Source organism: Astyanax mexicanus, chromosome 1, assembly GCF_023375975.1.
Source record: "Astyanax mexicanus isolate ESR-SI-001 chromosome 1, AstMex3_surface, whole genome shotgun sequence".
NCBI lineage: Eukaryota > Metazoa > Chordata > Actinopteri > Characiformes > Acestrorhamphidae > Astyanax > Astyanax mexicanus.
This window is the reverse complement of record NC_064408.1, coordinates 126731337-126965802: the sequence shown is the minus strand read 5'-3', so window position 1 is coordinate 126965802 and position 234466 is coordinate 126731337. Positions and strand designations below refer to the sequence as shown.

Below are 234466 nucleotides of genomic sequence, written 5' to 3'. Positions count from 1 at the left end.
ATTGAATTTATTTATTTGTTTTTTGTTATTTTCATGTTAGTTGAAAATCTGCTTAATTATGTCAAAATATTATGCCAAAAACATACATATTTTTAAAGCTGATTTTTATTCCTTCATATGCTGGAAATACAGAACTAATTAATTAATTAATTTTCTTTACATAGTAAATTAATAGTGACGTGATCTATAAGACTATGAAGGAACACATAATGAATCATGTAGTAACTTAAAAACAGTGTTAAACAAACCAGAGTACTCTGTGAAGAAGCATTTAGATGCTCTTATAACTCTGGTAACTCTGAACTCTTGCACTTCCTTTCTGGGGGGTGGTCCTGATCAGTGCCAGTTCTATCATTATTACAACCTTGTTGATGGTCTTTGCAGTTACTGCAATTGAGGATACTTTTAAAGTTCTTGAAATTCTTCTTTTCAGACTGGCTGGCCTTAATTTACTTAGTTAAGCAGTTGTTGCTTCTCATAACCTGGATTCGAACATCACTGAAATATTCACTATTCACTGTATACCTGTAACTCTACCTCTTCACTACTTTACTTTAACTGATGCTCTCAAACACTTTATTAAGAGACAAGAAATTCAAGTAATTAACTCTTGATGAGTTCAGCACAGCTGTTAACTGAAAGCCTGAATTCCAGGTGACTCTACCTCATAAAACTGACTGAGAAAATCCAGCAGAGATGTTCAAAACTGATCATCTAAACAAGAGGAGCTGCTTAAAAACACATTCCAAATAATTCTTTCTTAATAGTCTGGATGAGTTTAGTATTAAAATACAATACAGAACATTTTAATGAAAAAACACTAAAATGAAACAATACAACAAATGAGAGACCATCAGAAGAGACATCACAGAGCATATTGTGACATCATAGAACATACTGTGACGTCACACATTCCGTGACATTACAACATTCTGTGACATAACATTCTGTGAAATCACAGAACATTCCGTTATCCTGATGAGAGCCAGTTTCATCATCATAATGTTTGACTGAGTATTTCTCACTTCTCATAACCTGGATTCGAACATTACTCAAATATTCACTATTCACTGTATACCTGTAACTCTACCTCTTCACTACTTTACTTTAACTGATGCTCTCAAACACTTTATTAAGAGACAAGAAATTCAAGTAATTAACTCTTGATGAGTTCAGCACAGCTGTTAACTGAAAGCCTGAATTCCAGGTGACTCTACCTCATAAAACTGACTGAGAAAATCCAGCAGAGATGCAGCAAAACTGTCTAAAAAAACACTGAATTCGATACTGTGCTATTGTATATAAAAGGGTGCAGTTCTGCCTGTGACCACAAGAGGGTTTACACTGCAGTAATACCAACTATACTCTGACAGGAATAAAGAGTATCATTTAATTTTAAAGCCTTACCACAATAAAAAGCTTGGGAATGTGCACACGTGTATGAGTTATGAGGTGCTATCTTGTGAGTGAGGTTGGATAAACTCTGGTAAGTGTGCCCACGGTGAGACCAGGTGAATTATGGGAGTTGTAGTGAGGTCTGATAGTGGGTGCAGAAACACCTGTTTTTACACAAGCTAATATAAAGGGATCTCACAGCTCTATTCTTACCAGTTTCAGTCCCTTTCAGAACGAGTCATTTAAGGGCTCTGCCACTTTTATGCAAATTAGCTGTTGCTGACAAACGCCCCATGTTTAAGCTGAGCAATTACCACACATTAGCATTAGTTTGTGCTAAACGGCAAAACACGAACAAGCCAGTTCCTGTTTAACTGTGATAAAAGCATAAAAAACGAATTATAGATACAGATCCCTCCCTCAGACGAAGTCTGCTGTGTACTGTCTGAGGTTCTTAAACAATAGACCGAAATAGCCAATGTTTCTTAAACTGATCTAGTGGGTGGGGCTCTGGCGAGGGGTGATTCTATGCAGGATTTATTTTATTGTGATGTCACAATAAGGGAGGAGCATCCAAACGGCTAATAGAAGCAAATGATTCCTGATGCCAAACGGATGGATGGATTTTTTGGTGTTTGGAGTTTTTATAGCGTTTATAGAGGCAGCCGAGACACAAGTGGAAATGCAAAAAAAAAAGAAAAAGAAAGTGAGTTTTCATAATATGTTCTGTAATGTTATTTCTGTTGCAGTAGTATGTTCTTAAAACTATAAAAAAAAAGATATATAAAATATATTTTTTCTAATATTTTGTCATATCGACAAAAATATGGTTATCTCCAAAATACCCTGAAATATTGTGATATTAATTAAGTGACAGGTTGACCACCCTTAATAGATGCCCCCCAAAAAAGCTCTGTCACAGACTGCAGTACCGCCTTTACCCACAGGGGGGAGATGACGCTGTTCTGGTTCTTGTGCTGGTTCAAGTTCAGGTTCTGGTTCTGGTTCTTGTGCTGGTTCAGGTTCTGGTTCTGGTTCTTGTGCTGATGCTCGTTCTCTTTCTGTTTCTGGGCCTAGTTCAGGTTCTCATGATGGTGCTGGTTCTAACAGGCTGGTTCTGGTTCTGGTGCTGATTCTGTTTTTGGTGTTGATCCTAGTTCTGGTTCAGGTTCTGGTATTTGTACTGGTGCTTTTTATGGTTCTTTTTCTGGGCCTGGTTTAGGTTCAAGGTTAGGTGCTGGTTCTCGTGATGTGCTGGTTCTTGTGCTGGTTCTGATTTTGGTTCTGTTTTTGGGACCGGCTCAGGTTCAAGTTCAGGTGCTGGTTGAGGTTCAGGTTGACTTGTGCTGGTGCTGGTTCTTGTGCTGGTGCTCTTTCTGGTTCTGGGCCTGGTTTAGGTTCATGTTTAGGTTCTTGTTCTGGTGTTGGTGCTGGTACTGCTTCTGGTTCTGTTTCTTTTTCTGGGCCTGGTTCAGGTTCAAGTTCAAGTTCTGGTTCTCATGATGGTGCTGGTCCTTGTGTTGGTTCTGGTGCTGCTGGTTCTTGTGTTTGTCAGGTTCTGTTTCTTGTTCTGTTTCTGGTGCTGGTTCTTGTGCTGGTTCTGGTTCTTGTGCTGGTTCTGGTCCAGATTCAAGTTCTGGTTCTTGTGCTGGTTCTGGTTCAGGTTCAGATTTAAATTCAGGCTCTGGTTTTGGTTCTGTTTCTGGTGTTGGTTCAGATTCATGTTCTGTTTCTGGTTCTGGTTTACTTTCAGGTTTAGGTTCGGGGACTGTGCTGGTTAAGGTTTACATTCTGGTTCTCTTTCGTGTTCTGTTTCTGGTGCTGGTTCTGGTTCTGGTCTGGGTTTGGACCTGGTTTGCTGTGTAAACCCTGTTTTTGTTGAGTTGTCAGGGTCTCTGTTCAGACTGGTGATTCCTCTTTCTGTAGGAACTGGATGAGTGAAATGTGAAGCGTGGTTTTGAGTTTAGGAATAAAGGTAAGCTTATGCTTTAGTGGTTCTACTGGTTCTACCACTTTCTATACAATCCATACGCTCTATACAGTCACGCCGAAAGAATCAGGCCCCCCTAAATAAACCTCTGAGCTAACTTAACTAAACACACTTAAATAATGAAATGTAAATAAGAGGAAATGTTAGGAGGCACTTGTGGAATCCATTGTATTTTCCATCCTATATAAACTAAACGAAATAAACTAAAGAGATTGTTTGTAAAATGTAATTAATAGAAAATATATACATCATATACCTAAAAAAGCTGGAATTTCCCCACGTTTGACATTTCCTAAAAGCATCTACTCGTCTCCCACTCCTCCATGCAGAATTCTTTCAGCTGAGTGAAGTTTGAGAATACACCACAGGATTAAGAACCAGGCTTTTTGTTTCTTCGTTTTAGATGATTTCTTGGTGAATTTACTAGAATGTTTTTTTATTTTTTCTAAAACACCATCAAATTTTAAAAGTCCTAAAAGTAGATAAAGAGAACCCAATCCAACAAATAACACAGACATATTATTAATCATTTATTTTATTAAAGAAAATGATCCAATGTTACATATTTCTGAACAGTAAAAATACGTAAATCTTCGCTTTTAGTATCAGATGCACCTAAACGTTGGATTGGAGAAATTTTAACCCATTCCTCTGTACAGAGCAGCTTCAGCTCTGGGACGTTGGTGGTTAATGTGGTTTCCTCGCATTAACTTCTCATTTCAGGTCCTCCCACAACATTTGCATTGGATTATGAACAGGAATTTGACTTGGCCCCATTCCAAACCATGGACTTAAATGATTCTTCTTCAACCATTTTTTGATGGAACAACTTAGAGTGCTTAGGGTCGTTGTCTTGGTCTTGTCTTGGACCCACCTTATCTTGAGATTGAGTTAATTAACATTTATCTTTAGAATTCTCTGATTTAATTGACAATTCATGGTTCCATCAATGAAGGCAAGGCTTCATGGGCCAGATGCAGCAAAACAACATCATCATAATCAAAGCATGATACTACCACCACCACCACGTTTTACAGATGGAATAAGGTTCTTAAGAACCTTAACATTAATAGCCAATGTGATAGAGGCCTTCAGTTGCTTAAAAGTTACCTTGAGGTCCTTTGAGACCTCGCCGGCTATTAAACACCTTGCTTTTGGGTTTACCTTTGTTGGTCAACCACTGGTTACCCTACTGAGTTGGGTAAAATTGGTCTTGGGGTAACAATTTCTTCTGTTTGTACACTGTAATCTGTCTGATGTTGGATTGGTGGAGTTTAAAATCTTTAGAGATGGTTTTGTTTTAATTTTCCTGCTTGATGAGCATCAACAACTCTTTCTGAGGGTCCTCAGAAATCTCCATTTGTGCCGGGATTAGTTTCTCAGGGGGACGTCTGTGTAAAATATTCACACTTCTACTCAGTCATAAAACTCCTGCATCCAGACTGCAGTTGAAAAAACAGGAGGACCAGTGAGTTTTTAGGCTTTCTTGGTCACATGACACCATGTTCAGTAGCTCCTCCATTTCCACTCGCTGTTGTGTTTTTAACATGGGTCTCCGTGGAAACCGTGGCGCACCAAAAGTGTAATTACGGTGCACGGCAGTGGACAAATATCTATTTTATTAAAGGCGAGGAGATGAAACTCAGAGATGTGGACCCGGACGGGACTAAAATTACCGGAGGAGCACGGAGTTCAGAGAAAAACAGTAGATAATTCAGCCTGAGGACGTCTGGGAAAAACACCTACATGATCGTTCTGGAGCTTTTGAGCTTTTGATAGATCCCTATTATTTAAATAAAACAGGCTCCGCCCACTCACACCTGATTATCATCCCATTGACTAATTTCAACTTTAAACTAACTTCTAATCTTAGAGTTTCACATACTTTTACCTCTTACAAATATGTAGTAGTGGATCATTTTAATCAATAAATAAATGTTTTAGGATTATATTTATGCAGAAATCTAGAAACTTCTAAACTTCTAAAGAGTTCACGAACTTTGAATCACAATTGCAAACATTCTGTTAAAAGTGCTGTTAATCATTAATGTACTTATTATTGTAAAGTGATAAAAGTGATAAATGTACATGATTGGCTGTTAAAGGGCGGTATTTGTTTAAGCCCCGCCCCTCCTGATGAGTTATTAAAGGTAAATATATATTATGTGTGTAATTTAGGATTTGATTGATCTTTGTTTGAACTGCAGGATTAGATTGATGACAGCATTAATCTCAGTCCTTTGATCCCAAGCCAAGTCTGATTTTGTTTACATTTGATTTGAATCTGAATCACTTCCTGTAGCTCAGCGAGTCACTCGGCTCTGACTCGGTTCATCTGAATCAGCGCGTGCGGCGGTTAAACAAGCAGAGAGTGGGAGGGGGTGGGGAGGGTGGGTGTATATATATATATATATATGAATGAATATATATTCAGTGTATTAGTGTATGTTATATAATCATATGCTGGAATTGAAATATTTAATTATTTAAATTGATGTAAAACTTTAGCTTAACTTTCATTGTTCTAACCACAGCTATATAATAATAATAATAATAATAATAATAATAATAATAATAATAATAATAATAATAATAATAATAATAAAGAAAGAGAGGAAAAAAGAAAAGAGAAGATGATAAAATAAACAGAAAAAACAACGAATGAGAGGAAGATTAAAAGAAAGTTAAAAACAAAAACAAGCTAAAAAAGAGATAACAAAGGAAAGAAAGATGGAATAAAAAATAGGTAGGAAAGAAAAATCAAAAATGAAGGGGGGGGGGGTGTAAAGTGATATATAATAAAATATTATAATAAAAAAGAGAAGCAGAAAAAAACTGAAGAAAGTAGGAAAGATAAATAGAAAGTAAAATCAAACTAAGAAAAGACTGAAAAAAGAAAGATGAGCAAATTAGTTGAAGATTAATTGAAGAAAGTAAAAAAAAATACAGAAAAGTAGGAGGTGTATCAAAAGATAATGAAATAAAGTAAAAAAGAGAAAAAGATGTAAAGAAAGAACATTACAGAAAAAAGAAAGTAAAAAACTAAAGAAAGAGATTTAAAAAAAGAAGAAAAAAGAAAGTAAAGAAAAATAGAAAAAGACTAAAATAAAGGAAGGAAAAAATAAGTAAAGAATGAAGCATGGTGAAAGAAGAGATGAAGAGGAAGAAATGAAATAAAAAAAGATTCAAATAATGAAGGATCAGAAAAAAACAGAAGTAAAAAAGATACATAGAAAGTAAAAACAAACCAAGAAAAGACAGAGAAAATGTAGAAAGAAAGTAAAAAAAACTTGGTTCAAAGATGAAAGGAAAGAGAATTAAATAATGTAAAAAAGAAAACAATATGTAGAGAAAGAAAAAGTGTGAAGGAGAGAGAAAAAAAGAAAAAGAAAGATGAAGAAAAAATATAGAGAGGAAGGATAAAAGAAGGTTAGAAAGTATGAAGCTAAAAAAGAGATACAAAAAAGAAGGAAGAAAAGAAGGAGTAAAGAATGAGGGATGGTGAAAGAAGGGATGAAGAGGAAGGAAAGATTAAATATAAAAAGCCTAAAGTAAAAAAGAGAATCAGAAAAAAACAGAAGAAAAAAGTGATAAAAAGTAAAAACAAATCTAAGAAAAGCAGAGAAAAAGTAGAAAGAAGGTACAAAAATAAGATGGATCAAAAAGATGAAAGGAAAGAGAATGAAATAAAGTACAAAAGTAAGAAATAATTAAAGAAAGAAAAAAGAAAGAAAGAAAAAAGAAAGGCTAGAAAGTGAAAAAAAATAAAGAAAGAGATACAAAAAAAGAAGAAAAAAGGGAAGGAAAAAAATAGAAAACGAGAATCAGAAAAAAATCAATCACGAGGGGAAGCGAGAGAGAGAGAGAATGAGAGGGGGAGAGGAGTTGATTCAGATGAATCGGTTCGTTGATTCGGTTGGTGTGTGTTTAAGCGGAGGGGGAGGAGCGAGTCGGCTGGGTGAGTCGGTTCTGTGCGGAGACTCGGTAATAAGGAGCGGAGCGGCGGAGGGAGCGCAGCGCGGGGACTCCGGCGGGCAGCGGCGCGCTGAGCAGCGGAGCGGATCAGCGGAGTCAGCGGGGCGGATCAGCGGAGTCAGCGGGGAGCGGAGCGGTAAGCGGGGCCGGGGCTCGGCGGGTGTTTATGGGGGTTATAGAGGTGGTCATGGGGGTATCTGTAGCTGAGGAGCTAACCCGCTAGCCTAGCCGGGCTGGGAGCTGCCGCAGCCCGCGCCGCTGTACCGCGCAGTTTCGGGGTAAAACCCGCGGAAATCCGGGATAAATTGTACTTATCTGTGTTTTAAACCGGAGCAGAGGGGTTTATACTGAATCTGATCCGGATTAACCGCTGTTTAGAGCTGTTTATACACTCCTGAGTCCTGAACTCGCTGTAGTTTAGGGTAAACTGATTCAATGAGTCGGAATCAGTGAATCAGTGATTCAGTTCTGCGATCCCCCTCTGTTTACATCTGATTATTTACCTCTTTGATTGTGAGGATGTGTGATTGTGAGGATGCGAGGCTGTGTGATTGTGAGGATGTGAGGCTGTGTGATTGTGAGCATGTGAGGCTGTGTGATTGTGAGGATGTGAGGCTGTGTGATTGTGAGCATGTGAGGCTGTGTGATTGTGAGGCTGTGTGATTGTGAGCATGTGAGGCTGTGTGATTGTGAGGATGTGAGGCTGTGTGATTGTGAGCATGTGAGGCTGTGTGATTGTGAGGCTGTGTGATTGTGAGGATGTGAGGCTGTGTGATTGTGAGCATGTGAGGCTGTGTGATTGTGAGCATGTGAGGCTGTGTGATTGTGAGGATGTGAGGATGTGAGGCTGTGTGATTGTGAGCATGTGAGGCTGTGTGATTGTGAGGCTGTGTGATTGTGAGGATGTGAGGCTGTGTGATTGTGAGGCTGTGTGATTGTGAGGATGTGAGGCTGTGTGATTGTGAGCATGTGAGGCTGTGTGATTGTGAGCATGTGAGGCTGTGTGATTGTGAGGATGTGAGGATGTGAGGCTGTGTGATTGTGAGCATGTGAGGCTGTGTGATTGTGAGCATGTGAGGCTGTGTGATTGTGAGCATGTGAGGCTGTGTGATTGTGAGCATGTGAGGCTGTGTGATTGTGAGCATGTGAGGCTGTGTGATTGTGAGGATGTGAGGCTGTGTGATTGTGAGGATGTGAGGCTGTGAGGCTGTGTGATTGTGAGCATGTGAGGCTGTGTGATTGTGAGGCTGTGTGATTGTGAGGATGTGAGGCTGTGTGATTGTGAGGCTGTGTGATTGTGAGGATGTGAGGCTGTGTGATTGTGAGGATGTGAGGCTGTGTGATTGTGAGCATGTGAGGCTGTGTGATTGTGAGGATGTGAGGCTGTGTGATTGTGAGCATGTGAGGCTGTGTGATTGTGAGCATGTGAGGCTGTGTGATTGTGAGGATGTGAGGATGTGAGGCTGTGTGATTGTGAGCATGTGAGGCTGTGTGATTGTGAGGCTGTGTGATTGTGAGGATGTGAGGCTGTGTGATTGTGAGGCTGTGTGATTGTGAGGATGTGAGGCTGTGTGATTGTGAGCATGTGAGGCTGTGTGATTGTGAGGATGTGAGGCTGTGTGATTGTGAGGATGTGAGGCTGTGTGATTGTGAGCATGTGAGGCTGTGTGATTGTGAGCATGTGAGGCTGTGTGATTGTGAGGATGTGAGGATGTGAGGCTGTGTGATTGTGAGCATGTGAGGCTGTGTGATTGTGAGGCTGTGTGATTGTGAGGATGTGAGGCTGTGTGATTGTGAGGATGTGAGGCTGTGTGATTGTGAGCATGTGAGGCTGTGTGATTGTGAGCATGTGAGGCTGTGTGATTGTGAGCATGTGAGGCTGTGTGATTGTGAGCATGTGAGGCTGTGTGATTGTGAGCATGTGAGGCTGTGTGATTGTGAGCATGTGAGGCTGTGTGATTGTGAGGATGTGAGGCTGTGTGATTGTGAGGATGTGAGGCTGTGTGATTGTGAGCATGTGAGGCTGTGTGATTGTGAGCATGTGAGGCTGTGTGATTGTGAGGATGTGAGGCTGTGTGATTGTGAGGATGTGAGCATGTGAGGCTGTGTGATTGTGAGGATGTGAGCATGTGAGGCTGTGTGATTGTGAGCATGTGAGGCTGTGTGATTGTGAGGATGTGAGCATGTGAGGCTGTGTGATTGTGAGCATGTGAGGCTGTGTGATTGTGAGCATGTGAGGCTGTGTGATTGTGAGCATGTGAGGCTGTGTGATTGTGAGCATGTGAGGCTGTGTGATTGTGAGGATGTGAGGCTGTGTGATTGTGAGCATGTGAGGCTGTGTGATTGTGAGCATGTGAGGCTGTGTGATTGTGAGGATGTGAGGCTGTGTGATTGTGAGCATGTGAGGCTGTGTGATTGTGAGGATGTGAGGCTGTGTGATTGTGAGGATGTGAGCATGTGAGGCTGTGTGATTGTGAGCATGTGAGGCTGTGTGATTGTGAGCATGTGAGGCTGTGTGATTGTGAGGATGTGAGGCTGTGTGATTGTGAGCATGTGAGGCTGTGTGATTGTGAGGATGTGAGGCTGTGTGATTGTGAGCATGTGAGGCTGTGTGATTGTGAGCATGTGAGGCTGTGTGATTGTGAGGCTGTCTGATTGTGAGGCTGTCTGATTGTGAGGCTGTCTGATTGTGAGGCTGTCTGATTGTGAGGATGTGGGGCTGTGTGATTGTGAGCATGTGAGGCTGTGTGATTGTGAGCATGTGAGGCTGTCTGATTGTGAGGATGTGGGGCTGTCTGATTGTTTGATTGTGAGGCTGTGTGATTGTTTGATTGTGAGGCTGTGTGATTGTTTGATTGTGAGCCTGTGTGATTGTTTGATTGTGAGGCTGTGTGATTGTGAGGCTGTGTGATTGTTTGATTGTGAGGCTGTGTGATTGTTTGATTGTGAGGCTGTGTGATTGTGAGCCTGTGTGATTGTTTGATTGTGAGGCTGTGTGATTGTGAGGCTGTGTGATTGTTTGATTGTGAGGCTGTGTGATTGTTTGATTGTGAGGCTGTGTGATTGTTTGATTGTGAGGTTAAGTGTGGTTTTGAGATTCTGAGAAAATGTGGGGTTGTGTAATTGTGAGATTTTGAGGTTGTGAGATTCTGATGCTGTGGGATTCTGATGTGAGGTTGTGAGAGGTTGTATAATCGTGAGAGATAGTGAGGTTTCACGATTGTGAGGTTGCGAGAGTTTGGCGTGAGATTCTGAAGATCCGAGATTTTAGGATTAGAAATTTTGACGTAGTGAGAGTGTGTGGTTTTGAGAATCTGAAGTAACAAATTATCATAAAAGTAAAATAAGTAAAACGAAAGAAATAAACAAAAATAAAGGATGGAAAAAAGGAAAAAACAAAAGGAAGAACAAAAAGAGAAGAGTTAAAGAAACAAATAAACAGTAGATACTGTGTTTAATCAGTTTTAGACTGTTCCTGAAAGTGATTGGACTGTAAGAACTTGGTTTTTATCAGGTTTAGACTCTTCCTGAAAGTGAATAATAATGAACTTCACCTCACCTCAGCAAGTAAACTCATTGGTCGATATTTAGGTCCGTAGAAGTGATTAAGGTCATGTGTTTATATTGTCTGATAACTCGATCAGATAAATGTTGTAACAGTTCTTCTGTTTACTCACAGATTCTACAGTTGAGTTAGTAAAATGTTTTCTAACTGATTGATCTGAAGGTAGGAATGATCTAATCACCTGTGCAGAATAGAGCTGGGTGATGAGTAATCAATAAAATCAGTTTCGAATTTAAATTTAGGAAAATGTGTTTTTATGACAATTGATTTTATTTCAGTTTAAACGAATGCTTATCAGCTTTAAGCTTTTCAGATCTAAGTGATTGGACTGTAAAAATTTGTTTTATCAGATTTAGACTGTTCCTGAAAGTGATTGGACTGTAAGATTTATATATAAAGATGAAAAGATGTGCAGACAGGCTAAATGTAGAGCAATAAAACAAAAAGATAAATAACTGGAATAATAAAATATAAACACAGTTAAAGGATTAGAGGACTAAAATAACACCACAATTGTAAAAAAAAAAAAAAAAAAGTAAATGATGGAACTAAAATAAATATTAAAAAAGTTAAAAAAGTATTTAATAAAAGGGAGGGATGAAATAAATAAAATTAAAAAGGTCAAAAGTGAAACCAGTAAAACATAATATTAGATAAATAAAAAGACAAAAATATAAAATATAAAAAAATGTAAAGCAATAAAACAGAGATAAATAATTAGAGTAATAAAATATAAACACAATTAAAGAAACAGAGAACTAAAATAACACCACAATTATAAAAAAAAAAAAATAATAAAACTAAAATAAATAATTATAAAAAATAATTATTTAGAAAATTATTTTAAAAATGAAATTAAAAAGGTCAAAAGTGAAACCAGTAATATATAAATAAAAGGATGAAATGTATAAAATAAATAAAATACATTGGATAAAGGGTAAAACATAAAATTAGTTAAAACAAAAATAAATAAAAAGGTAAAAGAAAAAAATGAAACTAAAACTGTTACAGGCTGCCTGTAATATAATATTTTTAAATTATTAGAGTTTCACATTTTGAAGTAACTTTTTAATGATATTCTATTTTTTTTTTAGATGCATTAGTGTACGTTTAGAAGTGTGTGTGTGTGTGTATAGAGTGTGTGTGTGTATAGAGTGTGTGTGTGTATAGAGTGTGTGTGTGTGTGTATAGAGTGTGTGTGTGTGTGTCTGTAGGCTATTACAGTACATTGTTAGTAATTACTAATTGTCCGGCTGTAGTTTCGTCCCCCTGAGCGTGGGCTATTGTGTGAGGAGGTATCTGTGTCATTGTCACTAAACCTCCTCCTTTCATCAGTGTGAAACTCCTCCCCCTCCCAGCTTATTCACTCTTTATAACCCCGCCCCCCCCCCCCCCCCCCTCGCACTCCCAGCACTCCCAGCATACAGACCCAGTCAGCACAGACTGACCAACCGGTTCAACCACTGATTACCATTCAAACCAGGAGACACATCTATTAAAACCATTACCAATCCTATCTGTACTTTACTGGAGTAATTATTTTACATTTTCACACAATTATCTTTACTTTCTATTTTTTACATTAAAAAAAATTGCCTTGTTACTCCTATTACATTTTAGCTGGTTTTCATTCCGGCTTCTCATCATTTAATAAAACCTCTATCCAGATAAATCTCTACATCCAGATAGAGTGAATCTAGGTCTGTCACGATTACAATTATTTTTTTTACGAATGATATTTTGTCCCAGAAATTATTGCGATAAATGATGTTGTTGGCATTTTAAGACAATTAAATGGCACTAATATAATGATAACATAATATCATAACAAAGGAATTGCACCTTTTTAAAGACCATAAACTTTCCATTTCTGTTCACACACCTAATTTTGGAACCGCACCTAATTTTGTGAAGCCCCGGTCTGTCCCAGCTGGTCCACATTGGACCAGCTTAAAGACCCTGCCTCAACCTTCACTCGAGAAATACGCTGATGATGAATGTGACATTTAAAAAGCATGTTCAAAAAAGCAAGTCCACTAATTCCTTTATGCATGTTCAAATAATAGATATTTATGACATAAAAAAAAATCACTCCTGTTACTGGAACTCACTCCTGTTACTGGAACTCACTCCTGTTACTGGAACTCACTCCTGTTACTGGAACTCACTCCTGTTACCGGCACTCACTCCTGTTACCGGAACTCACTCCTGTTACTGGAACTCACTCCTGTTACTGGCACTCACTCCTGTTACCGGCACTCACTCCTGTTACCGGCACTCACTCCTGTTACCGGCACTCACTCCTGTTACTGGCACTCACTCCTGTTACTGGCACTCACTCCTGTTACTGGCACTCACTCCTTTTATTGGAACTCCTGTTACTTTTTATGTTTTGAGTAACAGGAATAAAAGTAACAGGAATGAGTTTTTAGCATAGAATTAGCAAAAAACATTAAAAATAGCTAAATGGCAGCTATGCTAATAGCATAAGGACTCCGAGCACATTCTAGTGATTTCCCCAAAATTTGTATTTTAAAACTAAACCAATAAGATGTAAGAGTTAATTTAGGTAACAGGACTGAGTGTTGAGATTGAGCTCCTCAGTCATCGTTACAAAAAGATCAAATATACAGAAAAAAACTAATGAGGAACTTTTAATTCAGATCCTCCCATGATCTTCAGAAGAACCAGCTGATGATGTCATTTCCTGTTGTAGAATGTTCCGGATGTTTCAGATGATCAGGGTAATGTGTTACGGTAACAGGACTGAGTGAAACCACAACACAGGGACACAACTAAATATTGCATTTTAGCTTAAATATCATGGATTTATTATGAAAAACATATATATTTTTGGAGTCGCACAACAATGCAATAAAATACATCTCTGAAGGATTTTAATAATTATATTTCATGGTAAAGTTTATAGTTAGAGAGTGGGAACAGGTAACAAATGCTATTTTTTAGTGTTCTAAGTATTTTTTATTTATGTTTTTAATTATATATCTTACATTATCAATTAGATCAATGTACAAAACACTGAGTATAATAATAAAATGTATTTTAAAGTTATTTTGTGTGCAGATTTGTACATGTAAGTGTGAGTTGTGTGTGTAAGTGTGGGGAAGCCGGTGTTTTGGAGGAGAGTGTGGGCAGGAGGACAGAAGGACAGGGGTGAGGGGTGGGAAAGTCCTTGAGGTTGTTTGGAGTAAAAGACAAAAACACACACTGTGGGAACCTGTATTTACCAGGAACTGAACCAGCTGTCTCTAAACACAGGTATTGTGTGTTTTGAAGTGTGCTTTTTAATTATTTTAAATGTTCTGTATTGTAAATTAATACTAAACTCATTTAAACTATGAAGAACAACATCTGAAATTATTTACTAAACAAAAAAAGTGTTGTTTTATATTTTACATTCTTCAAAGTAGCAGCTCTTAAAGAGTCACCTGGAATTCAGGCTTTCAGTTAACAGCTGTGCTGAACTCGTCAAGAGTTAATTACTTGAATTTCTTGTCTCTTAATGTAAAGTTTGAGAGCATCAGTTAAAGTAAAGTAGTGAAGAGGTAGAGTTACAGGTATACAGTGAATAGTGAATATTTGAGTAATGTTTGAATCCAGGTTATGAGAAGCAATTATGAGAACTACGCAACTAAATAAAGATTTAAAAAATATTTTAAGCAAGGCAAGTTTAATTGCATAGGACATTTTTTAATACACAATGTCAATTTAAAGAGCTTTACCTGAGCAATAAAAGCATCAAAAAATAAAAACAAAAGTGCATTGGAAAAAAAAAAAGAATGGAAACTGGAGGGGTATAGTGGGTGTAGTAAATATGTAGTGAGTATAGTGTGTTTAGTGAGTGTAACTTGAAATAATATATCTTTTTTTTTTAATTCAGTGTTTTGTCATTTCGCCAAGAGTAACGTTATCACGAAAAAAAACTTAAAATATCGTGATGATATGAAGTTTCCTCAAGTGGAATCACCGCGAAGACCATCCAAACTGTTAAATGATGATGGAACTAGCACTCATCAGGGCCGGCCCAGGAAAGTATAGAAGAGTGAGGGTTTCCAGTTTGTTTTTAACACTTTTAAGTTACTACATGATTCCTTATGTTTTCCTTCAAAGTCTAATAGATCACTTTACTAGAAAATTGTAGAACATTACTGTACTGTATAATAATAACACTGTAAATGTAGGTATTGTGATGTTATACACTGAATAGATGAAGATAGAGCTACAGAGTATATAGAGCAGGTCCAGCTTGTGTGTTTTGTACTGGTTGTTATGCAAAACCCAGTCAAATACTGGTGTCAGCTGTTGGTAGGGTGTACTGGCAGCTTGTGGATACTGGTTCTGACTGAAGCCTGAGGAGCTTTGGTTCTTTAGTTCTGTTAAAAACTGATCCTGTTCTTCACTGGGCAGTAGAGACAGTTACTCCAACAAAAGCAGGATGATCTCAAATACTTTTGGCTTTATAATGTAGTTCTTGTCGCTGAATGCAATCAAATCCTGACAGAAGTGTTCTAAAATTTAGTTCAGACATTATTTTCTCAGAAGGACATCTGAGAACAATATTCCACATTTCTACTCAGTGATTAAACTCTTGTATCTGGACTGCGATTGTAAAAACTGGAGGACCATTGAATTTTAGGCTTCTTTTTTCGGTCACATGACATCAGGAGCGTTCAGTAGCTCCTCCATTTCCACTCATTGTTGTGTTTTTAACATGGATCTCCGTGGAAATGCGTGCCCAAAGTGTACAGTAATTACGGTGCACGGCAGTGGACAAATACCTATTTTATTAAAGGTGAGGAGACGAAACTCAGAGATGTGTGTCCGGACGGGACTAAAATTACCGGAGGAACACGGAGTTAAAAAAAAAACAGTTGCTAGTAAAACGCCTTTCCTGTAAACTTTCTACTCTCTACTGTTGACTTAATTAAGGAGAAGCAATAAATGATTTGATTCAGAGTTTTTTTTTTTTTTTTTTTTTTTTTTTTTTTCACCAGCCTTATTTTATTTGAATAAAATGTACTCTGGTTTGTTTCAGCTGGTGTGAAAACAGTATTCATGCTTTACTCTCTGATTCACGCTTTTAAATCCCAGAAAAAAACGCTCTAATTTACCTACATTACTAATTTAAAAAGTCATTTAAATTCCTGATTAAAGGGCTGATTACTGGTGTTTTGCTGTTTTCTCCGGTTTTGAGTTGAGCTCGGCGCTGACTCAGCTCTTGATTGGTCCGAATGTGAGACAGCATGCGGATGGGGGCGGGGCTGGTGATGTCATGGGCCCTGCATCAACCTTTATTTTGACTCGGAAGTACATTCAATGTAGCCGAGCTCATTTACAAAAACAGGGATTGACATGACGAAGATCAAAAAATAATATCTAAATAAATAAAATAATAAATAAAATAATATCTAAATGTAATTGTTTTAAAATAACAGTAAATAAAATAAAAAATTGATAAATAGAATTAGAATACAAAAATATATAATAAAGTATGGTTAAATGGATAAAACATGAAGATCAAAAGAAGATAGGATTAATACAACACAATTAGTTAAAATTAGCTAAAACTAATAAATAAAGGAACAATAAAAATAAAAGCAATAATAATATTAAAAATAATAGTAATAATAATAAAACAAAACAATAAAAAATAAATTAAATTAAAAAGCTATAATACAAGACTATTAAAAAATATAAGAATTAAATAAGGAAAGAAATAAAAAGGAAATAAAGAATTAAAGAAGAACTAAAATAAAAAAATAAAGATCAATAGTGTGATTGGTTGGTTGTGTGATCTGGTTGGTTGATTTGGGTTAATTTTAAGGGAATTCTGTAGCTGTGATATTTGATTGGTTCTGTGATTGTGTGTGTGATTATACCTGTAAACTCGTTTAGAGGCAGGTAAGATCCGGGTGTCCTGGAGACGAGTGAGTCTCGCTCAGGGTTCTCCTGTGGGTTCTGCGTCAGGTAAAGCCGGGCTGTTTGTTTGATCCCCGTGGAGATGATCACCTGGATACTGAGCACCTGCACACGTTACTATAATATTCAGCGACTCACACTGAACATCTCTATTATCTGTTCATCCCTGTATATGTATCTCTGATTTACATTTACCTCACCTTTCCCAGGTGAAGCTGGTTTACTTGATATTTACCTCACCTTTCCAAGGTCAGATGAAGCTGGTTTACCTGCTGTTTACCTCACCTTTCCAAGGTCAGATGAAGCTGGTTTACCTGCTGTTTACCTCACCTTTCCCAGGTCAGGTGAAGCTGGTTTACCTGTTTTTTACCTCACCTTTCCAAGGTCAAGTAACGCTGGTTAACCTGCTATTTACCTCACCTTTTCCAGATCAGGTGACGCTGGTTTACCTGCTATTTACCTCACCTTTCCAAGGTCAGGTGAAGCTAGTTTACTTGATATTTACCTCACCTTTCCAAGGTCAGATGAAGCTGGTTTACCTGCTGTTTACCTCACCTTTCCCAGGTCAGGTGAAGCTGGTTTACCTGTTTTTTACCTCACCTTTCCAAGGTCAAGTAACGCTGGTTAACCTGCTATTTACCTCACCTTTCCAAGGTCAGGTGAAGCTAGTTTACTTGATATTTACCTCACCTTTCCAAGGTCAGATGAAGCTGGTTTGCCTGCTGTTTACCTCACCTTTCCCAGGTCAGGTGACGCTGGTTTTTCCTGCTGTTTACCTCACCTTTTCCAGGTTAGGTGAAGCTGGTTTACCTGCTGTTTACCTCACCTTTCCAAGGTCAGGTGACGCTGGTTTACCTGCAGTTTAGCTCACCTTTCCTAGGTCAGGTGACACTGGTTTACCTGCTTATTGCCTCACCTTTCCCAGGTGAATCAGGTAGACCTTACTTTAATCTCAGCTTATCCAGACTTCTGCAACGTTGCATGTTGAAGCAGGGTTGTCTCACCTGATTCAGGTGAATCTCTTTCTAAGGTGAAGCAGCTCTATCTCACCTTTCTTTCTCAGGTGGGTCTGTCTTGTTGTTTCCAGGTAAAGGGAAGTTATCCCACCTCACCTCCTCAGGTAAAACTGATAAGGTGATTTGACTAAAGGTGATGATGTCTCACCTTTCCTAGGTGAGTTTCAGTTTTACCACCCGCAGGTAAAGCAGGAAAAAAAAGTATTTATATAACACCACATTATTTAAAGTTAAATCAGTACTTTTCAAAATAGTTAAATAATAGAGCCAGAGTTTCTGTTTAACTCATCTTTAGTTTTTGGTTAACTCCATAAATAGTTATGCTAACCCTAAAAAAGAGTTAAAACATAACTTTAGAAGAAGATTAGTCGATTGGTGAGACTATTTATTATTAAATTATTATTCAGGGGGAGGTTAACTTGTGTTTTTGATTCCAAATTCAGGATAAAACATCCCTGCTTATGTCCTGACAGTGTATTTTTATTTTATTTGCATTGCGTGGGAACTTTATTATTTTTTTTAAGTTGCAGTTCTCAGTGCATTGTTTCATTTTTATTACTTATTTATATTTAGAAGATTTATTCATTTCATTATAAACAAAATAAACTTTATATGCAGAAGAAAAAAGTACAAATGAAAGGGAGCAGAAAGAAGAAAAAAATTGTATAATATCTGCCCCTTTTATCCCAAAAATAATTTTGAGCAATAGTAATTTTTCCAAAAAAAACAAAACAAAACGTAAACAAAAACATAGTTTATATAGTTACACATTATACTGTTTCATATTTTTTATACCAACACTTTGTCACAATTTACATACAGATTATGGTAACTTGCTCTTATAACCTATAACATGTTAGTGAGGCAAAGGACCATTATATAAAATATCAAATATAATGTAATACCCAATGGTATGGTAGCCCTGGTGGGCAAGACAACACACTGATGGTAAGATAAGATTGGGGACACGCCCATTATGCAAATTATCAAAAATTTTCAGTTAATTGGGCAGATTTTAATACAGATTTTAATATCTCCTCACCATTTTCCGATAAAGGAGAAGTGAAAGCTAAAGCAGGTGAAATGAGTTTAGCATACTGTTCTCTCTGTTCTTTGAGAGGTGAATCTTCAGGTGTTTTCATGTTTTTTTGGTTCACATCCAACAAGGAAAAAGTGAAATATGCTGCTACTTTAGCTCACTAAACTAATGCAGATATTTTAGGTATGAAAGCGCCTCAGTCTTGCTTTTCTCAGGTGAAGGAACTTTATTAATTAACTTTCTGTGTTTGATCCTTATTTAAATTGCGTAAAATGATTACAAATTATTATCCTGGTGAATTAATCTGTTTACCCTCCCCCGCGGCTTTAGTTCACCTTTCTCAGGTGTTGAGCACACACCCGGTGCTCCCGCTCTGACGCATAATAAATTAAAGTGTGAGCTACTCTTTTGGCTCCTTCCCGGCCTGTATTTACCCTGCAGTGCAGAAAGCTGACGGGTTCAGGTAAACCCGGATGCCGAGGCTCAGGTTCCGCATGTTCATTCAGTTCTACCGAAACCTAATAAAGCAGAGATCCCTGAAAACCAGATCCTGGAACTAAATCAGATTTCATCTCCGATTTCCTCAATCTGCAGCGTCATTCACTCTTAAAATAAATAAAGGAGCTTCAGCTGGTTTCTTCAGGAGTGTGTAGAGGAACTGGGAGTGAATAACCGCGCTGATCACACCTGCTGTAGTTACAACTGTGTTTTAGACCGTAGTAAACTTCCAGAATTAAAGTTTTAATATTTTAATAAAATAATTTGTACGGTTTAGAATTTTGAGAGTTAAAAAAAGAGTTGCATACTACCAGAAAAGTCTTGTTATTATGGTCAACAAAGTCATTGTGGTTGCTCTGGTGGCCTTTGTGAAGGTCATGGTTAATTGTGGTTGCTGTGGTGGCTGTTGCCATGGTTATGTATGTTGTGGTCACTGTGACGGTCATGGTTGATTGTGGTCGCTGTGGTGGCCTTTTTAAAGATTACTGTTATTGTGGTTGCTGTGGTGGGTATTTCCATGGTTATGCTGTAGTGGTTGTTGTGATCATTGTGATTGTCATAGTTTTGTGGTTGCAAGGGGTAATAATATCACAATATTCAACAATGTAGGCGATATTATTGTGTATGATATGATATGGCACACCCCTAGTGGTTGCTGTGGTGTCTATTGCCATAGTTGTGCTGTGGTTTGTTGTGGTCATTGTATTGTAATGTTTGTGTCTGTGGTGGTTGTTGTGGTAGCCATTGTGATTTTGATAACCATCATGGTAGATGTGGTTATTGTAGTTGAAGTGGTGGAGGTGATGGCCTTTGTAGTGGTTGATGTGGTGGCCATTGTTAGGGTCATGGCTTTGTTGTTACTGTGGTGACCTTTTGTAAATGTCACAGTTATTGTGGTTGCTGTGGTGGATATTGCCATGGTTATGCTGTAGTGGTTGTTGTGATCATTGTAATTGTTTTGTGGCTGCAAGGGGTGGGCGATATGGCCCTAAAATAATATCACGATATTTCAGGGTATAATATTGTTCCCCATATTCAAAAGTGTTGGCGATATTGTTGTGTACGATACGATATGCCACAACCCTAGTGGTTGCTGTGGTGTCTATTGCCATGGTTGTGCGGTTGTTGTGGTCATTGTGATGGTCAAGGTTTTGTAGATTTTGTGGTTGCTGTGGTGGCTTTTGTGAAGGTCATTATTATTGTAGTTGCTTTAGTTGTTCTTTAGACCATTGTTATGGTTATTGTTATTGTGATGTTTTTGATTGTTGTGATGGTGCTTGTTGGTGTCATGGTTATTCTATTGAGGTGGTGACCATTGTGTTGAAGCTTGGTGGTGGCCATTGTAATGGTTATGGTTATTGTGGTGTTTGTGATTGTTGTGACTGTGTTGATTGCTGTGGTAGCCATTGTGATTGTGATAGGCTTAGTGGTGGATGTGGTTATTGTAGTTGTAGTGGTGGACTTTGTGGTGGTTGATGTGGTGGCCATTGTTATGGTCATGGTTATTGTGATTTTTTTTTTTTGATTGTTGTGTTGGTAGTTGTGTTGGTGTTTGTGAGTGTCGTGGTTATTATATTGATGTGGTGATCATTGTGTTGAAGCTTGTTGGGATTGTTGTGGTGGTGATTCATGTGGTTTACTGAGTTGATGGTTGCTTGGTCATTTTGTGATTGCTGTGATTTGTGATTGTGATCTCATTGTTGTGGTGGTTGCTGTGGTGTTTGTGGTTGTGCTGATTGAAGTTGTGCTGATTGGTTTTGGTATTGGTTCCAGTGTAAAACTATAGAATCACTGGTCTATACTCCACCTCTGGGCTTTTATTTAATGTTAGTGATAAATTACTGAACCGTGTGATTGCGCACTATAGGCGTGAGTAAACGGTGGGTTTGGTGGTGTTTGCACGTCAGGGTTGTGGTTTCTCGTGCTGGTGTGTCTCAGGAAGTGTGTAGAGCTCTTGCGTAAAGCTTCTTCTGAAGTGTTTACTCTCCCGCTCTGAGTCCTGCTGCAGATCCGTCAGCGGGAAGGCTGAGGGAGGGGGCGGGGCTGCAGGTGGAGAATGATTAACCTGTGGAGCTGGATCTGCTGACGGAGTTTCTGGAGGTGTGGAGGCTCTGGGTCTGCTGTGGCTTTTGGGTATTTGCTTCACAAATATCTCCTGCCACGGTGCACCAATCCATCCTACCAATCACAGCCCTCCCTTCCTCCCTTCCTGCATCACGCTCTGTCGCTTTCTCACTCCTTCTTTTACCTGTTTTAGAAGCATTGATGAATGAATGGTTTTAATGCATTGCCATTTTTAAATATTTATTTAACCCTTAACCTTTTTAACATCCCAGAAAATCAACAAAGCAGAATGTGTATTTGCCGTCATCTTAAAGCAAAATATACTTTGGATTAACCAACCATTGCTTAGTAGGTAGTTTTTGAAAAGATGGTGATTTTTTTACTTTTTTAAGTCTATGCATATAGAGTATAAAAATGAACTTAAACCTGCAGTTTGTCGACTGTTTGATACCCAGTGCTGCCAGGGGAGTTAAAAAAAAACAAATCCTAATATTAAAGGAAAGACTGCAGTATGACTTTAAATAAATAATTCATTGTTCTAAGTAATTTATTAAGCGCTTTTTTTAAAAAATGGATAAAAACTGTATAAAATGAAGAGATCACCTCAGTTTCTGAATCAGTTTCTCTGATTTTGCTATTTATAGGTTTATGTTTGAGTAAAATGAACATTGTTGTTTTATTCTATAAACTACAGACAACATTTCTCCCAAATAACAAATAAAAATATTCTCATTTAGAGCATTTATTTACAGAAAATGAGAAATGGCTGAAATAACAAAAAAGATGCAGAGCTTTCAGACCTCAAATAATGCAAAGAAAACAAGTTCATATTCATAAAGTTTTAAGAGTTCAGAAATAATCAAAATTTGGTGGAATATCCCTGTTTTTTTAATCACAGTTTTCATGCATCTTGGCATCATGTTCTCCTCCACCAGTCTTACACACTGCTTTTGGATAACTTTATGCTGCTTTACTCCTGGTGCAAAAATTCAAGCAGTTCAGTTTGGTGGTTTGATGGCTTGTGATCATCCATCTTCCTCTTGATTATATTCCAGAGGTTTTTAATTTGGTAAAATCAAATAAACTCATCATTTTTAAGTTGTCTCTTGTTTTTTTCCAAAGTTGTAGAGTGTTTATTGTGTGTTTATTTGAGTGTTAATGAGCTGATGTGAGTCAGAGTGCTGGTATTTCTCTGTTATCAGGCAGCTGTTACAGACCTTCAGCGTTATCTTTCACTGTCTAGCCTTCAGGATATTTTTATATACTGTAGAGCTCATCTGTTAATCATTGGCCTTTATACTATGCCCTCAAATTTCTTACGAATGATTAGACTTATCATTTGTTTGTTTATTGAATTATTACGGCCTGTTTGGTTTTCTGTGGCATTGGCGGTCTGTTATTGTTGTAGTCAGTGTTTTTGTGGTCAATGTAAAGGTCATTGTGTTCGTTGTGGTGGATAAAGTGCTGTGATCGTTACTGAGGTTGGTGTGATGGTCCTTGTGGTGGTGGTTGTTGGGGTAGTCTTCGTTGGAGTGGTGGTCTCTGTTGTTGTGGTGGTCCTTTTTTATTTTGTGTGATGATCATTGTGATGGTGGTATTTGGGGTGGCCATTGTTTTGCTTGTTGATGTGATCGTCAGTGTGGTCATCAATGTAGGGTTGTCATACAGTGGTTGTGAAAGTTTTTACGGTGGTTACAATGATGGCTGATAAGGGGATGGTCCTTGTGGTGGTGGTGGTGGGGTTTGTGGTAATGGTGGTTGTTGGGGTAGTCATTGGTTGCGCTGGTGGTGATGGTATTTGGGATGGTCATTGTTAACCTTGTGGTGGTGGTCCTTATGATTGTCTCTTTTGAATTGTGTGGAGAATGAAATGGTGATGGGGTGGTGGTCCTTGTGGTGGTGATACCTGATTGTTGTTATGGCGGTCCTTATGGTATTTTGTTCCGTAGTTAATATATTGGTGGTGTTTGGGGTGGTCACAAGGTTGTCACACGGTGGTTGTGGACATTGGCGCAGCAGATGGGGTGGTCATTGTTTGATTGTGTGGCATTCCTAATGGCCTTGTGGTGGTGGTTATGGGGTAGTTCTTGTTGGAGTGGTGGTATCTAATCATTGTTGTGGTGGTCTGGGTCAGCTGTGGATATGGGGTATTTCCTTCACAAATTCCTCCTGCCACAGTTTCTTACCATGTTCGATGTGTTGGTGGTATTTGGGGTGGTCATTATGATCCTTAATGTGGTGGTCTTCAGTGTGGGGGTCATCAGTTTGGTGGTCATTGTAGGGTTGTCATACGGTGGTTGGTCCTTGTTGGAGTGGTGGTCTTTGATCGTTGGAGTGGTTGTCTGGATCAGCTGTGGTTTTTGGGTATTTGCTTTAGAAATGTTTTATGTCTTTGTGGTATTTGAGGTGGTTGCTGGGTGGTTATTGTAGGGTTGCACTGTTTTGTATTAAGTGCCATATTCAATGTGATGGTGGTGTTTGGGATGGTCATTGTTACCCTTGTGGTGGTGGTCCTTATGGTTGTCTTTCTTTTGGACTGAGTGGTGATCCTAATGGTGGTTGCTGTGATGGCAGATGGGGTGGTGGTCCTTGTGGTGGTGATACCTGATTGTTGTTGTGGTGGTCCTTATGGTATTTTGTGCTATAGACGGTGTGATGGTTGTATTTGGGGTGGTCATTATGATCCTTGACGTGGTGGTCGTCAGTGTGGTGATCATCAGTGTAGGGTTGTCATTCAGTGGTTGTGGAGATTCTCGCGGCAGATGGTGTGTGGGGTAGTTAAAATTGGGTTGGTGGTCTCTGATCATTTCTGTGGTGGTCCTTATGGTAGTCAATGTAGTGGTTGACGTGATTGTGGTATTTGGGGTGGTGGTTGTGCTGGTCGTTGGTGCTTGTGGTGGTTGTCTTTGTAGTTTGAATGGTTAGTATTGGGTTAGTGAATGTAGATATGTACTACATCATTCTGCCAGAAGAAGAGTGTGCAGATTTTTGCATCCAGTTAATATCTATATAAAAAAACAAGTTTAACCCCTTAAAATACCTTAAAGTCCTGAATCTTTAAGGGCTTTAAAATTTCCTACAAAACACTTTGAGAAGCTTCCTGTTCACTTTCTACTTCACTTAATAATTCCAGATCAGTAACAATCAATCAGGAATCAACCCAAATTCTGCAGGTTTGAAAACAGACACAGCCGCCTATATCAGTGTTATAACTGATAATTAGTGATTTTTAATGCATTTACAACCTAATTAGTAACCATAAATCAATAAATAAATTTATTGTAAACCATTTATAACCCTTTATAAAGATAGTCTTATTTTAAAGTGGTACCCATTTTTCATGTATTTTCTATTACAATTCCAATTATTATAAAAATCCTCAAGATTAAGTGGTGTAATGTCAGGCAGAAAATTGACCAAAATTCTGGCCTGATAACTAGGGGTGGGCGATATGGCTCTAAAATAATATCACAATATTTCAGGGTATTTTTGCGATAACGATATACTTTCATTCATTTCAGGAATATAGTATAATAGTATAACAGAATAATCATAATGTGGCAAAATAAATAATATAGCATAAAATAATATAATGCAGCAAATAATATTGCAGAATATTTAGTGCATGCATATAAACTGCAAACTAAAACAATTACACAATAAATACACCTAAAGCTTCACAGTAAATAATAGACTACTTTTAAGACAGAACAGCCCTGTTATCACAATATGGATTTTTAATATCATGATATTTCTGTGTCACGATATATTGTATACCATATAATATTGCCCATCCTTACTGTTAACTAATTTACATGTAAACTTCACATCACTGTACACACCTGTATCAGAACCATCAGTCTGTAAAAGATAAGACTGCATGGTGATCTCTGTTTCAGGCTGAGGGTGGATATATGTGGTGAAAACTGTGATTATCAGGATGATAATAATAAGAACAGAAGAAAGGAGGGAGCAGATGTTGAAGATGAGACTGATGACCCATAACAGTGACAGTGACTCTGCTATAGGGGACGTGATTGACAGCTTATAGTGATAGGTTCGCTCGGCTGCTCCTCAGCACATGTGCTCCAGATGTTGAGCTGGATCCAGAGTTAAGCTCCTCGGCGTCGCTCAGCTTCACTCAGGAATCTCCAGCCTGAATTCTTCTTCCTCTCGCTCACTTACTTACTCTCGCGCTACTGCTCACACTCTCTAATACTGCGTTAAATAATAACAATTACAGAGCAAGACTAAAAATCCATTTCCTGGAATTTCCTGTTTAAAAGGTCCAAATTTGACTCAATTTGATAAAATTCTATATCAATATTGATTAATTTAGGAATATTTAAAATTAGAGGTTTTGTTCAGAAATTAAAGAGATTTGTTAAAGAACTAATGTTGTAATTGTATAATCAACACTCCTAACTTACCACTGTTATTACTATTAGTGTTAAGATTAAGAATTAACTGTTAAGATTACTGTTACATTAATGATTTATTATTATTATTATTATTATTAAAGGGTTCGTAACACAATACCAGTGTACATATAATTTAAGCATACGTACACTTGACTGTGATTCTCATTAATTTTCACATAATGTCAGAATCATAAAAGAGCTTGAAAAGGCTTTGAATCTATTAAAATCATGATATTTCAGGGAATTATTGCCATAACTATGTTCTTGCCAATATCATATTTAATAAAAAAAAATGTTAAGAATATATTACTCTGACAAAATGAATATTTAATAATATGTTTTATTTTGTATTAACCTAACCGTTTTATACATTCAGTGGAAACAAACAGGAAAAAAATATAAATGTTTGTCTGTTTACTAAACAGTAACTTACCAAAATAATGAACTGATAATGTAGAAAATAACGAACGTGTTTGTAATAAAGAAATTTCTGAATTTCTCTGTGATATTTCCATTTTTTAATAATAACAATTTAAGCATATTTATTTTAAAATGTAAAAATGGATAGGGTAAAACCTGTGGTGAAGAATATTGGTTGTTAAATTCTGTAAATCTGACACCAATAAATCAACAATAATTTCAGATTTTTGCTTATGTAGGTGTATTTTATCCTCTTGAGTAACACAGATGCTTTGAAGTATCGTAGTGAATTGTCTTATATTTATTAATGTATGACTTCCTCACAATGTCAAAGATTTTGAATTTATTATTATTATTAAAAAAAGTTTTTTTTTTATTGACACTAAAATCACAATATTTCAAGATCATAACTATGTACTTGCCAATATGACATATAATAATAATAATAATAATAATAATAATAATAATAATAATAATAATAATAATAAAATCAAGAAGTACTGCAACAAAATAAATAACATTTTTAATTTGTATAAATATAAGCGTTTCATTTATTCAATAGAAACAAACAAATATATATATATATGTATATGTTTGTCTGTTTACTATACAGTAACTTACTGAAATATGGATCTGATATTGCGTAAAATTTTGAAATCTAGAAATCTAAACACTGACTAGTTGGAAATAATGAATCTGTGTGTTTGTAATAAAGTAATTTATCATTTTTTTAGGATATTTCAATCTTTTAAATACATTTAAGCACATATTCATTTTTAAATGTGTTTAAATGTATAGGGTAAAGCTGTGGTAAATAATATTAGTTGTTAAATTCTGTAAAATCTGGCGCCAATAAATCACAAATTTCTGTTTTTTTGTTTATTTAGGAGCATTTTTTCCTCTTCAGTAACACAAATGTATCATAGAAAATTGTCTTCTATGTTTTGTGATATATGACTTTATATGATTTTACACAGCAGTGCTCAAAGGGAATTACATTTCGGTGCAACGGCCCAGTAGTTGGGAGAAAAAAACAGCAACAGTAATATTTTTTAAAGTGCAAGTAGAGCAATATATATGTATATTAGTATATACAACTATGCATATCCATCATATACACACTGTACATATACGTAAACAAACTATATATGCACCCATATATATAATACCCATATATTGCACATCTAGAAGCAAAATATTAATATTGCACGAGTGTTATTATTTTTTTCTGGTGGTTAACAGTCTAATGGCATATAAGAAAACCATTTCCCTGTTCTTTTCCCTGTCTTTTTCTAAAAATAGTGAGTTTGTGCTGAAAACAGTGTGTTTATAAACTGGGGACATATTTCACGTCCTCGAATCTGTTCATTAGTTTCTTACACCGGTCCTCACAGTGCTAGGATTACAAGAATGCACACACACACACAGTTAAGCAGGCTTGTGTACTCATGCATGCATTTATATATGTTGTATACATATTCTTGTTCACTGGAGTGTGTATATATTGTATAAAATACATATGAAGGTAGAATTAAAGCCCTGAGGGCAGCGATTGTGCTGCTTTATATCGTGACCCCAGACTGTAGTGAGGAGGAGGAGGAGGAGGAGGAGGAGGAGGTTATAAAAGTATAACGTCTGGATTTGATGAAGAGCGAGTCGGACATGCTACTGATCTCGCTCCAGGATTTCTGAGGGAGGAAAGAAAGAAAAGACCCGAATTCTTCAGCTCATCTTTTTATATTTATCTTCTTTCTGAATCTGTTTCTCTATTCACTCTTTATCATAACAAAAACCCACCTTTATTACAGTGCTAACTTCTGCTAGCGCTGCTATGGGATGCTGGTAGTGTGTTAGCACAAAGCTAATAGTAGCATATTGAGTAATATATAGTAGTTATAGCTTTTCTGTATTTTTAGAAACAGAGCCTATAACAGAGTTTTGCATTATCTGAGAATCTTCCCAGAAATTATTGCGATACACAATATTTTTTATCATTTTAAGACTATTAAATGCCACTGACATAATGATAACAGAATAGCCAAAAAAAAAACAACTATACACTTTTTATACGCAACACAATTTGAATTAATAATTTATTATAAGTAGTTTGGGAATTATATACTTATTTCTTCAATTATTTTTTAGTCCACACTGTGTGTATGTGTGTGTTATCATCGAGTCACAGTTATTGAAGCATGATTGGCTAAAATACTGTTAATTGGGTGGGGGCAGGTGACGTCATGGTTCCTGCATTGTTTAATATTGCGATATAGATTGTTAAAAAAAATAATAATAAAGTGCAAAGTAAATTTTTTGCAATATCGGGCAGCTTTACCCTCCACACAGCTTTCAAGCCAAAAGGAACAACAGATTTCCAACAAACTAATGGAGAGAAAAATAAGATGTTTGAATTACAGCAAAAATGTCACAAAAAAGGAAATACTCTAGTAAAGGTACACAAAAAACAGAAATGTAAGTAGAGTAATGTATTATATACAGTAGTTTTTTTTAAGTTTAGAACAGTACACTGAGCATGTATACAAGGTGTGTTTTCCATTGTTTGTGCATTTAAGATATAAAAACAAGGAAAGGCCCCTTTATTTAAAATTTGTTCCAAATATTGAGAAAAAAATTTAATGGTGAATGGTGGAGTTGAATTGTGAGCATGGTGCATCGTAGTGCATTAGGTTCTGCATTGTGAATACTCCGTCTCGTTAGGTTCCTCCACAGCTCGCAGTCTGGTAGCTGTAGACTGGATTAGGATTAGCGCTGAGAGAGGGGATGATTTAACGAGTGTTAAATTATCCTTAATTGCAGTAAAACAGATTAAACCAGCGCTTTAAGCTGATAGGCTGCAGTCTCTGGATCGTCAGTAGACTTCAGATTGTCAGTAAATCTTGTTTAATTGGTTCATTTTATCCAAATGCCTGATTGGTTTTGATGATTGGACGGCTTGGCTAACAGCAGAGATATAAAGTAACATATTTTTTGCACTATAAGACACTTAAAATCTTTTAATTTTCCCCAAAATCACCAGTTCTGCTTATAATCTGGTGCTCCTTATGTATGAATTCTATCAGTCAGGTATTAAATCCAGTGGCAGTAAATCCACCCCACTGAAGTACAGAGTTATACAGGAGTTTCAATTTAGTTCTCCAGCACAGAGACTGGAGCAGCATTAGCATTAGCTGCTAACCTTGCTAAGAGCTAGCTCTTTCACCATTTAGAGATGAGTATACTGGACTGTAGTCTGTAGCACATTTACCCGCTAGCTAAAATCACCCTTGCTTACCAAAACACTCAGGGTTCCTTAGTCTAGCGGTTAGCTGCTAATGCTAATGCTGCTGCACCCAGCCTTAGTGAATCAGTACTACTACTATCAGTACAAACTTCTCACAGTACTTAAGTACCAAAATAGTTGTTCTTCAAGCTCCTCATTTAAGTGAAAGTACTAAAGTATTCTTCAATTCCTACTCAAGTTACTTTTTAAAGCGCTTTTACTTTTAAGTCTGAGTTTCTAGTATTGTTATAAAGGCCTAGTATGTTTTTTATATGGGCCTAGTATTTTATATAGGCCTGGTATTGTTGTATAGGCCTATTATTTTTTTATATAGGCCTAGTATTTTTTTTATATAGGCCTAGTATTGTTATATTGGCCTAGTATTGTTATATAGGCCTATTATTTTTTTATATAGGCCTAGTATTTTTTTTATATAGGCCTAGTATTGTTATACAGGCCTAGTATTGTTATATAGGCCTATTATTTTTCTTATATAGGCCTGGTATTTTTCTTATATAGGCCTAGTATTTTTCTTTATATAGGCCTAGTATTTTTCTTTATATAGGCCTAGTATTGTTATATAGGCCTAGTATTTTTCTTATATAGGCCTAGTATTTTTTTTATATAGGCCTAGTATTGTTATATAGGCCTAGTATTTTTCTTATATAGGCCTGGTATTTTTCTTATATAGGCCTAGTATTTTTCTTTATATAGGCCTAGTATTTTTCTTTATATAGGCCTAGTATTGTTATATAGGCCTAGTATTTTTCTTATATAGGCCTAGTATTTTTTTTATATAGGCCTAGTATTGTTATATATGCCTAGTATTTTTCTTATATAGGCCTAGTATTTTTCTTTATATAGGCCTAGTATTTTTTTTATATAGGCCTAGTATTGTTATATAGGCCTAGTATTTTTCTTTATATAGGCCTAGTATTTTTTTTATATAGGCCTAGTATTGTTATATAGGCCTAGTATTGTTATATAGGCCTAGTATTTTTCTTTATATAGGCCTAGTATTTTTCTTTATATAGGCCTAGTATTGTTATATAGGCCTAGTATTTTTCTTTATATAGGCCTAGTATTTTTTTTATATAGGCCTAGTATTGTTATATAGGCCTAGTATTGTTATATAGGCCTAGTATTTTTCTTTATATAGGCCTAGTATTTTTCTTTATATAGGCCTAGTATTTTTTTTTTATATAGGCCTAGTATTGTTATACAGGCCTAGTATTGTTATATAGGCCTAGTATTTTTCTTATATAGGCCTGGTATTGTTATATAGGCCTAGTATTTTTTTTTATATAGGCCTGGTATTGTTTTTGTATAGGCCTAGTATTTTTTTATATAGGCCTAGTATTTTATATTGGCCTAGTTTTTTTCTTTTATAGGCCTAGTATTTTATATTGGCCTAGTTTTTTTCTTTTATAGGCCTAGTATTTTATATTGGCCTAGTATTGTTATATAGGCCTGGTATTGTTATATAGGCCTAGTATTTTTTATATAGGCCTAGTATTGTTATATAGGCCTGGTATTGTTATATAGGCCTAGTATTTTAAATAGGCATAGTAGTGTTATATAGTTTTGGCTAACAGTAAGTTTAGTCTCGTTTCTTTAAGGTTCTTCTGTGTTTCAGTGTTAAAGAACGGTTCTATATGACCAGGCTTAAGTGTGTTAAGAACAAATGAGTACAGTTGTGTTAAAGAGGAAATGGCTGTTTTGAGTTCAGTTCTCGCTCAGTGCTGAACGTTTCCGAGGGGCTTTTTTCTGCTGGTTTTTGAAGCCGCCCTGATGAACAATACCTGCTTCTCCTGGAAACTGTGGTCAGGAGTTTCCTTCATGCAAAAGTTTCGTAAAATCTGTTTTCCAAATTAAAGTCTGCCCCAGTGTCAGATTTGTCATGACTTTTACGAATAATATAAATTTTCTCAATAATATCTGTTTATCTAACCACCTACTTTTAATTTAAATGGATTTAAAGTTAGAAAAGAATTGAACTGTAACAGAGTAACAACTAGGAACACATACATCATTCTGACCACTGTTCATTTATTTAATGAAAACCATTTAAAAATATTGCTGACCAATACAAGACGAGAACTAAGATTGAAAAAAAAAAAAAAAATACTTGCTTTCTTGAATTACTTGCTTTCAGTAGCCTAAACTTTAATGGGTTGATGTATGTACTCTTAAGAGGTGTATCCAGTTACTGACTACTGGACTGAATGATTCACTCTCGAGAGGAGGATCTGGTTAGTGTTCTGATGATACTGACTGTACTGGGTTGAGTGGTGTACTCTAGAGAGAGGTATCTAGTTAGTGTTTTGGTACTTGCTGTACTGTAACAACTAGGAACACGCACATCGTTTTGACCATCGTTCATTTATTTAACGAAAACAATGAACAAAAAAAAAAAAAATTGTTGCCAACCAAAACAAAACTAGAACTAAGAATGAATAAAAAATTAATACTTGCTTTCTTGAATTATTAAGCACTTTAATTACTTAACAACTGTAATTTTGAAACTCATTTTGTAACATCACTGCTTAGCTGTAAATCGTACTTTACAAGTGTATAATTTCAGAAACTTGACTTATTAATCTCACTCTCATCTTTATAACTCTGTTGCTTTAAAACATTTTAATGTTGGCTTAAATTTAAATATAACACAACTTTTATAACAAGGCTATTTGCTTTAATGAACTTCTCAAAATAATAGCACAAATCTAAAATAGTAAACCCATAAAAATACATAATACATACTATTTGTTTGACCGAGAATGTATTACGCTAAAACTAGAGTAACGTGTTTGTTTTTATCAACTAGAATTAGATCAAAACTAATGATAACTAAATGAGTCTGAACACCAGAAACCCCTCTTGTGAGTGAATCATTCATCCCAGTACAGCATATACCAAAAAACTAACTGGTTACACCTCTCAAGAGTTATTTACTCAGTTCAGTACAATCAGTATCATCATAACACAAGCCAGATCACATCCTCAAGATTACATCATTAAATTGAGTATCAAAACTTTTTATAATAGAGCGATGCACTCTTAAGAGGTATATCCAGTTAGTGTTTTGGTACTCTCTGTACTGGGCTGAGTGATGTACTCTCGAGAGGTGTATCTGGTTAGTGTTTTGGTACTTGCTGTACTGGGCTGAGAGATGTACTCTTAAGAGGGGAATCAGGATAGTGTTCTGATACTCTCTGTATAGGGTTGAGTGATGTACGTACAAGAGGGGTATCTTGGTATTCTGATACTCGCTGTACTGGGCTGAGGGATTTACTCTTGAGAGGTTAGTGGTTAGTGTTTTGGTACTTGTACAGGGTTAAGTGATGTTCTCTCTAGAGGGGTATCTGGTTAGTTTTCTGGTACTTGCTGTACAGCGTTAAATGATGTTCCCTTCAGAGGGGAATCTGGTTAATGTTTTGGTACTCACTGTACTGGACTGAGTGATGTACTTTCGAGAGGTGTATCTGGTTAAGGTTCTTGTATAAATCACTGTACTCTGAATGGAAGAGTATTTGTATTGACATTTTTAAGAATCTGCAAATGTTCTCATGATGCACATGCTCAGTGACCCAATGTAACTCACCACAGGAAGTTTAGGGATGCTCTATAATGCTCTAGAATGTTCATATAATCCACACTTTGGTTGTAATGCCTCTGAAAATATCATATTCTGTAATTACTTTGAAAGCAATACAAACACTTGAGTTATACTCAACTTTTTGGTCAGTATTTGAGGGGTTAAAAGACCTGAGCTGGTGGATTCGGCCTACAAACCGAGAACATTTCAGCCCCCAGAACTCCCTCAAACTCAGAGCTCAGCCTGTGTCTGGGAAGACGGCCATGTTGGACGGCCTGCTGTCTTTCCACTCGTAAAACAAAAGCTAAAACACTCCAGCTCTGGCATTCAGGAGCCGTACACAATCTGTTTACTGTTTCTGTTGAGTGGCTGAAAGAAAGTGTGTAGAAATCTCTCCTCTACTGAAGTATAGCTGAAAAGATTGGTCAGCAGTGATGTGTAACATTATAGCGCTCTATAATGTTCATATGATCCACGAAACGCTCATTCTGACAGACTGTAATACACTACAGGAAGTGTAGGGGGCACTCTATAATGTTTATATGATCCATGCTTTCATTTTGACAGACTGTAATACACTACAGAGCATTATAGAGCGCCCCCTACGCTTCCTGTTGTATATTACAGTCTTTTAGAATTAGCGTGTGGATCATATGAACATTATAGAGCATTATAGAGCGCCCCTACGCTTCCTGTAGTGTATTACAGTCTGTCAGAATGAGCGTGTTGTGGATCATATGAACATTATAAAGCATTATAGAGCGCCCTCTACGCTTCCTGCAGTGTATGACAGTCTGTCAGAATGAGCGTATTGTGGATCATATGAACATTATAGAGCATTATAGAGCGCCCATTTATACTCTTTGTACTGTATTAATGTTTGTATGATGAAATCTACATTTTATCCTTTTTTTTTTCTTTTTCAGATGGTGAACCGTGATTGGACGAGATTTCGTCAGACGAGGATTCTTTCGATTGTGCCGCAGTCAGCAGATGGTAGCTGTTGGTGCCTCACTTCTTGCCTTGGACTCTAAGATTCCTGATGGACTGGATGAGGTCTTGTGGACCAGTTGCTGGATTTCGAGGATCTTCTTGAGGTTGTTGAACGAAACAAACCTTTGGAAATTGTTTTCTCCACAAAACAAGACGTGACATGACCTTCCAGACCCTACTAAAGTGTGCCGGTTTATCAGAAATGGAATCGGCCATTGTGGTAAAAATGTGAGAACCTGGCAACCTGTCAAAAACTGAGAATCAATTACGAACCGCCGCTTACATCGATGACATTGTGGTTTTGAGGAGTTTCACCACTTCAGCCTCTTTTAACCTCAAGTGCCTTCCTTTCTGTTCTCCTTATCTTTCAGTTTTCACCAACACTATATCCACATATTCTCTCCGACTGTGTTGGACCTGTGCCAGAACCCCTAAGTTTATCGACCTTAACTCTTAACTCCTGCCTGGGTTTAAGTTTACGTTCTTTTACATTAATTTTTGTCTTTCTTTGTGGGTTTTGTTTGACGTTTCTCCTTTTGCTGTAACTGCACAATGTTCTAGACACTCTAAACACATTTTGTTTTATTTATTTTTTGTTTCTTTTTGTTGTTGGACCATTCGCATGCCTTCCTTTACTTTTACAAGAATCTCAGCCTGCCCTCGTCTTTAGGTATGAGACCCCCGTAGACAGATTTTTTTCCTTTCATTTTTATTATAAGTTTCCACTCCACTGACTGTACTTCACTTGGACTGTCGCCATGTTCTCCTTTCACTCCAAATGGCGCTATCTGGTCATGTTCCTGGGCGTCCAGCTGGTGGTCATGGCCCTCCTCTCCAGGGAAGGTTACCAGAAGAGGGTGACGTATTTTTTCCGGATATTTCGGAAGCTGGACGTGCTGAGCGGCTCGGCGCCCGGACACCGGCTGAACCACACGGGGGCGGACGTCTACGCCAACCTGTCGTACCTCGTCAACGTCCAGAGCAAAGACGACGTACCCTACTGTCCGAAGAAATCCCCGCTAACAGGTGAGTTTAAGACATGGTGACGAGTGCAAACTTTTGTAGAATAGCTCCCCTCAATTCCCAAATACAGCGCTTTTAGCCGATGCTCCCGACTAACAGGCTTACAACTCTAATGATGGGGGCATAAAGTTAGTAAAATAACAAAAAAAAAAAAAAAAAACACTATTTTTACACTATTAAAAAGTAACTAAACCTGCTAATTTTGGCAGACTTCACCCTCAGCTCAAATTTAAAAAATGCCAGGAAAAAAAAATGGGAGGGGTAATTTTTGAGGGGCACTGGGTGATGTATAGGTTTAGGTGCGGGGCAGGCAAGAGAACAGATTGGGCTGAGCAGAGGTTGGACGTCAGCAGGGGGGTGGTGTTATTGATTGACTGATTTGCATATTGTGATGTGTCTACGCACCAAAGTGCACAAAAAAAATCACTCCTGTTACTGGAACTTACTGAATGAAAGTAGCAGGAATGATTTTTTACCATATAATTAGCAAAAACATGAAAATAGCTAAAAGGCGGCTATGCTAATAGCATGAGGACACTGAGCACAATCTAGTGATTTTCCCAAAAAATTGTATTTAAAAAAAAAAAAATAAACCAATAAGATGTAAGAATTAATTTAGGTAACAGGACTGAGTGTTGAGATTGAGCTCCTCAGTCATCGTTACAATAAGATCCAATATACAGAAAAACTAATGAGGAAACTTAATTCTGGTCTTCCCATGATCTTCAGAAGAACCAGCTAATGATGTCACTTCCTGTTGTAGATGTGACTTCCTGTGTAGAATGTTCCAGATGTTTCAGATGGAGTAATGTGTTACAGTAACAGGACTGAGCGAAACCCAGGGACATGACTAAAAATGTGTATTTTAACTTAAATATCATGAATTTATTATGAAAAAATATATATATTTTAAAGCATATGTAGGATTTGGAGTCACAGAACGATGCAAAAAAATAAAACATTTCTGATGGAATTTAATAAATATATTTGTTTGATGGTAAAGTTTATAGATGGAGAGTGAGGGGACAGGTAAGAAATGCTATTCTAAGTAGTTTTTATTAATGTTTTTAAATACTTATCTTACTTTTGCAATTAGATCGATGTAGAAAACAGTATACTTAATAATAAAATGTATTTTAAAGTTATTTTGTGTGCACATTTATACATGTAATTTCCTGGGGACTGAAATAAGGCCTGTAAGTATCAGGTTCTGTAGAGGTTTAGGGAGTGCTGAGCTGTAAAATCAGACTGTATAAGTGAGTAATAAAGAGATAAACAGACTGAAGTCAGGAGTCTCTCTGATAACTGCAGTGGGCGGAGCTTTATGACGTTGTTAATAATCAGTGATAATGTTTATAACTGGTATTTATAAGCTGGTCTGTCTGGCCGAACAGGCGGTCCGATCCACGTCAGCTTCCCGTCTGGTCTGACTATGGCTCAGATCGAGAGGAAAAACCCGCTGGTGGTCCGCGGGGGGCGCTACAGACCACCTGACTGCGAGGCTCGACATCGCACCGCCATCATCATCCCCCACAGGAACCGCGAGAACCACCTTAAGTTCCTGCTCTACTACCTGCACCCGTTCCTGCAGCGGCAGCAGCTCAACTACGCCATCTACGTCATCCACCAGGTGAGTTTATACACTACTACAGCTTTACCCATAACTCCTACACCAGGGGTCGGCTATTAAGCTTGATATTTTCCAAGGCATTATGTGGTGGCCACAAAAAATGTGTGTTTTCTAAAATAAAGTGTAATGGGATAGGGTGCTACTGACTAGTGGCTCTCCAGCCCAGTGGGTTGTTGAACCCAATTGCAGAACAGTTGATCTCAAAGCAGGTATACCCAAAAAGAAAGGAAAAATACATTAATTAATTAATTAACATACCGCTCCTCACGCGGGATCAAACCCGTGTCATCAGGGTCACGCTACAATACACTACCGCTGCCCTGGTTAGTGAATTAGGACAAAGCCATGGAAAGAAAACGCCCTCATAAGAAGAAAGGGAGCACAAGAAGGGGCGGGAAAAACGAGAACGAGAGGAAACTCAAGTCACCCCGAGCGCAACAGAGAGAGAGACAGGGGGAGGAATATAAACAAAAGCTCACCAGAGAAGCATTTTATTATTCATTTTTGCGTTATCGTTTATTAGAGTTCAAACAACCTCACGGGCCAGATGTTTCATGCTTGCGGGCCACATCTGACCCGTGGGTCGCCTATTGGTTACTCGTCCTACACTATATATCTTCTACTATACATACACTATGCTGGTGCTTCTCAACAAAAATAAATATCATTAAAAAGTTTATTTCGGTAATTCAGTTAAAATTTTGTAACTCATATTATATAGATGTAATAAACACTTAATTTATTGTTAAAGATTATGGCTAACAGCCAATAAAAACCCTTTCGGAAAATAAGAATATTATATAAAACCCATTGGTACTTTTGCTACAGCAGTGTGGGCAGTGTGCCAAATCCTGCTGGAAAATGAAATCCACATCTCCATAAAAGTTATCAGTAGAAGAGGGAAGAACAGTAGAACATTTATTAAAATGTTTGGAGATGCACTAGCATATTATTTAAAATATATGTACAAAAACAATGTAAGAAATAATTCTTCCTAAAATATATATATTTATATATATGCTATAAAAAGTGCCAGGTGTCACAATTTTTGGCTTTTGAACCTCTTATGGTGAATTTTATTTTCATTTTTCAGTTGAATATAAGCCATTACTTGTTTATTTCATTGGTTATGTGTGGGTGGGGTTTGACTCTTTCCAGTTCAGTAGAATTGGGCGTCTCGTCAGTAGGGAGGAGAACTCGATGATATAATCCTTGGCTTTAGTAAGAAATAAATAAACTGTCAGGTTTTACCAAATAAAAAGGCAAGAAGAGGATGTGGATCAGTCTGAACTCCAGAAAGGTCACTATAAGACCTAATGATTAGACCGACTATAAGACCGATACAATAACAGCATCGGGGCTGATATTGACGTAATTTAACGTATCGGATACCGGGTTTCCGCGGCCGATCCACTTACCGATCCATATTCCAGTCCGCAGCTTGAGCTGGACAATAAATCTGCTGTAACGTTAACAGGAAACACATCACTGATCCGGATTCCAGTTCCACAGTTTACCCTGAATCTCCAGCAGCTTCAGTCTGCGGTTGACTGCGTTAATTTAGCTGTTTAACTACAAAAAAATTCAATTATCTGCAAATTTTTCACTTTGGAAACGCTAAAGAGCAGTCAGCGTCCGAGAGCTGAACAGATTAACACCAGCAGTCTGTTAGCCTAGCTAGCACAAACACCCATCTGTTATTAAAAACAGTGGTTAATTTACTTCAGAAATACAGTTAGCATCGTCAGCTAGCCTAGCTATCTCCATTAACATCAGCAGTCTTTTAGCCTAGCTAGCATTAGCACCAACACCTGCATTCTGGTGTTATAAAGGTATTAAAAATTCAGACTGGAGTAAGCTATAGTCATAATCTACATATTCTATAAAACCACAGGATAAACAAACACTAACCAGCACAAACTCACCCATCTGTTATTAAAAACAGAGATTCATTTAGTTCAGAAATACAGTTAGCATGACCAGTTAGCCTCTAGCATCTCCATTAAGATCTGCAGTCTGTTAGCCTAGCTAGCATTAGCACCCACAGCTGCATTCTGGTGTTATAAAGGTATTAAACTACAGACTGGAGTAAACTATAGTCATAATCCACATATCCTATAAAACCACAGCATCTACAAACACTAACCAGCACAAACACACCCATCTGTTATTAAAAACAGAGATTCATTTAGTTCAGAAATACAGTTAGCATCATCAGTTAGCCGTTAGCATCTTCATTAACCTCTGCAGTCTGTTAGCATCGGCCCAACAAATGCATTCCAGCATTGTGAATGTAATTAATAACTCTTATCTCAGGTGAACTTTAGTCATAATCCACATCTAATATCAACCCACAGATCCTCCCCACTCTAACCAGCACTAAGAAATCAATCTGATATTAAAAAACACAAAACAGTGATTAATTTAGCTTGGAAATACAGTTAGCGTCGCCGGATAGCCGTTATTTATTACAGCTAATCCACTATGCTACCTGTCAAAATAAAAGTCTCATGTCTTTTGTCTAAATGCCCTGAATTTAATATTTAACTTTAAAAAAAAAACATTTAATTTGAAAGAAAAAAATTGTGTATTTGTATATAAAGTGTGTCAAATAAATGACTTTTGAAATGCATTTACATTTATAAATGCACTTGTGTTTATACTCTTCAAAGAGCTGTGTGGTCTGTTTCAGCCTCATTATATAACCTTAATCATAGCACTAATAATAAACTAAAAGTATCGGTATTTGTATCGGTATCGGCAATCTTATATCAGGTATCGGATTTTAACTTTAAAATATTTACAGGGCCGGGTGATACAGGGAAATATAGTCCTTTCACAATATTGTTTTTTTATGTCATTTAGTATCCATATATATTGCGATGTAGTGTGATCAGATCAAGGTTGTTTTTATTCGTAACTTCAAGATATTCTATACTGTTACGGTATTCAAATAGTATTTTTTTTTTTGGATACTTTTTTAAAATTGCGAACAAAAAAAATACCAAAAGCGATAATTATTGTTCATTTAAAACAATAGCGCTGTGGCCTTTTTATTAGGGGTCATTTCTTTCAAAACATGGGAAATAAATAAAATGCCCTTTATTCACCCAGACAAACTAAATATGTGTAAAGTAACATCCAGGGAACCCCCCACCTTATTTTTTAATAAGAATTACAGTTTCAGTTTACATTGTAAGAGAAGAGGTGTGTCCAAACACTGAACTGGTACCCTATTGTTCCACTGCTATCTCCAGATTATTGTTATTAGTATCTGTTCAAATGGAAAACTCCAATAATTTCCCTGTAGCTCAGTTCAGTTTACTGTTGACAGTTACGGCATTAGATTTCCTGAAAAGATGATGTTTTCTGTTTATCTCACACCAATCACTAAACACACATACAGTACCAGTCAAAAGTTCAGACACGCCTTCTTATTCAACGTTTTTCTTTATTTCCTACATTATAAATGAATAGTAGATCTATCAGACTATGAAGGAACACATAGGGAATCATGTATTAACTTAAAAACAGTGTTAAACAAACCAAAATACTGCTAATGCTGTTAACTTCTAAGCGGTTTCTGAGGCTGAAAACTCTGATTAACTTATCCTGTACTACAGAGGAAACTCTCGCTCTTTTATCCTTTTCTGGAACAGCCCTGATGAGTGCCAATTCCGTCATTATTTAACAGTTTTTAATGTTCTTTTTTGCAGTGAATGCACTTTAGTGTACTTTCAAAGTTCTTAAAATTCTTCTTTTCAGATTGACTGACCGTTTTTGATGTTCTTTACTTAGTTAAGCAGTTGTTGCTTCTCATAACCTGGATTCGAACATTACTGAAATATTCACTATTCACTGTATACCTGTAACTCTACCTCTTCACTACTTTACTTTAACTGATGCTCTCAAACACTTTATTAAGAGGCAAGAAATTCAAGTAATTAACTCTTGATGAGTTCAGCACAGCTGTTAACTGAAAGTCTGAATTCCAGGAGACTCTACCTCATAAAACTGACTGAGAAAATCCAGCAGAGATGTTCAAAAACTGACCATCTAAACAAGAAGAGCTAAATATAAAACATATTCTAAATAATTCCATATGTCTTTCTTAATAGTCTGGATGAGTTTAGTATTAAAATACAATACAGAACATTTTAATATAATGAAAAAACACTAAAATGAAACAATACAACAAATGAGAGACCATCAGAAGAGACATCACACAACATTCCATGACATCACAGAACATTCTGTGACATCATATAACATGTCATACACAACATTCCGTTACCCTGATGAGAGCTAGTTTCATCATCATATTGTTTTTGATGGTCTTTGCTGTGACTGAGTAGAGTTCAGCACAGCTGTTAACTGAAAGCCTGAATTCCAGGTGACTCTACCTCATAAAACTGACTGAGAAAATCCAGCAGAGATGTTCAAAAACTGATCATCTAAACAAGAGGAGCTACTTTGAAGAATGTAATATATATAAAACATATTCTGATTTGTTGAACACTTTTTGTTTACCAAATAAATTCCACATGTTTTGACGTCATAGTTTTGCAGAACATTTTAAAATAACGCAAAAACACTGAATTTAAGGTCTAAACTTTATTTTGTTATATATATTTTAGGTTAGTTCATTTTACAGATCAATTATAATAAACTTGGCTCCACCTCAGCATTTTCATTGTTAATTTCACAATATGCATTTTTATCACTTGTAATTAATGAATAAACAATATAATTATAATTAAACATTTTTAGTGTTTAATTAGCAAATATATTCGGACATTGGAATTGAAATATAAAAATGTAATATCCAACATAAAGGAACCACCTTTATAAAAAGTATAAAGGAACCGCCACAGTTGTATTCCTGCATAAACTTTAACTTTGCCCCTGCTGATCTCACTCATACACTGCAAGTTTAGACTGATGTCTTTATCCACTTATTCCTGTCCGCACACACACACACACACACACACACACACACACACACACACACACACACACACACACACACACACACACTCATACTGTGCATGTATTGTCCAAATTTCCAAATTTTACTGTGGTATTTTTTTTTTTACTATTATTATTATTATTAGTATTAGTAGTAGTATTAATATTAATATTAATATTATTTAACCAGATTGTTACTCTAAAATGTAACTGTAACAATTTCTGTCTCATTTATCCTGAGGCTCCGCCCTCTGACTGTCCTACTACTGTGTGACTGTTCACTAGAGATGAAGGCTATGCAGCTGAGTGGGTGGAACAATTGGAGAAAATGAAAAAATGAGAAATGTGAAATAAAATGATAATGTTAAAATGTTAATCATACAGTTAACAATGTTAAATGAATTAAATTGATTATACATTAACAAAATAATACAATTTCCATTTTTAGAATGATTTAAATGTTAGAGTTAAACAGATGAGTTAAATATGAGGAAGCCACTCACTTTTGTTAAATTATGTACATAAAGCTCTGTAAAAAATGAAGGTCGCACTTCAGTTTCTGAATCAGTTTCTCTGATTTTGCTATTTATAGGTTTATGTTTGAGTAAAATGAACATTGTTGTTTTATTCTATAAACTACAGACAACATTTCTCCCAAATTAAAAATAAAAAAAGAGCATTTATTTATTGGAGAAAATGAGAAATGTCTGAAATAACAAAAAAGATGCAGAGCTTTCAGACCTCAAATAATGCAAAGAAAACAAGTTCATATTCATAAAGTTTTAAGAGTTCAGAAATAATCTATATTTGGTCGAATAACCCTGGTGGTTTTTAATCACAGTTTTTTTCATGCATCTTGGCATCATGTTCTCCTCCACCAGTCTTACACACTGCTTTTGGATAACTTTATGCTGCTTTACTCCTGGTGCAAAAATTCAAGCAGTTCAGTTTGGTGGTTTGATGGCTTGTGATCATCCATCTTCCTGTTGATTATATTCCAGAGGTTTTAAATTTAGTAAAATAAAAGAAACTGTATATATATATATATATATATATGTATGTGTGTATATATATGTGTGTATATATGTTTGAGCGTATTGAGATTCTGAGCAAGTCGAGCTCCAGGATTAGTGTCTTCGGGGGAATATTAATCTGTAACTCGATATATTTCTATCTGATATTAAACAGGGATTAGACTGTAATCCCGGGGCTTTGATCCGCGGTCTGAGGGAACGCACTGAACGTCCTGAAACATCCTGCAGCTTTAGAGAACTATCTGTCCAAACCTTTACTGAGAAATTAAATTACCGTAATTCTGTTGCATCATCTGTGTATTAGAGCTCACCTGAGCTGAGCTCAGCAAAAGATTCACAGCGTAAAGAGTCGACTCCCAAAGAGTCGATTCACTGATTCACAGGCCTGAAAGTACCAGTATTCAAATTATTAAAAGCATGCAAAGAGGTTTAAAATAACCACTACAGCCATCTATCAGAGCAATCTACAAAGTGGTTCTCAATGTATTTTAGTGCAGATTATGTATTTTTTATGTTTATATGTATATGTTATATTTTGGTCATTTTGGATTTACAATGATAAAAATATAGACCAATTACAGTAAATTAAATATTAACTTACTGTACATATGAAAATTACAATTTTGTTTGCTGACATCAATATTTCAATTATATTTTCTGATATATAAATGATGTTTTGCTTTTTAAAAGGGGTGAAATAGCATCATTGTACTACTAAAATATTAATGTTTTAGCCGCATTAAATGGCCTTAAAATGGTCTTAAATAAACTAGAATTTAACCAGAACAGTCATAGTATTAGAAAAATGCATTATTCTATTATATTTCAATATATCAGTTAAAATTAATAACATTTAAAATGATTAGTATGTTTTATTTTAAATTATTTGAATGTTGGTTCTAATCATGTTTGGTTCTTATATTAAAACTCCTCCCCCTAAATGCGATTGGTTCTGATCACTGTCTCAATTATTAAAACTCCTATCCTTATTTGTGTTCTAAATCACCTGCAGATACATAATAATAAATCGCCTACTTTATTCAGAGTATATCTTTTTTTTATATTGTCTGTAAAATATGCCAATTCGAAAACACCAAAACTGTTACATCACAGTCTTGAGTCAGTATATTTGCAGTGCAGTGCATTGAAAAGAAGGCGTAGTATAAAAACACAGGTAACACTTTTTTAACTAATGTCTCAATTCAGTTATAGTTTTAATTACATCATTTTTGAGCGTTAGATTTTAAATATGTTTAATCAGGCCTCAACTACTGTAAATGAGTAAGTAGTTATTATTTAACTAGTGCGCATTATTTAACCATTTACTAGTTTATTGATGTCATAAATTCTGTTAATTGGGACCCTTAGAATACAGACAGACAGACACTTTATTGATCTCGAAGGAAATTTAGGCATAAAGCAGCAACAACACAATACAATAAGAAACATATTAAACAGAATAGAAAATATATAAGGCTATAATAAACTTACTATACAAGGTAAGGATCTATCTGTAAACAGAGCAGTGCAGTAGATGTTGCTAATGGTCATTAAATAATCAAATAATTAACAGAGCAAAGCGTAATGTGCAATGACATTGATTATGAAAGTGGCTGATGTGACGTAGAAATATAATATAAATATGCAACTGTAACAAATATAGTTCTAAAAAGAGAATGCAAAAAGATGAATTAACCTTATTGCAAAGTGTTATCAAAACCCATGATATCAAACACAATATATCAGTGTCATAAAAGGATTTTATAATGCAATATATAATATAATTGTTTGTTTGTTTGTTTGTAGGCGGGTAACTACACGTTTAACCGCGCTAAGCTGATGAACGTGGGTTTCCGGGAGGCGATGCGTGAGGAGGACTGGAACTGTCTCTTCTTCCACGACGTGGATCTGATACCGGAGGACGACCGGAACACCTACTCCTGCGACCAGAACCCCAAACACGCCGCCATCGCCATGGACAAGTTCGGCTACAAGTCAGTGTCCACTCACCTGTCCACTCGTCTCGATGCGCATCACGATACTGGGGTTATAATGTGCTATATATTATATAGTGATGGGGGCTCAGAGTGGTCTAAAGCGCTGCCACTATGATCAGGAGATCGCCAGTTCGAATCCTGGTCATGCAGCTTGCCATCAGCTGCTGGAGCCCTGAGAGAGCACAATTTGTTATTCCTTGCTCTCTCTGTGTGGATACAGTACAGTAGATGGCGCTCTCTCTTTCCCCTCATCACTCCTAGGGTGATGTGGATCAGCACAAGGCTGCGTCTGTGAGCTGATGTATCAGAACCGAGTCAAAACCAAAAAACATTATATAGCGATACTGTGTGAGCATTTAAAGATTTAAGCTAATTTTTTAATTACCAAGATAGCAAAACTCCAGAAATGTACCTGAACACACCTCATTTCCAGAACACCACGCCCATCAGTGTAGATATATTCAGAAGCTCTGCTGCTGTTTAAACCAGACAGGAGGAAGGAGTGAATATAGACTGTTGGAGGGGTTTAAGATAGCGATGAGCATCTTGTAGTGTCTTTTATTAATGCTATGATTAATATGGATGCTCTGTCTGTCCCTCAGGCTGCCCTATAAGATGTATTTTGGGGGCGTGTCCGCGCTCTCGCCCCTGCATTACCTGAAGATGAACGGATTCCCCAACAACTACTGGGGCTGGGGGGGCGAGGACGACGACATCGGCATCAGGTAGGAGTGTGTGTGTGTGTGTGTGTGTGTGTGTGTGTGTGTGTGTGTGTGTAGTGTGTAGTGTGTAGTGTGTAGTGTGTAGTGTGTGTGTGTGTGTGTGTGTGTGTGTGTGTTATTCTTTTCCCTGTTTCTCTTTTTTGTCCATTTTTCTTTCTTCTTTTCTATGTTTTACTCCTCTTGATATCTTTTCATTTTCCTCTTTCCTTCTTTCATTTTTCTTCCTCTCATTTTTTATTAATCTTTCTATTCTTTGTTCTTTTTTTGCTTGTATTTTCCCCTTCATTATTTCTATTTTTTCTTTGTTTTTTCTCTCTTCCCTTCTCTCTCTCTCTTTCTCCTTTTCACTTTTCTTTTCTTCTTTTTCTTTGTCCTTTTATTCTTTTCCCTGTTCCTTTTTTGTTAGGTTTTTTTCTTTTTTTTCTTTTCTATATCTTTGACTCCTCTTGAAACCTTTTCCTTTTCGTCTTTCCTTCTCTTGTTTTTCTTCCCCTTTGTCTCTTTCTTTGTCCATTCTTTTTCCTCTCTCTTCATTTTTTTTATTACTTTTTCATTTCTTTTTTTGATTGTTTTTTCCCCTGAATTGTTTCACTTTTTTCTTTGTTTTTTTTTTCTCTCTCCCCTTCTCTCTCTCTCTTTCTCCTTTTCACTTTCCCTTTCTTCTTTTTCTGTCCTTTTATACTTTTATACTTTTTTGTTACTTTTTTCTTTCATTTCATTCTTTCTTTCAGTCTTTATTTTCTATATCTTTGACTCCCCTTGATATCTTTTCCTTTTCTTCTTTCCTTCTCTTATTTTTCTTCACCTTTGTCTCTTTCTTTTTCCTTTCTTCATTTTTTATTAATCTTTCTTTTCTTTGGTTTCCTTTTTTGGCTTGTATTTTTTCCTTCATTATTTCTCATGCTTCTTTTTTTCTCTCTTTCTTTCTCTTTCTCTCTCTTTCTCTTTTCTACTTTCCCTTTCTTCTTTCTTTTTAATGTCTTTTTATTCTTTTCCCTGTTTCTCTTTTTTGTCCATTTTCTTTCTCTTTGTTTTCTATATCTTTTACTTCTCATGATATTTTTTCATTTTCCTCTTTTTTTTTCTCCCCCTTTCTTTTTCTTTTCTGTCTTTTCTTTTTTCTCTCATTTTCTATTTTTTTTTTCTTTTTATGCTTGTATTTCTCCTTCATTAATTCTCGTATTTTTCGTTGTTTTTTTCAGGGTGTCTCTGGCTGGGATGGTGATCACTCGTCCGTCGGTGAAAGTCGGACGCTATAAAATGATCAAACACAAACTGGATCAGGGAAACGAGGTCAATCCGAAAAGGTCAGCGACGCTTTTAGAACTTCATTCCCCTCCTTTAACTTCTCACACCTGGACCCCTGAAATGACCTGTTCAGACAGGTGTGGGCGGGGCTAATGGTCCAGGTGGCTGGTGGTTAGTGTGGTGTAAACAGACAAACCCTGGATTGATAGAGATTGTAAATAACAATCAGTAACAATAATATATCATGATAAGTGAAGTTATTTACACAATATTTCCTGAGATATTTTGATACCCTGACACAGCAGTGCATCAGCAGTGGCAGATACACAATAACTGTTGACTTATTCAGTTATTAAAATAATGAATGATGGAGATGAAAACCGAATCAGTACCGCAAACTTAGCAATATTTCTAATTATAACAATATCACTATTTGGGTCCAACCAAGTTTTAAAGTACAGCATGGCACCAATAAAGCACTGATATTGTTTCTCCATATTTATTGCGTTTCTCTCCTTTTTAATGTGAGTCTGACATATGTCAAATTAAGAAAATTATTATTATTATTATTTTACAATATACAGTATGATCCCGATGCATGGTTTTCTCACTTTTTTTTCATAATCTTGACCTGCCAGTTCTTTAATGATTAAGTAATCCAATAGAAATGCTCCAAAATTATTTTGTATAACATATTTTTACACTGACTTTCATTTATATACATATACAAAATAAATATAAAAATATACACTACCGTTCAAAAGTTTGGGGTCACTCAAACAATTTTGTGTTTTCCATGAAAAGTCACACTTATTCACCACCATACGTTGTGAAATGAATAGAAAATAGAGTCAAGACATTGACAAGGTTAGAAATAATGATTTGTATTTGAAATAACATTGTTTTTACATCAAACTTTGCTTTCATCAAAGAATCCTCCATTTGCAGCAATTACAGCATTGCACACCTTTGGCATTCTAGCTGTTAATTTGTTGAGGTAAGCTGGAGAAATTGCACCCCACGCTTCTAGAAGCAGCTCCCACAAGTTGGATTGGTTGGATGGGCACTTCTGGCGTACCATACGGTCAAGCTGCTCCCACAACAGCTCAATGGGGTTCAGATCTGGTGACTGCGCTGGCCACTCCATTACCAATAGAATACCAGCTGCCTGCTTCTGCTGTAAATAGTTCTTGCACAATTTGGAGGTGTGTTTAGGGTCATTGTCCTGTTGTAGGACGAAATTGGCTCCGATCAGGCGCTGTCCACTGGGTATGGCATGGCGTTGCAAAATGGAGTGATAGCCTTCCTTATTCAGAATCCCTTTTACCCTGTACAAATCTCCCACCTTACCAGCACCAAAGCAACCCCAGACCATCACATTACCTCCACCATGCTTAACAGATGGCGTCAGGCATTCTTCCAGCATCTTAGATTAGATTAGATTAGAAATACTTTATTGATCCCAGGGGGAAATTACAGTTATTACAGTAACAACCCTTTATGTTGAATAATAATCACTCAATCACTCGAAAATTACAATATGTACACATATAAAAATTAGCTGTAATAATAAGTACAAGAACACATACTGTGATTTAGCAGAAAAAAAAAATACTAATAATGAAATAATAATAAAATAAAATAAACAATAATAATAATAATAATAATAATAATAATAATAATTAAAATGATTGCACAACCTATTTATTCCAGACATTAATATTGTATTAAGTCTTGTTAATTACTATCGCTTAGTGATAACCGTGAGAGAGGAGTTATAGAGTTTGATGGCCACTGGTAGGAATGACCTCCTGTGGCGTTCTGTCGTGCATTTAGGATGAATAAGTCTTGCACTGAATGTGCTTCTGTGTCTCATCACAGTGGCATTAAGTGGATGGGAGCCATTATCCATGATGGCCTGCAGCTTAGATAGTATCCTTCTCTCAGACACTGCCATCAGAGAGTCCAGGTCTGCACCCACAACATCACTGGCTTTACGGATCAGTTTATTGATTCTGTTGGCGTCTGCCACCCTCAGCCTGCTGCCCCAGCATACAGCAGCATAAAGGATAGCACTTGCCACCACCGACTCATAGAAAATCTTCAGCATAGTCCTGCAGATGTTGAAGGACCTTAGACGCCTCAGAAAATAGAGACGACTTTGGCCTTTTTTGTAGAGGGCGTCAGTATTCTTAGCCCAGTCCAATTTTTTATCAATGTGCACACCCAGGTATTTATAGTCCTCTACAGTGTCCACGTTGACCCCCCTGATGGAAACCGGGACCAACTGGGCTTTGTCTCTCCTCAGGTCCACCACCAGTTCCTTTGTCTTCATAACATTGAGCTGCAGATGGTTTAGCTCACACCACTTAACAAAGTCATCCACTGTTGCCCTATACTCCTCCTCATCACCCCTGCTGATACATCCAACTATAGCGGAGTCGTCAGAAAACTTCTGAAGGTGACAAGTATCAGTGCAATAGTTGAAGTCCGTGGTGTAGAGGGTGAAGAGGAAGGGAGAGAGGACGGTTCCCTGCGGAGCTCCAGTATTGCTGACCACTCTGTCTGACACACAGTGATGCAGGCGTACATACTGAGGTCTGCCAGTCAGGTAGTCAACAATCCAGGACACGAGGGGGGCATCTACCTGCATCATTTTCAACTTGTCACCCAGAAGAGCAGGCTGGATGGTATTAAATGCACTTGAGAAGTCAAAAAACATGACCCTCACAGTGCTAGCTGGCTTATCCAGGTGAGCATAGACTCGGTTAAGAAGGTAGAAGATGGCATCCTCCGCTCCTAGACGAGGTTGATAGGCGAACTGGAGTGGGTCAAGAAGTGGCAGGACCATGGGCCGAAGCTGATCCAGGACAAGTCTCTCCATAGTCTTCATGATGTGGGATGTCAGTGCTACAGGCCTGTAGTCCTTGATGTCACTGGGCCGCGGCACCTTCGGCACAGGAACAATGCAGGACGTTTTCCACATGACTGGGACCCTTTGAAGACTCAGGCTCATGTTAAAGACATATTCCAGGACTCCACAAAGTTGAGAGGCACAGGCTTTAAGCACCTTGGGAAGAACCCCGTCCGGGCCTGCAGCCTTGTTTGTGTGGAGTCTCATCAGTTGTCTTCTCACCTGGTCAGCAGTGAGACTCACTGTAGAGGTAAAGGTAAATGGTGGGGGGGGGGGGGGATATGTGAAGTTGATTATCACAGAATGAGGAAAGGCTATCAGGAAGGGGAGGGAGGGGGGGTGGAGTAGGCTGTTGAGGCCCAGCAGCAGAGGAGCCAGACAGGGGGAGGTCAGGCTGTGGAGTAGGCTGCTGAGGCCCAGCAGCAGAGGAGCCAGACAGGGGGAGGTCAGAGTTCGCAGTGTCAAATCTGTTAAAAAACATATTTAACTCGTTGGCCTTTTCCACACTTCCATATACTCCCCTGTTGTTGCTGGACCTATAGCCAGTGATGGTCCTCATACCACTCCAGACCTCCCTCATGTTGCTCTGTTGGAATCTCCTCTCTAGTTTCCTCCTATATTTGTTTTTTGCCTCCCTGATGGTTCTCTTTAGTTCCCTCTGGATCACCCTCACCTCCTCCCGGTCTCCCGCTCTGAAAGCCTTCTTCTTATTATTAAGGAGGGTTTTAATATCCGTTGTTACCCATGGCTTGTTATTAGGGTGACATCTAACCGTCCTGGTTGGGACAGTGGAGTCCACACAAAAATTAATGTAATCAGTAATACACTCTGTGAGCCCATCAATGTCCTCTCCATGAGGCTCACAGAGTGCCTGCCAGTCCGTAGTCTCAAAGCAGTCCTGCAACACATCAGAAGTCTCCTCTGACCATTTCCTTACTAACCTTGTGGTCACAGGCTGACTCTTCACTTGAGGCACATATTTGGAGCTGATGTTGACCAAGTTATGATCAGATCCACCAAGAGGGGGGAGGGGGGAGCAGCTGTATGCATCCTTAACATTGGCATACAGCAGGTCCAATGTTTTCTCCTCCCTAGTGGGACAGTCCACATACTGTGTAAAATTTGGTAATGTCCTGGCCAAAGTGACATGATTAAAGTCACCTGATATGGCAATGAAAGCAGTCGGATGCTGGGTTTGGAGACGTGCTATGACGGAGTGAATGACGTCAGATACCGACGTCGGGTTCGCAGAGGGGGGAATGTAAACAGCCACAATAATAACATGGGAGAACTCCCGCGGCAAGTAATCTTTTCATTTGTTCTGCGTCTCACAAACGTTCTTCTTTGTGATCCAAACACCTCAAACTTGAATTCATCCGTCCACAACACTTTTTTTCCAGTCTTCCTCTGTCCAATGTCTGTGTTCTTTTGCCCATCTTAATCTTTTTCTTTTATTAGCCAGTCTCAGATATGGCTTTTTCTTTGCCACTCTGCCCTGAAGCCCAAAATCCCGCAGCCGCCTCTTCACTGTAGATGTTGACACTGGTGTTTTGCGGGTACTATTTCATGAAGATGCCAGTTGGGGACCTGTGAGGCGTCTGTTTCTCAAACTAGAGACTCTAATGTACTTATCTTCTTGCTTAGTTGTGCAACGTGGCCTCCCACTTCTTTTTCTACTCTGGTTAGAGCCTGTTTGTGCTGTCCTCTGAAGGGAGTAATACACACCGTTGTAGGAAATCTTCAATTTCTTAGCAATTTCTCGCATGGAATAGCCTTCATTTCTAAGAACAAGAATAGACTGTCGAGTTTCAGATGAAAGTTCTCTTTTTCTGGCCATTTTGAGCGTTTAATTGACCCCACAAATGTGATGCTCCAGAAACTCAATCTGCTCAAAGGAAGGTCAGTTTTGTAGCTTCTGTAATGAGCTAGACTGTTTTCAGGTGTGTGAACATGATTGCACAAGGGTTTTCTAATCATCAATTAGCCTTCTGAGCCAATGAGCAAACACATTGTACCATTAGAACACTGGAGTGATAGTTGCTGGAAATGGGCCTCTATACACCTATGTAGATATTTCACCAAAACCAGACATTTGCAGCTAGAACAGTCATTTACCACATTAGCAATGTACAGAGTGTATTTGTTTAAAGTTAGGACTAGTTTAAAGTTATCTTCATTGAAAAGTACAGTGCTTTTCCTTCAAAAATAAGGACATTTCAATGTGACCCCAAACTTTTGAACGGTAGTGTATATATATAAAATATATACACTATAACTGATAGTGAGAAACAATCTGACATTGCTAGTTTTTTTAGTGCTATACATTGAACATTGTCTCTATGATCTGATATGTTCAGAAAAGAATAAAACAATATTTTTATTTCCACATTTGTAGTTTTTCCCCTTTTTTATAATATGAAAATGGAATGTATTCTTTATATTGTTTTGAAATAAATGGACTAATAGAAATGCTCTGAAATGAATTGGAATAAAATCTTTTTAAATTTCATCCAATGGAAAGGTTTCGCTGATTTGGAGTGGTTTTATTTATTTATTTTTTTCAATACAATTATATATATATATATATATATATATATATATATATATATAAGTATCAGTGCTTTGTTAAAATATATTTATATTTTATATCATAAAACATTTATATATTTGACTTTTAGTGTTCAGTATAATCGTTCAGTAATGTATATGATTTTTAAACACATTTTTTATATTTCAGTATTTCAATATGTCATCTGTGACTAAATGACATTTGTTACTGGTCTCATTATATGAACTAGCATATTTATTTTTCAGCATTTATTTATGTTTTAAGCATTTTGGACAGTTTTTTTTTTCTTTAGCTTTTATATTGTTTATATTGTTATCAGAATTAAATTCTATGAAACGCAATTAAGATATTGCAATATAATTGTATGTAATTGTAGAAATAGTATATATTTTTCACGATTTGCAATATTTTGGAATTCTAAAAAAGATTAAAGCATGAGTAGCAGCAGAATCATATCATTTTAACTGGCGATTATTAAATTATTATTATGATACATTATTATATGTTAAAATATTGTAATTTTGTTCACCCCTGTGGTCATGTGTTCTCGTTCTGATCCGCAGGTTTAACATGCTGGCTAAGACGAGACAGACGTGGAAGCTGGATGGGATGAACTCGGCGGAGTACGAGGTGATCTCGCGGGAACACCTCCCCCTCTATACCAACATCACCGTCAACATCGGCACAGAGGCGGGACTGCACCCCCCCACGAAGCCCCCGCCCAAACCACGCAAACAGAAGAAGCAAGAACCGCCTGGGGACCCTAAGGGCCCCAAGGACCAGGAGGACCCTGAGGACTCTGAGGACCCTGATGATGAGCTGACAGACTTTCAATCTCAGCACTGACACACACTGCCTGCGTCATGTGTCCCCAAAAACACCCCCAGTCCCCAAAAACACCCCAAAAACAGCCACACACACATACTCTTATCTTTACAAACAGAGGACATATATAGAGTGTGCGCTGTGGGTGTGGGGACATCATGCCTTCACTGCACTCCTTAAACCAATACTGGTCATATGCCATATCTCTCTCTCTATCTCTCTCTCTTTTTCTCTCTCTCTCTTTCTTTCTCTTGCTCGCCCTCTCTCGCCCACTTCACCTCCCAGTACAGACTGCTGTGGGCTGGACTCTGCTGCCCCCTGGTGGGCACTGACGGACCCTCAGAGGGCGATCCACACGCTGCCCCCACAATGTTTGGACCGGACGTGTGCTGGATAAACCGCCGTGGCCTTAGACTAAAGCTGCACTCTCTCTATATCCTGAGAAACTTTTCTAGGTTTTGATTGGTTGGTTGTTTTAATTCTGATTAAACTTCATAGTTTGTGCAACCTAATCTTTATTTTCTGCATCTGTAGCGTACGATCAATTACCGCGAATGAAGATGATTATGATTCAACTCCCTGAAATTTATAAAGTTATAAAGGAAGTCAATAGGTCAATTTCTAAATTCTAAGATTATACTGTATATTGAATTATGACAAATATATAATCATTCAATAATGCAAATAGTTTTTAAACACATTTCCAATATTTCAATATATTTCATCTCATTACATGAACTGGCACATTTTTATTTTCAAAATATTTGTTGTTACAGATATCTGACAGTCTTTCTTTGTTTTTTTATATTGTTCATATCATTATTGTAATTAAATTGTATCAATCGAAATTAAGACATTTCAATATAAATTGTGGCCATGTGCTGTGTGATATGGTAAAAAATTTAAAAAAATCTAAATATTTTTCAGGATTTGCGATTTTTTGGAATGCTGAAAAAAGCTTGAGTAGCAGCAGATTAATTATCCACTGAATTTTCATTAAATTATTAAAACAAACTATCTATTAAAATACATATTAAGTGATTTTTATACATTTTTCTGCACTTTATCCAATTAAACATCAGCTTAGTACTTTTGTTCTGTCTGTCAGCAACAACAGTAGTGAGATAATTCTGCACATCTGTACATCGACCAAAAAACGTAACAGTTTCATTAACATCATTGTTCTTTAATCATTGACGATACGATAGCCGCAATATGTTTTTAAGTATATTGTGCATCACAATACTAAAATATAATGCAATTATCATTTTGCCCACTCCACATTAAATGTGTAAACATGAATTTAGAATATTTTAAACTAAGTACATTCCAAAAACCCTTATAAAACAAAACAATCTTATTTTTTCTTTATTAATCTGACCCTCTGTTGACTTCTATTGGACGTTCAGGGGAGTTTTTGACTCTGCAGTGTATTAGTTCTGTCCTAACTTTAAGGAAATGTGTTGAAATTGTTATCTGTGGTCATTAAGCGTACGTTACAGCTGCAGCAGATGCAGATTAGCTTGGGAAACATGGGCGTGTCCTTCTGCAGAACAGAAGGGTGTGCGTCCTGCAGGCCTGAGTCATGCCACTCTAAAATACCATTATTAGGACTGGTTGGTCTGAATGACTATGAATTTCTTTCTTTCTTTCTTTTTCATTTCTTTTGACTGCTTTATTATGATTATATTTAATATTCTTATTATTATTATGCCTATTCTACTCTTTTTCTGCATTTTACGTACTGTAAAAGATAAATGGACTGAAAAACGCTACTTTTTAAAAATCTGCGTAATCGGATCGTATTTCGTAGCGGTAACCACTGCTGTGTACATATCTAGAAAATGTTACTTTTTTTCCAATTTCTTTGCTCTTTTTCGCCATTATGGCCTTTGGACATGACTCCGCCCCTCATGCGGACTGCCTCCTCCCATCACAATGATGTTCTCTCATTTTGTTTTTTTGGGTATCACTTTAAAATAAGACTACCTTTTATAAAGTGTTTATAAATGGTTTACAATTTGTTTATTAATGGTACTAACTAGGTTATAAATGCCTTAAAATGTATTAATAATCAGTTATAACACATGCTTAGAAAGGGCAACAATGACCTGTGGTTTGCCAAATAGTGAACTACATTACACAGCCATCTATATTGTTGCCCTTTCTACGTATGTGTTATAACTGATTATTAATGATTTTTAAGGCATTTACAACCTAATTAGTAAACATTAATAAACTAATTGTAAACCATTTATAAACACTTTATAAATGTAGTCTTATTTTAAAGTGGTACCGTTTTTGGTTTCTTTTTGTTCTTTTTTCTTTTTCGACTTTAATTAATTTGTGCTGATTCGCAGGATTGCATCAGGGCGATCAATCGATCTGATTGGCACTTTTTAGACTGATGGATATTCAGGGTCACTGTGTTACAGTGACTGAGTGTGTGTGAGTGTGTGTGAGTGTGTGTGAGTGTGTGTACGAGTGTGTGTACGAGTGTGTGTACGAGTGTGTGTGAGTGTGTGTACGAGTGTGTGTTGGTGAAAGAGTGAATGTGTTATGAGACATTTCCTTCTCTTTATCTACTTTAGCACCACTGTGTATCTAGTTAAAAGCTAGAAATTAGGTTTTAGGACTTAGGATTAAGGGTTTAAAAGTTAAGGAGGATATCTAGAGCCATTTCGTACAGTTTGAATGAACAGAGCGTGCCAACAAACTCCGCCCATTCTGTGCTTTTTATCTCTTTCAGTCCAAACAATGATGAACTGATCACGCCTCCCTGCAGGCCGTAGTCCCCCAGGGCTCTGTTTTAAGACCTATTCACATCTGTAGCTGGTTTTAGTTGAATTCTCTGGTCTGTATCAGATAATGAGTTTTCTGTTTGCAGAGGCATTTTCCCCCTCAGTTTTGTTTGGTTTGTTTTCACACAGGCACAAACCTAAACACACCAAAATGTGACTGATTGGTTAGAGCTGACTGGAGCAAGACTTATAAAGTAAATACAGGAAGAAGGTCCTGTGTTTTAGAACGGCACCTGCAGTTGTTCAGTGTGAAGCTGATTTGCTTAAACACTGAAAATTGAAATGTTGCAGTGAACCAATGGCCACGAGCAGTAAACGCTGCACATACCTTTTGCCGTGTTCAGTGACAAAACAGCTTATCATGTAGCAGCAGCAGCGGAGATTAGCATTAGTTAACTGCTATAGTGGTAATAATATGGTTAATAATAATATCAGGTTAAACTGCACCTGAACAGCTGTTTAGCTCAAATATGAGGGAAGTTTAATTTTAATATTGGGGTCGGATCGAGGTTGGATCACATTCCCACTCTGGAGTAGTTTTGGTCGCCACTCAAGTGTTATTACTGTTTTTACACCTGCCTAAAAGAAACAATCAAAGAGTTTAAACCAAGTCCGTTGTAATCGAACTAAAAAGTGCTGTTGTTTAAACACCTTTTAGAGTTTTTGAAATTGTCTATGAAACCGCTGTAAGAGAGCTGAACTGTGGAAAAACGTGAAAACTTGCAGTTCAGAACACTCCAAAACGACCAGCTGACCGCTAGCGACCATAACGACCGATTTCTCGTACATTTCTGCGCCAATAAAGTGCTACAGTTTATTATATTTCAGGGCAGAATGCTGCGTTCCATGTTAACTTGGATGTCAGAATTTCTCCAAATGGTTCCAAGTAGGAGATTTCAACTGGAATGTTGGATTTCCTATTTGGAAAGCCGGGACAGCCTCAACCAATCACGAGTTCAGAATCCAAGATGGCGACCTTGAGCATCAACAGTAGTGAAAGCAGTAGTATTATTATACAGTTTATTATCACTTCTATCTACAATATAATCAGTCCTACACACAGTACTGCACAACTTCTATTTTGCGCTAAATTCTGTATAATGCTAATGCTAATTCTCTGCAATGCTAACCTAGAACATAGTAAATGGGGCATAATTTTGATTTTGGTTTTCCCATATAACACTGGAAAATTACTGTTTAACTCTTTAGATTACTCTAAAATGTTTTGGATATGTTTTGAAAGAGTGTAAAATTATCAGAATGTTAAACTTTGGTTGGATATAATTCCAAGTTCTGAGATCTGACTTCTGAGGTAAATGGAACGTAGCATTGTCCTTTAATTTTTATTGTTTTTAAAACTATTTGACTTGATGTAAATCTGTCAGGTGTTCTTTATATTGAATCAGAATTCATGATGATGACAAATAGATCAATAGACCAATTTCCTGTTGTTGTTTTTTTTTTTTTCTGACCATGACAATATAATGGATAATAACATTCTATTTATATTTTTATTTATGTAGGGCTGCACGATATTGGGGGATAAAAAAAAATTAAACATGCAAAATATTTTTCTACTATTATATATTGCAATATTTATCTAGCATGTCAGGAAATGATTAGTGTGCTTTGCCAATGAAATATTGAAGTAAAGTACATCTTATTAAGCATACAATTAGAAAATATATATAGCATACAGAACTTTCAAACTATCATTGTATAACGACTTTAATAAAAGTAATTTTGGAGCATTTCTATTGGTCCCTTAATCATGAAATTCTGAAACATTATATAGAACAACAGCCAGATTAACATACAATACAAACAAATCCAATGGTTGTGCATCACTATCATGAGATCATATATAAGGGTTTGTATTTTTTTTTCAAAAACCCGGTAAATATGAGTTCTTCATAATTACAATATTCATATAAATACTTTATAATATGACTATTAATATAGTCAAATATGAGGATATATAGTCTTATGCAAAACTGCAATCTTAAAATGGTACGTATTTTGTAAATTTACAGAAACATTTTTTTTTTTCTTCTAAATTTATCAGATTGGAAACTATAAACATCACTTCTGTGCACGATAGATTTAATTTAAATAAAACATTAATTTAGTTAGTAATTTAGTGGTTTTTGGTACAGGATGAGACTCACTGATGCTCGTTAATTTACGACGCATGTAATTTGACCAGGGGGCCAATTGTTTTTGCATAAGACTGTGTGTGTATGTGTATCTATATAAAATATAGACCCTGTATATATTACATTACACAATTACATGACTGCAAAGTGTGTGTGTGTGTGTGTGTGTGTGTGTAAAATGTTCTCAATGCTCTTGCTGCTTCAGGTTTAGGGGTTTATGGGTAATGTAGGCTGGTAAATACCACTTTCCGTTTATGCTAGCTAGGAGTTAGCGGATTAGTTTGGTCATATAAATGAAGAAAATCCATCTTTTTACCTCAAATTTACTCACCTTTCATCTTCCAGACCATGCTTTAATCCACACTGGAGCTACCAGACTAATGTACACTATATGGTCAAAAGTCATGGGACACCTACCCATTCATCGTTTTTAAGTTTTAATCTGTTTTTTTAAGACCAGTTTACACTGGTAACTGGTTTTGGGAGGTTTAAGCTCCCAAAATATACAGCAAAGCATACAGCAAAGCATTTTGCTGTATATAAATATACAGCAAAAAATATACAGGCAAAATATACTCCATATATAAATATACTACATACTCCATACTGGTAAGACTGGTTAGGTTAAGGACCAACTGGTCTATCAGTATCTCCAACTTGATCAAGCTGCTCTTACTGGTTTATTAGTTTGGGTAAGCTGGTAAAACTGGTCAAGTTGATCATGCTGGTCTACAAGTCAAACTGGTCCTAAAACTTGGTCACGATTATGATGGAACAGCCCAGTCAGACTCGTACACAAGACTGCTCATACTGGTTGAGTAGCTTGGTGATGCTGGTTGAGTAGCTTAGTCATACTGGTTATAAAACTTAGTAATACTAGCTTGGTCATACTGGTTGCATAGCTTGGGCCTGCTGGTTATGAAGCTTAGTAATACTGGTTGAGTAGCTTGGACATGCTGGTTATGAAGCTTGATTATACTGGTTGTGTAGCTTGGTCATACTGGTTGTGTAGCTTAGTCATACTGGTTGAGTAGCTTGGTCACACAGGTTGTGTAGCTTGTTCATACTGGTTATGTAGCTTGGGCATGCTGGTTATGAAGCTTGGTCATACTGCTTGTGTAGCTTGGTCATACAGGTTATGTAGCTTGGGCATGCTGGTTATGAAGCTTGGTCATACTGGTTATGAAGCTTGGTCATACTGGTTATGAAGCTTGGTCATACTGGTCTACTAGCCTGTTGATGTCAGTTGGTGGAGGAGCATGGCCAAGCTGGTCATAGTGGTTGCCTAGCTTGATCAGATTGGTGAAGCTTGTTTGACCACGTTAACCATCAAAACTAAAACTTATACTTGACCCATACTGGTCAAGGTCTAAGCTGGTCCACCAGTGACTGGTTAGTTACATTAGCCTTTTAGCTCCAGGTGTTGTAATTGTCTACATCATAGCCTGTGTGGGCGCCCTACGCAGCTGCCCACGTTTTATTCTTCTGCATTTGTAACTTGTAACTTCCTAGTTTAAACTGCAAGGGTGGGAAAGTGAGGACGTGAACACGAGGCTACATGTTGCGTAGTTACATTTCTTGGAACGTGTGCAAACAAAGAAGTATAAATTGGCTTTAAGAAGCTAAAGAAGGTCATTTTTACACCGTATCTGGGTTAACGTAGGGGGGAAAGTGTATTTTGTGTTTTTTGATCAAATGTCGCTTTTAATCGAAGAGTTCTTTTGAAGAGTTCTAACCGCTAAAGCTAACGGACTTTATCTGACTATTGAAGATATCCTGCGTAGTGCTCTTCCTTATAGACTCGATCATCTTAATTTTAACGCTCCTTAATCGGACCTCGCGCCTCATATCAAAGCCATAAAGGGAAGACGTACAGACATATAGTAGCGATGATAGCCAATCACAGTTAGCGGTTCAGTTTAGCAATAGTTTTACGTTACGAAAGCTCGGTTTCTTAGTTAAATTTCAGTTGAAATGTAAATATCAGTTGATGAAAGGCCAAAACATGATTGTTAGTAAGAGTTTGGGAGGGTAAACTGAAGAGACCTGGTGAAACGTGCCTTGTGGGGCAGCGAAACCTGTTGAATCCGATCTTCGTGAAGGGCAACGATCAGACGATGATCAGACAGGATACTGTGGTGTTTTTTTTTTATTATTATTATGATTGATTATTTTCTTGAGTGAACGAGTGAGTGAAGTCTGCACACAGTACATAGTGGCCTTATAATGAAGATTAAAAAAATAAACATGTTCATAATGTATTCCGTTTTTGTGAGTTTCTCTTTTTGTCCTGTTTTCACAGAAACATTACAGAGAAACCTGCTACGTGCAGTGTGTGTCCTGGAAACAAAAATGCTAGTTTAAAGTTCTGCCATCAGAGGCAGCAACATGTGTCTGCAGGATTTTCTACTCATATTACTGAGCTTTTAGTGTTGCTCGTATCACTACTAGGGGTGACCGACTGTCGTATGCAATGCTCCTCAGATCATCAATGTGACATTTCACAATTAAGGCAGAATTGAAGTGCCACTATTTTGGCTATTTAAGGCCTCCAAAACCGTTAAACAGTGTGGATTCTTTGCTAAAGACGATATAATTCTCGTTTTGGTTTGCAACGCCAATCATCTGACCATCCTGAGTAAAATTCAAGGCTTCAGTTGTATCATAGAGGCATGTCTAGCAGTCCAGATCCCTCACCAAGTGTGGTGTGTAATCTTCAACATAACAATTTAACCCACTGATTTAGCCAATCAGCATCAATTAGCATAACTAGCACTAGAATTAACATTAGCGCTAGCATGCTGTGTGTATTGTGGTGTATAATGATTGAATAAGTAAGCAAAATTAGCTTTAACAATAGCATTCTGTAAATATTGTTGTGTACAATATGTAACATAAATATTTCACCCCCTGATTTAGCCAGATAGTATCAGTTAGCCAAACTAGCATTAGCATGCTGTGTGTATTGTTACTAACCCACTGATTTAGCTTGTTAGCAAATTAGCATTAGTAATAGCATGCTGTGTGTACTGTGGTGTGTAGTATTTAATGTAACTAACCAACTGATTTAGCCAGTTAGCAAAATTAGCATTAGCGTGCTGTGTGTATTGTGGGGCACAATATTCAACATAACTGTTTTACCTATAGATTTAGCCAATTAGCATCCGTTAGCACTAGCATTATCATGCTGTGTGTATTGTGGTGTATAATAATTTAATGTAAATATTTGACCCACTTATTTAGCCAGTTAGCATCAGTTAGCAAAATTAGCCTTATCTTTAGCATTAGCATGCTGTGTTTATTGTGCTGTACCTGGGGGGGTGAGCAGCAGGCGGCGCTGTTCCGCAGGCTGGGGGTACAGCGGCTCCGCGCACCGCAGCACACCGAGCTGAGTCGCGGCTCCTCGGCCTCTTCGTGACTGATTTCAGGGTACAAATGTCTCGGTTCTCGCTGTTTTCCGCCATGTTTTAACCCCGCGGTCCGTTCTCTCACCGCCCGGGCGGAGATGGCGCAGAGCTGGGCGGACAGAGCCGAGCAGATGGTGTCTTCTCTGGGGGAAATGCTGGGGCTGGAGGCCGCGGCGCCTCTGGCCCTGTGGCCGGCCGGAGTGCTGCTTCTGTCGGTCGGCCTGGGGCTGGTCCTCACGCTGCTGCTGCTGGGGCTCCACAGGCCCGGAGCGGCGAGGGAGCAGCGGGGGAGGGCCGAGGACAGCCCGCCGGAGCCGGGCCGAACCGGGAAGCCCGAGGAGCCGCGGAAGAGGATAAGGAAGAAGGCGGGAGAGAAGGTGAGATGAGGCTCTCTGACCGGGATCAGCCTGGAGCCCAGCGGGGGCTCAGTTCATCCCGAGCCGGAGGACCGGCCAGCCAGCCAGCCGCTCAGCAAATACTGAAAATAAACCCTGTTTAATTCAGTAAATACTGAAAATAACCATGTTTAATTCAGTAAATACTGAAAATAAACCCTGTTTAATCTGTAAATACTGAAAATAACCATGTTTAATTCAGTAAATACTGAAAATAAACCCTGTTTAATCTGTAAATACTGAAAATAACCATGTTTAATTCAGTAAATACTGAAAATAACCATGTTTAATTCAATAACTGTATAAAACGCTGTTTCATTCACTATATACTGAAATAACGCTGTTTTTTGTCCAATAAATACTAAAATAATGCTGTTTTACGAAATAAACACTGAAAACGCCCCCTTTTTATTCACTAAACACTGAAAACAACGTTGTTTTTATTCATTAAATACTGAAATTAACCCCGTTTTATTTACTAAATACTGAGAATAACCTTGTGTTATTCAATAAATACTGAAAATAATGCTGTTTCTATTCCCTAAATACTGAAATAACCCTTATTTATGTACTAAATACTCAAAAGTCCTGTTTCATTCACAAAATACTGAAATAACCTTGTTTTTAATCTCTAAATACTCAAATAACGCTGTTATATTCACTAAAAACTAATGATGTTTTATTCAATTAATACTGAAAGCAAAGCTGTTTTTATTTACTAAATACTAACATAACTGTTTTGTTCAATAAATACTGAAATAACCCTGATTTTATTCACTACATACTAAAATTAACCCTGAATTATTCACTAAATACTGAAATGATGCTGTTTTTATTCAGTAAATGCTAAAATAATGCTGTTTTATTCACTAAATGTAAAAAAAAATGCAGTTTTTATTTAACAAACACTAAAAACGTTGTTTTTATTCACTAAATACGGAAAATCACCTTGGTTAATTAAAAAAAATGCTGAAATATTGCTGTTTTTATTTACTAAATACTACAATACTGCTGCTCTTATTCACTTAACACTACACACTACAAAAACACTGTTTTTATTCATTTGAAACCGTTATATGGTATATTTACCTTCACTAAACACCAAAAATGACAGTTTTACTCTATAAATACAAAATTAGGGCTGTTTTTATTCTACAAATACTGAAATAATGCTGTTTTATTCACTTAATACTAAAAAAATAACACTGGTTTAATCACTGTGTAATGTAATATATAAGCACAGCTCTTACCATTCACTTTTTAATAATAAAGTAAATAAATAAATAACTATGAATATTTTTGTTCTCTATATAGGAGCAGTGCTGTAGGGTGTGTTATGAGTTTGTGATTGTAATAAAGCTGATGATGAGCGTATAACTGTAATTAATGCTGTTATTAAGGGGTCTGTGTGTGTTTTTATGGTATAGAAGCTGCAGAGGAACGGTCTGGCCGTGGAGCCGCAGGAGGAAGTGAAGCCGGCGGAGATGCAGAGTTCGGACCCGGCTGAACCTAAAGCTGATAAGGTACGGGTCCGTATCTCAGTGCTGGGGGGCGGATATGAGGGTATATATGGTGGTCAGGGTGGTATAGACGTTGATCTGAAAGCACCAGCTGCCGGTGTCGGGTTCCTGCTCAGTCTGCAGAAACAGCAGACCGGTTTTAGAGACGCTTCTACAGTAACAGAGCTCAGAGAAACCACTGTACTCCAGGAAAATAGGGATATAAATAACATTAGTGTCATAAATCAGTTATAAAAAAAGATATAATTGGAAATATCACAACAGAATTAGCAGTGACTTTATTACTGCACAGGTAAAGTGTAGTAATAAAGTTTTAATATTTTTTCTCTTCTCTGCTGAAACTGAGACTCAGTCCTTAATCATGTTAATCTGAGCTAAAGGCTTAAGCTGCTGTTTCCATGTGGGTCAGCCAGACGTCTTCCTGTAGCAGTTTTTATCTCCAGTTTCCAATTTGAAGGTGTTGGAAACAGTACTCACCGCTCTCTGGCTTCATCTGTAATTTCTTTAGAGAAAAGAAAAGAACTTCTACTTTTAATAGTTACAGTTACAGAGTTCTGGAACCACGCTCCCTGCTAAGCCTAATAATAATAATATAATATATTCATTCTAAAACTGGGGCGTTGGGTTGCTTTTTCCGCAGGAGTTCTTCTTATGGCTACGTCACTCAATCTTACGTACTTGCGTCACACATACAGCCTGTAAAAGAGGATCCGGCTCAGTTTTACTGAACGCGAGCGGCTGGTGGAGCAATGGAGACTTCAGAAGAGGAAACTCAGAGATCAGTACACTGTAAAAAATAAAACTTAAAAATGTTCTGCTTATTGTGATTTTTAAGTCAGCTGAATGAGAAATACTGAATTGCACCCTAAAATATTGCAAACTTATCACCCCAACGTACTTTATTAAGTTTCTTGTTAAAAGTTGGTCTAACTAAATAATCTGTGTTGTCAAAATTGACTAATTGTAGTTGAACCCTAGTCAAGGCCAAACCAACCACTCTGCACTACTGCACATGCTCAGTTTGACACTTTTTTTTGATTGGGGTCTACGGAGCAATTCTGCAGGGGTTTTCACTTGATGTTAATCATGCTATTTGCATATTGGGCGTGTCCTTCCACTTCTCACTCACCATCAGTGTGTAAGCATTTTCCACATGCTGCCTTCACTTGGAATTTGCATATGTGTTATATAATAGTAACTGCCTGGTCTCTGTGTTGAAGGCTGTAAGAGCAAGTTACTATATTTTGTGTTGCTGAGGCCATGCCTGACACAAGGTGGTTATGTAATAATCATAAAATCCACATAAATTCCAAATACCCAGTTGCTATGTTAAATTAACAAAAATATAGTGTTGCACCCGCTTTTGATTTATGTAAAACATTTAACTGGTGCAACTTATTTTTTTAGTTGGTCCTAAAGGATAGTCAGCAAAACTTGCAAAACACATTTTGTAGAACTTAAATCAGGCCAACTAAAGACACAAATTACATTTTGAATTTGGTGAGATTTTATATTTGTAGTTTCAATGCGTGTGAAAAATGAATGATCTGAGCTAAAGATTTCTGGTTGGCACAACTGCATGTGGTTTTCTTTAAAACTTAAAAGACTGAGTTGGTCTCAAAACTCAAAAATCTAGTGCAGTAAGTTGCCTTAATATTTTGAGTTTTCTCAACTTTTTTATTTTTACACTAGCTCATTCACTCATTCTCTCTCTCTCTCTCTCTCTCTCTCTCTCTCTCTCTCTCTCTCTCTCTCTCTCTCTCTCTCTCTCTCTCTCTCTCTCTCTCTCTCTCTCTCTCTCTCTGACTGAACATAATCTGGAATTGGATTCATCCGCTCTGAAAGGAGACCGCATCACACCCTCCCAGTTTAAAATGATTCTTCCGCATGCACGGTGTAATTACCCATTCTCACCAGAGAGGCGCTAAATCTCCCAAATCCCAAAACTTACAGACATCAGCTTTAACCAGTAACTTGCCTTTTTAAAAACCTTCTGTTTTTAAAATGTAAAATGATTACTATTTTTAAATAATTTTCCTAAAAGCCCTGGAGTTTACTGCAAACTATTGTACTATTTAAGTTCACTATATTTCGTACAATGTTGGGTTTTTTACTTAATTAGCCAAAATTTTACTCATTTAACACCCGTTCTTCTATGTGTCAAACCTCATACTATAACAGACACTTTCAACACATCACATTTTAGTCTTAATTTTATTTCTTTTTCCACATGAATAAGTGTTAACTCAAAGCAAACCAGCACTAAAATCAATATATCAGTTTCTTGCTCTGTCTGGACCAAGAAAACCCATCTACAAGTCTTTGTTGCTTGATTTTCACTGTATAGCTCAAATACTGTATTTTTCACACTATAAGGTGCACTTAAAATCCTTTAATTTTCACAAAAATCGTCAGTGCTCCTTATGAATGAATTCTATCAGTCAGGTATTAGGGAGCAGTAAAGTCACTCTGAACACTGAAGTACAGAGTTATACAGGAGTTTCAGTTCAGTTCTCCAGCAGTATTAGCATTAGCATTAGCTGCTAACAGCTCTAAGCTCTAGCTCTTTGACCACCCAATGGTGAGTATTATCGGCCTGTAGCCTGCGCTGCTAACCCCGGCTAGCACTGCTGGAGCATAATCAGCATTAGCCGCTAACCAGGTGGGACGATCCGCTAGCTAACATCACTCTGGCTCTTTAGTGTAGCGCTGTTGGGTAATGTAGCTCTGTAAAATGCACCTTATGTATGAAAATCCACCAGAAAATAGACGTTTATTGATATATCAATTTATATAAATATGTATATTTATAGTCCAGCATGCCTTATACTGCGAAAAATATGATGACCCCTTTTTTACCTGCTTATAGGCCAAGAAGAATAAGAAAAAGCCCAAAACTCCAGCAAAAGAAGCAAAATCTGCCCCTTCAGAGCGTAAAGAACAGGATGAAGGTAAGTTCTGATCCGTGCCGTGACTGATGGTTATTAGAACAGTGAACTCTGCTCTGATTTATGTTGTTTCTGAAACTGTAGGAGTAGGAGTCACTGTTTTCTGTAAACATGGGCTGGTTTTTATGTGTGGGCAATCTAGTTCAGGTGTGCAGTTAGCACCTGTCAGCTAACCTTTAGTGTTTATAGACAAATGTATACCTAGATGCAGGACTGGCCATTATTGCAGCATGTCTGTGTGTCCGCCATATTGTTCCAGGCAAGACTGGCCTGTAAACAGATACAAGTAAATGGACAGGCTGCAGTTTTCTGAATTAAAAAAACTGTGACGTTGAAATTTCTATATCAATTTTAATGCATCTTGGATCTGCTGTGGCAAGAAATAGCATGTGAACTCTTTGGAATTGCATAGTTTTCTGCATAAATTTGTCATAAAATGGGATTATAATATATAATAAACAATAAAATATGCCTAAAATAATCACAAAAAAGTGATGATCTTGCAGGTCTTCCTGCAGAACATTTTTTATCCTTTATTCATCAGACATCTTAAATGTAGATCTTCTTTAAATATTTCAAGTATTTTACAGTACTGCTCTTAATGTTTGAGGCATTAAATGAATCTTATATACAGATTGTCTTTCTCTTTATCTTCCCAGTCGTTCTTTTAGATCTAGCACTTCCATTCTGCATTGAGTACCTGAAGTTAATAAGAAGAGAAGAAGTGGGGAATAAGCTTTTTGTTTTTATGCTCCGAAGAAATGGAACAGCTGTTTCAGAAAAGCAGCTGAAGGCATATTTTTATAAACTTCGTTTTAATGACTGAGCCATTTGTATTTACTGATTTACACTTGATTTTTGTTATTTTAGTTTTAATTGATTTATTTTAATATATCACAGTCACTACATGTTTTAATTCGTCTTGACATCATTCTTACCCATCCTTACGCAGAGTGTTTTTGGAGAAAATATTGAAGTATTGTGATATTATGTTTTGCAGTACTAAAATGATCCCCAAAAACATAGTATTGATTTTTATTTAGTATATATATAATACAAAATATTTTTAGGTGAACTTCGCTCATTCAGAACCAAATGTACCTCTAGATGGCAGTGTTGTACTTTGCTATTAGATCCAATTAGTTTTAATTGGATATAAAGTAATATTTTTCTTTAATCAAGTTTAATATCTTTGATGGTTTGTTGTTAATGGCATTTTTGTAAACGACAGTAAATATATATATACAACTCTGGAAAAAATGAAGAGAGCAGTTCAGTTTCTCTGATTTTGCTATTTATAGGTTTATGTTTGAGTAAAATGAACATTGTTGTTTTATTCTATAAACTACAGACAACATTTCTCCCAAATTCCAAATAAAAATATTCTCATTTAGAGCATTAATTTACAGAAAATGAGAAATGACTGAAATAATAAAAAAGATGCAGAGCTTTCAGACCTCAAATAATGCAAAGAAAACAAGTTCATATTCATAAAGTTTTAAGAGTTCAGAAATAATCAATATTTGGTGGAATAATCCTCATTTTTAATTACAGTTAAAATCATGCATCTTGGCATGTTCTCCTCCACCAGTCTTACACACTGCTTTTGGATAACTTTATGCTGCTTTACTCCTGGTGCAAAACTTCAAGCAGTTCAGTTTGGTGGTTTGATGGCTTGTGATCATCCATCTTCCTCTTGATTATATTCCAGAGGTTTTTAATTTGGTAAAATTAAAGAAACTCATTATTTTAAGTGCTCTCTTATGTTTTTCCAGAGCTATGCATATATAAACTGCTTGCATTATCTTATAATATATCGCAATATATAGATTCTTCTACTCTAATGTGAGTGTGTTTTATGTATTATTATTGGATGAATTGTGATTTTTTTTTTTCTTTCAGCTGGTGCCTGGGAGACTAAAGTGAGTAATCGTGAGAAGCGTCAGCAGAGGAGGAAGGATAAAGGAACTGGAGATGAATCAGGAAGTCCTGGAGGAGTGGAGCCCACAGCTAGTGTTCCCAACCCTGTACAGCCCATAATAACCCCAGAAGAACCCAAAGCCCCCACCCCACCGACCCCAACCAACAAAAAACACACCTCCAACACGCCCTCCACCACCAACAACGCCGCCAGAACAACCACCTCCACCACCACCACTCCTAAAACCTCCCCCAGGACCACCAGCAACACCACGCCGGCCCCCGCAGCCCAGAGAAAAGGTACAGTACTCCCCCAGACCACTGCAAACCCTCATCACTCATCATATATCTATTATTATTGATTAATTTTACACATAACAGCTCTGGAAACAAATAAGAGAGCGCTTAAAAATTATGATTTTCTTTGATTTTACCAAATTGCTTGAATTTTTGCACCAGGAGTAAAGCAGCATAAAGTTATCCAAAAGCAGTGTGTAAGACTGGTGGAGGAGAACATGATGCCAAGATGCATGAAAACTGTGATTAAAACCAGGGTTATTCCACCAAATATTGATTATTTCTGAACTCTTAAAACTTTATGAATATGAACTTGTTTTCTTTGCATTATTTAAGGTCTGAAAGCTCTGCATCTTTTTTGTTATTTCAGACATTTCTCATTTTCTGTAAATAAATGCTCTAAATGAGAATATTTTTATTTGTAATTTGGGAGAGATGTTGTCTGTAGTTTATAGAATAAAACAACAATGTTCATTTTACTCAAACATAAACCTATAAATAGCAAAATCAGAGAAACTGATTCAGAAACCGAACTGGTCTCTTATTTTTTTTTCCAGAGCTGTATTTTATTTGTTACCAGGTGTTAAGATTGCTTTCCTAAAACGTTCTGCCTAAAATTAATTTTAAAAATATTATTCCGCATCAACTTTGCTTTTGAAATGTATTATGTTATGAGTTTATTAGTCATATTACCTATTAACGGTTCACTTATTGTTGTTTACAGAAGAGCCTCCTGCAGTTGAAGTCCCTCATGCTGTCCTTCCACAAGGTAAACATACCGTTACTAATTACTATCTCAGTATTAATACACATTTTCCCATCAGATTTCATCAGCTGCTGTTGAAGTTGATAGGCTGATATTTGTTTAGCCAATGTCTCATTCAGTGTTTCCTTCTGAAATTAAGGGTATTAGAAAGAGTTTATCCTGATTTTGTTGGAATAAATGTCTGTACTGTCAAGTGAAGTTCTAGATATTTTTAGAGCATTTGCTTGCATTCAGTAGCAAGATTCTAGAAGAACTTCCCAACTTATTTTATCCAAAAGACATTCATTCATTTCAGGGAGGAAAAAAGTATGAAAAAAAGTAAAAGGAAAAAAGTAAAAAAAAAAAAAAAAGTGCTGCTAAATTGTTTTTGGGGCCTAAATGTTTTGCTCCTCGCCAGTAGAAACTGCAAATGAAGGGCATGACAGTAAAATAATCGCGACTAATCGACTAATCTAACAAATAATCGGCAGATTCGATGACTACTAAAATAGTCATTAGTTGCAGCCCTACTTTATACCCCTATACTCCTCTTCTATTGGAAGTACTTTTTTCTACCGGAACTATAAAAGCTGTGTCTGTGTGTGCATTTGCACATCTTTGTCAGCAATGCAATGCGTGCATCGTAACATGCTGTTCTTGAACACCTTCATATTTGGATATATAGCGTGTATAGAAAAATAATAAGCATTTCCGTTTCAAAGCATTTGGGGGCCCCGAACAAATGGACCCCATTTACAAAATATTCATTCATTTTGCCGACTGCAGGAATGACGAACCTGGCTGACTGGCTACTGTCAGTGACTAGTGTTGCTGTAGTTTCCTGCATTGACTGTCACAGATGGGCCTGATAATATGTGAGAGTTGTGTAATATATGACTGTGTAAATATATGTGTGTGTTTCTGTGCAGTGTCTCCGGGCTGGGAGGAGGTTGTGAATGTTAACGGATCCGGCTGGAGAGAGTTCGGAGCTCCGGTTCAGCTGGACGGCTCTGAACGGCAGGACCGACACTCCGCCTGGACTCACGACATGGAAGGTAATGCACCAGCCACGGCAAAATATCACCTGATCAGTGGACTTCAGGGGGCTCTGAGGAGGATATAGGCTGTATCAACCTTATACTGCATGACAACGTGGAAACTAGGGCTACAGCTATCGATTATTTTAGTAATCGAGTAGTCAACTGAGAAATTAATTTGATTAATCGTGTAATTGGATAAAACGTTTTTGCTTAATAACGAATTGGTTGCGTTGGTTTCCTTTTTTAGATAAGTTATATTTTTAAATTCACAACGTACATGTCCAAATTGCAGACACAAAATATAAATAAGTACCACAAGTAATAATTTAATAATTAATAATTTAAGTTAATTATTTTCAAATTGGAATTTCTTGTAAGTATCAAACATATAGGGCATTAATCAATAAAAGTGTGGAATAAGATCTGCAGTCTTTTCCCACCAAGTCAGTGGATTCTTCTTCTTGGACAGGGGATGTTCTCCAAAATACATCAGGACCTGTGGAATAATTGTGACAAGTGTTAAAAATGTTGCTTTTTTGTTTATTTATGTTTTGTTTTGCACTACTCAGGTCTAATCAACTATCATAATTAAGACTAAATGGCATGATACATTAATTTCATGGCCATGCATTTATGAACCCTAAGATAGTAGTAAACTAACATTTTATCCATCAACCAAGAGACAAACACTTCCCTCTTCCACCAAATACAGTGTCTGAAATTATGTTTTTGTCTCACTGGCTAAATGTATATGATGAAAAAAATAAGCATATTGTTTCTGGCCAAAGTAACTTTAGCTTAGCTAACTTTAACTTGTATTTATTTTTTAGATTTTTAACTCACAGTTCCATATAAGCCTGTACAAAGAGTCAATAAGCGGCGAGAGTGTACAGTTGTAGTGCAGAAAACGAGTCGGAGTCTAAAAGCGGCTAGAGTGTACAGTTGTAGTGCAGAAAACGAGTCGGAGTCTAAAAGCGGCTAGAGTGTACAGTTGTAGTGCAGAAAACGAGTCGGAATCTAAAAGCAGCAAGAGTGTCCAGTTGTAGTGCAGAAAACGAGTCGGAGTCTAAAAGCGGCGAGAGTGTACAGTTGTAGTGCAGAAAACGAGTCGGAGTCTAAAAGCGGCTAGAGTGTACAGTTGTAGTGCAGAAAACGAGTCGGAGTCTAAAAGCGGCTAGAGTGTACAGTTGTAGTGCAGAAAACGAGTCGGAGTCTAAAAGTGGCTAGAGTGTACAGTTGTAGTGCAGAAAACGAGTCGGAGTCTAAAAGCAGCGAGAGTGTACAGTTGTAGTGCAGAAAACGAGTCGGAGTCTAAAAGCGGCTAGAGTGTACAGTTGTAGTGCAGAAAACGAGTCGGAGTCTAAAAGCGGCTAGAGTGTACAGTTGTAGTGCAGAAAACGAGTCGGAGTCTAAAAGCGGCTAGTGTACAGTTGTAGTGCAGAAAACGAGTCGGAGTCTAAAAGCAGCAAGAGTGTTCAGTTGTAGTGCAGAAAACGAGTCGGAGTCTAAAAGCGGCAAGAGTGTTCAGTTGTAGTGCAGAAAACGAGTCGGAGTCTAAAAGCGGCTAGAGTGTACAGTTGTAGTGCAGAAAACGAGTCGGAGTCTAAAAGTGGCTAGAGTGTACAGTTGTAGTGCAGAAAACGAGTCGGAGTCTAAAAGCAGCAAGAGTGTTCAGTTGTAGTGCAGAAAACGAGTCGGAGTCTAAAAGCGGCGAGAGTGTACAGTTGTAGTGCAGAAAACGAGTCGGAGTCTAAAAGCGGCTAGAGTGTACAGTTGTAGTGCAGAAAACGAGTCGGAGTCTAAAAGCGGCTAGAGTGTACAGTTGTAGTGCAGAAAACGAGTCGGAGTCTAAAAGCAGCAAGAGTGTTCAGTTGTAGTGCAGAAAACGAGTCGGAGTCTAAAAGTGGCGAGCCTGTACAGTTGTAGTGCAGAAAACGAGTCGGAGTCTAAAAGCGGCTAGAGTGTACAGTTGTAGTGCAGAAAACGCGTCGGAGTCTAAAAGCGGCTAGAGTGTACAGTTGTAGTGCAGAAAACGAGTCGGAGTCTAAAAGCAGCAAGAGTGTTCAGTTGTAGTGCAGAAAACGAGTCGGAGTCTAAAAGTGGCGAGAGTGTACAGTTGTAGTGCAGAAAACGAGTCGGAGTCTAAAAGCGGCTAGAGTGTACAGTTGTAGTGCAGAAAACGAGTCGGAGTCTAAAAGCGGTTAGAGTGTACAGTTGTAGTGCAGAAAACGAGTCGGAGTCTAAAAGCGGTTAGAGTGTACAGTTGTAGTGCAGAAAACGAGTCGGAGTCTAAAAGCGGCTAGAGTGTACAGTTGTAGTGCAGAAAACGAGCCACAGAGTCTAAAAGCGGCAAGGGAGATAACTTTAAAATGTATTGTTTATATATTTTAACTCCACTGCGCTGTGTTTACCGATTACACAAAGCCTATATTAATTTGAGAACTTGTCTCTGTTGTAATAAACTAACTACACATTTAATTTAATGTGCCACATTAAAAGTAGTCCGTGGAAAATACCATGCTCTGAGCTTTAAAATGAAATAAACGATTCCTCAAGGCACAGAAAATTACTTGATACATTGTTTCATAGAGTAACTCAAATTACTCGAGTAATCGTTCCACCCTTAGTGGAGACGGCCACATTTGTCTACTTTGTGTTGGACCATCTGGGGCCTCATGTACTAAAATTTAATGTACGTGAGAAAACGTTGCGTGACAGTCTTGTTGAAATTAATATCGTGTTTGTTGTTTTTAGGCTCTTGGACAATCGTGGACAGCACTAATATTCCAGTCTCCTTCCCTGGACTGCCTACAGGTACGATAATCAAACCAGTTCCTGCAGAACTCCACACCTTCGCACCATATCCCTGCCTCGTCCTCATGAACCAATCTGGAGATACGAAGGCACTGATTCAGCACCATCATATGGCATATCAACCACTTAGCAACACCATGGCAACCCCCTAGCAACCAGTTGGCAACACAATGGCAACATTGTATCGACCAGTTAGGAACTCTTTACCAACCCCTAGCACCCTCATAGCTACCACCTGGCAACACCGTGGCAATCTCCTAGACCCCTCCAACAACCACCATGGCAACCACTTAGCAATACCATGGCAGCCTCCTTGCACTCCTCCTTGCAAAAACATTTGGCAACACCATTGAAACCTCCTAACAACCACTTTGCAACACTATGGCAAGGCTATGGCATCACCATGGCAACCTCCTAGCAACTACTTAACAACACCATGGAAACCTCCTCTTTCTCTCTTTGTATCTCTCTCTCTGTTTGTCTGTCTCTCTCTCTTTCTTTCTCTCTCTCTCTCTGTGAGTAGGTGTTGAGTCTCAGGCGGTTGCTGATCTCTCCTGGACGTGTCAGCCTGTGGTGGATGATGAATGGTCTGGTGTGGGTGAGTTATGGTTCTATCAGGGCTCAACACGCTAATATTAAACTGCAGCTCTTTAGAAAATGAACCAAAGAGTTGAAAGAGGCGAGAGTGTGCAGTTGTAGTGCAGAAAATTAGCCACAGAATCTAAAAGCGGCAAGAATGTACAGTTCTAGTGCAGAAAACGAGCCAAAGAGTCTAAAAGCAGCGAGTGTGCAGTTGAATTAAAGAAAATTAGCCAAAGAGTCAATAAGCGACGAGAGTGTACAGTTGTAGTGCAGAAAACGAGCCAAAGAGTTTAAAAGCGGCAAGAGTGTACAGTTGTAGTGCAGAAAACGTGCCAGATAGTTGATCATTTATTGTGTGTGTGTGTGTGTGTGTGTGTTTTAGCCAGTGGCTGTACGGACCCTGACTGGGATGCACCGACTGAAGTGTGGGGTCATTATGAGGATCAGCCACTAGAGGGCGCTGTGGGCACCCAGCCACCGTCGGCCGAGCTGCAGGTCAATATTCAGTTTATCCAGCTTTTTCTTTTGGAGCATTTCTGTGAGGATTTGATTGCATTCAGCCACAAACTCGCACATGAGATCAGGATGTCGAAGGATAACCACACTACCTTATCTCCAACTGATTTATGTAATTTCTTAATTTTATATCATTTATTTTCCTATTTATATCATTAATGGAGGTAGTGGAGATATTTATCAACATTTAATCAACAACTCACAACGAGAGCTAGCCAGGATAAAGTACAGCTTCTAAACAGGGTGGCGGTAGTTTCATCATCTACAACTCAGGCTAAAGTACAGCTTCCTGTCTCTGCAGGAATCTGATCCTGAAAAGGACAAAGACGACCCGGCTGCTCCTGGAAGTGGAAAAGCCAAGAAGAAGAAAAAGAAGAAGAAGAAATTAGAGGAGGGCGGAGCTACTGCTCAGGTGAGCGTTAACAAAACACTCTTCTAACTGTCTCATCCATTATCAGACTAATCTGATAATGTTTTAAAGTGTGTTTTAAAATGAAGCCAGCTCTTACTTGCCTTTTTTCTGATTGACAGGTGGAGGTAGAAGTGGGTGTGGCTAAAGACCAGAACACTGCAGGGAACATTTTGCCTAAAACAGTCAAAGTAAGTTTATTTTTATTTTATTTTTTTGTGCTGAAAAGCACGAACAGGTTTCTGAAGCTCTCACGATAATTTAGTAATGTTTTATTTCCAATATGAGCCAGTATGTAAACCTAATTTATTATTATTTGAAAACAGTAGTTTTTTGTTTTTTTGTTTAACTTATTTAGGATATTTAACGTTTTTCCCCCAAATTCCATTGAAAATCTCTGGAATATAATCAAGAGGAAGATGGATGATCACAAACCATCAAACCACCAAACTGAACTGCTTGAATTTTGGCACCAGGAGTAAAGCAGCATAAAGTTATCCAAAAGCAGTGTGTAAGACTGGTGGAGGAGAACATGATGCCAAGATGCATAAAAACTGTGATTAAAAAAACAGGGTTATTCCACCAAATATTGATTTATGAACTCTTAAAACTTTATAAATATGAATTTGTTTCTGAAAGCTCTGCATCTTTTTCATTATTTTGTCCATTTTCTCTCATTTTCTGTAAATAAATGCTCTAAATGAGAATATTTTTATTTGTAATTTGGGAGGAATGTTGTCTGTAGTTTATAGAATAAAACAACAATGTTAATTTTATTCAAACATAATCCTATAAATAGCAAAATTAGAGAAACTCTTAATTCTTTCCAGAGCTGTATGTAAAAATTCTTTAAAATAATGTAATTGCAATTATATGCTATTATATTATCCTTATATTTGAGGCTAAAATAGTCTTATAATGACAGTAATGTAGTTTATCACTGTTATTTTGTAATTGATTGTAATTTGAAGTGCAGTTCAGAATATATCCACTAGGGACAGTGACGTATGAACAGTAGTACCTCAGCGAAGGTGTGAATGAACTGAAATCAGGCGTGAAATAGTTAAATTGTGTTTGTTTGTAGGAACAGGAGAGCGTGGCTCCAGCTGGTCCTCCACGGTCTGTTGCGAAAGTGTCCGAACCTTCTGAAGCTTCTGTGAGGACCTCAGCAGCTCCATCAGCACAGAGTAAATCCCCCACCTCATACACATACACACACACATACCAAAAGTCACGGGACTGGAGATAGTCTTGTGTCCCAGTTAGTCTTGATATTGCATGTTCCGTAAAACATCCTAAAGAACGCTGAACTAATCTGTGTTCTTCTGTACTGAATATAAATCTCTGGACAGTTTTAGCCAGAAACCACCGGTCACCTTCATTACCACGGTATCCACTGCAATGATCTACTGTACACTGTGGGTTGTAATATTAACCTTCTATATTCTTATTTGTATGGGAATTAGTGCTGTGAGATATGAGGATAAATATCGTGGGGATGATAGAAAAGTGTCTATCGTGCTGCTTACCTTCTATTGTCCCTATCAATTCTACAGAATTGACAAATACATAAAGTAGGCTATGATGAAATGTATTGGCGTGGTCACTTTGCATAAACTCGGTTTATATAAGTGATAATAAAGTAATCTTTACAAAATGCGACATGACGCTGCTTTACGTTATTTGACGGACACACCAGTTTAAGAAGTGCTTTATGTTATTAAACTCATGAGAGCTGAACAATGGAGACGCATTGTTCTTTTAAAAAAATGAGCTACTGCATCTACCTCATCTGTTTTTATTTGATACATATATATTGCTGCACTAAAAGGTAGTAATTCTCATTTGTGAAAGTTTGGTTTAATGTCACTTTGAAATAAAGTTGGAAAAAAGTAAGAAATTATATTATTTTGTCATATTTCTCAAAGAATAACTGAAAACATACTTAAAAGTGATATATCATGATATATATCGTTATCGTGATATAAAAAATTCCATATCGTGATATATGATTTTTCCCATATCGCCCAACACTAATGGGAATAGTTGTACATGAGGAGGTGGATAATGTCATTTTTCTGATTGTAAAGTTAAGTCTGTAAAATGTATGACTGATTTATAGAGATGGGAGCGGCTACTCAATTTATGCACTGCCATCACCTTCAAAAACATTTGATCATAACCAGTCTTATTATATGGTTTTAATAATTAAAATTAATGATCCAACATGTCACAATAATATTAATGCACTTCATATATCCAGTACTGAAGTAAAATAAATTATATATAGTAGTATCTAGTAGGTATTATTTAATGGGAAATGAGAGTGAATTTTCCTTTTAATTCAAACTGCTAAAAAAATAACACATCTTACAGGGAATTTTGGCGATCACAATATTAAAATATAGCCGCAAGCGGCAATCATCGGGTTCAAGCACCAACTTGCACAATGGTGCCTACTGGAGCATTGAATGGTGATGTGTAAGAAGGTCTAATATGATTGGAGATGCCCTGTCACATTTAGAAATTATCAAGTTTTTCACCTGTTATTAATGTTGAGCAGAGGCCTTTCAACCTGATCAGTGCTTAAATTCACATGTAAATCTAGTGAACTTTGTAGGATATTCATTAAGTGAGTTAGAACTAGTCAAAAGGTGTCTACATGTTATTGGTATTGATCAGGTGGCTTCAACCAGAATGTTCACAAAGTGGCATTCAGATTGACCTTTGAACCTTTGCAGAACAAGCTGAAATGTTTGACCAAACAAGTTTAAATTAACACAAAGGAGTGAATGTTCTGATATGACATGTAATTACGAAGTTATTATAAATCTAGTTCTGAATTAAATGGCGCTTCATCAAGCACCAACTAGCACAATGGTGCCTACTAGAGCATAGGATGGTGATGTGTAAGAAGGTCTAACACAATTGGAGACATTCTGTCACATTTAAAATGATCAAAAGTCTTTCACCTGTTATTAATGTTGAGAAGAGGCACAAAGGAGTGAATGTTCTGATATGACATGTAATGTCAAGTTATTCTTAATCTAGTTAAATGGCGCTTCATCAGAGTGATATTGTACAGAGGTCTTTAACATTGTGAGATTACAGCAAATACTGCAGAGTTACAGCAATTTAGGTTAGAAATTCCAAGGACGCACAGATTGCTTGATGCCTGGAGAGTATTGTATGTGAAATTTTCACAAATGTTTTTAATGAACATTTACCTAGAGACTCTACAGTGTGCAGCAAGACTGAAATGGAGGTGATAGGCCAAATATCCAGAGAGTAGTTTCAATATAGCTATTTGCAAACAATTAGCAATTATGAATGAACAAAGCACTTTTTAAACATAGTTGTATTGAGAAATTTGTCAGAGCCACTGTACTAAATATGGCAAAAAACAATTAGATGTCAAAATAGTACAGCATGATTGACATATACTCGTTTTTTTGGAACAGCGCCCCCCAGTGGGCGGATTGTTTCAGCACTTTGCAGGTCACTACAGTGTCTCCACCTGAACATAACTGCCAAATATCATCCAGATTGGGCAACGTTCAGCCTGCCAAAATGTCTGCTGAATGCTGATTGGCTGATGGTGTTCAGCCATGTTGATTGATTAAGTTGCCCTTTGAACATCCTTTAGAGGCTGTATGATAGATTCTGCATGCAAAGTTTCAACTTGCTAGGTTGCACGGTTGCTGAGAAACAGTGCTCCAAATTTACCTCTTGAAGTGAATGGGGCATATATCCGGAAGGACTAAGTTGCATATGGCGGCCATATTGTTTACATATTTCAACTTTTTCTTAATGAATATTGAAGCGCATGCTCTCACGAGTGTTTTGATACCAAACATGCCAGGATTGGTCAAAATTCCTAGGACTAGGTTGCAAAAGTAGGTTTTGCATATTATGCAAATTAGCACAAAATCTATATAGACGGAAGTGCATGGTCCAAATTGGAAAGTTGTTGGTATTGACCCAAGGAATCCATCAAAAAAAGAATTTTGAATGTAGGTCTTATGGTTTTTGAGTTATTGAGAAAATTGTGAAAAATGAATTTCCTTGTTTATAGCGCCACCACTTGACCAATCGGTGCCATTTTTGTTGTCCACCGAGATGCACTGATCCTACATCTACCTACCAAGTTTCATTTCTCTATGACTTACGGTTTAGGCTGCACAACTGTTTTTACAGGAGAAAAAGAATAATAATAATAATAATAATAATAATAATAAGAAGAAGAAGAAGAAGAAGAAAAATCTTAGCAAAAACAATAGGGTTCTACGCACCTTCGGTGCTTGAACCCTAAAAATGTAGATCTGGATGGATCTACTAATGCATCTACTAACTAATCAGACCTCACTACAACTCCCATAATTCACCTGGCCTTACCATGAGCATGCTAACCAGAGTACCAGTGTTCAATCTGCCTCACTCACAAGATATAACCTCACAATTTATACAGGTGTGTGTGTGGGTGTTTCCAAACAGTTTCCTGAGGTAAAACTTCGGGATCAGTTTGCGTACTGCTGTCCCATGACTTTTGGCATTGGGTTTTTTGTGTTTCTCCTGTAGAAAAGGCGGAGGAGAGCTGGGAGTCTCCGAAGCAGGTGAAGAAGAAGAAGGCCCGGAGAGAAACGTGAACGTGGGTCCTGCGGGAGGAGACGTCGATATGCAAATTTTATTTTGGTTGTACGAAATTTCTGAAATATTTGTCTTTTTTTTTTTTTTTATGTACTAAAACCTTTGCCAGTATTGATTAGGGTCAGAACGTGACCGGGCGCATTCGTTCGGACGATGCGCTTAAACGTAACATATCAAACTTGTGACTGGACGCTTAAAAAAAAAAAGAATAAAAAAATGTGATGTCTCTTTTTTTTCCGTGCGAATTATTGTCTGTTGTTAATTTATAATTATGTAGTGACTGACTAGGCTTTTATAGTGACGTTTATCTGAGTGACTAATAAAAATAATTAAAAATACCTGATTAAAACATATAAAAGTTGACAAAGTGTTCAGTACTGAGGTGATGCTTGGTTTAGTTGTAATATAATATAAAAGTCGCATCACGTTTTATTGTTATTGATAAAAAGGTCAATAAAAAAGCCATATGTGGAATTTAAAATTCGCTGTTTTATAGATACGAGTTAATAGATATTAACTGCTTGAATAACAGTGACTTTCTTTTGTTTTGTTTTTTTTCTCGATTTTTATTTATTTTTTTATTATTCCCCGTCAGAAATGTTGAACCCGGTGTCATTCGTATTTGCGCATCTTCTTTTTGCATGTGTAATTTTATTGGTTTTATAATTGTGAGTGGTTAATATTCATTCACAGGTTTTTCGGCATTTAGCTGCACAGCTCAGGAGCTGCAGACGCAAAATTCTATAAAATCAAATAGAATTCTATTAAATTAAACACCCATTCACACTGGTTAAAGGACTACTCTGGTGATTTTCAGCATAATCTTTACCTGCTGTATCTCTGGGCACTGACCTCCATTATAAAGACTAATATTAATATTTAGAATTAAATTAAATTAAATTAAAATAAACCGAAACTACATACTAAAGAACAGTCCTTTTATTAGTATGTACATTCTGTTCTTTTAAATATTTCTCAAGAATAGGGAATCTATTTCCAGCCAACTTTTATTTTAACTCATTTATAATTTATTTGTAAATTGTAATTTATTTATTAAAATAAATATAGATAATAAACAGACAGACAATTAATAGGAGATTTATATGATATAAACAAAATACAAAGCAAAACCAAAAGTATACATCTAAGTAAGAGAAGCTATACAAATGTTTTTAAAAAAATGATTTAAATCACTTAATGCTGTTTATATTATATAATAAGTCATTCTAGACTGATCTGGGTTTCTGTAGCATGTGTGTATTAGCGTTAGCATTAGCCTCCACTCTAAACGTGCTGTTCAGTGCTGGTTTAAAATAAAAAAAGCGTGATATTTTAATATAGTCTTGGTGTACATTGTTTCAAATCTTGCGGAACAGACTATTTACTATCTCTAAAATAATATTTAGAAGTAATCACCCGTTAAAATACATTCTCTGCCCATTGACTTCCATTATAAATCAGATTTAAGTTTTTTTCCCTTTTTTAGGAAAACCTGTCCAATTCCTGTCTGTTCTAATCGATATATGCTTTTAGCTAAAGTTAAAGGTTAGGTTGAAACTCACCTGTAGTCTCTTTTAACAAGTTTAAAGAGCTTTATACATGAGGAGTGAATCAGATCATCATTATTATGTTGAGTAAAGTATCTCTTGAACTGGTTCGTCGTGGTGTTTGAAACGTTTGTGGCGACAGGAACGAACTTGGATGCCTTAAACCCCTCGCGTGCAGAACGACAGCTGGAAACATCTGTCTGACGCATGCGTTTCTCTCCTGTTGTGTTTTTTTGTCTGATTAAAGTCTGATTATAAAGGTGGTTTCTTTACAAATCTGCTGTTTCCTGTAGTTTCTTCCTTGTTTGATTTTCTCCACAAATTCTACAAAAACAGAACCAATTATCTCACCCACTCACTAATGCTGTGTTCAGACTGCAGGTTGATTGAGCTTGTTTTTTTTTTTTAGATTGAATTTGCTTGGGAACAACTTCATGGATTTCTTCTGGATTTCTTGGATTTGATGAGGTGGTTGTTGCTTGTTGTATGGAGATAGATGCAGAAATACATCTACAATATAATATGAGTGTCCAGACTGAGGCACAGGTTATAAATGCATTTCAAACCACTTCCAAATGTGGTTTGGATTCAATAAAAAAAAAATCTGGATATGCTCCAGATTAAATTTCCCGTTGTTTCTGCCTGTCCAAACTATCAAAAAATTGTGTGGATTTATTAGGATACATTGTAGATGTAAAAAAGTTATATGGGCTGAAAGTCTAAACACAGCCTAGGGCTATCAATTAGAGTTTAGATTGTGCCCAAAAAATCCGCCTCGTACACTGTCCTTTTGAGCCCCAGCCTGATTTAAACACCATATTTTTTTAATAGGTAGAGCGTTAAAACTGAGCTTTTTAAAATAATTTTGGGCTGTTTAAATGAGTGAAATCTGTTCAGAATTATGTTAATTAACATTGCAACACTGAAGCATAGACCTACTATTTAAGAACAATATTAATGAAGAACCGATCTCCCCGTCAACTTGAACATAATTTACAAAGTTTGGTTTGGTTTGGTTGCAGTTATTACACAACCAGTTATTAGGTTTAGGGGGTAAATACTTTTTTTACGTAAGGTCTGGTTGGTTTGTTTAGATTTTTTTCCATCAGTTTAGGAAATTATTATTTAAAAATCTCCCCCATGACTAATATTAAATGCAATATGGACTTCCTTGAAGGAAAAGATCAAACAATCATGACTAGGTGCCGAATTTGACATACTGCTCTTACCCACCGCCACCTCCTGGTTGGCTAACAGCCTCCAGCCTTCCAATTCTGTGATAATCCCTAAAACTATTAAACACCATCAGAATTTGCATCAGAAATAACTTTTATAGGGTTACAAATATGAAAGAACTGTTTAAAAAAATCCACCAATACTTTATATGAAGAAACTGATTTAAGTATGTGATGCTCAAGTCACGAACATTGTCAATGCCATAAAATAGCGAATATGTTGCTGATATGGTACAAAACACAAACAAACAAACGAATTGTTTAAAAAATGCTTTTTCTTTTTACTCAGGTTATGCTTGTCTTATATTATTAGGTTTGTTTGTTAATATGAAAAATCCAAGAATGACAAAAAAGCAAAAACAAAAGAAATCTGTAATTGGGCAAATATTTTTTCTTTTTTACAGAATTGTATTTTTTTAATTGTGGTTTCGTTTGGATTACAGGTCATTCAATATTTTAAATTTACATTTTAATAATACATCTAAGCATCTGGTTACTATTGAAACCTTTTCTAACTCTTTTTCTCTGTAATTTGAAACAGGAAACAATAGAATTAAAATCTGCCCAAACTTTTACCCGCCTCTGTTCTCAGTGAGGAGCCGCTGGCGGACTTCTCCTCTATTGGCTCTGGGTGCTTAGCAACAGCAGCGCACTACATTTCTCGGCGGAAGGATCAGCGATTATTATTAATAATAATAATACCTATTATAAGATTACTATATTAATAATAAACTATTATATCCTGGATGTTTCTAGAAACAGTAAGACAGGTGAGTTCAGGTGAGTTTCAGTGGTTTTAAAGCAGTAGTTTATATTAGCGCTGCCCTCACGCGCTCTTTATGCGCGCTGTGATTCGGCGCGAGACGCTCTCCTGTCAGATTCCTGTCACATTAGCCTGTTAGCAGCTAACAGAGTTAGCAGTGAATTAGCCCCGTTTCTCTTAAACTGTTTAATAAACTGAGAAAAACACTAATAATTTATGGGTAAGTTATCAATGATGATATTAAACAACTTTAGTTTAAACTAGTGTTACTTAAACGCTGATTTAAAGTTAAAAGTAAGGAACCGGCTATATTATCTGGTTTCCCAGCGTTAGCTTTGTTAGCTGCTGAATGTAACGTTACCCAAAGTTTGTGAGGAGGAAGAGCATTTATTAACTATTTAATGTGACTAAGAAATGTTTTAAACGGTTTAATGAAACTAATTGCCTCTATTCTTTTGGTTCTTTTAACTAATATCTGTTTTAAATCTAATTTACCTCGGTATAAGAGTAAATTATCTTAAAATTAAAGATTCTAGATTTATTGCTTTTTAGCTAATTAGCTAGCTAATAGATTTGAGGTTTATTTACAGAGTTCTAACTTCATTTTTAGTTTTTTTCCAAACATTACTTAAACATTTACTTCTTATTTTAGTTCATATATTCATTTCTGCCCAGTCTCTCTCACTCAAAGTCAGCTATATATATGGTTCAAAGATAAAAGATATCTATAATTCTGAATACCATTTTGTGGTCTATAAGGGATGCTAGTCTTTGAATTATTAAGTTGACTAAATATTCCTCTCCCTTGTTCTGGATTAACGATTCCTTTCCCTTATCCTGTACTAATTATTGTATTATTGAAAAAATTGGAGGTGTGTGAACAACACATTTTGCTGTTTATTTGTTTAAAGTTATACAAACATTTTTTTTGCATTTGATAGGTGTATTTAAAAAAAAAAGGTAATATATAAAAGTAAATATATTTTCATTTTTTGTATGAGTTTTAATTCAGAAAACATACAATTTTAAATAATAATGTAAGAATTTAACATTTAAATTAATAAAAATTTTAATAAATTCTCAAAATGTAGGTCTGTAAAATGCTAAATGACGTTCATTAAATTTAGTTTTTCATCAGTGGAATATTAAAGTTATTAGTTATCAATTTTATTATGGTTTTTTATTGTTGTATTTTATTTTATTTGTGTATTTAAGTATATATCAGGTTACTTTAGATACTGTAGTGTTAGTTATTGTCATACTGGGAATGCTGCTTAAGAAATGCAAACCATTATTATTTTACACATTTTCAGAATGTTCCTGGAACATTACGTTTGTAATGCTACAAGCCAACCTTTTTAAAAACATTGCTGAATGTTCCTATAGAGATCTCTGCTAACTGGCCACTGGGTACAGACTATGCTATTTATTTTGTTTTTATGTGAAGATATGCCTGAGACGCACCTGAAAACATTCTTACAGTTTTGACAACACAATCTAAAACCAGACTAACCAGTTTATGCTCACTGAACAACTCTTTCTGTGTTTTGATCAGACACACAGCTCAGAAATACTTTCAGTTTATGAAGAGACACTGCGTTCTTACACAGAGGACTTTTCACTGCAGAACTCAGAAATATAAAGGTAATAATAATATTTGATTAACTTTAAATCTTCTCATTTTTATATAAAAAAATACATTCACTCTAATACTGTGAGTTTGATCTTGTTGGAAGAGTTTATATTGAATTTTAATGGACAGAAATACAGCAGATTTTATGGAAGTGTTCACATGTTGAAAAATATTTCCTGTGGAAAAAACGAGGCAGCTGTTTTAGATGGAGCTAAGTTCAATTCAATACAATTTTTTTTTTATTGTGCTTTTTTTGTTACAATGAATGTTGTCAAAAAGCAGCTTTACAGAAATGTGGTCCAAGTCTTTTATGAGTAACACCACAGAAAAAACACAGCATAAGTTCTAAAATAAACAAACCAAAACATTTGGCACAATCTTCTTCCTGAAAATGGATTTATAAGTGACCTGTAGATGAAAGAGTTCAGAAATCAGAATTTTCAGTTAAAGGGAGGATGGATTTACTGAAGGTTATACTGCCTAATCTGGCAACCCTTCGGCTTTCTAATCAGCTTGATCAGTATATTTACTGTGGATAAAGATCTGAGCACACCGAGGAAGGGAGACAAGGACAAGTTTACGGTCTTAGTGACTACAGTTGTCATATGGTGTGACATGAATGTTTTTGTGTATTGAAATAAAAATAGGTATAATGTCGTAATGTAAGTCAATTTATCCTGAATATTTAGCTGTGTTACCTTTGTGTTATTGTTATTGTGTTATCGTTACCTTTTGCATAATTTTTCCTTATCTACGCAAATAGGAAGATGTTTAATCAAAGTATTTCAATATACTTCAAATTATTTTGGGAATACCTTTTTATACTAAAATTACTAAATTCTTGTAACCTTTGCTGGCACCATTCCTCATATGTCACATTGAAGTTTATGATGAGTTTATGATAAATAACCAAAATCCTTATTTTTGCACTTTTTATTTTAATCTGTCTAATGTTCGCTACAGGAATTGTAATAACCTTTAGTAAATCATTGAACTTTTTTATATTTACTGCATCATTTCTTAACAATGAAGGATCAGAAAGCTTTTGATGTATTGTTAAAAACAATGTACCACTAAATATTGTGGCACATTTGCTTCTACTTAAAGAAACAAACAGAAGAACCATGTGTTTATAATATATGTCTTACCTGTTTTTTACAGTGGACTGACACCGGGTCAGACTGAACTTTTCATTTTGCATTCAGAAGTCGGAGTAAGTGAGTGAATCTGCATGAATGAATGAGTGGTGCTGAATAAATGTTATATTTGTGAATAATATATTTTCTATAACATATGTATCTAATAGCATTATGTGTGTATTTAAATGCAGTTCATATCATTTATTGTGACAAAATAGTCATACGGTGTGACAAGAAAACTCTGTCACACCATATGACGTTTCATGTACCTAGCATGACTTTAAGCAATGTGGCTTTATGCTAACATCATAAAACCATGCTAACAAAAATATGACAATATAGTTTTAAAGGTAATATTGACTGAAAAGTAAATTCATTTGGGCATTTTTGTGTAAAATGGGTCACACCATATGACAGTGCAAAATGGAACTGAAGCAGAAAACATAAAAAGAGGTAAAACACCCTGTAACTGTCAGTGTCCTACTGAGGTGTTGTTCCTCCTGAAAGAAGAAGAACCCCTGCTCCCCTAAAGGTCTCCAAACAATAGCCTGTTTAAAAAAAGTACATACGACATATTCCTTTTTGGGACTAAATGTTTTAGTTAATGGTGGCTTCAAAATATTGTGCTCGAACTTTAAGCCAAGCAGACTCACCAGTAGAAATCTGGGTCATTAATATATGATTGATTAAACAGAAAATAAATTAATTTGCTTGTTTTTATTTAAAATCGTATATATTTAAAAAAATATTTAAAATTGTATTCTAAATCCAACTAACACTTAATGTGATTGGGACCGTCACACAATATGAGCTCTTTTCTGATTTGACTGATAATTTTGAAAAAAAAAAAAGTTAATCCCATAAATGCTCTGTAAGTTCATATAAAACAGCACTTTTTAAACAATATCATCACAGTTTTGACATATTCTTCTATGATTTACATATATTTGACACACACACAGGACCAAGTGAACCACCCATATATATATATAAAATTTCCCTAATTTCCCCAAACTCACAGCTCACACAGCCCCTCCTCCACACTGCTGCTGTGTTTACGGTTCAGTTTAAACTTCAACAGCACTTCTGATGTAACGAGAGTAAAATGTGCTCCAGCAGGTTTTTCTCTTTACAGGAAAAGGTGCAACATTAAAGTTGGTGCTTGGGAAAAAAAGGTATGTGTGTTTATCAGAGTTCTACGTATGGTGTAACACAGCATTATATAAGACACTAGACTATGAAAATGAGGCATAAAGTAATATGTAATATTCTGATAATTATGATAATAATAATCATAATTCCTTAAATTAATTTTGAAAAGATAAAGGGATAAAAATTTCTTTTTTTTTCTACGTCCAATTTGAATTCCAATTTAAAGGAAATTTTTCATTTATGGATTTAAAATGTATTTCTTTATATTTAGGGAGAACAGGAGATTTTAAGTACTTTAAGTCGGGTAGCTCACATCTCAGTTAAAGTAATCAAATATAAATATATTACTGCTTTCATTCTGTGTGATGTAGAATTTACCATATTTGTTTATCTATCCAATCTTTCATTAATAAAGATTTTCTTCTGCTTCATATGAATCTATTATTCCACATCGAAAGCTTGTGGAGGCTGAAGTAGTTTGTAGATCATTTTCCAGAATATCAGGACTTCCTGGTGGAGGGCAGAGAGTTTAACCGGTAATTTGTATTAACCGGTATATGTATGTATTAGTAGGTATTAATTTATTTTAAATTCACATTTTAATAAATCTATGGTAGCTGGTTGCGTCTGAAAACCTTTGCTTACTCTTATTTAAATCATACATACAACAGTAAATTTAAGTAAAATATATCTAAATACAGGGTTAAATACACATATCTTGGTGGCTACACACAGCCAAAAGGGAATAAGTAATTTTGCCACAGAAACCTCTGTACAGGCATAAATCCACTTTGAACAGTCTTTACTCCTTTTAAACTTCTCCTGAAGCACACGTCTCCACAGTGGAAAATAACAGCACTAATAAATAGGTCCACACAGAACAAAGATTGAACTCAGTCCCTATTAATATACATTAGAATTAGTACATAAATAAATAAATAACTATTTTAACAAAACATAGGTTTTATTGTTCTAGATACCTACCTTAATTAAGTGATTAAGTAATTTAAGTAATTTTATATTTATTATTATTTAAAAAGCTAGTGTCGGTTAATTGTGGAAACAGAGCAATGAATATTTGAATGTAATAATTTGTATTATTATTAGAAGAGCACATACACGAGTTTATTTATAAAAAATGCAGTACATGCCAATGACACTAGGTGGAGGCAGTGCTTCTTTCTCTCAACAAGAAGAGCTATTGCAAAAAAATTGAATATCAAAAAAGTTATATTTATTTTATAGATGTATTACATCTATGTAAACAGAGTGACCTGTTTTAAGCATTTATTTATTTTATTGTTGATGATTATAGCCACTTACAGCCAATGAAAAATCAGTGTCTCAGAAAATTTGAATATTATATAAGACCAATTGGTACTTTTGTCAGTGTGGGCAGTGTGCCAAGTCCTGCTGGAAAATGAAATCTGCATCTCCATAAAAGTTGTCAGTAGCAGAGGTTCAGCATGAAGTGCTGTGAAATTTTGTGGGAAAACAAAACTGCACTGACTTTAGACTTGATAATAAAACACAGTGGATCAACACCAGCAGATGACAGACATGACTCTCCAAACCATCACTGATCATCAGTAAATTTTACATTTCATTTAAAGGAAATCAAGGGAGCAGAGTCTGGAGGAAGAGTGGAGAGACACACAGTCCAAACTGCTCGAGGTCTAGTGTGAAGTTTCCACCAATCAGTGATAGTTTGGAGATGCAGATTCTTAAGGTTAATATTCAGTGAGAAAGTTGAAGTTAAAGCGCCGGGACAACTTCAACAAGACAACGACCCTAAACACTAAACACTGCTCCAAATCTACTAAAGCATTTATGCAGCGGTACCGTGTTCTGGAATGATCATCTCAGTCCCCAGACCTGAATATTATTATAAATATGTGGTGTGATTTAAAGCAGCTGTTCATGATCAGAATCCTGAATCAAACCTGACTGAACTGGAGATGATTTTACTGTGGTTGTCTGCTATATGATATATTTAACTGAAATTACTCATCCGAAAAATCAATGATTTAATCATAAAAATTATCAGGGGTGCCCAAACTTTTTCATACCACTGTATTTAAACTGTTTAAACTTAAAGCAGCACAGGGAGCAGCAGAACTCAAAGCAATGTGATGTGATTTAGAGTTTTTAATCCGGCTCTTTCATATCAAACTAAAATAATGTTTCTATTCTGATTCAGCAACATAATAATAGTTAGTATTATTGATTATAGAGTTGTGTATATTTATGGTGTTGTGTAATGTAGTAATATTACTAGTAATTATTTCATTATAATAATTATAACAACAGTAAATTTCTCTGTAATCTGTAGGCCAATTTGTAATGAGGGTGAATCACATTTTTATGTATTGTTCCCTGTTTTGTTTGTTTATCAGGTATTATTTAATGCAGTCATTGTTGGCAGTGTTCAGCTGTGTGTGAATAAAGAAGAGTAAATGATGGATCTTCAGAATCCCAGCAGCGAAGAAGGACCTCCTGTCCTAAAGTGAGTAAATTAAATGTGTCCACTAATTAGCATCACTGGTGTCTACTATCTTGTAATTAGTCAGTGGGTCTGTATATAGGGCTACAGGTAGTCACTGTGCTGTTTAATGACATGGTAATTTTACCACCCTAAACATGGACCAGAGGAAGCGAAGGAAACAGTTGTCTCAGGAGATTAGAAAGAAAATTATAGAAAAGCATGATAAAGTTGTCCCTGCTGTGAAACATGGTGGAGGTTCTGTTATGTTCTGGGGCTGCTTTGCTGCATCTGGCACAGGGTGTTTTAAATCTGTGCAGGGTATATCGAAACCTCAAGTCTATTAAGGGATTATAGAGAGGATCCCTTGATGGAAAACGTTCATTAAAACATTGTGAAAAAAATTAGTTTGGAACCTGTTTTAGGAAAGGAAGTAATTACTCCACACTTTACTCTCATCATGGATCATCATGAAGATCTGTTTTCAGGGAGAAGAGAGCAGCATCTCCAGCCCCCAGTGGAGTGTCTATGAAGAGTGAAGGGTCCATGGTGGATCCTCCAGGGTTCAGCAGTGGAGGAGGAAGCTCTGGGTCTCGGTACATCACTGCACTAAACTACTGTTCTGTTCTGAGAGTGAAGCTCTTCAGTTCCTGATCTTTATTAAAGATGTGCTGTGTGTTGGAGTTTCACTGTGTAAATGCTGGAGTTTCTCTGTGTTTAATGTTAACAGAACTGAAACCCAGAGAGCAGCTTCTCCAGAGCCCAGCTGTGTTTCTATGAAGAGTGACCAGTCCTTGATGGAACCTCTAGCGTTCAGCAGTGAAACGGTGACCTCTGACCCACAGTGAGTGAAACATTAAACCTTTTTACTGATTTTTACTGTAATTTACCTTTTGAATGCATAAAACACACACACATACACACATGGACAAAATTGTTGGTACCTCTCAGTTATTGAAAGAAAAAACCCACAATGGTTACAGAAATAACTTAAATCTAAAAAAATATATTATAGAAAAATGATGCAAATGAACAAATGAGAATCTGTCAATGATTTTGAACCGTGGTTCAACAGAATTATTTTAAAAAGTAAACTCATTGAACAGGCCTGGACAAAAATTATGGTACCCCTGAAAATAATGTGACCAAAGGGACTTGGTAAATAAAGGTATGTCCACTGATTAGCATCACAGGTGCCTACCGTCTTGTAATCAGTCAGTGGGCCTATGTATTGGGCTACAGGTAGACACTGTGCTGTTTGGTGACATGGTGTGTATCACACTCAACATAGACTAGAGGAAGTGAAGTAAAGAGTTGTCTCAGGAGTTTAGAAAGAAAATTATAGACAAGCATGTTAAAGGTAAAGATTATGAGACCATCTCCAAGCAGCTTGATGTTCCTGTGATTACAGTTACACATATTATTCAGAAATTTAATATCTATGGGACTATAGCTAACCCCCCTGGACATGGCCACAGGAGGAACATTTCTGACAAATCAAAGAGATGGATAATACTAATGATAACAAGGAACATCAGTGTCAGATCGCACCATCTGTAATTGTTTCAGCCAAAGTGGATTCAATGGGAGACGACCAAGGAGGACATCATTGCTGAAAACAAAACATAAAAAAATCAGACTGGAATTTGCTAAACTACATGTTGACAAGTCAAAATGCTTCTGGGAGAATGTCCTGTGGACAAACTAGACAAAAATTGAACTTTTTGCCAAGACACATCAGCTCTATGTTTACAGAGTTAAAAATGAAGCATGAAGAAAAGAACACAGTCCCTACTGTAAACCATGAAGGAGGCTCTGTTATGTTCTGGGGCTTCTTTGCTGCATCTGACACAGGGAGTCCTGAATCTGTGTAGGGTACAATTAAATCTCAAGTCTATCAAGAGATTCTAGAGCTGGATGTTCCCTTAGGCAGGGCCAATAATCATTGTGAAGAGTGTTGTGTCTGGCAGTTTTGATTGTTGTCTTTCTCCAGTCATCTCATGTATCATTAACACAGCAATTAAGATATTATCGTAGACGTTATGTATCACACATCCCTAATCTATATATAGACCCTACTGGAAAAACCAGCTCATACCAGCTAAAGCTGTGTTTTGGAAACTGGTAAATGGTTTCTAGCTGGTAACTGGTGTATAGCTGGTCAGAACATCTAAAGCCAGCTTGTAGTTGGTCTGTACCTGGTAACTGGTAGCTGGTTTTAGATGTTCTGACCAGCTATGAACCAGTTAAGTTATTTAAGTTATCAACTTATTGTACAATAAATGAACAACATTGATCATTTCTTCCACCCTTGATATTTCCTCTGATTCCTCTGAGTGCTGAAATTGCCCTGCTAGACTTTCTTAAATATTATTGATGGCAAACTAAATCTAATATAAGCACTGATTTGTTTCTCCTTCTTTCGCTTTGATACAGAGCACATTAGCACTAACTGGTGCTATATGTGTCTGGTAGACAAGAACAATTTTGATTGTTTAGCCTCAAAAACTGTTTTACAGTTTATTAAAAACATGACTTTTATTGCTTGTTTAATGACAGGGAATATAAAAAAAACTTTTGTTGTGCATATATTTAACATATATCAGGTGCTGGGGTGAGTAAATACATCAAGGATTGGGCAGAATGTGTTCTAGTACAATACATCGAACAGATCCTCCATCTTTCTCTTGATTATATTCCAGAAGATCTCTCGTTTTATTCCAGAGCTTTATGTAATTATTGTATGTAATATTCGTAGAACAAATTAAGCATTGACACAGTGGTTGAAAGCAACAGGTTTTTTTACACCTGCAACAAAACTTCAGATAGAGGGTTGTATAAATTACAAAAATATTTATTTACGTTATAAGAAATCTTAAGAGACATTTAGAAAAGTATTATTTTAATAGATATTTTAATTAAAGGTCTGTATTTTAGTTTTATCTAATTTTCTGATATTCTTTACTTAATAATTAATAATCATAACATATTTTATTTTTCATCCACAGTAAGGAGAAAATAAACAATTACAGGGAAAAACTGGACCACATATTCAAGGTGAGTATTTGTGATGGGGATTTTTTTACATTTCAGTTTTTTTCAATGTAAAATGTTGATACTAATCCTAATTTATTAACCTACAGTTTCTGGAGTATTATAACTGTAATAATGTTAATATGATGCTATATGATGCTGTTATATATGATGCAGTAACGTGATGTTTATATCCTTTTACACACTAGAGCATCCAAAACTCTTTCTTATTCAGATCAGTGTCATCATCTCACTCTCTCTGTACTGTAACAGCTGTAGTGATTCTCTGTTTGTTGTTAATCAGGAGCTGCAGCAGAAGTTTATCTCTCTAGTGAAGAACGAGCTGAACACATTCAAGAAGATCCTGAGTTCAGATTACCCAGCATGCTCTGAGAGAGAGGAGGAGGATGATCAGAGAGAGGGGGTGCTGATGATCACACTGCACATCCTGAAGAACATGAAGCAGACAGACCTCGCTAACACACTAGAGAGCAGTAAGAGTTCTGGGTCATGACCCTGGGTACCAACTTAAAATGTATTTCCTCTATATTTTCGTCGGTAACTGGATTTTGTAGGATAATGTACTGTAGCAACAGTCACCGTGGCTACTGCAGTCCTTAAACCTAACACCTACTGATTTTTGCGCATCTAAAAAACTATATTTATAAAACATACTAACAGTAATAATATTTAATAAAATAAATCTCTGTTTTTAAACAAAGCTGATATTCTGGCCAAGTTCAGCAAATATTTCTCCATATATTGTACAATTTTTCATTCATGTTATTATCATGAAAGGCAGGCCTGAATCTGATATAAATAAAATCAAATAGAATAAATATAGCATTTGTGAAACAAATGTTTCATATAATATTGTATGATAAGTCGATAGTCTAATTATTGTGACAGGCTTATTTAAAACAATACATATTGTTGAAATTAACTGAATAGTATTTGGAATTTGTTTTGTCTTTAAGTTGTTGATGACATAAAACACTGACAGAACTACTAGGCTTCTTCAGTATACAGGATATAATACTGAATCACAACACGAGTTAAAATGTAAAAACGACTGTCCGGACCTTGGCCTGAGAAAAATGTCTTTATCTGGACCTTACTGAATTGTAATTAAATACCCCTGGTCCAATGCATGATAACACCTGAGACATGTTTCTTTTTGTCTTATTGTTATCAGAAGTAGCCCCAGCATGTCAACAAAAGCTCAAATCCAAACTGAGAGATAAATATCAGAGTTTTAATGAAGGAATTTCAGGCTATGGAAACTCAGCACTCTTAAATGAGATTTACACCGAAGTCTACATCACAGAGGGAACATCAAGGAACATCAATCAAGAACATGAGGTGAAGCAGATTGAAGCTGCATCCAGGAAAAAAACAACACAGGAAAGACCAATCAAATGCAACGACATCTTTAAACCCTTACCAGAGCAGAACCGGCTCATCAGAACTGTACTGACTAAAGGAGTTGCTGGAATTGGAAAAACCGTCTCTGTGCAGAAGTTCATTCTGGACTGGGCTGAAGGAGAAGTTAATCAGGATGTTCTCTTCATATTTCCACTTCCTTTTAGAGAGCTGAATCTGATGAAGGAAAAGAAGCTCAGTGTAGTACATCTTCTTCAGAGCTTCTTCCCAGAAACACAAGATTTAAAACCAAACCATTATAAGAGCTACAAGATCATGTTCATCTTTGATGGTCTGGACGAGTGTCGACTGCCTCTGGATTTCCAGAACAATGAGAACTTGGAGGATATAGAAGAACAAACCTCAGTGGATGTTCTGCTGACGAACCTCATCAAGGGGAATCTGCTTCCCTCTGCTCTCCTCTGGATCACCTCTCGACCAGCGGCGGTCAGTCAGATCCCTCCTGAATGTTTTGATCAGGTAACAGAAGTGCGGGGTTTCAGTGACCCTCAGAAACAGGAATACTTCAGGAAGAGGATCAGTGATCCGGACCTGGCCAACAAAGTCTTCACACACATCAGGTCATCAAGAAGCCTCTACATCATGTGCCACATACCAGTCTTCTGCTGGATTACAGCCACTGTTCTAGAGAGAATGCTGAGTGAAGCTGAGAGTGGAGAAATCCCCAAAACACTGACGCAGATGTTCACACACTTCCTGATCTTTCAGATCAAACACAAGAGCCAGAAGTACAGTGGAAGTAGTGACACTGATCCTCAGCAGACTAGAGAAAGTATTCTGGCTCTGGGGAAACTGGCGTTCCAGCAGCTGGAGAAAGGAAACCTGATCTTCTATGAGGAAGATCTAAAAGAGAGTGGCATCGATATTAGAGAAGTATCAGTGTACTCAGGAGTGTGTACCCAGATCTTCAGGGAGGAACATGAGCTGCACCTGGAAAAGGTCTTCAGCTTTGTACATCTAAGCATTCAGGAGTTCCTCGCTGCTTTATATGCATTTCTCAAGAGAAAACTTCCAAAAGAACAATCCACTGAACAACAAACCAGTAAAGCTTTCAAGCTTTTCAGCAGGTCAACGATGACTGGCTTCCTCAACAGAGCTGTGGACAGAGCCTTACAGAGTGAGAGTGGACACCTGGACCTGTTCCTTCGTTTCCTTCTGGGTCTCTCGCTGAAGTCTAATCAGAATCTATTACAATGCATACTGACACAGACAGAGAAGATCTCTCACAACAACGAGACAGTCAGATACATCAAGAAGAAGATTGAGGAGAACTCCTCTCCAGAGAAATCCATAAATCTGTTCCACTGTCTGAATGAACTGAATGATCACTCTCTAGTGCAGGAAGTGCAGAAATACCTGAGTGGAGGTGGTGACTGTCGTCTTCATCAGGCCAGGCTCTCTCCTGCTCAGTGGTCAGCTCTGGCATTTGTGATAGTGAACTCAGAAGAAGAGCTGGATGAGTTTGACCTCAGAAAATACGATCCATCAGAGGAGTGTTTTCTGAGGCTGCTGCCAGTAGTGGAAATATCCAGAAGAGCTGTGTGAGTATTTTTATTCAAAACATCACACCATTTTTTTAAGAACTGCTGATATTTCGAATTAGTTTCCAGTGGTTGATTCACATTATTCACATTGTTGTGTTAGTAAATTTCCTGTGTATTTGTGTATATTAGTGTTATTTATACAAATCTCTTTTTTGATCAATGTTGTTAATGTCTGAACAGTTAAGATCATTTATAGACTAATGAGCTACAGTCCTATACAAGGGGTTGGGTAAGTTGTGTGTTTTATGTTTTTTAGTGAAAATAAATGCACATGCTTTGCAGAAACACTCAAAACTATCACTGGGTGATATGACCAATATGGTGCAGAAATGGGACTATGGTGAAAACTTTATGTATATCTTTAGGTCAGATTCCCAGACTGGTCTATATTGAACCTTGTCTATGATTTTTTTAGCATTTTGAATGGAGATTTCCAATTGAAAGAACAGCGTGGTCTAAAAAATGGCCAATAATGTACAATCCTATGAAGTTTGGGCACCCCTGATAATTTTCAACATTATTCTACACAGATCATATGTTGTACAGATCAGCTGTTTAATGAAATATATTAACACACACATTGATTCTTGAGAAGTGAAATGGAGTTTACATCATTTACAGAAAGTGTGCCATAATTCTTTAAACAAAATTATGCAGGTGCATACATTTAGGCACCCCAACATAAAAATTACATCAGTATTAAGTAGATCCCTCTTTTGCAGAAATAACAGCCTCTTAACGATTCCTATAGCTTCCAGTCAGAGTCTGGCTTCTGGATGAATGTATTTTGGACTATTTTTCTTTACAAAACAGCTCTAATTTAGTCCGATTTCTGAGCATTGTTGTATTTTCAATAATATTCAGGTCTGGTGACTGAGATGGCCATTACAGGACTTTGTACTTGTTCCTCAGCATGAAGACATTAGTAGATTTTAAGCAGTTTTTAGGGCTGTTGTCTTGTTAATGCTGGCTTGTCCATATGTGCTTTAGCACATTTCTCCTTGTGCAAAGTGCGCAAAATAGTTGAATGATGCACACTGACACCATCTCATGCAAGATGTAGGTCTTTGGAACTGGACTGAAATGTTTATGGATTATAATGATATGGCCACTGTAACAAGATTCAAGATTTTTATTGTCACAGAGTACAGGTGTACATGTGAGTGAAAAACGTGGGTGCAGATTCCCACCAATGTGCAGAAAACAATACTTACAAGAAGAATAATAAAATAAAATATAATATAAAATAAGACATAAAGATATATTTACAGTATAAACACTATACACAATACACTCAATAACAATACACATAATAATTTACACTAGACAAATATTGCAGAGAAATATGTTAAGTAAGACTGAATAAGTAATAAATGATGCTATGTAGATATGCAGATATCTAGGGTGTGTCTGTGGAAGTAAGGAAATAGTCCAGTATGTGACAGAAGTAAGTAAGTAAGTAAGTAAAATTTATTTATATAGCACTTATCCCAGACAGTTGTCACAAAGTGCTGTCACCCGCAAACAAATTATATGGAATATTAAAACTATCAATAATCAGACCCAGAGGTAACATATAAAGCGAAAATAATAGTGGTCCCAACACTGAGCCCTGTGGAACACCACATGACAGTGGAGTAGAGTAAGAGACATAGTTTCCCATTGGTTTGTTTTTTCATTAATGGCTGAACAGAAGCGTGCTTAAAATAAGAAGGAACACAACCAGACGACAATGACGAATTTATAAGAGTTAATACTGTTAGACCTACATCCGGCAAAACTTAAAAATAAAAATACTGACGATGGTATAACATCTAAAGGACTTGTAGAAGGGTTCAGTTTCTTAACCACATACATAAAATCATAGTTTCAATTGAATCCAAAATTGCAGAGACTTTTCGGGGACCAAAATTAAATGAATGGTTCACAGGTTGAATACTCGATCTAATTCCCCATCACCTTTTTATTAAAAAAGGATAGAAATTTATTGAAATCCTCAACCGAGAAGCAGGGCATAGCTGTAACTGAAGGAGCAACTATATTGTTTATGGTATCAAATAAAATCTTGGGATTTCTTTTAGACAATAAGATTAATTTAGAAAAATAAGAGGACCTGGCTTCCTTCACTAAAACATTAAAAGAAGAACGAAGATCTTTGAAGTAGAGGCGGTGCACTTCCAACCCAGTAGCTTTCCATAATCTCTCAGATCTGCGACACTTCAGCCTGAAAGAACGAATCTCCTGTGTTATCCAAGGAGCAGTGTTATGGATAGCTTTAGACCTAGTCTTTAAAGGGGCCACTTTCTCCATTATCACAGAGCAATGTTCATTGAATGACTGCATTAAAAATTCAGTATCATCAGAATCTATATTAAAATCAGTGTTGAAAATTGGTGAACTGATTTCTGAGCTATCAAACGAGAACAAAATGTTCTTTTAGGACAGAGAGGGTCTGCATTGTCAGAGAGATTGAAAAAGATAGCTCTATGATCACTGATTTGAAGATCTTCACAACACACCTGGTTGATGTATAGTCCTAAAGAAAACACAAGATCCAGTGTATGACCAGCTTTATGAGTGGGACCAGAACCAAACTGCCTCAAATTAAAGGAATCAGTTATACATAGAAATTCAGTGGCTACACAGTATGTTTTATCATCAATATGCAAATTAAAATCTCCAACCAATAAAACTCTATCCAACTTAATAAAAAAGTCAGGAAATCCGTAAACACAATTAAAAACTGACCAGCTGGACCTGGAGGTCGATACATTAAAACACAATAAAAAGGCTTTATCCTACCAACTTTAGTGAGTTGCATGTGGAATAAGTGTTAGTGTTTACTAGCTAGCAAACATACTGCTTGTTCCAAACAACAGCAAGGCCTCCTCCACGAGCAGACGAGCAAGGAGTCCCAATGACAGAGCAGTCCGGAGGGTTCATTTAAATGAGTATAGTCCATATCTCGTTGCCATGTTTCAGTTAAAAACAAAAAAAACTGTTTCGTAAAAACAAGTAATTTAAAACATGAGCCTTATTTGTCACAGAACGTGCGTTAATTAAACATATCTTACATGTGAACTCAGAAGTGACCATACTAGAAGAGGGGAGATTTGAGGCGCATACAATGAGAAGAATCAAACTCTGACCACCATATTCACGGTCTTTCCGAAAACGCTGGTAAGGTCTCCGAAGAACAACTGGAACACAACGCCGCCTGATCTTCCAATGAGAAAACCAGCATCTCCCTGGGAATCCCTGGAGCACAAAGCTGGAAATCAGCGGCATGAATCTTCCTCCAAAGACAACAGGTTTTCACCTGGAGACCGGCTCTTTTTCCTCTCTTTCTCCTGCTGCTCTTCGTCCGCAACGACTCCGCCTTACTCTCCCAGCCACACAGCACTGGTAGCTCACTAACAGGTGAGCAAAACGCCGGTCTGGGGAAAGTAAAGTTCTTAGCAGCAGTGAAATTTTCCATAGAATGTCTAATCTGCAGTAACATCTGCCGATCGTAAACCAAGGCAGCCAATGAATCATGAGCACATATAAGCAGCACCAGAGCAAATAAAACAGATAAGACGGAGACAACCAGGCAGGGGCAGCGTCAAAGCCAAACACAGGCGCCATCTTGCCCATCCCATCCCAGCCAGTATATATTCTCACTCCGAATAATTATGAGTAAGTGCAGGTAAGGAATGAGTTGGGTAGGGATTGGGGAGTACAGGGGGCAGAATGCTGTATAATATGGAAAAGTCTGATAGACACAGTGTAAAGTAAAGTGCAGGGTGCAGAGTTTGTATGGGTGTCAGTGGGGTGGGTTGGGCAGAACACTGTTTTACTGTCTGTTCCACAGCCTGATCGCCTGGTGGAAGAAGCTGGCTAGTTCAGATCTTCAAGCTTCTGAGCCTCCTTCCCTTCGACAGCTGTGAGAACAGGGAGTGGCTTAGTGAGACGGGTCCTTCATAATCCTTTTGGATTTCCTCAGGCAGCGGTTGGTGTACAAATGCAAAAGGTTTGGGATCTGAACCCCTGTGATGTACTGCGCTGTACACACTACCCTCTGCTGAGATTTCCTCTCCAGAGCAGTACAGTTCCCGTACCAGGTGGTGATGCTGCCAGTCAGAATGCTTTCCACAGTGCAGGTGTAGAAAGTCCTGAGGATGCTGGCTCGCTTGTACTCCTCCGTATCCCCAGACCTCAAAGCAGCGCTGCGTATGCTGAGAGCGGAGCGGACGTCACGGTTTAACCAGGGCTTCTGATTGGGGAAGACGCGCACTGATCTGGAGGGCACTACGTCATCCACGCACTTGCGTATGAAGGCGGTGACTGTAACAGCGTTCTCGTGGATGCTGCTTGACGAATCACGGAACATCTCCCAGTCCACGTGATCAAAACAGTTCTGAAGAGTATCTTCTGATTGGTCAGACCAACGGCACACCTCCTTGGTGGTGGGCAGCTCTCGTTTCAGCCTCTGTCTGTAGGTGGGCAGAAGCAGAATGGAGGAGTGATCTGATACACTGCTGCAGGGAAAAAAAGCTTAAAGTTGAAGATTAACAAATGGAAACAAACTAATAAAGAGTTTACAACTAAATTACATTTCCTTTTTACAACATGCTAGGGTGAATTCGGGCCCAAAAAATCTGACCCGACCCAGCCCGAGCCCGTTCTGCCCGAGCCCGACCCAACCCAAACCATGAACTGCCATTATGAGCCCGACCTGATCCGCCCCATGAACTGGCTGTTTTAGGGCTGTTTAAATGAGCGAAATATGATCAGAATTATGTTTATTAACACTGAAACATAGAAGAATAGAACTATTATTTAATTAAAATTATTTTTAAAAACATCTATACACAGTGCTGCAAGTCAAATGCAGACAAGCGGAGGAGTTCACGTGCGCCCAGAACTACGTGATTATAAAATTTTTCATTTTTTGTTATAGTTTAATTTAATTTTGTTTTTCTTTTTTCTCCTACAGTTCCGTAAGCTTTAATTCGTTTTTAGAGTGGGCTTGCTAGTTTTTATTAGTTTTCACACATCTTAGAGAGAGAGAGAGAGAGAGAAATTTGCGTGTTCTGGTGTATGAGCTACTCACTGGTAAAGGTTCTCACACACTGTATCTCCTGTTTCTCTGTTATTTCCCTCGCGCTCATATTGTAATCCCATACATAATTCTGCAGTTTCTCAGTGTTTTCTGTCGTATTTTGCGGCTAGCGCGAGCACATTAACCAAGAACTAATGCCACAGATCATAAGGTTCTGCGCGCTGCCTTTTTGCAGAATCCAACTCCCTGCTGAGTCCGACTCTGCTTCACGAACAGAATCGGCACGACACCGCCCACTGTACAACTCCGGAAGGGAAAACAGCGCTTATGAATAAATTAAACACGAAAGTGAGAGTATTCTATCAGTAATTTCAGTTTGTTTTAGAGTCGGTCCTCGGGTCAGGCTGGGTTCGGGCAGAGAATCTAAGCTCTAATTCTTGGTAATAAGCTCAGCTGTGAGCAGGAACTTTCAGGTGAATTTCAGGTGAACCAAGAGGAAAATTGTATTGCTTGTTACTGCATGATTACAATCTCAGTAAAAAGAAACATGGGTACTTTAGATAGTCATTATATTTTACAGTTTATTTCTGTTTTATAACCTTGTCCTTTCAAATATTCCTTTAGGTCAGGACACTATAAAGAATAGGTTTTCTTATTTTTACTGTATCAAAATAGTTTCCCTGTATAATTCATAAGTAAAAGTTTGTGTTTATTTTTGTTTTTCAGACTAGCTTCATGTAATCTTGGAGGAAAGATGTGTGAATCTCTAGGATCAGTTTTAAACCTGGAAAACTCCTCCCTGAAAGAGCTAGACCTCAGTAACAATGACCTGCAGGATTCAGGAGTGGAGCTGCTCTCTACTGGACTAAAGAGTTCACACTGTAAACTGCAGATTCTGAGGTCAGTGTTGCTGTTACTTTATTCTAAACAGACTAAGGGCTAATAAGAGGTGGGGCTTAACTAAAAGGAATGCATAGGGTGGGTGTAAGTGATAAATCCAGGTGTCTGTATTCATGGGTTAATGTCAGTATTTTTCCACCGTAGTATTTTTCCACAGTGATTGTACTGTTATATTCATATTTCCTCTCTTTTTTTTTGTTCAGCTTGTGTCCGTTTTTTCATGTCTCTATCTAATCTTAACAAAACTACAGGTGACACTTGTAGTTTTACGTTCACACAGTAGGTAATTTTGTTTTGATTCGAACCGCTTCAGTATGTAGTATTGAAATCTGATACATTGATAGCATTGCAACATTGTCTAAACAGCCAGATTAGAATGCTCTGTTCCATTAATCTTAGATATTGGCAGTTAATCGATTTTATTAATTAATTCGATTTTACAGTTAATGACAGTGTTTAAATAAAAGGATTAAAAATGAATTCTTTCACATTAACTTTTTTGTGTGACTTGTCTACTGCTTTATTTCTCAGTTTTCAGTCACAAACACATGTTCTGACTTATAATCCTGTGTCTGTCAGTGTCTGAGTTTCTCTGCAGCTGTGCACAAGGTCAGAGTGTGATATGAGTTTGTAAACAGTGCTTTAAAAATTGAGCAGAAAGCCTTCTTCTGCACTACTCTTCCATATAGCCTCTCCTTATGCAAAGTGCGCTGAATAGTTGACTGATGCACACTGACACCATCTCATGCAAGATGTAGGTCTTTGGATCTGGTCTGTGGGTTGACTATGCACCTTATTCACTCCGTGCCCATGTTGAAACCAAAGCGAGGCTGGGGGGTATGCTCCAAAACCTAAAATTCCAAGACAGCGAGGTAGCCAGTGTTCTGTTGAACTGTGCTACCCTGTCAAACCATGCTACCCTAGTGTATATTTAAAGTAAAAATGCCAGAAAAGTAGCATATATAAGATTTCTTTCGGTAGAATATTTGGAAAGCCTGAATCAATATATTAGGAGATAGTTTAGAGTTAACAGGGATGATTATAACCCGTGTTTCTTCATTGCTAATTTCTTATTAGTTTTATTGTTATTATCAACAGTCATTAACACATTTGTTACACTCAGATAAATAATGGCAAGGGGCTCCGCTTGTTTAAAGTACCCTCGTAGAACAGAATTGTCCTAAACTGAGAACCACATTTTGATAGATAGCACAACTTGACAGAACACAGGCAGAATATCCACCAGTTTAAATGACAGCACTTGTCTGGACAGATAACATAATAAAAATAAATAAAAAAAAGAGGTTCCTAGGGTTCTAAACATGGTCAAGCTCTATGTATCTCTTGATCCTAGATTGTGCAAGATTGTGACACTCTGACCAAACTCAGGAGTTACTAATAAAATTCAGAACCTAATTTAGTGGGAGGAAAACTTGAACAAGCAAATACTAGAATACATCAAAGCTTGCAAAAGTAGAAATTTTACTAGTTTCCTAACAACATCAGCCACAACAAAGCAAAACCAAAAAATAAACATTAGATAAACCAAGCAAAAATAATGTCCAAAAATTAAATGATAATCCAAGCAAAAATAATGTCCAAAAATTAAATGATAATCCAAGCAAACATAATGTCCCAAAAAAAGGTTCAATGATAATCCAAGCAAAAAATGTCCAAAAATTAAATAATAATCCAAGCAAAAATATAATGTTCAAAAAAAGGTTCAATGATAATCCAAGCAAAAATAATGTCCAAAAATTAAATGATAATCCAAGCAAAAATATAATGTTCAAAAATTAAACAAACACAAGAATCCAACAAAACACCCAAAATTGTATCCAGGGCCCAACACATATCAAACAAAACCAAACAAGCGAGGCAAAAAAAAAAAAAAGGAATAATCTCCCCCAGCTCCTTGATGTATCTCCACCGGTTAGAGAACGATTACATTGCCAAGGACAAAGAGGTAAAATATAAAACAAAAAGGAGCCAAAAATTGCTAGGTCTTAAAGCAGCATTGCATTCTCTGGCCTGCCTTCTCCCTGACCTTGACTCTCAAAAAACAAAATGGCTCCCCTACTTCCTGTTTCCTGTAGGCTTATATTCAAAATAAGAGTCACCTTTTTTATACTTTCTGTGGAGTAACCTAAATAACACTATTTGAAATATATGATAGTATTAATCTAAAGTAGGTCTTACCACAGGTCCCCTTATGTAGTGGCATCGCAAGATTTCTGGGCTGTTTTACTAAAAGAATACAGTAACTGGATTGAGGGTTTTGTGCACAACGTGGAAAGAAGCTAGGTAATTGCCTCTGTTTGCTTTACTGAAAATTTGCATGTTAGCTAGCTTGCTAGCTAGTTAGTTACTAGCTAACTTAGTGACTGCAGAAAAATACCCTGTAGTTCATCTAACTACAGTCCTCCTTACAGGCTTTACTGAACTATCCATGTTAACTTGTAATATCAAACCAGATATGAATGTTAACACAACCATTAAATGCCATATACAGTCTAGATGACCATGCAAGTGTACAACCTTGTAAGACCAGTCTACCCACGGTAAGATATTTTTGGCCTTTATAAGATTTCTTTCGTTCTTTCTTTTTTTTTCAAATTTATCCTAGTTTCTCCTTCATTTTGCACATTACCCAACCCACTTATTAGGACTCCCCCTATCATGTGGGGAGGCAGCGCCCAGGGCAGGAGTGGGCACAAGCCTTTTTATTGCATATAAGTACAAGTATATGTTGGTAAGAACACCCTTCACTTAAACATGTTTCATTCAAAGATTTAAAAGGTAAAAAAAATTGTAATTTTATGAATTAATATTACTTAGAAGTAGTGCTGGGCAATATGGGAAAAATATATATTTTTTTATATGACGATAACGATTTATATGATGATATACCACATTTATATAAATCAATTATAAATAAATTAACAAATACGAAAATGAAGGTATTTAATCTTTAATTTTTTATTTACCGTTTTAATTAGTTTCAGTTAAGGAGAATTTTCGTTAACAATAAGGCTTGGTTATTTAGCTATATGGTGATTATCATGCCATAGCTTTATATAAAATTAAAATAGTATTAAAAAACAGATGACATCACAGAATATTTTCTGGATCCCGACCGGCCAAGGCAAGTGATGCACTTATTTGCGTGTTTAAAGCTCCGCAGGTGGATTAATGAGTGCGCGGCTTGTGGGGATCTGGCGCTAATTCTACTGCTTTGGGGCTGCATGACGTTCAGTCTCTCAGCCTGCCAGTCAGACTACAGTGTCAGCAGATAAATCAGGTGCGTTTTTGTACAGGACAAACCATTCAAACATGCGGATGAGCTCTCAGCACCCGATAATTAAAAAAAATCACACAGTCTCTGTCTGGCTTAGTAGAATAGAAGCTAATAAGCTTATAACAACATTTAATAAAAACAGAAAAATATATAAAAAATAGGAAAATAACCAACTAAACTAAGCTTAAAATGCTAAAAGAATTATAATCTAACGAATTCTGAAAGATTAAAACGAAATAGTGAATCCTCAAAGCAGTAGCTTCAAGACAGAATATAAAGCTTTACCAGATTCAAAATTATGAATCTTGGAGAAGTCACATGATCGGCTGAACATGATGGCGGCTTAGATTTTTGCTCTCAGCTTGATGACCCCAATTTGTTATTTTTTTTCCCGGTTAGACGATCTTTGGCTGCATTAAAAGGTGTTTCGAGGCTTTATAAGTCGACATGGCATCAAAATCCAAGAGCTCCCGTTCGGACGTTGAGTCTTTAACAGAAGTTATGATGGAGAAGTTACTCGACAAACAGCGGGACTACCTGGAGCCTCGTCTCGCACTCCCGCAGTGGTTTCCGTCCTTGTCCTCCACCTCAATAGAGATTATGCGAGCGCATCGAATCTACAATGAATCAGCAACTAGACGAGGAGAGACCCGTACGCTGATTTTCAATGTGCTTCGTTACACGACTCGCCAGGCTATACTGCGCTCGGCCAAAAAGGAGCCTCTCAGTGTTGATGGCCGTATTATCCGTTTTGCACCAGACTTTAGTAATCACACAGTGAGGAGACGACGTGCATTTGCGCTGGCCATGTCTGCTGTCCGAGACAGAGAGATGGAATTTTTCCTACTTTAGTAGTGCTGAAGATCAAGGGTGGTGCCCAGTTTCGCTCTTTTACATCTTCCAAGGAAGCTAAGAACTTTCTGAACGTTGTTTCTGGGCCCCCCGCACGCGTAAATGATGGGTGAGATTGATTCTTTCTGAAACTCCCTGGTTATTTTCGGTGAACATTGCTTTTTGGAGTTGTAGCAAGGCATATTCACCTTAAGACTTGACGGGAATCACTGTCTGTAAAATGGGTCTTTAGGATTTGAGCTGGAGCTGTTCGCTGCCCCATATTCTTTTTTTGGTCACGGACCGACAACGGTTTATTGTTAATTCTATGTTTGGTTATATTTGCATGGTTCAGGTTATTCTTAAGGTTTTGTGTGTTGTCCATTGTTATCTCTTTTTGTCTCTTTATTGTTTGTCATTGGAGAGGGTTTTTTGTGGTAAAGTGAATGTTGTCATGTGCTTTAACTATTATAACCGATTGCTTTGCTATGTTGGTGTTGGGTTGTGGAGTTTTAAATTACTGCCCATTTTCTGTCACCGGCTAAGACGAGTGCGGATGTGTTCTATTGTTCTGTTTAAGATTTTTAAACAGTGGTTGGAATGAAGCTGGACTCTCTGGTTACAATAGCTGAGAGGAGGACTTTGAATAAACTGCTTTCTATCATGAACAATGATAGTCACCCACTTCACACCACCATTGTAAAGCAGAGGAGTGTGTTCAGTGGCAGACTGCTGTCACAGAGCTGCACAACAGACAGACTTAGAAAATCCTTCATTCCAAGAGCCATCAGACTCTTTAACTCCTCCCATCAGGGGCGGGATGCTGCTGCTGACTGAGTTTAATCCAGTCACACCACATGGACTTTATTCAACAACTTAATTATTTACACTAACACTTCCCCAACCTCACTTACATTCAAGTACACTTTACTCATGATTGGGTATTCACATATTCACATTCTCTTTTTAGAACTATATTTGTTTCAGATGCATATTTATATTATATTTCTATGTCACATCAGCCACTTTCATAATCAGTCATTGCACATTGCTCTGTTAATTATTTAATTATTTAATGAACATTAACAACATCTACTGCACTGCTCTGTTTACAGATATATCTTACCTTGTATAATATGTTTTTTATAGCCTTATATTTTTTTCTATTCTTCTGTTTTAATTTATGTTTGAATCTGTTTCTTATTGTAATGTGTTGTTTCAGCTGGATGCCTAAATTTCCTTCAGGATAAATAAAATATCTATCTATCTATTTATCTGATTATTGGCCGAAACTGCAGTAGGCTACATCTAAATTTATCTGGAGAGATAAACGGCCGCGCCTCAAAAACTTTACTCTTCAGAGATGAAGGGAGGAAGGTGGTTTAGCGGTCCCTAACTTTAAGTTATATCATTGCTCATTTGTTCTGAGACCATTGATCACTTGGATAGACTCAGGGACTAGTGTGTTAAGGGCGACCAATTGAACAAAGTCTTACAAGACCGTGGAAACTGGAGGCTGTCCTATTTGCGAATCTCAGCAATAAACAGTGTAAATTACGCCTGGGACCAATCATCTCCTATCTCATTGTGATATGGTGTGAGATGGAAAAATTTTGCAATATTGCTTGCAAGTGGCACAAGTTCTCCCCAATCTTTAATAATAATGGATTATTGATTGGATGTAGGCCCATCACCTCGTCTCCATGGGCTAGTAAGGGAATCGCTCATTAAGGGAAAAATTTTGGCGATAGCGATTTTCTACCATTCGAAAATATACAGTCCGCATTTGATCTTCCCAAGTCCTCATTCCGTTTTTATTTACAACTTAGGTCTGCACTTAAAGCGTGTGGCATATCATTGCAGCAACCCCTACCTTCCCATCCTCTTTACAATATTTTTTTCAATTCAGATACGACCAAGGGTCTAGTGTCCAAAATTTATCGTTTTTTGCTTGAGGCTTCTTACTTGCCGCTGACTACATATACACTCTGGAAACGGGACTGCCCAGAATTGGATAGCGAGTTTGGTTGGTCAGAAGTTTGGTCTTTTATACAAGAGGCCTCCCGGAATCCAGACCATCAGTTAATTCACCTGAAATATGTGCATAGGGTCTATCTCACCCCTCACAAACTTACTTTCATGAATATTTTAAATAACCCCACCTGTACAATGTGCACCTCTAAATCCTGTGGAACCTTTCTTCATATGTACTGGTAGTGCCCCCCTGAGGCAAGATTTTGGAATAAAATGTCATCAAGGTTATCGGATCTTGTTTCGGTGGAAGTTCTTCCTACCATACCCAACTTGCTGCTGAATGACTTATCAGAGCTATCCACATCCAAATCTAAGAAACGGGTTATCCTTGCAGGGCTCACAGCGGCAAAGAGAATGATTGCAATCCGCTGGAAAACCCCACATTCTCTGTCAACCAGAGTTTGGTCTCTTTCATTTACTGATATAATGTATATGGAACTCTCCACTGCTCGAATTAATGGTGCAAATGCAGTGAATATTAATATCTGGTACGAAGCCATTGACTCCCTGAAAGAAATGTTGTAAACCCCTCCTTCCCTCTACAACCCCCCTGCTTTTCCCCTTTTTTTTGTCTTGTCTTGTCCTATATTGTTAGTATTTTCTGTGAATGTATATATAGTCCGATTGTGACTTTATTGGTAAGATTGGAATTGTGTTATATGTTTGCAGTACTGGTTGCTGCTTTTGTTTAAATATTCATAATATTAATAATAAAAAAATGATCACAAAAAAAAAATTATGATTCTTAATTCTAATAAACAAGGCATATTTCGCCCTAAATGTTTATTTCCTGAAAGGACATACAGCTAAATAGGCTAGATACTGAAAAGCAGAGATTCTAGGCTTTAAAATGGCATATTGGGTGTCCATAATTATTCATAAACACAGCAAGATATTAACTATGACATATTTCGGGCCAGGGCATGTTAAGAGGTAAATGATCTGTATTGGACTCTACAAAATAAACTACGCTAAATCGACATTGCAAACGTTGCCCAATAGATGACAATTCAAGATTATTTCCATATCTCTGTTTACCGGCTGCAGCTGGAGTCTGTCCTCTGGAAAACAAGTTTGTTAATTTTAAACATTTGGCAGCTTCTTCTTCCATCTTCTTTCTTTTTTTTAATCTGGCCTTGTCGGCTCCACCTTGCCTCTTTTTACCCTCCATCAGAGCCGACTGACGCTTTGTGCTAATCTGTTACTATATTTAATTTAATTGCTTCAGAAAAGACCACACTTGGGCGCAACCAAGACAAACATTTGGGAGAGGAGAATTCCCACAGATGGTTAAACCCATCTAATCTACTGCGAAGTAGGGGCTGAATGCATACGTAGTTGAATGGAATTGAATGCAAGAATAAGATTAGATAAGTGACGGGTAAATTATTATTTTCCAACCAATCGATTTCTGAGAATTTTTGTATTTTCAATAATATTCAGGTCTGGGGACTAAAATGGCCATTCCAGAACGTTGTCCTTGTTCCTCTGCATGAAGACATTATTAGATTTTGAGCAGTGTTTAGGGCCGTTGTCTTGTTGAAGTATCCAGCCCTGGCTCAACTTAAAAAAGCTTAAAGTTGAAGATTAACAAATGGAAACAAACAAATAGAGAGTTTACAACTAAATGACTGGGTGGATTCTTGTTAATAAGCTCAGCTGTGAGCCAGTAATTCAGGCAAAGATCAAAATGAAATTTCAGGTGAACCCAAAGGAAAATTGTATTGCTTGTTACTGCATGATTACAATCTCAGTAAAAAGAAACATGGGTACTTTAGATAGACATTATATTTTACAGTTTATTTCTGTTTTATAACCTTGTCCTTTCAAATAATTCTTTAGATCAGGACACTATAAAGAATATGTTTTCTTATTTTTACTGTATCAAAATAGTTTCCCTGTATAATTCTTAAGTAAAAGTTTGTGTTTATTTTTGTTTTTCAGACTAGCTTCATGTCATTTTGGAGGAAAGATGTGTGTATCTCTGGGATCAGTTTTAAAGCTGGAAAACTCCTCCCTGAAAGAGCTAGACCTCAGTAACAATGACCTGCAGGATTCAGGAGTGGAGCTGCTCTGTAATGGACTGAAGAGTTCACACTGTAAACTGCAGATTCTGAGGTCAGTGTTGCTGTTACTTCATTCTAAACAGACTAAGGGCTAATAAGAGGTGGGGCCTAACTAAAAGAAATGCATAGGGTGGGTGTAAGTGATAAATCCAGTCTGTATTCATGGGTTAATGTCAGTATTTTTCCACCGTAGTATTTTTCCCATAGTGATTGTACTGTTATATTCATATTTCCTGTCTTCTTTTTGCTCTGCTTGTGTCCGTTTTTCTGTGTCTCTATCTAATCTTAACAAAACTACAGGTGACACTTTAGTAGTTTTACGTTCACACAACAGGTAATTCAGTTTTGATTTGAACCATTTCAGTATGTAGTATTGAAATCTGATACATTGATGGCATTGCAACATTGTCTAAACAGCCAGATTAGAATTCTCTGTTCCATTAATCTTCGATCTTGGCAGTAAATCGATTTATCAATTTATTAATTTGATTTTACAGTTAAGAACAGTGTTTTAATAAAAATCTGTTCGTTTTACATCTGCTACCTATGCTCCCATCTGGGCTTCCATAGTTTAGAGTTACCCTCCTTCCACAGCCACACATACACAAACAACATCACAGTGAATGGGGAAAAGCAGGAGCTTGTGTGAATTAGTTTTTATGGTTTTATGGCGACGGATGCAGAACAAACAAGTCCTTGCTGTAAAATGTATGGTTGCTTCTAAAGGAAGCAGCAAAATGTATTTATTAGAATACTTATCTAAAAAGTCCTTGCTACAATTGTATAACAACACACACAAAATAATCAATAGAGAGCTGAAGGAGGACTCAGAACCAGTTTTCACGTTAAAAATTAAAATCGCACATTGTCGTTTTCACAGCTTAAAATCCCTAGAATGGCTCAACACATCATCATAAATCAAATATTGGCTAGAAAGAAATCCTAGAGTTTTCTAAAAACTGCAGGGTTTTCGCTCTCAAGTGAGGATGTGATTGTTTGTGGAAAAACAATATTAAGTGCTTCTTTAAATTTTCTTTCACATTAACTTTCTGTGAGTCATCTACTGCTTTATTTCTAAGTTTTCAGTCACAAACACATGTTCTGATTTATAATCCTGTGTCTGTCAGTGTCTGAGTTTCTCTGCAGCTGTGCACGAGGTCAGAGTGTGATGTAAACGCATGAGTTTGTAAACAGTGCTTTAAAAATTGAGCAGAAAGCCTTCTTCTGCACTTCCATATAGCCTCTCCTTATGCAAAGTGTGCTGGTTGACTAAGCACCTTATTCACTCCGTGCCCATGAAACCAAAACGAGGCTGGGGGGTATGCTCCAAAGTCCAAGGCAGCCGGTGAATTTAAGAATGCCTTCGGTAGGATATTTGGAAAGCCTGATATAGCCTAATATATTAGGAGATAGTTTAGAGTTAATAAGGGTGATTATAACTAGTGTTTCTTCATTGCTAATTTCTTATTAGTTTTATTATCAACAGTGATTTACACATTTGTTACACTCAGATATATAATGGCAAGGGGCTCCGTTCCTAAAAAAAAAAAGAAAAAAGAAAAAATGTGGTTCTGTGCATGCGCACTGGTATTGAGAAACACATTTTGATAGATAGCACAACTTGACAGAACACCGGCAGAATATCCACTAGTTTAAATGACAGCACTTGTCTGGACAAATAACCTTGCACACCTCCCTGAATTATGGGCAAAAGCAGTCGAAAAATGGGCAGAAAATGTGCAAGATTTCTGGGCTGTTTTACTAAAAGAATACAGTAAATGGATTGAGGGTTTTGTGCACAACTTGGAAGGAAGCTAAGGAATTGCCTCTGTTTGATTTATTGAAAATTTGCATGTTAGCTAGCTTGCTAGCTAGTTAGTGACTAACTAACTTAGTGACTGCAGAAAAATACCCTGTAGTTCATCTAACTACATTTTTCCTTACAGGCTTTACTGAACTGTCCAGGTTAACCTGTAATATCAAACGATATATGAATGTAAACACAACCATTAAATGCCATATACAGTCTAGATGAGCATGCAAGTTTGTTTTACGTCTGCTACCTACGCTCCCATCTGGGCTTCCATAGTTTAGAGTAACCCTCCTTTCACGGCGACACATGCACAAACAACATCACAGTGAATGGCGGAAAAGCAAGAGCTTGTGTGAATTAGTTTGGTTTTATGGCAACTGATGCAGAACAAACAAGTCCTTGCTGTAAAATGTGTTTAAATGGTTGCTTCTAAGGGAAGCAGCACGATGGATTTATTAGAATACTTTTCTAAAATACTTTGCTACAACTGAATAACAACACACATCAAAGAATCAATCGGGAGCTGGAGGAGGACTCAGAACCAGGTTGCATGTGCAAAACAGCTTAATAACCCTAGAATGCCTCAACACATCAGCATGAAGCAAATATTTGGCTAGAAAGAAATCCTATTTTCTAAAAACATCAGTGTTTTCACTCTCCGGTGAGGATCCGTGATTACTTGTGAAAAATAATAATAAGCGCTTCTTTAAAGTTTCTTTCACAGTAACTTTCTGTGACTCATTGACTGCTTTTTTTTCAGTTTTCAGTCACAAACATGGGTTCTTTCATATAATCCAGTCTCTGTCAGTGTCCGAGTTTCTCCACAGCTGTGCACAAAGTCAGAATGTGATAATTTGTGAATAGATTAGGGCAGGCATGTCAAACATACGGCTCGCGGGCCGGACCAGGCCCGTTGGATGATTTAATCCGGCCCGGCATAAATTTCTGAGTATGTCAAAAAAAGAAGCGAGTTTCTAGCTCATTTCTATCAAAAGTTGTGATTTTTTTTAAATGAATACAAATTAAATGCTCTCTCCGGTCGCTAGAGGGCAGTAAATGTCCCGCATGCAGCACAGACACGGCAATCTTGCTTCACCACAGCAGCAAGTAGACTGCAGGAATGCAGTGAGAGAGAGAGAGAGAGAGAGAGAGAGAGAGAGAGAGAGAGAGAAAAAGTGTGATGACACGAAATTTGTTTGCACTCATGAATACAGATCATTAAAAATAAGATTCATCTGGTTTCATATTAAAGACAGTTAATATTGTGCAGTATGTTCTCAGCTTCAGTAGGCCCAGCCTAGTAGTTTGATCTGATGTAGTCTAATCTTATTGCCCATGCACTGCTATAACTTTTATTTTGTATTTCTTTTTTTTATTTATTTCAAAGCAGTATGACAATTAAGGTGAAAATATTTTTTTCATAGCTCCCACTTGAGTTTGTTGATGTGGTGAGTTGGTTCAGGTGTAAAACTGCATTCACTCAACTGTTAAAATAAACCAGTTGTTAACACATTCACCGCCAAACATGAAAATCATTTTTGTCCATTGTTTTATGAATAAATGTGTTGTGCTTAGAAAAGATCCCTTTTCATCCATGATTATAATATGTAGGGTAGGCTAAAAATGTAGGCTGAATAATAAAGCATAGTACTGAAAAACAAAGCTAAATATTTGGAGTTGACATTCTTTTACTGATCCGGCCCACCTGAGAACAGAAAGTCTGGATCCGGCCCCAGAGCCAAACTGAGTTTGACATGCCTGGATTAGGGTGACCAAGCGTCCGTATTTCCCGGGACATGTCCGTATTTCACGTCCTGTCACGTCTTGTTTTTTCAAAAAGTGAGGAAATGTTCGCTGCCTCCCACCCCCCATCAACACTCACTCACATTGCAGTCTCACAGTCAGAGCACACACACCCCGCTCCAACACCCCCCCTGATCTCTGCCGAATGCCAATCGCCCTGTATGGTGTTGGGCTGTAAACACAAGCCCTATTTGTGGACGTCAGGCCCTAATACTACCCTCAAGAAGTCTGTTTCTGACAGTTTGAGTAGAAACATGGATATTAGTGGCCAGCAAGAGGACATCTGCAGAGCTCTGGCACTGCTCGTTCTGTCCCTCTTTGCACAAAGGTGGAAGTAGCAGCCCTGCTGCTGGGTTGTTGCCCTCCTACGCCCCCCCCCCCCCCCCCCCCCTTGTCTCCTGGTGTACTGGTCTGTCTCGTGGTATCTGCTCCATGCTCTGGACACTGTGCTGCTGACAGGCACTGCAAACCTTCTTGCCACAGCTCTCTTTGATGTGCCATCCTGGATGAGCTGCATTACCTGAGCAACTTCTGTGGGTTTTAGACACAGCGTCATGCTACTTATATGGTTAAAAAAAAAGTGAAAAAATGCAAAAGTGACCAAAACATCAGCCAGAAAGAATGAAAACCGAGAAAAGGTCTGTGGTCACCACCTTCAGAACCACTCCTTTATAGGGGTTGTCTTGCTCATTGCCTCTCATTTCTACCTGTTGTCTGTTCCATTTGCACAACAGCAGGTGAAATTGATTCACAATCAGTGTTGCTTCCTAACTGGACAGTTTGATTTCATAGAAGTGTGGTTGACTTTGAGTTACATTGTGTTGTGTAGGTGTTCCCTTTAGTCAAAGTCAAAGTCAAAGTGGTTTTTATTGTCATTTCAGCTATATACAGAGTACACAGTGAAACGAAACAACGTTCCTCCAGGGACCATGGTGCACATAAACACAGTGTTGACAGAACAATAAGTGCAACAGTACAAAAGTGCAGACAGACAATACAACACAATACAGACAAAGAATAATAAATAACAAGACAGTGTGCAAATTATGCAGTGTGCAAAAAAGACCAGTGAGGTAGTAATTACCTCTATTTCACAGTGTGCAATAGAGTCCAGTGAGGTAGTAGGGTTTTTAGTGCTTTCCATTTTCTGGGGTAAGTGGGGTAAGAGTGTGTGTGCATGTACAGAAAAACCATCAGTTCAGTCTCTGCAGTTGAGGAGTCTGATGGCTTGGGGGTAGAAGCTGTTGCAGAATCTGGTCGTGCTGGACCGGATGCTGCGGTACCTTCTTCCCGAAGGCAGGAGGGAGAACAGTTCGTGTGAGGGATGAGTGGGGTCATTCACAATGCTGGTTGCTTTGCGGATGCTGCGGATGGTGTAAATGTCCGTGATGGAGGGGAGAGAGACGCCGATGATCCTCTCAGCTGTCCTCACAATATGCTGGAGGGTCTTGCGGTCAGAGACGGTGCAGGTCCCAAACCAGGCAGTGATGCAGCTGCTCAGGATGCTCTCAATGGTCCCTCTATAGAAGAGTGTGAGGATGGGTGGAGGGAGACGGGCCTTTCTCAGCTTCCGGAGGAAGTAGAGGCGCTGCTGGGCTTTCTTGGCTGTAGAGCTGGTGTTCAGGGTCCAGGTGAGGTTATCTGCTAAGTGGACACCAAGGAACTTGGTGCTCTTAACAATCTCCACAGAGGACCCGTCGATGTTGAGTGGAGAGTGGGTGTGTTGTGCTCTCCTGAAGTCAACAACCATTTCCTTTGTCTTGTCCACATTCAGGTGAAGGTTGTTGACTGTACACCAGTCTGTCAGCCGCTGCACCTCCTCTCTGTATGCTGACTCGTCGCCTTTGGTGATGAGACCCAGCACGGTTGTATCATCGGCGAACTCGATAAAGCTGTTAGAACTGTGTTTTGCAGCACAGTCATGAGTCAGCAGGGTGAACAGCAGAGGACTCAGGACACTGCCCTGGGGGGCCCCAGTGTTCAGTGTGATGGAGCTGGAGGTGCTGCCCCCGAACCGGACTGACTGGGGTCTCCCCGTCAGAAAGTCCAGGATCCAGTTGCAGAGGGGGATGTTGAGGCCGAGCGAGCTTAGCTTCCTGATGAGGTTCTGTGGGATGATGGTGTTGAATGCTGAACTGAAGTCTATAAACAGCATTCTGACGTAAGTATCCTTCTTCTCCAGGTGGGTGAGGGAGAGATGAAGGGTGGTGGTGATGGCATCGTCCGTGGAGCGATTGGGACGATACACAAACTGCAGGGGGTCCAGTGAAGAGGGCAGTTGTGTCTTGATGTTCCTCATGACTAGCCTTTCGAAGCACTTCATGATGATGGGTGTAAGTGCAACGGGACGGTAGTCATTGAGGCAGGACACTGTGTACTTCTTCGACACGGGGACGATGGTGGTGGACTTGAGGCACGTTGGGACAGTGGCGCTGCACAGGGAGATGTTGAAGATGTCCATGAGAACATCTGTGAGCTGGTCTGCGCACTCCCTGAGCACTCTGCCGGGGATGTTGTCTGGTCCTGCAGCTTTCCGTGGGTTGACTCTGCGCAGAGTGTTCCTCACGTCCACTGCAGTCAGGCACAACACCTGCTCGTCCGGCTTGGGCATGGTCTTTCTCACCATCGTGTTGTTTTGTGCCTCAAACCGTGCATAAAAGTTGTTCAGGGCATCAGGGAGGGAGGCATCACGTTCACAGGACGGTGGCATTGTCCTGTAGTTGGTGATTGCCTGGATGCCCTGCCACATGCGCCGCGCGTCACCCGTGTCCTTGAAGTGGCTGTGGATTCTCTGGGCGTGTGCGCGCTTTGCCTCTCTGATGGGTCGTGACAGGTCGGCTCTCGCTTTCCTCAGGGCCACCTTGTCACCCACTCTGAAGGCAGAGTCGCGGGTCCTCAGCAGCGCATGTACCTCAGCAGTCATCCAAGGCTTCTGGTTTGGGCGTGTGGTGATGGTCTTGGAGACAGTGACATCATCAATACACTTGCTGATGTAGCCAGTGACTGATGCTGCATACTCCTCCAAATCAACAGAATCGCCTTCAGTAGCAGCCTCATGTCCCATGCAGTGCACTCAAAACATTCCTGAAGGGCAGAGATGGAGCCTGCCGGCCAGGTTTTCACCTGCTTCTGAACTGGTCTGGAGCGTCTGATGAGTGGTGTGTATATTGGAGTCAGCCACACACACATGTGGTCCGAGAAAGCGAGGTGGGGGCGGGGCTCCGCCCGGTATGCGCTGGGGATGTTTGTGTAAACAAGATCCAGCGCGCTCGCTCCTCTCGTTGCAAAGTCCACATGTTGATGGAATTTAGGGAGCACTGACTTGAGATTTGCGTGGTTAAAATCTCCGGCGATAATAAACAGTCCGTCTGGGTGTTAGTTCTGCAGATCGCTGATAGTCCGATAGAGTTCACACAGAGCCTCTTTAGCATTAGCACCAATGCTAGCGCTGGGTGGGATGTAGACAGCAGCTATTAGCACGGCGGAGAACTCCCGTACTAAATAAAAAGGTCTGCACTTGACTATCAGGAACTCCACCAGCGGAGAGCAGTGTTTGGCGACAGTCACAGCATTGTTACACCATTCCGTGTTGATGTAAACACACACGCCTGCACCGCGGGTCTTCCCGGATAGAGCCGCGCTCCTATCCGCTCTGAACGCGGTTAGCCCGGCTAGCTGAATGGCGCTGTCCGGAATGTTGTCGTTCAGCCACGATTCCACAAAAACCAAAACACAGCAGTCTCTGAACTCACGCTGGGTAGTTCGCTGGAGTCGGATGTAGTCCAGTTTATTGTCAAGGGAACAGACGTTTGCCAGAAAGAGCGATGGTATAGCCGGCCGGCTAGGACTAGCCTTTAGCCTCGCGCGGATCCCGGCTCTCTTTCCACGCTTACGCTCGCACCGCTTGCAATGGCACTTCCGCTGGGTTCCGGCGTCAGGAAACACCGCGGGCTGGCGGCCTGGGTCTCTTAGCAGGCTAAGCTCAAGTAGCGTCTGCAGAACCTCGTCCGGTAGCGTGTTTTCTGGCTGATTTCTCCACTGTAGCAGGGTCAGGCGGTGGTAGAACATGTGCACGGGTGTTCCGATACACATATTTGCAGGAAATAAACAGAAAAAACGACAAATAGTAACACAAAAGCACCATTTAACGGACCCGGAGCGGCCGCTGTGTGTTAACGCGTCGCCATCTTGGGTGCGTGTATAGCAGTGTATAGTGTAGTGGATTAACTGGATGTTTCTTCACCACTTGGACACACGCACACACACGACCCCCCACTTTATGGTCTAAGAGGAACTTCAATCCCATCCAGAACACTCTAAAAGCCTTGGAGTAATCTTTTTCAAACTTTAAATTTCAAATTGACAGGTCCTGACTATTTCTTCACTCCAGCCTGGCTAAAGGCCCTGAATTCAAGTTTAGAGTAAACACTTTAAATCTTTTGACATTACTCCAGACTTTAGGGGTTTGTGCTTAGTTATTTCTGCAAGCACTAAGAAATTAGATTCATGAAGTTTAAAGAAATATTCTAGGCTTGGAATTCCATTTTCAACATTGCAGGCTCAAATTCTGTGGTGTAAGAAGAGTCTCTCCCCCTTCCACCATTGTAAATTCCGGGCCATCTAAACAATTACTGCAGAGGGAAGAGAATTTCTCACTGTCTTGAATGTTACAAAACTGTTTGTGGGCAAAACATAATTTACATTTATTGAGATTCAATTGTAAGATTGTTGTTTCCTGAATTTATCCTCACAAACTGGTATGCTGAAGACTGTATTTTATTCCACTGTTTAATTGAGTTTTCTTTTGCTTTGGTCTATTAGTAAAATAAGAAATCTCTCACTAGCCAAAAGCATGTTGAACATGTGGGGTGTTTTATGGCTCTTTGTGAACAGACCCTTTTGTCCCACCAAGGTTTAAAATTGCTGCTAAAACCAATGAAAGCATAGACACGTACATGGGAGCCATACCTGTCAAGTTTTAGATTTAAAAATAAGGGATATTTTCCTCTGTCCGCTTAAAGCCGTCCCACCAGCCCAACGAAGGTTCAGTATCCCTTACATTTTAAGACACATGTAAACCACCTGCACACTTCAATTAGATTATCAGAATCTTAAATGTTGTGGACATTCCTACATATGTCATTCTTTTAATACAGCCAAATTAAAAACCCTTTTCTAGATATTAAAAAAAAAGTTAAGATTTCATGTCTTTTTTGGCATAAATGCACTCTTTTATATGATATATTTTTTATTTATTTAATGGATTTAAAATTGAACAAAGGGTGCGCAAATTCTGCAAAATGACTGTTGGTGACCTAAAAATAGTATCATGAGCTTTTACTAAAAGGACATGGACCAGATATATTCCATCAGTAAAAATTAGTCCTAAGGGGCCTACACAATTAATAACTTTTAATTAATACTTCTTTCTTTTGATCACTCCACCCCTGATCAGTTCAGATAATTTCTGTCCTCTCACAAGCTGTATTTTTTTTTTTTTTTTAAGGTTTAATCTGTGTGTTTTATTTCGGAGACGAGTATTTTTAAGCAGCTATCAGAAAAATCTCATCACAGTTTCCATGATTAGCCTACCGTTACCTTTCTTTAAGAAAAATCGCTGAATATCCAGATATGTTTTAACATCAGCTGCTCCGACTAGCTGCTTGAACTCACAGCGACGGGGGGCTTCCCCACACTGACCCTCCTTTGCAAGCTGATTGGCTGTTTCTCCTGAAAGGCGGGACTTTCTCCTTGAACCGGCTCCACGATTGGTTAAGAGACACAGAGTGGTCAGTGCCCTGTCTCCTCAATAATATATATTTTATTATTTTAATAAAATACGGGAAATTTACGGGAAAATGCTAATACAGGAGGACGGCGGGAAAGAGGAGTAAAATACGGTAGTTTCCCGGCCAAAACGGGAGACTTGACAGGTATGATGGGAGCCAATGGGAGCCTCAAGAGCCAAAGCAGGTCCAAAGAGACACTCACAGTCCAGAGAGGAGTGAGTTCAGTTTTGAGTTAGAAGTTTGGTGGAGGAGAGTCCAGTTAGGAGCTCGGGTAAGACAGTTCAGTTTAGGGAGCCCAGAGATGGAGGAAGGACAGACAGAGAGCAGTTTGGAGTCTAGCTTCTTTAGGCTAGTGTAGTTTAGTCAGCTTAGTTTAGCATTGTTAGTAGAACTCATTCAACCTTCTTCAAGCATATTGGTATAAGTTATTCTAGATTAAAATAACTAAGCTATTTTTTGATCTACGGAGTTCTTCTGCTCGCCAAGATAGTTAATTTAGTAAACCAACTAGAGTACCAACCAACCAAAGGGTACTCCAGTCCATCCAGCTCCAGGGAGGCTCTTCCTGTGCAGAGACTTGAAGCGGGTGTCGACCAGGTGCGCCGTTGGCTCACAGAGCACCATCTATATGGGTTCACATTGGACTTACTAGGGGTGCAAGATGCAAGCCGATCAAGAGGTTTGAACAGCGGACAGAACCGATGGGGAGCCCCTTTGTGGACGTCTCAGAGTAAGGCATCTGGGTATTCCTTTTATCAATTGGTGTTTTGGTTGGTCAAGGTTAGTTTGGTTATTGTGTTAGAGCCATTATGGAAATAAGTAAATTGTAACTTAAATTTTGTAATATTTATTGTTTGTTGGAATATTTGATAAGACTGACTGTTGCCTATTCAGTAATGTTTTTATTGGTAAGTTTTTACTTAATTATATTAATTTACTTGTGACATCATGCGGCTGAGGCTTGAAGTTGCGTCAGCCACTAAAGGGTCATAGCGCAACAGTCTTTGCCTGTGACTACAGGAACTAAGCCATTCTCCTAAAAATATGAAAAGAACTTTTATTTTTCTTTGTAATCTGAAACTTTTAAAGAAGTCTCGCGTCATTGACTTAAGCTCAAGGAACTGGTCATTAATTGAATTTTGGAGAAACTGCAGCTACATTAGTCAAAGACTGTGCTCACGGATGCCTCATGGTGGAACACACATTGCTTTTGGAGGAAAAACTAAGTCTTTCAATCCTGAAACATCTTGAAAGGAAGGTAAATTAAACTTCATTGAAGTGAAGTGAGATGTTTAAGACAAGGATTAACGTTGAATATGTCTGAATGCTAAGATGAACATGTTAATTCCTGCTGCTATGGAGAACTAGCGGAAATTAGCTTGAGTAAGAAACAAGCTTTATTTGAATGCTTGCTGCACTCTGCATATGTCTTTTTTTACAAGAGGATTTGTAAACATTTAGAAGACAGGAGAAGCTGTTGAAGTTCCTGTGAACTGTGATAGTTAATGTGCACTAGCACAAAAGCAGAAAAATGGCAGTAGTATTTACCATACACTACCTGTCAAAATTAGATTTATGACCCCTGATTGATGGCTTGGTTTATGACCTTTTGATTTATGGCTTGCTGATTGACAAGGATCAGGACATGTCTGATTGACAGGCAGACATATTTTATTACCCCCAGCACCCCCCTCACCAGACATCCCCCTCCACATCCACCCCTCCTAAGAACACCTGGCTTGTTACAGCGTGTTGGTGTGACAGTGTGTAGGGTTCGTGTTGGGGTGGTAACATATGTATATATAGTATTTATTCCCTCCAGCTTTTAGAGAACATAACTCTGATACCTTTTTGTTTTTTGCACCAAGAAAGAGAATCTACAACCAAGCATTTACTAGCGACTCTCAAAAACAGTATAAGAGCGTTAAAATTAACCTCTACAATTCTATGACGTTTGTGGGGAGGGGCATGCAGAACAACCGCCTTCTTCTAAAAAACCTCTTAAAAGGAAATCATTTGACACTTCGGGTATTTGACGACAAGACAACCCTTAACACTCAAGGTGAAATGTATTAGAAGTTTTCTCCAGCAGACACTGCCAAAACCGACTGTGGCATCGCGGTCTACAACCACGAAGAGACGTCGATGTGTGACAAGATGACGGACAACGGCATGTCGGACCATGCTGGTCATGATGTTAACACGGACGATCCAATGGTCTATGGCGACGAACGGTCGAGGCCATTTACAACAATATCAGACAACAGCTGGTTGGATCGACTTTGTGAGGATTTTGGGAGTATGAATTTGACATACCTACCTCACTCTCCTCCAAGATGGAGGCGCGTGCACACACAGCGGCTACTCTCTCTCCCGAGGAAACAGCGTTTTTGTGTTTTTTGTCTCGTAAGTCGCAGTGTTTTTGTACATTTATGTACCTCCCTACATAAACACAGACATTAGCCATTACATGCTAACAGTAGCCACGATAGAAGAGACAATATACCGCAAGCATACCTGTTTGTAAACGTTGTCACCAGCAACCCGCATACAGTCACGATAACGCAGTAAGGCCATGGCAACGGCTACTGTATTACTGTAAGCTTGTTGCTAATACACCAAGAGCCAAGGGGGGAGAGGGGAAGCTTGTATAAAACACACGCCAACACACCTACACAGGGACAACAACTTATTAATATGCACCACCACATATAATAACCTACCTTCTCGCGACCACCAACACACACCACAGCCAACAACAGACTTGCAATCTCAGTCCCTGCGCTGCTACCGTGCGTATATATAAACACACCGAGGCTAATGCTAACCTGATTTACACCTGGTGTTTCTGTGAAGGGAGGGGGGGGGAGACAACGGATCGACTACGGTGGCTGAATGGGCTCACGCCGCCTAGCGCTCTGCGGGAAAAAAAAGGAGGGGGGGCTGGAAACAGTACGGCGTCTTAACTGACAGCTGACAGCTAAAAACAAACGCTCATGGATGAAGCAGTGTTCTGCTGGTCACACATGGAAGATTTGATAAATGCTGAACATGATTTGATTCGCAACAGCTAAAATATGGAGAGGAGATCGAGACTCTGCAACAAGGAAAAAAACAAGTCAGAAATAGCAGCCATATATACAAGCTGGATCCATACCTTGATGAAGGAGTGTTGAGAGTTGGAGGAAGGTTGTGCAGGGCAGCTATGCCAGAGGAGGCTAAGCATCCTGTCATCCTGCACAAAGACCTCAAGATTTCCAGTCTTATTCTTCAACACACTCACCATCAAGTTGGACACTGTGGACGGAATTATGTTCTGGCACGGCTGAGGCAAAAATATTGGATCCCGCAAGCAAATTCCGCCATAAGAAAGATACTATCTGATTGTTACACTTGTTGCAAATTGTATGCAAGAATTCTGTCTGGTGAGCAAAAGATGCAGATTTGCCAGTGGACAGACTGACACCAGACAACCCACCCTTATACTGGTGTTGACTACTTTGGGCCGTTTTAAGTTAAAAGAGGACGAGTAATGGTCAAAAGATATGGAGTATTATTTACTTGTTTGACCATGAGAGCAGTTCATATAGAGGTTGCTCACTCTCTGGACACTGATGCATGCATCAACGCTCTATGCCGCTTCATCAGTAGAAGAGGACATGTGTCTTTTATCAGATCGGACAATGGAACTAATTTCATTGGTGCTGAAAGGGAGTTGCGTGAAAAAGGGAATTGAGTGGAAATTTAATCCTCCTGCCGCCTCCCATCAAGGAGGTATCTGGGAATGCCAAATTAGGACAGTAAGGAAGGTACTTGGAGTCCAGCAACAGCAGACCAATAACAAGTATGCCAGAAGATCCGAGAGATCCCGAGGCACTCACTCCAAATCATCTACTACTAATGAAAACAAAGCCTGCGATACCCCCAGGGTTTTTTGAGAAGAGTGACAAGTATGGGAGGAGACGTTGGAGACAAATACAGTATGTCTGATCTGTTCTGGCGCAGATGGACCACAGAATACTGACATTATTATTATTGCGGATCCTTCCAATCCACGAAATTCATGGATGATAGGCCGCATTATCAAAACTATGCTGGATTACAGAGGCAATATTCGGAGCGTTCAAGTGCAGACAAAGAGCAGCGTCCTGGAAAGGCCTGTGACCAAGTTATGCTTATTGCAGGAAGTAGTGTAAATAGTCATAAAGGACTGTTAGAGTGATACTTTACAGTAAACTTTGAAAGTTTGAATGTATGTTTATTGTTTGATTAAGAAAGTATATGGCTATATTTGATTTAGTAATTATGTATGCCTACACAATTAGGGGCCGGGCATGTTAGAGCCATTATGGAAATAAGTAAATTGTAACTTAAATTGTGTAATATTTAATGTAAATATAATGAATATTTGATAAGACTGACTGTTGCATATTCAGTAATGTTTTATTGGTAAGTTTTTGCTTAATTATATTAATTTATTTGTGACATCATGCGGCTGAGGCTTGAAGTTGCATCAGCCACTAGAGGGTCATAGCGCAACAGTCTTTGACCGTGACTACATGGAACTAAGCCATCCTTCTAAAAAATATGGAAAGAACTTTTATTTTTCTTTGTAATCTGAATATTTTGGTTCAGTAAACAGCTGAAACTTTTAAAGAAGTCTCGCGTCATTTACTTAAGCTCAAGGAACTGGTCATTATTTGAATTTTGGAGAAACTGCACCTACATATTGCCTTAACTCTTTTCTTAGTATAGATTCCTTTTTAGTTATTTAGAAAAAAGGATGAGCTTTGTGGGTCCTAAAATATCTTAATTATCTACATATGTTAGTGGTCTCATTTAGACTCTTAGTTAGAAATCCTCACTTAATAGTGCTATTAATCTTTAATCCTTTCATACCAGTATTATAACATGTTTGTTCTGTTTGTTTCTCATTTATCATTATACACTATGATTTGATATCTAATGGCTACATTTATGACATTTTAATGAATTATTTTCTTATATCTGTGTGATTTAATAAAATACTTTTTATATTACTAAACCTGTAATTTCAGTGTGTTTTCTGGATAACTTGGTTATGAGAATTCCTGTCACCTGTAGAAGCCACACCCTGAGATGTCTTGTGTTATTAATTAATTGATTATTAATTAATTGATTAATTTATTAATTGATCTAACTAAATTAATTTAATAACTGGTGCCCAATTAAAAATCTTTTAACATCTCAATTAGCACCAGGTATTACACCACTGAGCTCGCTACAATAGTTTCAGTTAAAAATATTGTATAGCATACAAACACAGTAATATTTGAAACGTGAAATTAAGTTAATAGGATTTACAGAAAGTGTGCAATAATTCTTCAAACAAAATTAGGCAGTTGCATAAATGTGTACGATATAACTGCTTGATGTTACCTTTTTACAGCAGAACTTAATTCAGGCAAGGATGAAACTGAATCTTTAGGTGATCCTATATTAAGATTTTACTGGGCACATGTTTGTGATTCTTACTTAGACATCATTTTGTGCATTTAGACCAACTTTGTCACAGATGTTTCATTTAACATTGAAATAGCTTTGAAAGACATAAGAATGTCCCTTTATCTCTTTATATTATGTCCCTGAGTAGCTGTGAGGGAGCTGCATGTCCTCATTGATCAAATTGAAATGTATCAGAAATATGTGAATAACCCTGTACTGTTGCACATTTTGCTTATGTGTTTGTAGGAAAAAAACAACACCTAAAAATCTCCATTGCTTGTTATATTTGGTGCCAAAGAATACTTTTTTTGTTGTGAGAAGAAAGGGCTAAATGCTTTAACATCATACAGAACGATTTCAGAAACAATGCTGAGGTTTATAAAGACTCTTTATATACACCCTCTCTCTCTCTCTTTCTCTCTCTGTAGTTTATCTGGATGTATGATCACAGACAAAGGTTGTCATTCTCTGGCTTCAGCTCTGAGTTCAAACCCCACCTACATGAAAGCACTGGATCTAACCTACAATTACCCAGGAGAGTCAGGAATAAATGTGCTCTCAGCCAGACTGAAGGATCCACACTGTAAACTGGAGACTCTCAGGTATGAACGTATTTTCAGGTACAGTACAGGCCAAAGGTTTGGACACACCTTCTCATTCAAGGCATTTTCTTTATTTTCATGACTATTTACAATTTAGAATTTCACTGAAGGCACCAAAACCATGAATAAACATGTGGAATTATGTACTTAACAAAAAAAAAGTGAAAAAAATGAAAACATTTTTTTTTATTCTAGTTTCTTCAAAATAGCCACCCTTTGCTCTGATTACTGCTTTGCACACTCTTGGCATTCTCTCAGTGAGCTTCAAGAGGTGGCCACCTGAAATGGTTTACAGGTGTGCCTTATCATAGTTAATTAGTGGAAATTCTTGCTTTATCAATGGGGTTGGGACTATTAGTTGTGTTGTGCAGAAGTCAGGTTACTACACAGCCGACAGCCCTGTTGGACAACTGTTAAAATTCATGTTATGGCAAGAACCAATCAGCTAACTAAAGAAATCTTTGGTTCGAACCGATGTGTCTTTGTGAGACGCAGAAAAAGTGAACGGCTGGATTTCACATACCTGGTTCCCACGGTGAAGCATGGTGGAGGAGGAGCTGTGATGGTGTGGGGGTGTTTTGGGGGACACTGTTGGGGATTTATTTAAAGTTAAAGGCCCACTGAACCAGCATGGCTACCACAGCATTCTGCAGCGACATGCCATCCCCTTTGGTTTGCGTTTAGTTGGACGATCATTTATTTTCAACAGGACAACGACCCCAAACACACCTCCTGACTGTGTATTTCACCTTTTTTTGTTAAGTACATAACTCTACATGTTCATTCATAGTTTTGATGCCTTCAGTGAGAATCTACAATGTAAATAGTGAAAATAAAGAAAATGATGAGAATGAGAAGGTGTGTCCAAACTTTTGACCTGTAATTTATGTGTATTTGAGATTAGAGAGGTGAACCAATCATGTGCCTGAAATACAGCAGGATAGGTCGTGGCCACGGCACAGCTGGCAGCCACCCAAGTGCTCTTTTGTTTGCTGCAGCAATTGGCCGGTAAGCTAGGAGTGGAAGTAAGGAAAAGGACAAAATGATGACAGATACGTTAAAGAAACCTTGCAGGACATTGTTACAACGACGATCACCCAGTGAACATAGTCCAAGGTTTAAAAGCTGAGGAAATTACTGAAAAGAATGTGATTAATTTGGTGTTGTGGAGGTTTTTGGGCTAAGTTTAGAGTACTATAATAAACAGTATTAGAGAGAAACTGAGAAACTTCAGATTTTAGTTTGTAAAAAACTCTCACTGTGTGCTGATCTGTGTGTGTGTGTGTTTAGAGTGGAACATCGGGGGAAGATCAGAATCAGACCTGGTTTTAAAAAATGTAAGTTTACTACACACTACTACTCAAGCACTACACACACACACACACACTTTATACACTACACACATTACATTCCCCTTTTATGCATACTAAATAAACACTGCACGCCCTACATATACACTACATAAAGGTTACAGAGTACACACAAACTACACACACTACTTTCCAAACACCACACACACTACTGCACTAACACACAGTACTACACAAACATACATAATCACTGTACGTAACTACATACACTACACACACTACTACATACAATCCACACACACAATACTACATAATCACTAGATAATCACTACATGTTACTACATACAATACACATGCTACTACATAAGCTCTGCGCACACTACTACTCAAACACCACACACACTACATAAACACCGCACACACACTACATAAACACCGCACACACTACTAGATAAACTCCGCGCACACTACTACACAAACACAACACACATTACTATATAATCTCTACACTTTTCTACATACACTACACATACTACTACACAAACAATACACACACTACTACATAATCACTACACATTCACAAGACCACATTTATTTACAGATTGTTTCCACAGACTTGTCTGGAGATGTACGTGTCCTTATATAAATGACAGGCATTCAGTATACAGGATATACTCTCAATTACCTGGGTCAGAGTGTCATGTAAGCAGAATGCATTGTGGGATATCACATGGAGAGGTTAATTGGTTAAATCCGAAGTCAGACTTTAATTATAAACGTTAAAATTTCCTCATCCAAAAACATTTTGATACACAGTGTGATAGAGTGACCAGTTGAGGGGAGATGTGCTAGCACCCCCAGCAGCCTCAGTCCAGTCCAGTGTTTCCCCAGAATGACTTCCTGGACCAGAACCAATCTCGTTTCAAAAAAAGGACACTCTACCGAGACGGCGCTGTTGTCTGTGATTGAAACGTTGAAAACGTCCAGAGCTGCAGGACAGTCCTCAGTGCTCATTCTGCTGGACCTCTCGGCCCCATTTGACACGGTCAACCACGACTTCCTCCTAACTATACTTTCAAACATGGGGATCTCAGACAATGTGCTGTCATGGTTCAGATCATACCTCACTGGGCGCTCGTTCAAGGTGTCGTGGCAAGGACAGCTGTCCTCAGCCCACTCCCTATCCACTGGGGTTCCCCAGGGTTCGGTACTGAGTCCCCTTCTCTTCTCAATATACACCACCTCTCTTGGTCAGGTTGTCCGCTCACATGGCTTTTCCTACCATTGCTTTGCTGATGACACCCAGCTATACCTGTCATTCTCACCTGAAGATAACTCAATCTCTGCACGGATATCGCAGTGTCTCTCTGACATATCCTCATGGATGAAGGAGCATCACCTTCAATTAAATCTCTCAAAGACTGAACTTCTGGTCATACCAGCAAAACCATCTTTTCAACACAACCTCTCTATAAGTATCGACTCTCTCTCTCTCTCACCGACAAAGGTTGCTAGGAACCTGGGTGTTCTGGTTGATGACCAGCTCTCCTTCACGCACCATGTGGCCTCAGTTGCTCGGTCCTGCCGCTTTGCGCTCTATAACATCAGAAAAATTCGTCCGTTTCTGACGCAACAGGCCACCCAACTCCTGCTACAAGCGGTCGTCATCTCACGCCTCGACTACTGCAATGCCCTGCTAACTGGCCTCCCGGCCAAAAGCGTCTGCCAAATGTAATGTAATATAATGTAATGTAAATGAAGTCAGTCAGAATGCAGTTTGGTACGTTTGTAATGGGAATTACATTCTGTGTGTTCACACTCACTGGCACTGACTCATTCAGATCCGGTCAATCAGACCAGCTCCAGATCCAGCTGTGTTTTTATCCAGCTTACCAGAGGAATTCTTTCTAAAGTCTACATACCAATCAGTTCAGTGTTGAGTCAACTCTCACAGAGTTATCTTTGTTTATATAGCTCCAATCAGAGTTAAATAATCATTTTCAAAATAGTTATTGACTCCTGGAATAATTTATTTGCAATAAGGGTGTGTCCACTGACTCGCCATTACACTGTAAAAAGTGTAGCCCTGCTCAAATTAAAAAAATTGATGTCCATTTGTTGCATCTAAACTATTTGACTTCACTCAATCTAAATAAAGTCAATTGTTACAACCTTATTATTTTATTTTGACATAAACCATATTACTTCACTCGACCCAATATTAATTATTCACCTTGATCCAAGTTAAATTCTTTACATTTCAGTTTCGGAACCAAACTAATACATTTAAATTGAACCGAACTTAAAAAAAAAAAAACATGGCAGCATATTCAGAAGTTCCAGAAGTTACTGTGGCGTGGAAGAGGACGGATTACCAGCGAGATTCGTTTCAGTGCTCTCTTGCTCTTTTTATTTTGCTCTGAGAAGGACACTAAGAGCTGGATTTACATGGGATTCCACTTTTGAAAGTAAAACTAACTACAGCTCCAACGCAGCTAACCCCACTCCCACACACAGAAAACACACAAAGGGTGAGGCACAAAACAACCACATAACTGATAACTACATGAATAATACTAGAACAGTGATAATAAAACATGACATGAAACTCTGGGATAAACAGTAACATAAACACGCAGAAAAACACCCACTTCCCCCAACAGGGTGAGCTCCCATAATTCCTTGCGCCCCCCCTCCAGTCCCGACGCCACAATACCATAAGCATGCGTTGCTATCTCGCGAGCGCGTTCAGGCACTTTCTCCCTCTCTCATTCTCTCTCTCGCGAGCGCGTTCAGGCACTTTCTCCCTCTCTCATTCTCTCTCTCGCGAGCGCGTTCAGGCACTTTCTCCCTCTCTCCCTCAGTGCTCTGAAGCACTTCTCTACAACTTCTCCCGTGCTCCACAGTGCGCATGCGCAATTCATGTTTGATTCAAATTAAAAATATTACATCCTTATCTCTTTTCTTCGAGTATGATTTCAGTGGAACCAAAACATTTGGTTTATTTCCTTCAGAATTGTAATTAATTTAGTCTGAATCAAAATTGACACATCAAAATTCAAAAAGGTTGAGTTTCACAATAAAGTCAATAATTGTACTATGTGTTCAATCATATTTATTAGCTTGAATGAACAGCTCCATGCTTCACTTTTTACAGTGTAGTGTGTAGTCTTACCCACCAGAGCGATCTTCACATGGATATTAAAACTTGAAAAAAAGGGAGTAACATGATTGCTCGCAGGCATTCTTCACTTCCACTCTGTAACTAACCATTGCTTATTCAGGGAAGGTTAGCTTGTGTTTTTGTTTCCTAATAAAGATGTTCAATTTAGATCAAATTGACTTAAAATATGGGGTAAACTCTACCCAAAACAAAATAATTGCAAATTGTTGCTTTAGGTTTATTGATTAGAGGTTATTATTTACAGTCTAAAATTGGGTAAATTATTCCGTAGAAGTGGACAATAGCACAGAGGTCTTGTCTTCATCTAAAGAAGTAAAATGAGTGAGCAGGGATTTTAATTTATTCTCAGTGTGCAGTTAAATTAATTGGGTTAACACTTAAACAACTCTGTCAAATAACTCCAACACTAAGCAGCATTTAAATACCAATTTGTTAAAATTACACTTTCAAAAAGAAAATCAACTCTTGTCTGTTTAACTCTGAATATGTTGTCCTCACTGCAGTGTAGTGACTGAAGCTATCCAACAAGTTAAACTCTGATGCAATAACCAGGAGTCTGTGCTGTAGTTAACATTTCACTGTTGTTTACTTAAGAATCCAGTATTACATGGCAGAGTGAAAACTGCAACAAAACAAAGTTTGACTGTTTTTAACATAAAGTTCAGCTTCACATGAAGTCTCATGAAATATCCTTGTAAATACATGTAAATAAAAACTATATTTAAAGCTATTTATTACCTTCTCTTTCAACTTTAAACTTAACTTATTCTATCAATTATTTAACTCAACAATGGATTTTACTTACGACTTTGCTTCTAGCATCAATCACAGTCAGGAATTCTGAAGTAGAAACTATTGTTCAACAGATATAACTGAGTGGGAAGTAACTGCTGACAAGGCAGGAAGTGGTAAGCAAGTTACAGGAAATGGTATCAAAATAAAAGGTCCTATTCTTTCTGTGTCATTATAAAAGTCTCTATATATATATATATATATATATATATATATATATCACCCTAATGGTGACACACTCCCCGCCTGACCACTGTGAGGTCACTACACTAGCATGAACATTAAACTCAACTAAGAACTACAACTGGAACTTCAGTTCTTGCGAAGAAGCAAAACAGTTTCGGTCACTGGTCTAAGGTAAGTCTTTGATTGTCCTTGGTTTGTTGTCTTTAATTCCACCTTCCGGACTCTTCCGTCTGTTCCTGGAATAGCCTTTGTGACCACTGCCAAAGGCCAGTTGTTGCGGGCAGCTTGGTTGTCTTTGAGGAGGACGATGTCACCGTCTTGCAAGTTCTGATGGGACCTTGTCCATTTCTTGCGGCTTTGTAAGGTCGACAGGTACACTTGTCTCCAACGGTTCCAGAACAAGTTGGATAATGCTTGTACTTGTCTCCACTGCTTAGTGAGGAGGTCTCTGTCTGTGAAGTCACCTGGAGGTGGTGGGACTCCGACTTTCTGCGTTAACAGCATCGATGGCGTGAGGTTGAATGGATTCTCTGGATCATTCGATACTGGAACTAGTGGTCTTGCATTCAGAATTGCGGTCACTTCTGCCATTAATGTGCACAAAACGTCATGAGTTAGGCGAGTGCTGTGTTCACGGAGCATCGAATCAAGGATTCTTCGGGCCAACCCAATGAGGCGCTCCCATGAACCCCCCATGTGTGAGGCATGAGGAGGGTTAAACACCCAGGAGCATCCTTGTTGTTGTAGATACCGCTGTACTGTGCTGTCTGGTTGATCTGCCCTCAAGCCAAGTTTTTTGCATGCCCCAATGAAATTTGTGCCGCAGTCGGACCTCAGTTGTTGGGCTGGTCCTCTTATGGCAAAGAAACGCCTCAGTGCGTTTATGCAGCTTGAGGTGTCCATTGAGGTAATGACCTCGATGTGAACTGCCCTGGAGCTCATGCAACAGAATAGTATGGCCCAGCACTTGCTGTCAGGTTGCATTCCTCTGGTGCGTCTGGTGGAGATGTGCCAGGGTCCGAAGACATACAGGCCCACATATGTGAAGGGAGGGCAGGTTGAAAGGCACTCTGCAGGCAAATCTGCCATTTGTTGTTCCTGCATTCGTCCTCTAAGCCTGCGACAGATGATGCACTTGTGAATAATTAAGTTTACAAGCCGCTTGCCTCCCAGGATCCAGAGCCCAGCAGCTCGTACAGCACCTTCTGTTAAGTGACGGCCTTGATGCTTTACTTGGGCGTGGTGGTATCTGGTGAGAAGCAAGGACACGTGGTGTTCTTTTGGGAGAATGACAGGGTTCTTGTGTTCAATGGCCACATCCGCATTCTTCAGTCTGCCTCCAAGGCAGAGGAGGCCATCCTGTAAGACTGGGTTGAGAGAGCGTAGGCAGCTGTTTAACGGAACTTGCTTTCCTTTCTCCAGAGCTTCAATTTCCTTCGCGAATGTATTCCTCTGAACAGCTTTGACGATGACTTCTCTTGCTTGGGAAAGCTCATTCACTGAGCGAGGTAAGTCACAGTGATGCCATCCCCTACACTTGCCTGTCGGAGTCTTAAAAGATTTTGCTATATGAACCAGGAGTGCGATGGCTCGTCGAAGACTTTCGAATGTGGAGAACCTTTCAAAACGTTCTGTGTTGAGAACCTTCCCTCGTAGATCGGTGATGTAGCTCTTCACAACTGGACGGACCTCTGCATCTGACTCTGGTGAGACTAAGCTGAATGACTGGGCAGGATCTGGCTGATTCGAGGGTTTGCACAGGAAGGTTGGTCCTTTGAACCACATTGTCTGTGTGAGGCGTGCTGCTGGAACCGACCGTGATGCCAGGTCAGCCGGATTATCTTCGCTGTTCACGTAGTGCCATTGTTCAGGGATGGTAGACTGGCGTATACGCTGGACCCGATTATGGACGTACACATAGAACCGTCTGGATTGGTTGTAAATGTAACCAAGGACAACTTTACTATCTGTGTAGAATTTGGTGGCATCCAGCTTTAGATCCAGTTCATCCTGAATCAGCTCAGCTATTTCCACTGCTAAGACTGCTGCACACAGTTCAAGTCTGGGAATGGTCGGGTCTGATTGAGGGGCAAGTTTGGCCTTTGCCATGACAAATCCAACATCCACTTTGTCTTCTTGGATGGCCTTTAGGTAGGCTACGGCACCAATGGCCTTTACAGATGCATCACTGAAGACGTGGAGTTCTAGTCGCTTAGCCTTGGTTGGGCAGATGTCTGTGTACATCCTAGGTATATGAAAGTGCTTCAAGTCTTGAAGCGAGTTTCTCCAATCTTATTTTCCGGCAATGGGGTGTCCCACTCCGATGTCTCAGAATTCAACTCTCTGAGAAGGTCCCTGCCTTGGATAGTAACTGGAGCCAGAAACCCTAAAGGATCAAAGACACTATTCACCGTTGAAAGAACCCCTCGACGGGTGAATGGTTTGGTGTCGGTTGACACAGAGAAATTGAACGTGTCGCTTGCTGTTTCCCACAGGAGGCCCAAGCTGCGTTGGGTGGGTGACTCATCTCCGCTGAGGTCTACGTCCTGTTTGCCTTGTACACAGTCCACACTTGGGAAGGCTTCCGTAACAGCCTGACTGTTTGAGGCAAATTTGTGGAGCCTCAAGTTAGACTCTGCAAGAGAGGCTTGAGTCCTATGGAGCAGCCCAATAGCCTCTGCATCATTTGGGACAGAACAGAGGCCGTCGTCAACATAAAAGTGACGTTCGACGAAGTTGACTGTGTCTTTTCCATATCTCTCTGCACCATCTCTAATGGCCCTTCTGAGCCCATAGATTGCCACAGCAGGAGATGGGCTGTTTCCAAAAACATGAACTTTCATCCTGTAGTCAATGACCTCGTTGTCTACGTTGTTGTTCTTGAACCATAAGAATCGCAGGTAGTTTCTGTGCTTTTCGGCCACAAGGAAGCAATAGAACATTTGTTGAATGTCCGCCATCACCGCGACCTTGTCTTTCCGGAACCGCATGAGCACTCCTAAAAGGGTGTTGTTCAGATCTGGTCCTTTCAAGAGCACATTATTCAAGGAGACTGTTGGGCACTTGAATCAAACACTACCCTGATTTGATCGGGTTTCTGTGGGTGATACACGGCAAAGCTTGGTAAATACCAGCACTCTTCTTCTCTTAGCTCTGGTGCCACCTCAGCATGGTTGTTTTTCAGCAGTTTGCCCATGAATTCCACGTATTGTTGTTGCATTTCTGGCTTCCTTCTGAATTGGCGCTGGAGTGATTCAAACCGCTTGAGTGCTTGCTCGCGGTTGTTGGGAAGCTGTCGCCTAGGTTGTCTAAACGGCAATGGAGCAACCCAACTGTGTGAATCATTCCTGTAGACTTCTTTGTCCATCATTTTTAGGAAAATTTCATCTTCGATTGAAGGTGCTAGCTTATTGTCCTGTTCGGTGCAGTCAAACACATTTTGACCCAGACTGTCCTCCTTAGTTCTAGGTGGTAAGGCAATGTTTCTAGGAAGTCTGTTGTTCGGTTCCTCTTTAATGCGCAAAAGGCTTGTGCATGGCTGGAAGAGTGAGGGCCGATGACAGTCGACCATGGTCGTCCGGAAGGAACTGACGTTCGGCTTGTGTGTGTTTCCTAGACAAACTTCTCCGACCAGCACCCAGCCTAAGTCAAGGCGTTGCGCGAAGGGTGCATTGGCGGGGCCATTTATTTGTTCCCGTACCTTGTGTGCTCTGATCGCATCTCTCCCTAGCAGCAGGAGGATTTCGACTGTGGGGTCCAGCTCTGGGATGTGTTCTGCTACTTTTGACAGGTGAGGCTGATGAAGGGCGGCATTTGGTGTGGGAATTTCGGACCGATTATCAGGTAAGTCATTACACTCAGTGAGTGGCGGTAAGGGAATCGTGACTTTCCCATTAAGGGACTCCACGATAAAATCGGATGCCCTTCTGCCGAAAGTTTCCACTATACCAGAACATGTTTTTAGTTGGTAAGGATATGGCTTAGTGTGAATGTCAAACTTGTCAAAGAAACTGGACTTGGCCAACGATCGGTTGCTTTGGTCATCTAACACGATGTAGGCCTTGATGGCTTCCCCTGGATAGTCTTTCAGGTACACTTTTGCCAGGCATATCTTGGAGCATGACCGTCCAACTTGTCTTGCACCGCATACTGCTGTGCAGCTTGAGCTAATCTCACTGGTGTCGTTTACCTCCTCACCCTCCCCGCCATGCTGTGGCGAGGTCCGAGAAGTTATGGGTTGCGGTGCTGGTCCCGGGTGCATAGCTGAGACATGTTGGGTGCTGTCACACTCGAAACACTTCACAATTGTTGTGCAGTCCTTTGCCATATGGTTGGTTGAACTACAACACTTAAAGCAGATTCCGTTTTCTTTCAGAAATACCTTTCTGTCGTCAAGAGTTTCAGCTCTGAAGGCTTTGCACTTCTTCAGTGGGTGGGGTTTGGCATGTATTGGACAGATCTTACTCGGATCACTGGAGACATTTGGCTCTGCGGGAGTGACATTGATCTTGTGAACTGCAATGGGCTTCTTGATGGTTTTAAGAAAGGAGCCTTCAGCTCTGACAGATGATGTTGTTGTGGTATTTAAAAAAGCAAAGCTGGGATCATTTCTTTTCTTGGCCTCATAACATATGAATTTTGTGAAGTATTCAAATGGAGGGAACCGTCCTCTATTTGCTTCTTTATACTTGGAACCGGCCGAGATCCATTTTTCCTGGAGTCCATAAGGCAGCTTGGTCACTATAGGTTCAATTCCGCGCGTCGTGTCCAGGTAGGACAGGCCTGGCAAGTAGCCATCTTCCTTAGCACACTGCACTTCCATAAGCAGGTCAGCCAGCTCTCGTAGCTTCAGGTTTTCCTTGGCTGAGACTCTAGGAAATGCATCCAGTCGGGTAAAGAGGGCCTTTTCTATCACCTCCGGGGCTGCGTAATACTCGTGAAGACGTTCCCAGACTTTCACAAGTGCTATTTGTGGACTTGCTATGTGCACTGCACGGAGACGTTTCACCTGGTTGCGGGATAAACCTGTGGAAATATAAGTCAGAACTGGCTCACCCTAAACCCGACACGTCACAGGCAGGACATAATGCTGGGGTTGTGGGTCTTGAAGCTAAAGCAGCTTCTCACAGTCTCTACAGTTCTGTTATCCAGCTCAGGTAGAATCTTCTCACCAGGTTAACAGAGCTCGTACAGCAGCTCCATTCCTGCTGCAGCATCTCACTCTTCAGGGTTTCACTGATAGATCCTTCTCTCATCTACAACAGGATCCACACACACACTAATTCTGTATTAGGATTTGGCACACAAACAACTAACACACAGAATGTTATGCACACGCACACACTCTCCCACAAACACTCACACTGCTACACACACCCTTAAGCCAGGCGGACACTGTGATTTTTTTAAATCGGGTGTGTTGTGGGGAGCTCACACTGCATGTTTGAATCGTTTGTCAAGTACGAACAACACCTGTGATTCATGCGCTCACACTGTACAATCCAACTGACACGCTGCGATATAGGAGCTCATACTGCATGTCAAACATAGCCTGTAGCCAGAGCTCTTTCTTTGTATAAGCGCTCACTTCTGCAGAACAAGGACGATTTCAAGGCATTTTCGGTCGTGAAGCAAAATGGCCATATAAATGTATGAGCACAGAGCATGTGGGAAGAGGGCTTTTTCTGTCGGCTTTTCCCGTTCTCTTTTATACTGTCTCTTTGCTTCTCTTGTATTCATGGGTATTTTGAGGGTGGGCTCTCTAAACGTAAATGGGCTAAGAGAGCTGTTTAGTTTGAAGCAGGTGGATGTTTGTTTTTTACCCATAATGTTTTGAGACCCATAATTATGATAAAGCAGATGATTGGGGATTGTGGTTTAGAGGAGACTATTATCAAAGTCATCTTTCTAATGTTAGTTGTGGAATAGCGATAGTTTTTTCACAATCCTTTAAAGTCACAGTTTTGTCTCAGAAAGAGCTAGAAGCAGGTTGTGCACAAATGATCAGAGCTAGAATTTATGATCATGTTTTTGTTTTCATTAACATTTATGCCCCTAATAAAGGACCTGACAGAGTTGAGTTTTTTAATAAAATAAATACTGTTCTGCAGTCTTTACCCTCTGGGGATATTACTGTTTTAGGTGGGGATTGGAATTGTACTATGGATTTTACTAAGGATAGGAATGGAGAAGAGCCTCATCCCCACTCTGTGACTGTTTTATCTACTCTTTTATCTACTTATAATCTTGTAGATGTGTGGCGTGAAAAGCATCCCTTAACTAGACAATACACCTGGGTACGGGTTTCTACTCAAAGGGTTTATGCAGCTCGACTTGATATGATGTATATTTATTGTGATGTGAGACATAGGGTTAGTAAGGCTGAGATTCTCCCTACATGTTATCATCATTTAGTTACTGTGGATTTTTTTAACTGTTTCTAATATTCAAAGTAATTGTATGTGGTATTTTAATAGGAAGCGTCTGCAGGATAAATGGTTTTGTGAGAATTTTAAGGAGTTTTGGGGGGAATGGGTTCAGCAAAAGAGTGCTTTGATAGTCTCATGCAGTGGTGGGAGAGGCAAAGTCCAGATCAGGATATTTTGCCAGTTTCACATCCTGCTCCACAGCTAAGCTGAGGGCAGCTGTTAATGCCCTGGAGCAGGATATTGTGATGATTCACGATTGTATGATCAATCAGATCACACCTGGTAGTCTTTTTAGCCACGAAGCAGCAGGAGTTATGTGCTGCTTTAAATGAGAGAGTGAAGGGAGCTTTAGTTAGGTCACAATTTTTGTCTATTAATGATATGGATGCTCCCACTACTTTCTTTTTAATTTGGAAAAGTCTGTTTCTATATGTAACTCTTTGGTGTCCCTACGCAGAGATGATGGTTCCATCACAACAGACCCTGTTGAAATGAGGAGGCTTGCTGTACGTTTTCACTCTGACTAGCAAAGTTCTGAGGTGTTGCTTGCAGATCTACCAAAGTTGGGTCAACAGGAAAGTCAAGCTTTGGATGAACCCTTGACTTTTGAGGAGGTTACCAGTGCTGTGCATCAGCTTACATCTGGACGTGCACCAGGCATTGATGGCCTACCTGTGGACTTTTTCAAGGCTTTTTGGAGTATTATTGGAAGAGACTTTTTTTTTGTGTTTTGCAGGCAGCTTTAGTGCTAAAGTATTACCTAAAAGCTGTCAACGTGCTGTTCTCTCGCTTCTGCTGAAGAAAGGTGATCTTTGCTTATTAAAGAACTGGCGACCTGTATCGCTCCTTTGCACAGACTATAAGATCCTATCACGCTGTATTGCTAATAGACTGAAAGAGTTTTTGGATACACTTGTACATGTTCATCAGTCATACTGTATTCCAAAGAGGTATATTTACGATAATGTGAGATGTGTTGGATTTTGTAAAGGTGTCTGGTTCTGATTTCGGTCTTCTCTCACTCGACCAAGAAAAGGCTTTTGATCGTGTTGACCATAATTATCTGTTTAAGAGCTTAAGAGCTTTTGGTATGGGGAGGGTTTTTATCCTGGATAAAACTATTGTACAATGATGCAACATGTATGATTAAGGTAGGAGGGGGTCTTAGTATTCCAGTCCCAGTCAGTAGGGGGATTAGGCAAGGTTGCCCATTGTCAGGACAACTTTATTCTATTGCATTTGAGCCTTTTCTTTGTCTGCTGAGAAAGAAGTTATCAGGTCTACATATCGGAGCCAGTCAGCTTGTGCTATCTGCTTATGCGGATGATATTTCAGTTGTGATATGTAATGATGCTGATGTTTATTTTTTACAAGAGTCCTTAAAAGTTTATGAGGGAGCTTCCTCAGCATGGCTAAACTAGGATAAGACAGAGGCCCTCTGGTGTGGTACAGAGGGACATAGACCCTTACCGCAGCTTCCAAGGGGTGTACAACTGGGATGGGTTAGTGGAGAAGGTTCGTGCCAGGTTGCTTAAATGGTCATGGTTGATACCACAGTTATCATACAGGGGGCGTGTTCTAGTTGCCAACAACCTAATTGCATCGGCTTTGTGGCACAAGTTCACTTTTGTTGAACCCACCAGAGGAACTGATTGATTGCATCCAAAAGGCTTTAGTAGACTTTTTTTTGGAGTGGTCAGCACTGTCTCCGGGCTGCAGTGCTGTTTCTTCCTGTGCAGGAAGGTGGACAAGGACTTATGGATATCCGTTCCAGGGTTGCTGTCTTACGCTTGCAAGCAGTACAAAGACTGCTGTATCATCAGCACCATGTATGGATGGATGTGGCCTGTGACCTTCTACGAGTAGCTGGCCACATGGGTCTGGATAGACATCTCTTCTCCCTTTCTTTTAATACAGTGGATTTTGGAGGACTGACTCAGTTTTACTCACCAGCTCTGCGGGCATGGCAGATTTTTTCATTTGCAAGGCAGACCAAGACAGCTCCCTCTATGTGGCTTTTAGAGGAATCTTTGTTTTTAAACCCTGTTCTCCCAACAATGTCCCAGGTGTCCGGGGTGCTGAGGAACAGTTTTTTGGAGACCGGAATTAGCAGAGTCAGTCACCTGAGAAGGGGCTCAGCGTGGACAGCCACGGATCAGTTGGCGGGAATAGTTGGTGTGAGGTCTGTGCGTCTTGTGTCTCAGGTACTGGACTTTCTGAGATCTGACCTGTCTGTCTCTAAATTAGATTTTTTGAAGGCTACGGACGTGGAAGCATGTCAGGATGGAATGGCAAGTTTTCCAGAGTTGATAGTCAGAATGGAGCAGGAGGACTGGCAAGATGGGTCCGGGAAGCTCCTTTCTTTGGAGGTGCCACTTCTCGAGAACTTCAGTGATTTGAATAAAAAATCACTGTATTTTGCATGTACTAAAATGCTTAATTGTCGCTCTTTAAAGGATCTGCCTGACACTAAATGGACTGGGGTTATTGGGACAGGCGCGTCCCCAAAAGGTAGCTGGCGGTCTGTATATAAAAGGCCCATTGGAAAAAGGCAGGGTGATCTCCAGTGGAGGATCATCCATGGGTGTTTAGCCACAAACAGGCACGCGGCATGACTTGATCCTTCAGCTCATGATGGGTGTCCATTTTGTGGGGTTTCTGAGACGGTGTTTCATGTGTTTCTTCAGTGCTCATGCTTAGGCCAGATTCTACAGTTGGTTAAGACTTGGGGTCTAGCAGTTTTAGGGTGTTTTGATGAAGCTACCCGAGTAGGATGGGTTCCTCCTGTTTGTTTCTTGCTTTTATTCTTCTTTTGTTTTTTGTGTTTTGTTCTATTTTTTTGTGATTTTTCTAAAGTAAGTGTTAAATAAATGGTGTTTTAAACATCAAACATCTCTCTCTCTCTCTCTCTCTCTCTCTCTCTCTCTCTCTCGTAAGTGATTGACACCACTAATATAATTTAATTTTATCAATGTAAAGCTGATATTTCAGGAGAAAACCCTGGTTTCAAGCAAAAAAAAGAGCCCCATTAAACATTCCACCCCCCCTCCCCAAAAAAAAAATATACAGAATGTCCTGTTTGTAGCCTGATACAAATACATGTTATAGCTATTTAAAGGAGGAAAAATTTGAATTGCACTGTTTTATCAGAGAATTAAAAAAATACATATTAGAGATGATTTCAATAAAAAGGATAAAGAACTACACAGAGCAGACAAAATGGTGGAGTTAACAATAGACAATAAACTTCATATATTTAATATGCTGATGATACATTATGCGTCTCTGTAACCCCACATACATAAATTACAAGTTGGTTGTGCGCCGCTAATTTTTTTTGTCCCAGTCCAGCCCTGGTTACTAATAAAATCACCAGATGTAAGACTTCACATATATTAGAATCTGGGCCTATTACAATACTGGTCCCAATAGTTTAGGTACTCTCGCTTGGTAACACTCAAGTAAATTTTACCTGTTAGTTCAGGCTTCAACACACCAGTTAATTAACACACAAAATCCCCAAAATAAATAAATGAAAATCTATATAAAAACCAATAAACAACTATAAACAGCCCAAAATACACTCAAAATAAGATTTACACAAACACTACAAATTAACTTTATCAATAAGGGGTTGAAACTCTAATCCAAAAGGACCAACTACTTCCCACAAACCAAGTTAAAGCACATGTTGAAGCTATACTGGAAGGCACCAGATAAATATTGTATGATGGACTAGGGCAACCCTGGGTCGATAGCCTAAATTAATCACTAAAAACATAATTTTATTTTAGTTTAAACTCTAAAAATTATTTAATGCAGAGACAATACACTAAAAATAGATGGACAGATGGAAGAAAAACAGTGGCTACTATCAATGGCTGTACCAGTCACTCCTAATAAAAATTAGTCACTCCGCTTATTCACTGTATTAGCTACTGTTTACTACAGAAATCCATCCAGTCAGATAATACATACCAATTAGTAGTAAATGTGAAGGCCAGAACACAATCTCCTTCACAGCACCTTCAGCATCAAGGCAAACACCGTATAAGAGTCAATGAAGTGACGCCTAAATTTTGTCTCCAACTAATTTTTTTTTCAATTAAAAACGTTTTAAACGCATAAAAAGTTGTCACAGATATGTAGTATGTCTCCCACATTTGTACTTACTTTAATTTATTGCAAATAATTAGTTCATCAGAAAGTTTTGGCTATTTAAAGTGTCAAAATATCATGTGGTGCGACCGTCCCACCATGACTACTGTTTTGAAAACTTCTTTAAAATGACTCCTAACCTATATATATATATATATATATATATATATATATATATATATATGCTTTTTCAGCATGATTTTCAAAGTGTTTTTTAGTCCTGTACAAAATTGCTAAGCATTTGTAAATTAAATTCCACCATAATATACAAGCAAAACTTGTCCGGTAATCTCCATTTTATAGAATATCATGTGGTGCGACCATCAAGAAACTACTACTTTGAGACCTTTATGTAAAAATCTATTTAAATACAGGAAGTTGCCAGTTTGCCAGGGACCTGTGGAAGCTGCAAGCAAGTTTGTAACTCTCTCTTAAATTTGATAAAAAATAACCTTTTTAACAGCAGGTATGTAGTTGCCACATTTGGATATCATGTGGTATGACCTCAAAAAAATGATATTAATTTATTTCTACAAATACATATTTTGATTATAAATTTCATAGTGACCTTTTGTGGGAAGTTAGCTTATTTTGTTAAAGTGGCCAATTCTCTGCCTGTAAATTCTGACTAAACTTGAAAATATCATGTGGTGTGACCAAATGTCATATGGTGCGACCACTGCAGAGTGTTTTCCATGATAGATATATGGGCTAGATTGTCACTTTTTGTGCTTTTATATTTAGTTAATGACATGTACACGTAAAGGACTATATTTTAGTATATTTTGGAAAATATTTTAATGTAATTTGAGTCATTTTGAGTCAAAATTACAGAAAATGTTTAATCTTTGTAAAATATAATCATAAAAATGCAAAAAAAAATCAAGCATGTCTTAACTTTTATGTATTTCTATACAACTGTTAATCTATTTTACCAGATGCCTCTGTCAAGCAAAGTAAAAAACGCTCACCATAGACAGCGTGTTAATTCTAATCCCACAGCAATTAGACTTGATGCTGGCCAAAAAAATCAGGTTTGACTATTTCTTGCTATTGAGCGCATTCATAAATATGATGTTATGATTCCAGGCAAATTAACAACTGTTAGAGGCACCTTAAAATTCACCAGGTCCTCAGATGCTGCACAAATTAGTTATAGGGAGGCAATATGTCCCCCCCAAAAATGTATTCGATTTAAAAAACTAAAAATTAAACTACAGATTCTAAAGAAATGGTTAAAAACTAGTTTTTATTTATTTAGTTTTTACTTAAATTTCCCATTTGTAGTTAAAGTGCAACCAGAAACAAGCAAAAAAAAAAACTATTTTAACAATTGAAAACATCTAGTAAATTTTAGAAAGCTTTCTCCAACATAGTTTAGGCACTGTCACAATGCACCCTCAAACCTGGTTTATTCAATTCTAGAAATAAATGTTCCTAACAAAGCCATAATGTTCGCTGCACTTACAACACATCATGACACTTATGTTTTACACATATTACATTGTGATGAGATTTTTGAGAAAATAAAAACTTTATGAAACATTGGTGTTCATGACAAATCTTTGATAATTTAATTGAATCTGGTTTAAATCAGAGCTCCAAATTGTCCAGGGGGCTAAGCGCTGCCATTATGATCAGGAGATCCCCAGTTGGAAACTCAGGTCATGCAGCTTGCCATCAGCTGCTGGAGCCATGAGAGAGCAAAATTGACCTTGCTCTCTCTGGGTGGGTACAGTAGATGGTGCTCTTTCCCCTCATTACTCCTAGGGTGATGTGGATCAGCACAAGACTGCGTCTGTGAGCTGATGTATCATAACCAAGTCGCTGCGCTTTCCCCTGGGCGTTAGAACTGTGATGCTACTTGAAAAATGAAAACAGCAGCTGCACACCCCCAGCTGATTCCTGGAGCTCCCACATTCACTTTAAAACAAAACAGATTTTCTTTTAATAAACTGAAAATTACTAGTAAACATAAGCTTTTAATAGATACTAATATTTATGCCCAGTACACCACCTAAACCTAGTAATCCACTGTAGTTTAAACTATACCACAATATAATATTAAAAACACCAATCCATACCTGCTTAAAATATGGATTCCTCCCACACACACACACACACACACACACACACAGTGCCCATTGATAAATCCACCATGTGTCCCTTAATTAGTCCCTTCCAGTCAGTAAGCACGATAAAACAGTCTTCCACTGAGTTATTTTAAGACAAAGCTTTCCCATGAGCTGGAGCTTTCCCAACCGGAGCTTCTACCTGCCGCCACTAGACCAAACGCTACTTTGTGCTGGTCCCGCGAGACTATAAGCTGCATGAGATAATGCTCTGCCAATCAATGGCTGTCAAGATAAAAGTCCTCCCCTCTACACCTAACCTAGAGGAATATTTGGGGCAGCAGCAGTGGCATGCACAGACATTTTGGGGGGCAAGTGCTCAGGGGGGAAAAAGGGCACTTTTTAGCGCACTTTTAATTTTACTGCCCCCCCCAAGCAAATCAGTCCAGAACCAGGGCTGTATGTGGTCGTCCTCAAGTTATCTATCACTGATATGGGCTAGAGCGGCTAGTTTATCTGGTGACCAGTCGGCTAAAGATGCTTAGTAGTTTGGTGCTGTATGAGACATTTTACTGCACAACAAACTGAATTCACATTGGGCTTAGAGGGCAAACGGTAGGATTTTATTTGATGCGTATGTTACCTGGCTGGTGGGACATGCGGTGTCACATGACAGAGGAAGAGAGAGGGCACTTTGGTTGATAAAGGGCAGAGTTGGTGGTGCTTTAGCAGCACTAGAAAATATTGATTAAAACCTTCCCCACACCTCTGCTCGCTACATAGTGATCTTTACTAGTGATCTTTTTTGTCTCAGTTTCATTACTGACCCAATCAAGTTGGATAGCAAGCAAACTCTACAGACAGGTGATACATTTTTAATCATAAAACTTTTGATTTAATTTCTTCTCCTTCTGCTGTTACCAAACACAATTCTGGTTGTGTTTACATAAACATAATACCATTTCTTGCAGTGTGACAAAAAGCTAATTAATAATTCTGAGTATATGTATGTATAAATGCTCTCAACTCACCCCCAAATTTGACCTTTTACAGTAACTGCTCAATTAAATGAACAGGGTAAACATATGGTGAAGAACATTCACTGAACATTCAGATCACTGTTAAAAGCCACATTTAACTCCAATAAGCATTTAAGGTGGAATGGGAATCCAATTAAAACGCTGGTAAAAAATCTAAAATCAATTTCGCCTCCTAGTTCGTATTTTAAATTTCCCATTTTTGTTTGGATCATCAAAATAAAAACACAAAATACAAACCCTTATTCGATTTTGATTATCAATTTACCAAAAAAATATACAATATATTTAATAACGTAATAAACATGGTCAGATGGGGTGATTAATTAGCAAAGGAATGGTATAAAACACTATAATTGTCACGTCTGGTGTTGTAGGCACTCCCTGTCCTTTCACACTTAGCTCCAATGGAGGTTCTCAGTTAAACAACTACAACACCCAGAATGCACCACTCACTGACATCACACACACACTGCCGATCACGTGACACCTCACTTGCCTCGGCCAGGAAGTCCTGAATATTGATTACTCCCTGCAGTATATAAGGACAGCTCACACACACACCTCTGTCGCGTGTTGCCTGGTTTTGCCCACATTACAAAGCGTTTATTCTGTGATTATTCTCTCATGTATGACCTTGCCTTTTGTTTTACGACCTTGGTTTTTGCCTTGCCTACTCTGTGGATTTTTCCTGGACTGTTTATCGTTTCTGTTTTTTGGATCTCCTCTGATACTGCCTGCCTCGTGTATGACCATTGGACTGCCTCACTATCCGGTAATGGTCTTTACCTCTCGGTATCTGTTTATTGGTGTTATTTGCTCACTGCTATTTTCTCAGTTTGTACCCTGTGGGTTTTTAATAAAATCCTTAACTGGTTCCACGAGTGTCTGTATTCTGTGGTGTCATTCCCACCATGACAGAATACGCGGCCTCTGACCAGTTAAAAACAGGGTTGATTAACCAGGGACAACTTCTCGGTCAGCACCAACAAACCCTCGTTTGCAAGCTAATCAGCAGCAAAGACTGACTAGCGTCCTTGAGCACCTGCAGGGCTTAGCATTAGCCAACACTAGCTTTGCTGCTAACACTAGTCCCATGGCTAACACCAGTTTGCCCAGCCTAGCACTTCGTCCTCCGGCTTTTTTGTGTGCAAACCGGAGTTATATGATGGTGATCCGGAGAAGTGTAGCAGTTTTATTTTACAATGTTCTGTATTTTTTAGTAACTCTCCGCCTACTACTGATAAGGCCAAGATAGGCTTTATCTCTCGTCTCTCAGGCAAAGCGCTCGAGTGGGCTACTGCTGTTTGGGATAGCATTTCGGTGGCTAGCTACACAGATTTTTTTTGGATGTTTTTCGCTCTGTTTTTGATCACTCAAGCTATAGACAGACTAATGGGGAGTTACTGCTAGCTTTAAAGCAAGGTCACAAGCCTGTTGCCACTTATGCCCTGGAGTTTCAGACATTAGCTGCTGGTAGTGGATGGAACGACGCAGCGCTTCTCTCCGTGTTTAAAAATGGACTTAACCCGGACATTTTGAGAGAGTTAGCGTGTAAAGACGATTCACTCACCCTTGATCAGCTCATCTCTCTCTCAATCTTTCTGGATCAGCTGCTGTCTCGCCGTCCCAAAACTAACTCTGACTCACACTCTGCTCCTGTGGCCCACCCACACGTCTCTACCAGCGGATCTGGGAAACTTCCACCATCTACCAATAATCCAGGCTGTCTGCAGCGAAACGTCAACGCTGCATTCGCTTCTATCTGTGTCTCTACTGTGGAGAGGCTGGCCACCACAAACCTGAGTGTGGTTTCCTGACCCAATCTGAGAAGTCTTCCGCTCCGGGAAAGCGCGCAGAACGCCCTCCGCGCGCTAACGTGGTACATAACCTGACTCCTTGTCGTGACTCAAAACATTTCTCTTTGCCCATGATCATAAGTTCACCTACTGGTTCTTTCCCTGTCGCAGCGAAAGATTCCGGATGGGAGGGAAACTTTGAGCTGGAGCTGATGAAGGAGTATGGCATCCCCATGAGAGAACTTCGCCATCCACTCTCTATCCACGCTGTAGATGGGAAGTCGGTGCGCTCCAGACCAGTGACCCTTCAGACCGTGCCACTCTCTCTTCGAGTCAGCGCACTCCACCATGAGGAACTGTCACTCTTTGTGCTCCCCAGCACAGAGCACCCGGTTATTTTGGGCATGCCATGGCTCAAACTCTCAATCCTGTGATTTCCTGGCCTGAGGGGGACATTACGGTCTGGTCAGATTTTTGTTTTGAACATTGTTTAGCTCTTTCTGACTTAACGTTAAAATCTACCTCTATAGAGAGCCCCGAAGCTGTAGATTGTCCTTGATCCCTCCTGAGTATTCTGACTATTTAGAAGTATTTAGCAAAGCTAGTGCCACTAAATTGCCACCACATCGCCCTTATGACTGTGCTATTGACCTTATTGAAGGTGCCACTCTCCCTAAAGCTAAAGTTTACCCACTCACTCTTGACGAAGAGAAGGCTATGGCTACTTATGTAGAGGAAGCACTTGTGCAGGGGTTTATCCGTCCGTCCAAATCTCCTGTTGGATTGGGGTTCTTTTTTGTTAAAAATAAGATAAGGGTTCTACGACCCTGCATAGATTACCGTGGTTTAAATGAAATTACAAATAAATTTGCTTATCCACTCCCTCTCATCCCTAGTGCACTCGAACAGCTTCGTGAAGCTAAATTCTTCACCAAATTAGATTTACCCAGTGCATACAACCTGGTTCGCATCCGCGAGGGTGATGAATGGAAGACTGCCTTCACCACCACCAACAGGCACTATGAGTACCTGATTATGGGTTATCAACGCTCTGGCAGTCTTCCAGTCATTCATGAATGATGTTTTCCTCGACATGATCAATAAATACTTAGTCCTATTTATAGACGATATTCTGATCTACTCCCCTGATCTTGAGTCTCATGTCCGTCATGTCCGTTCTGCTCAAATGGTTCCCTGCAGCTGATGCTGCGTTTTCTAAACTCAAATCTGCTTTCGTTTCTGCTCCCATTCTCGCTCATCCTAAGCCCGATCTTCCGTTTGTGTTCAAGGTAGATGCGTCTGAGGTGGGGGCCGTCTTATCTCAGCGTAGTGGGTCTCCGCCTAAACTTCATCCCATACCCTTCTTTTCCAGAAAGATGACTCCTGCTGAACGCAACTATGGCATAGGGGATAGGGAGCTTCTGGCTGTAAAACTAGCTCTCGAGGAGTGGCGTCACTGGTTGGAGGGGTCCGGTCACACGTTCACTGCCCTCACAGATCATAAAAACCTTGAGTATTTGCGTAATGCTAAGTGCCTCAACCCTCGCCAAGCACGTTGGTCTTTGTTTTTTACGAGGTTTCATTTTTCCATTTCGTTTCGCCCTGGCAACCGTAACACCAAGGCAGATGCGCTATCACAAATTTTCTGCACTCCTGATCCTCAGTCCTCTGAGTGTGAGCGCATTTTACCTCTGGACGTTAAGATCGAAGCCATTCGCTGGGAACTAGACGATCTCATCCAACAGAGCGTGGAACATTCACCTCCCCCTGAGGGCTGTCAGCCTCAAAAAAACTTCATTCCTGTACAATTTAGAGACCGTCTCCTTAGTTGGGCTCACTCCTCACTCACTTCTGGCCACCCAGGTGTCACACGCACCCTACAGTTGATCTCAGCTCGCTATTGGTGGGAAACCTTGCGAGCTGACGTACATGCTTTTGTAGTCTCCTGCTCCGTATGTGCTCAATGCAAGACACCTAAGATCAATGTCTTTACTGAAATGTTTTATTGTCGCGGCACGTTCAGACAGAGATAACCATATAAAACTCAGTTTTGTTAAATGAAAATATAAAAGCAAATTTCAGCAAAATAATAACAAAGTGACATAAAATAAATTTATTTTCAGTCGAAGTGCTCCTCTTTTTTATTTTTTTATTTCCAAAACTGTAGGAGTGAGAATGAGCATCTGTTAAATTCTCAAACAGCAGAATGCCTTTATCTACTATATTAAGCTACAGTTATTAAGTCCTTGTACTGAACATAAATAATCCATATCCCATAATATTTCTGAAATAAATAAATATAACTAATAATAACTTAGTTACTGTGCAGATTTTGAAGTATATTTTATTTTCATAGTTGATTGCTGAAGGCTCTGGGTGAGGTGTTTTTTGCTGTGGTAAAGGAGTGATGGTGTCTGGTATTGTGCTTGGGGAGCTCAGTGCTTATGGTCATGAGTGATCCAGACATGACTGGGCGGCTGATTGTTGACTTTTGAGGCGGTTTAACTCTGTTGTGCCTCCAAGATAGAAACACGCCAGAAATTTACCTGAACACATGTCATTTCCAGACCACCACACCAAACCATCAGTGTTAATATACGCTCTTTTAAGAAGACGTGCGCAAGGCGTGAACATAGACTGTTGTAAGATGGCAACGCACATCGCAATGCACCTTTCTCAGGGTGTACGATAGGACCCACACTCTCACACACTACCACACACTCACACTCACAATACTAAAAAACCCACTCACTCACACACACACCCACACACACACACACACACACACACACACACATGCACATACACTCGCAATCACATAAACATACACATGCACACACACTCTCTGTATCAGTGCACTGTGTGTAATGTGTGTTCTTGTTTTCAGACGGCTGTGATTTCACACTGGATCCAAACACAGCACACCCTGATCTCTCTCTGAGTGAGGAGAACAGGAGGGTGGAGTGTAGACTGAAGCTGCAGTTGTATCCTGATCATCCAGAGAGGTTTGATTATTATCCGCAGGTTCTGAGTAGAGAGAGAGTTACTGGGCGCTGTTACTGGGAGGCTGAGTGGAGTGGGAGAGGAGTTGCTGTAGCTCTGAGTTATAAAACCATCAGCAGGAAAGGAGACGGATCAAACTGTGGGTTTGGACTTTATTTAAACTCCTGGAGTCTGTTCTGCTCTGATTACAGTTACTCTGTTTATCACAATAATAAGAGAACTGTTCTCCCCCCTCCTCCCTCCGGCTGTAGGAGAGTAGGAGTGTATGTGGACTGTCCCGCCGGCACTCTGTCCTTCTACAGAGTCTCCACTGATACACCCTCACACACTCTCACACACTTACACACACCCTCACACACTCTCACACACTTACACACATTCTACACCACCTTCACTCAGCCCCTCTATGCAGGGATTGGGGTTTATTATGGCTCCTCAGTGACTCTGTGTAAAATAAAATAACCCTGTGTGTAACAGAGTGTGTGTGTGTGTGTGTGTGTGTGTTTGTGTGAGGGAGAATGTGTGTATAGATGTAAGTATGCAAATATTATATATTGTAATATAATACAGGAAGTTGATCAAACCTGCACCTAACAACTGGAGTTATGCATAGGGCTCAGCCAGGATCTACTACTTACTCAATTAACAACAACCACAACAATCTGATACTGGCTTGACAAGGATCCAGAAGCACAGCCTTTCACTATGTCCGTTGACCTACCGAAAAAATGATCGAAAGAACATGCTCACTTCCTTTAACTATGGCAACAACACACCAACCAGCACCCTACCTACCTAAGCACAATCACACACAATAATTGACACAGAACACAGCAACCACTACCATCTGATACTGGCTCGACAAGAATCCAGAAGCATAGCGAACTATGTTCATGGTCCGTGCCTCAACTGCCAAGTAGACCTTTGCAGCAGGACCACACCCAGCCAATCAGCCAATATATATATATATATATGATTAAATAAAATTTCCAGAATGTTTATTTTAATTACTGGTGTCTTTATTTACTACTGTTATTACTTATTCTGTAATTATTGATAATTGTTGTTTCTTCATAATATTTTTTTTGTAAGTGTTGATGTAATGTTTTGACAATAACATACAGTCATGACAGTAAAGCTACTGTAAGGTGTTGTTGCTTGTGCTGGCCTCTAAGTGGGAACAGATGTGCTACACCTAGCTTTTTTTTTTTCTATTTCCTGCTGCTGCTCACCCAGGAAGGCACAGTGTTGTGTACTTTCTCTGAAGATGAGACATGCAGTGTGGTGTTCTGTAATTAATCTTTATCTTTTAAAAATATGCATCAATTAATATTTTGTACAGATTAACACTATACTGTATATTATATTCTGTTTAGTGTATACATTTTATTGTATTTTTGTGTTCTACTTGAGTATTTATTGTTTAATATTTCAGTTAATGTGGTGTATTTCTGGAAGTTTAAATAATTTGTTTTACTAGTTATAGAGATGCGAGGACCAGTTTTAAATGCAGATTTTTGGTTTAAATCGGTATATACATTTATTTTATTTTAATACAATCTGTGTGTTATTTTAGAGTTATTTTTTGGGGTAATGTTAAATTGTGAATAAAATTGAATAATTGCACTGATTTAACACAGTGTTGTGTGCTGTCTCTGAAGCTGAAGTTATGATGAGCTGCTGTGTGAACCTACCAATAAAACAGCAATCAGCTAAATGAACTACATCTCTGTGCTTCCTTCCACTAAAAACACAACACAGAGCCCAGTGTTGAGTACGCCCTCGGCTGCTCTCTCTTGGCGTTACTCACGCGTTTGTTTGCAATGGGAATAGGTAATGACTAAGACTGGATACCAGGAGGTGCACCTCACAATTTATTTGTACAGAGATCTCTGGGCACCACTTCCACTCACAAGGAGTTCAAAAGAAATAGTCCAAAGAGTATTACACAGACACAAGCATTTATAGACAAACCACACCTCAAGGTCACAGAGGAAGGCACCTAAGACAGTTCCCCAAAAAACTCAGACCTTGTCTCTCAAATCACTTCTCTTACACATACAGTTTGGCTAACAACTGGCTGGTCTTAACGACCAGGAGCTAACGACCAGATTTTGCAAGTTAAGGACAGTTAAAATAGAGAAGCAGTTTGTTGCTACTGTCTCAGCTGCTCTCCTCTGCGCTGCTCGTAACATGTAAACTCCTTCCCTTTAGCTAGCCTCTTTGTCATTGGGGCAAGCTTTATGTTAAGTCATGCTGCCTACCATATCACACCTTTATTTATAATGCATTTAATTATACTTCATTAACTTCATAAGTATTGGGCATATAGTAATGCAATTGATTACACTTCCTTCGCTTGATTAGTTTTAATTAGTTATTGATTATAGTAAAAATTATAAAGCATATTTCTAACATTTACTTGAGCTAATGGCTCGAGATGTAAGAGGACAGAGGTTGTCCAAACAGGAGCTTAGTGTGGAGCAGAGAGTATCAGTGGCATCATTTACATTGAGTGATGAAAATGAGCCTGGTGGAGGCATATTATCAGTTTTATATTCATATCATATTATATTACCAGAACTGGTCTGCTGAGATATCTTGAAGATTTCGGCGTAACAAGACCATGGTAGGACTAGCTCTGGGTTTATTTGAAATACGAACATTGAGTTGCATGAAGTAGTGATCAGAGAGGTGTAAAGGAGTGACAGTTACGAGTGAAGATCAGGTCTAGATGTTTGCCAGCTTTATGTGTTGGAGGGCTGGGGACCTGCTCCAGATCGAAAGACTGCATAAGGGATAAGAAGTCATGGTGGATGTTCATTTTTTTTTTCAATGGATGATCACCATTTTTTTTCCCACAGCCGTTATACTACTGAACTCCGCCTCTTAATATCTGATCTGAACTATAACGACAGACTGTACTCACACACCAGTAACACACAAGCGCTACGCTAATTACCAGCTCTTTTTCCGTTATATATTCTGCTTACTATTGTGTATATACTGTGTAAATCTACTCTGTTTATAATACATACTTAGATTATTTATTTATCCTGTTTATACCACTTCATGTTTATAATCTATTATAGTCTATATACTTATATTCCTAATTACATAGCTACAACATTCAATAATTTATTGTACATTTGTAATATACATATATCTATTTATTTTCTTTGTTAAGCTCATCTGGATGGATGCAAACTGCATTTCGTTGCTCTGTGTAACAGTGTTTTCTGGTTTAATCAAAGTTTCAGTCAGAGCCAGCAGTTTTAGTGACAGATAATTTGCATAAGAGGCGATAATATCTGCTTTTTTAATGGCCGACTGGCAGTTTCATAGCCCAACAAAGAATGAGGTAGTAGTGGGCGTGGCTTGCTTTAGTGGACGCTTGAAGTTTCCTGATCGCCCTGTTAGTATGCCCTGCCCTGCTCTTATTTAGCATAACTAGCTACATTACGATCAGTGTCCACAGCAGACAAAGCAGCGTCCACAACCAGAAACCATTTAATATGAACTGACCAGATATTCTAACACAAATGCAGAAGAGATTTACTTATAAAAGTGGTTTTGAATTTAATGTCTACAGTTAGATCGTTTCATAATGTCACTTTTGTTGTGCTAATTGTTGTATTCTTTTATTGGTGCTACTTCTTTCTTCTGACCAGAAATTTAGATTTCTCTAAATGGGTCAGTGAGGCAGTGAAGAGAACACTGGATCTTCTTGACATCTGCTGACGTCTGCTGTTCAACAACGTACCAGTTCTTGTAGATGTAGATTGCAGAAGAAAGGAGTCTCAGAGATCGTTATTGCAGGAAGGTTTTAGCTTTATTCGGATAGTTGTTTAAAGCATGGACACTGAGCACTGGTCCAGCCTTAGTACAGCCTTACGGCTGTCCAGCAGCTCTCCTAGCCAGTCTCTCTCCAGCTCACCTCCAACACCAACTCCAACTGACCGACCCTCCAACCCCAAGTAAATAGTCTTAGGTAGGGGGAAAGGGCAGGATGTATGACTCAGCACTAAAGCCAGATGTCTTCCCTGTTAAGGAGTTAAAGACCTTTGACCCATGATCCTAACCATAGGTTATCTTATTGCCCAGCTTGGCACCACTATGTCTGGTCTAAGAAATGCTTACACTGGTAACCGAAAACACAGGAAATGCTTACACTGGTAAACTAACAGTGATTAAAAAAATTATATTTTACATCATAATAAATGCAGAAGACAGGGATGGTTTAGGCAGATGCTGAGGATGACTTCAGAGGAGTTTGATATGAAATAAATCGAAATGTATTTTTGACATAATATGTAAGTGAAACAATTATTTATTAATTAGTGTTGTACTATTTAATAGCAAAATAATTATGTGTGGTCACAAGCTGATATTAACCTTGCTAACTAACTAACTAACTAAATAGCTAACTAGCTTAGTAACTCAGTAACAGGATCGTAACCATCTGCAGCTCTGTTACTACAGCTAGCTCTAATTACTGCAATGGATCTGAAATGACAGAGACCTAGACATGTCATATATTGTTATTTTCCGGAGATCCTACTCCACTCATTTGCTCTGTACATAAAAGATTTTTGATATTTGCATTAACTTGACCATGTTTTTGATTAAGAATCTACCTAGCACCTGTAGTCTATTTGTATTTTTCACTTGTAGGAATTTTTATATATGTTAATGGGAATTGATAATCAGGGTGTTTTTGAGCTGAAAGTAGAATAATTTTAATGTTGGATCACCATTGCATTAAATAGACTGATTAATATATATTTATGATACGTAATTCACAATATTTGACAGTAGTCTGAACAAAATAGAAAAATATATAAGGCTGTATAATTGTATAGTAGTTTGTATGTATCTTGTTCTGTGTATTGAGGAGTGTAGAGATCTGTGTGAGGCCTGTGTGAGCTCTCTCTGCCCCGCCCCTTCAGAAAAAAACAAACAAACACAAAAAAACACACGAGTGACGTAACCAGCCCCGCCCCCACCTGCGCACTGAAAACCCCAAGGAAAACAGCAACATTTATGTGTAGAATAATTGGTTATAATTATGATCATTTATTCAGAAATGAAGATGTTTGTTATTGAAAAATTTTCCATAATTGAAAAAAACTAAATTGATAGTCACCTTTGCAGGGATTTCCACAGGGTTTGGATTTCTTCACAGTATAAAACAGCTGCTATGAAGTTTCCATGTTTATTTCACATAGGTATCAGTTATCTATTACCCACTTAAATAATTAAGTTAATCAGTTCATTTTAAGGGTAAATTCTATGTATGGATTTAAAAGTAAAATGTATTTCTTTTTATTTTGGGGGAATATTCAATTCAATTCAATTTTATTTCTATAGCGCTTTTTACAACAAAGGCTGTCACAAAGCAGCTTTACAGGAAAAACAGGTCCACGCCTCTTATGAGCAGAGATGCCAATTTTATGGTGACACAGTGGCAAAAACTCCCTTTAAGAGGAAGAAACCTTGGAAGGAACCAAGACTCAGTCCGAGGAACCCATCCTACTCGGGTTGACCCGCTCACACACAAATAACAAACAAATAACAGAACAAAAACAGTACAGAGAATTAATGTGAACTATGGCTAATATAACAGGTACTAATTTATGAATATAAGAATGTGATGGGCACAAACTATAGAGCTATGGCTAATATAGGAACAGATACTGAGTGTGTTAATGGTAATCAGTGCAGGGCTGCAGAGCCGGAGAACAACACAGCGGGCAGTGGAGAGCCAGGCTGGGAACATCAGGAACAGGGCATCTCCATACATGTAAAAGAGATAGATAGAGAAAACAGAAAGGAAAGGAAGAGAAAAAAAAGCAGGAGTTAGAAGGGTTGTGAAATAATTCTGATGAGTAGAAGGACAGGGCTGATTCCTGAAAGCTGGAACCACAGACGGACACATCCAGGCAGACCGGCCGGGCATCTCAGCACATGTGAGAAAGATAGAGAGAGAGAACAGAGAGGGGAGGGAAGAAAAAGGGGTTAGAATGGTTTTATAAAACTCTGCTGGAGTGGGATGGGCACTGGTAGCAGCAGCTCAGGACATGGGGAGAGAAAGAGAAAGCAGATGATTAGGACAGGGTTTATATTTGCTGGATATTAATTTGCTGTATATTACTAGGTAGGCTATTCCAAAGTTGGGGAGCTTTATAAAAGAACGTTCTTCCTCCTGCATAGTTTTTTCTAATACGCGGGACTAATAACAGGCGTCTTGGGAGCGGAGTGAACGCGGCGGATTGTAAGGAGTAGTTCCTGTAGATAATGCGGGACCAGACCATTAAGGGATTTATACGTCAGGAGAAGTATTTTATAATCTATACGAAATTTAACAGGTAGCCAGTGTAGGGATGAAAGAATAGGTGTAATATGATCAACCTTTTTGGTTCTAGTAAGCACTCTCGCGGCTGCATTTTAGCTATATTTCTTAAATGGAAGAATGCAGTTAGGAAAGCAGGTTATCTGTTCACACTAACAGATACAGTTTTTAGATCAGAGATGCCCAAAACTTTTACCCGCCACTGTTCCCAGTGAGGAGCCGCTGGCGGACTTCTCCTCTATTCACTGTCTTTGGTTGCTTAGCAACAGCAGCGCACTACATTTCCCGGCGGAAGGATCAGCAATTATTATTATTCATAATAATACCTATTATAATATTTCTGTATTAATAATAAACTATTATATTCTGGCTGTTTCTAGAAGCAGTAAGACAAGTCAGTTTAGGTGAGTTTCAATGATTTTAAAGCAGTAGTTTATATTAGCGCTGCGATTCGGCGCGAGACGCTCTCCTGTCAGATTCCTGTAACATTAGCCTGTTAGCAGCTAACAGAGTTAGCAGTGAGTTAGCTCCGTTTCTCTTAAACTGTTTGATAAACTAAGAAAAACACTAATAATTTATGGGTAAATTGATGAGATTAAACAACTTTAGATTAAATCTCCTCAAATAAACACTAATTTAGGGTTAAACGTTTGAAACTGGCTAAATTATCTAGCTTCTTAGTGTTAGCTAAGCTAGCTACTTAATGAACCCAAAGTTTCTGAGGAGGAATAGCAGTTATTAACTCTTTGCTGTGACTTAAATGTTTTAAAACTGTTGAATTAATTAAATTGCTGCTATTCTTATGGTTCTTTTAACTACTATCTGTTTTAAATTATCTTAACATTTTTCCTCAGTTCAAGATTTTAGATTAATAGCTTTTTAGATAATTAGCTAGCTAATAGATTTGAGGTTTATTTACAGAGTTCTAACTTAATTTTCATTTTTTTAAACATTACTTACACGTTCACTTTTCCTTTTACTTATATATTATTTTCTTTATAGTCTCTCTCAGAGAGAAATTAAAGGCAGATCTGTTTATAATAATTAGCTTTATCATTCTTTCAGGCTATTATTACATGCTACCTTTTATATCATTTGGTTCAAGTGGATAAAGATAGCTATGATTCTGAATATCATTATGTGCTCTATATGGATGGAATTGATTTAAAGTATTTTATGAGTTGTTTTATTCTTTGATACCTGCATTGAACATCAAGAAGGAAATCCTCGCCTACAGTAAGTCATCTAACCTTTTTAACATTTGATATTTTAAATTTTAGTGTGGTTTTATTGTTTACATGCAGTTTATTATTTTTAGTAACAAAAAATATAACAAAGATTATATCTTCAATTGTATCTTCCAGTCTGCTGAATGTCTCGGTGCAGAGGTCTTGTAAAAGGATCTGTTTTGGTAGCACTTAATGTTTTAGCTTATTTTTAGAAGAGTACATACACCTGATAGAATATTTATATTAAATGCAGTACATATCAATGACACTAGATGGAGGCAGTGCTTCAACTTCTTCAACAAGAACACCTTAATACAGTTTCTTTCAGAGGATAGTATAGTGAAGTATAATAAATATTTATATGTTATGGCTGCACAACATGTTTCTGCGTTGTTAGTACTAGTATCAGAGAGCATGCAAAGTCAAATATAAACATTTAAAGAAAGTTCACTTGCTTATAAGAAAAGGAAATTTTGCACTATTCTATTTTTCCATTAAATGGGTCAATGACGTGATGCTTGTCCAACTGCATCATATATTTGATGACACATATAATATATAATAACTCTCCTGTATATGTGCTCACTTTATTTTCTCTGCTATTTAAAAATTATGCAAAATATGATGGAACCCATAATAGCAAAAACTATAATAATAAAAACAATATCTGCTTTCTGTGGCTGAAACATAAGCCTGGTAAATACATTTAAGAATGTGACTGTGAGATTTTATAATAAAAAATATTATGTCATTAATTTCAACAACTTTAAATAATGCCAATACGGTTAAGAAACATGTTACACTGCTGAGAGTTTGTTCATTAAAAATGTTTAGGAAATTTTGTCATTTTAAGAGAACTCGTTTTACCACTACATGATATTTTATATGGCCAGGGTCAATTTGTCTATCACTTAATTAATTTTTTTTTAGTGTTTAAAAAAATGTCAATATATATATATATATATATATATATATATATATATATATATATATATATATATATATATACTTTTGTTTTTATGAATTTTAATTGGTCTGAGCCTTTATATGCCATTGACCCAAATACCTGCCATTTTATTTTACTCCAATATTCAATACACAGAGTGCTTTATTAATATCATGGTTTGTTGGATTAGATTTTTTCACAGTAATAGATTGTTGCTGGAATAGAGGGTCAGGTGGACTGGTGCTTAAGTTACAGAGTAAACAGCGTGAATTTAGAGTGTAAGCTGTAAGCTGCAATTTTTACCACTTGAAACTTGTGCAATGTAGTCACAAAAGAACCGCACTGAAAGCAGAATAAGGTTAAAGTAGATGACATCTCTCTCTAGTGGTGTCAGGAATTGTAAGGATAGAGGACGAGAAGAGCGGACGCAAATGCGAGTGATTATGTAATAACAAAGAAACACAGAATACAAAAGGAAAACATACACAGCCAGAGCTGACATATAAAGGTACAATCACCGATAAGAAAAACAGCAAACGCTGAGGTATAAATACAGACGGAGGGAAACGGAAAGGGAAGACACCTGGGGAAACAGGTAACGAGGGGGCAAAGCTACAGATAAGAGTCATGTGGGAGGACACAGTTGGACACAGCACTCAGACATAGACATGTTCATGAATTGTTTACACCAGATTCCAGTGATGTTTTCAGACTTGTTCTGTATCTAGGTCAGTAATCCTTTATGCTGTTGGTGGAAACCCAAGTCAGCTGAAATCGTCTGAAACGTAAAGGTCTTATTGACCGGAAGTTTGAAAGGTAAGAGTTAAAACTCTTCATACTGACGGTGTTTGTGTGGCAGGGTTTCTTATGTATTCAAAGCAACCTAGCTTTAAATATTTCAGGGTTATTTTATATATTCAAATGTATATGTGTTTGTGTTAGTGCGTGGTGTACGTGCTGGTTTGGAGGGGCTGGGTATTGTCTTTACATTTACATTTAAGGTATTTAGCAGATGCCCTTATCCAGAGCGACTTACAACAGTGCTTCGATGTTACTTCAAATATCCAGAGCTAATTTGTAGACTATAGGATCAAGAGATACACAGAGCTTGATCATGTTTAGAACCCTAGGAACCTTTTTTTTGGATTAGTTTAGGAACTCTTTGAAAAGACGAGTCTTCAGTCGACGTTTGAAGACCGCAAGTGACTCTGCTGTTCTGACATCCAGTGGAAGTTCATTCCACCACCTTGGTGCAGCACAGAGAAGAGTCTGGATATCTGTTTTCTGTGTGTCTTGAGGGATGGAGGTTTGAGCCGAGCCACCTCTTTGGAGCTCATATGCATCACGTCTCAGCTTTTTTGGTGGCCCACAGGAAATCGATCGGGGGATCGAAAACAGAACGAGAGGAGAGATGTTGTCACATTCTCATCTGTTCTGTTCCTGTTTATTTACTCTCCGTACATGCCTTTTTTACAGACATGTACGTGCCTACATGTGTTTATTCTGTGTCTCCTCCCCTGTTTTGTAGCTACACCCCCTGTTCCCAGGTGTTTCCTTTTTCCCCCTGTGCGTGTTTTCCTCCGGCCGTGGTTGTTCTTTGTTCACGTCAGTCAGGTTTAGTGGTCCCTGTGGTTTATTTAGTCTCAGTTTCTTGATCTCAGCAGTTTCTGATTTCCGCAGTGAAGCTGTTGCCAACACTGGTTGACAATGAGCAAGTTTCCCGACACACAACGAGCAGGCTTATTCTATTTGTGTGAATAACATGAAATGTTTAAAATTAATACAGACATGTAGAAAAAAACTAAGACAAGCTGTAACCTAGATATAAATAAAAATATCTTAATAATAATATAATAATAAATAATATAATAATATGCCAACTAGGCATATTTGTAGCAGTAGGGTATTTTAATTTTCATCCCTGACTCGAATTCATTTAAGTTATATACCTGATTTGATCTTTTTCCGTACAATCCCTGCTAACGTTTTAGGTGAAGGAGACCTAAAGAAGGTCAGGGCATGTTTCTGGAAAAACAAAAAAGTGGGATATCGTCCATCGGCACAACCCTAGTTAAAATATGAAATCATACTATATTATTTATTTCCCTCCCTCGGAAGGGCAATATCAGCCAAGGACGGCAAAAGGGAAGTTGCCCAAGCACATTGGGCCATAGCGTCTGCATGTCACTGGAGACAGGGGTTAGATAAGACTGACTGAACTGAAAAATGTTCTAAAACCCTAAATGAGCTCACAGAGAATAAATTACAATATAAGCTTTTCTTAAGCTTTTAATAATGGGTATTTTAATGGATCAGTGTTTGTTTGGCAAAATAAGTTATATTTATATCACTGTTATCACTCACTTAAACATTAACTGTATTAATCACAACAATATTCTTTGATAAATCAAGATGAATTATTATTATGAATTACTTAGTATGACTGTATTTCTTATTCAGGGAAGGTTAACTTTTTTCTAATAATAGGTAAGACAGCCTTGATTCTTTTTGCACTCTCTCCCTCTGTATCAGTGCACTGTGTATTCTTGTGTTCAGACAGCTGGGATCTCACTCTGGATCCGAACACAGTAAACCCTGAGAACAGGATGTTGGAGAATAGAGGGAAGCTGTAGTCGTCTCCTGATCCTCCAGAGAAGTTTGATTGGTATCTGCAGGTTCTGAGTGGAGAGAAAAATACTGGGCGCCAGTGCTGGACTGGGACAAAAAAATCAGCCCTGGCATATTTGGTTTAGACCGGACTCATGACCAAAGACTTGAGACTTGACTCGGACTCGTGACCAAAGACTTGAGACTTGACATGGACTCATGACCAAAGACTTAAAACTTGACTCAGACTCATGACCAAAGACTTGAGACTTGACTCGGACTCGTGACCAAAGACTTGAGACTTGACTCGGACTCGTGACCAAAAACTTGAGACCTGACTCGGACTCGTGACCAAAGACTTGAGGCTTGACTCAGACTCGTGACCAAAGACTTGAGACCTGACTCGGACTCGTGACCAAAGACTTGAGACTTGACTCGGACTCGTGACCAAAGACTTGAGACTTGACTCGGACTTGTGACCAAAGACTTGAGACTTGACTCGGACTCGTGACCAAAGACTTGAGACTTGACTCGGACTTGTGACCAAAGACCTGAAAAAATACAAATATAAACATTTTAACACAAAATACGCAGAAATCTGTAAAAAATGTCATCTAAGAAATAATTTCTCAGATTAAAAATGTTTGTTTGTACAGATTTTTGGTATTTTGTGTCAAAATAGTTATATTTTTGAGGAATACAATGTCCAGTGATCATTACAAAAAATTAAGTGGTGTAAATTGATGAAAAAAATAATCTGAATAATCACTACCAAATTCTGTGATTAACTGCAATTAATCCCATTTGTTTTTCTTCAGAAGTATATATAGTGGATATTTAAATGTAAGTAAAATAATGAATGTAAGAAATGTAAGGGGAGAGGTGTCGGTTTTATTGAATTCATGTCTAATATGTATTTTCTGAATTTCTCTGATATAACAGCTCCATTCTAAATCTCCAGGTTAAAGATGCTCCCTCCTTTAAACAGCTATAACATGTATTTGTATCAGGCTACAAATTCATGCAACGCAACCATGTCGTAAATTATTTAACACTGTTTTACTCTTATTCAGTGTGGGCATAGCTTTTGCTAATATTACTTTTATAATTTTTGCACTTGCTTTTTAAGTTAACTGATCATTAATCAGTTTTAAAATCTGTTATTTCACTTGTTTAAGTGCTTTTTAAAACATGCTGATCCACAGCATAGAGGCTACAAAACTCAAACTATGCAGCCTTTCAACACAGCTTTAACCTAAATATCTAAAATAAAATGATGCAACCTAAAATACACTTACTGCTCATCTAACACTTCTCAGTCTTGACGTTTGCTATTTTTATGTCATTGCTCATCATTCTCATGTAATAGAGCTAACGTTACCTCCATCACCTCAAAGTCCCTGTGGTATCCTAACTTTACTAACTTTACCTCAATCACCTCAAAGTCCCTGTGTTATACTAACTTTACTAACGTTACTCCATCACCTCAAAATCCCTGTGTTATACTAACTTTACTAACGTTACCCCATCACCTCAAAGTCCCTGTGTTATACTTATGTTAACTCCATCACCTCAAAGTCCTTCTTTAATCCTAACTTTACTAACGTTACCTCCATCACCTCAAAATCCCTGTTATACTAACTTTACTAACGTTACACCATCACCTCAAAGTCGCTGTGTTATCCTAACTATACTAACTATACTAACGTTACCTCCATCACCTCAAAATCCCTGTGTTATCCGCCGAGTATTGATGGTATTTTTCCTCATACAACGTGTTTCTTTTGCCTATTTTTTTCTGATATTGCCTGCCTGTGTTTGACCTCTGGACTGTTTCTACTCTGGTATGTTGTATTCCTTCTGCTGTTGTTCGCCCCTGTTGATATATTTCTGTCTGACTATCCCTTTGTCAGCTACTTTATTTAATAAAGTCACGTTTTATCTGCATCAGTGCGTGTCTGTGTCCTGTCCAGCCATGACAGTTACCTCCATCACCTCAAAGTCCCTGTATAATCCTAACTTTAATAACGTTACCTCCATCACCTCAAAGTGCCTGTGTAATCCTAACGTTACCTCCATCACCTCAAAGTCCCTGTGTTATACTAACTATACTAACGTTACCTCCATCACCTCAAAGTCCCTGTATAATCCTACCTTTAATAACATTACCTCCATCACCTCAAAGTCCCTGTGTTATACTAACTATACTAACGTTACCTCCATCACCTCAAAGTCCCTGTATAATCCTAACTTTACTAACATTACCTCCATCACCTCAAAGTGCCTGTGTAATCCTAACGTTACCTCCATCACCTCAAAGTCCCTGTGTTATACTAACTATACTAACATTACCTCCATCACCTCAAAGTCCCTGTATAATCCTACCTTTAATAACGTTACCTCCATCACCTCAAAGTCCCTGTGTAATCCTAGCATTACTAACGTTACCTCCATCACCTCAAAGTCCCTGTGTTATCCTAACTTTACTAACGTTACCTCCATCACCTCAAAGTTCCCATGTTATCCTAACTTTACTAACGTTACCTCCATCACCTCAAAGTCCCTGTATAATCCTAGCATTACTTACATTACCTCCATCACCTCAAAGTCCCTGTGTTATCCTAACTTTACTAATGTTACCTCCATCACCTCAAAGTCCCTGTGTAATCCTAACTTTACTAACGTTACCTCCATCACCTCAAAGTCCCCGAGTTATCCTAAGTTTACTAACGTTACCTCCATCACCTCAAAGTCCCTGTGTTATACTAACTTTACTAACGTTACCCCATCACCTCAAAGTCCCTGTGTTATACTTATGTTAACTCCATCACCTCAAAGTCCCTGTGTAATCCTAACTTTACTAACGTTACCTCCATCACCTCAATGTCCCTGTGTTATACTTACGTTACCTCCATCACCTCAATGTCCCTGTGTTATACTTACGTTAACTCCATCACCTCAAAGTCCCTGTGTAATCCTAGCATTACTAACATTACCTCCATCACCTCAAAGTCCCTGTGTTATCCTAACTTTACTAACGTTACCTCCATCACCTGAAAGTCCCTGAGTTATCTTAACTTTACTAACGTTACCTCCATCACCTCAAAATCCCTGTGTTATCCTATTTTACTAACGTTACCTCCATCACCTCAAAATCCCTGTGTTATCCTAAATTTCCTAATGTTACCTCCATCACCTCAAAATCCCTGTGTTATCCTAACTTTACTAACGTTACCTCCATCACCTCAAAATCCCTGTGTTATCCTAACTTTACTAACGTTACCTCCATCACCTCAAAATCCCTGTGTTATCCTTAATTTACTAATGTTACCTCCATCACCTCAAAATCCCTGTGTTATCCTAACTTTACTAACGTTACCTCCATCACCTCAAAATCCCTGTGTTATCCTAACTTTACTAACGTTACCTCCATCACCTCAAAATCCCTGTGTTATCCTAAATTTACTAACGTTACCTCCATCACCTCAAAATCCCTGTGTTATCCTAAATTTACTAACGTTACCTCCATCACCTCAAAATCCCTGTGTTATCCTAACTTTACTAACGTTACCTCCATCACCTCAAAATCCCTGTGTTATCCTAAATTTACTAACGTTACCTCCATCACCTCAAAATCCCTGTGTTATCCTAACTTTACTAACGTTACCTCCGTCACCTCAAAATCCCTGTGTTATCCTAACTTTACTAATGTTACCTCCATCACCTCAAAGTCCTTGTGTTATCCTAACTTTACTAACGTTACTACCTGTTTGTGCTACACATTCCAGCTCAGTCTGTCCCTCGTTTCCTCCGTCAAAATCCTGCTCTCCCGGTCTGCTGCTCAACACTGAACGTACCATACAGAGAAAGGGTGTAGAACCGGCGGACACATGTGCTTTTGCTTGTAAACACTCGGGGGTAGACTGGCAAGCCCACGCTTTCTTCTCCACACACACACAATGCAAAGTAGATACATTTGAGGAGAAGGGCATGAGTAATTTGCAATACAGAGAAAACTGGAATGGAGTGGAATAGAACGGCGTGGCAATTCTAATGCACAATGCACTGTACTGTGGGCAGTCAAACAAAACCCTGGACGATTTTGAAATTTTTCAAATATGTGAAATTATTTTTAGGTAGGACAAAAGGTAGGACATCTGGGAAAAAGAGGACGTCTGGTCACCCTATGTAAGTATTAATTGTCTTTTGGATGACCCCTCCAAAAAAGCACTGGATCGCTGGATGACGCACTGTGGTTCAGGAGAACAGGATGGTGGATAATAGAGGGAAGCTGCAGTCATATCCTGCTCGTCCAGAAAGATTTCATGGGTGTCTGGAGGTTCTGAGTAGAGAGAGAGTTACTGGACGCTGTTACTGGGAAGCTGAGTGGAGGAGAGGAGGAGCTGCTGTAGCTCTGTGTTATAAAACCATCAGCAGGAAAGGAAACGGCTCAGACTGTCGTTTCTCCTTGGGGCTGTTCCAAAAAGGCTGGGGGCTGTTAGAAAGCGGTGCTTATTTGAGTAAGCCTCGCTTGAATTAGCCATACAATTCACTTCCAGCTAGTTCCGTTCCACTAACGCAATTCAGACTCAACCTGTTCCCACTAATTCAAGCAAGGCTTTTGTAATGAAGGCTTGTGCACATGCACACGATATTTAAACAGCCTCAGTAACCGAGCCCTGAAAAGCTGAGAAAAATGTTTAAAGACGTGAAGAAATGGGCTGCTTATTTCTCTCCTGCTGAACAGGAGTTACTTATATGTCTATTTGATTAATTTAACGACATAATTATAAGGAAAGGAAACATTTCTTGTGTTATTAAAATTAATTATGAAAATTGCATACCGATTAAATGCGTGAACATATTTAATCCATTCATTGGTATTCCAAAATTTTTAATTTAGAAAATTTAGAAAAATTAAGAAAATTGATAATTATATCCTGATTTAGAAGCAACAGGGGGGATTAAAATGAACATGGCAACAGGTCAAGGTTAAATATAAAAATAATTCCAATTGATTAGTCTAATGTGCAGGGAAATGTTAAATTACATATTTCAGTGTGTATTTTGATATAAATTAACTGCATGAAATGTTTTAGCAACCAGAAAGAAAACAGTTGTTGCTGCTACTGGTGGTGATGTCAGTCACTGCCTACAGCCTTCAATGATGGCTGCTCTTTTTATAGCCTACATTTTTTGCTAACTTATATCACCTGTATGAAACTATTGGTAGGGTAGTTGTCTATATCCATTCACTTTTTCTTTATTAAATTAACCAAACATTTATACTATTTAAATTGAACAAATATGATCATATATGTAAGTTGATATAATTCTGGGATTACAGATATACTTCAAAGTAACTTCATCTTAAGTACCTGGGCATCATTAATACTTATAAATGTGTTTTGTTGATATAGAGTGTATGCAGATAAATCTTTGTGGAAATAACGGCGATTAAATACTGGATTTCATTTTACACTGGCCTGAATTTAAGATTGAACCAATACATTGCAGTGTGCAGACACATTTCCAATACAATACAATACTCAATTAAATGTATACAAATATTATTTGATATGCTGCATCCTGCAACCTTGTTCCTGGATTTTGTTTCCCACCAGCAAGGCTATGGCGTCACAGGGCTAATCCAATAGAAGCGTTGCAGCTTAGCTAAGCGTCAACTCTAGCCTGGTACAGAGCAGGTTTGAACAAACGTATATGTTGCTATAGTAACTGGACGAGGCTCAAGTCTAGCCTCTTTCGTGGAACCGAAATTTGAGCAAAATGAGCCAGGCTTGTCTTAATAAGCCTGGCTTACTGAGTTAGCTCGCTTCGTGGAACAGCCCCCAGGTGTCTGGCCTGCTCTGACAACAATAGAATCCTCAACACACCGAGCCTCCACTACCAGACTCTGCAACAGCTTCATCCACCAGGCAGTCAGACTCCTCAACACAAAGAGCCTCCACTACCAGACTCTGCAACAGCTTCATCCACCAGGCAGTCAGGCTCCTCAAAACACAGAGCCTCCACTTCCAGACTCTGCAACAGCTTCATCCACCAGGCAGTCAGACTACTCAACACAAAGAGCCTCCACTACCAGACTCTGCAACAGCTTCATCCACCAGGCAGTCAGACTTCTCAACACACAGAGCCTCCGCTACCAGACTCTGCAACATGCACTCCACTGCTTCCAGCCCCTCAACACACACAGCCTCTATGTTCTTCCATGTTGCACTATGGTTCCAGAGGAACATAATTTCGTTGCACTGTGTACCTGTAGTGTTGTGTTCTGACAAGCTGGTGTTCTGAAGTTTACTTGACTATTGTAAGTCGCTTTGGACAAAAGCGTCTGCCAAATGTAATGTAATGTAATGTAATGTAATGAAGTTGTGCTACCCTGCCAAACCATGCTACCCTAGTGTATATTTAAAGGTAAACATACAAAAAAAAACCCAACAACAACCCTCATATTAAAACAGAAATGTTACCATCAGAAGTCAAGGATAATTGGACCGCCTAAATCACTTTACCAATGTAAAGTTAAGGTAAAGTTAAGGTGGAGGGACATTACTGCTGCCACGCCCACAGAGCGTCAAGTGCACAATTTTTATTGAATTCATTGTTTATTTTTTATTTTTTTATTGTGCATGTGTACAAATAATGCAACTTTATAAAAAAATGACTGTAGAACATATACCATCACTTTGTATTAACAAATAAAAAAGAGAGACATAAAATGGAATAAACTAAATATCACAAGGCTTTCACTTTTGTTTGGTTGGCAAATATTTCATGGAATTTTAGAAATGTTTTACTTTCTCTGCAATGAATAAGAGTTTAAACATCTACAATTAACCCAATTCATAGGATGACCATATATATGCTGACCGTTTGCAGCAGCTGTGATTGGCTCAGTTCATCAGTAGTCAACATTATATCTTAAAGGGATAAGCTTTCCCATTTCTCCTGTTACTACTCCTCCTCTCCTCGATTCCTCCACCCTCATCCGGGGTAGGAGAGGGGGAGTAGGAAAAGTTTCTGGAAGAGAGACAGACTGAGACGTGATGCAGTGAAAGTAAGTCCAGTTTCCTCCGTTACAACAGGAGAGGGGTCTGGATTCACTTGGTAAGTTCAGAACTGAAGAGAATGTAGAACAGAACCGTGTAGCCTCTAACAGTTCAATAATGCTGTAAACTAAATATAAATGTGCTATATTTATTCATATTTATTGATCACAGTCGTGTAGTTTATGCAGTTTAAAGTGTATTACTGCTTAATGTGGACTTGATTTGTTGGGTAAAAACGGACTTGATATAAAGGTGTGTTTATTTGTAGTAGCGCATAATAATAATAATAATAATAATAATAATAATAATAATAATAATAGAGTAGTATGCAAATTATAATACTGTTGTATAATGTATCAACACTACTAATACTAATAATAAGTAAATAAAACAGTAAATGTCTCTGTAATCTAGTATATTTGGTAATGAGGTTAAATCACTCTTTTTTGTGTAGTGTTTCATGTTTCAATTTTGTTTCTTCCAAACCTGACAATAACGTTACTGTTCTAAGAATAATGGCTTAATTCTAATGGCTGATCTTTTCTCAGGGGTTGGAGTCAGCAATGTTCAGCTGCGTATGAAAAAAGAAGGGTACATAATGGGTCTTCAGAAGATCTCCATCAGTGAAGGAGGGCCCCCTGTTCTAAAGTGAGTAAATTAAATGATGGGTTTTATTTGTAAAATATCTTTGTATTTTAATGGCTGCAGCTGAAATCCTGGACCTGTGATCTGCATATTTTACAGCCAGTTATTTTTTTATAAAAGAATGTGTTTCTAATCTGTATTTAAAGCAAATATCTGCTATTAATATGTAATTTATTAATAATCAATACTTAATGTTAGTATTTTTATAATGTAAAGTGTCAGATACAATAACATAATGTTTGAACCAGAACAGGGGGCTGTTCCACGAAGCAAGCTAACTCAGTAAGCCAGGCTTATTAAGATGAGTCTGGCTCATTTTGCTCAAATTTCGGTTCCACGAAAGAGGCTAAACCCTTTTCAGTTACTACAGCAACATATACGTTTGTTCAAACCTGCTCTCTCCCAGGCTAGAGTTGACGCGTAGCTTAGCTGCAGGGCTTCTATTGGATGAGCCAGGTGACGTCATAGCCCTGCGGATGAGAAACAAAACCCAGGAACAATGTTCCGCCACGGTTTTATCCAATAAATTGCAGCGGATGCAGCATATCATTTAATATTTCTACACATTTAATTAAGTATTGTACTGCATTGGAAATGTGTCTGCACACTGCAATTTATTGTTTCAATTCAGTATTTAATCGCAGTTATTTTCAACAAAGATTTATTTGCATACAATCTATATAACAAAAACACATTTATTTGTATGAATGATGCCCAGGTACTTTAGATGAAGTTACTTTGAAGTATATATGTAATCCCAGAATTATATCAATTCACAAATGTGATCATATTTGTTCAATAGAAATAGTAGTTAAATATAATTTAGTCATATATTTATTAACCACAGATTATAGACTATCCAAAGGTTTAATTCGTCAAGCTCAGGTATCAAAGCAGTTTTTTTTTTAATTAGATACTTAAGTTGGTATGCAATATATTTGGTGCAACCCTGTTACCAATACTTAAAATCCTGTAAAAATTATATTTTAATTTTTTTTTTTGCAAATCTTTTGCCAGCATGTAAAGAAAGAACATATACAACTGAATTATCGATTTGATTTTAGGTAATTACTAGTTTCCTTACATTTTATAGACTTTCAAAGTCTTTCTTAACTGAAATGTCAAAATTCGTATGTGTTGTGCTTTTATTTTTATTAGTTTTATTTTCAGATGTTTGCTGAACTGTACATAGAGTGAATGATTCAAACTATTTAAAGGACAGTGGCATTATCATTTACAAGACAAGGATATTATACAACATTATTTTAGTTTAAAAATGTTACAGCAACAGGGTTGAGGTTGAGTAACAGGGTTGCGTGGGTTGAATGAAAATCTGTAAATACCCAATAAAATGCCATGAATATAAGCCCATTACACAGGATTACTGAAATACATTTTTATTCACCAAACTTCCATGACACAACAAGTAGGAATGTGATTCATCAATGTAGTATCAATAGAACAGTACTCAGCTTTTTGTTTTTTAATTTTTGATTGAACTCAACATGTATGTGATTTTATACCTCTTCTTTTAAAAGTTTTCACCAAAATTGAGCATGAACTGTACAAAATGGAATTCATTAATGTAACTCATCAATGAAATATCATCAAGAACAGTACAAAAATTTTATAAAGATCAGTCTGTTATCAGTTTATACTGAAGTCAATAGTAAAATATTTTCATCAAAAAGTAAAATATTGGGCGTGCATAGCTCGCCAACAATTTTTCAGACCACCAACTAAGGCTTTGTAAATTAATTATATGAAGAGCATCACACCTTTGGAGCTCACTTCTCAACTGCTACTTAAAAATAGCATTTATTATTTAATTGCTTGCTAAAGCTGCTTCACCATCTAAAATACACCAGCTAAAATGAGCTAAAAATACTAAGAAAAAACTGAGGTCGGCCATCTTGAAAGTGTTGGCTTCAAAAAAGTTCATGTGCATGTCCTAGAGTATGAGCACACCGAATTTAGTGTCAATCTGTCCACCCGTTCAGAAGTTATGGGCCAAACAAAAATTGTGCATCTTGAAAGTCCTAGGATGGCTTTGAAATATTTTAGGGTGGCCTGAGCTCCCCTAGAATTGGGCTAATGACGTCCATGATTGTGACTATAATTTCACATAAAATGTTAAATTTGAATGTATTGTCAAAACAAGCTGAAAATATGGAACCCTGTTTATTCTAATGCAACCCTGCTACTCAACTTACAGTAACAGGGTTGCGAGTAACAGGGTTGCAAATCTAGGCTAAGTTGTGGTTTACCAGAGGAACAGATGCTAACTGTAAAATGTAGCTTCAATATACAAGAGGAAGTCATTTATTTAGAGCTTATTTTAATTGTTAAATTAGCCAAAGGAGTTGGTCACCCAATGAGTGGGACAAGAGAAAACTGCCATTTTTTGAGATGGTCTAAAGGTATTCGGTCTTTTAAATAATAGTATAAAGAAGCTTATTTTTCCACCAAATATTGTGGACTTATATCTTATAATGTGTCTTAAAACAAGTACATACACAATACACAGTACATTCAGTAATTTCGATATTTTGGATATGTACATTTGAAAAGTGGTGGGACAGGAATTGTACCAAAATCCTGGAATGTCCCGTATAGTTTTATATTTAACCTTGACCTGTTGCCTCTAAATCAGGATATAATTATAAATTTTCTTAATTTACTATAACATTTTGGTATACCAATGAATGAATTAAATATGCTTACGCATTTAATCAGTCTGCAATTTTCATAATTAATTTTAACAACACAAGAAATGTTTTCTTTCCTTATAATTATGTCTTTATATTCATCAAATAGATATATAAGTAACTCCTGTTCAGCAGGAGAGAAATAAGCAGCGCATTCCTTCACCTCTTTGTACGTTTTTCTCTGCTTTTCAGGGCTCGATTACTGAGCACAAGCCTTGATTACAAAAGCCTGGCTTGAATTAGTGGGAACAGGTTGAGTCTGAAATGCTTTAGTGGAACGGAACTAGCTGGAAGCGAATTGGTTGGCTAACTCAAGGGAGGTTCACTCAAATAATCGCTGATTTTTAAGCTTGCTTCGTGGAACAGCCCCTTGATCTAGTCTGGTCGAGGATGTTGGTAAGCAGATCTAGAATATATTTTTGCACATAAATATGATGCAAGTGGACTCTGGACCAGATCCACTGTGAGGATCTGTCTCGGATTTTATCACATGCTGTCTGGGTTTGCATTTGCATTAGTTTGTAGGAAGAAACAAGAAAAACAAGAATTTCTTTGCCCCTCTGCCCCGGGTTCCGAGAACCTCAAACATCGCTGTTTGTAAAGGGGACTCTTTTTGGACTTTAGCATTATAACTTTCATTATCATTGTTACAGTCTGAGATTTATTGTTCAGAAACTACAGTGACTATTATTTAAACTCAGTGTTTTATGGTTTTGTGAAAAGAAAAAATAATAATAATTCAGGACAGAAATATGGATGAGTTTCTCCAGTGTCCAGTGGGGTATCCAACATAGAAGTCATTAGATGTTGCACTTTTTATTTTAGTCTGTTGAATGTTAGCTACAGCAATTCTAATAATATTTAGGAAATCATTTAACTTTTTTATATTTAATGCATTATTTCTTTTAAAATGAAAATGAGCAAAACAATGATTGATCAGAAAACTGTTGATGTATTGTTAAAAACAGTATACCACTAAACATTGTGACACATTTGGCTTCTACTTGAAGAAACAAACAGCTACAGTGAACTGCAGCTGGGTCAGACTGAACTTTTACTTCTGCGTTCAGGAGTAACTGAGTCTGAGTAAGTGAGTGAATCTGCAAGAATTAGTGAGTGTTGCTGTATAAATATTACATTTGTGAATAATATACTATAAAAATGTGTTAAACGAATAAAATAGTTAAAACCCTTAACTATTAGCTACAACATATGCATTATTTATGTATTTAAATGCAGTTTATATCATATAGTAAGACAAAATAGTCATATGGTGTGACAAGAAAACCCTGTTACACCATATGATGTTTCATGTACTTAGCCTGAAATTAAGCTTTAAAACATTATGCACAAACTTTTAGCCAAGCAGACTCACAAGTAGACATCTTGGTTATAAATATATGATTGATTAAACAGAAAATAAAATAATTTGCTTGTTATTATTCAAAATCTAACTTTGTGAAATGTGATTGGGACTGTCACACCATATGAGCTTTTTCTGGTTTGACTAAAAATTGTGAAACAATTTAATATTTATCCCATGAATGCTCTGCAAGTTCATATAAAACAGCACTTTCTGAACAATATCATCACAGTTATTGACACATTCTTCTATAATTTACAAGTATTCGACACACTGGACCCAAAAAAAGGCCACATCATGTCAAACACCCATATATCAGAGGGAAGTGATTGGGTATTTTATTAAAGGTGCAGAATGAAGCTTCTCGCAAAACACCTGGTAACAACAAACAGCCAATCACTGATCACAAACTGATCCATTCTGTACTGATCTATATCTCTGCTATATATCAGTGTAATTCCAATAGCTGATCTGTTTTCAGGGTGAAGAGAGCAGCATCTCCAGCCCCCAGTGGAGTGTCTATGAAGAGTGACCGGTCCTTGGGGAATCCTCCAAACTTAAGCAGTGGAGGAGGAAGCTCTGGGTCTCGGTACATCACAGCACTAAACTACTGTTCTGTTCTGAGAGTGAAGCTCTTCAGTTCCTGATCTTTATTAAAGATGTGCTGTGTGTTGGAGTTCACTGTGTAAATGCTGGAGTTTCACTGTGTTTAATGTTAATAGAACTGAAACCCAGAGAGGAGCTTCTCCAGAACCCAGCTGTGTGTCTATGAAGAGTGACCGGTCCATCGGGACATGTCCGAATTTCAGCAGTGAAGCTGTGACCTCTGAACCACAGTGAGTGAAACTTCAAAGCCTTTTTACTGATTTTTACTGTAATTTAGCTTTTTAAATTAATATTAAACACACACACAAACACACACACACAGGAGGTCAGTGTGAGATTGTGAACTTCTACGTATGTAATGATCAGTGTACATAGCTGGGTGTGATGGTGAAACAGCATTTAAATAAGACTGACCTGAACAATGTTCTGAGTAGGGATGCACCGATACCACTTTTTCCTTACTGATTCTAATACCAGCTTTTCTGGTATCTGCCAATTCCGAGTACCCATGCTGAAAAACACAGCCAGATATTAATAATGATATTTTTCTGCCCCATAGCATTAGCGTTCGGCTCGGTTAGCAGGTTACTCAGGTTTGGTTGTGTCAGTTTGCTGTCTGATCTAAAAGGCACGCTGCAGTAGCAGCAGTAGCGACTCTGGCAGCAGCTGCTGGTGCTGGCGCTGAGACTTGAAGAGCAGAGACGGAGGCTTGAGCAGCTTCAGCAGACACGGAGGCTTGAGCAGCTTCAGCAGACAAGGAGGCTTGAGCAGCTTCAGCAGACACGGAGGCTTGAACAGCTGGAGAAGACACGGAGGCTGGAGCAGCACGCAGCACGTGGCCGCCGAGTGAGTTTCGGAGCTGGGCGAGTGGAGATCCAGCGTAGCAGCAGCGGGGCTTGAAACCGCGGGTGGATCAAAAACCCGGACTGGATCTACAGCCTCGCCGGCAAAGTCCATAGTAAGCAGCGCGGGGCCGCCAGTAGAGACTGGCGCGGGAAAAGTCTCTAAAATAGTCCCGGAGCACGGCTGGGTTGCCACGGAGATAGTCCCAGAGAGAGGCTGGATTGCAGCGGCGGAATCCAGCTCTGCAGCCGCCCTGAAAGCCGGCTCCTCAGCCTGAGGAGCTAGCGCTGCAGTTGCAGGGCTTGAGTGTGCGGTTGCCGCAAAAACACGGACTGGATTTGTAATCCTGGAGAGCGGCTCAAGCACCGCAGCAGTCCTGCAGCGTGGCGTCTCATCCGTGGGCTTCACGGAGCGCGGCGTCCCAGCCGCGAGCTTCACGGAGCGCGGCGTCCCGGCCGCGAGCTTCACGGAGCGCGGCCTCCCGGCCGCGAGCTTCACGGAGCGCGGCGTCCCGGCCGCGAGCTTTGCGGAGCGAGGCGTCCCGGCCGTGAGAGTCACGGAGCGCGGCGTCTCGGCCGCGGGCTTCACGGAGCGCGCCGTCTTGGAGCACGCCGTCTCGGCCGCGAGAGTCACGTGGTGCGGCTGAGCAGCCGTGAGAGTCACAGAGCGCGTCATGGGAGGCTGATGGACGCAAGTCGGGACGGCCTCTCGAGCTGTGTGCCTGAGAGCCGGGTAGAGCACCGCCCCTGGGGGGGAACGGTAAAGGAGCAAGGACTGGTGCAGGTTAGAGCTCCTCTTCGTCGTCGAAGCTGCTGGGAGCGCACCCGAGAAAGTCCCACGGGTCCCGCCCCTTGAGCCTCGGGTACACGGAGGCACCGAGGCTCATAGCACCAACCCTCATCGCCCCCCCCCAAGAAAATCCTCCCCGGAAAAGGGGTCTTCTTCCGGCTGGCGGGACCCTTTAGAGCGCTTACCCCGAGGCCTGCGGCGTCCATTGGGCCTCGAGGTTTCCTGCACAGGGATCCAGCCTGGAGTACGGCGAATGGCCATCCGGCTTCCGGTCCACGGAGAACCTGCTGCGTACATGTTCTTTCAGTCGGTCTTTGCACCTTCACCTGTCGTTTGTCTCTCTGTGTTTTCATAACGTTTCTCAGTGTCTCTCTTAGCCTTGGTTCCTTGTTTCTTGTTTATTTCTTGTTTTCTCATTTATAGTTTATTTCCTTGTTTATTTCTAGTTTCTTGTTTTATTTCATGTTCCCTAGCTCCCTGTATATACCCTGCTTTAGCTTTAGCTCCTTGTATATATTCCCTGTTTGTTTGTTAGTTTTCTCACCTCCGTTTCTTGTTTATTTCTTTATTTCTTGTTTACTTGTTTATTTTGTTTACCTTTGTTATTTATTTAGTAAATTATTTATTTTTGGTTCCTACCTGCACTTGCGTCCATCTCCTCGTCTCCCTGCCTGGGTCATTCCTGACAATTAGCACCATAGACCATACGAAGCCAGGTCACACGGCTCCTACTCATTCTATTTGTACACAAAATAAAAGTACAGCATAAAGTCTCTTATCAGCGTCACTTGGAGTAATAGAGAGTCTATCCAAATGGAGGGGCAGCCCAAAGTTGCTGTCCGAGCTCACCCTTCTCTCCTTGCGGTCTCTCCCAAACCCGGAAATGGTATCCGATACCCATGCCGATACCAATACTGCTTGTAAGTGCCAGTATTGGCACCGATACTGATACTGTAATGGTATTGGTGCAACCCTAGTTCTAAGTCAGCCCCGCCCAGCTGACTTTGGTTCTTCCCAGTACCTCCTGATGTTTCATCATGCTGATGGCTTGGTCCACCTTTTCCTAAACCCCTTCACTTGCACTCTGTGCAAATGGCCACCCCAGCACCTTTCACTGCTCATCTCTGGACTCTGTTACCTCAAGATGGGTTTCCTCCTGCTTTTATTCAAGGTTTATGGACTTCAGAGGGAGCTGCAGCATGTTCTTGTTGATGAGGCTTTCTTCAGAGAAGCAGTAGGGAAGGCCTAACCACTTCCTCATGTAGGAGTTGGCAATGCCGTTCACCTTGCTGGCCACCCAGGAGGGAACCTCACACAACTTCAGTTCCCACATCACTGTCCGTAAGAGTGTGAACTGGTAGCACCACACCTTTAACTTTCCAGGGAGCTGGCTGCTGTCGATCTTCATGAGCTCCTCTCTCAGCTGTTTTTGTATCATCCTCCCCATCTGGCTATGTAAGAGCTCAGTTGTATACTCCCTCCAAAGCTTCGGATGGGTTGCTCTGCCACCAGTGGTATCTTCCCTCCTCCTGCTGAACATTTCTAATTAAGAGGCTCTGAGACTTTGAAGATTTAATTTTCATCAGTGCCCAAAGTGTCAGCTCATCGAGCCGTTTGCAGAGTTATTCTGTACATGGGGTTATCTGCAGGACAGTTGTTACATCATCACTGTACTCTCTAAATACAGGAAGTCTTGCTCCTGCTGTTTCCCATCCTCTGGCCACCTGGCTTGCTCCAATGGGGATGACTTCAAATACTGCCTCAAATATTATTGGAGATATAGAGCAGCCAATAGCAATGCAGACTTCCAGTTGCTGCCACCATGTTGCAAATCTACCATTCGCAAAGCTCCTGCACAGGTTGCTGAAATACTTGGCAATGATGGTGAAGATACAATCTGAAATTCCACCAAGTTGTTATTTATTCTTCCACACAACCCTCATTAGGGTTCCATAAGATCATTGTCTCTTGTGGGAAGCCCATTAGGTTCTGGTGCTGTGAGAGACAATAAAAAAAAACATGTTTACAACAAATCAGTGATCACAATCTGGTACATTCTTTTGTGATCTATATCTCTGTCATAGTTTAGTATAATTCCCTTGGCTGATCTGTTTTCAGGGAGGAGAGATCAGAATCTCCAGCCCCCAATGGAGTGTCTATGAAGAGTGACCAGTCCATGTATCATCCTCCAGAGTTCAGCAGTGGAGGAGGAAGCTCTGGCTCTCGGTACATCACTGCACTAAACTACTGTTCTGTTCTGAGGGTGAAGCTCTTCAGTTCCTGATCTTTATTAAAGATGTGCTGTGTGTTGGAGTTTCATTGTGTAAATGCTGGAGTTTCTCTGTGTTTAATGTTAACAGAACTGAAACCCAGAGAGCAGATTCTTCAGAGCCCAGCTGTGTTTCTATGAAGAGTTACCAGTACATGCTAGAAGCTCTAGGCTTCAGCAGTGAAGCTGTGACCTCTGACCCACAGTAAGTAAAACTTCAAAGCCTTTAAAAATACTTTGCATTATTCATAAATGTGTTTGTAAAAGTCTTGAATTGTACTTGACTGCACTTCTTAAAGGATAATAATTGCTTACTACATTTATTCATGGAAACAATATATTTCAGTTTAATTTACTTGAAACAGACTAAAACATTGAATTCATTGGTGTAGATATCAAACAGTAAGTGTTTTAACCATGTGACCCACCAGATTTTCCTCAGCATTTAATAATGGGTATTTTAATGAAAATACAATTATGTGTTTGTTTGGCAAAAATAAATTATATTTATATTGGTTTAATTCACATTGTAATCACATTTTATTTATACCGTAGTCTACAGTCTGCTGTAACTTTGGGAAGGACAGTAACGTAATTTCAATCCTCTGTATGTCCTGTACATATGCAACTTCAACGTTAACTTGGACTTGAACTTGTAATTTCTGGGCTATTGGTACCGCAAACATTGCTGTGACATGGCTAGTAAAAAATACAGTAGCCTACCAGGAAAACTATATTGCCTTTGGCTTTCGCACCCCTGCTGTGAGATGCCTCCCATGGCAGGACAACATGCAGTACTTCACATGGGGGTTTTCATGACTTTACTTTCCTTCAGTTGCAATCAAAGGAACGTAAATACAATAAATTCCAGTCATGAATAAAGAAAATACAATGTATTGTATTTATATAAACCATATCATGATCAAATATACTGTGAAGTATACATGGTATGCATGTCAACTTTATGGTATAATGTGGAATTGTGGTTATTGATTTAGTTCCAACTGTACACTGTAAAAATGAGGGAAGAAAAATAATATAAAAATGTTGAGATATGAGACCTACTTTAACCTGTAACATTACATAAAAATCTAATTAATTAAATTGTTGGCCTAATATAAACGTGAGGGACAGTAAAAATGGTGTTGTTAAATGTAATTTCTTTAAAACCAGTTACAAAGAAAATAAAAGCTTAACAGGCAACACCTGCCCGAAGTACCATGCCCTCTCTGGACTGGAGGCATCTGGTGGTGGGGGAGCTGAAGGCTAGGCTACCGGTAGCAACCCCACTATGGCAAAATCTGGACACTGTATTATGTAAATGTAACAACAATCTCAAAGTCTTACTTTTCAATAGTGTGACCTAGTGCTATGGCTCCAAATCCATAATAGCACCCACCTTTGATTGGTCTGGTTGTATGCCATTTTCACCAATGTGGTGTCGCAGATAGCGCAACTGTCTCCAAAGGCGTTTCTCCTTATTGAGCTGCAAGATAGTGTCCAAGCATAGTATTGAACACTGTTATAAATACATTAAGTATCACTGTCTGCATATATTGCATTTTCCCAACAAGTCCTGCATTAATCTACATACTTATTTCTCCTGAAAACAACAATGGAGAGTTGGCACTTATGAAGCTATATTATATTAGCTGCAACGTTATATAAGCTGCAGTGTTCAAAGCGTGTGGAAAAAAATGTAGCGGCTGAAAGCCCGGAAATTACTATGATCTATTCTTGAAATATAATCTTTTTATATCAGCTGATTCAATCATGTGGATCACATTGTGAATTTTCTGTTCACAGTAAGATGAAAATAAACAGTCACAAGGAAAAACTGGACCACCTATTCAAGGTTAGTCTGAAACCATATATATATAATGGGAATCATGGGTTGATTGATGTTTTTTTCCATTTCAGTTGAATTCTGCTAAAAAATGATTGATCCTAATCATAATTTATTTACCATTAAAAGTATTATAACTGTAATAATGTTAATATTAATTCTATATGATGCTGCTCAGTAACATGATGTTTAAATCCTTTTACACAACAGAGCATCCATAACTCCTTTCCTCCTCAGATCAGTGTCATCATCTCTCTCTCTGTACTGTAAAAGCTTTAGTGATTCTCTGTTTGTTGTTAATCAGGAGCTGGAGCAGAAGTTTATCTCACTATTAAGGAATGAGCTGAACACATTCAAGAAGCTCCTGAGTCCAGATTACCCAGCATGCTCTGAGAGAGAGGTGAAGGATGATCAGAGAGAGTGGACCCTGATGATCACATTGAACATCCTGAGGGACATGAATCAGACAGACCTCGCTAACACACTACAGAGCAGTAAGAGTTCTGGGCCATGACCCTGGGTACCAACTTAAAGTGCAAATTTATTTCTTCAGTGAAGTCCCAAAGAGAAATATGCAATAATTCATTGCATTTTGTAATTGTAGGGTAATGTATCAGTGTCAACTGTAGTCATTAACATTAGCTGATATTTCAGTGACACCATGAGTGTCTCTAAAGCAACTACAGCTGCTATAAAACAATGTACTACAGTCTTTATTTTAAATTATATTACATGGTGTTGTTCTACAGCTGATTACATTTTGCTTATTGTCTTCTTCTCTCATTAGAATTAGCTCCAGTGGGTCATCCAAAGCTCAAATCCAAACTGAGAGATAAATATCAGAGCATTAATGAAGGAATCTCAGGCTTTGGAAACTCAGCACTTCTGAATGAGATCTACACAGAGCTCTACATCACAGAGGGAGGAGGTGGAGATGTCATTCAAGAACATGAGGTGAAGCAGATTGAAGCTGCATCCAGGAAAAAAACAACACAGGAACGACCAATCAAATGCAACGACATCTTTAAACCCTTACCAGAACAGAACCGGCCCATCAGAACTGTACTGACTAAAGGAGTTGCTGGGATTGGAAAAACAGTCTCTGTGCAGAAGTTCATTCTGGACTGGGCTGAAGGAAAAGTAAATCAGGATGTTCTCTTCATATTTCCACTTCCTTTTAGAGAACTGAATCTGATGAAGGATAAGAAGCTCAGTCTGTTGAATCTTCTTCAGAGATTCTTCCCAGAAACAAAAGGTTTGAAACCAAGACATTATAGGAGCTACAAGATCATGTTTATCTTAGATGGTCTGGATGAGTGTCGACTGCCTCTAGATTTCCAGAACAATGAGAACTTGGAGGACATAGAAGAACAAACCTCAGTGGATGTTCTGCTGACAAACCTCATCAAGGGGAATCTGCTTCCCTCTGCTCTCCTCTGGATCACCTCTCGACCAGCGGCGGTCAGTCAGATTCCTCCTGAGTGTGTTGATAGAGTAACAGAAGTGCGGGGTTTCAGTGACCCTCAGAAACAGGAATACTTCAGGAAAAGGATCAGTGATCCGGACCTGGCCAACAAAGTCTTCACACACATTAAGTCTTCAAGAAGCCTCTACATCATGTGCCACATACCAGTCTTCTGCTGGATTACAGCCACTGTTCTAGAGAGAATGCTGAGTGAAGCTGAGAGTGGAGAAATACCCAAAACCCTGACACAAATGTTCACACACTTCCTGATCTTTCAGATCAAACACAAGAACCAGAAGTACAGTGGGAAAAGAGACCCTGATCCTCAGCAGACTAGAGAAAGTATTCTGGCTTTGGGGAAACTGGCGTTCCAGCAGCTGGAGAAAGGAAACCTGATATTCTATGAGGAAGATCTAAGAGAGAGTGGCATTGATATTAGAGAAGTATCAGTGTACTCAGGAGTGTGTACCCAGATCTTCAGAGAGGAACATGAGCTGCACCTGGGGAAGGTCTTCAGCTTCGTACACCTGAGTGTTCAGGAGTTTCTTGCAGCTTTATATGCATTTCTCAACAGGAAACTTCCAAAAGAACAACCCAGTAAATCCTTCAAGCTTTTCAACAGATCAAAGATCACTGACTTCCTCAACAGAGCTGTGGACGGAGCCTTACAGAGTGAGAGTGGACACCATGACCTGTTCCTTCGTTTCCTTCTGGGTCTCTCATTGGAGTCTAATCAGACTCTCTTACAAGGTGTGCTGACACCAACAGAGAGGAGTTCTCAAAGCAAGGAGACAGTCAGATACATCAAGAAGAAGGTTGAGGAGAACACCTCTCCAGAAAAATCCATCAATCTGTTCCACTGTCTGAATGAACTGAATGATCACTCTCTAGTACAGGAAGTGCAGAAATATGTGAGCAGATCTGGTGACTGTCGTCTTCAACTGGCCAGCCTCTCTCCTGCTCAGTGGTCAGCTCTGGTGTTTGTCTTGGTGAACTCAGAAGAAGAGCTGGATCAGTTTTACCTCAGCAAATACGAGCCATCAGAGGAGTGTTTCCTGAGGATGCTGCCAGTAGTCGAAATATCGAAAAGAGCTGTGTGAGTATTTTCATTCAGACCTTCACACTGTTTTTCATGAACTGCTGATTTTTAGCACTTTTCATTGATACACTGGTAGATCTACTTTGTTTATCTCACATTGTTACACATTAGTATGGGTTATCCTTTGGTGAGCAAAAATTAAACCATCATGTTATTAAAACAATACAGATAATTTATAATGGTGATCATTTCTGGGTTTTTCTTTTCTGTTTTAGACATTGCTCTTTGTTTGCTTTATCAGATACCTGAACTTAATTATCTATAATATAATGATTTTCTTTTCAGTTTCAAGCAGTAGAATGTAAAATGTAAGGATCAGTAAATTCACATTCACTGAAAAGCCCCCTTGCTCTTTCTCTGTTTTGTTAAATGTTTTCTTTGTCTCATTTGACTAATTAAAATCTGCCCCAGAGCTTTTGGTGAGCTGCATGCCCATGCTAATCACAGCAAAGAACAGCTTTCTGCATCTTTACTACTTAAAACACAGTTTTACATTAGACAGACTATGTTTCAAAAATTTCACAGAGTAATTTTGTTTTCTATTATTCCCATCCAGTCAAATATTCTTCTTTGGGTTTATTATAAAATATGTTGTTTATTCTTGTTTTTCAGACTAGCTTCATGTAACCTTGGAGTAAAGACATGTGAAATGCTGGGATCAATTATAAACTTGAAGAATTCTGCCCTTAAAGAGCTGGACCTCAGTAATAATGACCTGCAGGATTCAGGAGTGGAGCTGCTCTCTGCTGGACTGAAGAGTTCAAACTGTAAACTGCAGATTCTCAGGTCAGTGTGTCTGTGATTTTTAAATTTGTACATGTGTAAATTTTCAATTTAGGTGTTGATGATATTCACGATGACAACCTAATAAATTACACAAGAAAACATGATCAGAGTACAACAAACAACCAAATACAAGCTCTTGCGTGTCTGCAATCATCTTACATTTAAAACATATTACATATATTAATTGTGATGCACAAGTAAAAACAATTTTAGCTGAATTTTACTGAATTTTAAGGTTTGGGATTAATTTATGGGATATTATGTGTCAATTGTGTTTTAATAAACATTAGTTTAGTTCTTATTCTCAGTCTGCCATGCTGTCCCATTTTTCTTTCTGTCTTTCTTTCTTGTTTTCTCTTACTCACATTCTCTTGCTCTGTGTGCAGATTATCTGGTTGTATGATCACAGAGAAAGGCTGTTCTTTTCTGGCTTCAGCTCTTATTTCAAATCCCTTCCACCTGAAAGAGCTGGATCTGACCTACAACCACCCAGGACATTCAGGAAGGAAGCTGCTTTCTGCCAGACTGAATAATCCACACTGCAAACTTGAGACACTCAGGTAGGTCCGAATTGATACTTACAGTAAGGTCCATCAATAATTTGACAGTGATACAATATTCCGTTTTTGGGCTCTGAGAATTAGAATTATTTCAATGATGATGAAAAATCCCTTCACAACATCCACCCAAGTGAAATACACTCTCCAAGAAGGATGTTTATTAGTATCTCAGCAGGGCCGGAGTGGGCCCCTTTTTTAGCCCGGGAGTTTCATGCCCAAATCCAGCCCATTTTTTCCACGGAGCAGGAATTTGAATAAATAAAACAGCAGCTAGATCCTACAATGCCTTTTTATTGCATATAAGTACAAGTATATGTTGGTAAGGTAACAGAACACCTTTCACTTAAACATGTTTCATTCAAATTTAAATCAGATATAAAATTGTAATTTTATGAATTAATATTACTCAGAAGTAGTGCTGGGCGATATGGGGAAAATCATAAATCTGGAAATGGAATTTTTTATATCACGATAATGATATATATCATGGTATACCACATTTATATAAATCAATTTTAAATAAATTAACAAACAAGAAAATGAGGGTATTCAATCTGTAGTTTCAGTTTGTTTTAGTTTTCCTTTTATTAGTTTCAGTTAAGGAGAATTTTCATTAACAATAATACTTGGTTACTTAGCTGTATGGTGATTATCATGCCATAGCTTTAAATAAAATTAAAATAGTATTAAAAAACAGATGAATACATCACAGACTATTTCCTGGAACCCCACACGGTCCGAGGTAAGTGACGCAATCCTCCGCGCATTTAAAGCTCTGCAGGTGGATTAATGGGTGTGCGGCTCGCGGGGATCTGGCGCTAATTCTACTGCTTTGGGGCTGCGTGACGTTCAGTCTCTCAGCCTGCCAGTCAGACTACAGTGTCAACATATAAATCACCTGCGTTTTTGTACAGGACAAACCATTCAAACGTGGATGAGCTCTCAGCACCCGATTAAAAAATCATACAGTGTCTGTCTGGCTTAGATACAGCTATTAAATGAATAAATCAACATTCATTTAAAAGACCAGGGAGACGTTCTGTATGCTAACAAGCTAGATGCTAATAAGCTAATACCATTCAATAAAAACAGAAAAATGGATTTAAAATAGAAAAATAACCAACTAAAATAATCTAATGAATTCTTAAAGATCAAAACGAAATAGTGAATCCTCAAAGCAGTAGCTTAAAGACAGAATATAAAGCTTTACCAGATTCAAAATTTTGAATCTTAATTCTAATAAACAAGGCATATTTCGCCCTAAATGTTTATTTCCTGAGAGGACATACAGCTAAATAGGCTAGATACTGAAAAGCAGAGATTCTAGGCTTTAAAATGGCATATTGGGTGTCTATAATTATTCATAAACACTGCAAGATATTAACTATGACATATTTCTGGCCCGTCGGCGGCCAGGACGTGTTAAGAGGTCAATGATGTGTTTTGGGCTCTACAACATAAACTACGCTAAGTCGACATTGCAAACGATGCGCAATAGCTGAATATATGAATATATGATTATTTCCATATCTCTGTTTACCGGCTGCAGCTGGAGTCTGTCCTCTGGAAAACAAGTTTGTTAAATTTGCACATTTGACAGCTTCTTCTTCCATCTCCTTAAAATTTTAATTAACTTCTGGCAGTCATCGCCTGCAAAGAATTCTTAACAGTATTATTAATAAACATTTTATTTATGGTAGTTCATTTGTCCAACAACTTTTGAGCCCCCTGAAATGAAGAGACATTTAAGAAAAGTAGTTGACGTGTCTAAAGGCTTCATAGGATTTTTGTTTAACCCCTTAAATTAAACCTGAAAGTCTACACTTCAACGTCATCTAATTTTTTATTTCAAATCCATGGCATGCAAAGCCCAAATTATGAAGATTGTATCAATATCCAAATATTTATTGACCTAACTGTGATTTACAGGAAAGCAGAGTGTTTGAAAAGTTAGGGGTTAATGCTGTGAAACACATTGTGAGACTTCTAGTGAATCGTTATAGTTGTAGTGACCAGGTACCAACAGTGGAACAGCATGTAAACTTCATTCTGTCATTCTAACTAATTTTTTCTGACTCATTTTTGTTATGCCCAAGCTATCTGCACTAAATGCCAAGTCCTTTGCTGTAATCCTGTTTCAGCTCCTCTGTCTGGTGAAAAAAGGTATTACCCGAGAACAGGTGGAAAAAGTTTGGCTGGTTCTGGTCTTGGAGCCAGTGATGGAGGTCTCTCCTAAGCATTGTTATCACGCTATCACTTCCCCTGCTGAGATGCGCAAAAGCATGCTGTTTAGATATCAATATGCCAAAGTGCAAAGCCGGCTCTTAAAGGGAATGACAGCTAGCACACTGATTGGTTAATTTTTATGTTAGGCACAAAACACACCCATGATTAATAAAGAGAATTGTGCCTTCAAGATACCAAAGACACACTGATGTGCCCTAAATAAAATGCACAATTGACCGGTGCACTATAAATTGCTAAAATAGGGACCTTTATGTTTTATACAGCAGTTAGAACCTTGTAGCTTTCAGAAAGCACTGATTAATTTTACACACTAATCTGACTAAATGTGTGCAGTGTAAACAGGCCTGCACTTTCACTTCTCTGCAGGCTGATTTACACCAATATACACATATAATAATTTAATATATGTTCTGTTAAAAATACAAAGAAGTACGTCAAGGTTAATGAAATCACACAAAAACTGAAAAAAGTAAATAACCTGTAATTAAAAGGTTTGCAGGATCGCAGGATCCGGCTCTAGCACCAGCACTTTGTTGGTGGAAAAGAGAGCACTCTTTCTGACAGCTGTTAGCCTCTATGCCACACAGTAAAATATAGAGTTCAGTTAGATTAGATTATAATTAGTACACTTTTATTCAAGGGAATAGGAGCGGGCTTCATATTGGGGGACACATCTGCTAATATGAATCAAAGCCCACCCTATAGTGTCTGTCAGGGCCAGACAGGAACCACACTGGTGCAGATACAGTAAAATAACTTTATTAAAAGTTATAGAGCAGACAGAGGTAGTACCAGTGAGAGGCAGCAGAGAGAAACCATACCATAAACGGGAGACAGACCAGAGTTCATACTTTCATTTATTTCAATTTTATTTATATAGCGCTTTTTACAACAAAGGTTGTCACAAAGCCGCTTTACAGGTAAAACAGGTCCACGCCTCTTATGAGCAGCACCACAGAGATGCCAATTTTATGGTGACACAGTGGCAAGGAAAAACTCCCTTTAAGAGGAAGAAACCTTGGAAGGAACCAAGACTCAGTCCGAGGAACCCATCCTACTCGGGTTGACCCGCTCAGTACAAACAAACAACAAACAAATAACAGAACAAAAACAGTACAGAGAATTAATGTGAACTATGGCTAATATAACAGGTACTAATTTATGAATATAAGAATGTGATGGGCACAAACTATAGAGCTATGGCTAATATAGGAACAGATACTGAGTGTGTTAATGGTAATCAGTGCAGGGTTGCAGAGCCGGAGAACAACACAGCGGGCAGTGGAGAGCCAGGCTGGGAACATCAGGAACAGGGCATCTCCATACATGTAAAAGAGATAGATAGAGAAAACAGAAAGGGAAGGAAGAGAAAAAAAGCAGAAGTTAGAAGGGTTGTGAAATAATTCTGATGAGTAGAAGGACAGGGCTGATTCCTGAAAGCTGGAACCACAGACGGACACATCCAGGAAGACCGGCCGGCCAGGCGTCTCAGCACATGTGAGAAAGACAGAGAGAGAGAACAGAGAGGGGAGGGAAGAAAAAGGGGTTAGAATGGTTTTATAAAACTCTGCTGGAGTGGGATGGGCACTGGTAGCAGCAGCTCAGGACATGGGGAGAGAAAGAGAAAGCAGATGATTAGGACAGGGTTTATATTTGCTGGATAAGCTGTAAGAGGAAGAAAATTGTAATGAGACATTACTCAAAAGCTTGAGCAAATAGAAATGTTTTGAGTCTAGATTTAAAGATTGAGAGTGTGTCTGAGTCCCGTATATTAATAGGGAGGCTATTCCAAAGTTGGGGAGCTTTATAAAAGAACGCTCTTCCTCCTGCATAGTTTTTTCTAATACGCGGGACTAATAACAGGCCAGCGTCTTGGGAGCGGAGTGAACGCGGCGGATTGTAAGGAGTAAGGAGTTCCTGTAGATAATGCGGGGCCAGACCATTAAGGGATTTATACGTCAGGAGAAGTATTTTATAATCTATACGAAATCTAACAGGTAGCCAATGTAGGGATGAAAGAATAGGTGTAATGTGATCGAACTTTCTAGCTCTGGTAAGCACTCTTGCGGCTGCATTCTGAACTAGCTGGAGTTTATGGAGTAATTTATGTGGACTTCCAGCCAACAACGCGTTGCAGTAGTCCAGCCTGGAGGTTATGAATGCATGTACCAGCTTCTCAGCATCTTCCAGAGAGAGTATACTGCGGATTTTAGCTATATTTCTTAAGTGGAAGAATGCAATTTTGACTATGCTACATATGTGAGCATCAAATGAAAGAATTGGGTCAAAGATGACCCCAAGGTTTCTCACAGTTTTACCAGGTATAATTAAGTGACCGTCTATGTCTACAGTATTAACATTTATGTTTTTATCAATATTAGGACCTAATAGAAGGACCTCAGTTTTATCAGAATTAAGTAAGAGAAAGTTGTGTGTCATCCAATTTTTAATGTCTTTAATACAGTCTGTTATTTGATTTATACAGAGCTCCTCGTTGGGTTTAGCAGATATGTAAAGTTGCGTGTCATCAGCATAGCAGTGAAAGTTAATACCATGCCTACGGATAATTTTACCCAGTGGTAGCATATAAAGAGTAAAGAGTAATGGACCCAGTATTGATCCTTGAGGGACACCATATTTTACTCTAGACTGATAAGAGCATTCGTTATTTAAGTAAACACACTGGAATCGATCTCTCAGATAAGATCTGAACCAGGTGAGGGCTGATCCTTTAATTCCTATAAGATTTTCTAACCTATCAAGTAGAATAGCGTGATCTATGGTGTCAAAGGCAGCACTTAGATCTAGCAGTACAAGGATGGCATTACTGCCCCTATCAAGAGCTGAAAGTAAATCATTAGTTACTCTAAGTAGAGCTGTTTCAGTACTATGGTTTTGTCTAAATCCAGATTGAAAAACCTCATGCATACTATTACTTTGTAGATACAAGCGCAGCTGGTTAAACACAATTTTTTCTAGGATTTTGGCTATAAAGGAAAGATTAGAAATTGGTCTATAATTAGCAAGCTCGCGGGGGTCCAGATTTGGCTTTTTGATAATGGGCTTAATGACCGCCAATTTAAGAGAATTGGGTACGTAGCCCATGCTAAGAGATGAATTTACTATTTCTAGTAATGATTTTCCCACCTTTGGCAGTGCCTGTTTCAATAATTGTGTGGGTACTGGATCTAATATACATGATGTTGATTTTGATGAGTTAATTACACTAAGTAAATCTTTTTCTGTAACCGGGCTGAAACACTCTAGGTGTGTCTCAGAGCTGGAGCAGCATTCATCGTTATCTATAAGTAAATTTTGGGGGTGATACTGAATTTTTTGTCTAATGCTATTAATTTTATCATCAAAGAACTTCCTGAAATCATTACTATTAATGTCGACAGGGATAACGGAGCTAGTTTGTTTTTGACTGCCGGTGAGTTTAGCCACAGTAGTGAAAAGGAATCTAGGATTGTCTCTATTTTTCTCAATAAGCGATGAAATATACTGGGATTTTGTTTTAATTAGGGCTTTTTTGTAGTCTGTGAGACTATGCTGCCATGCTAGCCGGAAAAATTCTAGTTTTGTGTGTCGCCATTTACGTTCAAAGTTACGAGCGGTTTGTTTTAATGTACGTGTGTGGTCATTATACCACGGTGCTAGCTTTTTATCCCTGATTTGTTTTATTTTTGTCGGCGCTACGCGGTCAAGGTTAGAGCGGAGCACAGTTTGTAGATTTTCTGTTTTGTGCTCGAGATCATGCTCATAGGACGGAAGGGAGAGGGTTAAGTCGGGGAGTTTATTTACAAATTCATTAGCAATTGCGGTTGTTATTTTACGCTTGCTGATATAGCGGGGCGGGAGGAGGATATTTTGATTAAAAACTATTTCAAACATAATTAGATAATGATCGGATATTGAGTCATGTTGAGAAAGAGTAACTATATTCTCAGCCTCGATACCCAGTGTCAAAACTAAGTCTAATGTATGACTACATCGGTGAGTGGGGCCAATTACATTTTGTTTAAAGCCTAGAGCATCTAAAACTGATTTAAATGCAATTTTTAGTGGATCCTGGTCCTTTTCAAAGTGGATATTAAAGTCTCCAACAATTATGATCTTATCAGAAAGAAGAATTACTGCTGCTAGAAAGTCAGCAAATTCACTAATAAAATTTGAGTATGGTCCAGGAGGACGATACAGTGTTATAAGCAGAAACGAATGCTGCGTTTTGGAAGCAGGAGACGGGCCTGCTACTTTAAGACTAAGAACTTCAAACGACTTAGCATCCAATTGTGAGTTTTGAGATATACCTAACATTGAGTCATAGATTGTGGCAACACCACCGCCACGACCAGAGCTGCGTGGGTAACTGAAATAGCTAAAACCTGGGGGGGTAGACTCATTTAAAGTGATATATTCATCAGGTTTAATCCAGGTTTCACACAGACATAGTGCATTAAGGTGATTATCAGTAATAATATCATTAACAATAACTGATTTTGGTGCTAGCGATCTTATATTTAATAGCCCTAGTTTCATACGGACGCTGCTGGTACTCTGAGAGACGGATGCTGTTGTTTTAATTTTAATAAGATTATTAAAACAGATTTTCTGGGTTTTTGGTTTCGAGCGACACGGGGGACAGACACAGTCTCAATCCTACAAGGTAAAAATGCACTTGTATCAGAAAAAGGCACATAATTAAAACTCCCAGCCTTATGCACAGGAAAGTGGCAAGATAACTCATTAGAACAATGTATATTACTAAACTGCCCAGTACTTAGACCACTAACCTGGCCGGTATGACTGGTTAGATCCAGTCAGTCCCGGCATAGCACCGCCTCAATGTTACCAGACTCAGGCAGGCAGTATCACAGAGCAGGCAAAAATCCAAAATCAGATAAACAGTCCAGGTCATACACAGGTATCCAATACAAGGGGCCAGGCAGTAGTCCGTAGAAAACAAAAACAAGATTATACACGGAATATAGACAAGGGCAAGAGAAACGCTTTGTATTGCAGGATAACCAAACAAATACTTGGTGAGGTGTGAACGTGAGCATGGTCCTTATATACTAAGTGAAATCAGTACTCGGGACTTCCTGGTGGTGTCATGTGATGTGTAATGTGATCAGGAGTGAGTGTGGTGTCATGGTGTGGTGCGCTCTGGGTATTGCAGTATTGCAATGTGAGAATCGCTGATAGAACTGGATGTGGGAGACTTGGAAATGCTTTCAGCACCAGGTGAACAAGGAACAAGGAAGGAACCCGATGAGCTGAAGCTGAGGCGGTCGTAGGATGCTTGGGATGTCCTCGGAGTCTCGGAGCCCGCTTACCAGGAAAACAAGCATGAAACTCCGCGAGCAAGGCAGGGTCCAGCACGTCCTTGGCAGCCACCCAACAACGCTCCTCCAGACCATACCCCTCCCAGTCGATGAGGTATTGGAATACACCTCCACGTCTGCGTGAGTCAAGCACCTCCCGAAAAGCATACGTAGACGAACCCTCCCCCTCCCCAGCCGCGGTTGGAACGTCAGCCAGTGCAGCGTCAGCAAGCAGACCCGGGACCATGGGCTTGAGGAGAGAAACATGAAAGGAGTTATTAATATGATACTGAGGAGGTAACTTCACCTTATATGTGACTTCATTAACTTGAGACAAAATCTTAAGAGGACCAATAAACTTGGGCAGAAGTTTCCTGCAGCTCCCCCTAAACCTAAAGTCCCGGGTCGATAGCCACACCCGATCTCCAGGTTGGTAGTTGGGGCTGAAAGGGTGAGACCAGAAGTAGCGTTGACTTAAGAGTTCCTGATTAACCCTCTCACATTGACCATTACATGTAGGGTTTAAACCAGATGTGAGACTGACGTGCACACCCAGATGCTCAAAAAACGCTTTCCACACTCTGGAGGTGAACTGAGGACCACGATCAGATAATTATCCTCTGGAATACCAAAATGTCTAAACACATGTGTATAAATAGCCTGAGCAGTTTGGAAAGCAGTAGGTAGAGATGGCAACGGAATAAATTTAACCCCTCTAGAGAAGTGATCAACCACTGTGAGGACAGTAGTAAATCCCTCAGATACAGGTAGATCAGTAACAAAATCAACAGCAATATGCGACCAGGGACGTTCAGGTACAGGGAGAGGAAGTAACTTACCGGCTGGAAGAGTTTGGGGTGTTTTACATTGCGCACAGACAGAGAAGGAGGTGACAAAAGAGCGCACATCAGCACATAGAATCCCACCAGTAGCGGGCGGAGCTGTAAAGTGCGTGTGACACCGGGATGACCAGAGGTTAGAGCAGAATGAGCCCAGGTAATTAATCTATCGCAAAACTGGACAGGTACGAATGTTTTACCCCCCCTCAATGGCGCAACTACCAGAGGCGCCAAGAGAGAGGGAACAGAGAACAAGAGGAGATAGAACTAGGACGGAAGAACTCACTACAAAAGCGGTTACTGGACTAGAATTAGACATTGGACACGAGGGGAGACTGGTCTGTGGAGGGAAACAGAGACTGGACTAAAGACAGGAAAGGGGCTGATACTGAACCGAGGATTGGACACTAGACTGGACAGAGGACTGGACACTAGACAGGGGCAGAGACTGGACAGGGGGTTGAAACACAGACTGGAGAGTGGCCGAGAACTGGGACTGGACACGGGGCTGAACACTAGACAGGAATGCAGATGGGGAAACAGACTGAACAGAAGACGGGAACGGGGACTGGACAAGACTGGACAGGGGAACTGGGACAAATACATTGACGGGAATAGGCACAAACACAGTAACAGGAACGGGTACAGAAAAAACAGCCAGGAAAGGAACGTGAACGAAGACAGACACAGGGACCAGGACAGGCAGAGACAAGGGTACAAACAATTTAAGGTGCCCAGGACTGGCAAAAGTCTTTGAAGTCTGTAAGGGAAGCCTGGGCACAGTTCTGGGTTTAAGTCTTGGAGACCTGGGGCTTGGTGTGGGGGCACATTATCTGGGGGTGTTTTGGGTGCAGGAACAGGGGCGTGTGCCGCAGTAACAGGGGTGGCAGTGGGCACAGAGTCAAGGACAGCCGGAGCTGCAGGCACAGGGTCAGAGGCAGCCGGAGCCGCGGGCACAGGCGGCCGGAGCTGCGGGCACAGGGTCAGAAGCGGCCAGAGCCACGGGCACAGGGTAAGAGGCGGCCGGAGCCGCTGGCACAGGGACAGAGGCAGTAAGTACCACATGAAAGGCAGGCACTGGGCAGCGCTGAATCAGAGGAGGTGGGTGCTGCGAGCAGCGCTGGATCAGAGGTGGCGGGTGCCGCGGACAGCGCTGGATCAGAGGCGGCGGGTGCCACGGGCAGCACTGGATCAGAGGCGGCGGGTGCCGCGGGCAGCACTGGATCAGAGGCGGCGGGTGCCACGGGCAGCACTGGATCAGAGGCGGTGGGTGCCGCGGGCAGCGCTGGAGCAGAGGCTGGGGCGTTGGGCACTGCTGGAACTGGGGAGGATGGACCACGGACAAGGGGTGTACGGTGCAGGTACTCTTCAAGTACTCGGAGTTTCACAAACGTCCAGTACTCGTCTCTCACTTCCTCCCTACCTCTGTGGATATATTCTGCTACGTCCATTTTTATGAGGTGGAGTCTTTTTGGAGTCTAATTGCAAAATATTCATATAAATATATATTTATTAAATAAACAAACTAATAAACTAACAAACAAACAAACTTAAACCAAAGCTACATTGAAAACGAACAGAATACAAACAAGGGTAAACGCAAGACAAAAATACAAGACTGAAATAACTAAAATAAAAAAGAGAGAATTTAAGAATAAGCAAAAACTAAGAAAACAGTAATACTAGAAACAAACACCAACCTGACAAATACACAGCAAGGTATCACACAAAAGACTCCACACTGAACACTGAAACAGAGGGGCTTATATACACAGGGAGAGTGAGAAATACCTGGGCCAGGATAATGAGGGGGCGAGGTTACAAACACATCACAAGGTGAGATCCCTAATGCTTAGGGCAGTGCTAAGGTGGGGCTAGGGTGGAAACAGAACAATAACAAAACAATGCCATGTGCTCAAAAAAGCACATGGCTATAAACACAAGACAGGAAAAAGGGCAGGAGCACAGAAAACCAATAGAGGGAAAAACACAGGACAGACACAGGCTAAGCTGTGACACTGAGTCCCGTATATTAATAGGGAGGCTAGGGAGCTTTATAAAAGAAAGCTCTTCCTCCTAAGGAGTTCCTGTAGATAATGTGGGGCCAGACCGTTGAGGCATTTATATGTCAGTAGAAGTATTTTATAATCTATACGCATTTTAACACGTTGCCAGTGTAGGGAGGAAAGAATAGGTGTAATGTGATCAAACCTTCTGGTTCTAGTAAGCACTCTCGCGGCTGCATTCTGAACTAGCTGAAGTTTCTGAAGTAATTTAAAGTGGACTTCCAGCCAACAATGTTTTGCAGTAGTCCAGCCTCGAGGTTATGAATGCATTCACCATCTTCAAATTCACCTGTTTCTGATATTCCTCCCGGCTCTTACGCCAGTGCTTTTATTTACCGTTACTAAGAACACACTGAACAGGTTCTTTAACCTTCACACACCAATCAGATTAGTGAGAGAGAGAGGAATATAATCACTACTAGAAACAAAGTTTAGGTTGTGAAAATCTGACACTTTGCTGATATGTGTGTGTGTGTGTGTGTGTGTTTAGAGTGGAACATGGAGGGAAAATCAGAATCAAACCTGGATTTAAAAAATGTAAGTTCTCTCTCACACATACACTCACTGTTACACACCGCCAGGCACACACACACACTCACTCTATCACACACACACACACACATCGAGGTTACAATGTAGACACAGGACTAACAGCACTAACTCACTTACTCTTTGGTGCACAAAGAGAATTAAGCATCAGGGTATTCTCAGCTTCTATGCTTCACTCTGACTGCTGTATCAGCAAGGTCCCAGCATGGCTGTCCACTAATATGTCTAAACAATAACTAGATTTACTGGTAGCTAGATGGTGCTGCATGCTGTACATACACTCACTTTCACACATACACACACACACACACATACACTCTCGCTCTCTCTGTATCAGTGCAGTGTGTGTAATGTGTGTTCTTGTGTTCAGGGTTCTGTGATTTCACACTGGATCCAAACACAGTGAACCGTTATCTCTCTCTGAGTGAGGAGAACAGGAGGGTGAATAATAGAGGGGAGCTGCAGTCCTATCCTGATCATCCAGAGAGGTTTGATTATTATCAGCAGGTTCTGAGTAGAGAGAGTGTTACTGGTGTTACTGGACGCTGTTACTGGGAGGCTGAGTGGAGCGGGAGAGGAGCTGAAGTAGCTCTGAGTTATAAAACCATCAGCAGGAATGGATGGGGACCAGACTGTCTGTTTGGACGAAATATAAACTCCTGGAGTCTAAGCTGCTCTGACAACAGATACTCTGTTTATCACAATAATAACAGAACAGTTTTCTCCACCCCTCCCTCCGACTGTAGGAGAGTAGGAGTGTACGTGGACTGTCCCGCCGGCACTCTGTCCTTCTACAGCGTCTCCACTGATACACACTTACACTCACACACACCCACTCACACTCTCACACACTTACACACATTCTACACCACCTTCACTCAGCCCCTCTATGCAGGGATATGGGTTCATAAAGGCTCCTCAGTGCGTCTGTGTGAGATTGAGTAAACCTGTGTGAGATTCAGAGGCTATTAGGAACCCAAGCTATAGAATTGTTTACGTATCGGAAAAGACAACCCGGCTCACTACCATTCATCCACAATTTTCACAAGACAACAACCTATTTCAGAAAATTATTTAGTTCTAAATATGCTCATGGTCTGGAAAAAGGCATAAAAGCAGATTGGAAATAGTGGCTTTCTGAGCTAGAAACAAAAAAAGTAATAATAATTATATGTTTTTGCCAATTAGCCACAGAACACGAACTTAGATAATTTGAACAAAACTAGATATTCCCAAAAAATGGTTTATACTTTCTTTACAATTAAAACACTTTTAGAGTTTCTGAAAAAAGAGGGGAAAATGTGAATGGAATGTACACACACCAAGTTCAATTCATTGAGAACTCTTTTGAAACGTGGCTTAGCCATGTCTTTTAGTGACTATGATTGGTTTCGGGTATGTGAATAGACCTTTCCTAAATACACCTCTATAGCTCAACATGAATATTTATTTATTTATTCATCAATTTTATTTATATACTGTATGTCTCCATAAAATGTTCTCTAACATGTTCAATTTATATTTTAAATGTAAAAAATATATACCATATACCGTATTTGCACTACTGTTATTTACTATTTTTACTGTCATTCCATCTCAATCACCATCAATATTGCACTATTGTCTTACGTATGTTTATTGTGTCTTGCTGTATTGAACATATAGTGTCTCCCACTCTTTTATATTATAATTATATATCTATTTTTTACTTATTTACTTATATTTATATATCTATTCCTCCCCCACACCACTGCACCTTGTTTTTGTCTCATGTATGTCTATTTGTGTCCCTGCTGTATTGTACACATAGTGTCTCCCATTCTCCTTTATTATATCTATTATCTGTACTTGCTGTAAAATTGGGAAGGAGAGTAACGTAATTTCAATTCTCTGTATGTCCTGTACATATGCAGTATTGACAATAAAACTACTTGACTTGACTTGACTTGACTTGAAAAGCAAGTCAGCTCTATCATACATATGGTTGGGAATAGCGACTTTTAGAAATGTTCAAAGCTATAGGAAGGAAGTTCACACTGTTCTACAGGAGGTGTTTGAACAGGATGTTGAACTGTCACCTTGTATCCAAGGGCGTAGGAGCGGGCTTGATATTGGGGGGGTACATTTGCCAATATGAACCCAAGCCCACCCAATAGTTTCCTAGAACAACATTTGTGGAAATTACTTTTAATTAAAAGTAAATTATTATTATAAGGTAATTTTACAACCTAAACATGTTACTCCACATTACAGCTACTGTTGTTAGAAAAATTATGCAAGCAATGTCTGAGTTATCACTTAATATTTACAATAATATAACAGATTATTATTATTGTTATTATTATTATTATTATTATTATTATTATTATTATTATTATTATTATTATGTATTGGCATGTCAATTCTGTTGTATATTTACATTTTCTCCTGCAATTTTATTTTTTTCTACTGAGAGCTCTTCTTAAGATGGTGTCCTTTTATGTAAAAGAATGTAACTTTACGTTTCATAGAGACTTTTATAAACGTCAGGATATGTGGTCTTACTGTGAAATACAAATGAACAGAAGTCACGTTACAGCAGTGTTTCTCAACCCAGTTCTTATATATTCTACTGCATATTTACACTGTTCTGCATATTCTAGAGCTTCCTCTGGTGGATATACATGATTAATTTAGGCTCCATAGGGGGCTAAAGGGTTTTAACAGGTAAACTCAGTAAATGACACTAGTTTAGGGCAGTGATCGGGGTTAAGTAACTGCTTTAAACTACCAACTTAAAGTAACGTTACTGTACGAAATTCTGGCGATCATCTACATCCAGCTTCTAGATAACTAGTTAGTTAAATCAAATTTCGTTCATTATAGCTCACAGTAAGTCCTGTAATCCTAAATGAATAAACAGTTTGAAAATTAAAGTGATTAGCTGGTCAGGTACAGGGAAACATTACATATATATTTTATTTTTTTCCTTTAACCCTGACTCCCAATCTAGCTAATTCCAAAGATAAGCTTACACACTAACACAGCTGCAGTTTATTAATCACAGTGGGTTTAAACTGTGTGCTGATTCAGAGACGTGTATTTTTAACCAGCTATCAGAAACATATCATCACAGTTGAAGTGGTTAGCCTATCGTTACCTTTCTTTTAGAAAAATCTCCGTATATCCATATCTATTTTAAAATCAGCTGAAGCTGCTGCGTCCCGATCCCGCTGCTAAATCTCACAGCGAGGGGGCGGGGCTTCCCCAACAGCAAACTGCCTCTGCTCCGCGCGCCGCAAAACCAGCAAGCTGATTGGCTGTTTCTACTAAGAGGCGTGACTTAATACCTGAACCGGCTCCGTGATTGGTCCGGTCTGTCTCCTCATTAATAGTACAGCTGACCTGAGCGAACTGATATCATTTTTGGGGGGGACAAATCCACCTGTTTCTAATATTGGGTGGGACATGTCCCACCCATCCCCCCCGGTTCCTACGCCTAGGCTTGTATCTATTTGTTGAAGTTATACTTGAGTACTGATACTCTCTATGCATTGAATACACTTCTGTACTTGGCAAGAAAATGCATTCTACTATTGTGGTCTGAACCTGAGGTGTCCTCAGTCAGGATGTGAAATAAAGTCTTTTCCTCTAAAGAAACTAACATTTGATGTGTCTTTGAAATTAATGTGCCTTGCCCTGCTGTCAGTTTTTTGTTCCATTCTATAATCTCTGTGGAATCTGGTCTAATGTATAATGGCTCTGTAAGGATTATCTCCTCTAAATGCATGTTTTAAATGTGTAAAGATTGATCCTTTACTTAATTACTATGTTTATTATTTTATTCTTTCCTTATAACACTACTGTATTAACGTGTGTGTATGAATGTACATGTATGAATGTGTATGTATATATAATATAATATATAAAATAATATATATATGTATATTTAAAATGTATGTGTGTGTGTTATTTTTGTGAATTAATAATCTTCTCTTTTGGTTCTATGTGTATTTTTGAGGGAAAGTATTGTTTATTAGCCACTATTGGCTTTCTCACTTTCCCTGCACATGCTTTTTTCTCATTACTGTAACGTGCATCATAGCTTACTTCCTTCTTTTACATATGTGTGCAAATAAAAGTAAACATTTATATATATATATATATATATTCTTTTCTCTCCAGTCTCTCTCTGTCAGAATAAAAGAGCAATAATTAGGAATAATGTTCTGTCATTTAAACTATTACATGCTACCTTTTAAATATATATTTACATTCAATATTCAAAAAGATTACATCATTATTAGCAGAATATATCTGCCCTATCTTTATTTTACACCAATTTTCAATTAAATGATTAAATATTTTTTTCAATTTCAATTAATATCACAGTATGTTGGATCAGATTTTGTCACAGGGTCAGGTGGACTGGTGCTTGTGTTACAGAGTGAACAGGGTGAATTTAACACAACTGCTTCACAAGGCTCAGTGCTAGGTAGTGTATGTGAACAATCAGACTGGTAAATTAACACAACAGTTCAGATGTAATAAAGAAGACATTGTTTAGCTGTTTAGTGCGTCTGAATTTGTATTTAATTAGTAAATTAAATGATTTAGTGCTGCTGGGTTTGGACAGAACAGAAGTATTGGGAGTAAATAAGTAAGGATCTTTATTTAGAATTAGGTTTATACAGGTCCCCAGATACACACTGATATTCCTATAAATAAGTAAAAGTGTTAGCTAAAATAACTGCATGTATAATTATAATACACAAAATATATGAGAGGGCGGGGCTTAGAGAGAGACAGGTGAGACGCAGGTGATGGAGAAAGCGAAAGTAAGTCCAATCTCCTCAGTTAGAAGAGGACAGAAGTCCTGATACACTCGGTAAGTTCAGAATCGTGTAGCTTAAAGTCAGAACCGGTTCTAAGGGTTCCTTAGATCCAGAACCGGTTCTTTAAGTTCAGCTCATTGTTCGATTCCACTGGAAGAACCAGGAACAGCATGGAGATCTGAAACGGACCTGGATCAGACCTGGACCTGGTCTAGATCAGACCGGCTGGAGAACAATCAGCTGTAACAGATCAATAATGCTGTAAACTGAATAGACATGCGTAGATATATATTAATATTTATTGATTACAGTCGTGTAGTTTATGCTATTTGAAGCGTATTACTGTTTAATGTGGGCTTTGATCTGTTGCGTAGATAAAAATACAGAACTGCAATAAAGGCGTGGTTATATGTAGTAGCGCTGTTCAACCAGCAGAGGAGCAACAGAACTCAGGGCAACATCAACGTGATGTGTTAGTGTTTTAATCCTGCACTTATATATCATAGTTTAATAATGTTTCTATTTTGATATAGAAATATATAATAATGTTATTAATTATAATAATAATAGAGAAGTATGCATAATTATAATACTGTTGTATAATGTAGCAACAACATTACTGTTAATGTTAAATAAATTATAACAGTAAATGTCTCAGGTTTGTTTCTTACAGTCCTGACAATAATGTTATTGTTCTAAGAATAATGCTTTTATTCTAAAGGCTGATCTGTTCTCAGGGGTTGGTGTTGGGAGTGTTCAGCTGTTGGTGAATAAAGAAGAGTAAATGATGGATCTTCAGAACTCCAGCAGCGAAGGAGAACCTCCTGTTCTAATGTAAATAAATTAAGTGATAGGTTTTAATTTTATAGTAGTTTTGTATTACAATGTTGCAGCTGAAATTCAAGACCTGTGATCTGATTTTTTTTTTTATATATATTGAGAATGGAGGTTCTCCTGTACCAGAGTAAGAATCAGCCAGTTATTCTTATAAAAGAATGTTTCTGATATTTAGTATTTTAATGGTTAATATGATGTGTTAAGGAACCCATAGCAGAAATGAGGAAATCCTAATAAACTGCCCTGATCTATATCTGTGTTATAGTTCAGTATATTTCCTGTATATCCAGTATATTATCTGTTTAAAGGAAGAAAAGAGCAGCATCTCCAGCCCCCAGTGGAGTGTCTATGACGAGTGAGGGGTCCATTGGGCCAAAAAACACTACAGTTCTGTTCTGAAAGTGAAGATCTGTATCTGTATCTTGTAGAGAACCAGAGATATGGACTGGTAAACATGGCATTTCTTTACCAGAAATTGTGCACTGGCAGGCGGCCACATGACTGCTGTCACCCGTGCCGGATTTAAACAGCCATAACTCAAAGAAAACTGGACCTATCTATTTAAAACTTTAGACAGATACAGTCCCGGACATGCCTTTTCCAATGCGAAACACACACTGTAACTTCCTAAAACCTACTGATATTTTGATATATAAAAACAATAGGAAACGTTTCAGCATAACTTCAGGTTAAAGCCCCAGTCTAAGCACAAGCTAGTGTACCTGTGGGGGGAAAAATACAATAATTTGTAATTAATTGTATTTATTCGAAATCAAAGACATATGGTTTATGGAAGATTTAATACTTTAATAGTTATTTAACTTATAAAACGTTGTGAGCTATAAATAACCATAAGTCTTTTTTCCACTTTTAATCAAAGATTAATGTTGCAAATGTGTAATATATGCCATTAGATGCCAAAAAGACCAACTGAAATGTACAGTTTTGAAGATAGGTACCAATTGGTCTAGGGCCATGACCATATGGTCAATTGGTTAAGCTCTTTAGTTCCTGATCTTTATTAAAGATGCGCTGTGTGTTGGAGTTTCACTGTGTTTAATATTAACAGAACTGAATCCCAGAGAGGAGCTTCTCCAGAGCCCAGCTGTGTTTCTATGAAGAGTGACCAGTCCATGAGGAGACCTCCAGGGTTCAGCAGTGAAGCTGTGACCTCTGACTCACAGTGAGTGAAACATCAGAGCTTTTACTGTAATTTACTTAGTTCACACACACACACACACACACACACACACACACACACACACACACACACACACACACACACACACACACGTAGGAGGTCAGTGTGACATTGGGAGTTTCTTTATATGTAATGATTAGTGTACAGCTGGGTGTAATGGTGAGATGGGGTTGGATAAGGGTCAATATTAAAGTGTTGGATTAATTAATTAATTTGGAATCAGTAACACATTATTTTTTTAACACAAACTAAATATGCCACAGAGTTGGACCCCAACTTCTGCCCCGGCCTCGCCCAATGCTAAGATTTTTTTCTAGCTGAATGACCATAAAGCTCAAACACAGATTACACAATTACAGAGGAGACATCCCCTAGTGTGCGTTGTCCAGCTGTAAAGCTCCAGAGATTGTTCTTGATTCAGACTATAGTGAGCTATGGGTCAGATGAAACACAAAGCACATGGAGCAGATAGGACACTTGGACTAGCTCTGGCGGTATTCTACTTACTTATTTATTAGTTCATAAACGAGCTAATGCAGCACCAAAGCACATTTATGGCATTACTTACAGAAATAAAATAGAAAAAACAAAGTAGCTCGGTCCAGTGGTCTCCATGGTACACTTTGGTTCTCTATGCACTCAGCGAAGGCTCTTGAAGATACAGCGTACACACTGAATACTGGCTGTTACATATTTCCCCCTGGCCATCTACCCCATTGTGAGCATGTGTGTGACCAAACACTTCCTGAGATTTTTATTCTCAGCAAATAAATTCACAAGTTCATACAGCCCAGATGAGATGTTTACAATAAAGGAAAAAAGGTTTCCTCTATGCTGTATTTAAGCATAGAAAAATGCTTAACAAACCATCTGTTTATTCATATAAATGTGTTTCTACTGTTTAGTATTTTAATAGTTACTATGATCTATTAAGGAACCCCTACCAGAATTGAGGAAATCCTAATATGCTGCACTGATCTATATCTCTGTTATAGTTTACTATAATTCTATTGGCTATAATTACTATAATTACTATAATTCTACTGATCTTTTTTAGGGTAATAACAGCAGCATCTCCAGCCCCCAGTGGAGTGTCTATAAAGAGTTATGGATCCATGCATCATCCTCCAGAGTTCAGCAGTGGAGGAGGAAGCTCTGTGTCTCGGTACATCGGTGCACTAAACTACTGTTCTGTTCTGAGAGTGAAGCTCTTCAGTTCCTGATCTTTATTAAAGATGTGCTGTGTGTTGGAGTTTCACTGTGTAAATGCTGGAGTTTCACTGTGTTTAATGTTAACAGAACTGAAACCCAGAGAGCAGCTTCTCCAGAGCCTAGCTGTGTGTCTATGAAGAGTGACCAGTCCATGAGGAGACCTCCAGGTTTCAGCAGTGAAGCTGTGACCTCTGACCCACAGTGAGTAAAACATCAGAGCCTTTTTACTACTTTTTTTTACTGTAATTTACTGTAATTCACATACACACACACAGAAGGTCAGTGTGAGATTAGGAGTTTCTTTGTATGTAATGGCAGAAGTTGGGTGAGTTGGGTCAAACTAGGTGGCATAACACACCCTGTGTACACTAATCCGTAATCTGCCCCGCCACCACCCAATGCTCAGATTTTTGTTCTAGCTGAATGATCATAAAGCAATGACAGAGGAAACATCCCCCGGTGTGCGCTGTCCAGCTGTAATGCTCAGGAGATGGTCTTGGTTCAGACTACAGTGAGCTTTGTGGCAGATTAAACACGAAGCACATGGAGCAGATAGGACACTCAATCTGGCAGTATTTCATTTGTTTATTCATTAGTTACATGAGCTAATGCAGCACCAAAGCATGTTAATAGCGTTACTTACAGAAATAAAACATAAAAAAACAAAGTAGCTCGGTCCAATGATCTCTGTAGTTACAGAAAACATTCTGGTTCTCTACGCTCTCAGCAAAGCTACACACATACCCATGCCCTTAGTTTAAAAGGCTCTTAAAGGAACAGTGCACACATTACTGAATAATGGCCCTTACATATTTCCCCCCAAGTCCTTCGCCCAATGTGAGCATGTGCGTGACCAAACACTTCCTGAGATTTTTATACTCAGCAAATTAAGTTCTAATTCAGAAATCCTTAAACCATGCTGAGATGTTTACAAGAGTAAAAAAACTTTCCTCTATCCAATTTGTTCCAGCACCCCACATTGGTTTGTATCTTCCCTCAAATATATAATTATATACTAGTATTTTATTTGACACCATTAAAATATAATTGAATTTCACATTTAATGTATTTAGATTTCAGTTTAGTTCTAGTTTAGTACTTGAAACAAACTAAAGAAATGTATCTCACCAGTGCAAATATCAAACAGTGCACATTTGTGTAAACCACGTGGCCCACAAGATTTTATTAAGCTTTTAATAATTGCTATATTTATGTAAATGAAAAGTTCAGTTCACTGTTAGATTAGGAAAATTAAATTAGATTTAAACCAGTGTTATCAATCACTTAACAATTAACTGTATTAATCACATCAATGTTCTGTGATTAAAATCAGGATCAAAATCGTTATTTTGTTTTAAATGATTATAGTTCCCTGAAATGTTGACAAGGGGACAGTCGCACTGAAAAACTATGCCGTTTTCTTGCGTTTCTTGTCCCTGTTTGTAATTATTGTTTTTAATGTAGAACAAATTTAACACAGTGGCTTAGAGCAAAATGATTGACATGTGACACAAAACTTTGGATAAAGGGTGACACATCTTCATTTACATTATTAGAAATTTTAGATCTACTTTCACCTTTAAGAAACAGAAAAGAAAGGTATCGATTAAATGTACATTGTAATTAAAGGTTTTCTTTTATATTGATCTGTTATTTTCTAATCTTCTTTGTTTTATTAATAATTTTTAACATATTTTCTTGAAACATAAGATTCTTAAATCTGCTGATTAATTCATGTAGATCATAGTGTGGATTTTCTGTTCACAGCAAAAAGAAAATAAAAAGTTACAGGGAAAAACTGGATCACATATTCAAGGTCAGTCTTAAACTATAAATATGATGGGGAATCTCCCTGATTTCTTTTACATTTCAGTTTAATTCAGCTTTAAAGTTTTGATTCTAATAACTATGGTAGTGTTAATAATAATTATATAAGATGTTGCTCAGTTACATGATGTTTAAGTCCATTTACACACCAGAGCATCCATAACTCTTTTCCTCTTCAAATCAGTGTCATCATCCCACTCTCTGTACTATAACAGCTTAAGTGATTTTGATGTTTGTTGTTAATCAGGAGCTGCAGGAGAAGTTTATCTCTCTAGTGAAGAATGAGCTGAACACATTCAAGAAGCTCCTGAGTCCAGATTACCCAGCATGCTCTGAGAAGGAGGTGGAGGATGATCAGAGGGAGGGGATGCTGAGCATCACACTGCACATCCTGAGGAACATGAAGCAGACAGAACTCGCTAACAAACTACAGAGCAGTAAGAGTTCTGGGTCATGACCATGGGTACCAACTTAAAGTGCTAATTTATTTCCTTAGTGAAGTCCCAAAGTGAATAAAACAATAATTAATTGAATACTATAATTAATACTAACTTGAATATCTCTAAAGCAACTACAGCTGCAACAAAAACACCTTACTCAAGTCTTTATTTTAAATGATTATACCATGGTTCTTCTATACTAGAGTTCAATGCATTAAAACAGCTGATACATGTTCTTTATTGTCTTTTAGGAGTAGCTCCTGCATGTCAACAAAAGCTCAAATCCAAACTGAGAGATAAATATCAGAGCATTAATGAAGGAATCTCCGGCCATGGAAACTCAGCACTTCTGAATGAGATCTACACTGAGCTCTACATCACAGAGGGAAGGGGAGGAGATGTCAATCCTGAACATGAGGTAAAACAGATTGAAGCTGCATCCAGGAAAAAAACTAAACAAGAGGAACCAATCAATTGCAATGACATATTTAAACCCTTACCAGAACAGAACCGGCCCGTCAGAACTGTACTGACTAAAGGAGTTGCTGGAATTGGAAAAACAGTCTCTGTGCAGAAGTTCATTCTGGACTGGGCTGAAGGAGAAGTAAACCAGGATGTTCTCTTCATATTTCCACTTCCTTTTAGAGATCTGAATCTGATGAAGGAGAAGAAGCTCAGTCTGGTGAATCTTCTTCAGAGCTTCTACCCAGAAACACAAGATTTAAAACCAAGACATTATAAGAGCTACAAGGTCATGTTCATCTTTGATGGTCTGGACGAGTGTCGACTGCCTCTGGATTTCCAGAACAATGAGAACTTGGAAGATATAGAAGAACAAACCTCAGTGGATGTTCTGCTGACAAACCTCATCAAGGGGAATCTGCTTCCCTCTGCTCTCCTCTGGATCACCTCTCGACCAGCGGCGGTCAGTCAGATCCCTCCTGAGTGTGTTGACCAAGTAACAGAAGTGCAGGGTTTCAGTGACCCTCAGAAACAGGAGTACTTCAGGAATAGGATCAGTGATCCGGACCTAGCCAACAAAGTCTTCACACACATTAGGTCTTCAAGAAGCCTCTACATCATGTGTCACATACCAGTCTTCTGCTGGATTACAGCCACTGTTCTAAAGAGAATGCTGAGTGAAACTGAGAGTGGAGAAATCCCCAAAACCCTGACACAAATGTTCACACATTTCCTGATCTTTCAGATCAAACACAAGAGCCAGAAGTATAGTGGGAAAAGTGACACTGATCCTCAGCAGACTAGAGAAAGTATTCTGGCTCTGGGGAAACTGGCTTTCCAGCAGCTGGAGAAAGGTAACCTGATCTTCTATGAGGAAGATCTAAGAGAGAGTGGCATTGATGTTAGAGAAGTGTCAGTGTACTCAGGAGTGTGCACCCAGATCTTCAGAGAGGAACATGAGCTGCACCTGGGAAACGTCTTCAGCTTTGCACATTTAAGTGTTCAGGAGTTCCTTGCTGCTTTATATGCATTTCTCAACAGAAAACTTCCAAAAGAACAATCCCCTGAACAACAACCCAGTAAACTCTTCAAGCTTTTTAGCAGGTCAACGATGACTGACTTCCTCAACAGTGCGGTGGACAGAGCCTTACAGAGTGAGAGTGGACACCTTGACCTGTTTCTTCGTTTCCTTCTGGGTCTCTCACTGGAGTCTAATCAGAATCTGTTACGAGTCATATTGACCACAACAGAGAGGAGCCCTCACAACAACGAGACAGTCAAATACATCAAGAAGAAGATTGCGGAGAACTCCTCTCCAGAGAAATCTATTAATCTGTTCCACTGTCTAAATGAACTGAATGATCACTCTCTAGTGCAGGAAGTGCAGAAATACCTGAGTGGAGGCAGTGACCATCATCTTCATCAGGCCAGCCTTTCTCCTGCTCAGTGGTCAGCTCTGGCATTTGTGTTGGTGAACTCAGAAGAAGAGCTGGAGGAGTTTGACCTTAGCAAATACGATCCATCAGAGGAGTGTTTTCTGAGGCTGCTTCCAGTAGTCAGAATATCCAGAAGAGCTGTGTGAGTATTTTCGTTTAGACCTTTACACAGTTTTTAAAGAACTGCTGATGTATAAAATCAGTTTCCAGTGAATCGCTGGTTGGTTCTGATTATTCACAATGTTGTGTATTAGTATTTTTCCTGTGTGTGTAAGGAAAATATGTATTATTTATATACTTTTCTCTATTGATAAATGTCAAATAGTATCAGCATTTAATTGAGTAAACCTTCATTTAAATCTGAACAGTACAGATAATTTATAGACTTATCAGATACAGTCTTATACAAACATCTGTGTAAGTTGTGTGTTACATGTTTTTTTAGTTAAAATAAATGCATATGCTTTCCAACTTTCCAACATATTGATTGAACGGCCTAAAATAATGACCAATAATGTACAGTGGTATGAAGTTTGGGCACCCCTGATAATTTTATAAATGTCCTTTATAAAACATGTGTTGTTCAGATCAGCTATTTCAGTTAAATATATCATATAGCAGATGAACACAGTGATACTTGAGAAGTAAATGAAGTTTACAGGATTTACCATAACGGTGCAATAATTCTTTAAACCAAATTAGGCAGGTGCATAAATTGGGGCACCTGTGCAATTGGCCACCTTAACCCTTTCTTTAACAATTCACATGTGTATGTTGGTTTAAGCAAGATTAATTAATCATTAGCAAAACAAACATGGCTGTTTGAGAATTTAATTCATAAACCTAATGGAGCATTCAAATTTCAAATGGCAGATATTACATTACGGCAGGTCTAAGTCCATGAAGGTGACATTTTTAGTTTCAGATATAAACTGGAGAGAAGCCAATAAACTCACATGTCCCAGGACTTTTGGTGAGCTGCATGCCCACACTGGCCAAAGTAAATTGGGTCTGAATTTTCAGTTTGATTTCTATAATTTTATATACTCAGTATACTGTTAGTGTGTTATATTAGTATAATGCAACACCAGTACAGACAGACAATATATTTCACATATATTCTTTATATATGTTTCCTATTCTTTTTCTGTCTGTTACATTATTTATTTAGATCAAGAGACTATGAAGAAGTTGTGTTATTTCCACTGTATGAAAAAAAAAACGTTTAACTAATATTCTTAAGTTAAACCATTTGTATTTATTCTTGTTTTTCAGACTAGCTTCATGCAATATTGGAGTAAAGACTTGTGAATCTCTGGTATCAGTGTTTAACCTGGAAAAATCCTCCTTGAAAGAGCTGGACCTCAGTAATAATGAGCTGCAGGACTCAGGAGTGGAGTTGCTCTCTGATGGACTGAAGAGTTCACAGTGTAAACTGCAGATTCTCAGGTCAGTGTTTCTGTCACTTCATTCTAATCAGACATAACTATTCATATGGTGGGTGCAGGAGTGATAAGGTCAAGCTTCTGTATTAAGAGGTTAATGTCAATATATTTCAACAGATTTTACCATTTTATCCACATTTATTGTCTCATTTATGAATAAATGGTTCAAGGACGCTTTACAATTTACGCGTATTACACACAGTCATTCATATTTAACACTCATCCACACACTGGTGAGAAGCGGCAGACAATAGCGCACCGCGTACTCTCAACAAGAAACGACCGACCACCTAGAGGACTGCATTGGCAGGAGTGCCAATTCATATCTGGGCACAGTCATACATACATTTACACACACACATACACACTTACAAACATACCACACACATACACTTATACACCAGATCAATTTAGAGTATTTAATTTTTCTGGGCAATTTAGAGTATCCAATTTACCTTGATCTCCATGTTTTTGGACTCCTCCGGGGTCCCTGGAGAAAACTCACACAGACATGGAACATGGAGAACATGGAAACTGCACCCAGATAGGGACTTGAATCCAAGGCCCCAGTGCTGGGAGGTAAACGTGCTAACCACTAAACCACCGTGCTGCCACATTTAGTCCAACTCTTGTCAGTTTATCTGTGTCTCTATCTTAACAAAACTCCAAGTAACACTTAGGATAGATTCACACAGCAGGTGAATGTGGTCCAAATCTTTTTTTCTTTATATGCATCATTTGTGTGGGAATGTGAACAAAAATAACACTAACTTTGACATTTTAAGTCCAATTTTGGACCATTATCAGAAAAGAAAAGATTGTTATTTATGCCTTAGACTAATGAAATTTGGTCTTACACAAAAGTTTTGGAAAGTTAAGTGTCATATGTTTTTTTTAATAAATTAACTACATTTAAAAGCAGTTTTCCAGTATTTCTCTGTCCATTCAAATATTCTATTAAATCAGCACACTATGAAGAAAAGGTTTTCTTATTTTTACTGTACCAAAAAATCTGACGGTATGATTAAAAAAATAAATCTGTTGTGTTTATTTTTGTTTTTCAGACTAGCTTCATGTAATCTTGGAGGAAAAATATGTGAATCTTTGAGAACAGTTTTAAAGCTGGAAAAATCCTCCCTGAAAGAGCTGGATCTGAGTTACAATGACATAAAAGATTCAGGAGTTGAGCTGCTTTCTGCTGGACTGAAGAGTTCACAGTGTAAACTGCAGATAATCAGGTCAGTGTTTCTGTCACATTGTTCCAAACATACTAAGAGGTAATAGGAGGCTTAACTAAAATAAATGCACAAGGTGGGTATGAAAGTGATGTGGTCAGTCATCTGTATTTAGGGTTTGATTTCAAAATTGTACTGTATTGTCCACATTTTCTGTCTTCTTTAGTCCTGTTCTATTAAAGTTTATCTGAATCTCTTTCTAAACTTAAAAAAGCTAGTGACACTTAAGCTATGTTCACACAGTAGGTAAATGTGGTTCTGATTTGGATCACTTAAGTATGTTATATTGAAATCTAATGCATATCCGATTTGTGGAATTACAACACTCTCTGAACAACCAGATTAGAATTTGTGCGAGTACATGGTAAAGTTGATGACAGTGGTGAATGTGAGGTTTATTGGGCAAGTAAAGCGATAATAAAGCTCATATATATAGATTAATGCCTTTATTTAAGCCTTAATTTAGAAGGCTTGTTATGGAAATGTTCACAGTCTCTAATAAAATGGCCATACATGGTGACAGGGCATGGTTGAAGGAAAATACAGTCTTAAAATCTAAATTTAAATTAATAAGCAAAACCAGAGTCTATACCTGAATGATTTTTCATTTTTACAGTGTGCTCAAGTAAATTCTTGGTGATATGCTCAGCTGTCAGCCAGAATTTGTTTAATTCAATGGAACCCAGAGGAAATTTCATTGCTCTTTTCTGCATGATTACTATCTCATTATAAAGAAACTCCAATTCCTTTGACAGACACAGTATTAATCAGTTTAATTATATTTTTTGTCTATCAATTCAAATATTAATTTAGACAGGACAATATGAATAATATGTTTTCTTATTTTCACTATATCCAAAAGCTTCCTTCCCAGTATGATTCATAAGTCAAATCTTTTTTGTTTAATTTTTTTTTAGACTCGCTTCATGTTATCTTGGACCAAAGACTTGTGAAAATCTGGGATCAATTTTAAAGCTGCAAAACTCCTCCCTGAACGAGCTGGACCTCAGTAACAATGACCTGCAGGATTCAGGAGTAGAGCTGCTCTCTGCTGGACTGAAGAGTTCACACTGTAAACTGCAGATTCTCAGGTCAGTATTTCTTGTATTAATTCTACACAGACTAAAGGGTAATAGGGGATGGGGCTTAACTAATGCAGAAACTGAAAGGCATTTCCTTTTCACAGTGTGCTAGCTTGCATTCTTGGTGATAAGCTCAGCTGTTAGCCTGAACATATGTAATTCAGGCAAGGATGAAACCAACACTTCAAGTAAATCCAGAGAAAAAAATAATCCAGAAAATGATATTACTCTTTTCTGCTTTATTACAATCTCAGTAAAAATACCAGTACTTTAAACAGACAAAATGTTTTACAGTCTATTTTTGTTTTCTCTTTTATTTCTGTCTATTCAAACATTGATTTAGATAAGGACAATATGAAGAATAGTTTATTTTTATTTTTACTGTATTGAAAACATTTTAATGTATGATTCTTAAGTAAAATTCTCACATGTTTAATTTTGTATTTAGTCTAGCTTCTTGTACCCTTGGAGTAAAGACATGTAAATCTCTGGGATCAGTTTTAAAGCTGGAAACCACCTTCCTGAAAGAACTGGACCTCAGTAATAATGGCCTGCAGGATTCAGGAGTGGAGGAGCTCTCTGATGGACTGAAGAGTTCACATAGTAAACTGCAGATTCTCAGGTCAGTTTCTGTAGCTTCATTTTAAACAGACTTGGGTAATAAGAGGTGGAGTTTAACTAAAATAAATGCACAGGTTAGTTGCAGGATTGATGAAGTCAGGCGTATGTGTTTCAATGCCCCAAATCATATGTGTATCAGATTTCAATACCACATACCCAAAAAAGTGTTGGGCAACATTTACCCGCTTTGTGAAAATAGCCTAAGTATCACTTGTAGTTTTGTTAAGATTAGGAATAAAGAAGTGCTCGAGTGAATTCTTGGTAATATGCTCAGCTGTCAGACAGAACATATGTAATTCAGTCAAGGATCAGAACAAAATTTGAAGTGAACCCAGAGGAAAATTGAATTGCTTATTTCTGCATGATTACAATATCAGTATAAAGGAACATGAGCACTTTAGAGTAGACACTATATTTTACAGTTTATTTCTGTTTTCTACCCTTTGTACATTTAAATATTCCTTTCGATTAGGGCACTATAAATAATGTTTTTTATTTTCACTGTATCAAAATACTTTCCCTGTATATTTCTTAAGTAAAATCATCTGTATTTATTTTTTTGTTTTTTTAGACTAGCTTCATGTTATCTCGGAGGAAAGACATGTGAATCTCTGGGATCAGTTTTCAAGATGGAAAACTCCTCCCTGAAGAAGCTGGACATCAGTAATAATGACCTGCAGGATTCAGGAGTGGAGCTGCTCTCTGCTGGATTGAAAAGTTTGAACTGTAAACTGCAGATTCTTAGGTCAGTGTTGCTATCAGCTTATTCTAAACACACTAAGGGGTAATTGGAGAGTGGGCTTAACTAAAACATTTTGCTTAAATCAATCTGAGATTAACCTGAAATTAAATGTTGCACTGTGAATAAGAAAAAGTACACTCTGTCACTTTTTAGTTCTGATTTGGACCACTACCTAAATATAAACAGTACAGGTACAGTTGTCATTTCTGTCTTAGACTAATCAAATTTGGTCTTATACAAAAGTTGGCAAGTTATGTGCCAATATTTTTTATTAAGCTACATTATATTTAACAGTTTCTGTTTTCTATTATTTTGTTGTCTATGCAGTTATTTATTTAGATCAGAACACTATACAAATACAGTTGCAAGAAAAAGTATGTGAACCCTTTGGGATTACTTGGATTTCTGTATAAATTGTCATTAAATTTGTTCTTATCTTCATCTAAGAGCACAACAATAGACAAACTCAGTCTGCTTAAAGTAATACCACACAAAAATGTATATGTTTGCACGGTTTTATTGAACACAACATGTTAACATTCACAGTGCAGGGTGGAAAAAGTATGTGAATCTTTGGATTTAATAACTGGTTGATCCTCCTTTGGCAGCAAAAACCTCAACCAAACGTTTCCTGTAGTTACAGATCAGACCTGAACAACGGTCAGGAGGAATTTTGGACCATTTCTCTTCACAAAACTGTTTCAGTTTAGCAATACTCTTGGGATATCTGGTGTGAATCGCTCTCTTGAGGTCATGCCACAGCATCTCAATTGGGTTGAGACTCCAGAATTAATATTTTCTTCAGTTGAACCCATTCCGTTGTTGATTTACTTCTATGTTTTGGGTCATGTCCTGTTGCATTCCCTGTTGAGTTTCAGTTGGTGGACAGATGGTCTTAAGTTTTCCTGTAAAATTTCTTGGTAAACTTGGGAATTCATTTTTCTGTTTATGACGGGAATCCGTCCAGGCTCTGAGGCAGCAAAGCAGCCCCAAACCATGATGCCCCCTCCACCATATTTTACAGTTGGGATGAGGTTTTGATGGTGGTGTTCTGTGCCTTTATTTCTCCACACATAGCGTTGTTCCTTTCAAACAACTAAATTTTGGTTTCATCTGTCCACAGTATATTTTGCCAGTAGTGCTGTGGAACGTCCAGGAGCTTTTTTGCAAACTTCAAAGTGCATCAATTTTATTTTTGGACAGCAGTGTCTTTCTCTGTGGTGTCCTCCTATGAACTCCATTCTTGTTTAATGTTTTCCTTATTGTAGATTTGTCGCCAAATTGGTAGCCAACTACGCCACCTGGACAAACCAGGAATTAAAAGAATGACCCCAAAACCCAAATTTTAATCTACCAATTGAATTAAGGTCAGGTTCGAGTCACATGGTCTGAGACAGGGTTATACTTAAAAATATAACTTTTAATAAGTATCAAATATTACAAAAAAACAAAACCAATAATTCAATAAATAAATACAAAAAGAAACACAACGAAAGAAACACAAACACCAAAAATCAAAAAACAAAACCTGAACAGGGCTGGAGCACACTGTGACCAGTGCTAACTGCAGGTGAGAGGAGTCCCCACTACACAGCACACAAACACCACTAAGCACACCCAGTTAGACTTCAACACCTCAGCAGCCTGTCACCGCTCCCAGCTCCTGTTCAGACACAAAAGAAAACAAAAACAAATTAACTCAAATAAACAATTATACCAACACAACTAAACCATACACAGCCCGGCAACATAAAGACATAAATCACGCTTACTGACCATACAGGCTTTCCCCCCCGCAGCAGCGCGCAACTCAGGACCCAGGAAGTATAGTAACACACACACACACACACACACACACAAAAACACACACACACACACACACACAGCGCGCTGAGTCACATGCAGCGCGCGTTCAGAAAAAAAAGCAAACCAGTCCGCTACAGCTCACTGGAGGCAGCACACACACCAGGACTGAGTCAAAACAATTAACACAAAATATAACAAAAATAAGCAAAGGGAAAAATAGAAAAGAACCATAAAGCCTAAAAGAAAATACAAAAAAAAACAACAACAATAGCACTAATGCAGGGGGAGGAGCCTCAGCAAAGAGGGGGACACAGGTGACCTCACACACACAGGTAGAGCTGTATTGGACACTCCCCGTACTCCACCACCCCAGCTTCCTGCAAAACATTAGGACCACCCCGTAACATCAGAACTAGAAAATAACTAAATTTAAAATATACATAGGCGCTCACCCATACCCACCAAGGCTTCACTTCTCCACGTCAGACAGCGGGAAAGTCACAACGCTTCTCGTAGCTTCACACTAAAGATATAAACCAGATTAACCCACTGAGGGTTTATTATAGCATCAAAGTCAGGGAAAGGAAATTATAACCTACCACCATAGGCGTAGGAACCGGGGGGGATGGGTGGGACATGTCCCACCCAATATTAGAAACAGGTGGATTTGTCCCCCCCAAAAATGATATCAGTTCGCTCAGGTCAGCTGTACTATTAATGAGGAGACAGACCGGACCAATCACGGAGCCGGTTCAGGTATTAAGTCACGCCTCTCAGTAGAAACAGCCAATCAGCTTGCTGGTTTTGCGGCGCGCGGAGCAGAGGCAGTTTGCTGTTGGGGAAGCCCCGCCCCCTTGTTGTGAGATTTAGCAGCGGGATCGGGACGCAGCAGCTTCAGCTGATTTTAAAACAGATCTGGATATACGGAGATTTTACTGAAAGAAAGGTAACGATAGGCTAACCACTTCAACTGTGATGATATGTTTCTGATACACGTCTCTGAATCAGCACACAGTTTAAACCCACTGTGATTAATAAACTGCAGCTGTGTTAGTGTGTAAGCTTATCTTTGGAATTAGCTAGATTGGGAGTCAGGGTTAAAGGAAAACAATAAAATATATATGTAATGTTTCCCTGTACCTGATCAGCTAATCACTTTAATTTTCAAACTGTTTATTCATTTAGGATTACAGGACTTACTGTGAGCTATAATGAACGAATATTGATTTAACTAACTAGTTATCTAGAAGCTGGATGTAGATGATCGCCAGAATTTCGTACAGTACTTTAAGTTGGTAGTTTAAAGCAGTTACTTAACCCCGATCACTGCCCTAAACTAGTGTTTTCCACCTGATCATCTTAAACTCTGATAACAAGGACCGAAAATTTGTTTCCAAAACAGTCATTCTTTGTAGAAGATTGTAGCAGTTCTGGCAGCACAGGTGCTCTGAACCCACACAAGGAGGCATCTTGTAGATTTCTTCTTTAGTACTCTACAGAAACTTGTCTGATTCCTGTGCCTATGGCTCTACTATAAAATGTCCAAAAGAAACTAGAAAACATAAAATAAGAAACAAAATATGGTAGTGCTAGTGCTAATCTAAATAATGAGCTCAGACACTGTAGCTCTAAAATGTCTAAAAATAAAGAAAAGTATGAAAGATAGCAGAGCTAAGCAGAGAAGCGTCTGAACGGCATAGAAGCAGGAAGTGGATGCCTAATGGAGCCTAAATTAATCATGTATATCCACCAGAGGAAGCTCTAGAATATGCAGAACAGTTTTAATATGCAGTAGAATATATAAGAACTGGGTTGAGAAACACTGCTGTAACGTGACTTCTGTTCATTTGTATTTCACAGTAAGACCACATATCCTGACGTTTATAAAAGTCTCTATGAAACGTAAAGTTACATTCTTTTACATAAAAGGACACCATCTTAAGAAGAGCTCTCAGTAGAAAAAAATAAAAGTGCAGGAGAAAATGTAAATATACAACAGAATTGACATGCCAATACATAATAATAATAATAATAATAATAATAATAATAATAATAATAATAATAATAATAATAATAATAATAATAATAATCTGTTATATTATTTTAAATATTAGGTGATAACTCAGACATTGCTTGCATATTTTTTCTAACAGTAACTGTAATGTGGAGTAACATGTTTAGGTTGTAAAATCACCTTATAATAATAATTTACTTTTAATTAAAAGTAATTTCCACAAATGTTGTTCTAGGAAACTATTGGGTGGGCTTGGGTTCATATTGGCAAATGTGTCCCCCCCAATATCAAGCCCGCTCCTACGCCCTTGCCTACCACAGACGGAAACCTTTGCACGTGGCATAAACCACCGGAGCAATCTCCTCACAAATGCCTCAGCACTGAAATGGAGCAGGAGAAACACTCAGCACCAGGATTAATCAGAGAAAACAGCGAAAGAAACAAACTGAGCCTACCGCACGCTTGTGAGAATTCCCAAGACAAAGGAGAGCATTCACCCAGCCACGCCAAACTGCAGACCTCGCCCAGCAGCACGCCGAGGAAGGGGGGGTGGGAACCACAGAGGGTGTGTCCCAGGTAACAGCCACCTGGCCTACATATAGTCCCAGGTCAGATTATTCAGCCAATGAACTAAAGGCAATCAACCCATAGATTGGAATTAGGCACGCAGGAATTACACCACCCACAGCCGGCTGACAAAAAGGGAAAGATTTGCTGGATGTTTGTAAACAACCCACGTCAGTTAAAGTAGAAAAAGTAAGCAAATCACTATTATTTTAAAACACAGAGCTTTATTTAGCCCAAATGCTTACAGGTTACCAGACAAAACACCCATCCTGCCACATTTGCATGTGCCAGAGATTTCTATAAGTCTTTAGCTGACACTCTAGTATTTTTCTGTACCTCATTGATCATTCTGCGCTGTTCTCTTGCAGTCATCTTTACAGGATGAGAACGCCTAAAGAGATTAACAATAGTGCTGAACTTTCTCCTTTTGTAGACCACCTGTCTTACAGTGGACACGTGTACATCAAGGCTTTGAGAGATACTTTTGTAAGCCTTTCCAGCTTCATGCAGGTCAACAATTCTTAAACGCAGGTCTTATGAGAGCTCTTTTGTGCGAGACATGATTCACATCAAGCAATGCTTCTTAAGAACAGCAAACTCAAAACTCCAGGTTGGCTAAATACTGGCTCCAATTAGCTCTTAGAACAGTCATTAGCCTAGGAGTTCACATAGTTTTCTCCTCTCACTGTGAATGTTAACATGTTGTGTTCAATAAAACCATGCAAACATACAATTTCTTGTGTGGTATTAGTTTAAGCATACTGTGTTTTTCTATTGTTGTGACTTAGATGAAGATCAGAACACCTTTAATTACCAATTGATGCAGAAATCTAAGTAAATACCAAAGGGTTCACATACTGTTCCTTGCAACTGTAGTTTTTTTCACTTTTTTACTTTCAAAAAGGGTTTAACAAAAAAAATCTTGTTTTTCAGACTAGCTTCATGTAATCTTGGAATAAAAGCGTGTGAACATCTAGGATCAGTTTTAAAGCTGAAAAACTCGACCCTGAAAGAGCTGGATCTCAGTAACAATGACCTGAATGATTTAGGAGTAAAGTTGCTCTCTGCTGGACTGAAGAATTCAAACTGTAAACTGCAGATTCTCAGGTCAGTGTTTCTGTTCCTTAATTCTAAATAGACTGGAGATGGGGCTTAACTAAAAGAAGTTACACAATAGTATCACCAACATTTTTCAATATCGTGAATGATATTATACTCTGAAATATTATCACATAAGGGTACTACTTTTTTGCTGTTCTCAATTCACACTGTTCTCATTTCCTGTGATATATCTACTATACATCATTTATTTGACTAGTCCTGGGTATATGGAGATATTGGGATTGCATTATTAGAATCATGATATCCTGGATCATAGAGTTCTGTTACAAATCTTATCAAATTCTTGTATTTTTTGAATATCTCAGGCAGGGGAGGGCCGTATCATATCATATGCAATAATAAAATTTTATTTTTATTTTGTTGCAGTAGTGTATTGTTGATTTTTCTTTTTATTCAGTGTTTTGTCATATTGCAAAAAATATTGTTATAACGAAAATACCATGAAATATCAAAATATTTTTAGGGCCATTTTAGTGAAACAAATGTTCATGGTTTCTAAAAAATGGCTTAAAATTGGATGGGGAAAAAATAAAGAAGAGTATATAACTGAATGATGTTCCCTTTTTCCAGCATGCTTAACTAATTTCTTAGTGATACGCTCAGCTGTAAGCCAACTTATTTAATTCAGGCTAGGAACATTTTATTGGGCACGTGTTTATGATTCTTACTTAAGATATCATTTCAAACATTTAGACCAACTTTGTCAACTGTGTGCCTTTAACTCATTATACTCTGTCCCTGAGTAGTGAGGGAGCTGCATGTTCACAAATGAATAAAAAAATGTAACATGTGTTTGTAGGAAGAATGGTGAAAAAAACACCTAAAAAACTTCATTGCTAAGTGGTAAATGCTTTACTGTCATACAAAACAATTTCAGAAATAGGGCTTAGGTTTATATAGACTCAATTAGTCTAACGATTCTTTGCCCTACGTCAATGCCAATACTATATTTACAGAAATTCTTAAATGTTTCTTAAAGGTTTCAAGACTATGTTAATATCTTCATTTGTTTAGATTGATCATAGATATTTTAGATTTTTATTGTTGTTATTTATGTGAAAGTATAATTTTTAATAAAGTGCCTCATCTCCGTCAGTCTGGCATGTTGTAACCCTTTTTTGTTTTTTATTTTCACATCACTCTCTCTCTCTGTAGTTTATCTGGATGTATGATCACAGAAAAAGGTTGTCGTTCTCTGGCTTCAGCTCTGAGTTTAAACCCCACCTACATGAAAGCACTGGATCTAACCTACAATTACCCAGGAGAGTCAGGAGTTAATGTGCTGTCAGCCAGACTGAAGGATCCACACTGCAAACTGGAGACACTCAGGTATGAACACATTTTCAGGAGCATGTGAGGAAGAGAGAGAGAGTGTAAGAGTGAGAGAAGTTTTAGGTCTGCTTAGGTGATAAAACAATAAAAATAATCACTAAAAATGGAACATGTAGGCAAATTTTGGCACAGACAACACAGATAGCCAGTGAGAATAGAAATAGCCCCACACTGAACCAATCATGTGGCTGGAATACGGCAGAATAGGTTGACGCCAGGACAGTGTTACAAAGAAGATAACCCAGCAAACACAGTTCAAACCTTAAATGTAGAGGGAATTGCTGATAAAAAAGTTTAGGTTCAAATATAAAGGTGTAAAAATGAAGGAGTTTCATTGCCCAATGTAGGGTGAGCAATGCTGAGTTTAGAGTATTATAATATAAACACCAGGAGAAACTTTGGATTTTATTTTGTGAAAATTTCACACTGTGCTGATCTGTGTGTGTTGTTTGTGTGTGTGCGTAGAGTGGAACATGGAGGGAAAATCAGAATCAAACCTGGATTTAAAAAATGTAAGATACAAAAATAACGTACTCTCACACTAACAGTCAAACACACATGCATCCATTCTCACCCTGACACACACTTACAGTAAGGATAATAATAGGGGTGTGACGAGACCTCATTTTTTAAAGAGGGATCTGGCAACACAGTAGCGATACAGCGAGTGTGGTCGCTGAGCAGTGAGAGCAGCTCTCAGCAGAAGAGGAAAATTCATCCATTTGCATATGCTTCTGCTACTTCTAAGTTGTATATCTGGCTGCATTTTGGCTTCCCAGTAAAAACAATAAACGGTAACAGAGTGACCAACTCTAAATTTCAAGCCATTTTTTATTTTTTACATTTCCTTAAAATTTTATTTTTAAATTCTGTCTCGTCTCATCTCGTTCTCGTGAACCCTGTATCGTGTCTCATCTCGTCTTGTCTAGTGATATTAGTGTCTCGTCACACCCCTAGAAAAAAAGTATTTGAACACCCTGAGACTTTGCAAGTTCTTCCACTTAGAAATCATGGAGGGGTCTAAAATGTTCATTTTAGGTGCACGTCCACTGTAGACATAATCTAAAAAAATCCGCAAATAACAATGTATGATTTTTTTTTAATTATTTATTTGTGTGTAACTGCTGCAAATAAGTATTTGAACACCTGCCAATCGGCAAAAAATTCTGGCCCTCAAAGATCTGTCAGGCCACCTCTAAAAAGTCCACCTCCATGCAACGCCACTAAATTACAAGCACCTGTTTGAGGTCGTTAGCTGCATAAAGACACCTGTCCACGCCATTCAATCAGTAAGACTACTAATACCAAAGAGCTGTCCAAAGACACCAGAGACAACATTGTAAACCTCCTCAAAGCTGGAAAGAGCTACAGGCAATCACCAAGCAGCTTTGTTAAAAAAGATAAACTGTTGGAGCAATTATTAGAAATTGGAAGAACTGTCAATCTCCCTAGCACTGGGGATCCATGCAAGATCTCACCTCGTGGTGTATCTATGATCCTAAGAAAGGTGAGGAATAAGCCCAGAAATACACGTGAGGAGCTGGTCAATAACCTGAAGAGAGATATCACCACTGTTATCACCAAGGTTAATGTGGGTAATACACTTAGGTGTCATAGTTTAAAATCATGCATGACACAGAAGGTTCCCCTGCTTGCGAGATTTTGTGCAACAACCTCCTTCCCTCAGTTAAAGCATTGAAGATGGTCGTGGCTGGGTCTTCCAACATGACAATGACCAAAAGCACACAGCCCTATAGAAAATCTTTGGAGGGAGCTCAAACTCTGTGTTTCTCAGCAACTGCCCAGAAACCTGTCTGATCTGGAGAAGATTTGTGTGGAGGAATGGGCCAAAATCCCTGATGAGGTGTGTGCAAACCTGGTGAAAAAATACAGGAAAGGTGTGACCTCTGTTATTGCAAAGGGTACTGTACCAAATGTTAATATTGATACATTGGTGTTCAAATACTTATTTGCAGCAGTAACACACAAAAATATATATTTAAAAATCATATATTGTGATTTTCAGATTTTTTTTAGATTATGTCTCTCACAGTTTATATGCACCTAAGATGATAATTTCAGACCCCATCCATGATTTTTGAAGTGGTCAAAGTTGCAGGGAATTCAAATATTAATTTTTCTCACTGTACACCCCCCCCCCCCCACACACACACACACACACACACTTTCTTTCTCTCTGTATCAGTGCAGTGTGTTTAATGTGTGTTCTTGTGTTCAGGGTTCTGTGATTTCACACTGGATCCAGACACAGCACACCCTCACCTCTCTCTGAGGGAGAAGAACAGGACTGTGGAATATGGGGAGGAGCTGCAGTCATATCCTGATCACCCAGAGAGGTTTGATAGGTGGCTGCAGGTTCTGAGTAGAGAGAGAGTTACTGGGCGCTGTTACTGGGAGGCTGAGTGGAGCGGAGAAGAAGCTGCTGTAGCTCTGAGTTATAAAACCATCAGCAAGAAAGGGGACGGATCAGACTGTGGGTTTGGACGGAATATGAACTCATGGATGCTGATCTGCTCTGACAACAGATACTCTGTTCTTCACAATAATAACAGAACTGATATCCCCCCTCCTCCCTCCGGCTGTAGGAGAGTAGGAGTGTATGTGGACTGTCCTGCCGGCACTTTGTCCTTCTACAGCGTCTCCTCTGATACACACTCACACACACACTCACCCACACCCACTTTTACACCCTCACACACACCCTCACACACTCTCACACACTTACACACATTCTACACCACCTTCACTCAGCCCCTCTATGCAGGGTTTGGGATTTTTACTGGCTCCCCAGTGCATCTGTGTAAAACAGAATAACCGAATATTTACTTTACAGGAGTTAACAGGCTAAAACTAGTGGAGCTAGGCTCTACTTTACAGGAGCTAATAGGCTAAAGCCAGTGCAGCTGGACTCTACTTTACAGGAGCTAATAGGCTAAAGCTAGTGCAGCTAGGCTCTACTTTACAGGAGCTAATAGGCTAAAGCTAGTGGAGCTAGGCTCTACTTTACAGGAGTTAAAAGGCTAAAGCTAGTGGAGCTAGGCTCTATTTTACTAGTATCTGCTTTACGGGTGCTAATAGGCTAAATCTACTGCAGCTAGGCTCTAATTTACAGAAGCTAATAGGCTAAAGCTTGCAGAGCTAGGCTCCACTTTACAGGAGCTAATAGGTGAAAGCTAGTGGAGCTAGGCTCTACTTTACAGGAGCTAATAGGCTAAAGCTAGTGCAGCTAGGCTCTACTTTACAGGAGCTAATAGGCTAAAGCTAGTGGAGCTAGGCTCTTCTTTACAGGAGTTAACAGGCTAAAGCCAGTGGAGCTAGGCTCTACTTTACAGGAGTTAACAGGCTAAAGTTAGTGGAGCTAGGCTCTACTTTACTGCAGCTAATAGGCTAAAGCTAGTGCAGCTAGGCTCTACTTTACAGGAGCTAATAGGCTAACACTAGTGGAGCTAGGCTCTACTTTACAGGAGCTAATAGGCTAAAGCTAGACCAGCTAGGCTTTACTTTACAGGAGCTAAGAGGCTAAAGCTAAAGCAGCTAGGCTCTACTTTGAAGGAGCTAAGTGGCTAAAGCTAGTGGAGCTGGGCTCCACTTTACAGGAGCTAATAGGCTAAAGCTAATGAAGGCTAGGCTCTGCTTTTCAGGAGCTAATAGGCTAAAGCTTGCGGAGCTAGGCTCCACTTTACAGAAGCTAATAGGCTAAAGCTAGTGCTGCTAGGCTCTACTTTACAGGAGCTAATAGGCTAAAGCTTGCAGAGCTAGGCTCCACTTTACAGGAGCTAATAAGCGAAAGCTAGTGGAGGTAGGCTCTATTTTACAGGAGCTAAAAGGCTAAAGCTAACGCTGCTAGGCTCAACTTTACAGGAGTTAACAGGCTAACGCTAGTGGAGCTAGGCTGCAGCTAGGTTCCTCTTTACAGGAGCTAATAGGCTAAAGCTAGTTCAGCTGGGCTCCACTTTATAGGAGCTAATAGGCTAAAGCTAGTGCAGCTAGTCTCTACTTTACAGGCTAAAGCTAGTGGAGGATAGGCTCTCTGTTTTTATCTATGAAATGTCCAGAGGGGGAGATGGGCTCACTATGTTTATAGATTATTTCCCAGTAGAACAGGAACTTGTTGGTCAGAGAGTTTATCAGATATTTTTTTATTTTAAATGAACATTTTAAAAAACATACATGTTGCCTTGATTATTAAAAGACAAAAGTTGATATAGCAAACCGAAGAACTGAAGCCATTTAAGTTTTAATATTCTACTCATTATCTACTGCTTTTATTCTTCTTTATAATGTTTAACATTTCTCCTCTCCAGATTTTTCCATATGAATTTGAAGCTTATTGTGCTGTAATTTTAAACAGGTGCTGGTTAGCTATCTTCCAAAATTAAATACCTTTACTGTAGAGCTCTCTCTTTTTTGTGTAATTGAGTTGTGTAATATATTGTGTACAACTGGTATAATATATCAATTCAGTACAGAATGTAACACTAGCTTGACTCTAAAACACATATTGTTATTTATTATGAACAAAGAAAGAAATAAAAAACAATCTATGCACAAACACAAAGCCTCCTTTATTTTTTTTTTCACATTTTGTTAAAAATTCCATTAGAGCCTTTTAGAAATGTAGTACTTTTTGTGTTATTAACAATGCTAGTTCTACTTCAGCTTAGAACTGAATTTGAGTGTATGCTTGAGCACTTTCCAGAGATTTTTTTTTTATTCAAAGTAAGAAATTACAAAATGTCTCTGAGCTTAAAAAAAATCTAGCTTACAAAGAAAAAACAATAGAAACTTTTGGAAAACCTTCCAAATCCAGGTTTTCATAACAATTACCACAAAATATACAAATTATTGCTTAAATCACAGTGTGTAGTTATTATCAGAGAACTGCAATCTCTCTCTCTCTCTCTCTCTCTCTCTCTCTCTCTCTGCGTGTTGTTGGAGTCTCCAGAGTGTACACTTTGAGGAGTGAGCAGGGTGTGATTTGGGACGGAACACTTTGAGGAGTGAGCAGGGTGTGATTTGGGACGGGTCTGTAATCGCTATAGTGTGTTAACAGCGCTGGACTCACCTTTCTGAGGGGAAAAGCTGCAGGTAAAAAGGACTAAAGAGAAATGACGGACAGAAACGTTAAATAAGCGGATTTTATCTCAACAGTATTAAAACCAAATTATTTTTATCCTCTGTTTGGGGAATTAGCTGCTTATTTAGCTCAGCTAGTTACATAACTTAGTAATTAGCAGCTCAATTACAGACTGAGGCTGATTAGCGGCTCGTTGGCAAAACAAGGCTAAGCTAAACGTAAGTTTATAATTAGTTAAAATTAATAAAGACATTTACACATTCTCCACATCTCCAACATCTGTATTATATTATATTAACAAGCCTATTATTCACCAAACACTAATTATCCTTAGCTAATCACCTTTAAATGTTCAGAGAATTAAGAGAATAACTCTTATTTAGCTAAGCTAAGCTAATGGACTCAGTAAAATGCAGAATCTGGTGTTCTGATAAGTTATAAGATAACTACTGTGCTACCCTAACTTAGTGTATTTTTAAAAGTAAAAACACACAAAAAACACTCCATATTAGAAAATACTCCTGCCAGAAGAAGTTTAGGTAAAATATTTGGTTGGATAAATCACTGTATCGGGTAAACTTATTGTCATAGAGATGATTAAAAACCGTATTTTTTATTATAATATTTTTTTATTATGTTTATCTTTTTAAATTTTCATTTACAATTTTCTAAATACTGATCTTCATAGTTCCTTAGCTAGCTACACAAGATAACATTAACTAGGAGCTCTCTTGTTGATTTTGTGAGTAAATTATAAAACACTGAGGTAATGGGGAGCTCTGTTTATTTTTTCGCTGGATTCTGATTTTGACCGGGTCACCTTAGCTAAGCTAATTAGCTAAGCTAGCTAGTAGGATTTGAACTTACTATACTAAGTTTAACGTTAGAAATATGAAAAAAAATATATTTTACAGTGAGTATTTTTATAGAACTACATTAAGATAAAATAATCCTTTATTAATCCCACAATGGGGAAATTTGCAATGTAAATAGATACAATATAAAAATACTACAAAATATATAAAAAATTAAGCACATCTAGTGCAGATGAGTTATGTTTACGGCGGGTTGTGACCAGTATTCTGTTTCACCTTAAATGCTGCAGCAGTTACATCTCCTCTTCTAAACTGAAGAAAAGTGATGGTTGATTGTTTGATTGTGAGGTTGAAGTTAGGGGATGTTGGTAAAATACAGAATCGGGAAACAGCGTTGGATACCAGTCTTTACATTTATTCACACAAGATTGCTATATATTTAGCATAAAACAGAATATTTCAGCGATTAAGTGATAAAACACAGAGATAATGGGAAGTTCTAAATATTAAAAAATAGCTTGTTAGCAAACTGGCCCATTGTTTAATTGGACCCATTGGATTCCACTTTTTACAATCACTCTCTTATAAAATAATAAAACATCAGATAGACTGTTTAAATAGGCTAAATGCACCATAGAATATCTCACACCAGAAGCATATTAAATTCAGTAAATGAAAATAGTCATGAAAAACAAAAAAACATAAAAAAATGCACAATGAGTAGCAAGTAGCATTTTTCATTGGTTAGCACAACTACTTATTTGTGTACCACATATGGGCTATTATCGTAAATGTACTTAAGCACAAATTCTGAACATGTTTTTTTTATAGGTTTTCACAGTTGGGCAAATTATATATGTTCAACTATTTTAAATATATATATTGAACATTTATATATACAAACAGTTCATACATAATATATAGTAGTGCATAGTTTTAACATTCCAACAGACATACAAGTAAAGGACCTCAGTGGTGTACATTTAGTAATACATTTATGTCAGAATCAAAAATTTACCTCAGATCTGTTATTTATTCATAGTTTCACATCCAAGGCGGTGCTGTTATCATACATGTACCTCAGAAATGCTATTCTGATCATAATTTGCATAATAGAGGTGGTATTTTTATTAAAGGTTTGGCATGGGCAATTTTAGTGACAAATATACCTCAGAATTGCTTTTCTAAAAATACATTTTCTTTTTCAGTGCTAGTTTAGCCATAAACAAGGATTCAAGGAGATTTTATTGTCATTCGCATCACATGTGGTACATGAGGTGGAACGAAATTGTGATCTCACGATCCAGTTTTACACCGTTCCAGGTTTAAACGTTTAAACGCTATGTTTTTACCTTAAACGTGCTGTTCAGTTTACCTTAGAAATGCTATTCTAAAAATATAGTTATCTCAGCAGTACTATGCTGAGATATTTCTTATTAAAAAAAAAGATCCTAACGTTAGCAGAAACATTGCAATATGACGTGACTTAAATTTGTGATTTGCTAAACAATTTATACCGAACAAACACCAAGTGCTTTTTGTGCCATTTTAAGACAAATAATTTTTGGTTGACAGATATTTGATTAATCTCTAATTTTAGTTAACTCTAAAATAATTTTTCTGTCCTTCAGTTTTTGGAGCATTGTTTTTTTCTGAAGAACTGTCCTTTCTTCCACAGACACTGCAGACCCTCTTTTTTGGTCCTGAGGCTAAACCAAAGAAGTTAAAGTACGTAAAGAGGGGAAGAACATGGCGACCAGAAAGATCTCCATTACTAAGAAGACGTCATCTCCTACCTCTCCCAAACAAATCCAGAAAAGAACAGGCAAGAAGAAAACGCACCACTGCTCAGACTGTGGGAAGAATTTTACTCATCAGGTTACACTCCAATTACACCAGCACATTCACACTGGAGAGAAACCGTATCACTGCTCAGACTGTGGAAAGGGTTTTAGTCGTCAGAGTACGCTCCAACTACACGAGCGCATTCACACTGGAGAGAAACCGTTTCACTGCAAAGACTGTGGAAAGAGCTTTAGTCGTCAGGGTAATCTCAAAACACACCAGCGCATTCACACTGGAGAGAAACCGTACAAGTGTTCAGACTGTGGGAAGAGTTTTAGTTATCAACACTCTCTCAAACTACACCAGCGCATTCATGCTAGAGAGAAACCGTATCACTGTTCAGACTGTGGAAAGAGTTTCACTCAACAGAGTAATCTCAAAACGCACCAACGCATTCACACTGGAGAGAAACTGTACAAGTGTTCAGACTGTGGGAAGAGTTATAGTCATCAACACTCTCTCAAACTACACCAGCGCATTCATGCTAGAGAGAAACCCTATCAGTGCTCAGTCCGTGGGATGAGTTTTAATAATCGCAGTATTCTAAAAACACACCAGCGCATTCACACTGGAAAGAAACTGTATAACTGCTCAGACTGTCAGAAGAGTTTTAGTAATCACAATTATTTCCAACTACACAAGCGCATTCACTCAGGAGTGAAACCATATTACTGCTTTGACTGTGGGAAGGGTTTTACTCATCCGAGTTCTCTTCAACGACACCAGAGCATTCACACTGGAGAGAAGCCGTTTCACTGCTCAGACTGTGGGAAGAGTTTTAAGCAACAGAGTCATCTCCTATTACACCAGCGCATTCACACTGGAGAGAAACCGTATCCCTGCTCAGCCTGTGGGAAGAGTTTTAGTCAACAGAGTCATCTTCTAATACACCAGCGCATTCACACTGGAGAGAAACCGTTTCACTGCTCAGACTGTGGGAAGAGTTTTAGTAATCAGAGTAACCTCCAGCGCCACCAGCGCATTCACACTGGAGAGAAACTGTATCATTGCTCAACGTGTGGGAAAAGTTTTAGTCGTCGGAGTCATCTCCAACCGCACCGGTGCATTCGTGTTTGAGATAAACTTTATCACTGTTCAGACTGTGAGAAGAGCTTCATAAATTCAAACTGGTCCGTAAAACATCAAATATACCTCTTCAGGACTAAAATACAGGTTCCTACTAAAGCAAATGAGCTAATTGGTTTTACACAGAAAACACAGTTTTGTTGTGTTTCTAGAATCTGTATGGGAAGCTGAATATGTTGTTTTTTTGTGATGAATTCCATGTTCAGGTGTGGTTGTTTTGCCATCACAGTTCGTAAGTAGCTCATTTTGAACCAGTCTATCTTTGGAGTTTTAATCCTCAAAAAAGAGATCTGGTGTGAAATTGACCTTGGGTGTAGTAAGACATGATAAAGAGTAATATCCTTTATTAAATAGCCCCCTCTGTTCTCCTGCAGCTTTCTGAGATCCAGCAATTTTGTGCAGTTTGTTAAAATAGACTAGAACTGGTGATAATATGGCATATTTAGATATATAAATTGCATATGCAGATATATAAATTGCTATTTACACTATTATCCAGGCCCAAAGTAGCTCCACACTTCATTGGTAGAATCCAGAGAGACCTGACATTTAAAATGAGGCATTGATGACTTTAAAAGTGCAAACGAAGTTTATCAAAAAAACACTGTTTACAGCCATCTTACAGTAAAGTCATGATCAGTGACGAGTGACGTAATGTTGCAGCCTGGAAAGGCACAAACGCAAACTATTGTCTTTTTTTTCCCTTTGCCTTTTTCTGTTATAACACATCCCACCTCCACATAATGCCTCGTTTAAAATGTCAGGGCTCTCTGGATTCTACCAATGAAGTGTGAAGCTATTTTTAGCCTGGACAACAGTGTAAAAAGCAATTTATCTGCAGGGACAAAATTATGCCCTCTTATCACCCATTCTAAAGCTGCAGGAGAACGGAGATGGGCTATTCAAGGTTATTACTCTATCATGTTTTACTACACCCAAAGTCAATTTCACATTGGAGTTTTCCATTAAGCTGAACCACTAGATCATTAAAGTTTGTATTCAAGAATGATTGGTGGTTATCTATGATTATTCATTCTTCCACATATTGTTGGAAAAAGTTGGTGTACGTTCCTTTTTTCCTCCCTTTATTTAAACAAATGTGTTTATTTATCTGTGATTAAATTGGAAATACAATTAAACAATTCTGTGTGTTCATTTTTATTAAGGTCTTCCAAAACCTTTCAAGAACACATGGGGAATACACACAACACATGCAAAATACAAAATAATTTTAAAACATAAGGCAAACTTAGAGACAGTATTCAGTGACGTAGCTAACCCTGTGTTCTGCTTTCCCTGCATTCTGCTCCATCATGTTGGTATTACTGGCACAGAGACCGTATGGACAATGACAGGTGTTACTGACATTTTTTATTTTTGGTGATTAAGGCGAGCAAGAACCGCCATGAAAGTGGCGGCTCTGGCAACCCTGGGATTTTTTGCAGGTCGGCCAGGTGGCATTGGTAGACAAGGTCTTTTACCAAGCTTAGATTAGCTTTAAAGCTAAAATCTTCTCCCACAGACTCTCAGCTCCGACCCGTCTGGAGCTTCAGAACCCAGTTGCCCTCCAAAGAATGTTATGGGCAGACTTATGGGTTGTTTGGTAAATGTGTTAAATTTAACTCCTTTAACAACACACGGCTCCTTAGTTCTTAGCTCCGCCCAGCACTCTTATGAGTTATGTGTGAAAGCTGGTACTGTAAATAGCTGTAAATAAGGTAAAATATATTGTTTAATGCTGGGTTATCAGCAGTGTCCACAACCAATAACCATTTAACATGAACTGACAAGATATATTCTAACACAAATGCAGAAAAAAATTACTTGGTAACTAAGGTGGATATGATGGAAAGGAAAATTAATTTAAAAAAAGGTAATTAGTTTTTTAGTGTTGACTTCATTTCTTCATAAAGGTAATTCCATTTTTAGTACAGTTCATACTGGGTCAGATTTGGCAAAGGAACTTTTGTGTAAATAGTGTTTGGTTTTAGTTATGATATTATGAATTGGATTTGGAGTTAACTCACCTATGCAGGGATTTCCACAGGGTTTGGATTTCTTCACAGCATAAAACAGCCGCTCTGTAGTTTACATATTTTCTCACACAGGTATTAGTTCTCTACCTCTGATCTTTAATCTTTAATTAATCAATTAATTTAAAGGGTAAATTCCATTTATGTGTTTAAAATGTATTTTTATATATTTAGGGGAAAAAAGACAACTTTAAATAGTTTGTAATGGTAGCCTGTGTCAGTGTTTGTTATTTGGGCAGTGGGATATTATCCAAATTACTTTTTAATAATTTTAATAAGAACAGTAGGGATATTAAGTGTCATAGGTTTTAAAATATCTATTCAAATTGTATTTGTATTTAAATGAAATTAATCTAATTTACAGAAAATGTACCACAGTTTTTAATCTGAGCTGTACAGTTGACCATATTTGTTTATTAATCCAATCTTAAAAATATATAGATTTTCTCCTACTTCATATTAATCTATTATTCCATAGTGGGAGATTGTGTTGGCTAAAATTTATAGGTCATTTTCCAGCATAACAGGAACTTGATGGTGAAAGGCAGAGAGTTTAACAGGTAATTTCTATATATTGAAATTCACATTTCAATAACAAATGTATGCAACTGGCTGCTACTGCAATTTTTTTCTAACACTTTTTCTCTGTTATTTGAAACAGGCCTAGATATAATTAAAATCTGATCTTAATAAAAAGTTTTGAGTGTTTAAAACTCTTTAATTTTTAACTAGTTGTTTTGGAGAGCAGGTTATCTGTTCACACTAACAGATACAGTATTTAGATCAGGGGTGCCCAAACTTTTACCCTTTTACTTTTTCCCAGTGAGATTGCTAAGCAACAGCAGCACTATCTTTTTCGGGCGGAAGGATTAGAGATTATTATTAATAATAATACCTATTATAATATTACTATATTAACAATAAACTATTATGGATGTTTCCTGAAGCAGTAGTTCATATTATATAGGTCCGTTTCTCTTAAACTGTTTAGTGAACTGAGAGAAAAACAAATAATTTATGGGTAAATTGATGAGATTACAACTTTACATTAAAACTACTCTAATTAAACACTAATTTAAGGTTAAAAGTTTGGAACTGGATATATTATCTAGCTAGTGTTAGCTAAGCTAGCTACTTAATGTACCCAAAGTTTCTGAGGAGAAACAGCATTAAATTACTGTTTTCTGTGACTAAAATAGCATTTATTTACTGTTTTCTGTGACTAAAATAGCATTCATTTACTGTTTTCTGTGACTAGATTTTAAATGATTGAATTAAACCTCTGTATAAGTCTAAATTATCTTAAAATTTTTTAACTCAGTTTAAGAACCCAGATGTATTGCTTTTTAGCTAATTAGCTAGCTAGCAGATTTGAGGTTTATTTACTCTGTTTTAACTTAATTTTTTTTTTTTCAAACATTACTTGCACATTTTTTTCTTCATATATTCTTCTTAAATTACAGGTATTTTTATAATAGTTATCTATACCGTTCTGTCTTTCAAGCTATTACATGCTACCTTTTATATCATATGGTTCAAGTGGATAAAGATAGCTATAATGCGGAATACCACTCTATCCATTCTGTAATTAATATATTAAAGTCTTGATTTAAATTCTTTGAGTTATTGAATATATCAATATTAGTTTTATTCTCCAAGATGCCTGCATTTAATATGAAGAAGGAACTCCTCGCCTACAGTAAGTCATCTAATCTTTTGACATTTTATGTTTTATTTTAAATGTTAGTGTGGTTTAATTGTGCAAATGCAGTTTATTATTTTTAGTAACAAAAATATATCCAAGAAAACACCAATTTTATCATCCAGTCTTGCTTAATGTTTCGGTGCAGAGGTCTTCTAGAAGGATCTTTTGGTCGCACATAATGTTTTAGCTCAGTATGAGAAGAGCACAAACACGTGAGAGATTATTTATACTAAATGCAGTACATCCCAATGACACTAGATGGAGGCAGTGCGCCTTTGGCTCAACAAGAAGACCTTAACACAGCTCCTTTCAGATGATTGTGTAGTTAAGTGTAATATGATTATGGTAAAAATATAAAAAAAAGTGTAAAAAATGACTTTTTCGAATAGTGTGTGATGATGTCAGGCCCCTGAACACATCACCATCTACCAAGAACCCCCATGTACATTTTATCTACACAGACATTCATACAACAAACACAGTACTTACCTGAATCCTGTGAAAATAGCGGCCCGCGAGCCACCCGGGTCCTTATGGTCTGGGTAGAGACCAAGGGGTGTTCTGGGGCAGGGGAGTCTGGGGGTACCTGTGTAAAAGAAAACATACAAAATAATGCCTTAACATTTGTAAAATAATTATCAATACTTACCTGTATGTCCAAATGTATACATGCATGTCATATTATCTGTAAATATGTTAATATTGTATAGTAACTATCATGTATATTTGTCTTACCCACCTGCCCACTAGTTAATTGCTGTTGGTTTAGCCGGAGGTGGGCTAAAAGTATTTAAGGGCAGGCTGGTGCACTATTGGGGGGTCACACACTAGTTAAGCGTGGCTGGTATGCCAACGGGAGTTTTATCGAGCTGTTCATTTAGCATTTTGGTAGTAGCTGCCAATCCACCTTTAACTCCTACCAGTGGACAGTGTGTAAATAGTTTGTAAATATTGTACATTTCATTTTGTTTCGTTTTGTTTTAGTTTTTGGGTGCTTAGTTTGTCACATAGACTGTATATAGCTGGACAGAGCATCGTCTCTTAAAAGTGAAGCCACCACAGGTCGGGCGCCCCCTGCTGTTCGGCTGCAGAAAGCTGTGTAACTCCACCCATCCCCATAGGTTTCAATGGCAAAACAGACAACTTTCAATCACGTTTTTTTCTAATATACTGTAATTCTACCTCCATTATTTAAATGCAGCAGCTAGTGTAACCTCTGCTTATATTGTCAAATTTTTATATCCCCACAGAATTCGGTTTTTAAAACGTTATTCGGCTCTATTCAAAAAAGGTGTAGTTATGGTAAAAGGGCTGCTTATGGGTGGGACCAATAACAGACCGTCAGCTCCGCTCCGCCCCGCTCTGCAGTCTGCTCAGGGGCGGGGTTATTTAAATGAGTAGGCGGTCTCTCCACAGCCTTTCTCCCTCCTCTGGTCTCTACTGCGCAGACTCTGGTCTCTGAATCGCCAAAATGGAGGAAGATTTTGGCTTCATTTTCATTGAATGAATGGGAACGGCGACACGGCGTCCATCTTTATATACAGTCTATGGTTTGTCACAATAAACACTTTGAAAGGGATACTACCTGGTTCCAGACTGTTTTTACGTCTCTGCATCACCTCTCTCCGGTAACCTCCTGACCACTTGTCCTCACACTACCACATAGTGAACATGTAGAAAATAAATTAATTCATAATTATAATACACATATACATAAATAACTTTTATTTATATGTAAATGACAGTTATTGTCCACTGAGACTGTTTAACAAACAGTAAATTATGACCAGCCTCCATAAATACAGCTGTTTAGATCAGCTCAGAGAAGATAAGTTATAGTGCTTTTCTTCTTCTGGTCAAATCAAATCAACTTTATTTTTATAGCACTTTTACAACTGATGTCACAAAGTAGCTTTATAGAAATGTGATCATATGACAGAGAATCGGGCAAAACATTAACCTTAAAAAATACACAATACAGAACCCCTAGTGAGCGCAGAGGCATGGAAAACTCCTTCAGAGCTGGAGGAGAAAGAAAGCTTGGGAGGACCGGAGGGGGGGAGGTGGTGGCATCCTACCACTGGTCGGACTGCTTTTAAATAAATCTTAAAAAGTAATTATACATCCACACAGGTTCTATATGTTCAGGTGTATAGCAGCACCAGCAATGGAAGCAGTTAGAGTTGATGTAAATTTGGATGTAAAACAAGGTTCTTGTTTTTTTTTTTGTTTATTTTATTGTTTTATTAATAATTGCCATTAACATGTCTGTAACACTCAAGCAAATAAGAACTCAGACTCTTTACTGCAAAAAAAGCTTATGAAACTATAAAAAATGTGAGTCAGAGTGTAATGAAGCAGGTTACCCTACACATTACCAACAGCTAATTACACGTGTATACTTACCTGTTCTAACCTGTTACTGTTCATACTTACCTGTGTAGTCCTAAAAGAGTACAGGTGGGTTAACCACTGAGTTGTACTTACCTGGGTGATACCATCCTCTGTAGAAGGGGAGGGGTAGAGGAGGCCCTGTGGAGACAAAGAGCGATGTTATTTATGTGCTAACAACATGTTTAGGCTGATTATAGTTATGTGTGTTCTGTTTGAAGGGTGTCTCAACATATTGATTGTGTATACTGTTTCCAGTGCAGATACTTTTATGGGTGATAATGCTCATGTTAACCTGTAATTAGATTTGGTGCATTCAGGGGCGGGGCTACCCGCATATATACCTCCCAAGAATTGGGAGTGGGAGATCATTGAGAACTTCGGGGGGAAGGAGAGAAGGTCTTCATCCCGTAAGGGCCAGGTTAAGTTACACCTGTGCCAGAGTAAGAGCATGCTTGTATGCTTCACGTTTAAGCTCGTGTGACTTTGTAGTCATGATCTTTTTCTCTGATGAGAGACAGTTTCTTTCTGGTTTAGTTTTCTTTTTGTTTATTTGTTACTTTTCTTTTTGTAAATATATCTGCACGCTATGTAAATATCCTTCACCGCTGTGGCTGTAAATAAATCTGGCTGGGATAAAAGAAGAATTACTGCTTTTTGCTCTCTTTATCTGGTACTCCAGACTGCACGCCCGACACTACCCATGTAGAGTAACCTTGCTCCTACTTCTTCAGTAGTCAGGGTTTACCCTTCATCACAAATGGTGGCAGTGGATTATTTTTTTTTGTACTCACGGGCAGTGTGAAAGGCAGTGATCCAGAGAACGCAGGGGGCAACTAAGAAGGAGGCTATGGCTCCCAAGAAACCCCCAGCCACCCAAACACAGCCGGACACCTGCGGGGAGGAAGACGGCGGACTGCCCCCGGGACAAGGATTCGACCAAAGCACGACGGAGATCGTCAACCTCCGGCACATGCTCCAACGCTTTATGGAGGTCCAACAGCGCAAGGACGACGAGCTGCGGAAGGAGACAACGAGGCAGGACCAAAGGTGGCGCTCGCTACAACACCAGTTCGGGCTTCTACAGGAAGAAGTCCGGAAAGGTCAAAGGGGCGCACAGCAGGACCCGGAAGTACATAGAATGTCAACAACGACAACACCAGCAGAAGCAGAAACGGACGCGCGGACGCGGATCTACAGACACGTTGCAGGAACGGGGTCTGTGAACGAGACGGAGGGAGAGCGAGTGAGGACAGCGCCGATGGCGTGGCCGAGGCTCCCACGACTGAAAGACACAGACGATATCGAGCATTACTTCGTGATGTTCGAGCGGCTAGCGCAAGCGGCTAGGTGGCCGCGAGCGGACTGGACTTTTCAACTTGTTCCTTTGCTCGAAGGAAAAGCCAGAACGGCATACGTCGCTATGAGTGCAGAGGACATAAATGACTTTGATGCTGTAAAAGAGGCTATTCTCAAAAAGTTTGAGATTAACCCTGAGACTTACAGGCAGCGTTTTCGCAAGGACAGTGTTTTAAGAGGCGAAACGCCGAAAGAGCTCTTCACACGGCTGTCGGGACTATATGCTAGGTGGATGCGTCCGGAGGGGAAAACGAAGGAGGAGATAGGACAGACCATTGTCCTCGAGCAGTTCTTGAACATGATCAACCCAGAACTGAGGAGTTGGATCATTGAACGCAGCCCTGCTTCACCCCAACAAGCAATCGAGATGGCCGAAGCCTTCATTGCAGCGAGACGGGCGGAGCGCGACTTCCATCTCGGCAAACCAGACTCCAGCAGACAGGCCGGTAAGTTTGAAAGGCGTGATTATTGCAGTGGTATGGGTCAGCATAAAACTAATACGCAGTGGCGTACTACCAATAAACCTCTAGCTGATAAACCTAAAATCAAATGCTTTAGCTGCAACCAAATAGGGCATAAAAGTAGTGAATGTCCAAATCCACCTAGTAGCTCTAACAGGCTCTGCTACGTCCCTAGGAAAGAAAATCCCCTCGTTACAAGCGACCACAGTACTGAAACAACGGTACGGGTTAAAATACAAGGCAAACAATACATGGCCTTAATAGACACGGGGGCGAGTCAGACACTAGTTACCCAAGCATGTCTGGAAAATCTTCACTACAACTTAACAGGGAAGCTAAAGGTTA

At 38.5% G+C, this 234466-nt stretch overlaps 6 protein-coding genes and 1 long non-coding RNA gene across 10 annotated transcripts; all 7 read left to right on the top strand.

Annotated features, from left to right (window-relative positions):
• The first annotated feature begins 7392 nt into the window (after window positions 1-7392).
• si:dkey-199f5.8 (beta-1,4-galactosyltransferase 3) lies at window positions 7393-60342 on the top strand. Its single transcript, XM_022663677.2, has 7 exons — window positions 7393-7496; window positions 34128-35220; window positions 36612-36847; window positions 44656-44843; window positions 45449-45571; window positions 46771-46875; window positions 52863-60342. The coding sequence occupies exons 2-7, from the start codon at window positions 34953-34955 to the stop codon at window positions 53143-53145; spliced, it is 1203 nt and encodes a 400-aa protein (XP_022519398.2). The 5' UTR covers window positions 7393-7496; window positions 34128-34952; the 3' UTR covers window positions 53146-60342.
• Window positions 60343-61408: 1066 nt separating this feature from the next.
• Window positions 61409-81144, top strand: mtdhb (metadherin b). The gene is made up of 13 exons (XM_049469081.1): window positions 61409-61865; window positions 63311-63406; window positions 66273-66354; window positions 68254-68571; window positions 69293-69337; window positions 70243-70368; window positions 73108-73167; window positions 73691-73765; window positions 74132-74244; window positions 74567-74677; window positions 74797-74865; window positions 75759-75861; window positions 79253-81144. Exons 1-13 carry the CDS (start codon window positions 61587-61589, stop codon window positions 79318-79320), a joined length of 1545 nt encoding a protein of 514 aa, XP_049325038.1. The 5' UTR covers window positions 61409-61586; the 3' UTR covers window positions 79321-81144.
• Window positions 81145-84444: 3300 nt separating this feature from the next.
• Window positions 84445-86814, top strand: LOC125785752 (uncharacterized). Of its 2 annotated transcripts, none has more exons than XR_007428098.1 (3): window positions 84445-84510; window positions 85661-85712; window positions 86774-86814. It is a non-coding gene; the product is annotated as an uncharacterized LOC125785752 (long non-coding RNA). The 2 variants fall into 2 exon arrangements; XR_007428099.1 differs by having other exon boundaries at window positions 85661-85716.
• Window positions 86815-89194: 2380 nt separating this feature from the next.
• On the top strand, window positions 89195-164666 carry LOC107197167 (NACHT, LRR and PYD domains-containing protein 4E-like). Of its 3 annotated transcripts, XM_049468764.1 has the most exons (12): window positions 89195-89296; window positions 89761-89868; window positions 90003-90116; window positions 92281-92329; window positions 92610-92799; window positions 93501-95289; window positions 101063-101236; window positions 109344-109517; window positions 124783-124956; window positions 126247-126293; window positions 148810-148946; window positions 164399-164666. In XM_049468764.1, exons 1-12 carry the CDS (start codon window positions 89247-89249, stop codon window positions 164597-164599), a joined length of 3207 nt encoding a protein of 1068 aa, XP_049324721.1. In that variant the 5' UTR covers window positions 89195-89246; the 3' UTR covers window positions 164600-164666. The 3 variants fall into 3 exon arrangements, with proteins under 3 accessions (XP_049324721.1, XP_049324699.1, XP_049324710.1); XM_049468742.1 differs by lacking the exon at window positions 164399-164666 and having other exon boundaries at window positions 148810-150560; XM_049468753.1 differs by lacking the exons at window positions 109344-109517; window positions 164399-164666 and having other exon boundaries at window positions 148810-150560.
• Window positions 164667-167097: 2431 nt separating this feature from the next.
• On the top strand, window positions 167098-195403 carry LOC107197166 (NLR family CARD domain-containing protein 3). The gene is made up of 13 exons (XM_022663681.2): window positions 167098-167187; window positions 167678-167777; window positions 172327-172434; window positions 172568-172681; window positions 176202-176309; window positions 176444-176557; window positions 178159-178207; window positions 178503-178692; window positions 178986-180759; window positions 181375-181548; window positions 181935-182108; window positions 193075-193121; window positions 193504-195403. Exons 2-13 carry the CDS (start codon window positions 167707-167709, stop codon window positions 194076-194078), a joined length of 3498 nt encoding a protein of 1165 aa, XP_022519402.2. The 5' UTR covers window positions 167098-167187; window positions 167678-167706; the 3' UTR covers window positions 194079-195403.
• A 7988-nt stretch (window positions 195404-203391) lies between these two features.
• LOC107197165 (NACHT, LRR and PYD domains-containing protein 12-like) lies at window positions 203392-221907 on the top strand. Its single transcript, XM_049478664.1, has 11 exons — window positions 203392-203461; window positions 203716-205504; window positions 206638-206811; window positions 207872-208045; window positions 208960-209133; window positions 209573-209746; window positions 210317-210490; window positions 215808-215981; window positions 217152-217325; window positions 217794-217840; window positions 219568-221907. Exons 1-11 carry the CDS (start codon window positions 203392-203394, stop codon window positions 220161-220163), a joined length of 3720 nt encoding a protein of 1239 aa, XP_049334621.1. The 3' UTR covers window positions 220164-221907.
• Window positions 221908-222244: 337 nt separating this feature from the next.
• Window positions 222245-227279, top strand: LOC125785146 (zinc finger protein 239-like). Its single transcript, XM_049469150.1, has 2 exons — window positions 222245-222437; window positions 224920-227279. Exon 2 carries the CDS (start codon window positions 224991-224993, stop codon window positions 226161-226163), a length of 1173 nt encoding a protein of 390 aa, XP_049325107.1. The 5' UTR covers window positions 222245-222437; window positions 224920-224990; the 3' UTR covers window positions 226164-227279.
• The last annotated feature ends 7187 nt before the right edge of the window (window positions 227280-234466 follow it).

Excerpts from the sequence above, each read along its gene's own strand:
- LOC107197166 (XM_022663681.2), top strand. The coding sequence starts at position 167,707 with ATGAAAAAAGAAGGGTACATAATGGGTCTTCAGAAGATCTCCATCAGT. Across the intron at positions 172,682-176,201 it reads GCTGTGACCTCTGAACCACA|GGAGGAGAGATCAGAATCTC; the intron begins GTGAGTGAAACT and ends ATCTGTTTTCAG. Across the intron at positions 178,208-178,502 it reads AACTGGACCACCTATTCAAG|GAGCTGGAGCAGAAGTTTAT; the intron begins GTTAGTCTGAAA and ends GTTGTTAATCAG.
- mtdhb (XM_049469081.1), top strand. The coding sequence starts at position 61,587 with ATGGCGCAGAGCTGGGCGGACAGAGCCGAGCAGATGGTGTCTTCTCTG. Across the intron at positions 69,338-70,242 it reads TCATGCTGTCCTTCCACAAG|TGTCTCCGGGCTGGGAGGAG; the intron begins GTAAACATACCG and ends GTTTCTGTGCAG. Across the intron at positions 70,369-73,107 it reads CTGGACTCACGACATGGAAG|GCTCTTGGACAATCGTGGAC; the intron begins GTAATGCACCAG and ends TGTTGTTTTTAG.
- LOC107197165 (XM_049478664.1), top strand. The coding sequence starts at position 203,392 with ATGCTGAGCATCACACTGCACATCCTGAGGAACATGAAGCAGACAGAA. Across the intron at positions 210,491-215,807 it reads TGTAAACTGCAGATTCTTAG|ACTAGCTTCATGTAATCTTG; the intron begins GTCAGTGTTGCT and ends CTTGTTTTTCAG. Across the intron at positions 217,326-217,793 it reads TGCAAACTGGAGACACTCAG|AGTGGAACATGGAGGGAAAA; the intron begins GTATGAACACAT and ends GTGTGTGCGTAG.
- si:dkey-199f5.8 (XM_022663677.2), top strand. The coding sequence starts at position 34,953 with ATGTTCTCCTTTCACTCCAAATGGCGCTATCTGGTCATGTTCCTGGGC. Across the intron at positions 35,221-36,611 it reads GAAGAAATCCCCGCTAACAG|GCGGTCCGATCCACGTCAGC; the intron begins GTGAGTTTAAGA and ends CTGGCCGAACAG. Across the intron at positions 36,848-44,655 it reads CCATCTACGTCATCCACCAG|GCGGGTAACTACACGTTTAA; the intron begins GTGAGTTTATAC and ends GTTTGTTTGTAG.
- LOC107197167 (XM_049468742.1), top strand. The coding sequence starts at position 89,247 with ATGATGGATCTTCAGAATCCCAGCAGCGAAGAAGGACCTCCTGTCCTA. Across the intron at positions 89,297-89,760 it reads GAAGGACCTCCTGTCCTAAA|GGAGAAGAGAGCAGCATCTC; the intron begins GTGAGTAAATTA and ends ATCTGTTTTCAG. Across the intron at positions 95,290-101,062 it reads GAAATATCCAGAAGAGCTGT|ACTAGCTTCATGTAATCTTG; the intron begins GTGAGTATTTTT and ends TTTGTTTTTCAG.
- LOC125785146 (XM_049469150.1), top strand. The coding sequence starts at position 224,991 with ATGGCGACCAGAAAGATCTCCATTACTAAGAAGACGTCATCTCCTACC.